Genomic DNA, 288,358 nt, shown 5'->3' with positions numbered 1-288,358 from the left:
AACCTTTCTCAAGTATAATAGAACAGTTCAGAAGGCATTCCAGTTTTCACAACTACAGGCATGGTAGACAAAGTTGGTCCTCCAGCCAGATGAAGTAGAATTTGTTGTGACTGAATTAGCCAACTAAGGTCCATCAGGATGGATTGGCCATAGAACTTCCCAGAGACATTCAGTATCCTCAGTGATAATCGTTATTTCTTTAGCAGTTTTTTAATTAAGAGTAACTGAAAAAAATTTGAGGATTATGTTACAAGTCACTGGGATAATATTCTTATTCTGAAAATGTACATTACATGTCCTGAAGTGACATTTAAGAGCGTGTAGTGGTTCTTATGGATATATAGTTTGCTCATCTGTAGGGTAAAAAAATAACCTGGGGCTATTTTATCCATATTGTATACATGGGTGGTTCCTAAAAGTGAACTTGCCAGAGAACTGGAATTGTGTGAGTTTTAAAGATAAAGTGTTGCTTCAGTCCAAAGGACAATCTTCAAGTAAATAAGCTGCTGATCAGGAGATTATGGGCCTCCTAAGACCAGACTGCAGATTCCCATTATCTGATGCCATAGACACACCCAGAATATGTCACATTTCTGTTATAAAATATTTAAGTACTAAGAAAAATAGAAATATTGGTTCCTTTGAACATTATGAAATAATACATAATTTCATTTAAATTATTTAGAAGACTATTATTTTTACTATCTATATTTTCCTGTACTTTTCCCATCTTTAGGTTTCACCATACAGTAGGATAAAGCATCATGAGACTGACTGGTATGTTTCATAATTTATGTCTGAAAATATTTAAATTTCTGAGACTAAAACAAAATTTCTATTCTGATTTCAGCATTCTGTTAAGAAAACTCATAAAAAAAAAACCACATTACCTTATATTATGAAATTACATTTTGTTTTTAAAACTTATGTGATTTTTTTGGCAAATATTTACACAGCAAGCTTAGGAACTAGTCAGTGTTTTAATTATGTCACGTTTTTTTCTGACAATACCATACTAAAAGTTTTTAAAACTGTAGGGTTTTTTTTCACTTCCTTTTGCTTAAATAACAGCCGAAAGAAATTTCATCAAGATTCACAATTATCACCTTCATCTAGAAAAGTCAAGGTGCAGAGCAGGAATATTTCTGGAGGTTCCCCTAAAAGGATGACAAACATTCAGCATGCTTAGCAGTCACTTAATCAATCACAGTGCTAGCAAAATTGCCACATGTATTTTGAAAATAGAGAAACAGATACCTCAGAAACACATGACAGAAAATTTAGTGTTTGAATATCGGCTGATTTTCTCCCCAGCTAGAAAACCATACCTTAAACTCGCAGACGTAAAAATTATAATGCGTTGGTTTGTTTTTTTTTTTTTTAATTTTAAATCAGCCTGGTTATAGATGGCACCTGCAAAAGCAGCGCAGCACATAGGAAGCATGCAACACAGCTTTCAAAATGATTTGAAGGTATACATCAATATTTGCTTATCTCATTCTTTTGTGTACATTTTTTGACATGACAAGAACTCCAGATAAGGACTGGCAGTTATTGTGTATGCTAAATCATATGGAAGTGTTAGGTTGTAGCAGTAAGTTGTACATACTCTATTGAAAAGGGAAATGTCAAATAAATGACATATCTGATTTATCCAACTTTTCTGGTGCAACCCTGTTTAGACTATAGGTTCAAGCACATATGTACACACAACGTTGTCAAATATAGTTTGTTTTGTTTTTCCTAAGCACAATAGTGAAATGGATAGTATGAAATGACTTGCAGTGATGAAAAACAAAAAAGGACTTCAAATGTAAGCATTTTAAAAAATGCTCCAGAGCTATTAACCATGCTGTTTGACACCTGCAACTCCTTGGGATCCTCAGATCAGCAAGGAATCTCTCAGAAACGAAAGGAACTTCCTCAATTGTTCTCATTTTGGCACGATGAAAGAGGTTGAACATATATATCTAATAGACTTGGCAAAAGTACAGCTGTCATGATTTAAGCCCAGTCGACAACTCAGCCACACAGCCGCTCGCTCACTTCCCCCCACACATCTCCCACCCTCCCTCCTTGAGGGATGGGGAGGAGAATCACAAGAATGTAACTCCCACGGGCTGAGACAAGAACAATCCAGTAACTAAGGTATAACACAAAACCACGACTGTTTCCACCAATAATAATATTGATAAGGGAAATAACAAGGGAAGAGAATACAACCGTTCACCGCCAGCCGACCGATACCCAGCCAGACCGAGCAGTGATCTAGACCTTCCAGGTAACTGCCCCCAGTCTTACACCCTGGGCATGACGTGCTGTGGTATGGAATACCTCTTTGGCTAGTTTGGGTCAGGTGTCCTCTCTTTACTTCCTCCCACCTTCCCCTCCCTGTCAGAGCATGAGACTGAAAAGTCCTTGGTCAGAGTAAACATAACTGAGCAGTAACTAAAAACATTGGTGTTATCAGTGCTGCTTCCAGGCTGAAAGTCAAAACCACAGCACTGCACCAGCTACTGAGAAGGAGAAAAATGACGGCTACTACTGAACCCAGGAGAACAGCTTAATTAAAACTGAAAGAAGATTTCCTGTCTCCCCAAGCTGGGGTGAGTATACCTAAAGGACTAATAATTTATTCCCTTCAAAGACTGTCTTCTCTGTCCTCACTATTTTTATGATTAAAAAGTGGCAATCTATAAACCTCTAAGAGAAGTCTTTCCGAAGTTAAAGTAGTAGAAAAAATATTTTAAACTATATTTTATATTATTAATTATATATATGCAGTATTCACTATCTGTACTGATAAATGAAGTGCACCCAGGATGCACACCCTCCCCTCCATGCCTGGCAGAGCAGCATGTTTTTCAGACATATTTCTTAGGTTTAATCTCCAAAGTCATATAATCAAGCTACAGAACATTTGGTCCTGAGCCCTCTCAGTCCTCATGGAATTCACAGGAATGTCTGAAATGATATAACATATTTTCTGCCTCCCTTCCTTCCTCCCTCCCTTCTTCCTTCCCTGCCTTCCTACTTTTGTTCCTCTCCTTCTTGCCTTCCTTTCTTCAGCCTTCTTCTCTTTCTTCCCTTCTTTCCACACAGTAACATTACCTGAGGGGTAAAGCATCCTGGTTCAGTTCCTTCATGTGAATCCATTAGTTTCTTTTCGTAATGACTGTTCTTAATATATGTCATGGCTTAAGCCCAGCTGGCAACCCAGAACCACGCAGCTGTTTGCTCACTCCCCCCCATCTTCCTCTCCCTTCTCCCAGGGGGATGGGGAGGAGAGTCGAAAGAATGTAACTCCCATGGGTTGAGGTAAGAACAGTCCAGTAACTAAGGTATAACACAAAACCATGACTGTTTCCATCAATAATAACATTGATAAGGGAAATAACAAGGGAAGGGAATACAACCATTCACCACCCGCCAACCGATACCCAGCCCAACCGAGCAGTGATCTAACCCTTCTGGGTAACTGCCCCCAGTTCTACATCATGGGCATGACGTGCTGTGGTATGGAATACCCCTTTGGCTAGTTTGGGTCAGGTGTCCTGTCTCTGCTTCCTCCTGGCTTCCCCTCCTCCCTGGCAGAGCATGAGACTCACAAAGTCCTTGGTCAGACTAAACATTACTAGACTAGACTAAACATTACAACAACTAGAAATATCGGTGTTATCAGTGCTGTTCCCAGGCTGAAAGTCAAAACCACAGCACTGGACCACCTACTGAGAAGGATTAAAATGACTACTACTGCTGAACCCAGGACAGTATATTTCTAGGAATTTGTGGGCAATACTGTAGAAGTGAAATATCCTACACCAGGTTGAACTTTTTTTTCACTGACTGTAGAGAATAAATTTTGGTGTGAAACACGCCCTCAAAGTCACCTGCTTGTGATTTGTTTTGTCTGTAATTTGTTAGTTCTCTACAAAAGAGACATGAGAAGTAAACATACAGTATGGATGGTGAGTTGTTATTGACCTGAAAGACAACTAAAATCAGGTGACCTGTTGGTGAATATGTGTTCAAAGTCATTTAATCATATCTCTGTTAACAGAGTATGATGTAATCAACTGGAGCACAGTATTACTCAGCAGATGTACTTTTCCTTTACATGGAACCTGGAACACAGGAAAAGAGAATTAGATAATGAAGATATGGAGTCAGGATATTACCAGGGAGTGATAACAATTAATCCCAGACACGAGGAAGCCCTATGTTTGGGCTTTTGTACTTCAAGGTGAGCTTAACACATAAAGCAGATTTGCAAGTACTACATAAAATCTTTTCCTTCATATCAATATAATCTTTGCTTGTGAAAAATCAAGCTGCTATCTGAGGTATTTGAGATTTCAGCAGCCATTAGGGAAGCCAGAAGGAAGGGTAAACATCATTCCAATATTGCTGGTTAAGCTGTAGCGATTTTCTGAATTACTTGACTGGTCTTTTAGCATATCCCTCAGGTAACGAAGAGCTCAAGCAGCTCTACAGGAAAGACAGCATAAAGTAACATTAAATTTTGGAAACTGCATTTTTTTACCCACTCTTAGGCAGGGATTAGAAACTGTATTATCAGTTTTGCAGATGCCAGGCACTGAAGCTACTGTTCTATTCAGACCTTGACGCTTTCTATCCCCAAGGATACTTTCTTTAAGGAAACTATTGATTTCTGCCTTTTGATGTACAGTCACTCACAAAGTATTCTAGTTTTCTTTCTGTGTGAATGACTTTTATGGAGGCAAACATTGATTTTTGCTTTTTTTTTTGTAATAGGCTTTTAAAACAGTTCTTAAAAGCCTTACCTTTCTTCCTCTTTGGTGTCAATAGAAAAAAGAAAAGTGAATAATATAGAAATGAACTACTTTGTCACTGGATCTATGATGCATGTGGGATTCATATATACAGACTTTATAAGACTGTTAACACAGTAGCTGTGGGTGTCTGAAAAACTGAGCTTATATTATGTGGAGAATGTTCACAATGAAGGAAATTCAAGTCAATAATTTGCAAGTATTCTTTTTATTTTGTTATATAGATTTCATAATGGCATTCATGTTCTTTCATAAAAACTACTGAGTTTTGTATATCTAAGGCCTGCTTACTCTAAATTTCGATAAATAAACTTTTATATCAAGATGCTTGCTAGATAAAGCTCAAAACTTGTAAGCTTGCATTTTGTTTTAAGTCAGGAAGAGCTCAAACTTTTATTTTATTTTTATTTTTTTACTCTTTAGAATGTCTCTTTAGAACCAGTGACAACACATTTATTCTATTGGCTTTAATGTCTTTTGGCATAGATTAGCATCACCATCTCCTGAAGAACTCTTATGTGTATGAGATTTTGTTTGTCAATATCCATACGAACTTATTCTTTCTTTCTTAGACACATGTAGATGGTCTGTTCTGTACTTTTTATTTCTGGTTATATCTACAGACATAATAGTGTAGCAATATTTTAATGATGTGTGAAAAGGAAAGATGAAAAGTAAATTATTTGATATTTCTGATTAAAACCCCTAAGATTAATTAATCAGGCATATCAAGCTTCTATGAAACTTCTCTATGTGAGTTCTTAAAAGTAAAAATGGAGGGGTTTTATTTATGTATATATTTAGAATATTAAGTGTGGTAATTTGTATATTATTAATCTGACCCTGTCTAGTCTAAAATATTATGTTAAACTTCAAGAGGAGTGGAAGTGTCACCATGAATTTTTTTTTTAAGAAGAATGCAATTTTAGTCATACTATTTGGATGAATTATTGTGCTACAGCAGATTACTGGAATTTACATTACAAGGTACTGACTCTTTAATACATCATTATGCTGTAGCACAAATAGTTTGCATAAAGATGTCATGAGCATTACTATTCTTAGCTGGGGTTGAATTCCTGACTCTATTAATAGCAGTGAGAGTTTTGACATGATTTGCAGAGACATATGAGATTCATTTGGGGATTCAGCCCATTGCTTGTTTATCTATCAGCTATGACTGTGATCTGAAAAATTCTGTTTGACAGGAGCATATAATCCAGAGAATTTTCAAGTTTGTTTACAGAAACTGAGAAATGTTTATACCTTCTGCCCATTTCACATTTTCAACTTTAACTGCAAACAGGGCATTTCCTTTGTCCCACAGCCTTGTGTTTTTCATACTTACCTGACAGTTGTACTTGACAACAGAAATACAGAAGAAGATTATAAATCCATGAAAGTTCCTCAAAAAACGGGATGAAATACAGCATGACTTATTTAAATAACTTGCCTACATAGTCAAAGGAAAGAAGCAGGTGTCTTTGACGGCATTTAATGGAAGAACTTGCCTTCCTCTTCATTCTTATTTTCATTTTGCATCATAGGTTTTAGAGACAGGGTGAAGGGGTTTCTTAGAACAGTAATTGAGTTACTTGAACTCCAAACTTTTAACCACATGAGGCATTGGATCAAGTCTTAAATGTTCCAACTCCGACTTTTGTGAGATGTCATAGTGGAAACACTACAGTAAGGTGGTAGATTTCTTCTCAGAGAAAAAAAAAAAAAATCAGGTAATGGAATGGGCATGGAATATTTTCTTTTTTTAACTCATTCTTCATCAAGGTCAAAATAGGCATAGCTTGTTCTGTTTAGTTTTAGTGAACTTTTACATAGATTTTAATCTACTAAAGAGATGTCTGCATTTTTTACTGTCACTACTTTTCAAAAGTCTTCCAAAAAGGTTAATAATATGATACAAAGATACGAGCGAAAGAAGTGACTGAATTTATTAAAAAAAAAAAAAAATGAATGGTGGCAAAGCACCTTTAAAAGATAACCCTCCTGCATATTTTATAAAATAATGCTAAAGTTATTTACAAAAACATAATAAAAACTTCTGTGAAACAAGCAGCATAGGGGATTCTTCAAACCTTGAAGACAACTCTTATTTAACTCATTTTGGGATATAAAACCCTAACAATGAAACCAGTGATATCTAAAGTTATTTTAAGAGCCTTTTTAAAGATCTGGAGGCATAACACATTCAGACTTCTTGGGAAAATATACAGAAACATACACAACATATAGAAAAAGTTACGATTAAAAAAGCAGTTGACTAATTAGGAAAGCATATCAGTGAAAAAAAAAACAAAAGAAAAGAGAAAAAAGACACAGCTATGTTTCTCTTTTGTGCTTCAAAAGGAAACAACTGTAGCTTCTGTCAAGTACCTTTTTAGAAGTGTTTGTTCTGTGCTATAGCATTGTTGACCTTTCTCACTAATGAGAAATGAGGTTATTTGGTTTATTTGGCCCTAAACGTTCAGTGAACTGCAGAAAGACTGTATTTTCATAGAATATGTTGAATGTACATGAAAATAAACAGATTTTTATGTGATGAAGAACAATTTACCTTATGGTCTAGGTGAGATTAAAGGCCTATATTCACCTGCCATTTAGAAGGACAAATAGAAAGAGTAGGGAGTCATCTTACTTGCAATGAATTTTGCATAAAAGCAGGGTTCCATCATGAATTTTAAAACATGTTCTTCCAAGGTACTGTGTGACTAGGGGATAAGCACAAAAAATGCTTAAATATTTGCTTAACTTTCAGTGTGAGAGTATTTACTATTGACTGGACTAAGAAGATATGTTAAATAATGGAAGGTCCATAGCAAAACAAAACTAATGATTGAGTTTTCAAAATATTTACTTTCATTTCAAATTAAATTGCATTTAATCATAAAAAATTGTATCAACCCTTTAATATGAGAAAGCCATGTCACTTTGGTCTGCTTTTTTTCGCAGGTAAGTCCACTACCATTTTTGTGATTAAAGAGAAAGGGGCATGTCTCACACAAGGTCATAAATTTTTTGTCTCAAATATTATCTAAAAAAGAATGATATAAAGCAGAGATCTCTTTTTATCAGCTTGTCCCTTGTGTTCTTATTTTATTTAAACATGGCTTATATCATGTCTCTGATTCTTACTGGTTTGTATACATCTTGTGGGCTTACACCTTAAGTTCTCTTCATACTATATACTTAGCATTTTATTTTCTTAATATCTTGCAGACATTATCTACTTTGTACAATTTAATCTTCTATTCCTGTTTCTCAAACTGCAAAATACATGTGAACACAGAAGAGTTTCTTCCCAGCAGACATTCTTTCTAAAGGGGGATTTGTGGCAACCTTAATGGAAATGTAAGGACATTTTTCCAGTAATAAAATTATTTGCTTTTACCAGGAATTAAAAAATGAAAGTAAGCATGTTCTTATACTAATGTGATCTCTTCTTTACGCTACATTCTTGAAGTCCAGTATGCTGGCGGTTTTAGGACAGATGTGGCACATAGATTGATTGCCTTGCAGTATCTTATATTGTTACTTTCCTTTTTCACCATTCACTGCATTTTCTAGTTTTTCCATGTCTGAGAAGTCTCTAATGCTCTTACACTTCATGCATTACCAAGGCCTTTACTTAAAAGACATAAGTTTCTGTTATTAAAATTTCTAGCAAAATTCTCACTTTAGGCAGTTTAAGGAAGCAGAATTTCAGGTCCTCTTCAGTTTCCCAGCATGACAAAAAAGGCTGGTGCAATAACTTCAGTGCAAACTACTTAACCTACAGGTCTCTTCAATATCCTTATTTCTTCTTACTTGTTTCTCAGGCAAAAAAAAACAAAAAAAAACTTCCTGTCTTCCACTTCATTTTCATGCCTTCTATAATGCTGGGGCAGAAGAAGTTTTTTCTTCCACAGGTAGAGAAATGACAACTGTAACAGATACACAGAAAGAGAATATAACATGTAACACACAAACATTAAATTAATGACCAGTTCTTTTTCTCAGGTTTCTGTATAGGTCAAATGATCTTGGTCTAGGCTGGTGACAGATTAGAATTATGACCTTTTTTCCAGACAAAGAGATGAAGACACAGAAAAGAATGTTTCTAAATACCTCATTTATGTGGAAACCAGTTTGCACAGGACCATTCTGAGCACTTTTTTATAGTGGCTATGTCCCGAGGGCTCTCAGCACCTCTCAGGAGGTCACCTTGCCCACCACTTTCTTTTGAAGAAAGCTTGCCATATAGTGTCACTCTGAAAAAATTTGTGTTTAGTCTTGCAGTTCACTAGCTTTTTAAATAGGACCTTAAAGAAGTCCTGGTCTATTACCAAAACTTTTGAAGTTTCTTGAATATCCTTAGAAGGGGATTAATTTAGACAATATTTAAAGGTTACATATCTACGTCAAATCTGAGCATTCAAGGTCTCTTTAAGCAGGGTATCTTTAGTAGTTTACTTTTTCCATTCTGAAACAGAACTATTTTTTTTGCTAAATACCTTTAGATAAGTGAAATCACACATTTACCAAATGTAATTAATTTTTCTTCTTGAATGTGATAAAAGTAAAAGATAATGGAGCCTGAGTGCTCTTCAGTTATATTTTAATTTTTTATTATCTTTTAGAGGTGAAGAATCAAGTGTCCATAAAGTATAATATATTTGATATAGCATTATATCTGTTTGAATAATACGTAACAACACCAAGACCTTTCTGTTGTGATGAAAAATTCGTGTTTAATTATTATTGTCAGTATATCATTAATAATGATTTCATCCCCTCAAAAAATGCTATTAGACTATTCATACTTGATTAGATATTTGATAAGTAGCACTGACCTAATTTCATATTCGTTAGGACAAAATCTTTTAAATCAGAGTAAATTTAAGTAAGTTGTATACAACTGACTGATGCCAAATCTGTCCCCAGGCAGTGTTCAGCCCCCCTGGCCAACTCCCTCCAGTTTATATACTGATCATGACACTCTACGATATGGAATCATAGAATCACAGAATAGTTAGGGTTGGAAATTACCTTAAGATCATACAGTTCCAACCCCCCTGCAATGGGCAGGGGCACCTCACACTAAACCATGTCTCCCAGGTCTCTGTCCAACCTGGCCTTTAACTGCCAGGGATGGAGAATTCACAACTACTTTGGGCAGCTCATCCCAGTGCCTCACCACCCTCACAGTAAAGAATTTCTTCCTTATATCCAACCTAAACTTCCCCTGTTTAACTTTTAACCCATTACCCCTTGTCCTGTCACTACAGTCCCTAATGAAGAGTCTCTCCCCAGCATTCCTATAGCCCCCCTTCAGATACTGGAAGGCTGCTATGAGGTCTCCACGCAGCCTTCTCTTCTCCAGGCTGAACAGCCCCAACTTTCTCAGCCTATCTTCATACGGGAGGTTCTCCAGTCCCCTGATCATCCTGATGGCCCTCCTCTGCACTTGTTCCAACAGTTCCATGTCCTTTTTATGTTGAGGACACCAGAACTGCACACAAAATTCCAGGTGAGGTCTCACGAGAGCAGAGTAGAGGGGCAGGATCACCTCCTTCGACCTGCTGGTCATGCTCCTTCTGATGCAGCCCAGGATACGACTGCTTTCTGGGCTGCGAGCACACTCTGCCAGCCCATGTTCATTTTCTCATCAACCATCACCCCCAAGTCCTTCTCCGCAGGGCTGCTCTGAATCTCATCTTTGCCCAATCTGTAGCTGTGCCTGGGATTGCTCCGACCCAGGTGTAGAAGGATGACATTCCTTCCCTCCAGCATATCAACTGAACCACACAGCTTGGTGTCATTGGCAAACTTGCTGAGGGCTCACTCAATCCCACAGCGACAAAGATGTTGGACAAGACCAGTCCCAACACCATCCCTGAAGGACACCGCTCGTTACTGCTCTCCAGCTCGACATTGAGCCATTGACCACAACTCTTTGCGTTCGAATATCCCTTTGGCTAGTTTGGGTCAGGTGTCCTGCCTCTGCTTCCCCCCTGGCTTCTTGTGTCCCTCCTCACTGGCAGGCCACAAGAGACTGAAAAGTCTTTGATCAGGGTAAACATTACCTAGCAACAACTAAATCATCAAGTGTGTTATCAGCACTGTTCTCAGACTAAAGTTAAAAGCACAGCACTGCTTTTTCACTCTATCAAAATATTTTTTTAAATACTGTTGTACTATCTAAATGACTTATTTTTCTCTGGGGGTTGCAGTAAGTCGTTGCTAGCTAGCTTGGCATCACTTCTGACTCATTAGACTAATTTTGCAGATGGAGAAAGCAATGTTTGTATAAATCCTTAAGTTCTGACTGGATCCAATAGACTTCAGGACCTGAGGGAGTTGTCCTTCCTGTTGTGCTATGATACACATACATGCCCATGCATATGCCTCTATAGACAGTCAACTGGCCACAGATGAGCAAGTAGCAGTGGCTTTACTGACATCATGTTACACCCAAGCACCACTGACATAAGTGTGAACAACAGAAATTACCTGATTCTGCTCCTACTTATTGCCTGGTCAAAGCCTGCTAGCAGACCTCACCACCCCCTAAGACACATAAACAAGCTTGTAGATACAAGTATCTCACTAGAAATCCACTTGACTGTCCTGTTGGCTATTCAGACTTGATTATCATATGCTCTTCTGTCAGCATGGCTCTATATGCTGAAGTTGGAACATATTCTCTGAATTGGACAGCTAAAGCCTGGCTTATATGCAAGGTCACTATAGGGTCTAGGGCTGTAGGAGTCCTTGTCTGTGGCAATATGCAATTTTATCATGCTTCATTCTCTCAGAATCTCTCACAAGGCATGCTTTCATTTAGCAGCTATGCAGTCATGCTGCCTCTAACTTTATTATCTTCACCTGCCGTATCCTTTTTGCTTCCTTTTCCATTTCATTTGGTGCTTGCTATAATCAGCTGTCTCACTGGCAGAATGGACCATAGAAGAGGTTAAATGCAGACTGTGCACTTGAGCTCTTTCTCCGTCTGCCTGCACTGCACACATGACGGGGAAAACTGTAGTAAGGTTGACTGCACAAATAATCCATGTCCGTTTATTGCATATTTCAAAGCATGAAACTTTGTTATTTTGTGACTTGCTTTTGAGTAGGCTTGCAAAAGAGAGGGCTTTGTTTCTGGCTGTTTCTTTTCCCTAACTGCTCTGTATTTCAGTCAACATAACAGATACTTGCTAAGGGGTTATCTGGTTCTAACTCCTTCCAAGAATAGGGGAGAGCACTCTTGAAAACTGTTAATAAACATATGTTTTGCCCACTGCCAGTGGCAGGTGAGGTATATTAAAGTCAGCTACCATTCTACCTATGGCTAAATCTTAGCTGTACCCTAGGGGATCAGTATTTCCAATGGAGACATATCTTCAAAATACTTCATTCCAAAATTTCACTTCAGGAGGTTTGCAAATAGTAGAGATTATATTACTTCAGCTACAGGAAGGTCCCGTAGGAATAAAATATGATCAAAGATTTCTTTCTATCCTTTACAGTTCCTTTCTGTGGCAAATAAGGAGTAAATGTGAGCAGAACATTTGGTTTGCCTGAGGCAAGCTTATGAACACAGCTCCACTCTTTTTGCAGATTATATTGTCTTCTGTTTGGATTTGATAACCTTCAAAATAAGCCTAGGTTTCCTTCTGTAGTGTAACTGTCAGCCTCTGTAGTGATTGCTCTGAACTGGTTCTTTTCATAAAATGATACAGGGCCGATGCACAAAACCACGTATTCCTGGAAGAAATAATGAGGGTGCACTTCAAAGAAGAGGAGCCAATTCAAACAAAGAAGTCATTTATTTTTTATTTAGTCTGTTAACATTTAGACTCTAATAATTCTACTTAAGTAGCAGGAAAGGAAAAATCATAATCTTCCATGCTAATTATCATGTGATTATGCAGCCTAAAATTTTTCTATTTCTACAGAATAGAAGAAAAAAATGTCAGTTTATTTTTTGTCTGCCTGGAGCTTAAGTTTCTTTGCAACAAACCTTACAGTAAATATTTTAAATGTATAGTAAATCCTCACTCATGTATGGAATGTAAGCTATCTTTAAAGGGTTTAAGCTGGCTATATTTTAGTCTTGATTTTCAATGCAACTTGAGCTGGGAGTTAAGTTTTAATTAACTGATGCTGCTAAAGACCTGGAACATTGATCACAAATGAGGTTATTTCTGGTTTGTTTTGGTGGATTTTTTTTTTTTTTTTTTTTTTGTGAGGTGAAGAGTCATGGAAGGGTGTTCAATTTTATAAAGGAACAAAGAAAGGAAGAAATATTTTAGTCAAGTTTGTCTCAAAAGCAACATGAATCCACTGGAAGGGGTTCAGCAGTCAGTTTGTAATTCACTAGTATTACACCAAGTAAACATGTCTTATCACAAATAAATCTTTCATATTCTGTATTTTTTCTCAAAATATATTTCAATATAATTATTCCATGCTGTGCCAAGTATCATTTCATGTTTTAATTTCTTTGTGAATTAATATCTATTTTCAGTTCATATGCTGTTCAACATTTTGAATTTCTATGGCATTAGGTACATATTACTAGTGAGAATTAGTGATGACAGTTTACGACAGTGCTATAAGGAGAAGTGCAAAGTAGTGTACCTGAGAAGGAACTACCCCTGGGACCAGTATATGCTAAAGGCCACCCAGCTGGAAAGCAGAAAACGACCTGAAGGTCCTGATGGACACTAAGCTGCAAATGAGGCTAATAGTGTCTTTGACTGCATTAGACAAAGTATCACAAGCAGGTTGAGGGAGGTGATTCTTCTCCTCTAATCAGCACCGATAAGGCCATACCTGGACTGCTGTGTGCAGTTCTGTGCTCTTCACTACAAGAGATACATGGATATAGTGTAGAGAGTCTGATAAAGGGTGACAAAGACAGTGAAGGGACTGGAGCACCTCCTATGAGGAAAGGCTGAGTGATCTGGAACTGTTTGGCCTGGAGAAGAAAACCTCTAGGGGGGGAATCTCATCAATGTGTATAAATACCTGAAGGGAGAATGGAAAGAGGATTGCGAGAGGCTCTTTTCAGTGGTACCCAGTGACAGGACTAGAGGCAATGGACACAAGCTGAAACACAGAAAGTGCTGTCTGAACATCAGAAATCACTTTTTCACTCTGACAATGACCAAACAATGGCACAGGTTGCCCAAACATGTTGTGGAGTTTCCCTCCTTCAACATATTTGTAAGCTGTCTGGACTTGGTCCTTAGTAACTGGCTCTAGGTGGCTCTGCTTGAGTGAAGTGTTGAACCAGATGATCTCCAGAGGTCCCGTCCAACCTCAACTGTTCTGTGATTTTGTGGTTCTATATCTTTATCATATATGTTCCTTTTTTAATTCAAATACTATTTTTTGTTTCAAGACTAAAGTTCCACTGAAGCTGACAACATTCAAGTTATTTTCAGAAATGCAAAGGCATGCGTATATATACACATTTACATTCAGCTAAGCTGAGAGTGTGGCAAAATATAATGTGAGTGTGATTTTTAATTTTTCCAGGAACAAAGTAAATGTTAACATACACTTCCAAAGAGATTCACGAAGTTACATGTAATATTTTTGACTCATCTATTGGTTTTGGAGAAGTTTATCCTCAAATTGTGCAATACAATGAAGACTGAGGTTTAACTCATCACATGGGTATGGCAAGGTGTATTACAGCTCAACGGCAACCTCAGGCAGTGAAGGGAATATCAGTATTCACTACTGTCATAGTTTAAACCAATCCACACAGGTTGTCCACTCACCCCCCCGACCCTCCCCACTCCCGGAGGGATGGGGAGGAAAATCAGGAGAATGTAACTCCCACGGGTTGAGATAAGAACAGCCCAGTAACTAAGGTATAACACAAATCACCGCTGCTACCACCAATGATAATATTGATAAGAGAAAATAACAAGAGAATACGATACCACCGCCGAACGAGTTCGACCCCCCCGAAGAGCGAGAGCCTGCCCCTTCCGGGTAACTTCCAGTTCCCCCTCCGGGCATGACGTGCTATGGTATGGAATACCTCTTTGGCTAGTTTGGGTCAGGTGTCCTGTCTCTGCTTCCTCCCAGCCTCCCTCGTCCCCAGCAGAGCATGAGACTCACAGAGTCCTTGGCCAGAATAAACATTACTTAGCAACAATTAAAAACAATCGGTATTATCAGCTCTGTTCCCAGGCTGGAAGTCAAAACACAGAGCTTGCACCAGTTACTAAGGAGCAAAACGGCTCCTGGTAAACCCAGGACAACTACCAAAAGAATTATAGAGCATGGTGGTGAAATTTAGTCTCTATTAAGAGGCGCTAAGGAGACTTAAGAAAATGAAAAAAAAAAAAAAAAGTTGTTATGCAGGAGGCATTCCCTATGTGAATTATAGAAAATATAATTTGTAGTGCCATTTTTAACACAGTAAGTGCAAAACAAGTGGCTGATGAGCAAGGACTGTATAGATTAGCATGATGACATGACATGAAAATATTGATGACATTTTCAGAAATGGGGAATTTATTCAGGTCATTGTGTCATTTTAATTAACCAAGTTTCAGGTGGATAACTACAAATGTGCATCAAATTTTAGAAATCTTATGTGAATGGAGAATTCCAATTACAAATAAAAAATCTTAGGATAATGTAAGGCTTTGAGCGTGGAGAGATACTGAAAGTCAGAGTGTTGTGAGGTTTTGGCGTTCTTTTGTGTCATTTGCTGCTGGCTGCTTGTGGTTTCGATGGGTATACTCCTCACTGGGTGACAAACTGGCTGAATGGCCAAGTCCAAAGAGCGGTGAACAGTTAAATCCAGTTGATGGCCAGTCACACTTGCTGCTCCTCAGGGCTCAGTAGTGGGGCCTGTTCTGTTTAATATTTTTAATGATCTGGACAAGGGAATCAGGTTCGTCAAGCTGTGTAGGCATGCTGATCTGCTGTAGAACCTCCCGGAGTGACCTGGACAGGCCAGGTTGATGGGTCAAGACCAACTGTGTAAGTTTCAAGAAGGCTCACTGCTGGGTTCTTCGTTCGGGTCACAACGTTACTGGCCTGGGAAAGATCATGTAGAAAAGTTGTTCCAGGGGAGGTTTAGATTGGATATTAGTAAAAAATTCTTCATTGAAAGGGTTGTTAAACATTGGAAGAGTGTGCCCAGGGAAGCTGTTGAGTCCCCATCCCTGGAGGTATTTAAAGATATGTAGACATAGTGCTTAAGGACATGATTTACTGATGGAATTGGCAGTGTTAGGTTAACGGTTGAACTCAAAAGTCTTTTCCAACCCCAATGATTCTGTGATTCTATGATTCTATTTTCCTTTAATATATGCAGTTTAAAAATAATATGGATGGTTTAAGATTAACCTTTGCGTCGGAAAATAAGACAACTGTTTCTCTCCGTGGAGATAGATTGAGAGATTTGGGGTTGTTCAGCCCGGAAAAGAGAAGGCTCTGGAGGGACTTTAGAGCAACCTTCCAATAGCCAAAGGGGGCTTACAAGAAAGCTAGATGGGTACTTTTTACAAGGGCATGTAGGGATAAGACAAGAAGGAATGGCTTTAAACTGGAAGAGGGTAGATTTAGATTAGATACTAGGAAGAAATTCTTTACTGTGAGAGTGGTGAGACACTGGAACAGGTTGCCCAGAAAAGTTGTGGATGCCCTACCCTTGGAAGTGTTTAAGGCTAGATTGGGTGTAACAATTCTTTTGTCACTTGTGATTGTCTTTAAAACAGTAGATAGGAATTTCAGTCTTCTTGACAGCTCAAAGAATGGAAAGTTCAAATGCATGTGACAGAGCTTAGAAGACCGTATGTTCAGTCTTCAGATTTTTCCCCCACGGGCACTTCATACAGCATCTTTCTATTTCTACAGGAGAAGAGAGACACTTGATCTTTTTCATATCAGACTGAGCTGTTACTGGAAGCATACTTTTTAGATGTCAATGCTTGTCTTGACTGCCTACAGTATGCCTGCTTATGATCCTTTCTGTCCATGTTGTTCATACCACAATTTCATTTAACATGTATCAAAAAAATCTTTATATGACAGGTTTTTTTTACTTGGTATCTTCACAATTCCATTTGTAGCAGCAATTTCTGATCACTGCTGTAAGAGGAAATAATGATTTTCTCAACACCTTTTGCCTTACTGACGTGCAAAGTTTATCAGCCTCACCACAGGTCACTTGCATCATATGAAATGAATAATTATATACTGAAACAAGACGATTCAATGGGCGAATTAAAAATAATGGTATAGAATACACAAGATAGAATGTTGTAATATTTTAGTTTGAAGTACTAGCAAGAAAGGAGTAGCTTTGCAAGATAATACCTTATGAAATATGATATCTAAATCAAAAGAATCTAAAGAATAGTGTGAAATGTGCATTACATTTAATCTCAATGTATTACAGAATGTTTGCATAGAAATAGTAAGATTAAGCGATATAAGAAATAAAAACCTAGCCTTCCAAGACTTGGATTGCAATATATCTTGTTCAGTTTTTTACCCACTACTATTAAAGATAAATTTTGATGAGGAGATGAAAGAGAAAACTTGCAGTCATGACAGTGAAACCTGCTGAACTTGTGACTATGTAATTAAAAATTTTATCAATAAGTATATAAAGATGAAAAGAGTGAGGTGAATGAAAATGAAAATTAAAAGAAAAACTTATCCAGAAAGACCAAAGGTACTGAAAACATGCCAAATTCTTCACTTCAGAATAATCTTACTTTTATAAATCCCTAGAAAAAAAAATATAAGCAATGCAGACCTTACAGAATTTAAGCCAGCCTGTGGCAGACTTGTCTGTCTTGATAATGTTCACAGGCCTTTGAGAAGTTGTTTATAAACCCCTGAGAGTCCACAGTCTCAAGTTTGTAAGCCTCTGCCCTCTGCACAGATGTTTGAAATGAGATACCATATCCTTTTATACCATACTTTAATATGGGCTAGTATAGCAAATCTCTTCTATCCTTAGACTTTCTTGCTGCATGGCTGCATGCATCACTGGTTTTCCCTGAAAGACTGTTGATTTCCACACAAACAAAAGTATCATAGCTTGTCCTGGGTTCAGCAGTAGCAGTTATTTTTCTCCTTCTTAGTAGCTAGTGCAGTGCTACGTTTTGCTTTTTTGGCCTGGGAACAGTGTTGATAACACCAGTGTTTTTAGTTGCTGCTCAAATGTTTGGTCTGACCAAGGACTTTCTGAGCCTCATGCTCTGCCAGGGAGGAGGGGAGGCTGGGAGGAAGCAGAGACAGGACACCTGACCCAAGCTAGCCAAAGAGGTATTCCATACCACAGCGCGTCATGCCCAGGATGTAACAGAGAGTTACCCGGAAGGGCTGGCTGGGACTGCAGGGTTGGATGAGGTATGAGTCGGTGCTCGGCTTGGGGGAGTGGAGCTAGTTATTGGTTGGTGGTGAGGTGTATTCTCTTCCCTTGTTATTTGCTTTATCATTATTATTATTGGTGGTAGCAGTAGTAATTTGTGTTATACCTTAGTTACTAAACTGTTCTTATCTCAACCCATGGGAGTTGCATTCTTTTTGATTCTCCTCTCCATCCCTCCAGGAGCAGGGGGAGGGCAAGAAGCGGGGGGGGGAATGAGTGAATGAGGTTTGTGGCTGGGTTTAAACCACGACATAGCTTTACAGTTTGTTGAGCTTTTCTAAAAATGTGATACATATGTGATTTATATACACCTATATCTTTATACACAGATAGATAAGGTATACCTCCAATTTCTGTTTACTGTTTGCATTTTAAGAACAGTAACAACAGCATCTATTATTACTATTATTTAAAAAAAGTAAGTACTCCATTATTAAATGAAAATAAAATCAAAACCAGAAGTATGTAGGCAAGGAAATGAATTCTGAGTTCTGTGAATTTAAATACTAAGTTTCCAAATCTAGGAAGAAATCTTGAAATTATTAATATTTGTTTTCCGAAGTATTTAATAAAATTCTAAATATTTGAGAAAATAAAATCTTATTTTAAAACGTGATAACATGCTTATGTGCATTTGCAATTTACTGCAGATGCATAGATGTTCAGATTAGCCAAGAACTATCCTGAGATATACACATGCTATACAGAAAAACGAGCAAACAAGAAAAGAAACAAAAATGCCTAGCCAAAAATAAATTTTAATAAAGGGCTGGTATTAAAGAAAGCAATAGGTATACTCTCTAGTTTTAAAATGGTTACAAACCATTTTACAAGAAATAACTCAAGGAAGTAGATCTGTAGCAGATTGTATAGAAGTTTTTAGAAGCACATTAAATTAACATTAAATTGCTTTGTAGACTCAAGTGCTTAATAAACATGAAATTAAAAATATGTTAAATGTGAAACTTTAATTCACAATTTTAGTATCCTTTAGTATCTTTTAGTTTTTTACACTAAAAGGCAGTCTTTGTTTACTTAATTGACTATCCTTTTTTTCCAGACAGATCCCTAAATATTCAGAGCAGATGAAAGTGTATTCTTGACTTAAAAAATAACAATTCATTATTTTCTTTTTGTCACATAGATTAATGTTTAACATAATTTCATAGAAATTTTCTAGTACTGATTCCCCATAGAAATTGTTTAAAAACTAAATTTCTAATTTTGTTCTGAATTTTTCTGTGACCTTGCTCACCACATGATTAGAATCTATTAACATATCTTAACAAGACTCATGTATCCTCTTGTAATAACATTATTCTCAATTTACACTGCGGAAACTGAGTAATCTGCCTGAGTTGCAGACAGATTACATTCCTGAGTTTCCACTCACTTCGGGATCGTTTTGATACAAACAGGACACTTTTGTCAGCACATTTGTGATTATTTAGTGGTGAATGCATCAATGCTGCAGCTTTCAGCGATTATAGCAGTGAATGGTTGGGATTCAGACCTGAAAGATTCTTCCAGAAAAGAAGACATTATACCAATTGACAATCAGTTACAAAATGTCTGGAGAGGCTTTCTTCATGTGTATGCAAGAGAGAATACAAATCACTAAGGCAGCAAAATATTACCCATGGTAACTCATGGACATACTCAACTTCTCTGGGCAGCCTCTTCCGACATTTGATCATCCTTAAAGCAAAAAAAGTTTTTTCATATATTTAAATGGAATCTCTTCATTTATGCACCTTGTGTTTTGTCATGCTGCTGGGCACCACTGAGAGCAGCTTGGCTCTGTCTTCTTTAGTTCCTTTCATCAGCTATTCATACACACTGATAACACTGGCCTGAGCTTTCTCTTCTCCGGTATAAACAGTTACAGGTCTCTAAGCCACTCTTCATAGGACAAGTGCTCCAGTCCCAAAGGATTTTAGGGTCCATTTGCTTGATCTGCTTCCAGTATGTCCATGTCTCCCTTGCAGTGGGGACCCCAAACCTGGACCCAGCACTCCAGATTTCTCCCACCAGGTCAGAAGGATCACCTCTCTCATCCTCTTGGCAATGCTTTTCCTTACGCAGCCCAGGATGCTGTTGTTCTTGTGTGTTGCAGAGGCATTGCTGATAACATATGTACTTATATCACCTTAAGAAAATGCATAACTTCAATTCAGTTGCTCCCTTTGTAGCATGAACAAAACGTGAGTATATGATTCTCAACTTCATTTATCTTTGCTTCAAAACTGGGTTAGCATCTTGCAGCCTTTTCTGTTTCCTTGAGTCTACATGGATAGAAAAATAAGGTGTTTTACTATTAATAGTCTGTAACATAGCAAACCACACAGCAATTTTTCAGTGTTTTAAGCAGACTTTGAACATGCTGAGAATTGTCTTGAATTTTAACAATACTACAGAAAGTATATAGAGGGGACACTCATATAATATTGCTGCTTAACAATTAGAACTTTATTATTTCCAGTTGCATCTGTCAAGATGGAGATAAAAGTTCCCTTTTAAATGGACATTTTCTGTATTTTGGGACTTTAGTATTTGTGAAGATCTGATTTATATTAGAGAAACTTTGAAGTTGTACAGCTGAAATGATTTTATTTCTTTTGGTATATGACTGCCAAAGGATCTCCTTCAAACAGATCTGAAGCATGGATGTGGGTGTATTCCTCTGTGATCTGAGATTTCTTTTTCCAGTTACTATGTCTGAAAGCTCTGATGCATCGTCTATCAGAAAATCCTCGGGTTAATAAAACTGCACTCTGGAATGCTGACTTATTTTGTGTTTGATTAAGAGTTTGAATAACGTTAGTAATGAAAGAATAATTATAATCTCAGAAACATCTCACCTAGTGTAACTCCTCCTGCCCTGGGCAGGGACACTTTTCACTAGACCAAGTCACTATAAACACCATCCAATCAGGTCCTCAACACTTCCAGGGATGGGGCATCCACAAGTTCACTCTGCAAATTCTTCCAGTGCCTCACCACTCTCATAGTAAAGAGTTCCTTCTTTATGTCAAGTCTATATCTACGTTTTTTTAGTTTAAAACCATTGCCCCTTGTCCTATCACTACATGCTAAGTCATGTCAGGTTCCCACAGACAACAACCACCTTTATTTAGTGAGGCCAACCATCAAGAAAAAAGCAAAACAAAACAAAACAAAACCTTCTCCCAGTACCCAAAACCACCAGTCCAGTCCACTGATGACCCAAGAAAAGTAGTGCCATATATAAAATAGAACATAACAGAATAGAACAGAATTATTTCATTTGGAAGAGGCCTACAGCAATCATCTAGTCCAACTACCTCACCAATTCAGGGCTAACCAAGTTAAAGCATGTTGTTAATGGTATTCTGGTTTTAGCTGAGATAGAGTTATTTTTAGCTGAGATAGAGTTATTTTTTTTTTTTCCTAGTAGCTGATGTAGTGTTGTGCTTTGACTTAGGATAAAAATAATGCTGATAGCACACCAATGTTTTAGTTGTTGCTGAGCAGCATTAACACCAAGTCAAGGACTTTTCAGTATCTCATGCCGCTCTGCCAGGGAGAAGGCTGGTGGTGCACAAGAAGCTAAGAGGGGACACAGCCTGGACAGATGGTCCCAGCTGGCCAAAAGTATATCACATACCATATGTCATCATGCTGAAAGATAAAACTACTGGGAGTTGGCCAGGGAGTGGCAGCCTGTTATTAGGGGACTGGCTGTGCACCAGTCAGTAGATGGTGAGCAATTGCATTGTGTATCACTTATATATCCTTTTATCATTATTATTATTCTCTCCCTTTTTTTGTCCTAATAAACTGTCTTTATCTCAACCCACAAGTTTTACTTTTCTTTTTTTTTTTTTTTCCTGATTTTTCCATCCCATTGGTGGGGAGTGAGTAAATGTCTGCGTTGTGTTTAGCTGACTGCTGGGTTAAACTACAACATAAGGGGAGTGTCAAAATGCCTCCTAAACACTGACAGGACTGGGACATTGGTCACCTCTCCAAGAAGCCTGTTTTACCACCCTCTTGGTAAACAAATGCTTCATATGCCCAGTGTAAACCTCCCCCGACACAGGTTTGAGCCTATACAGTATGTATCCTATCACTGGTTGCCAGGGAGAATAAATCAGCACCTGCTTCTCCACTTCCTATCTCAGGAAGCTGTAGAAAGCCTCCTTTTCTCCAAACTAGACAAGGCCAAAATCCTTAGCTGCTTCTCATAGGACATTCTTTCCATGCTTTTCAGCGGCTTTGCTGCCCTCCTCTGGACACATTCAAGGACCTATCCTCCCAAAATTATAGGGCCCAGAACTGCCCACAGTACTCAAGGTGAGGCTGGACCAATGCTGAATACATTGGGATAAACACCTCTTTTGACTGTCTGGTTATGCTGTGTTTGATGCATCCCAGGATGAGGTTTGCCCTCTTGGCTGCCAGGGCGCACTGCTGACTCCTGCTGAGGCTGTTGTCAGCCAGTACCCCCAGATCCCTCTCTGCAGGGCTGCTCTCCAGCCACTCTTCTCCCAGCTTATACTTCTGCCCAGTTTTACTCTGTTCTAGATGCAGAATATGGCATTTTGGCTTGTTAATTTCATCCCTTTAATCATAGCCCAATGCTCCAATCTATCTATATCCTTCACCAAGACCATTGTCCCTCAAGAAAGTCAACAGCACCTCCCAGTTTAGTATCATCAGCAAACTTGCTAACAGTGCATTAAACTCCTGCATCCATATTTTGTATGGAGTCATGTGAAAAACATGAAAAAAAATCACATTTTAAGGAATTTTTAATCAATTGGAGAAAATATTTCTATGTCAATATTGATATTCACCTAAGAAGGTTATGATTTTTACAGGTTTGTGCACAGAAATGTTAAAATTTTCATTTGTATTTCTGAATTTGTTTGGGTTTCACTGATCCAAGATCTAGGTTCTTGCTTACAATAATAAAAGAAGGAAACTGGTGAAATATCTTCTGTGGCTCAGTGAATAATCTAACCTATGCATTATATAGGTAGGAGTCTCACTAAATTTTAGCCCTCTAAACATAAATCAAGTCTGAACTAATCACCCAGCACTTTTTATCAGCAAAGGAAGGAGGCAAGTACCCTCAGAGAATGATGCAGCTACCCTCCCACAATTTGTAGAAAAAAAACTTATAATGCCAAGCTCTGACTCAGCAGGATATTCTCACAACAAGCTCATAGAAAACCTAATAGTCCAGGACTGGAGTCTTGTTACTTTTTAATGTTAAGTGTAAGTTTTATGGTCATGTTATATGGCCATACAGGTTTTAGTGGCTCATTGTCCAAAAAGATGAATCAAAATTTCTGTAATTACAACTTATATTTTGTTAATTTTCCTTTTAAAGAAATTTGAAACAATTATTTAACTACTGAACTCACTAGTCCGTGATTAACATATCTCTAAGTCACTGTAACAGTATTAAAATTAAAACTTCGGTAACAGTGTGGAAAAAAATAATTTGCCTCATTCCACTGCCAGTGGAGAACCTGGTATTAAACCCAAGATCAGACCCACATGACTTTATTATAGGTTCACTGCAATAAATCATACAGACCTTTCAATAGATATTGGTTTGTATCCTCAGCAGCAGAATATGATGAAAAATAAAGACATCCATGAAAGGACAAGATGTATTGATGCTGCTGCACAAGTCATCAAACACCAGCAGTGGAAATCAAACCATGGATTACAAATTTAGTCAATTTTACCCTCATAATGAATCAAGGAAAATGGAGATCATTTAATTGACACTCCACCATCCTGTCCAGACTCCTGACAGGACAGAACTGGCTACTTTGCTTGTAATTGTGTTGAGTACTGGAAGAAATTAGGATTTTCTATCCCAATTTTATTAATCTAAATCAGTTCTTGCTATTAAAGGGAGGAAAAAATAATAAGTCATAAGCCATGTCTGACACAAACCTGAGGCATTAATGTAAGCTAGCAGTCCACAAGAGTCCCTAATAGACTAGTAAGTACCCACAGTGTGCCTGTTTATCAGACCTGAAATGCTCAGTACCCATTAAAGCCTAATGTTGTGAATTAATCCCAGTGGGCAGCTAGCCACCAAACAGCTACTTGTTCACTTTCCCCCCCAGTTCCCAGTGTGACAGGGGAAGAGAAAAGTAAGAAGAAAACCAAGAAATCTTGGGGATCAAGATAAAACAAACAAACAAAAAGTTATTATGTGAAGGATAAGTAGAAGGGGAGAGAAGAAAATAAAACAAGCGATGCAAAGGCAATTACTCACCATCTTCCATGGGTATTCCAGTGCTTAGTAAGTTCCTGAGAAAAAGATGGCCAACCCTCCTAAAATCCCCTTTTTTCACTTGCATTGCTGAGCATGTTGTTACATAGTATGGAACATGTCTTTGCTTAGTTCAGGTCATCTGTCTATCTGTCTCACTGTATGCCCTGGCAACCTATTGCGTACCATCCCCCCCTCCCCCTCCCCCGCCCCCCCCCCCCCCCATTTAGTTACTGAGGGGGCAGAGTGAGAAACAGAGAAGGACTTGATGCTGTCCAAATGCATTTAGCAAAAGCTAGCAAAAGCTAAAATGCAGCAACATATAAGCTGCAAGCTTGGCCCAGCATGCCTTGAACCAGTGTGCAATGTATGTAGGTTCATTTTCTCTCTGTTGGCAAATGGTGGGGATAACGCAAAAAGAAGGAACTATGCCATCCTCAGAGAAATACAGAAGCAATCAAGGCTGGATCAGATATATTTTTTACTCAGGCCAAAGCATGTCTCTCTTTTTCCAACTATTCAATCTCCCAAAAAGGGTACTGAGCAAGACGATATTCTTCTTTGCAGTGAAGTGAAAGTATGTCCATCAGTATCACAGAATAAATTTCAGTTCAAAGAATAAAGACATGAAGATACACATAAAACAGTACTAATGAGGCTTACAAAAATGACATAATGGTGAATTAAAAAAAATGTATCTGTATGTCACTTGTATATTTGCTCTAAAAAAGGCAAGGAGGTTAAAGAGTAGCACTGAAATAATGCAAAAAATGATACTTTTAAGATTAGATAATTAATCTGACAGTGAGTCAGTGCACTCAGATTTTTGGAAACTTCTGACAAACTTTACCAAGGATTTATTATTTAGAACTGCTGGTACAAATTCGGTAAGAAATATTAGGTAAATGTTGATGCTTTAAGAATAGACCCAACTTATAATAGTTTGAAAACCTGTTGCTAAAAGCAGAAATTATTGAAGTTGCTGTTTAAATGTAATAGAGCATATATACGTAAAAGCAAAAAACATATAATAAGCTGATCATTAAACACTGTAAGGTGCTTTACTGTCAAATTTCTTATTTATAAAAGTTCATTTTATGAGTGTATTAAATTCAGTGGATAACTGTTTTTTTTTTTTTATTCTGGCACATTATTGAAGCTATAACAGTTTATGAAATACTGCATAACCTCTCCAACGAGACATAACTGTACGGCTGCACAAAAAATGCATGGGATTAGAGATGAATAGATAAAATAAACCTCAAATTCAGGCCAATTAACTCTTAACTGCTACTTCTTTATGCACCTTTTTAGATAGACAAGCACTCTTGCAGTATCAGTAAGAGAAATTATTTCTTTATTTGCCCAAGGAAAGCAAACGTGTTCCTTTTAGAAAACAATGTTCAGGTGGACCTCTCTCTATGAAGGGAACCTGATGTGTTTCTGTAGCCATTTTAGCTTGCTTGGGGAAAACGTGTTTCTTGGAAATTTTAGCATAGAACAAGAAGTTTGCCCATCCTACACAGTGTGAGACACCAATAAGGAAGAAGAAAGCAGAGAACTGGGCTTTGGAGAACAGGTCACAAACAGAAAACCGTTTCAAGGGAACTAAGTAGGACTGTGTAGAGCTTGTTTCCATTGAAGAAGCCACTTAGAGATTAATCCTAATCTCAAACTAGTCTAGAAACAGAGATTTACCTTCAGTGAAAACACAGTGAAAAGAAAATGGGTTTCAACTTTCTGTTTTGTTCGGGTTTTTTTGTTTCCTTGTTTGTAGGTTTTGTTAGCTTGTGGTTTGTGGTTTTGTTGTTGTTGTTGTTATTATTATTATTATTATTATTTAGTTTATTTAGTTTAAAAGCCTTTTTGGTAATTTTAGAGTTCTTCTAGAAGAAAAAAATCTAGACAGATCTATTTCAAATTTCCAGCTAAATAAGGGTCCCATTCAAATCAGTTAAGGCAGTATTGATGCTATAGATAATATGAGTCTGGCCACCTGGAAAGGTTCAGAAAAAATATTATTATAATGCCCAGAAATACTTTGCTTAACCATAGATGGCCCACTCATTCAAATGGACACTATCAGGATTTCTGCAATAGAGCAGGAAAAATAGATAGGTTTCAGTTACACAAGTGATAGTCAGAAGAAGAGGTCATCAAGCGTAAAAAGTAAGAACTGATGACCTGCTGTAATGTCAGCTGAGATGATGAAATTCTGCTGAGCAGTGGAAAAGTCTGGATAACCTTTCATGAATTTACAGTTTATTTTCCCTGGTATAGAGATAAATGTTTGTTCAGAGTGCTCCATGTGTCATTTTACTGCTAAAGAAAAAGGGCACCCAGAATAAAAGTTCGTGAGGATGTATTGTTAGATATAATAGTAAAATCCTCTGCAGGAGTATTAATACATCCCAGAAGTCATATGTTCTTGTCAAAGTACAATTATAATGTTTAATCCTTTTTTTGCCTCCTCAGTGAATGTCACTAGGGGGAAATGTATGTCCACCAATGTCAAAGTCACTAGAGTAGTCTATGCAGGGAACATTTATCTTTTCAGATGTTCAGTGAACTACAGCAAAATTAAATCTACATTTATATGTAGGGCTATGTCCAGGATGATCAGGAGCTTACATAGACGGTATTCGATTTTTACTCCTTATTAAAGGAGAAAGTGCTTCTCTACAAAGATGAAGGGTCTGAAGGGCAAAGGTAATAAAATGTAAAGGTAAGAATATTTATGCGCCAGCAAATGAAGGGAGATGAGGACAGAGCTCCAGGGAGATGAGGACAGAGCTGCAGGGAGCTCTTCCACTGGTTTCACTATTTTTTTTTACTGCACTGGTTTCACTATCTTTTCACTTTGAAAATATGGTCTGTTTGTGCGCTGTTCTATGGAGTGCAGTGAGCGAGTGAGCACTTGCTAAGCACAATACAGAAGAAAGAAGGAAATCCACAAAATAAGACGTTGTAAGTGAATATCAAGCATTCATGCTGAGAAATATATTGCTTTATCAGGTGCCTTATTTGATTCAATGCAACTCTTGAATGACATGGGTGCTGTTCACAGCCAGAGTCATACAGAACTGCAGTATTGCTATCTGACATTGCCGAGTTTTTTATTTTTTGTGTGTGCCCTTCTTGACTTCATTAGTCTTCAGATATTATGTGACATACTAAAAACATTTCAGGCAGTTAGAGAAGAAAATCAACAACCCCCAGATGTGTACAAGTTTTATTCACCTTAATTCTGAGTTCAGAGGCTCCGGAATTTGCACAGCTGTTGTCAAGTTAATCAAACTAGCATGTGTTCTGAATATGTGACCCCAGAAGACTTGATGAAATGTGTGTAAGAAATTTGTGTAAGGAAGGGACACAGTGCATCCATCTTTAAACCTTACAACTTGCTGTGGTAGATTTTATGAGGATACCTATTAGCAGCTATGACAAAATAATCAGGACAGTTTTATAGCCATACTCATCATGTGGTGTATGTTAGGGCGTGGTATCCCTCAAAGCTCACATAAGAAGTCATCTGAGGCTACCTTGGAATTACATTTGCAGCTATTCAAGTTTCAATCAGCTACTTGGAGTAAGTGTCATCCATATTCTTATTTATGTATGTCTGTACAGAGTAATTGCATGCAAAACTAAAACACATCTGTAAGAAATACATTTAAATATTTTGCAATTCTATATAATGAAAGTGGGATTCATCTCACCAAAATTTAGCTAGGAAAAAGTACGTATTAAGTTTGAAATACTTGACATTGATCAAAAGTGTAGGTAAGTATAAACATGTTTGTTTCTCATATACCCATGCATTTGAATTCTGCAAATGCAAACAAATTACATTATGTGTTTTGGAGTGTGCATGTTGGAGTGTACCAGTGGGGGTGGTTGTGGCGGGTTTTTTCGTTGGGTTTTTTTGGGGGTGTGTGTTTGGAGTTTTGGGGGGGTTGTTTTTATTTGGGGGGGATTTGGTTGCTTTTTTTTTTTTTTTTTTTGCTTGTTTGGTTAGTTTTTGGTTGGCTGGTTGGTTGGTTTTCTTTGTTTGGGTGTTTGGTTGTTGTTTTTTTTTTTTTTTAAATCATAATCATTGAAACATTTAGCCTTTTCAGAGCATGTTTGTCTGACCAGTAAATCAAGGTCCTATTGAAGGCATAGAAAGGAGAGATTTCTGTATTATGTTGCACAAGATTTTCAGGGTCCTGGTCTTGGGAGGCTCCATGATTTTAAAGCAGTGGGGAGAATGCCTGAGACTTACAGGAGCAGTACAGAAGTTACACGTCTGCTTTTCAGACAGCTTCACATAACAAGTTTATAATCTCTCAATTGTGGATGAGCAGCCATGCTTTAAATCCTCCCCTGCTGGTTGCCTTCTTAATTCTACAAGTGAAAACTTAATCTGTGGTAACCATAGTATAAACTGAAACTCCAAGAGGGCCAAAGTTTTTAAACTGAAAAATTCCAAAGAGTGTTTCCTTTCTTGAGTAAAATAATATTTTTCTGATTTTTCAGAACCTATGTGGTTAGCTGTCATGATTTAAACCCAGCTGGCAACTAAGTACCATGCAGCCTCTCACTCACCCCCCTCACTTTCCCCACTCCCCAGGTGGGGTGACAAAGAGAATTGAAAGAATGCAAAACCTGTGGGTTGAGATAAGAACAGTTTAATGATTAAAATAAAGTCAAATATAGTGATAAGAGAAATAATACCAACAATAGCAATAACAGTAATAATAATATGAAACAACAACAAAAAGAACTGAAAATTCAGAAAGCACAAGTACTGCACAATACAATTGCTCACCACCCGCTGACAGAGACTCAGCCCAAGCCCAACTGGATGACTGCCCTGTTTATATACTGGGCATGATGTGCTGTGCTATGGAGTATCTGTCTAGCTAGTTTGGGTCAGATGTCCTGTCTCTGCTCCTGGATTCTTGTGCCCCTCCTCCCTGGCAGAGCATGAGACTGAAAAGCCCTTGATCAGGGTAAGCACTACTGAGCAACAACTAAACCATCAGGCCTGTTCTGAGACTAAAGCCAAAACACAGCACTGCACCAGCTACTGGGAAGAAAAATAACCCTGTTACAGCGGAAACCAGGACAGTCTTACATGTCTTCTTCTTCTAGGTTTTTACTTCTAAGTCTTAGACATTGTAATTTCATTGCTCTTTCTTCACAATGGGATTAATTTATGTTTGCTGCATGACTGTCTCAACCAATGCAGAGTTTTGTCCATAATAAACTCTGTTTTTCTTACAGTAAGAAAAAAGGACCTCTTTTAATCCCTTCCCTAACATAGAGGTGCAACACAGTATCCTGATTATGGAAATGTAATAATATTAGTTTCTAGTTCTTTTTTTAATGCATATGCCTATTATTTTAAATACTCCATTTTCATGTAATAAACTTTATTCCTATGGCAAAATTTTTCATCAAGAACTTTTTGCCCTCCAAGTGGAGTAGCTGAGCCTCAGTTGCTGAGGTGAGTAGCTCGAGAGAGGATGCCTTCAACATTAGAGCACGGGGGAGATCAGCATCCAGGAGCCTCAACTCAGAGCGGCCAGAGCTACCGAGGGAGACTCAAGTCCTCGACAGGACCTGCCCAGGAGCCGGCGGCTCAGCTGATGCGAGCAGGGACTCACAGGGGGCGGAGCCAGGAGCAGCGGCACCAGCCCTGAGTGGTTAAAAACCTGCCCCAGGGAGCACGAGCGATGAGGGGCGTGGTGAACAGAGTGTGTCGAGGCAGTTTGAGCTGGTAAAGAGGGCGTGTTGAGGAAGTTGGCACGGCAGTTCGCACGGGCAGGCGACTGGGATGGTGAGCACCCGTCGTATGACCAGGGCCTGCTCTGGGAGCTCTGCTCTGTTTGCCCCGGTGGTGGCCAGCGTAGGCACCCAGACAGAACAGATGAGAGGGGAGGCTGCAGTGCAGAGCTCAGAGTGTAGGGAGTGCCTTCACTGGTCTTGTGAGGGAAAGGTGCACAATGGGCAGGGTTGCACTCGGTGCTCCCTGGTGGAGGTTCTCCTGCAGCAGGTGGCTGAGCTGCAGGATGGTATTAATACACTGCAAGATGTCAGGGTAGCTGAGAGGAAGCAGGAATGCTCGCTCCAGCCCCAAACTGTGCAGGGGCCTCAAGCTTCCTCTCTAGCTCATGGAGGAAAGAAGGAGGCTGTTATCCCGGTGATTCGGAGAAAACTCCAGGAACAAACTTGCCAACAAAGTTTTCAAGCTGACAAGCAGGTATTCTTTATTGAGGCGCCGGGAGACACGGGGGATAGCTCCTCCTAATGTGTGTCTCTCTGTTGCTCCACAAGCTGTCCTTATATAGTCTCTGGGCATACATACATTACGTCATTTTCCAGAATGTTCCCCGCATGCGTACAGAATTGTGGTGGTGGTCTCTGAGGGTCGTTTACTTCTTCCAACAATCTTCATCACTTCTGGCAGCCTTTGGAGCACGCGCAGTAGATGCTCATACCAGTTTAATTGGTTCGTTAGCACAGGAGACATAATAATCCTCCTGTCCTCCTACTTATCAGTTAGTTTAACTGTAGCCCATCCTGGACACCTGCCATTCCCAGATACTCCTTATCCCTGTGTCCTGTTCCTCTAGACTGTTTTTCTTAAAACTCTGTCAACTATAACAATTTATCTTGTACAAGAATGATCAGTGTGTTCTCTAGCTGCACTCTATTTTTTTTCTATGTATCATTCACTTTAGTAATTTTCCATTGCTACTGTTACAAAGCTATCAAACTTAACATTACTTAAAACTGATTCTAAAGGTTTATATATTCCATTTTGTGATTTTCTGTCCCCCTTGTTTCACCAGGAAGCTAGGAATTAGTGACAAAAAAAAAACAAAACAAAACAACGTGAAAAACCGCTTTTCTGTCCTGCAGGAGGCTAATGAGGAAACACACTTGCACCAGAAGCAGCCGGCTGATGCACAAGTAAAGATCTCTACTGGTGCTGCCAGGAAAAAACGGCAGGTCATAGTAGTAGGGGACTCTACTTTGAAAGGGACAGAAGCGCTCGTCTATCGGCCTGACCCATTCTCAAGGGAGGTGTGTTGCCTGCCAGGGTAATGGATCAGGTATGTTGCAGAGAGGCTGCCTGCTCTAGTAAGTCCCATGGACTATTACGTGCTCATGGTGATCCATGTGGGTGCTAGGGATATAGACAGTAATATCCTGGGGAACATAAAGAAAGACTACAGAGCCCTGGGAGAGGTGGTTAGGGGCTCTGGAGCTCAGATAGTCTTTTTGTCAATTCTCCAGGACACAGGGGAGGAACTAAAAAAAGCTAGGAGGATTGGCCAGGTTAATAAATGGTTAAAACGGTGGTGTCATAGTCAGGGGTTTGGGTGTCTTGAACACGGGACCGAAGCTTGTAAGCCAGGTCTACTTGGGGCTGGTGAAGCTGGTCTGATAAAGAAGGGGAAGAACAGTTTTGGTAGGAGGCTTTAAACTAGATGTGTTGGGGGAAAGGGATGTCATTCCATCCCAACACACCCAGTCAGTTGCCAACACCTACAATAAATGCTTGGAACAATGTCGATATATTCCAGCTGCTCCAGCCAGTTAGCTGGCTTCATTTGGAGCTCGGCTCAGATGTCTCTATACAAACGCCTGTAGCATGGGGAACAAACAAGAGGAATTAGAGATGTGTGCACGTCTACAGGGGTATGATATAATAGGCATCACAGAAACATAGTGGGATGGCTCCTATGACTGGAGTGTTGGAATGGAAGGTTACAGACTCTTTAAAAAACACAGGTTCGACAGGTGGGGAGGGGGAGTTGCCCTTTATGTTAGGGATAGGCTGGAGAGTATGGAACTCTGTCTGGGGACAAGTGAGCAGTTAACAGAGAGTTTGGAAGGGAAAACAGCTATGGGAGTCATTACTCTGGGGATCTGTTACAGACCGCCTGATCAAGGAAAACCTGCGGATGAAACACTCTACAGACAGATAGGAAAAGCCTCGTGCTCACAGGCCCTTGTTCTCATGGGGGATTTCAACCACCCTGACATCTCTTGGAACGATGGCACTGCACAGCACAAGCAATCCAGGAGGTTCCTCAATTGTGTGGAAGACAACTTTCTTCTGCAAATAACACAGGAGCCTACAAGGAGAGGTGCCATGCTTGACGTTGTGCTCACTAACAGGGAAGGGTTTGTTGAGAATGTGACGCTCCAGGGCATCCTTGGATGCAGCAATCATGAGATGGTCGAACTTGAGATCCTCAGGGTAGTGAGAAGAGCGTGTAGCAAGCTCACTGCCCTGGGCTTCAAAAGAGCAGACTTTGGCCTCTTCAGGAACCTGCTTAGTAAGGTTCCATGGCATATAGCCCTAGAGGGCAGGGGAGCCCAAGACTGTTGGTTGATATTCAAGGATCACCTGCTACAAGCTCAGGAGTGCTGCATCCCAACTAGAAGGAAGTGAAGCAGGAGGGCCAGGAACCTCCTTGGATGGATAAGGAGCTGCTGAGGAAAATTCAAAGGAAAAAAGAGGCTTATAAAAAAATGGAAGCAAGGACAGGCGGCCTGGGTAGAGTACAGGGATGTTGTCCAGGAAGCTAGGGACCAGGTTAGGAAGGCTAAGGCCCAGTTAGAATTAAACCTGGCCAGATATGCTAAGGATAATAGGAAGAGATTCTACAGGTACATAGCAAATAAAAAGACTAGGAACAACATAGGCCCCCTGAGGAAGCTCTCGGGAGAACTGGCTACACAGGATATGGAGAAGGCTGAGGTTCTGAATGACTTCTTTGCCTCAGTCTTCACGGGCAAGGGCTCTGACCACACCACCCAAGTCTTGGAAGGTAGACACAGGGACTGTGAGAATGAAGACCTTCTGCCCACTGTAGGAGAGGATGTGGTTCAAGACCATCTTAAAAATCTGAACATCCACAAGTCCATGGGACCCGATGAAATCCATCTGTGGGTCCTGAAGGAGCTGGCAAATGAAGTTGCTAAGCCACTGGCCATCATATTTGAAAAATCATAGCAGTCAGGTGAAGTTCCCAATGACTGGAAAAAAGGGAAATATAACCCCATTTTCAAGAAGGGGAAAATGGAAGACGCAGGGAACTACAGACCAGTCAGTCTCACCTCTGTGCCTGGCAAAATCTTGGAGCACATTCTCCTGGAAGACATACTGAGGCACGTGAAAAACAAGGTGCTTGGTGACAGCCAACATGACTTCACTAAGGGGAAATCCTACCTGACCAATTTGGTGGCCTTCTATGATGGGGCTACAGAACTGATGGACATAGGTAGAGCAGTTGACATCATCTACCTGGACTTGTGCAAAGCGTACGACACTGTCCCACACAACATCCTTGTCTCTAAATTGGAGAGACATCAATTTGATGGATGGACCACTCGATGGATAAAGAACTGGCTGGATGGCCGCACACGAAGTGTTGAGGTCAATGGCTCAATGTCGAGCTGGGGACCAGTAATGAGTGGTGTCCCTCAGGGATTGGTGTTGGGACCGGTCTTGTTTAACATCTTTGTCACTGACATGGACAGTGGGATTGAGTGAGCCCTCAGCAAGTTTGCCGATGACACCAAGCTGTATTGTCCGGTTGATATGCTGGAGGGAAGGGATGCCATCCAGAGGGACCTTGACACGCTTGTGAGGCGGGCCGATGCTAAGTTTATGAAGTTCAACCATGACAAGTGCAAGCTCCTACACATGGGTCGGAGCAATCCCAGGAACAGCTACAGATTGGGCAAAGAAGAGATTCAGAGCAGCCCTGCAGAGAAGGACTTGGGGGTGCCGGTTGATGAGAAAATGGGCATGAACCGGCTTCAGTGTGCGCTCGCAGCCCAGAAAGCCAATCATGTCCTGGGCTGCATCAAAAGGAGCGTGACCAGCAGATTGAAAGAGGTGATCCTACCCCTCTACTCTGCTCTTGTGAGACCTCACCTGGAGTATTGTGTGCAGTTCTGGTGTCCTCAACATAAAAAGGACATGGAACTGCTGGAACAAGTGCAGAGGAGGGCCACGAGGATGATCAGGGGATTGGAGCATCTCTTGTATGAAGACAGGCTGAGAAAGTTGGGGCTGTTCAGCCTGGAGAAGAGAAGGCTGAGTGGGGACCTCATAGCAGGCTTCCAGTATCTGAAGGGGGCCTATAGGGATGCTGGGGAGGGTCTCTTCATCAGGGACTGTAGTGGCAGGACAAGGGGTAACGGGTTAAAACTTAGACAGGGGAAGTTTAGATTGGATATAAGGAGGAAGTTCTTTCCTGTTAGGGTGGTGAGGCACTGAAATAGGCTGCCCAGGGAGGTTGTGAGAGCTCCATCCCTGGCAGTGTTCAAGGCCAGGTTGGACGAAGCCTTGGGTGGGATGGTTTAGTGTGAGGTGTCCCTGCCCATGGCAGGGGGCTTGGAACTAGATGATCTTAAGGTCGTTTCCAACCCTAACTATTCTGTGATTTTATGATTCTGATTACTTGGAAGAGGAACTAACATCAGAAACAGAGCAACAACACAGAGTGGTACAACTCAGGAACATGAGTTTACAAGTTACTGCTCAGAAATTTCCAGTTGTCATTATCTTACTGTATGAATGTTTCTGGAGGCTAGTTTTATGACTGTTAGCTTTCATTACTGTAAATTACTCTGAAATCTGAAGCTGCTCTGAACCAAAACATGGCTATCAAATTTAACAGGTTTAATTACTAAAGATAGCCACTATATTGTTTTGCATTTGAAACTTAGAATAAAAGTTGACATTTCATGCAGTATTCATCTCACTTAAGTTTAGCTGTCTACAGCACAGCTGTGTGTACCTGAGCTACTTAATTAGGCTTCCTTTATGAACAGTAAAGAGGAAGGAAGAATTCTAGCATTATTCTTCTTTACCTTCTTTTCTAAATGAATTCACCTAATGCAACAAATCGCCATCAGGGAGGCTTCAGACATGACTAGACCATATGAAATTTTCTTATTTCTTCCTGTTCAGCCTAAAATAGTAGTTTGCTTTGAATGATATAATTTCCATCCATGTCTTAATGAGCTAAAATACGATTGAGAGGAATTGCAGAGAAAGAAACAGAAAAAGGAGGGAGAACTGTTGTGGAACACAGTGTGTCAGAGGAAAATATAAGTAGGAGAAATTTAAATATATGAATTTTACCTTTAATATTAAAGAGGGAATGAAGGAATTGAAGGCTGAAGACCTAAGGGAGTGAAAGACAGAGATAATGAACGGGAGTCCAAAAAGGACTGTGAAAAGAGGTGGCCTGCTGATGGTTGGGTAGGGGGTGGAAAGAAAGACAGCAATTTAATAAAATTATTTAAATTAATTTGTTTGCATGCTCATTTTCCTTTTAGTTCTTCAATAGGATTCTCATCATAGAATTTTAAAACTGGCAAGCACACATAGCAGTGCAACTTTTCATTTACGTTTTAAAATACATAATTTATTATACTAATGTCCTGGGTTCAGCAGTAGCAGTCATTTTTCTCCTTCTCAGTAGCTAGTGCAGTGCTATGTTTTCATTTTTTGGCCTGGGAACAGTGTTGATAACACCAGTGTTTTTAGTTGCTGCTCAAATGTTTGGTCTGACCAAGGACTTTGTGAGCCTCATGCTCTGCCAGGGAGGAGGGGAGGCTGGGAGGAAGCAGAGACAGGACACCTGACCCAAGCTAGCCAAAGAGGTATTCCATATCACAGCGCGTCATGCCCAGGATGTAACGGGGAGTTACCTGGAAGGGCTAGGAACTGCAGGGTTGGACAAGATATCGGTTGGTGCTTGGATGGGGGGAGTGGGGCTAGTTATTGGTCGGCTGGTGTTGAGGTGTTGTATTCTTTCCTCTTTTTATTTCCTTTATCATTATTAATATTGGTGGTAGCAGTAGTGGTTTGTGTTATACCTTAGTTACTAAACTGTTCTTATCTCAGCCCGTGGGAGTTGCATTCTTTTCAATTCTCCTCTCTGTCCCTCCGGGAGTAGGGGGAAGGCAAGAAGGGGGGGAGTGAGAGAGCAACTGCGTGATTTATTCCTGACTTCTGTTTAAACCACGACAAGTAATTTCTTAAATATTTTTTTGTCTATAAAAATCAGAACTCTATGGCCAACATGTCTAAAAGGTTTTAAAAAAGGAATTGTTTAGTATATAAGTACTTAAAATATCTTTATTCCCTGATTGGCCACTGCAGTTCCTATAATACGTCCCCTACTGTCTGTACTCAATATAGTGTTTCAGGAAGACTCAGAAACCTTAAGAAAAATACTGTGTAGAAAAAAACATAAATGTTTTTCTGAGTTTAAAAGCCTTCAGTTATTTTTTGTTACATTATTGTCAGATTTTTAATAATTTCTGCTTAAGTGAAATGCAATACTTTCTTCTTTTTGATTCATTTTATAAAAACATTGTGAACATTGCAGTGTTCTGTCCCTTGAAAATAATATGCACTTGGCCTGATACTGAAAATTCTTTTTTCACTTTGAAATTATACATGCTATTGCTAGCATTAATGTCTAGCAGTTGTACATATGTTAAGTTGTAAATGTTTTACACATCTTTGAAAGTAAAGCACAAGTGTAAAAGACTATATGACTAAAGTATAAAAAGTGACATAATTGAAGCTATAGATTTTCAACCCACTTGAAATAAGTATTATCTTCTTACTGCTTCTGGAGAATTTCACACAACTGCAAAGAAAAGGAAAAGCATGGTTATGGACATAAATACCCTGTTATATGACTTCACGATTTACCTCATGCCAATTAAATCTTGGGAAATTAAAATACAAATCACTTTTTTATCTAATTTCTGTTGACATTTCATAATCATCTCATAGGTCATATGAAGGAGCATTCACTAGTCTTGGCATTCATCATCACTTTGTGGCAGAATGAAAAAAAGTTGCTTCATAAATGACTTTTCAGTGACCTAATAGCATATTATTAGTGAGAAACAGCTATGTAACTATGACCACTTTGAACTCAAAGTAAAAATCCTTGAAATGAAAGACAAATCTCATGCTAAAAAAATAATAATAATAATAATAAAAAAAAATTAGTAAAGCTCGATGAAAGGAAATGCCATGGAGCAACCAAAAGGATAAAATATTGGCAAGTGAAACATATCGTGAGAGACACTACAGTGGCATCTCAATGGAAATGTTTGCCACCATCAAAAAATGTAAACTACTGAAAGTAAAGAATAAAGTGTATGTGTAAAGTAAAATAAATCGTCAGCTGGTACATAATAAAATGGAACAAAGAAAACAGAAGAGGCAATTAAATTTAAAGCCTTTATGAAACTGTCCAAAAGAATTTTTGAGAAAACCTTTGATGAAAACTATTGAACTATTATTAGAAACAAACTCAAACGTGCCAGAATCAGGAAGAAAACAACAAAAGGGTAAAAAGGAATTTACTGGGTGCACAGGCAGTCATGGTATAAAAGAAATCATACAAGAGTGTGAAAAGAGAAGAAAAAAACTTGTGGAAAACAGAACTGTTTTACTGTTTTACATTTGCTGTGGATGAGTTCTGAAAATTTGACACATTTAATTCTTTCTTTACTAGGAAGAATCTGTCATTAAAGATAAGTGTCATCAGAATAGACCACGTGCTAAGCAATAGGATAAAATATTCAAATTTCCAGAAGCAGGTGGTATTTACCAAAGAATGCTAAACGAAGCCAGATAAAAAATAAAATTGTTGAAATATGGAGAGTGGCTTTAATTGACCTTGGTGAATGATATGAGGAAAATAAACCATGAGTTAATAAGAAGATTTGGAGGCACATCATTAGGACTGAGTTTTACATAACTGTGATTGTTAAAAATTGTGCTAAAGAATAAAATTCTTAGATAAAAAAATAACGAGGAAAAAAATCAGCATGGGTTTTTCTTTTTTTAAAGAAATTACAGCAGACTAATCAATTATAAAACTTTGAAAGATTTATTTAACAAAGTGTACCAAGATTTCTAAAACTTTTTAATGTTATCTCATAAAATTTACTAAAGAAACTAAGCCATCATGAGATAAAACCAAGATCCTGACAGAGATAAACAGACAGAGGGTGAATGATTATTATGTTTGAAACAAATAAAAAAATTATTCTGGGCAGTAAAACCAAATCCTAACTATTGAGAGCTCTAATAAATTAATAAAAAGACAACTAAAATTAATCACAGAATCATAGAATAGTTAGGGTTGGAAAGGACCTTAAGATCATCAAGGCCAACCTCCCTGCCATGGGCAGGGACATCTCACTCTAAACTGTGTCACCCAAGAATGGGCCAACACATATAATGATCAATACATATAATGCCTGTAAAGAAAATAACCTTAATTGTACAAAACCAAAAGATGTTTCAAAATTAGCTATTATTAGGGAAGAGTTCTTGTAGTAGTATTGTGATAATGTGCAGCCATATGCAAGAGGTAAATATGTTACAACTACAGCTACTAAAATAAACAAGAAAATAGTAAATATTCTGATGCCAGTGTGAACCTCCAGGACATACTTAAATTTTGAATACTGAATACAGTTGATGAATTATGACATCTAGCATAACATAGTAAAAAAACCTTAAACAATGTAGTGAAAAGCTGACAAAAGATAACCGAAGTTACAGAATAGCTACTGCACAATGCAAAGAAAATATCTCTCTTTAGCTAGGAAAAACATAGCTAGGATGAAAGATAGTGAATTAAAATAATGTAAAATAATAAAATAGTAAAATAGTAAAACAGTAAACTAATGAGTGCTGTAAAATGAAAAAAAGATTGAGAAGAAAAGGAAGGATTGCTCATTACAACACAGGAATTCTTTCTTCATGACAAAAACAAGAATTTAGGTTGCTCACTGAAGTTGTCAGGCAGTAGTAGAAGTTAGGAAGGAGCAGGTGAGAATACAACCCTATAAACTTTTTTTCTGAAGCTGCTGCTGGTGGCCACCAGTGAGAGGTGAATTTTGAAGGTCAATGGGTTTTTCATCAGAACTGGTGCAGGAATTTCTATATTCTTACAGGTAGCTTTCATTGTTCCCTTTGAAACATTCAAAATCACTGAAGACTGTGGTGGCATGATTCCAATTAATTTCCAAAACATAAAAGCTATATTTTTCTCCTGAAGCAACAGGAAACCTATTTCATTCTCCCTTATATGCTGGAGTCATTGTAAAGGAAATTTTGTTGTTCCTTTATTTGCCAATAATACAGATGTTGTATCACCAGTAGGTGAAGTTTACTGTGAAATGGTGAGACAGGCCTGTGCTACTTAATAAAGGTCTAGACACCTTCCTACCTTCATACTGAGCAATTCGACATACTATAGCAATAACTGTTTTGTCAATGCTATACAAGTATGGGATTCCTCAAACCCTTCAAAAGCAATTTCATGCATCCTGAACTTTGATTGCTTTTGTTACGTATCCCACAAAGTTATTTTGGTACAATGGTTCCAGGCATCAGCTGAAGGCATATGTCAGGCTCTGGAGCACTCATTTGCCTGTGGTCAGACAGACTCTCATTCATGCCTTACTGTTTGATGAAGATCCTTGACAAACAACAAAAAACCCATACACAAACACCAAAAAAAAAAAAAAATCAGAAGAAACCCACACCAATTTTCTGTTATATAATGCTCTGAATTAGAGGAACTGGCCATGCTTTAAAACCAACACTGATAACACCTGCATGAGTGAGGAATATAGGTAGGTAGGGTACATAGAACACAACAAAAAAGAAAAAACCTCTACAGCCATTTAGCCCTTCGACTCACCTAGGGCCATGCTTAATTTTTTGATGTCATTTGCTGAGAATAGACTTATGTAATATGTACTGGGTGTACATTATCTTCCTCTGACCAAGCAGAGGTCTGTGGGATTGTGTTAGGATGTTTTAGAACTTCTATTAGTAAATCTCCTGAAAATTAAGTATTTGAGTTTAGGTTCATCAATTTGCTTTAAATAATTTGTACATATGTACAGAAAGAACATACCTGTCCAGATAAGTGCAAACATAAGCTCATGCACCTGCAACTGTTCAGGATCAGGAATCTAAGCTACAAATGCAGTGTACAAAACCTATCAGCATGCAAGTGAGAACAACCTAAATTAGCTGTGAGAAAATGCTGAAAATCAAAAGATCCAGGACTTCATTTCATCAATGGCTATTTTACCTAGTACAATTTTAATGTTAAAGGATCATAAACTACAAAATGTAATTTATAAATATCTTATGCAGAGCCAAAACTGAGAAACCTTGTATGATGAATGCCCACATTAATAGATTAAAAAGTCTTATTCCTTCTCATACTTGTGCTCATGCTCTCTTTCTCCAGCCCAATGAACCTTTCATTCTTTGCTGCCTAATGACACATTTTCAGCAATGTAGAGAATATGTTCTGTGAAATCCCCTAATAATAGTTTGGGTGCCAACTGCAAGGTTGATGAATATAGCAAATATAAAAGTTAAATGTGAGGTTACAGGAAGAATACAACATCATGAATTCACAAAGTAACACTTTTTTCAGTCCTTGGGCCACAGGAAATTGTAAATCAAAATGCCAGTGTGTTTTCCGTCTGTTTTTTTCAAGCAGCACTAATATGTTGCTGTGAGAAGAGGACAACAGGGAACTTTGTGGAGATTACTAGAAAAGCTGTAATTATATTAAGAATCTTGATTTAATTTTACAATTCACTAAGAATGACACCAACTTTAAGTACCTCCCATCAACATCCATTACTTTTCAAAGTTGCAAGGTGATTAGAGTCTTTTAAGGACAACTGGGAGCCTGGCCAAAATGTGGTGAGAAATAGCTAAGTGGTATCAGGACTAAGGAGATCTGAGACAGGACTATGAACTCTGGAGTTTATGAATCAATTTTTCAGTTAGCTTCTGATCATTCCATGTCTTTAGCCTTCCTCTACTTAAACATCTCATTTTAGTTTCTGTATGCAGTTTGTATTTAGCTACTCTATTAACTATTTATTGAATTTATTGTATTTAACTACTCTATTAACTATTTTTTCCTGCCTAGTATGATCCTATAAATAATTATTTCTCTTTGTTATTAATTTTTCTTAATTTTCCTTTGCAGTCAGTGGTCACAATCTATCTCACTGTACTCAAAAAAGACCCCTTGTAGATTATGAATTCTTCTGTCCATTCCCTTGCAACTTATCCAGCATAAAATAGTACTTCTTTGAACACGAATGATCATAGGGAAATGGACAGAGACAGTAATAACTGTTTGGTTTTCACATATATAAAATCTTTCAGACTGGGAAATTATGCAATGTGTTGTGCAGTATGGGTTCTTGCCCTCTGGAGAGCATAAGCTTAAAAAATAACCTCTATGTTAGTATATTGAGCAATTATTTTCATATATAGTCATACATATATTCATATATATTCAATATTAATTCATCCTTATCAAGATAAATAACATTTTTTAATGCTTATAATAGGACAAAATGAAAGGCTTTTAAATGACAGATAGCTTTAATATAGCCATGTCGGATGCAACATAAGCAGGACTTCTTGAAGTAGTCTGTGTACACAAACAAGAGGAAGTTGAAGGAAATGTACTGAGAGGAAGAAGAAAATTATGAGCTTCTCCTAAATGTGACATAAAGGACACATTTCAACCAGCCATGAAAAGGAAACAGGAAATTTGGGCTCATGCAGGATAAGTGGAAAGCAACAGTAGGAAGAAAATTGGAAAAAAGATTAAAATAGAAACAAGTATACCTTATTGGCAGGAAGAAAATGATCATATGAATATGACAGAAAACTGGAATTGAGAGTAGGATGAAACAGATACAGAAAAGGAGGGAAAAGATGTGTAAAATAGCAAGTAGTCAAGAGAGTATAAATGTACTTTCCAGGTGTTGAATTTCCATGTAAGGATTCAAGCCTGTATATTAAACCATGAAGTATTATGTAGTCTAACATTTCAAATTAATAAATAAACCCCTCTTACTATAACAGTGTGATTTTTACAGAGTGATTTTTTTATTCTAAGATGCTTGGTGAATGATCATAGTTATAACCTGCAAGAGTGATCAGGGCTCAAAACCCAGCATATTACTTTTGGAAAGTTATGTTAGCGTGACAGACAGGTTTGACCATACAGTTTTTTGGCAGACTTAAAATTGCATGAATTAACAGGACATAGAATGTAATTTATGGCCACTTTTTCTGCCTCCTTTGCATTAATTTGAATTACAAACAATTACCTATTGCCTAACTGTATATTACTTAAAATAAAAATTTGAGACCATGAGAAAAGTGGTTTCTATGGCAAGAATTCACTGTGTCAGAAGTTAAACTCAGCTGACACAAACAGAATTTCTTGCATAAAAAAATTCTAATACCTCTTATAAAAAAGATTTTTTGAAGCTTCAGTTTTCATCCAAAATAAATGTTAGAGAAGTATGCAAAATTTCTGCATTTAAACTGTCCACCTTAGAAAGTCTAACAACAGTTATTCAAAATTCATGCTTACTGATGCAGTCATGTCTAAAGTATTTGTCTCTCCAAGGAGCTTGAAATCACTTAATGCAAATTCCAGTATATGCATTCTTTATGCTTCAAGATTCTCTATTCAAATTTTGCTTTAGCAGAACTTTTAACCTGCCTGTCCTGCATCTCTCACATATCTTCGTCAACATATTTTAGTATATCTTCTCAGAAATCCTATTTATGTTTAGAGTATGATCCATGATTCTTTGAAGGATTTTAAGAACAAGGAATATGTGATTCTCCCAGGTTATACATGAAACCTGAGGAAACAAAGGGTTTCAAATCTAGGTCAGTCTGAACTGTCCACCTATATGAACTGTCCACCTACACAGTAGAGAGCTCAGCTAGAGCTCACTGTAGGATGAAGTCAGGATAAAACTAGAATGTACAGGTGCACCCAAGAAATATGAGGTACTCCTAGATCCTACAATACAGATTTGCTTTTTATCCCAGGTGAACATTTCAGATGCTAAACCATTCCAAATATGTTTGATTCAAGCCAACACAGTTTTGCCTAAACAGGTTTATTTTTTGCTACTGGAAAAATATTTTCTTATTGATCGTCTTATTAAGCAACATCTAGACTCAGATGCAGTTCACATCTCTTACTGTAATTAAATCCTGAACCACATAGCTGTGAATGTAGATTTTTATTTTTTCATTTTTTGAGAGGAGCTCTTTTGTTACATTTCTAATAAAAGATGAAAAATGTTGAAAGTCTGAATTGTTGATGATATTACGTGTCATTCCATAGTCTTGCTAGTCTGACTTAAGAAAGGGATAAATGACTTAAATATCAATATTTATCAGGATCTTAAGGTTCTTGCCCTTTGAATTTGCATAAGGAAAACTAGGTATGGCAAAATTTAAAATGCACAAGCTAAAACCTTAATTGTATTACCGTATTCGCTTAAAGAATCACCTCTGCAACACATAAAACCAGGCATATTTATTTTTTCACAGTGACATTTTCAGGATTCAAATTCCTTAAAAACAAGTCGTGTCAAACAAAGCCAAGTTACAAGCTTAACATTGTGCTCTATGTCTTCACTTGCATTCTATACACACATGTCCAAGATCTAATGGAATCACGGTAAAAGCGTAACATTCAGTAAACTGTTCTGCAAATATTGCAAAATTTAGGACAGCTTAATTGAATGTACTTACAATCATATCTGTACATTTTCTTAATGCATTTATTCTCTTACATTCCAAACCATTGTACACTTATTTTGCTCTGTGGTCCCTCATCATACTAAATATACACATACCTCAGCATCCCAAGATACTTTTTAAATACTAGTTTTGTTTTCAACTAAAATTTCAAAACTTCTGACTGGACCAGTTTTATGCAAAAGTCATATAATACATCTGCAAACAGTTGCACTCTCATATGACAGCACTGGGAAGTTATGACATACTGCTAAACACACCATGTTTACTTCAACTATGTCCCACTAGCAGGAAAGACTCAGCCCTGAGTTTTCAGTCTGTTACAGCAGCCATAATCGGATACAAGGTCTTTCAGTATACAAGGTGAGAGCAGAAGCTTTTTAGTTATAGAACAAGTTATCCACTAGCATAAATCTGCTGACAGTGTACGCTGATTTGATCATTCTAGAAAAATTATTACTAATTTTTTGTTAATTTTTTTCACCATATGTAATGAAGTTCTCTGTTCTGTGCATAACTCTTACTTCTGTGATATTTTAGTTACAGCTTTTCTAATTTTAATTTTGTGATTATTATTTATGACAATATAAGTTTGTGAACATATGTTGGAATTAAGGACATAGATCTTATCTGCTTATTGTCTGGAGGGGGTATGGGTTGGATTTTTTTAATTTATTTTTTTTAGGAGGGAAGAAGGGAAAGACTGAAGTCAAAGAATTTAAGTTAATTGAAGACCTTGGTTTCATTTTTGTCATAATTTTTATTAATGACTGTATGTTACTAATCAAAAATAGCTTTCTGACATAGAAAGAGTATGTGTTCTTTAATATGATTTCAGCAGGATTCTTCCATGTATTTTTCTGTGAGGTTCTACACACATAAATATCGCTACATAAACAAATAAAATACAGCCATAACTGTGGAAAAAATGAATTAAAAAATAAGCATCTGATGCCTCATTTAGATCTGATCAAAATGGTCTGTGATTTTAGGAAGTGCTAAATATTCATAATTTGCAATTCAATTAACAATGAATCCATTGATTGCTCAGAACTGCACAAAGATCGTGAACTCACATAAGAAGAGCTTTTTACCTACAATAGCTGCACAATGGATGCATTATTTCAAAGATTTCCTTGACGCACAAAAAATATATTTCTTAAATTAAGTCTATATATACAGAGCTGGTAAAGAATATGTAGCATGGTATAAACTATTTCCAAAGTAAATTATAATTTGGATAAATCTATGAGAAAGTGTATTTGATGGGAACCTAGCTGGGAATTGATTCCCTCTCATGACTGAGAACCATAACAAAGGATGTTGTTTGCTACAGTGTATTAGGCAGACTATAGTTGTTTGTGTTCATCATGACTGTTTGTCTGAAAGAGGCAGGAAAACATAGGTGTGCAGCTGTTCTATGACCTTCATACTTGGTCGCACTGGGGCTCCTGGCCAACACTCTCAGAGTGGACAACAGTGAGATCATGAGAAACTGCACAGTCCCACGAGTAAGCGATTAGAGATCTGGCATAAAGCCATGTGTTTTAATGAGGGTATAAAAGCAGGACCCTCTTGTGGCCATGGGAGAAGCCTCACCTGTGGATGGATGTCCCACATAGGAATTTTCCCAGTTACTTGAGACTCCTGGCATCAGCTGTAACAGGGCTTCCCAGCTGGAAGTGTGGGCCTGAATTGTGATACAGTGGTAATTGGAAATGTATTTCTTCTTAATCTCTGTTCACTCTATACAGTAATGATCTGATGCATTGCTAACTTTCTTTGGTAATTTACTTATATATCTCTGATTTGCTTTATTGTACTTATTCACTATATATAGAGAAAGATATTTACCTGATTCACATTTAGTATGCTTGCTTTTAGTGTGCTTATTGGCTTTAGCATGCTTGTTTATTTAATAAACTCTGCATAGTATACAGTTAGTGTATGGTCACTGTGGCATAGCCTGTCTGTCAGCAAAACAGAAAGTCAAGCAGATTTGCAGTTTTAGACAGCTCATACCCTTTTGTATTTTTCTATACTTCATTGTTAGGATTTTTATTAATTTACATGCCTAAATCTGAGTTAGTCATATTGGCATGTTTATAAATCAGAAGGAAACCATGCGTCTCAAGTGGGTGACTATTTTGCATGCCTGTATTTGAAATGAACATCCAGTGAAAGCTGTCCAGTTTTCCCCAGTTTTTCTCTTCCTGCACAAGGGCCTGGCATAACTCTTACCCATTCATTACACCAATCTAATGTATCCAGTGTTTAAATAATACTATTTTATGTTCTGAAGGCTTCTAAAGTTTAATTATATAGATGTGTTTTACAGCTTATCGTATGACATTTGTCCCTTCTCCCTGAAATCTAGCTGGATATCTAAACATTAGGTAACCAGGACCTGCAGATAAAATTTTCTCCTTTTAGGCTAGTTAAGGGAAATCTTTTACTTCTTTAGTGTCATTTGGAATCTCAAAATTATCATTTTCTGAAGATCATGAGCAGTGCTTGATTTCAGAACAAGGAAATTGTTTTTGTTCACTGTGTAGTTGAATCTTACCACTAATGCTCTAAATGGAATTCCTGTCATAGTTACTTGAAATAAATATTTGTGTGGCTGGTTCCTTCTAGACTTTCATCAGATTTTAGAGATTCATCTCACCCAACTTTAATATTTATCTTAAGGAATGTATGTGTCCACAGTGTGAATGTCTGCATCTGAGCTAGTCATTTCAGCACTTGGCACCTTTTGTAGTCAATGGAGAGAAACACACTTTTAAAGTGTTATTTATTCCATCTTTAGAATGACATGATTCATGTTCTAGAAATACTGATTTTGATATTCTAGCTCTAAGAAAAAAGCCTAGGATATATAACTCTGATGTGGATATTTACAGAGTAGATATCTATATTCAAGAAAAATCTATATATTCAAGAACACTTTATATTAATGAAATTAAGAATTCCAGTATTTATTAATTCAGTGTGCTATTGCAGGTCTTTTTTTCTTTTCCTTTCATATGGGACAAATGATATTTTTAATTTAGTGATGTCCTGGAAAATATGCAGGTGTAGGAAAAAAGCAAACAAACAAACAAACAAACAAACAAACAAAAAAACAAACCCTTGATGCACTCCATTTCCATACTATGCCTACATGTGAGATTTTTCCGCTATGTGACTGAAATATGCCATCCAAATCTTTAGAGAACTGCACATGGAAACATTTCAGCATTAAATACAAAAGCAGAACAAAAGCCTACATTAGGCAACACCAACTACTGTAGGTAATATTTTAATAACCCTGCTGAATAAGGGTGGCTTACTCATAACTTGCTTACAGATTTCTGACTGAAGTGACGCAAAAAAAGCTAATTTTCATGTTAAAAAAAAAAAAGGCTCTCTATGAGTTAGCATTTAGCATATTTAAATATCTCATGTCAGTATTAGTGAGTATTAATTGACTGTGCTCTCACACCAAAAGTTAACATTTTCATGGTTAGGAGACCTAAAGTTGAATATTTTTAAATTCAGCCTTTCTTAAAACCCAGGTGGGTCGCAAGATGACGCCTTCAAATGTCTAATGGCACTGGGTGCATATATATGGGATATAAGGGATGAAGGATTCCCTTTGCCTGCATATAGGCACCTTATGTCATCTGGAAACATTAGAGCTTCCCATCTGAACTTCTATTGCCACTCCAAAACTTTATCTATGTCATACCTGCCTGCTCAGTGTGGATGTCTTAAATCTCAGATATTAGACACTTACATGTGGGCAACTAAAGTGAAAGCTCATTTACCTAAACACCTCACTTTTGGAGCAATATCTTTTTCCTGGACACCTTCAAATGCAGCCCTTCCAGTCAGTATTTGTGGGGACAGTCTGTACATTAGAAATAGTTCACTAAGAATGCCAGTCTTTATACACAATCTTTAGAGGGTGATGGGTTCAGCAGCTCCATTGATCCCTTCAGGAAGCTGTGGATAGCCAGTGAATATAGGCTGTATTGCTCCCTGCCACTGCATTTCTTACCTTTGGTAATAATTTTTTTTTTTTTTTTTTTTTTATAGTTTAATTTCCAACAGTTGCAGTTCTGTACAGGAAAATCAAAGTTTTGCTAATTTAAGTATTTTGAGCAGTCTCTCTGCTGCTGAGTGTACCTCATCCGCATGTACCATGAAGCAGGGTTATAATGAGGAAATTTACAATGACATGTGAAGTTATTCTAATTTGAGCAGCTTTATACTGGATTTAGAGTAAGGCTGAAGAATAATTAGCCTGACAAATATTTTATACATTCTCATTAAAGTCAGAACAGATAGATTGCATGGATAATCTATTTTTAAGCAGAAATATTTCTGAAATTACATTTACATATTGAGATTCTCTTTTGAGTTGATAGTGAGCCTGTATTACCTAGTGTATGTGGATCTATTTTGATACAAGAGACACAAAAATGTCCAAGAACTTGATATTCTTGGAATTTAAAGTATGTAACTAGTTACTGACTTCTAAGGTATATCTGTGCTACTGCTTTTCAATATTGAGATTTTAAGTATTACTTTGGGATAAATAACAATTGTTTTTCTTTTAAAGTCAAGTCCTTATTTTACATGAAGTAATATAAGAAATGCTGCTTTCAAATAGTATTTCAATTTATGAGCCAGTAGATTGGTCACATAGTTATTTCCCTAAAATCAAATTGCTTGCAGTGGGAATAAAATATAGTTCTTCTACGGATTGCAAGTAACAGAAATATTTTTCCCTAATACTCTTTTCATATTTTTGAGATGAGGTTATTCTACTGTATTATCCTTTGCACAAATATTTGCTACTCTGATACTTTTATAACTTTGAGTCAAACGCCTATGAAATTTGGAAGTATTCTCTGTGAGCAGTCTGGGGTCATGATTTCCTAATTTGTGCAAACCACATAGAAGTTTCAAATGTAAGTTGTAAATATCGCATTTGGTATTCTTTTCACTCTACTGGAGATGTCCTTTGGATTAGAAAAAATATGGAGATAATAAGACACATTCAGAGACACTAACATCTACAAGAGATCTGGATGCCAGTACTGGGATCATCAAAAATCGTACATGACAAAACACAATTTTTTAAGGTTGGAGTAATCTGTGAATAGTTGGAAGCTCTCTATTCAAAATGTTTACATTTTTAGAAAGTTTACATTATTTTTTTCAATGTATTGATCTTTAAAAGACTGATGACATGGCAAAAAAAAAATATTATGGCAAAGAAAAATAAACCTTTGGGTTTTTTATGTGATGCATATCCACTTTGCATATAGAGTGGTAAGAAACTGGTTACCAGTATGGTGTACTACTATACCTGCTGCTTTCATCAGAAATGATTCTGTGGCAAAATGTGCCTCATGGTAAAAAGCTTCTGTAATACAAACAGAAACCGGAAAACTGGATGTGAGGGGGGAGAAAAGTGAGAAAGCAGTAATGTAAAAGAGCCTATGTACAGTTGGATTGTGAGCATATAAAACTAAACACAAGTGTATGTATGGGTCATGCTAATGGAAAAAAAGTGCACTGTGTCCTGTTCCAGATTGTGAATTTCATACAGGAAAAGAGTTTCCCACAAAATTAAAGAATTGTTCATGTAATTCATTACTGCTATTTGATAATAGTTACAAGAGTCGGGCTTTTTTTAAGCCTTTGCAGAAATGCCTTTTCTTTTTATTCTTCATTAAACAGCTAAAGCAAAGTCATAGATAACATAGGAACATTTTGTTATGTCCAGTTCATTTACAGCAAAGTAATAAAGATTTTTAGAATGTGAATTCCACTGTGGAAAAACTGTATTTTGTTTGTGATCACAATGCACAGTGTTTCTGGTATTTGCTCATGGATTTCAGTGTCTGAGCCTTTAAAACCTCTATAGCTTCAAATTCTTCTGTGAGTTATTTTTATTGAAATAATTGAAAAGTGTTTAAGTAATTGAAAAATGTATTCAAGGGAATTAATTGGGGCTTTCTAAACATATAAACCAATCCGAATAATAAATAGAGCTTTCTAGATATATTTTAGCATAAGTACTTTTCAAATATTGGTCAATTTATGGCAGTTTTCTGTAGAAGAGAATGATACTCAAGGAAATCATCCTTTGTCTATGCCAAAATGGTTCCCTTAAATAAATTAACAGTAGCTTAACAGTGACATTATGAGGCAGGCATCCTTAAATTACTTTAATAATGTAACAAGTTTCATATTATTAAAAAGTCTGTTCTATATGCAAAAGGATTTTTAAAATTTACTTTTGCTTTTAAACAATATTAGTATTTCTATTGCAAGAACACATATACAAATATGTATTGAACAATTATAATTAAAGCCAAAGTAACAATATTCTTACTTTCAGATAATTTTATTGCCTTATTTGTGGCTTTGATTTCAAAAAAATGTCAGTAAAATTGGACCACAAAATGTCAATAATAAAGGCCTCTACTAAATAATGACTTTTAAATGACATTTTTCTATGAAGATCTTCACTAATAATGATTATATTCCTAGCATTCATCACTGTCAATAATAAAAACTGTAAATGTAAAAAATAACTAAAAGGTCCAAAATGGCAAGGTAATCAACATAAACAAAAGAGGATCACAAGCTTAATCTTTCTTTTTCAAAACTGATTTTTGTGCTACTTTATTAGTAGAAACAAATTAAAACAGGCAAATAGAAATGTGCAAATGTACATTAAGATTAGAAAATAAAATTGAGGGTAAGTAAGTTGAGGCTGAAAATGATGAAGGCATAGAAAACAAATCTGCCATGAATTGCAATTAACAGACATAATCCTTCTTTAAAGGCCAGTACATAGGTAATCATATCGCTATTGTGTATGGATATACTGTAATCAAAAGGAAGTTCTGGGAATAGAATTAAAAATTTTACTTCTAAATTCATTAGGTATCTATCTGTGTATAAGAACTGAATGTTAATGTCCAATTGCAATTATAATTCTAAAATCTTCTTTTTTTGGTCTCAGCAGCTTATCTTTATGTGAATCAAAATTTGTACAGAAGGAGCATCTTTTATTCAACAAATTGTTATAGTTGTGGGAAAAAAGAACTGGCTTGTCTGTGGAAGACTAATTGCAGTTCAAAAGCCAAATGACTATGGAAAACTAAAAATTAACTTCTGTTCTTAAGCCAAAGTGTATTTGTTTAAAACTTTTAAATGCTTCTCTGTCCTAAATAGAAATCAGTTGAAAAAGTTTCAGTTTGCCAGGAAACAAAAGATCTCCATGCATGCTGTTCCTGTATAGAAGGAAAGACACATCTACAGATCAAATGCTCCAAGTAGGAGGCTGCACATATTTTTTCATCTCAAATAGTTTCAAACGTTTCCTCTAGGAAATCTCTTGTAACCACAACCAGAATTCCTTCTGAACTGCTAGTGACAGGGGACTGTGAGTTTTCAGATTTTGTGCCATGAAATATTTCTTAAAGGATCAGCAAGGCTTTAAAGACAATTCATATTCAGTAGTCCTGTTCCCAGAACCTATGCCTGAATAGCAGAATTTCATAGTCCATTAGGGGCCTTAAGATTCTAACTGATAAATCTGAGCAGATAAAAAGCATCAATGTTAAATCTACTGCCAAGGCAAAAGCTCAACATATCATTACTACCAGAAATTATCAGCCCTAAAGGGAAGTACAGATGACACTAGTGTATTTACCATATGAACATTATTAGATTAAATGGTCTAATTTTCCTTATTCTACCTGCATTTATTCTGAATTTCCTAGTTATTCCATCCTATGTGGAAAGTCACAAATTGGCAGCTCTAATCAGGCAAAGTTGTGTATGTACAAGTGTCAGAAAGAAATAAGATATAGTATTTTTATCCCTCTTGAAATATTAGAAGAGGCTGTATATAGACTGTCCTGGGCATGGTTCATCTGTTACAAGAAGCAGTGAAATAACAGTATCTATTTTCCATCTTTTCATGAGCTTCCAACATGCAGAAGATGTATTAAGAAATGAGATCAGAGCCCACATGCTTAAATTGAATACAAAATTAAGAAAGAATTGGGAAACTTCTCTTTTGACTCCCATATTTGCAGCAAAGCCCCAGCACAGCCAAAGGATTGCTTTGTGTTTGATTAGACTAAACACGCAGGCTTCCCTTTAATAGACTCATGAGATGTGTTAACACTGGCAAGAACATACAATTCAAAGTTATAACAAGAAGTAATCTTAGAGGTTTACTTTTAGTTTTATTTTAATTCCTACAGTAGAGTAACAGTTCAGTCACTATGAAGCTTGAGTTCTTACCTCTTCACATCAGTGAGAACCAAACCACCTGTTTAAATGAGAACACCATCTGAAGACAAGACCTAAACAGATTCCTTTTTTCAAGTTACTCTGCTTTCCTCTTTAAAAAACACGGTTTAAAAGTGATTAAATGTACTTTAATGTTTCTGCAGTTAAAACTCTTGTAGCCATGAAAACTGTTCTCATATTCCCTCATGCTCCTTACGTAGAGATGTCCCTTGGTTATACAGTTCTCCAGGACACATTCATGAGAACAGTACCTGGACTTACTACCCCGTGCTCACTTATTTATGCCTACAACAGCCTGATTTTTTTTCTTGTTCGCTGACTGTGAACAGTTTTTACGATTTTATAGGGCATAAATACTTAATCTTTCTCACTTTCAAACTTTTTCAAGTTTCTGATCAACAGAGTATCCACTGTGTGAATCCTTGTTCTCATGAAGTAATCATTCTTGTTGTCTGATAGAAAAATAATCATTTCACAGTCTGTAAAGCCCTAAGCAGTGCAGATCAAAGTCATGGCTGTTTGATGACTACAACACAGGCACCAGCTCTTCCAATATTTAGGGAAGCCATCTGCAGGAAAAAAAGACACAAATTAACAGAACAGGAACAAGCCATGCAAGGGATTGCTAGAGTGCTGTGTCAGTATTATTCTTTAATGGTCAAAACTAATGGGCCTATAAATCACTGAAAAAAACCCAAACATACAACCCACAATATCCTAGTATTGTAGTTTTAAGGTTACTTACATCTGAAACCTTTCACTTGAAGAAAATGTGAGAACAGAAAAAATAAGTGATTTATGGAGTTATCATTAGTTTTGTGAACTGTTGATATGCAAGGGCTTTCTGTCATCGATGTCTGTAGCCCTGAGACAAGGTCAAGACTACCAATACCAAAACTATATGGTTCCAGTATTCTTAAACAGGTTCAAGTGCTGGAATATGTTTGGCAGATTTAGACACTATTCAAGACAACACAAGGATGAATACCTTCAGGGGACTGGATCTTGATGAAAGTAACACAGCAGAGTCAGCTTATATGGTATGCAATAATAATAGTAAAGCTAATACACCATAATTAATGATATATGTTTCCTAACTATCTGTCCAAATGTGGTTATTCATGGGTTGTTTTGAGGTTTTTTATGTGGACTGGTGGATTTAGCAAAAGAATCTTTCCAAGTTTATTTCTTATCTGCTACAGAAAGTCATAAAAATGCTCTTATAATTTAATTAATATTAGATTAAAAAGATAGGCTTTTGCATTATTTTCAGACCATATATGTCTACATTTAAGCTTGACAACAGAAGCAACCCTTTAGAATCATAAAAAACAAATAAGCATTTTGAATATAATACATCTAGCATATTTAAAATGCCTATATGAGGATAAGATCATGCTTTCAAAGTATGTACTTTTCATCAACTTTAAAGGGAACTTAGGGTGACTAATTCAGATGTAAACATCTACACTGGTGGAGCAAATTACTTCTTCAGGAAGTCTTTGAACTAGTAACAGAAAGTGTTGAAACAATGCTTTGTTTCTTTTTGTCTTTGCTATGGATCCAAGCATTACTGTGCCATAATAAAATAATTACATCCTACAACCAATTTAATATTATACCTATTAATTCTTATGTAATTAAAAATTAGATCAATGCATTCAATTCAACATTTCAAAACTTCAAAACATTTTAAAAATGGCAGTGCTCAAGGCTAGGTTGGACAGGGCCTTGAGCAACCTGGTCTAGTGAGAGGTGTCTCTGCCCATGGCAGGGAGGTTGGAACTAGGTAATTTTACCTTCCTTTCCAACCCTGTCCCTTCTATGATTCTATGAAAATGTCTATCGTACAGAAGAAAATGGAACTGAAGAATGAAATCGAAAATTGGGTCTCCACATAATATAAAAATTTTCCTGTGAAGGATATTCAGGACATGCTCAGTACCAATGAAAGGCCTAAATCCATTTTGCTACTTTTTATAATGCTTCTTCTGCATGAAGAAAGTTGGAAAAGAATAATTTGCTGAGAAGTTAATCAGAAAAAGAATTTTGTCTAACAGGTGACAAAAGAGTATTTATAATGACTGCTTATTCTGTCTTTGACCAATTTCTTAGGATCTAAGTATCTCTTTTCTGTCTTCAGAGGAATCTGCTGACATAATAGTTGGTAAAATGCTAGTTTTACAGCAATGGCAACCTCAGATACCATACTTCTTTTTCAGAAATGTTTTTGTGTACAACGATCAACGATGTTACAGATTAAAAAAAAAAAAAAAAAAAAGACTATGATTACCTGTGTCCATTCATTAGTTTGAGGGTCATAGGCTTCCATAGTGTTCAGGTATGTTTGACCATCGTAGCCGCCTACTGCATATAATTTGTCACCAAGGAGACAGACACCAACAGCATCTCGAGGCATACTCAGTGGAGCCACCATTGTCCATGTATCAGTTTTTGGATCATACCTGAGGAAGGAGAAAGAATGTCCAGATAAGTGTCACATGCTGACTTTGACCTGAATATAGCCTTTTTTCTCTGGAAAATAAAAATAATTTAGCACCCTATACAAAATTAGGCACCAAACCACTTTCTCCTGCACCTTTAAGAGATAGCATTAGATACAAGTCCATTTTTTTTGGAAAGAGCCAAGTTCTTTCAACGTATTTTCTTGTAGTCTAAACTATATTAACTAGAAGTTGATAATACTACAGAAAGTTGTATATACTGTTGTGGTTCAAGCCCAGCTGGTAACTCGGAATCATGCAGCTGCTTGCTCAGTCCTCCTCTTCTTCTCCATGGCTCCCAACTGGATGGGGAAGAGAACTGAAATAACATAGCAGAGAAATAAAGACCAGAGCAGCAGTCTGGATCTTCTGGGTAATTCCCCCCAGTTTATATACTGGGCATGATGTGCTGTGCTATGGAATACCGCTTTGGCTAGTTTGGATCAGGTGCCCTGTCTCTATTTCCTCCCAGTTTCTTGTGCCCCTCCTCACTGCCAGAGCACGAAAAGTCCTTGATCGCAGTAAGCATTACTTAGCAGCAACTAAAACACTGGAGTATTATCAGCATTGTTCTCGGGCTAAAGTTAAAAACACAGCACTGCACCAGCTACTAAGAAGGAAAGAAATAACTGTTACAGCTGAATTCAGGACATATACATATGCTTTAAAAAAAAAAATGAAATCTCTAGGCTTTTGATAGACTCTTTAATACACTACTCCAGAAAGACTGTGGTGAAGATGTGCTAAAGCAGGTAAACTAAGTACAATTGACATATTTGTTCTTCATATTTTTCTAACGAAGAGGTATGCAAGGCTAAACAGAATTCTTATAACTCAATTCTGTCAGCAAAATTGTACTGCACAAGAACTTGGAGGGGTTTTTTTTTGTAAATGACAGGGAAATATCTGAGATTTCTTATACCTTTATTCTGCTAAAAACAACTGTACATTTCATCTCTATGATAGCTAGGTATGCCCTAAGGTCAGAAGTGTTATCATAGAAGTTCTTGAAAGTGGAATCAATCTGAAATCAAGATGAGAAGAAGGGGAAGAACTTGCTTAAGGTTTTAATAGCTGTTTTGAGCAACATTTGGAAAAGAAAACTGTTTTAGAAAATATTCCAAATTATCCCCAAAATTTTATAATTCTTAAAAAGGAGTTAGTTATTTTACCTTTAAAAAAGCTATACAACATTGTAGTTTCCCAGCTTGTGAAGAGCAGACAAACATTTTATTTTAGAATGCTTGAATCTATAGGAAATCCTTTACAATTGCATCAGTCTTAGAAGACATTAAATTAGGAGTGCTAATTACTACTCAGCAAGATTCTAGCAGTAGCATTTGAAACCCACATATCTGGCCTCCTTAGACTTACATAATCTCAAAAATAAGCTTTAAAACATTATGTCTGTTTTGACAATCTTCAAGGAGCAAAATCATATTTGAATAAAGTAAATCTTATCAGGTTGTATTAGAATGGCAAAATGGCTGAAGCAGAAACTCATTTCTGAAGAAGAAAAGCAACTTAGTAAAAAGAAAAAAAGATGCCCTAGATATTTACATAAAGTAAAACTTCCAGAGATATGTAAAATAGTTTACTGTGATAGACCTCATTATCACTTGCTAGTGTTTGGTTTCCTAAATTATTCAGATTATTTTATTTTTTGAAGATGATGTATTAATTTTGAATGTAAAAATGGACAAACTAAATCACATCCCAGCCACCTTATAAACTTATCAATCACTGGGAGGGACATGAGAGCTTTTTTCATGTTTTAGTGGAGTCCGCCAATAACTTCACATCCACTCAATGCAAGATACTAGCCTTACAAGTTCTGATTTGTTAGTCTCAGATTTTAGTCTGGAAGCTAACTGTCCATGGAGTACATTATCCATATTTTTTGCCATCAGTGCAAAAATACCTAAACAAGGAAGAATTTATAATGACGTTCAGATATCAGTGCATGAAATAGCTTAAGAATGAGTGGCATATTTCATTGTTACAGTCCTCCCTGAGAAACACAAATGTGATAGGTTGTGGTTTCTCTTCAACACCAGAAGGTTTTTCTGCTCAGAGACCAAAAAAATAAATTAAAGAAAAGCTCCCTTACAAATACCAATAATCAATAGTTGGAAAGATTTCATACTTCTTAATATTGTACCTAGTAGTTTTAATATAAATTTATTTAATTGAAAATTCTGGTCATTTTTCCTTGTAAATAGAAGCCCATGAGAATAGGCCATGAAGTACAGGCACCATAGGATTTTTCTGATGAGTTTTCCATCTGTTGGAGATGAGAAGTAAAGTACTTGGCAGTATGTGATCTTTCGTACATAAAGAAGAGATGGGAATGAGTTTAAGACTGAGCAAAATCATGTACGAATTTTAGATTACATACTGGTAAATGGGAAATGCCAAGCCAGACATTTAAAGATTAAACCCTTCAGAAAAGAAATATACAAATCTCTCCTAGCACCCGTTTTTACTTGTACATAAAGATAAACCAACTACTCAAACATATCTACTTTAAATTTTCCAACCTATATATATTTGGAGACTGTATTTTCCTTTTTCTATTTTAAAGCATACAGAAATAGAAAAGAGTCAAACCTTAATTAAACACTTGAAGAGTACCTTCAAACTGAATGCTATAAACACTCCAACTGTGCCTTACTGCCTTAACAGATATTCTTTAATTTGCAGAATATCCACCTGCAAAATTCAGGATACTGTAAATAGTGTGTTAAGGCTTATATCAACACATCAAGAGGTGGTAGCATTGCTAAAGGAAGCAATATCATGTACCTTAAATATGAATCACTTAAGCAGTTCTGTATGCTTCCTTGTTCAGCTATGTTTTTAGAGTTACAAAATACAACTGGACAAAATTTTGTGTTATAAAATTAATACAATGTTGATTTTTTTTTTACATCTGCAGTTTACTTTATGGCTGTGCATTGCTGTAAAAAAAAATAAATTCTTAAATGAGGTGTGAGAAGAGTGGATTTTTGTGTCCATGATAATATCTAATGCTACTGTGGAAAAAGTGAAAAATAAATAAACTTTGAAGAAATTGTGTTCTACAAACGTTTGTGAAATCTTTCAAATATATAATAATTTGGCATTTCTTGGGTAAAAACATCTGTTTAATTTTACCATCACTTAGCTAAGAGAGTGATGTTACTGGACATTATTTTGTATTTTAAAAAATGCACATATAATTGGGTACCTTTCTACATAGTCCAGCAGTCGGGAACAATGGTTAGAAGCAGGAGCATCATGGCCTCCAACCGCATAAAGAAAGCCATCACATGTTGCTACTCCTACACCTCCTCTTCTCTTACACATAGGAGCACACATATTCCATTTATTTGTGTGAGGGTCATAATATTCCATTGAACTCAAACACGAGCTTCCATCCCGACCTCCAACTGAATATAGCCTAAGAAAGTCCACACAAACAAAAACGTTAATGAAACAAGAACTCAGAACTGTAGAAGTAAAACCAAGAAGCGTCTGGGTTTTTATCTGACATCAGCAAACAGGAAAAATAAAAAAACATAATGTCTCAAAAATCATATGAATTTCATATGATCAGCAAGCATAGATGATTTTAATAGTATTCACACATTCACATACTACTTAGTCGTTTGCCCACACGACTAGAAAGAAAGACATATTCTTTCTGGTACTGGATATTTTCATTCTTTGATTACAGCATATACTGCCAAGAGTCCCATAAATGACATATGTATTTGTGTCTATATATCATGCAAGCATGGTTGCATCCTAATTGCTCATCATCTGTGAGGAGGAAGTGTAAATGCTAATTTATAATGGGCAATCCAGACAAACAAGAAATATGCAATCCATTTATTATTGTTTCTCTGTTTTTATCATGCATCAAAGCAGTGGGAATTAGTCTGACAACTCCTGCTTATCTTGTGTAATTCTTTAATGCTGAACACATTCACAAGCTCTGAATTGTCCCATCTTAAAAAAAAAATTAAATTAAAAAAATTAAAGAAATATAAGAAAAACTTCTTTGTATGCAATTTAGCTTTGTATGCAATTTAGCTTTTTATGCTGAAGTAAAACCCATATGGATAACTGTACTCATTGTTTGATCTAGAATTCAGCCTATTCCACATAGAAAACTATGAATGGGACACTCGTGTCCAGAATTAATTTTACACTTATAATACAGTACAGATCAAATATGCAGTGCATTGCAGAAAAAGACATTGCATTATCTTTTAAACATGTTTTTTTTTTTTTGGTTTCAAAGATCTTAGTTATATAGAAGAAAATCTTTCTTACACTAACACGTCTACTCAGAAAGTAAGAAAATGATCCCCCCCATGCCAGGCACTTCATATTTATGAGTACTGAGTTCTGTAGAGAAGTCAAGAAAAACTTTTGAAATTATTTTAAATTCAAAATGGCTAAACTGCAGTGTAACAAAAAAACTGTTGTGTTTGTAATTATCTATATTATCTATATTATTGTATTATATGAAATATGTTTTCTTCCTCCCCTTATAATGGTTCCCAGGAGGAAATAGTTCTGACTGTTCTTTCCCACTATTACCATGCTACATTCATTTCGTAAATGAATCCTTTTGCAGTCTGCTGCCTTTTCTACAGTGCCTGGATATTAACTAAGAAAAGCACAGGCTATTTTAAAATCCAGCCACTGAACAATTTAGGATGCAAAAGCTGTCTGTGTGAAATAATTATTTATTTGGAAGCTTTTACTGTCCTATTCACAGCTATTTAAGTGTGCATTTGCCATCAAGTTTCACTGGCATGGATACTGATGAATAATGAAGTACTGTACTACCACTAAATATGTCACTGAGCTGTGGAGCATTTTGGTACTACCTGACAGACATACTAGCGCTCTGACTATAGCAGCCAAGAGAACCCATACTCCCCCATGAGAGATGCTCAAGTAAATATGCTTTTTTTGCAACTATTTCTGTGGATACAGCCCTAAGATATTTACCCTTGTGTATGATTATCAGCTATCCACAGGTAGGATTCAATTTGAGGTTAAGAAACCTACATGTAAGTGTTAATATGCGGGTGTCTGCTGTGCCTAAATTGCTGTTATGCTCAGGGTAGTCAGCTGAGTCTAAAGAACAACCATACCTTTTACTTCAGCAGAGAAGTAGAACTGCAGAGCAGTACTAAAAAAAAAATTAAACTTGTGATGCAAAAGCATTTACTTTAATATAAACATAAATATAAGCTTTTACATGTAGTGTTTTTCTGAAGGATGCTATCTTTATTTTTAAAGATTGGACTTGGTCCAGCTGCCCACAGACAGTGATTAAAAGTTATTTGTGATATCAAGAGTACAGTGGCATTGTCTGTAGGCTGGCATATTTGACAAAGACTACACAGGAGAAACATGCATAACTGATGGAGGCTACCCTGATGCAATTCAAATGTCAGTAGTCTATTACTTGTAGATAAATGATCCCTAAAAATGAATATCATGGTTAACAACCCTGAAATTTCCAGATAGAATTCAATCACCTAAACACTTCACACAATTTTAAAAAATGCAACCCCCCACCACACACACACACTGCTTCAGAGTTCAGTGTGAATAATCGTAATCATGACGATACTAACTGAGTGGGGAAGTGGACTCTTTGGAAAGCCATCCTGCAAGAAGACCTGGATAGGCTGGAAGTGTGGGCTAACAAGAAACAGGATATGCAACGAACACAAGAGTAAGGTCATGCACATGGGTACACACAATCCAAGAGTGCAGCACAGGCTGGGATCTATCCGTCTGAGGAGCAGCTCTATGGAAAGGGACCTGGGGGTCTTAGTGGACAACAAGCTCAGCATGAGTGAGCAGCATGCAGCTGCAGCAAAAAAAATGCCAACAGATGTCTGGCTTACATCAACAAGGCTGTCACCAGCAGGGATAAAGAAGACGTTAGCCCACTCTGCACTTGCAAGGACACATCTGGAGTACTGTGCTCAGGTTTGGTTCCGACCATACAAAAAAGATGTGGGCAGGCTGAAGAGTATCAAAGATGATCCAAGGACTGGGAAGCCTGCCTTATATGGAAAGGCTGAGAGAACAGGGTTTGTTCAGCCTTGAGTAAAGAAAGCTTTATGGAGACCTTATCACCATGTTCCAGTACTTAAAGGGAGGCTACAAAGAAGAAGAAGGTTTCCTTTTTGCAAGTGAAAGATGACGGGTAATGGATACAAATTACTCCTGGGAGCTTCTGTTTGGACGCTAGAGGTAAATTTTCACAGTGTTAACAATCAGCCATTGGATTAATCTCCCTAGGGAAATGGTGGATTCCCCCAGTGCTGGACGCCAGGTTCAGCTGAACAGGGTGCTGAGATATCTAGTCTATGTAATGCTTTTCCTGAAAAAGTTGGACCAGATGCTCTTTGAGGTCCATTTCAACCTGATATTCTATGTTTCTATGTGTTTTCCCTAGTCTAAATACCCACCATTTTGTTTATTTTTTCCTGACGTGAAGTCTTCATCTATTTCACTGTCTTTCAACTGAAACAATTTTGTATGATAATATTTCCATATTTAAGGTGAAGCACACTTTTTCATTCCTCTATTTCAATTGAGACAGCTCTTGTAAAATATAGCTAAAGGCATTCATAAGTTGCTGATAAAAAGACAGCAATTGCTGCTTAAAAATGATAAAAGTTCCAGTCAGCAATTGGGATCACCTAGTTTTTGTTAAAACAATTCATATTATTGAGAGCAAACCAAAATTAATTCCTAATATCACATTTTGGAACTATTATTTTAGAGTTTATGTTTATATCTCAGCAAGGAAAAGATCATAAGACAAACACTAAAATTTAATTTCACAATGGTTTAATGCAGGCAAAGAAAAGTTAGTAATTGCTTTAAAGCTCTGGCTGTGGATAAGCCTGAGCAACTCTGACAGGAATTGCTTTCCCTTTTTAGTCAAATTTCCTAATTTCCTAATCCATAGACCCAAAGGTCCAAAATGCAGAACAACGCTACAACCACTACTGAATATTCAGGGTACTGTTCAGCTAATCAAAACCATAAAAAATACTCATAACAAAAGATATTTATAAGTCTTACTTCCTCCTTAGTGCTCAGGGTCCTATTTTATTAGATGACTTTAAATGAATCATTTTTTGCAGCTTAGCCTTTCTTGGTAACAGTTTATAGTAAAATATTCTATAGGGAGAAGTATAACATATTTCTCTAAAAAAAAAGTCTGAAAACCTGTCATTACTGATTACAGATATCAGTCCACTAACTGCAAGGGCTACTCTTATGCCTCTTAACTATATTAAGTTCTATCACTTCAGTTACCAGATGCCACCTCTGCTCAGGATGATTTGTTGAAAATACTTGTAAGTAAGCTTTCATCTTAATGTGCAAGTGCTTTCAGAATTTAGAGATGAAGGATAATCCACTGAGTTTGAATCAAGTAAAATCAAGTCCCTCAAATTTTTCTTTGTTAATTTCACATTTTTAATTTATAAGGCTATCTTACTAATTTTACATTACCTTATGTAGTACTTCATTTACCATCAAAACCAGCTCATTTTTTTTCTTTCTTCCAGATTATTGGCGTCTGTAGATTTCTTGTAATATCTCTTAATAGTTTTTGAGTAACTACAGCAGTGTGAGATTTATTTTCAGCACTGCATGATTAAAAAGAAAGCTTGAGAAATAATCGCAATCATGATCATGTAACAGTCATATTTTATTTCTGAGTTGGGAATATTCTTTTAACTGAATTGAACATCATTGCATATCCCACCAAAACTGTTGGGATTTCTATTATAATTATCACTCATTATTTAGAGTGGAAGACTGACAAGAAGAAAGCATCCAGTATTGAGTACTTTTATCTCCACTGATCACAGTGAAAATTTTGCCTGCGGAGATGCAATAGATTTTTATTCCCCAGTGGTCTATACTTCAGCTTATTCAGCCACTGAGTGCAGATGTGAATTTAGACCAAACTCAGTGTCCTATGAGCTGGAAATTTGCAGGCTTTCATCACTTCTTTTTGTATTAAGATGGATAAATATTCCTAAACATTTATATATATATATACATATATATATATATACAAATGTATGCATAAAATGGCTAGAAAATGCAGTAGCAGTTACAAAGTAGGAGATGTTAGGAGAAATCTGATCCAAAATGACCAGATCCAAAAGCATTTTTCTCAATTCTACCACTACAAACTTTTGATAACTAATCAGAAAAGCCATTTTTAAATTCAGTTTGACAAGTCAACCTCAAAAGACCAGGCTACCTTTGATGTGAGGTAGTATTGCTTGAATCATGCCTTTGCTGAATTTCTTAACGAGGTTTTACCTTTCAAAATTCTTTCAATGTGAATATCAAAGACTATATCCAGTCTTTTGCTTAGGATCCTTTGTACCCTTTTCTGCCTTTTCAGTATGCCTGAAAGAGCATGAGAATTGCTCTAGCACAAAGAATATCTCTCTGGTGGAAGTGAGGGGAAGGCAATTTCATCAGTGCTGGACTTCTGTACTGCTCAATCAGTCCACTCCTGATCTAGGAATCAGATTATAGGACAGGAAAGATAGCAATCCATGTTCACTGGTAAAAGTAAAAAAAAGAATAATTTTCTGAATGAAAAGCCTTAATGGTATCCTGTTTCTGTGTGTAAATTTTGAATGATATTTCATGTATTTTGTTCAGTAGCTAAGTTAAAAATACAAACATTCTGAAAACAAACAAAAAAAGTAAAGATAAAACAAATCATAGAGTAAGTTCCTGCAATTAAAGAAAGAGTAACTACTGACAGAAAATACGGGGGGGGGGGGGCAGGGCGAGGGAGGGGGAGGAAGCACCTTTTGCATTGATATTTTATATTTTTATCGCAAAGTTCTAATTCCTACATTAGAAAGTATAGTTTCCTAATGCAAAGAAACTGTTTCAAATCAAAATTACCTAATCTAATAAAAAACTAATCAAAATTATATGGCTATGTTACCTCTGCAAGCCCAGTTACTGAATGCAGACTTCACCAACTAAAAATGTTTATGACTTTATCAGGTTATAATTTTGTTAAGGCAAAATAGTCTTTGTAAGTTAATCATTTACTACAGCATGAGCTTAAGGCCTTTTGTTTGCTTTCTTATTTATTAAAAAAGATACATTGACTGCCAGTAAATGAGAATTTATTGAATTCATAGAATCATAGAATCATAAAATAGTTAGGGTTGGAAAGGACCTTAAGATCATCCAGTTCCAAGCCCCCTGCCATGGGCAGGGACACCTCACACTAAACCATGTCACCCAGCAAAACCACAAAATTACTTTGTGCTACACTGGGCTAATGTGTTTACATATTCATCTTTTTTAAGTTTAATAATTTTAGACCATACAGATGTTCTATTTTGTTCTGTCTCAGTATCCATTTATTGAACAATTAAGTCTAAAGTGCTGAGGAAAAGTGACACCTTTTTGAGTTTCTAAAGTTAAGGAAGAATATTCTCTACATTTGGGCCTTTTTTCCTATAGCAGGAGGCAGAATAATTGCCTTTGTAAGAAAGAGTTTGGTCAAAAGCAGCAGTTAATAAACAGCACATATAAAACTTCAGCAGTGTCAAAACTGTCCTGAAAAAAACTGAAATAGCTTCTACAGGATTTAAATTAAGCTGTAAGTTTATTGATAGGACAAATTACATATAGAGTAAAATATAGTAAGAACAGAGACAAGATTTAAAAATTTAAAACATTTAAAATTTTAAAAATTTAAAAATATTCTCAAAAACATTCTGAGGATAATAACTTGTGAGCTAGTCTTCGAAATAAGTTCGTCATTCTTCCTATTTCCAAAGGGGTTTATAAAATTAGTTACAGTTATAAAATACCTAATAAGTAATTAATATAATAATAAGTCAACTTCCATTTTACTCTCTAGCTGGGTAGATAATGAAAGATCTGTTATTGAAACAGTCATGTGAAACCATGAATTTTTATTACAAGGAAAAACACTGCTGTATTTCAGTATCAGGCAAAATACCTGTATCATTCAGAAAATCATAGAATCATATAACGGTTAGGGTTGGAAAGGATGATAAGATGACCTAATTCCAAACCCCCTGCCATGAGTCAAGCACGCCTCACACTAGACCATGCCGCCCCAAGGCTCTGTCTGCACTTCCAGGGATGGAGCATTTACTTATCTGAGCAACCTGTCCTAGTGCTTCGCCACCCTCACAGTAAAGAATTTCTTTCTTATATGTAACCTAAATCTTCTGTTTAAGCTTGAACCCATTGCCCCTTGTCCTACCACTACAGTCCCTGATGAAGAGACTCTCTCCAGCATCCTTGTAGGTCCCTTTCAGATACTGGAAGGCTGCTATGAGGTCTCCAAGCAGCCTTATCTTCTCCAGGTTTGACAGCCCCAATTTCCTTAGCCTGGCTCCCTGTAGGAGTTGCTCTAGTCCCCTTTTCAGATCAATACCAATTTATAAATATTTGTAGGCAGCAAGAGCATTGTGGGCAGGAACCAAGAGGTATGAAAGATATTCTCTCTCTTTACATGACTATAATTATGTATGACAAGTATCATATTTTTCTTAGTTCAAATGCATTGGTAAAAGAATAATTGAATCATCAATAAGTCACAAGAGCAAAGAAACCCTCAAGGAAAAAATGTCATGAAAAAAAACCCTGCTCTGACGGGAAATATTGTTTCAGGCATACTTTCTTATCTAGTTAGCCTGGCATGAAATTTTGAAGTGTTACTTCAGTTTTAAAAATCACAATTACAGCATATTAATACTTCATTTATCTAATAATACTGAGCCAGTTCCCTAGTTTTTACTCAAGTATGAAAATTATCAGTGCATTGCAATTATATGGATGACTTGAAAAGAAGTCTTAGATCAGATCATTTAGTCTGTGACCTTCACAATGAACAAATCCTTCTCAATTCAATGATTCAACCAGTAATGAAATATTCAGCTGAATTTGGTCCACTGAGTCAAAAGACATTTCCTTTTACCTCAATATTAGTTATTAAGAAGGTAATCAAGTTTCAAATTAGGAAAATAGAAATATCAGTTAACAGTGAAAATGGCTTCCTTCAGGTCCCAGCATATAAGTACTAAATACGCTTTGAGACGTGCTGGGATTCTTATATTTTATCTCACATTAAATATAGTAATTAAAACCCAGGATTTCAGAATGTGGGATGCTAATATCTTTTGCTGTTTTGACTGCAAAACATGAGAGATAAGACAGTAATACATGAATGTTTTTTAAAAGTCTCTGGTTAATTCAGGGAGCTGCATTATTAAAAATTGGCTGTGAATCCTTCTAGGTGTTATCCACACTGCCTCCCACTGTCTAGATTGGTACCTATGTTACATTTAAATATTTAAGTTAGGCGGAGTGACCAGATTGCCTTTGACTGTCAGGTATTAGGACAGAGTAAGGTAATTCACTATGTTTGCTTGGTCAGAAGTACCCTTACATGCCCACATTAATGTATACCATTCCATGTTATGTTCATTATCTACATAGAATTTGTGGTTCATTACAAAAATTAGAAAAAAAGAAATATGTAGTATGGAGAAAATGTTTCTTATTATAAAATGTGAATGGCAGACCTTACAGTAAATGCTAGCTATGTATCAGTCAACAGTCAGCTAGTCCAACAGCCTTTTTGCGTGGGTGATGAATGAAGAAAAGAGCATGGCGGAGCTAACACACTAAAAGATGTAGATGTTCTGTAAACATGCGAAACAGAAATGTGGCCTAAGTATCTGGGAGTCTGACCATGGTGCATCAAGATAAAACAGGCTCATCAAGTTCTTACCCTGCAATGCAGCAATGTGTTTAGCATCTCCACATTTACTTTCACTTGGGTTCTAAACAGCAATACATCCTAGCTGAATATGCTTTTCCTCGGACTGTGGGAAAAACACTGCATTTACTGTAAAGTTTCATGATTTTTCATTGTTTTCTTAGAAAAGTCACACACATTTACCTAACCTGTATCTGTTCTAGCCATTTTTAAGTCTAGCCTAGACACATAAAACGAAGTAAAACTGTGCAGAGACTCCTGCTTTACAGGCTGGATCTAAAATATCAAATTAAATCTTGCTTGAAAGAAGGAATATGATACATATTGAATTGAATTGCACATTCACTCAGCTTCATGGGATCCCCAAGTAGGAAATATGAATTCATGTGCAAAAGTACAAAAGATCAGACAGAGCACTGAATTAGTAATAAGCTTTAATGATTCTGCTAAAAGAAAATGACAGAGATAGTTTATTATATGATGCATGAAAGGCAAAGAAGCAGAACTCCTGGAGGAGGTTGTAATCAGCCACTCAATTGAGTTTTGTAAGTGGTTATATGAATGTAATACATTGCTAATTCTCTTGTGCCAACACTGAACTGCTATTAAGGACTTTGTGGAATTATTAATCTATGCCTCTTTGAGGTCAGTACAGAGCAAATATATTCCTGAGTGACTACAAGATGATTCTGAGACCCTTTAGTGTGCATGCACAAATTCGGTTTGAATTTTGCTGTTTTCCTGAAACAACCTAAATTTTCTGATGTTCGCTTTGCCATAATCCATGATAGTCACGTCACAAGGGACATATTAAACTAAAGCAACCGCTATTTAACACAGGCATTTTGATCTAAATAACACAAGTTTCATTCCAGCTTAATCTCATTAAATGACCTGAAAACAAAACATTCCCCTGCACATACGTCAGCATCTTTATTGACCAGGTTTCTGTGTTTCCCATTCAAAAAGAAAAAGAGAGTATCTGCAAAATTAGTGCTAAAACAGTAATCCAGTTTATGGAAATCTATTCCTAAATGAATGTAGCTATTGCAAAACTGGTGGCACTGAATGAATATAACTGAACATAAACACATAAAAAATACATTTTTTAATATAGATATTAAAGCCTCTCCACCTAACATATTAAATTGAAAATTAAACAAATGAATTTGCATGGGTGTGAAGGGGCAAACTACTAAATACGTGTATAAATATGTATCTAAAAAACAATCTTAAGCTGAATTGGTAGAATGTGGAAGCCATTCTAAATTCTATTTAGTCAAGTGACAGACAGAATCTGACGCCAATTGATAATATATAATTTATGTTGCTTTTCTTCGGTATGACAGGCATTTTTGATAGTCATGTGACCCCTTATTCGAACTCTGAACTTCCAGTTAAACTTTCTTCAATATGCATGACCAGAATTAAACAGTGTTCATAAATATTTCCACAATGAATAAAACTTTATATATTCTTCAGTTGCATTTCCTTTTTTCACAGATTTCTTCTAGTGTTTTTGTCTGTATTAACAGGATACACAGCCTTTTTTCCTCTCTTCTGCCACTTACTACCATTCGTTTTCTTCTAAGAAAAGGAATATGAGTGAGCTTTAAAAACATGAGTAAGCGTATAAAGGGACAATACCTCAAGAACTAATGAGAAGTTACTTGCAAATTAATAAACTCAGAGCCAAAAGAGATCAGAATGTAAAAGTTTTTTTATTTCCACCATAAGCTTATAGAAAAAATAAAATTTTCATCCAAATTTATGGGAAAAGTTATCATTAGTTTTTTCTGCTTAAAATGGTTTTAACTGGAAAACCAGTGAAGCAGACCATAGAGGTACAGAAGATCACAAACAAAATAGTTTTCAGTGTTAAAAAAAGAAAGACTATATTATTTCAAGTATTAAAGAAGCTCACATTTGAGATATTGAGCATACAGTGAAGTGCCCAAAGCATGTGGGAGATACACACATATAATATTTTCTAACTCTCTCACTTCAAATATAGTTCAACCCTGATGAAATATATTTATTTAATTATTTAATTCAGTGCAGAAGAAAAAAAAAACATGGAATAATCAGGAAAAAACTCTTCAGATCTTTCATAGTAAAGTAGTTTCTCCGTTACTGAATGTTAAAGCCAACATGCTGTTTCTCTTTGAGACATCCATTTCTAATACCCTTAAAATTTGTTTTAAAAAAAATCCATAATTTCTTGCCTATTTCAAAGCCAAAAGTTCAGATGAGGAATGCAGCATGTGTCAGTTCTGTGGAACAGCAGTGTAGTAAGTATAGCACCAGAGTTGAAAGTTTCACTTCCTACATATGTTTTCAAGTTTCAGTCCTTGGTATATGGGACATTTAAAAATATGGTTATTTGGATTAAAAAGAGTAAAAAACAGTAATATCTTTGCTCTTTGCTTCATTGAAACCACTACTTTTCAGGTTTTAGCAGTGTCAGTTCTGCCTTTCTGAGACAGAGTTAACATCTTTGATTTAAAAGTGTTCATGTAAGTCATGCAAAATTCAATTGAACATCTATTCACCAAGAAGCATTGATAAATACATGATCAGCTGAGCAAAAGAAACATACCTGGAATGTATATACATAATCATATGCAGCTCCTCATAATTTTAGATCTATATTTGCAGGGTTATTTCACTAGATCTTGTCTCTGCTAGTTTGCTGCATGGTTCATGCACTATTGAAACAAGATTCTTTAGAGTAACAGGGTTATTAAAGCATCTTAGTCCATTTCATCTACTCTGGAACATTTCAATGACACTGTGACTTAGTAAGAAAAAGCAATGGCAATTAAGCTTCAGTGGTTTACAGATTATTTCACAACATAAAACTAACTCCTAATGTCATGGATGAGAAGTAGAACATCTGAGTATATGATCCCATGAATTAATGCAAAATTAATAATGAATGCATCCAATAAGGCTTATTTAATCCAGAGTTACTCTGCAAATAGGACACAACTATAATATGAAAAAAATCATAAAATTAGTTAGCACTTGTAAAGCCTGTAGTTTTAATTAATTTCAGATTCAATTTAAAAAAAAGATATCAGCATATTGTTTTAACAATGGGATTATAGGTACTTTATCAGGCCTCCTGCTGCTGCTACAGAAAGGTACACAATCTCCTACTACCTAGGTCTAGTAATAGTTGTTTGTGGGCTACATTAAGCTCCTTGCTTGATTTTTATATTCAGTGATGCTTATGGTCAGCGGAAAGAATCTGACAATCCCAGAAATGAATTCTATTTATCTCAAGCCTGTACCTTAGGAGTGATAAGAACCACCTAATAGAAAGGATTTTTTTTTTTTTTTTTTTTTTTAACCCGATGTATAATGAAAACTTGATGATCTGAAACTGGAAGACATGGGATGGGCAAAATTTAGTGGGCTGTTGAATCGCATAACATATTCTACTAGGAAAACCTACAGCATTATTGAATCCTTTTTTCCCTATATATTTTTTATCTTAAGTTTTTTCAAATATTTTTTAGTGTCCTCAAAATTTAGTATATCATTCCATCCCACATCTGCGTTTTTTTTCTGATCCATTTCTCCTTGCTGTTCAACAGCAATACAGTATGAGGAAAATGCTATTCCAGAAATTTGCCAAGGGATTCTTCACTGACTGCCCTTTATGTTCAGTTGTCCACAGTGGGATTCATATTCCCCTCTTAAACATCAAGAGCCAGAATCTGGGACAGAGTCCTTAGGTTTCCTATACAGTTAGTAGAGAAAAATGGGCACTTAGAGAGCACAATTCATGCTGTCCTAACACAAATGTCTAAAATAAGTAAGACAAATGCTTTCCAAATGTAGGTATTTCTTCCATTGACCATAAGGTGAGTTTAGGATGATTGTCTCAGCTGTAGATGTCTATACAAAAATATTTGAAGTTAGATGTGATGAATTTCTCTCTATCTCTAAATTATTACAGTTCACACTATATTTGTTTTAGCTACATTGCTAAAAGAAAGTACTTTAAAAGAGATAAGACACACATAATATCATGTTACTAGAAAATGAGTTTTAGTAAATGTCAAATTAACATTTTTAAAAGTGAAAGCTATAAAAAAGAAACTTAGAATCTGAACACAATTAGAATTACAGGATTGAGGTAGTCTTACTGTTTTGACATGAGTAAAATTTCTGTTTACTTGCTGTGTGAATGTAGTTGCCTTAAAACAAAGAAGGTTTCATGCATCAGTGTTTGGCTGAACCAAGGTGCAAATGCCTATACAACTGGGTACATGACTATATCAGATGGATAAATTCAGTTGGTTAACTAGAACTAGCATATAAAACGTACAAAAGTCACAGCAGTCAACTGACAATTTGTCCTGATTTATAGCATACACACTGAAATTTCAGGTCTATATCCTTAAGTACTTGATACAAATTTAAAAAAAATACACAAAATATATATAAATTACTTTTTTCAAGCAAATGTAAGAGCCAAGTTATAGGAGGGTGTGCACAACTGCACTACATTTATTTTAAAAGACACTTTCCATTGCAATATGCTAAAAGCTATTTACTACTACGTGTAACAGTTTTTCATCCCTCTATGAAATGTGTTTCAACCATGTAAGAACACCCTACTCACTTGCCATTTAATGCTGCTACTCCAACAGTGCTTCTGGCAATTGACATACTCGCCACAAATGTCCACTGCTGACTTTGAGGATCCCACCTCTCAACTGTATTCAAATAACTCCAACCATCATGTCCTCCCACGGCATATATAGGCCCTTCAAGCACTGTAACTCCTAAAATGGAGGAGAAAAAGGATAAAAGTATGCTTTCTTTATTACTAGTAAAACCCCAAAGTTTTCCAAAACAAATGAACTTGCATATTCAAAGTGAAAATGGATGCACAGATTTGAGATTGATTAATTAAGGATTAACAAACATGAATAAAATTAATGCCACTCCACATGACTTTATGAAAAATAGGCCTTGTCAAAGAAATCTAATTCTATTCCTTAAAAGGATCGTTAGCTTCCTAGAATAACCTGCCAATGATGCGATAGTCTTAGATTTCTATATAGTGTTTAACTTACTACATCATGAATTATCTCTTTAGAATATCACTAAAGCACAAAATATGTAAATAATGGAATGGATACCAAATAGATCTCAAATTTTTGCAATCTAATGGAATTGCTTCTACCAGAGTTCCACAGGGAACAGGAAAAAAAATGGAATCAAAACAATATATTCAGAGGCTTCAGCAAGTCACTTACAGTGAGAAACTTAGCTGCCTCATCAATTTACCTTTTCAAAAAAGGAAATAAAAAGAGAATGGGTACCTTCACAAGAAAGTAATGTTGGATATATAAGACTTCTTTTATCTAGTGAAGAAAAGTAAAACAAAATGTAAAGTATGAAATTTGAAGTAGGAATTATTTAAATAAGAAACAAACTTTTAACAATGAGGATTTTTAAGCATCTATTCAAAGGAACTGATGAATCCTCTATCTCACAGTACCTTCAGTTAAGCTTAGAAGGCTCTGGAAGATTAATAGTTAAGCACAATTTGTTACAATACAGTACGCTCAGTAATTCCATTCTATGAATCCATGATTCCAAATAAGTATAGTTTTGAAAAAAAATCTCAGGCTAAATTGAATCTTATTCCTAAGTCAGTGTCAGTGTGGGCTGTTTTTTTTTTTTTTTTTCACTCCATTTCACATGATTTGAACTCATCAAAGTGAAAAACCAGTCAAACATTAAAGTTTCAGAGAATGGGTTTATTTATTTTTTTTACAGAAAACTGTCCTTGATTTAAAGCAGTGCAAAGTTACCACTAGAACTGTGTCTTCTTCTGTTTCAGAAAAGTAATTCATCTAAGGCATAATTTGACTTTAAAACCATAATAATTGAGGACTTTGAACAAGTCTCATCTCGATGTTCACAGAAAGTATTCCTGAAACTTGTGTGTTGGTTTTGGTGGGTTTTTTTTTCTTTTGTTTGTTTTTTTTTATTTCTTTATTTGGGAGGGTGTGGTAGTATTTTGTTTTTGGTTTGTTTTGGGTTTGTTTTGGGGGGGGGTGTTATGCTAAAGAAAGAATTTAAAAATCTGCTAATCCTTACTGAAATTTTTCTTCCTATAAAGTCTGAGCTTCATCTTTCTCTATAGAACCTTCTGTGAATTCATTCTCCAGTTTCTTCTGGTATGAAGTGTCTTGCTTATAGTTGCTTTTTATTCATTCACATTTCAGCTATAATTTTTCCAGAATAATGAGTATTAAATTGAACTCATAATCAATATCTTACCTCAGAATGCAATCAGTAGCAAAAACGTGAAAGACATGCCAGTATTCGCATAAAGAATCAGGAGGTAATATGCTGTCATTATGTGGGTTTTATTTTTGTCTGTTGGGGTTTTTTTTGTTATGTTTTGCAGGAGGTATTTTTGGTTGGTTGGTTTTTGGTTTGTTTTTTTTTATTCTAACATCTAATAGGTATAAATATTCTTAAATCCTGAACAAACAGTTTTACATTGTCAAAAAAAGTATTTGCTATAATTTGTTATAACAACACTGTGCTCTTTAGCTTTTTATGTATCTAATCTTCACTTAGTGCAAAGTTAAAGGGAAAATCAGATTCTTGCTGGGATAAAAAAAATAACCATATTCAAGGAAAGTTTAGGTGTGTGAATGTTTCTGTACACATACATCTTTGTGTCTAAATAAACACACAAACCCTCTCTCACCACACATAAGCAGAGTTGTATTATTATGAATTTCACAGTGAAACGTGCCTCACTAGTTTTGAAATTTTGACCTTTTACTTCCTTGAATAGCTTATTTGTGCCTTCATTAGGAAATAAAGCATTGTCGTCAATTTGCATTTTTTTTTTATCTCATTCACTATTTCATACTTTTTGTCATTTCCTTTCATACTTTAGTTTCTTTGTCATCTTTTTTCCTGCTGTAGGTTATCACAGAATCATAGAATAGTTAGGGTTGGAAATGACCTTAAGATCATCTAGTTCCAACCCCCCTGCCATGGGCAGCGACACCTCCCACTAAACCATGCCTCCCAAGGATTTGTCCAACCTGGTGTTGAACACCGCCAGGGATGGACAACCCACTATGTTAAGACATCCCAATTATTTCAGTCACTTTGTTGTAGAAAATCTCCTTTCCCCTTAATCAAAATACTTTTCTTCCCTCATTTTCATGGATTTTTAGCTTTTCCTTTTTTTTTTTTTTTTTTAATGACTAAAGAATGATAAGGTCACTGCATTAATGCAATGGATCTTTTCTCTGCATTTCCTGTTTTACTCTTTGACTAGACTTTATACAAAAAATAGTCTTCACTGTGTTCTCTAAAATGAGCATTTGTTATTTATTATCATACAGAACTCACTACCTATTAAACTTTATTTACTGCAATAAAGATGCTTTTGGGCAATATGTATAGTCTTGATTAAAAAGTGTCCCAGCTAAATGTGTCAACACATTGCTGCTCATCAGTACAATCTGAAACTAAAAATATTTGTTGAAAACACTCAAAAAAATCTGCAGTCAAATTGAATGAACAGAGGAAAAAAATAAAAAAGAAAAGAAAAAAAAAAACAAGATAGGAGGATAATAATTTGCACTACCATGATGTAACTGTATAGTGGGAACACCAATTTTTCCTACCTGAAAAATAATTCTTCTAAGCATTTAGACTTTGGGATTTATGAAAGCAGACTGTGTTATTTTTTAGCTAAATGATCTAAAAGAGAGTGTTGTCCAGTGTGCAATAGCAAACATTTTCCTTTTGATTGCCTTCCCAAAGCTATGTAGCAAAAACCCTATTATGTCTAATTAGGTGTTGAGATCTGTACAGTTTAAATTATTTATACTTGGAGATTGGAATGGGATTTTAAATTGCTTTTCTGTGATGTCACAAAATAATGGAACACTGCCTATCATATTTTGAACTCTGCCTTTTCTTATCTGGGTGATAGACTGAGTTTCACACAGCAAAATTTTAAAAAGTGTCAGTTTTTACAAAGTAACAGGAAATATAATTTCTTACTGACACTTTTGTATACGAAATGGCAAAGTAAAAATGGTACTAGTTTTACTGTAGTGTCTGCATTTTGGTATTTGCAGAGACAGAATTTTAACTGGGAAGGATAAACTTGTATCCAACAACAAATTTTTTTAATAAGGAAATTTTTTTTAAGTGAGCAGACATATGCTGTAGAATGACACTAAAGGTGAGGAGACAAACATAACAGTGACTTGTTATCAAAGTATTAAACTTGATTAACAACCAGTCACCACTATTTTAAGTTTTGAATTTATTTAGTTTCCAGGTAGCTGTAAATCTGTAATAATCTCCTTTCTCACAAACATCTACAGAAGGATACCTAGGTAATTCTGTATTAATTACAACTAACATTGCTACTTTTCCTTACTTTGTTCTTGCCCTCTTTATGTCTTAAACCATTTTTCTTCCATATTACTGCTGTTAACATAAAGAAATGTAATGATTGCAAAATCCAATTTGGTTTAAATTATGCATCAATTAATTAAACCTGGTATTGAATTTTCACAGCCATAATCTTAACTGGGTGTGAAATACAAGTATCATTGCCATAGGCCAAGCTGAGAACTTAGTGCATGATAAAACTGAGAATTAGACCTGACCTACCCTCCTTAGTGAATATTCAGAGATACACTGTTGAAAATACCTCTTCCTATGTTTATTTACAGGCAGGTATAAAGGCTGATTAAGGAATTACAAAGTACCCCTGCCCTCTTGGGCCAGAAGATACTATATCGAAATGCTAATATAATGCAAATTTATAGAAGTAAAGATTGGCTGCTGCCTTTTTATTTACATTTGGTTTTGTAGATGCAATACCAGATTCTCAACTCTGCCACACTATTATCCTGAGAACATGACCCAGAAATTATAAGTGTTGCCATTATGATTTGCAGCTCTTTAGTGAATTGGTTCATGATCTACTACTTACAAAGGGTGCAAAGAACAATGATAAGGTACTTAATGATTCAGAAAAAAATATCTCTGTAATGTTCCCAATGAATAGGAGAAAACTCCAAAGCAAAAAATCTAATACATGCAAATCAGTATTGGAGAGAAAATACTTTAAAAGACTCAGGTCTTCTGTCAACAAACAGTGAAAGCAGCTAGAATGACATATTTCCCCTGAGATTTCAACATTAAAAAATAACAATAATTTAACTACATAGAGGTACATGGTACTAGTCAAAACAGCATAAAAGAAGGAGTCTCAAATCTCCAAACAGTTGCTTCTGAAGGGGTAAACAATACATTTATGTAAGAGCATGCTGTGCTCTGGTAAGCTAGTCTGCTGAAGAACTATTCACTATACTTAATGCTTAGATGATTATGGGGGGGGGGTGGGGGGTGTTTGGTTGGTTTTTTGTTTGTTTTTCAGGTTTTTGAGTTTTCTGGGGGGAGGACTTGGGGGTATGTGCACAGAAATCACCACATAGAGAGGGGGAACACAGATATCCAGCACAGCACTGCTTTGTGAGATGCTGATATACCAGAAAACTTACCATTGTAGAAAAGCAAGATATTTCCTATAGGATTTTGACCCAAAGAACTTTTTTGGGACATGAGTTTTTCTCCTGTTTTCCATTCCAGACATATTGTTAAATTAATGCTAGTGAATAATCTTTTGTACAAGAATGTAAAAGAAGGAGCAGATTAATGGTGTGCATTGGCTTTGGTTGAGATTATTAATTTTCATCATAGTAGCTGGTATGAGTCTATGTTCAGGATTTGTGCAGGCAACACTGTTGATAACACAGGAATATTTTAGTTCCTGCTAAGCAGTGCTTACAGAGAGTCAGAGCCTTTTCTGCTCCTCACCCCACCGCTCCAGCGAGTGGCTGGGAATGTACAAGTAGTTGGGAGGGGACACAGCAGTGACAGCTGACACCAACTGACCAAAGAGATATCCCATATCATATGACATCATGCCCAGCATATAAAGTTTGGGGGGGGAAGGAAAGGAGGGACATTTGGAGTGATGGTGTTTGTCTTTCCAAGTAACTCTTAGGTGTGATGGAGGCCTGCTTTCCTGGAGATGGCTGAACGCCTGCCTGATGATGGGAAGAGTGAATTAATTTCCTTGTTTTGCTTTGCATGTGCGTGCAGCTTTTGCATTACCTATTAAACTGTCTTTACCTCAACCCACAACCATTCTTACTGTTAACCTTCTGATTCTCCTCCCCTTTCCACCTGGGGAGAGAGAGCAAACATCTGTGGGGCGCTGGCTGGGGTTAAACTGCAAGGTGGAAACTGTTTCTTCTTGTTACACAAGTAACAAAGTGGTGGACATTTTTGTTTGTACTCATGGAAACTCATAAGCAATATAGGACTATGTTTGTTATGACTGAAAGTATTGTTTATAATTGCCAATATGTCAAGGTCCAAAAGCATCTCAGGTTTCCTTTATAAGCAGAATATACCGCAGATGTGACATGCACAGAATGCAGCAAATTCAAATGTCACGGTCATTTGCTCATAGTGTCTAAATATTCAACAGTTTAGCTTGCATACATATGGAAATACGGAATGCCATTGCCCAATGCAGTAGAATTTGGTATTATACATGTGTGGTGGTATGAAGGGCTGTATTACTTTCAGTTGTCAGTATGCTTTAACAAAGTAGTATCTGGAAAATTTTCCTTTATCCAGTGTTCTAGCTTATGTCACTGTAGCAAACATTCTGAAAAAAAATTGATTATATCTTTCAAGAATTCTTTATAAATTGTTACTGTGCTTACAGCACTTTTTGGGAAAAGTAATTAATCATAAATAATAACAGTTTTATCACACCGATAGGGTATAAGCTACTATAAGATTGGTCTGTTGGTTTCAAAGCTAATACAATTGTCCTCATTTTACTGACAGTTCTTTCTTCCTGCCTTTCATCTCAAGCCTCCTGTCCATAAGGACACTGAAGGTTTCTATCTGCCCTGATGTCTAAAACGAAATCTCAGATTCTCACACGTCTGTTTATTCACCTCTGTATTTTTTTTCTCTCCACATAATGGTTTCTTTTACATACAACAACATATATAAACTTTGTGAATATTTTGCTTCAAAACTTTAAAAAGAAAACCAAAACACCAAGACAAAACAAATCCCTATTTATCTTTGTCTCTCTTAATAGAAGATGTGAAGTCGTCATTTTTGCCTCCTCTGTAACACATTAATGGTGATACAGAAAATGTTATCATGTAAGTGAGTAGATAAAGAAGAAAAAAGATCCCCTTTATTATTCACATTTTTATTGTTTCTTTTACAGTTACCACGGATGTAACTGTTACGGTTGTATTAAGCTTTTATTTATATTCCTAGTCTACTTAATGGTTTCTACTATGCCTTAAATGCTTTCTTGATAGATTGTAACTCTGTAGACAAACACATATTTATTGGGACTCAAGCTCAATCTAAAATAACATCATTGTTTAACTGCCATGGAAACAGTTTTCAAAATAAAAGATGAAAGTTAAACTCTCACCGACTTGAAAATTAACTTTCAATCCAGGTCTAAAGAGTGGCATCATTCATTAAAAAATCAGGAAGCATTCATTAATCAGGAAGCAGATTTCCAGTTTGCTGTCTACTCAAAAATTTTAGTTGTACCTTGACAGGAAGGAACTGCTCCAAGCCACAAATTATTTAATACTAAACTATTTTTTTTTTTCCTACGGAAATGGGACTGTCACCTCATCTGTTCTATTCCATTGTATATATGCCTACTTAGGGGGATGAATCCTACCCTAATCCTTAGGTCTCTAAAACTGTAGTCTGTAAATATGTCTTAAGCTATCACACATGCTAAAAAATATTTGTTAAACAATACTTTTTGAAAACCTTAAAATTCTTTGGAAAGCATCTCATTAATTTTCAATCATCTCTGAAACAGACAACAATGAAATACTTTTAAAAGTAGTTAAAATACCGTATAAATTATAACTGAATGAATTTAAAAATGTATAGACTTAGATTGATTAATGTCTTTATACATGTATTTTCCTTCCGAGATTTACCACGTAGAAAGAATCAGACCCAAGCCAGGATAAATTATTTATGCAAACCAGAACTTTTGTGACATTTTGCATAAATGCATAACTTTAAATTTATATCAGTTTGCACTTCAGTCTGATTTTCTTTATTTATAGAAGCTTCTTCCCTTGACTCAACAGTAAGGGCCATGACTGTGGTAAGGATCATGCATTTCTCCTGGTGAACAAGCTCTTCAATTGATTTTTTTATTTTTTTTTAATTAACAAAAGGTTTTAATCTCAAGAATTTCAAATGTCATAAATAATAAAAATATCTTCAGATTTTTTCACTATCATTCCATTAATAGTGATTTCATGACACAACTCTGTTGTACAAGTCTGCTCATGAATCTGACGGGTTTTTTGGCTGGGATACAGAAAATAACTAGAAATAATGATCTGAGTAAAATAATGAATATTTGGCCTAGCATTTCTACAACTTTTTCAGAATGAAAATTATTTTCTTCAAAATTCAAGAAAGCTTCAAAATTTCTCTTTGAATAGGCACATTTAATTATCATTATTCAATAGTGCATGGTGGTTAGTTCTCTATGCTAAGAAAAAGCAAAATAAACTTCCTTTAAAAAAAAAACAACCAACTGAAAATGTCTTGCGAGGTAAGTTGTCCACTTTAATAAAGTTTATGTAATATTTGTTATTCTTAATACTCATAAGACATGTAACTACATTTACATTCTCTGTAACTTTTAATACGTATAGTCCTTTTAAAGAATCACAATAGTTTTGTGAAGTCCCATGCCTATATTGCAAATTTCCATCCGTACGGGTGTCTGTGTTCTGGATTATAAACTTTTTTCACCAGCATTTAATGGAAATTTTAAACTATAAAAAGTTGATTGCACCTCATAATTTAGGAAATATTACTTTATTAAGCCTTGTACTTAAAAGTGCAGAGGAGAAAATTTCAGTGGATAGAAGCGTTGACTTTAAGCTTTTGTATTATTTAAAAAACGGTCTTCCATACGAAGTAAAATTCCTAAGAGAAATGAATTCTTCAATAAATACTCAAAACTCATTATTATTAGCAGTTTCAGGAACGTATTTGGCTTAAGTATGCACCTGCACTTGGAATTTAGCTATCAGTTAAACTTCTTTGCGCTTGAACACGCATACATTAGAACTGCTGACAACATAAGGCAACGACCCACAGCTTTGGAAATAAAGGAATGCTTTTAATGCAGGTAAATTGTTTTAATTTACTTTGTGATGAAGTCAAGGGCAGTTTACAACTTACAAGCTCAAAAATGCTACCAGTTCTATAACAGACAAAAGCACTGATCAGTGCCATGAACCAAAATATCCACAGATGCAGTAAGTTTAGACTAAACAGATATATGAGTATATATATTATATACATGCACACAGGTACATCATGATCTATAGATACATACATATATGACATATATGGACATATACACATGTATGCATATATACACACATATATCAGATCTATTTGAATTGATATGCATATGTATAAGGTAATAATGTCTTTGATTTTGGACAAAATAAAGTTCTTCCTATTTTTGATTTGTTAGCTCCAATTTTACCTACTCCCTTTGTTATATAACTTACCACCTTTTTGTCTGATATTCAGTTTATCCACAATCTTTTCCTCTTTTAAGATTTCTACTTAAAATTACAGAGGTATCCCTGCTATTTTTTTAAACTAATTTTTTTTTTTTTTTTACTTCTCTCTTCCTCATGTGTTGGATTCTAAACAACACATGAGGCCTATGGCCACACCACCCTGAAAACACCCAGCCTCATTTGATCTCAGAAGCTGAGCAGGGTTGGGCTCGGTTAGTACTCGGATGGGAGACCGCCTGGGAATCCCGGGTGCTGTAGGCTTTATACTGTCCTGGGTTCAGCAGTAGCAGTCATTTTTCTCATTCTTAAGTAGCTGGTGCAGTGCTGTGTTTTTGACTTTCAGCCTGGGAACAGCACTGATAACACTGATGTTTTTAGGTGCTGCTCAGTAATGTTTATTCTGACCAAGGACTTTCTGAGTCTCATGCTCTGCCAGGGAGGAGAGGAAGCGGGGAGGAAGCAGAGGCAGGACACCTGACCCAAACTAACCAAAGAGGTATTCCATACCACAGCACATCATGCCCACTATATAAACTGGGGGCAGTTACCCAGAAGGGCAAGGTCACTGCTCGGGTCAGGCTGGGTATTGGTTGGCGGGTGGTGAGCGGTTTTATTCTCTTCCTTTCTTTTTTGCCCCACATTGAGCGCCAAAAAGAACTGTAGTGGATTAAGCCCAGCTGGCAACCAAGAAACCATGCAGCCGTTCACTCACTTCCCCCCCTTCCTCTCCCTGCTCCCGGAGGGATGGGGAGGAGAATTGAAATCCCAGTCCATACTTCTTTCCTCCTTTCACATGTTGCTTACAAAAAGCCCCAATTTCTGGAATATAAAATTCAGAACTGTTTCCACACAAATCAAAAAAAAAAACCCTCAAGCGGTCAAATGCCTTATGTTCCATTTTTACTCCTGTAGAAAACATACAAGTTTTTCTTCAGTCCTAACCTTGCCATTCCTGAACAGCTTTACTTGAACCATTAAGGTATTTTTTTAAGTTTATTGATCAAAAGCATCTATAGAATTATTGATCCAAAATGATACATATTTTTGAACTGATCACAAAGGGGTTTTGATCATGGCTGTACAGAAACTAGGAAAAGTTTGTTGCTTTTTTTTTCTTTATCAAGCATTCCCTAATGATTTATTAATACTTTCCTATGCTATAGCTGAAGTTGTTGCATTTTCACCACCACTGGGAACAGCAGGAACAACACTGAAACTAACAACAGATTCTGTAGAATTGTGGAACACTGGTAAAAGAGACATTATATGTATTTCAGCAGCACTGTTATTAAATTTAATCTTAGGAAACAATTTTAAATCACAGAGCTATTTAGTGCCATGATGCTAATGACATATATTCTCATCACTACTTTTTATTGTGAGAAAGACATGTTTAATAGCGAAAATGGTTTGTGCCAGCCACTGTGCAAATGCATTTTATAAGTGTAAAATGGTGGGGAAGAGGAGCACCCTTATTTTGTGAGATATTGACACAGTAGTACACTAAAGGACTTGCTGCTGTTTGTCATTCAGGGGAATGGACATTATAACCTAGCATGTTTTTTCCATTTCTATTTTTCATGATGTAACGATTCTGTCACACCCAAGTGACTTTAGGAGAACAGCTAGTGAGTACACTTCTACTGATTTCTGTACCTCATAATTTTACATTTAAGAATAAAAAAATTTTTGAAACATCATGATTATTTATGTAATCGAATAAATTGGAGCTTATATATGATATATATAATAGAAAACCATATAAATGTCTTCTGCTTAATTTAAAAAATAATTTTGAAAACACCACTAAATGTATATTTGTTTGAGAACAGGAATACAGTGTGGCTCTGTCAATGCTGGCAGTGCTATGGATAATATTGCTAAAAAACAAATCAACCCAAAAATCCAAAACCAAAATAAAACAAAAAAACCCCTCCAACTTATCTGAAAACAGGCTATGGGAAAATACTCCCTCACTCATGATAAAACTATTGCTACAAATACTTTGTAAAGTAAATAAATCCATTGCTGATACAGTGTTTATAGCCTTTATTTCCTAGCATACTACATAAACGAAAACATACGATTTGAATAAAAATAAGTAATACCTTGATTGCTTGATAAACATGTCAATTTTTGAAATCAGTTCACATAAACTTTAATTTTATTACTAAACTATCTAATATTTTATTGTTTTGTTAGGGTTTCTTTTTCCTTGTTCTTCTGCCTTTCATTTGTTGTGTTTTTTTTTTTTTCATTTTTCCCAATATTTTTTTGGTAAATAATATAAACATACTTTAACATTGTATATAGTCTTAGCAATCTAACAAGAAAAATTAACAATGTAATCACTTATTGCTACTGTTCAGAGTGCTATAGTAGCTTGAAAGTGCTGAGTTTTCCATTACAAATTACATACCTGAAAAATGTGGTATCTTTTTTAGATTTTTTTCCCTTACCTAAGCCATGCCTATGTGTTGACATTGGTGGTAACACAGTCCAAGCCTTGGTCTTTGGATTGTAACATTCAACAGTGTTTAATGTCTTTAAACCATCACGGCCTCCAATGACAAACAGCTTGTCATCAATGACAGCCACACCAAACTGAAGCCTCCTGCCATTCATCACTCCAGCCTGAATCCAGATGTTTGTTCTGAGATCATACTTTTCAATAGTTGTAGCACCTGATGAGACATAATAGAATAATAGCATAATGTATACCAAATGCATACAAAATTGTCATTAGCTTTTTTTTTTTTTTCCCTAAGAGTGTCAAAATTTTAATATTAATTTCTGAGTACTTCCAACATTTTGAAAAATATTTGTTTCTTTAGATAAAGTCGTCCCTGGAATGTCTGTATTTATTTATTTAGTTAGTTAGTTAGTTAGTTAGTTAGTTAGTTATTACTTTTTTTACAGTTCAGTGGCATACCTAAGAGAACTAATCTTGTTACACTCGATTCCAATCTTACATAAAGTGTAAAAAAAAAAAAATCCTGTAATATTACATGATGTTTTCATCAAGAATTAGAAGCTGTATTTTAATTTGGGTCCATATTTTCTTTCTTATTTTAAGTACTCATGTGTAGGTTTTTTCAGACATGTTTCTGATGGAAGTACAGAATGTATTTACAACCTCAAGCAAAATATTTAAAGAATGTTTCCATACGCCTTCAAAAACATTTTCTTCTGAACTTTGTTATTTGAATTACTCTCACAGATGAACTCAAAAGCTATAAAGAGCATTATGTATAAAAAAAACTTACCAGTTAATCATGAAAAAGTCATTAAGAAGCCTCTGCTGTTAAAAAAAAAACTTGTATGAAATATACAAAGATGACATACAAAATGAAGAGTTTATTAACAAAAACAAGGGACAAAGGAAGCATAATTAACTAGATTTCAGAAAGTGAAAACATAATGCATTCTATTAATTGTAATATGAGTGTAGGAAAAGTTAAAGCAAAAGCACAAATATTTAAATGCAGATGAGTTTAAGTTAATCCTTACAAGCAAGACTTGATAATTCATCTGAAACGTAACCAACATTTTATTTCTACATAAACACGAGTGCTTAATTTTCAAAGTTTAAATATCCCTAAAGAAAGAATCAACAAAATTATTAAGCTTTAACAGCTACCTATTTGGATTATAATGTAAGGTTAGAATTCCATGGGAAATAATTCTTTTAGGATTCATTTATTCTTTGGAATAGAAAAGCAATGAACCAAGTGCAAACAAACATCATGAAAGCAATATTTTTGTTAATTGAACTAAAAAAAGCTTTAATTTAAATACAATTTGTATATAAGCATAGCAGAGCAGCAATAATGTACAATTCAACTGGATGTCTTAAATCCCCTGCTAGTTTCATGAAGCCATAAGACATATGAAGCAATTTTTGAATTCGATTAGGAGACATATGTATTTATCTTTTTGCCCCTAATTTAAAAACGAGAATCATGTAAATGTATTAATCTTCAGGTTTGAAAGAACAAAATTACAGATTATCTGATATAGTTGTTTGGTGGTGCTGCAGGACATATTATAATGATGCACATTAATAAGGTTATGCTATAATGTTTGAAATTGTTTATATGTGGAATCTATTAATGTTAAAAAGTAGAGCTTCAGCATATGAGTTCTATAATGCTGTCTACTTCCGCAGTAAAAAGTACAGCTCAAAAGCTTGGTTGCTATCAACACCCACCTCTACCTTTCAGGTAGTTGTAGAGAGCGATAAGGTCTCCCCTGAGCCTCCTTTTCTCCAGACTAAACAACACCAGTTTTCTAAGCCACTTCTCATACGACTTACTTTCTAGACCCTTATTACAGATACCCCCAGCCAGCAACTAAGTACCATGTAGCTGGTTGCTCACTCCCTGCCCCGGTGGGATGGGGAGAAGAATCAGAAAAGAACAATAAAAAAATACATGGGTTGAGATAAGAATAGTATAAGAATTGAAATAAAGGAAAATAATTATGATAATGGTGATGGTGATGATGATAAAAACAATCATCATCGTCATCATCATCATCATCTGGAGAGAGGAATAAGCCCCCCCAAAACCCAACTGATGCACAATAAAATTGCTCACCGTCAGCTGACTGATGCCCAGACCATCCTCGAGCAGTGGTCAGCGCCTTTCAGCAAATTCCCCCCAGCTTATATACTAAGCATGACACACTATAGTATGGAATCCTTTTGGCTAGTTCAGATCACCTGTCCTAGATGTGTTCCCTCCCAGGTTTTTGTGCTCCTACCCACTGGCAGAGCATAAGATACTGAAAAGTCCTTGAATTAGGGTAAGTGCTACTTAGCAACAACTAAAACATCAGTGTTACCAACATTATTCTCAGACTAAAGCCAAAACACAGCACTGCACCAGCTACTGGGAAGAAAATTAACTCTCTTCCAGCTAAAAAAATTGGAAAACCCTTCACCAGGTTTGCTGCTCTTGTTTGGAAACACTCCAGGAACTCAGTTTCTTCCTTGTAGCGAGGGGACCAGAAGTGAATACACTATTCCAGGTGCAGCCTCACCAGTGCCAGGTACAGGTGAGGCTTCCCTATACTTCCCTAGTTCTGCTAATACAAGTGACCTCAGCACACAGCTGGCTCATATTCAACAGCCTATTGACCTGCAGATTGGGGATGAAGACTGGCTAAAATTTCTGCAAAAATCCATTCATTCCATATCCTCTACTGTGGTTGGCTGTTCCCTGACTGTAGCATACAGAGGACTAAGCTCCCTGTAACAGAGAAACCTCTCCAAAGTTTATTTTTCTTTGGAGAGTGTGATTATATTTTAGAAACAAAGCTTTCAGAAGACAATGAGGCTGATAAGGTGTCAAAAATTACAGGGATTAGGAATTTTACAAGTAAACAGTCCTTTACTAGAAAAACCCCGGGTGAACTGAGTGGAAGTCAAAAAGTATGTCAGCAAGCATTGTTTCACTTCACAATACACAGCACTCTTGCAGCCATTTTGGTCCTGATCTACATTTTATATCTTCTGCGTGTCAGTCTCAGCAGTTTGGAACTGACACCACATGGTCCCCTGGAGGGTGGGAAATAACGGGCATGATCTGTGGAGAGATGGTTGGAGATTTATGCAGAGATCATTGTCCTGGCTTCAAAGTATACAGAGAAACATTCACAGCATTTTGATTCCTGTCACAGGCATGCTTGACTGCAGAGGATACCTTAAGATGCAAAAAAAAACTCCAGGAGCTCACATTCACCTCCTAAGTAGGTTACAAATTAGGCTGCTTTTGTGAGAAAAGATGTGTGTTTTCCTGTAATGCACAGCAACAGTCCGAGCTTTTCCAGGGGCTTCAGAGACATCTTGAAAATCCTGTTACAGGGGTTTTTGCCTTAATGTTGCAGAAGGCCACATCTGGTTTTAGGATAGGTTGTTTCTCATCTTAATCTTGTCCTCACACTAGTTGGCCTCTTTCTTAACATTAACTTTGAGCAACTGCCAGACTTCAGCATTCATTTTCAGCATAAGCCTGGACTCTGTCTTGCAAATCTTCTTCCTGACACTGATCAACCAAACTGTTTCTTTAGTAATATCCATATCGATATTAGAGAAGAGATTCAGAGCAGCCCTGCAGAGAAGTACTTGGGGGTGCTGGTCGATAAGAAAACGAACATGAGCTGACAGTGTGTGCTCACAGCCCAGAGAGCCAACCGTATCCTGGGCTGCATCAAGAGGAGCATGACCAGCAGGTCGAAGGAGGTGATCCTGCCCCTCTACTCTGCTCTTGTGAGACCTCACTTGGAGTATTGTGTGCACTCCTGGTGTCCTCAACATAAAAAGGACATGGAACTGTTGGAACAAGTCCAGAGGAGGGCCACGAGGATGATCAAGGGACCGGAGCACATCCTGTATGAATATAGGCTGAGAGAGTTGGTGCTGTTCAGCCTGGAGAAGAGAAGGCTGTATGGGGACCTCATAGCAGCCTTCCAGTATCTGAAGGGGGGCTACAGGGGGCTATAGGGATGCTGGGGATGGACTATTCATTAGCGACTGTAGTGACAGGACAAGGGGCAATGAGTTAAACAGGGGAAGTTTAGACTGGATACAAGGAAGAAGTTCTTTAATGTAAGGGTGGTGAGGCACTGGAATGAGTTGCCCAGGGAAGTTGTGAGTGCTCCATCCCTGCCGGTCTTGAAGGCCAGGTTGGTCAGAGCCTTGGCTTACATGGCTTAGTGTGAGGTGTCCCTCCCCATGGCAGGGGGGTTGGAACTAGATGGTCTTAAGGTCCTTTCCAACCCTAACTATTCTATGATTCTATGATATACCTCTCATCTCTCTTCATGATCCAGTCCTATGCTTGGACTAGAATTGGATAAGCACCAGGGTTCTTCCTTATCCACAACCTTTTCCAGAAACCCTTCTTTCTAAAGGTAAGAAATTTAGGTTACAGACTTGAGTAAAGCCGTAAGATTGCCCAACTAAGCCTCTGATACCAGCTCCCTCAGACTGTGGCCACAGCATGCACGAGCTGCTGTAAAGACAGCAAGCTTGTGCCCTGTAATAGTCCTGTCACACTGTCAGGAAACGATTTCAAAGAAATGACAGCCACTTTGTGAACTGCAATGTGCACTCTACTGTAGTAGGACACCAGACATTTGTCAGGGTAGAGCCTGAAAGTAAGGAAGTGATGTTGAGGTGAAATGCAACATCAAAATAGAGGTATACCATTTAAATATATCAGTTAGCATCACTGGCTGGCATCACTACATTTTCTTATCAGGTGTAAACATGCAGGCAGGTGAGAACTTCAATGAAAGCACAACTTTAGATTAATATTAAATACATAGACACACATGCTTTTATACATATATAAAAAGCATACATTTTATAGAGAGGTACGTGCATTTATTTTTTAACATATATGTAAATTTTTCATCTGTAAATAAAACAGGGAAAGAAGAATAGAGTATTTGTTTATTTTTAAGCCTCTATTCTAGAGATGATAATAACAGGGAGCATAAGAGTTGCATTTTCTTTCTTCTAAAATTGATAGTGGGTGTTGGTGTCTAGTGTCTGATATACTGGAGTGACTAGAGTAATCAGAACAAGATGAACAGTCAGAAAAGGAGTGACCCATCAATCCAACTGACTTGTCAAAATGCATCAGAAAATTGCAACAAAATCTCACCGCACAAAATTCTAGGAAAGTATACTAGTCATAAATACATCCTTAAGCATGCAACAACATGCCAAGTTATATAGTCTTTGCCATCATGAATGCAAGTGAAACTTGCTTTCCTAAAAAACTTTGGATAATAACAAACTAATGGATGTTTATAAAAGAAGTTTTTCACTTAAAAGGGTAGTGGGGCAGTAACCACAGATCACAACTGTACTTATGTGAGTAAAACAATATAAGAATTTCAGATATATACGAAATATGGCAGGTATTTTCTGTAAGGGATATTTTTTGATAGATATATCTTCAATAAGGAACACACACAGAATTTAGGTGGTCAGTGGTATTACAAGTATTACGGGATTATGTGGGTCAAAGTGATTATGATGGATATCTGCCTTCACAGAAAGTAATCACTAAACAATTAACAGTAAATTATGAGTCACATTAAACTTAACCTTTATATGTACTTCAATTTTTTATTGATGTTCCATCTTTCCACTTGTCAGTAGAAAGCTGATGTAATTTTAGTCCCTCATTCATCTTTGAATATGTTCTTTGCTTGGTTTTGGTTTTAGCAGAAATCATGTCCTTTTCTCAGTCGTCATATCAACTACCACACTTGCTCTCTACAAACTGGTAGAATATTTATTCTGGAAAAAGAAGAAATAGGCAAGTCCCTTTTAAACTACAATGATATCAGAAGGAAAGCAGGAAACTAGAAACAACTGATAGAGAGAGACCATACATGGTCCAACTTGTCTACAGGTCATGAAGGGTCTATAATTTCATAGGAATCTTTTCATGGTACAGCTGAATAACGTGGGCACACATAACAGTGATAGCTCTATAGGAGGCCCCATTGTCTTAGATTAAGTCTCTGTTCCACAGATGCAAGAAGTTATGATTTTCTCAGGTGCCACTGAAAACTGTCAGAAGTATAGGAAAAAAACATAGCAGAAAGAAAAAACATAGACAAGTTTATTTAGCTATACATGTATGAGAAAAAAGAGATCTTAAAGTTTATTAAAGCTACCGGAAACCAAAATGCTCAATGAAGACCTTATTGTTGAATTTACTGTAATGTTGATGTGATTTTTATTGTATTAATAATAATGTATTGGTGCACTTAGAATTGTGAATAACTGTAAATTTATTAATTTTTATTTAGGTAAATAAAAATATATGAATTCAGGATTTAAACAGGCTGTAGATTTCAGGGCCAGAAAAATCTAGCCTATGTTTACTGTGTTAGTATGTATAGAACTACTCACAAATAGGTCCCATTTAGTTAGACACTGAAAAAAATTTAAAATAAAATCAACTAAATCTATTACAGACTGAAAACAAGACTTAGGATGAAGAAGACATAAAAAATAAACAGTTTGATAACAGCAAATATTGGTTAGTTCTACGGTCATATATTTATTTGCTGGATTTAACTAGAGAGAGGTAAATGGGGGAAGAGGGAGGGTGAGGTGGGTGGGAGGACGAAAGAAAGGAAAATGATAAAGCAGATAGTAAAGTGAAGGTGAGATTATCAGAAGAAGATGACAGTCCTGAATGCTTATATTTCATACATATTTTTTCCTTACTGGGTTCTAGTGTGAGCAGTAAAACAAAAATAGAAGAAACACCTGGTTGCAGCAATCACTTCAGTGTCCACTCCTCACTGGCAGGTTGGGGGCCAACCTGCAGTTCCTTCTATCCTGCAGTTACTTTGAAAAGGATTTTAGCAGGCTTTGTAAACTCAAGCACCTCTATACAATTCTATGCATCTAAACTGTGATATGAAAACACTGTGTCTATGACATAGGCCTCGCATTCTTTCATTAATTCTGAATAAGTTAGATTGTTCCTGCAATCTAATTATCTAATTATCTAATATAATTAGATTACAGGAACACAAATCACTCTTTGCCACGAGGTCTGGAGGGACTCTAGAATATTCCCTGTACATATGCATCTAGCAGAAAAAAAGGGAAGAAACCCTCTTATTAATTTTCACTACTTCCAAGGTGAGATCAGTAACTAGAGTCAAACAACTTATTTTAAACCACCACGGTGTGGCGCTGTGGAAAGACAGCGAGATGCTGGTTGCAGTGACAAGCAAAAGGTGACAGCACCACATGCCAGCTGGGCTCAGGAAGCTTTCTTCTCTCTGCCATCACTTGTATATGGCAGCCAGCAGAGCCAACTCCTAACTGAAGCAACTTCCAAACTGTACAAACTGGAAGAAATGACCAATGTTGGTTAATCCTGCCTACCCCAGTTCTATACAGGCTGTGGTAGGATGACTTACCAATGTTAGAAATCTGTAGACAACTACTTTTTTCCAGTCTTCATGGGCAAACTAAAATTCTGGTTAAATAATTCAGAAAAATGGAAAAAAATCTGATTTCCCAAGAATAGGAGGATGGAAGGAAGCAGAAAAGATACAATGGTATATTTTCTTAGGGAAACAGGAGATACAGGTTTAACACAAAAATACAAATTAAAAGAAAATTAGCAAAAATACATTACTCATTTTTTAGGTGCAGTGTATGTGCTGATTGTGCAGAGATAGACATATTTACCTATAAAACAAAACACACGGGATGCCACAGTATAAGTAAAACACACTAAGCACAAATTAAAATACTGCTAACTTAATTAAGAAATTACATTAAATAACATTAAAATGTATTGTATTATAATTTATTTCAGTCATGTATCATTCCAATGTTTTTTAGTCATTTAATGATGAAAAGGAAAAACATGACTTATTAGACACTCTTTAAGATTTTGGATATGAATCTGCTAGATTAAAGAAAAGCGAATACATAGAATATTGAGGATCTTATAATAAACATGCTATGCACTCATGCAGTTCTCCTATTTACATGTACAAGCACAAACTCCTATCTTTCAGATGGACAGATCTCTAAAAATGTCTGAGCTATTTCAATGAGTAGTACTGAAGACAGAATGTATGAAAGAAAACACTGAGAGGTGAAACAGGATTCATTTAACAGCTATTTGCACGGTAAATTTAAAACCTATAATATGACTGTGGCAGTACAAATTATCTCCAATTAGAAGTGAAGGATTTTTCTTGATATTCTGGATGCTTTCTTTTTTTTCTAACTGAAATTCTACTTATTATCCAATGGGGTACTGGATTACATTAGCTTTGCATATTGTGTGTTCTATCATGGGCATTATAAGCCCTGATTAATCAAGGTTTAAGTGATAATGACAGACCTACAAAGAAAACTTAGAATGATCAGGGTGGTTTTGCATGACGCTCCAACTGCTGCTGACAACTCCAATATGTATGCAACAGGGTGTTTGTGTTTCTACAATCCAATATTTCTGATGAAACAGTAAAGTGCTATATCTGGTAAGTTTACTTTCACCTACAAATCTGTACATCATCACAAAACACAAATACCTATTTTTTTGGTTTTAATTTGTAAGCCTGTGAAATTGTGAAATTGTTTTGGTGAGACCTTTTCAAGTGATCTTTTTGTTATGTTTCTCTCATACGTACTCTTTTTTTCTGAAGTTAAGCATATTACATTTCCTTGCTCATGATTTTTAAATCAATAATTTAGTATAAAAGAGATTGTCATTCACATTATTTTTTCATAGGTGATTGAAGACTAAATATATATATAGCAAGGTCATTATATATATATATATATATATAATGAAAAAGAGTAAATGCATTAAAATACTGCTTGTAACTCAATGTGTTAAGTCAAATGGAGAAATATCTAGAACCTGTCTTCCAAAGATGTTATCAAATAGATGCAGACCACATGAAGTCAGATAAACTTCATGAAGAATGTCTGAGACTATAAGAGCAATGTATTCATTTAAGTATAAATGCAGGAACTCTGATATAAATGAAGTTAAAATTGCTTCAGAAACAGACACAAATGCCTTAATATCTCCCCTTGCCCCAGACACCACCTTTGTATTCAATGGAGACTTTTCCACCATAAAAGAGCTTTTTTTTTCTCATAGCTAGAATGATTCAATACTTAAACCCATGAAGAAGGCGTAGTAGGTTCTACATTTATCGTGACAAAATTTCTCCCTTTTTTTTACCTCCCTTTTTTTTTTTTACTTTCTGCTGATTTTGCTATACTAAAGTGTGGAGGATTAGCTTGTCGAAAAAAGGTCAAAGGTCACGCTCCCATCAACGAGCTGAAACAAGACATCTGTGTAGAACATGATGCAAACCTCTCACGCCAGATAATGAGGAAATGAAGGACACCGGCAAACAGCAACATACTATGACCAATCACAGCCAAGGCCACTAAGTGATAAGTGCATGAGAAGGAGGATGGTGGGGGGGGGGGGGGTGCACGGTGTAGCTGCAAAAATGTAGAAGCTATAAACCAATGATCCTGTAACATGTAAAAGCTATAAGCCAATGATCTTGTAACATGTAAAAGCTATAAGCCAATGATCTTGTAACATGTAAAAGCTATGAGCTAATGATCTCTGTATGCAAAGTATATAAGTGTCCATCTGCTTAGCAATAGACGAGACTTGTTGGTCATCATCTGATGAGCTTGTCTCCTGGCGATTCCCACAAATGGTGACCCCGACGTGATCCCTCGAACACTACAGTGGGACGACGTAAGTTCTGCTCGGGTCCTGATCGCAGCCACAGGACGGTCAAAGCGCCAAGATCTCAGGATTTTAAGCGCCGGACCCTGGGTGACCGTATAGATGAGCCCGGCCGATACGCGCAGCCGAAACCTGAAGGGGCTGCAACAAGCGCGCTAAGGTATGGAAAGGCAAGTGGCGTATGATTTATTTACTGCCTTCTTACAAAAGCGGCAGGTTAAAGGGATCGACCTGCAGAAAGACCTGCAGGGACTGTTAGCTTATGGACAGACTAAGGGATGTTTTGTTAACCCTCACACTGTCCATGAATTAGCAGAATGGCGAAAATTTGGAGATAAGACTTGGCAAGCTAATCCTCCACACTAAAGCTGTTGCTGACTTGTACTCTGACCATTTTGTTTAAGATTTAGAGATGCTACTGTGAGTGGGTGCAAAGGGATGACCTTGATCTAGTGATCTGCAACATTACATTTTGAACTGAAAAGACGGTTACTCAAGTGGAAAGAATGTGACCTAAACAGGTTACGGATGCATCTACTGAGGATAATCTCTTGGTAAAGAAAGAACTATACAGAAAACAGGGGAGCAGTTCACTATTCTTCACTTAGAATGTAAGAAACTCCTTTAAGCACTCCAAAAATTGTACACAAAAAAATTATTAGTCAAAGAAAGACCCAACAACCAAAAACATTAGGATGTGCTATAAAGTGACATGAACAAATATCAGAAAATCTTTTGGAATTTTTAGTTATTAAGTGGGATCAGAATTCTCTAAAGCTGCTACAAGTTTTTCTAATAATATTTGTATTTTAAAGAGTATCAGAAAGGACAGATTTTTGACAGTAATTTTAGGCAACGATGTTAGTGTCAGGTGTTTTGTTTTACAACATAATGTTATGTTTTACAACATAAAACATTCATGTTTTATTGTATGTTTCTATCTAGTCTAAAATTGTATGTCATGCAGCATGCTAGTCTACCTTCGCTCATCAACAACACACATGCCTCTTCTTTAAAAGCAGTTCTTTTCCCACTGGAAATTTTGTAAATAAGGTATTAACAATGAAAAGAAGTTCTATGTGTGGACAACAGCAAATTCTGGGGCAACTGCATCTCCTGCAGGATGGGTGTGTACCCAGCGGAGTTCCCATCACTGGGTAGGTGATAATGGTGACCTGCATGATCCGTGAAGGAATGGGTGCATGTTTCTGGGGGGTGTGTGTGTATGTGTGTGCATGTGTGTGTCTGTGACTAGAACTGTTTGGGAATTTTCTCAAGAAAGTTGTTCAGAAATTTGAAGAAGCTAATTCATATTAGTGTCTAGTATTGCGGTTTATCTATTGCATGACTGGTATTATCCTAAACACAGTTTGTCTGATTGTCAGTTGATTAGGTACCATAAATAAATCAATAAGCTGCTTTGATCATAATTTGGTTTAAAAATGTGAACTGAGCAGTTTGGCTCTGCAACAGCACCAATTTCCGATTATTTATTAGCCTTTTATTGTTTATCATTATAGCTATACAGATGCTTATCCACACTGCATACCTGTTGGCTCAGTTCCTGGGAGATTCTGTTTTGCTGCAATTACTGCCCTCTAAAGTAAACCTGCTCTAAAGGATGCTAACCATAACTTCAATGGATAAGAGCCAGCTAATGCCTGGTATCCACTGAGCTCTCTATATGGTGCCTTCTGTAGTCCAAAGTGATAAGTGTGCTTGGTTTTCCAGTTCAGATCATTAGAAATAAGGTGAGAGCTGTACTGAAGCTTATTTGGATGTTCTTATGAGTGAAACTACAGCCTTCTGGAGTATTTCCTAGAATTTGGCATGAGGATTTATTAGGTGGGTGAAAGTGCAAGACAGAGCTGGAGGACTGCACAGGGCAGGAGGTGCAAACATTTGAAGACCTATACACACTGACTATTGAGGGTGGTTCCAGCAGTGAACTGTCTCCAGAAAATCCAGGATTTGTGCTGGAATAAACTATTTAGTTTACTCCAAAGCCAATCCCAGTAGTAACAACTATCAATAAAACTTGGGCTATCAGAGAACATAAATTAGTGTACGGAAAAAGCTAAGACAATGTAGAGGTTCCATGCATGTGTCTTCTCTAGAACGTATGCAAGGCTTCCTTTTTTTTCTGTGTGTACTTTAATCAGTGATAAAATACCTCCACTGGAAATATCAGAAAATAGAATGAGCAGCAGAGAAGTAATGAGGAGGGACACAGGGATGTTCTTGGGGGAATAATCCTCCCAGTATTTCCATGAAGGCAGCAACCTCTTTCATTTCTGTTTGACCCCATAGGTTGTACCAACAGCTGTGAGTACAAGGACAATAGATTAGCAGTGTGGGTAGTTTGTGGGATGATGAAATTTATCCTCTATGTGATAACTTTGCCTTTTCCATTATATTAAAGCTGTGGAGGTTTCAGAATAGATCACTTCAGGATCTTCTCTTTATTTCAAACCATAAGTGAATCAGCAATTTCACAAGTTAACTGCACTGAAAAAATGCCAGAAATAAAGCGAAGTAAAATAAGTACTGAAAAAGTACCAGATGGCGTTACAATCTGGATTTTTTTTTTTTTTTCTATTCAGAAATGCCCAGGTAAATAGAAGTACTGTAACTGCAAACTGGTCTATGAGGCTGTGTTCTGGAACATATTGAAATTCACAGGAGCGAAAAGAAACAAATAATAATGTTAATACTTACAAGGATTGGATAAGAAGAGATTTTTAGTGTGATTTCTACATCTAATTATCTCATTAGTCATTAGCCAGTTTATTTCATATTCCTCTGGGGAAGCAACTAACCAAGCTCCACCTATGATTATGCTATACGTTACTGAACCACAGAACAGTTGAGGTTGGAAGGGACTTCCTGATGTTATCTGGTTCAACCCCATGCTCAAACAGGGACATCTGGGCATTTAGTTGTCCAGGATCTTGTCTAGACAGTTTTTTAGTATCTCCAAGGTCAGAGATTCCACAACCTCTCTGTGCAGGGGCACAGGCTCAGTCACCCCCACAGTAAAAAGTGCTCCCTGATGTTCAAAGGGAAAACCTTGTCTTGCAGTTCTTGCTCCTTATCTCTCTTAGAACTGCACACATCACTCCAGGTGCGGCCTCATCAGTGCTGAGTAGGCAGGAAGGATTTGCCAGTGAAGAGGGGTCAGGAGGGAGCAGAGGCAGGACACCTGACCTGAACTAACCAAAGGGATGTTCCATACCACAGAGTGTCATAATATAAACTGGGAGACGTTTGGAGTGATGGTGTTTGCCTTCGCCGGTAATTGTGATGGAGTTCTGCTTTCCTGGAGATGGCTGAACATTTTTCCTGACAATGGGAAGTAGTGAATGAATTGCTTGTTTTGCTTTGCTTGTGTGTGTGCAGCTTTAGCTTTACCAATTAAACTGGTTTATCTCAACTCATAAGTTTTCTCACTTCTATTCTTTCAATTCTCACCCCATTCCTATGGGGCGAGAGAATTGGAATATCTAACAAAATATCTAAATAGCAATGACAGAACTTTCAGTATTGCTTGATATAGACCAGTGATGCACCTCACCAATTTGCTATCAGAACAATTTTTGCGATAGGTTCTATATCTAGTTACAAGGTTAATGAAAAACACACATTTAATACCAGTGTTTCTGTAATCAACAGTTCCCCTCTTTGTAATGATCTGTCACAATTTTATAAAAGTGCTTCTTGCTCATGTAATTTTTCAATACTTTGTTAACTTGTATTTACTTGAAGACTGTGATTCAGTAAATAATGAACTAATCTTGGACATTGATGAACAAATCTAGGGCTACTCTAAAAGTAATATATACCAGTGGTTTTGGATCATGGTTACTCCGACACATTTGTTTTCTTTTGCTTTCTTTTTCTGCAGATCCTCTTTGTCCCTTATTATGTTATCTGCTAAGTAGTGAGAAAGGTCAGAACACTTCATGAGAGACCAGTCAGTATTCTGCCATCAATATAACATCACTTAATTATTTATACCAATCATTTCATTCTGTGAAAGTACATTTTCCTCATAATTTTCCATATCACTAGCTAACATAGACCATATACACCACGTTCTATCACACGGCTTTTATTCTGCACTTGAGATTCCAAGACGGCTGCAAGAAATCAGTGTTTTACCATTCTCAGAAACTGCTGTATGTCCATTACTTACATTTACTCACTTATTTCAGTCTAGGATCCTCCTCTGCATGTGCACTTACTTAGCTTTTGCACAGAACCAGATGATTAAATCCTGCTAATCCAAATTACAGAAGTCAGTGTGATGTTATGAATGGGTAAGGTGCATGGAACATTGTTAGAAACATATACTTCTAACCTCACACATCTCATTCTGTTAGTGTAAATATACAAAAAAAAAAAATCTGTTTCTTATATGTGCCTTTCAAATTAAATGAATAAATAAAGGTGTGTGGAAACAGAGACGTAAAAGTGGGTTTATACATTTAGGAAATTAAAATTACAAAATAATCTAACTTTATTCCTTTTAATTCTATCCAGTTAGTACTGTGCTGCATTAACTTTTCACATCAGGCATAATTCTAATCACTGGCTGTTGGAGTTTAATTATCACCTATTTTTTTATGGAAAAGGAAATAACTATAGAACAGATTGCAAAACAATCTTGATTTAGCATGTTAGGATACTTTTTACATGATGGGCCACATAACCTTAAAATACTTTCATAATACTAGCACTTACCCCCTATTTTGTATGCTAGCTAATAAAGTGCTAACTTGCTTAGCTCATCTAGTTCTATATGTAAATGCTTCATATTTGGTAGCAAACACCAGGAGGTGATCACTGTGAATCACAATCAAAATACATCACTGTGAATGGCAATCATTCGTGTCAGGATTTCAGTGGAGAAAGTTGGGGGGGGGGGGAATAAAATATTGAGGAGAGATAATACAGTGTCAGCATCATCTCACAGACCAGATATTGAGGAGTGCTTTATAAACTCAGCGTCTCTTCAAAATGCGTGACTAGCACTCAGGTCTCCTGCATATGGAAGCAAGACCCACTGAACACAGATGGTAGTCAAGGATGCAGCAGCATCACAAGAGGGATGAGATGAGCAGATGGAAGTTGAGGTCGCATGATCTTCAGTTGAGGCAGAGCCTCAGTTATTAGAAATACACATTACATTGGCTGTAACAAAAGCTCCTACAACATACATACTGCTGTGCCATGCCAGGCCCTACCTCAAAACAGTTTTTATCTGCTGTAAATGTTTATAAGCCCTGATTCTTTTCTTTTCAGTCTCATCCACAGAGGGCTGAACCTCTGTCACACTCTGTTCTCTCCTGCTGCTACAGAAAAGCTGCTTCTCCCTGACCTGAATCTGCAAAACAGACTGTGTGGTGTTGCTGCAATGGTGCTACGCTCTGTGCTGTCTTCCTACATATTTCTATTTTTATTTTCCTGTATGGACAAAGAACAGATCTGTATAGTAAACTAGAACAGGTACAGCTTCACCTAAATTAGGTTTATGGTCATGTCCACTGCCTGAATACTTAAAAGTGTTTGCTGTCATTTGTCCTAAGTAAGAGGAAATTTGTATTTCTAATACTTTATGATCTAAAAACTATTCTTTGCAAATCCATACCTAACATTTAGCTACACAAACATTTAGAAATGCTTAAAGGACAAATATAATCTGCATCTACAATAAGATATGCATACTGGTTCCTTCCTCAGCATTTTCCTATTATTTCAACATTTCATTTTCAAACAGCACAGATGTCATAAATCTTTCTTACTGCTGTACCTGCATTTGAAAAACATGCAATGTCCTTTTCAGATGATGCTTCCACAGCTATTTAGTGAAAGAACTGCAATAACTACACCTAGAAACAGAATTATCAAATACTGATCTGATTTTATTTTGTTTTAAAGTATGATTTATTTTATATTTGAACTGATGTTTCTGAAGGCATATTATTTAGTATATATATGAACATCAAAATGTTAGATACTGTGGAACTGCTAGTGAATTTTAAGAAAAAAAAAGGTAAAGCCTGTCTGAGTATACAGGCTTATAGAACATCTAGCTTTTAATTCAAGTATTCTACTTCATTCCATCCAAGGAATCAGTGGATTAGACTTCTTACACCAATAAAAGCACATCATCATAATACCACAAGTAACAATAAAATATTTTTGTAAAATTTCCACTTCTTCCTACTTTTCTTCACAGTAAGATGGGGATAATTTCCCTTTCCTTTACCTGCTAAGTAGCAACCTAGTTTAAGCTAGTTCTCTAGATTTTTTTCTCTAAAAGATTAACAAATTTCTGCATTGAAGACCATATATTTCAGACAGCTACTTAAGGATGTAATACACTGCATACCAAACTTTTTCATTGATTAGAAAAGTTGTGTACATATTTGGCTAAGTTATAAATGAAATATAATTTCTAGAAAGCTAAAAATACTTTAAATGAATGTAACTCTAGATATTTTGTTAAAAATATTTCTTGAAACTATAATAATTTTGAACAAAGAATGAACAATATTATACTTTTCCTTAAATATTAGTAGCTCTTCATTGGACCAAAAGTCTTGGCAGCATTTCTTGACTGATTTACATATCCCCAACCCCAGCCTTGAAATAGAAAGCTAATTGACTATTTTCTACTGAAGAAAATGCAAAATATAACTTTTATAAAGTAACAGATATCCTCTAATACCTTTATTGTTATCCATTCCTCCAACAGCATAAAGTGTCCCAACTGTAGATTTTCTAGGTTTAGTTCTTGGACTTTGCATGAGAGTTCTTCTCTCTGGTAAAAGATGGTATTTCATGGCTTCCAGAATAAGCTTTTGGCATTCTAGGTCATCCTTAAAAAGCACATGGTTTTCTAGGTCAGCCAATATCTGTAAATGACATGATCATGAATCAAAAATGCTAGAAATTCCTAGAAAAGCAATACCATACAATGAGAGAAGATCACAAAATGGATATCATATCACTTGACTGTAGAATACAGAGGTTTGCATTGCTATTTTTCTTGGAAGATCAGGAAAGTAAATATTTAGTTGATTTTTAAAAGACTGAAGGCAACTTTTAGATCTCTGTTTCGCCATCCCTTAAGACTGCACTCTTACTACTCTTTTACTGAAGACACTGAAGAAAATTCAGTACTCTTTTGTAAGCTACAGCCTTACTTCAGTGTTTTCCAACATAACTCTGAAAGGATCCAGAAGGCATCTCTTTGCAAGTATCTTGAATGTGCAGTCATGTAATGTAACAACATTCTACAGTATTTTATGTAATACTTCCAAGTACACCCCTTATTTCTAAATTCAAACTAAACCAAACAACCACCACCAGCAAAACAAACCCAGAAGCCCTAATCACAACAAAAGACAAAATAAATGATGATGACGATGACAATCATAGTTGACCCAACTTTCAGCAAGATGTTGGACTACAGACCTGTGGTCTACTCCCACCTAAATGATCCTGTGACCCCACTGATACCAGATCACAAGAGTGCAACGCTTATGCAGATTTTGTGCCATGTCTTCTGCCAGGCCCATATGGATCTCTTGCATACCCTAAGGAATCAGAACTCTACCAGACTCTCAATGTTTATGTTTAGGCAATTGAGTACTACCTCTAGATGCTGATCCCTATATTCTGCTTACTATTAAATTAGAGTGGGTTTTAATTGGATATGGCAGCATATATGTACAGTCTGGTAGATTTCTATATCTCATAGGAAAACTATCTGGGAAACCAAATCATTTTCAGAGAAGCAGATGAAGGCCAGAAAGCAGGAAAATTTAGTTTCCAGAGTCTATGGGGTGTTATCTTCCTGAGAAACACATATATACAAATGTATGCAAATTGCTTTGCAGTTACCTAAACACAGGCAGCCAGGTTCCTTTTAAGGACTGTCAGCTATTTCATCTGAACTTCAGTGGCTGCTGAAGGATGAATGACAGTTCTTTGTCAATCTGTCAGCCTTTTGAAGACAACATGTGTTCTGTGACATCTAAAATATTATTAGCTTGTACATGTAGACAGTAGACTCCTGTTTCTGATTTTACATTTCAGTCACAGAATGAATCTATTCAGGTCCAAAGAAAGGCATTACACACTGCAATACCTTGACTGGTGATCCAGAACTCTTACTTTACATTGCTGATGACCTAACAGACAATAGACGTGCTTATTAAAAGAAATTAGTAGGGAGGTTCATGTAGCCTACAGAGAATGTGTCTCCAGCTGTGGCCATAAGTCAATGTCTAGGGAGCAAACCATAGGACTATTGTAAAGTATACAGTAATTTCCCTTAATATTCCCCCAATATCCAACTTTCAGATAAGGCACATTCTGAGGTGGATGTCTTTTCCATGCGTTTTGTAATTCTTGGGGGCCTTATCTTCCATGAAATTGTTCAACCTTTGTCTGAATTTATGCAAATTTGTTGCATCCACAATTTTTCACAACAAATTCAGCCGATCACTTGCTGCATATGAAGGTTTTAAACCCAGCACCTGTTGCTTCATTTGCTTTCAATTTGTTTCATACATTTCTCCTGCCAGTGCTTCATTTGCTTTCAATTTGTTTCATACATTTCTCCTACCAGTGCCCCTTTGATTCTTCCATTGAAAGAGAAAACAAATAACTGAACCCTGCCATATTGAGTTCTTTATAATATTCTAAACTTTAGTCATCTATATTAGTTGACTGTTCTCTAGACTGAGGAACCTTAGCTTAGTTAATCATTGCTTATATGAAAGAATATTCATGTCTTTTTTTACCCTTGTTGGTTTTTCTGAACTTTCCTGTTTTGTTAGATTCTTTCTGTGAAGGGAGCAGAACTGCACACATTATTAAAGATATTGTCAAAACATACATTTTTGTGGTGGCATAATGATGTGCTCTGCTTTATTTTTCTTTTCTAATAATTTGTAACTTTTGAATTTCTTTTTGACTGTTACAGATCTAGAAGTTGACTTCTCCAGGAATTTGTATTTTGAACACCCAAAATTTCAATCCTGAATGGAAGTGGCCAAGTCAAAACCTATGATTTTAAATTTTAAATTGCGGGTTGTTTGGGTTTTTAAATTATTATGATTTTCTTCTTTATTTATTATTATTCTTTGTTGACCAGGCACATTATATTTAATTTATCTGCAGTAAAACTGTAGAAATGAAGTTGTTGAGGATTCTGAGTGGGTTAAATGCTACTCACATCTTGCAAATTAGAATATCACTTTTAATATCACCTTCACTATGAGGGTGGTGAGACACTGGAGCAGGTTTCCTAGAGCAGTGGTCAATGCCCTGTGCCTGTCAGTGTTAAAGAGGCATTTGATCAATGCAGTTAATAATATGCTTGAACTTTCTGTCTACCCTGAAGTGGTCAGGTGGTTGGACTAGTTGATCATTGTAGGCCCCTCCCATTTGAAATTATTCTATTCTATTCTGTTCTGTTCTCTTCTCTTCTTGATCTTGCAGGGGGAATAGGTAACACAAAGAAAACCATGGGATTTATTAGTTTGCACAATGACTGCATAAATAATACAGTTACAGTATCTTAAATGAAGTAATCTTCATATCCATATGTTCTTCTTAGGATGTAAAAGTGTCCTGGGGTCAGCTGTAACAGTTATTTTTCTCCTTACTAGTAGCTGGTACAGTGCTTTGTTTCAGCTTTAGTCTGAGAACAATGCTGGTAACACACCAATGTTTCAGTTGTTGCAAAGTAATACTTACCCTGATCAAGGACTTTTCAGCCTCTCCTGCTCTGCCTGTGAGGAGTGGCACAAGCTGAGAAGGAGCAAAGACAGGATACCTGACCCAAAACAGCCAAAGGGGTATTCCATAGCACACAATGTTATGCCCAGTATATAAACTGGGGGGAGTCACCCAGAAGGCCCAGATTGCTGCTCAGGTTGGGCTGGGTATCAGTCAGTGGGTGGTGAGCAGTTTGTACTGTGCATCACTTGTCTTTATTGTTGGTTTTTTTTCCCTTCTCTTTTTGAGTTTTATATTCTCTCCCCTTGTTATTTCCCTTATCATTATTAGTATTGGTGGTAGTAGTAGTAGTTTTGCATTATACTTTAGTTATTGAACTGTTCTTATCTCAGCCTATGGGGTTTACCTTCTTTTGATTCTTCTCCCCATCCTGCTGGATGGAGGGCAGGATGGGGGCAAGAAAAGAGGAGTGAGCAAGCTGCTGCATGGTTCTGACTCACCAGCAGTGTGTGTTTAAATCACATCAGACAGTAAATGCTATAATGAATATATGCTATATCACAGAATCACAGAATCCCAAGGGTTGGAAGGGACCTCAAAAGATCATCTAGTCCAACCCCCCTGCAAGAGCAGGGTAACCTACAGTACATCACACAGGAACTTGTCCAGGCGGGCCTTGAATATCTCCAGTGTAGGAGACTCCACAACCCCCCTGGGCAACCTGTTCCAGTGCTCTGTCACTCTTACAGTAAAGAAGTTCTTCCTGATGTTAACGTGGAACTTCCTATGTTCCAGTTTACACCCATTGCCCCTTGTCCTATCACTGGATATCACTGAAAAAAGCCTAGCTCCATCATCCTGACACCTACCCTTCACATATTTGTAAACATTGATGAGGTCACCCCTCAGTCTCCTCTTTTGCAAGCTAAAGAGACCCAGCTCCCTCAGCCTCTCCTCATAAGGGAGATGTTCCACTCCCTTAATCATCTTTGTGGCTCTGCGCTGGACTCCTTCAAGCAATTCCCTGTCCTTCACAAACATACAACTAAGAAGGCTAAACCAAATAAGTGTTTTTCTTTTTTATCACTAAACCTATGAACACAAAGGTGTTGTTTTATCACTTAAAATGCAAGAAAGTTAGAAGAATGAAAATGTGAAAGCAAAAAGATGGCTAAGTTCTTTGACGATAATGTTTTCAGAGAATGTCACTAAACATGGTCCAGATAGTTTTATGTAAATGTTTTCATATACTTTATGTATCAATAACAAATGACCCCACAATCATGAAGCAAAAATAAATAAATGAAAGGAAAAGTCAGACAGGATACAAATAGATTGAGAATGTATGTATCAATATATTTTGAGGGCTGCGATTATCTTTCAGGATCTCTGAATAAATTGCTGTCATTGTGCCAAACCTGGATTAATGTAATAACAAATGAACGGATGAGGTCTGAAGTTTCCCCTCTTCAGCCCCCTAGTCAATAATGAATATGCTTTCTTTCATTTAGGAAGATCAGGCTTTTGAAAATTGTCATATGAACTCTATGTCTGGTAGGACAAGCGCTTTTCTCATCTTACATGGAAAATGAGGCATAGAAGTCCCTCCTTATATTTGTTTTCAAAAAGTGTATTTGATATTATTTTCTAATCAAGCAACAGTACCTAGCATAGCAATTCTTATAAATGTGCATGATTATTGTATTAAAAAAACACTAAAACATCTTAGAAACAGCAACAGCAGAATAATCATAGAATCATAGAATGATTTGAGTTGGAAGGAATCTTCAAAGGTCACTTAGTCCAACCCCCCTGCAATTAGTAGGGACATCTTCAACTAGACCAGGTTGCATAATAAATAACTGATTGGAAAAACAAGAAAAATATTGTGATTGAATAATATGAATAAAGCCTAAGAGAAATGTTACAGAAAAGATTCAAAATTAAATCTGCCACTCTTTTATATTTGTCACAGACTCCCACTGTGGAATCTCCCTAGCATGTAAGTGTGTTTCAGACTAATTAGTTTCTGCTGATCTCTGAGGCCATACTCCTTTGGCCACAGAAATTCAATAGAAGGTAGCTAATATCATATGCATAATTATCTTATGTAGAAGGATTACTCCTCAGAAATACACTTGCCTGTGTCTAGATTTCAGATAATTTTAACAAGAAAAAGCCTATTTTGGTAAAACATATTTAGTAAACAGCCATTAAGACTACAGCCAGATTACAATTTGTACTTATATATGTAAGAGCTTTTTTGGCTAAAGGCTCAAGATGCTGGGTTGTCACAAGTCTTACTAAAATGGTATGCGGCACAGGCAGAACTGAAATAGACACGTGCAAAAAACAGCAGTGTTCTTTGATGGCAGTATTTTTAAAGGGGTCACTATACATGGTTGAGGTTAATAGCTCGACGTAAATTTTTATAAATAAATTTCATGTGAAAAAAATTAGACTTGAAAATATCCTTAAACTTTGATATTGACTTTTTTTGTTTTGTTTTGGTTTGGTTTTTTTTATCAGGAAGTGCATTAAAATGTATATCACTCTAACACATTTGTCAAACTGTATTATGACCTAGCATACGCTACCTTCATGTCTAACTTCATGAATTTAAATATCAATATTCCACTCTCTTCCCTCACAGCTGGTGAATGCTTTTGCACCAACTGTAAGGGTATTACCCAAAATTTAATTTAATATTAATGAGATTAGCTCAGTAAAAGAATAGAATAATCACTGTGTTTTTTACTGTATTTCTTAATCTAAGTTGAGCACCAAGAAAACTGAGTCTGTGGTTAAAGTCCAATTTATTTTCAAATTTATTTACCTTCCCTAGTGTGTAGAGAAAATACAATTCCCACGAAAGTATATTAGCTATTATTTTTAATAACTTTCCAAAGGGTTAATCCTTATAATCTTTACACCCATAATATCAGTGGAAGAGCTCAGAAACTTCAGAGTACCAAGAAATTAAAAGCAAGCATTTTATAAGCTAGATGTGATAAGGATTAAAGTGTGCTAATAAGCAGCAGTATTAAGTATATGTCATAACGCCATGCTAATTTATATTTCATAATATCAAGATTTTTTTTAATATATCATTTTGTGATTTTTTCTTCCTGATTGAAGAGCTCAACACACTACTCAGTAGATCAAAAATCAAAGATCTGAAGACAAATCACATTCAGATTTTAAGCAGGATAATCTCTTCTCTTGTAAAATGATTTTATATACATCTGGGACTACTAACCCAGTGTACTTTGACAACAATTAATTTAACAGAATACAGGAACAAGAAAGCTGAGAAATCAAATTATCCGCTTCCCCTGCACAAATTTGAGGCAATATATTAAGTTATGTATATTTTCTAATGCTTAATGGAATTAGTGGAATTGATGACAAGGTTTTTTTACAGCAAGATTATTATATCAGTAAGAATCCACATCTAACAATCATATTTGGTGACTTCCTATCGAACAGCTACTTCTTTATTCTGATGTTCCGATATCTACCTAGGCTCTTAAGGCAAATATTTATAAGATCTTCTGACTGAGTTGCCAGGTGTTTCAAATAAGGAAGTGACAGTGAACACTGTTCTGTCCCAAAATTTCATGCACCAAAAAATAAATAAAAGCTGAAGTCTTTCCAATTATAAATACATCTTAGGAATGAAACCAAACCAAACCAAACCACAAAACAAAAACAAACCTCCAAACTTTAAAAGCAGACAGAAACCTGCATTCATTTCCTTAAAAAAAAAAAAAAAAAAAAAAAAAAGACTAAATAATACGGGTTTTTATTTGTACAAACAAAACCTATAAACTAGCGATAAAAATCTGTAACTAACTATATAAACTATATAAAAAACTTTATACTAACTCTAAAAGTAACAGACATATGGAATAAAACATACTATTCCATATCAAGGCCTGTTCCTAACTGTGAAGATATGGAAAAAATAACTTTGAGAAAAATATTCATTCCTTACTTGACCCACTTACTTTACCCACATCAGCTGACTTGTGATAAACGCTGTATTTCTGAATGTCCTAATGTCTAAACCCTATGATTCTATGATTCTATTAGTAAGTGAAAAAAAAAAAAGTTTAAATTAAAGCTATTGTTTTTAAATCAAAAGTCCTACAAAGCTGTTTCATGCTATCTAAATGTCAATAATTTGCTTTAATGTCTTTCTACTCTATAGTTATCTTTCCTTATTACATCAAAATAATCAATACATTTTTATTAAATCAGGATGCACTTAATCAGGAAATTTAGTAAATAAGGATTTTCCCTTGGAAACTGTATGATGATCAGCTTGCTCTTCCATGGCTATGTCATACAACATTAAAGAAAGAATTGCATATAACACTGAAGGAATATTTCTGGGGTTTTTAACACTTGGAAACTCACAGGACTGTCACTTTTCAGAACCCTCATTGCAGTGCTACTTCAGCATAGCTACTTCTAGCATTGCTAGAACTCTCAGACTAGGGATATCCTGAGATATTTTAGTAACTTTGTGTCATCATGCTTCTCATTTTTTTCTAGTTAAAACACCCACCAAGTCCTTTCTCAACTATACTTCTAAATTACGTTCGACTTGATGATCTTAAATGTCTTTTCCAACCTAGCTGTTGCTATGCTTCTATACTTTCAGTACAATTCTGCAAAGAGAAGGCATTCTTCATTTCAGTGAAGTACACTCTGATATCTGGAGTGAAAACTGTTTAAGTACTGACAAAAGAAAAGTCAAGTTTAGCAAGCACAAAAGGAGGAATTTGGTACTTGCACAGTGACTTGACAGTGCACACACAACTGGACTGTGCCTTTTTTGCTGCCTGCCTTGCCGTCACACTTGGTTCCCACCTTCCTTCCTTGGGGAGCATCTCCCCTGCTGCTCCCTGACAGATCTACTCCAGCATCTCTTTTAGCCTTTTGATTTTGCAAGTACGAGCCAGGTGAGAGTATTACTAATTTTATTAATTGATTTGAATGATATTAAGGTAAATCTAACATTTTCTACATAAATGATCATCTGAGAGATGGGGTAAATTCCACTTACCCCTTTGAAAATGTGGCAGCTAGGATGAAATTCAGCCATTATTAGGCAAAAAGATAATGCTAGCTGGCCTGGGAAGGAAGCAATCACCCTCTCTTCTCCTGCAACCCACTCTTGGAAGAGACTATAAGACAATGGAAGTGCCAGAGAACTGCCTCATCAAAACTTTTATAGTATCCTCATCCTTTTGAAGAGGCAAAACATGCCCTAATTATTTAGGTAAAGCTTCCTCTTACCTTGTGAAAAAGGTGAAATGTGACAACACTTGCTTAGACAGGGAGAACTCAAATTTCACCATCTTGATACGTTCTTCAGACACAGTAATTACCCAAAAGGAGAGATGAGGAAATGCCACAGGATTCATACCATTAAAAAGAAAAAAATGGGTATTTTGTCCATTACAGGTGTCAGGTCTATAACACCGAACAAAGTAGGAAGGAGCTCCCTGCATGCCGAAGTAAGATACTAAGAACATACAAAAGTTTTTATCTTCTTTTTTCCACGTGATAGCTGCTGCTAAAAGGGGCACAGTGTTATTCATAAGTTTCATGTGGTCTCTATCTGCCCATGTCTATTTATTTTGATTGGAATCTTCAAAAGTCCTTAACAACACGTAATTAGAATCATAGAATCATAGAATAATTAGGGTCAGAAAGGACCTTAAGATCATTTAGTTCCAACTCCCCTGCCATGGGCAGGGACACCTCACACTAAACCATGTCACCCACAGCTCCATCCAACCTGGCCTTGAACACTGCCAGGGATGGAGCATGCACAACTTCTTTGGGCAGCTCATTCCAGTGCCTCACCACCCTGACAGTAAAGAATTTCTTCCTTATATCCAATCTAAACTTCCCCTGTTTAAGTTCTAACTCGCTACCCCTTTGTCCTATCACTACAGTCGCTAATGAATAGTCCATCCCCAGCATCCCTATAGGCCCCCTTCAGACACTGGAAGGCTGCTATGAGGTCTCCACGCAGCCTTCTCTTCTCCAGGCTGAACAGCCCCAACTTTCTCAGCCTATCTTCATACAAGAGATGCTCCAGTCTCCTGATCATCCTCATGGCCCTCCTCTAGAGTTGTTCCAGCAGTTCCATGTCCTTTTTATGTTGAGGACACCAGAACTGTGCACAATATTCCAAGTGAGGTCTCACAAGAGCAGAGTAGAGGGGCAGGATCACCTCCTTCAACCTTCTGGTCACGCTCCTTTTGACGCAGACCAGGATACGGTTGGCTTTCTGGGCTGCGAGCACACACTGAACCCAGCTCATGTCCATTTTCTCATTGACTAACACCCCCAAGTCCTTCTCTGCAGGGCTGCTCTGAATCTCTTCTCTTCCCGACCTGTAGCTGTGACTGGGATTGCTCTGACCCAGGTGTAGGACCTTTCATTTGTCATGGTTAAACTTCATAAGGTTGGCATCAGCCCAGCTCACAAGAGTGTCAAGGTCCCTCTGGATGGCATTCCTTCCTTCCAGCGTATCAACCTAACCACACAGCTTGGTGTCATCTGCAGGCTTGCTGAGGGCGCACTAAATCCCAGTGTCCATGTCACCGACAAAGATGTTGAACAAGACCGGTCCCAACACCAATCCCTGAGGGACACCACTCGTTACTGGTCTCCAGCTGGACATTGAGCCATTGACCATAACTCTTTGCATGTGGCCATCTAGCAAGTTCTTTATCCACCGAATGGTCTATCAAATCTTTACTTCAGTGCTCTGGACAGTATTAAATTTTAAACCCAATGTTCTGTTAATGTTATCATAGACAGAAAGTAAGTTCCAGTTCTCTAAGTATTATCTCAGTATTCTCCCTGTAAAAAAGCCCTGAAGTGCCTTCAGAAACTTATATACCAATGTTACGCGGAACACAGGATTAGCCTTATCTTGCTGGTATTAATTTGGATTTTCATGACACATTTTGTTTTACAAAGCCCTTCAGTCTCCTTGTTGATCCAAAATGTACCTGGAGTCACTTGACAGCCCTGAGTCAAAGAAGCACATTACCATATGAAACAAAAATCTGAAGAAAAAATGACCTAAAGTTTGCACATTGAATAGTTTTCAAGAGAGATGTTTCATTAGCCATAATTGTCCTTTTATGCATCTTCTTCCATGCGCAAATTTGTTGTGGCTGGTGGTTGTTGATGATCGTAGTAATGAAGCTACCCAGAAAGAATAGAGGCTTTTGAAATGTAAGGTCATGATTATTCTTTGGACAGATTAAAATGAAATTTAAAAAATAAAAAAAGGTTTTGTCTGAATTCCTTGAAAGTATAAAAATAATGTTTTAAAACTTTCTTTAAAGCAAGTTCTCAGTCCACTTTCAAAGTCTTACCATGCTTATGTTGCTCTAACTTTTAGGAAACAATTCCAATTAGAATTTTTTTGTCTGTATAAAGCTGGTAGAAGAAGAAGTCAGTGTTCTTACATAATTGTATTGGTATATAAATGGAAGTATTTCAGTTGCCTAATGCGGTGAAAGGAATAAATTGACACTTTGTATTTTCTATCTATAAGAGAACTTCAAGAATGCCTGTAAACACTATTGTAACTGCAGGTTTCAATTTATTCATTGATACTCAGATTAAAACTGTATTTACCTATATTGAAAAATATTGGTTAGGCTACTTATGCTCCGCTGCAAATCTGAAGGGGGAAAAAAAAAGTTCCCCAGAAACTGATACTTTTTGACAAAGCAAGTAATCTCTGAGCTACACCTGCTGGATACAGACCCTCTTGTGAAGACTAGCTGTTTAATTGTGCTTAAACTTCATATCCTTATTTAAAAACTTTTGAACCTATGTAATGAACAAAATAGTGAATTAATTGCTTTCATTTTTTTTTTTGTTTCATCTTAAGAGTTTGTTGAAATGCTCCGTTTTCAAAAACTTTATGCAGACTTCCTTTAGAAAGCTGAACTTAGGTTCTGCAACTGGCAGCTGATCAGCAGTTTTAACTTACATTTTTCATTGGTATATTGATCTTGGAGACACTATGTTTTTCTTAAATTCCGCAATGCTTGTAAATGGTTTTGTTAATTCTTTTTCCAAGAACAGCCTGATGTCAAACTTAATTATTTCCACTTAAACTAGAGCTTATAGGTAGAAACATCAGTCTACTGAGCTAATATTATTAATAGCATACCAAATGGATCTACTTCTGTATGAATACGTTTGGTCATGCATCAATTAATTCAGGATTCTGTCTGAATGAATATATCCCTGTCTTCTCTGAGATTAAAACGATGGTTGATAGGAACAAGATCTTTGGTTTAGACTAGAGGTATTCAATAGACATCAGCCATTATTAAAAACTTAAATAAAACTGATGGCATATAATTTAAATGCTAATCTCACTAAGAAATTTTAAATCAGGAATAATAGGGTTTCACTTAAATTCTGATTTCATATTATAATAAATCTTGTTGCCACTTAACTAGAAAAGAATGAATGATGCTTTTCATGCTGTAGTCCAAGAAAGTTGAGAGGTGAAACAGCATACCAATGATGTTACCTTTTTTCTGGAAGGCATGATAGACTTTGCTCAAATCAGTTAATTTTCCAATGCAGAGTGCTATATTTTAATTTAGATTAACACTTTCCAGATGATTCCCAAACCTCACAATATATTCTATCTACTTAGTGTCACAAAGCACAGTAGGAAAAATCACATTACAATTATGAAAATTAATACAATATGGACAGAGGACACTTGGACTTAGCACTTACTACTTGGAAGTATGATGTTACAGGTAGCTTTGAGTTAGCTGATTAACAACCAGTCTTCACAAACAGGCATTTTTTCAGGAGACCATGTAATTTTTTCACACTTACAAGTGATTATTTACCAGGCAATACAAGGAGATTCAATTTAATTGACTCCCTGTCATATACCTAGGAACAAAGGTGTACATGCAAACAGTCTTTGTAGAGCTCAAAAAGATGCATGAGTACATCAAAATATAAAACTCTCCCTGCCTACCTAACTTCCTTCGTGTGTCAAAATTAAATGTTATTTTCTTTTTTCATGATCTCTTCCATAGACAAAGCCACAAAGCCCTGAAAACACATACATAATGCTCTATAAACGGCAAAAAGAGAATAGTTAATACTTTTCTTCTCCAAGCCAGAAAACATTTTCCATGCAAAAAACTCAGACTTTTTAAATTAATGGTTTTTAAGTATTGGACTGATGTCTTCAAAATAAAAAAAAAAAAAAACCCCCAAAAAAAAAAACCCACAAACGTAACATTGTTTGTTTGTTTGTTTGTTTGTTTTATATAGAAAATGTATCCCAGTTCCTTTTAACTTTTCTTACTTGTCCTATTTTAGTGTTAAATTTACAGCCCATTTTATGACCGCTCTGCTGTCACGGCTGCAATAGAGTTAATTTTCTTCACAGTAGTTGGTATGGGACTATGTTTTGCATTTCTGATGAAAACCCTCTAACACAAGGATGTTTTCATTATTGCTGAGCAGTGCTTACACAGAGTAAAGCTCTTCTCTGTATCTCAAGCCACCACACTAGCAAGAAGGCTAAAGTAGATTAAAACACTTGAACATTCCCTCACTCTCCCCTTGAAGTCTTCTAAAACGTACAAAGGTCATTATCTTTTCTGGACTTAAAATGTAGAGATCCTATGGTCACAAATTGATAATGTATGGAAATGGAGTTTAAACTCCATTTCTAAGTAAATCCCATTTTATCCAACTGAAACTTAGCTATTATTTATTGGCTGGGGATTTTTTTGCTAGAATTTGAATAAATTGAGCTAAATCCAGCATAATCATCTGCTTTACTCACTTGATTGTTTTGTAATTAGAGTCCTTAAGTTGATATTTTTCAAAAAAGTTTATACCTAATTCTTCCTTTGAGTTTTTACTTGTTTTTAGAACAACTGTTTCTATACATTGTCTTAGAAATAAAATAACGAAATACATTTGCAATTAATAATTTCTATAACTTAGCATGTCTCCTTTTATTTTCTACCATTTTCTTTCAGCTCATTGAAAATTCTGCATCTGCTTGGAATTCTTTCCTTCTTATTCACATTTAATTAATGATTTCAGTAACCCTGTTTTAGCCCAGAGATGGTTCCCAGGCATTTCTCTGTAGTAACACAAATATTCAGTACATAAAATTCAATATTTGTGTTGCTCATGGGCTCAATTATTCATAATGTGTGATTTAGAAAAGCCAGCTGCTCAACCAAACCACAAAGAGACTATACTAAATCCCTCAGATTTCTGTATTCTCAGAAAAATGTTTTCTCCTCAGCAATAATACACAGGACATTTAAGATATTTAAGAAAATATAGACCAGTTCTTTCTTGAAACATACAGCTAATAATTTCTGTTACAAAAAAAACAACATTGAGATTTATTGCTTAGAGACAGAAGACACTCATCTGTCTGTCTGGAACTCTGTGACCTGTGTATGCATGCAGGTGATGATATATTGCAAAAAGATCAGTCACATAGCAGTAATAGTGAACAGTCTTGGACTGGAATTTTTGAAAGAATCCTGATTGTGTTTTCTGTCTAACAACTGACCTCTGACATCTACTAAGCTGATATTTCTGGTGCTCCTAGTCATCAGCAAAGGAAATGCGTTTAGTGTTAAATTTGTACTTCCAACTTTCCCCACACATTAAAAATAATTTCATATTCAGAAGAAAATCTGAACTATCTTTCTATCCTTCAGTTATAATCCTGAGTGCTCCCTATCCCTCCCCCACATCAGTGTACAAAACACAAAGCAAACAAACAAAAATATGGCATAGTTGAAGTCTGTTTTCCTCAACCCATCATTATGTTACCAAAATGAATATATTAGATAAACAAATGATCACACATACATTCTCTGAAGTTTTCCATTTGATGTAAAAATTAAAGAGACTGATTATTTTTTTTTCACCACTCTCTTGACTAAACCAAGTAACGGAATTACAATATTCACTGACAGCATCTGTGATGTTGAAACCACTTTCACAATAGTAACCCTTCCCCAAAGCTTATGATTTTATAAGCCCATTGATAAAAATCTTCAAAATTGTTTTATATAAGTAGTCCCTTGCTATCTTTTATCACACTTTAATTTTAACTTAATTTGTAAACATCAGCACAGGCTTTTGGCACACATATTGACTTTTGTTGGACTATCAGTACTATTGGTTCTGTCTTTGAAACTGACACTAATTTGTCCAATTTACTTATCACCCTGATGATGTGTTTCTAATTCAGATGTTATTCAGTTTAGGAAAACAGTAATTATTTTACTCTCCTTCTCCCAGCTCCTGCCGCTAGCGATGTACTTTCACAATGATTTTATTAATATATGCAATTACATAGTGACCAAAATAAGGAGCGCAAAAATCTAAGATGCAAGCTTTCTACGCACTTAATTATACTGATGCAGAAATCTACACTTGGCCTCATCGTGATAAGATTGCTCTTCAGTAAATGAAGAAAAAAATAAATCTTGCTTTTAAGATAAATCCCTTTTTAAGTAAATATATATCTCATGCGTTACATATTTACTTTTTAGATTTCTAAAGTTAGGTGAGATGAATCTCTCTTAGAGTACATTGTATTTTTTCTTTAATCCTTGAGAAAAAAAGTAAGATAATTCTGAGACACATGCATATGTTACAATAGTGTTAAAGTACTACATGTGAAATAATAAAATTTCTAGAGGTCAAATTGCATTCACAAGGAGGACAAATTAAAAAAAAAAAAAGTCGCATTAAAAAGAAATATATTTTAAAAAAAACCCCAACTTTAGAAGCAACAATAAGGTTGAGCTATGATAAAATGCTCTTATCACCTGATCTAACTTGATTTAAAGCCGGATTGCTTTATTTGAAGCTCTTTTGAATTAAATTCTTGCTTTTTCTTGTGCAAGTGATAAGTTTAATAGAAGATTAGGTAAAAGCATAACAGATGCCAACAAACAGAACACAAATGTTATTCAGTCAATAGCAAGTCATAGGCTACATTTGAATATTACTGGTTTGTTTTTTTTTTCCTTTTTTTTAACTGTAGTCACCTGTTGACTGTAGTTAACTATACCAATATTTATATCATTTTCATAAAATCCCTATAAGTACAAGAGTATGAGTATAAGTACATAGAAATGGAATACAAAAGAAGCACCTTTTCCTTAAATAATGTTCTTCTGTTTCAAATACTATCTTCAGGTCTTAGAAATAGGCAAAAAAGGGTGGATAAGAATACCTCACATAGAAGGGGAAATGTCAATATAAACACCTTTTTGATACAGTATACTTCAAGGATAAATGTTACAAATGTCTAATACAAAAAAATTCTTGTAGTACATACATAATGTCTAAAATATTGAAGACATCAAGAGTAAGATAGGTTTCTATTTGTAAAACTACTTGTTAATAACTGTTGAGAGTAGTGATTGGTCTTTGCCTTCACCGCTTTCAATGAGTTATGTTTACATGATGTCTGGAAGCATGACTTATGGAGCACTAAAAACTAGCAGCAAACTTGCGGTAAAGAAGGATAATACAATCTTTGCTAGGGTCAACTCCTACCCTGTTATGATCCTGACAAGCTAGTTATGCTAAAACTAGCTTAGATACCTCCACACTAAATTGCAGAAATCATTATGGATGTGGATAATCAGGCAGAGAGTATCTTCAGTAAGTCTGCTGGTGACAGCAAACTGGAAGGAGTGGCTGATGGTGCCTGGGAAGGGTCGTGCTGCCACTCAGAGGAACCTCAACAGGCTGTAGAAACAGGCTGACAGGAACCTCATGAATTTCAATGAGGACAAGTGCACCTCCACCTAGGGTGCAGCTACTTTGAAGGTCAGGAAAAGGTATCTTGTTTCTATGACCAGCACTTGTAATTGATTTGGATAGTTAATATAATCTAATGCATCAATAAATACATGTTTTCACATGGTCACACTCTATGCATTCTAATGGGGACATTTAAGAGAATAAATGTTTGCCATAGTGTAAACAACAGAAGTAGAATATTTTTATCAAAACATTGTTCTGAACCACTGGCAATACAGAATTAGTACAAAGAGAGGCAAGTTTTGTATTTTCTATTCATCATTTTCATCCCCCAATAATTTTATGGCCACTTGTAAAAGGGATTTGCTTAGTGAAGATCAACTCTTCCACTAAGTAATTTTACCCCAACATATTTAGTAGCAAATGATATTCTCAGAATATCATGAGACACTGACTAAAAAGTCAAGCAAATTGCCTGTATGCAGGATAAAGAAACAGTATTATGCTGCCATAACTTTTTATTTGAACAGCATCTCATGACAGCTACAAAGCATTTACTGATACTTTACTAAACTTTACTGCTAGAAAACTGCATTTGGAAATGTGTATTATACATACCTGCATTTAATGGCTATCATTTTCACTATTTACAATTTTTCAGCCACTTAACCTACACAAGAAATGACAACCATTGACAGAACTTTTGGACAACTTTGAACTATTATGTCTTTCCTCAGATAAAAGACCAGTTCACAAGATACCTCCACAGCCATAGAAGTTATAAAAAACTTAGCTTTACTGCATGACCTACATAAGAAAAGCAGAGAAATATGATATTTTGTCTGTACGGACTATAATAAATTAATTGCCATTTCACAGGGAAATGGAATTTCAGGCCCAAATTTCTCATACATTGATAAGGTAATAGAAGAATATGGAAATCATTCTAGAAGCTCCTTTTTTTATGAGCTGAGAAGTTACTAATTCTTAACATAATGCATTTGGTTGAATTTACTTGAAGTTAAATAATTACTTAAATATTATTTTAAATCTTGTCAAACTTCCTCACATTCTCAGATTTATATTATCCTGATACAGGCTGATGTTCAAATCAAGTGATTACATAATTCACTTACATAAATTTAAGCATTTAGCAGCATTTCAGATGCTTCATGGTACCTAAGAATCTACATAAGGACAGTAGTTATGGCACTGGATTTAAGAGGGAACGCTTCTAGAACATCTGTTGGGAACCAGGCAGCATGATAATCCATGGCACCTCTCAAAGCAGTTCATCAGTTTGTTCTTGTGCTGGGAACTGCACTAGATCTTCATCGTCTACAATGTGAGGCCAGGAACCTAGCTGATGTGGAGAAGCCTACACACATAGGTCTGTAGAAACTTGATCATACCTTCAGTCCTTTCAGATGAAGTTATGATCTCCTGGCAGCAATTTAATTTAGAAATCATTGAAAGAAATTACAAAATTTTATTGAGGATGTCTTAGCGTACTCCAGCCCAGCAGGTGGGAACCACTCTAAAAACCCTAGAACTCCAGTCAGGTTTGAATTCATATAAACTGCACATCTTTAGCGATCCTAGAGAACTTTAACATCACTTTAACATCACTTTAGTGATGCTAGAGAATGGAAAAAGGTTATCACTTCATACTGTCAATCACACTGCTTTGAAGGAGAAAGTTAGAGACTGACTAACATAGATTCTCTCTTTTTGCTAAGCAAAGGATCATTCCATTGTTTTATCTAGCCCAATATATATTGAAAAGGTAGATGAACATTGATTCAACTGCCTGGTTAATTGCTTTTTTTAGCAGTATGGAGAAATAACTCTTTGCCAAATGCCAGCTGAGCTGTGGCAGGAAGTTACAAGTTTGCCTCACAAAGCCAGTTATCCAAGCTAGGATTTTAAGGGTTTCTACTCTATTATTACAAGCAAATTCAAATACACTATTGAAATCATGTACGTCCAGATGTAATGTGGGCATTCTGAGGGAATTTAGAGGCTTAGCATTTCCTACAGGTTCCCTGCAATATCTCTGTATAAATAAGAATAGAACCCAGGTGGATCAGTTCACTTTCTCTCCTGTGCCTTACAGGATATTTAAGTATTTCACTTCCAAAGGGCTGGATTGTTTCTATCCCTAGGTAAGAAACCTAATTTAGATGCTTATATTAATTTCCCTGGATCTGAGCCACATTGTATTTAATAATCAAAGACTATGCACTATCCTACTGATGTGATTTGCAAGCCTTCGAAAATGGTATTATTAAGTGTTGCAGAGAGAAAGCCAATAATATCTATTCTTTATCCTATGCTATTTGTTTTGCTTTCATAGCTAACCAATGAGCTACTATTACAAGCAGCTGCAAAAAGCATTAGTTTTAAACACAGTACACTGGTGCAGTACAGTTACCTTTAATTTAACCATCTCTGCAAGTAAGTATTTTTGCTCTTTTTATCAGGTACATCTTTGCTGAGAAACATTAAAGCATAAGTAAAATATCCTCATTCTTTATTAGTTATGCTACTGCAGGCACTCAGTATTGTGTTAACTCCTAAGTTTTGCTTGTAAATTCCTTCAGCAGCCCAACTCTCATTAGCAACTTCTAACACCATAAAAATAACGTTTTGTCCAGTATGTTACATATTCTTGGCTCATGCTATAGCCTCAGCTTTAAGAATTACATTACGCTGTGTACAAACAACCAGCAAAATCAAGCTTTTCATCTTAGTAAATGCAATTACATCACTAGTAAACAAAATAAGGCTAGGCAGGGGCTCAGACATGCTGATGAATCATACTGGATGTTTCCAGGTACACTCTGAGTCAGGAACAGGAAATAAAAGCACAGAAGAAGCCATTCTGTTTTGGGAAAGGAGGAGAAAAGATAAGGAGAATTTGATAATACAGGTATAAACTCATCTATACTGTTGGCTTTCAGGGCCTGAAGTTAATGTTTTAGCTTCAACCACAGATGACATCTGTATCTGCCCACACAGAACTAGTAAGGATTCAGAAGAACTATTTTGCTCCCTGCTGTGGGGGTGGTAATCACTATATCATGTGTCATGGGGAAGGCAATCATAAGATGGTGCATCGTCAGGGAACAAGGTGAGAACATCTTTGGCCATCCTAGCCAGACCTTAACGGATGCATCTTTCCACAGTTATAGCTTTTTACCTCTAACTAGAAGGTTCACAAGAACATTCTATTATAAAACAATTAAATAAATGTGCATCTGTGTGTTCATGTGTATGTATATCCATGCACCAATTTATGCTGTGGGCCTCACAGTTGGAATGCATCTTGGAAGAACAGGATCTAGATGCGTGCCCTTGCAGCAAAGAAGGCTAAAAATGTTCCAGGCTGCATTAGACAAAACATTGTCAGCAGGTCAAGGAAAGTGATCCTTCCCCTCTACTCAGCTCTGGTGAGGCATAAACCTGGAATGCTGTGTTCAGTTCTAAATTCCTCAATACAAGAGATACACAGACATACTGCAGAAAATTCAGTGAAGGGTCACAAAGATGATAAAGAGATTGGTGAATCTCTCCTATGAATAAAGGACAAGAGAACTGGATTAGTTCAGCCTGGAGAAGAAAAGGTTCAGGGATCTCATCAGCGTATAGAAATACTTGAAGGGAGGGTGCATAGATGTCTGAGCCAGGCTCTTCAGGGGAGTCCAGTGGGAAGTTCAGAGGCAATGGGCACAAACTCAAACACAGAAGGTTTTGTCCGAACATTAGGAAACACACTGTGGGGGTGGCTGGACCCTGGCACAGGCCTTGGAGGTAAGGCCATTTGGACATAGTCCAGGGCAACTGGCTCCTGGTGCCCCTGCTTAAACAGAGGTGTTCAATCAGATGACCCCCAGAGGTCCCTTCCAACCTCAACTGTTCTGTGATTTTGTGATTATGTATATGTTTATCATACCATGTTAAAAAAGACATATCCACAAACTGTCTTTAGTGTTTTTTCTTCATTCTACATGTACTAATTATGTTTATTTTTATATTTTTTAATTTCATTCAAAAATACTGCTGAAAATTGAGGGCAACTGTGATGACTTTTAGTAACTAAAATATCGTCTTACTTGTTGAAGAACTGAAAACTTAAAAGCTTGGTTTGTTATCTTACTCTTGGTGAAGAATGTTATCTTGTTGAAGAACTGAAAACTTAAAAGCTTGGTTTGTTATCTTACTCTTAGTGAAGAATGTTATCAAAAATCACAGGAAAAAATATTCATTATATGCTTGGAAGTTAACATTTCAAGTACATAATCTAAATACTTCTTCATTAATAAGGTTTAAGGCTCCCACAAATTTTTACTCTCTCTCAGTCCTTTAAGAGTAAAAATTAATATAAATTAATTTTTTTGGGAAAGGAGGAAGCTCTTCTGTACAGAGCAATACAAAATATTTGGAAGACCTACTGAAAGAAAGTATATATTACTTATTATAACATGAAATATTTTGTTTTATATTGGTCAAGCCACTAATCTTTCTAGTTTGACTTGAATGAATAAATATGAAATATTTTAGTTTAGCAGATGGTTTCAGCCAAATCAAGGGAGCAAAACCTGCAACTTTGCAGGTTCTGTTGTTTCATTTTCAGCTTCATGATCGGTTTCTCCTAAATTCTTCTATTGAATTTTGAATTACATTGTTTGATATCCTATTACTCAAGGCTGACTTCATTGCCAGTATAATTACTGCACCTTGAAAGTGAAATGAGGTATCATAAAAACTCAGGCTATAAATTTAAGCCCTCATTTTAGGAGGACCTCAGTACAATCTTCCCAATCTGTTAATCTTTGCAGTCTATGACTTCATCTTTTATAATGAATTTAAAAATAAGGAGCAGGTTGTTTTTTTTTTTTCTCAAAGGTCTAATGATTAGATTTTAATTTTGACCTCACTTCTCTTCAGACCTCTTCAGTTAATTTTCAGTGCAATGGAAATGATAGTGTTCTACTAGATTTATACATAAGTATACACTATAGTAGAGAAAATTTCATGTTTTGCTAATAAAAGTAAATTTTCACTGCCAGCTTTCAATAATTTTCTGTTGAAGCTGTTATATCTTAATTTTAACTTGTAAACAATTTTAAATACATTTTAGCATTACAGCAAACATTTTATATGATGCAGTATTCAATTGTGGTCAAGCACCAGTGCATAAGAGTTAATTTTCAGATTAAATTGAACAAACAATAGAGAGAACTGTCAGAAGTATATAACTCTAAAATAATTATTTTATAAACGCCTTATGAACAGTTTTGAAACTATTATTATATTTTTTTCATTATATCCTCTCTCTGGTCACTTGCTCCTGGCTGTTCAGAAAGAAACGCGTTCTCTCTAAAAGCTGGACTTGAATCTGAAGAAAGTTTTATTAAAAATTGTTTTTAAAGACACACAATGGAACTAAGCTTGAGGTAAACACAACTGTTTTAATAGTTTACAGGTAGGTGTCAGTGATGTGAGAGAACAATGATATGCTTACATTTGTTATGCTTATCTATGATAGGCAGTGGAAATGTAGGATTTAATTTAGTTGTTAAACATGGAAGATAGTGATACTTAAGATAACTTAAGGTATCTAGGATGTTCGCTTGAGAATGAGAATATATATAACAAAGTGGACGCAATTCAGTTGCATAAAGGATGGACTTCAGTACTGTTGTCAGTGTCCCAAGGTATCCTTATGTGTTAGGGACACAGAGACACCAGAGAAAACACAGAGGTAAAGTCCCTATTGACTGGAGGAATGTAGTAAAAATTATGGGCCATACATTTAGAATTTGTAGTGGGATTTGAAGCTTCTGAACATAAAAATAGTTTGAAATCTCACCTCTAAATTATTTCAGCTGACACTTTATATATCATAGAATCATAGAACAAACCAGGTTGGAGGCAACTTTGAAAGATCTTCTGGTCCAGCCTTTCATGAGGAAGGGAATATAGATGAGAATGAGACCATTACATACCTTACACACATACATACATATACCTAACCTGGTATTTTCCACTTTTCACCATTTTCAGCAAACAAAATAGTTGTACTCATTTTGTCTGGTTTATGTAGATAGCCTCATTTAACTCTGTAGTGGTAGATCTTACAGATATTAATTATAATGAAAATTATTACTAAGAGCTAGGGCAGAGACCATTAATCAACAAAGCCTGCATAATCTCTTTCTACGCAGTAAGAGGCAGAGGTGAGGCTGTGTGTGAACAGTTTTAAGTTACCTTTTGTAAGCACTTGGCAGATTAAAACCAACACTTTAAAGACTGCAATAATGCACAGTATTGTGCGCTAGATTCGCAGTTGGTGTAGATGTTGAAAAATAAAGACCTCATATTTCTGACAAACAAACCTTTAGCTTTGTCATTTTGGATGGTTTCTTTTGTAGCATGTTTTATATTGGAAAGTAAATTAGAAAACCCACCCAACTCCCTGAGATCTCAGTATGACACAAAGTGATTGTAAATCTTAGTATCATGATTCATGATAGTTCTTGTTTTAGTCATCTCCTTTCTAGCATTCTTTTCTTGACCCCTTTCAGAGTAAGTATATTTTTTGTAAATCATAGACATTATAATTTCATTATTTGGTCATGTAGTGAGCTCCAGTCTTAGCCTATCTTGATCTTTCAGTGACTCCATTGTTCATTCATTGAACTGTCACACCTCAGGATTTGATCTCTAAGGGACAGTAATTGTGCTCAAATGAAATGAAGAACACTGTCATGATGTCATACAGTATGGAATATCCCATTAGTTATTTGGGGTCTCAGCTGTGTCTCTTCCCAGCTTCTCGCCCACTGCTGACATACTGGCTTTTGGATGGGTAATGGAGTAGGGAAGAGAGGAAGCTTCGGTACTGTATAAGCACTGTTTAACAATAGCCAAAACATTGGTGTGTTACCCAGCAGTTTAGCCACCATACAGGCTGCCATGAAGAAAGTTAACCCACACACTAGCTGAAAGGTGAATGATGATCTAGAGGTACCAAACAGAAGAAAATTGCTATTTACTTCTGTGAAAGGAAAGAAAAAAAATGAAATAAAAAGAAACCAATGCCTGAATCACAGAATCATATAAGCATTCATAGGATGGGAGCTCCAAAGGACCTCCAGCAATTAATTAGTTCAAGTTCTCACTTAAATGAGGGCTAACACAAACACTGGATTTGGTGATCATCTGGCCTAGCTAATTTAGGAAAATCTTCAATGAAGAAGACTGGTTAGAATCATAGAAGAGTTAGGGTTGGAAAGGACCTCAAGATCATCTAGTTTCAACCCCACTGCCACAAGCAGGGACACCTCACACTAAACCATCCCACACAAGGCTTCATCCAACCTGGCCTTGAACACTGCCAGGGATGAAGAATTCACAACCTCCCTGGGCAACCCATTGCAGTGCCTCACCACCCTAACAGGAAAGAATTTCTTCATTATACCCAATCTAAACTTTCCCTTTTTAAGTTTTAACCCGTGACCCTTTGTCCTGTCACTACAGTCCCTGATGAAGAGTTCCTCCCCAGCATCCCTATAGGCCCCCTTCAGGTACTGGAAGGCTGCTATGAGGTCTCCACGCAGCCTCCTCTTCTCCAGGCTGAACAGCCCCAACTTTCTCAGCCTATCTTCATACAGGAGGTGCTCCAGTCCCCTGATCATCCTCATGGCCCTCCTCTGGACTTGTTCCAACAGTCCCATGTCCTTTTTATGTTGAGGACACCAGAACTGCACACAATACTCCAGGTGAGGTCTCAGGAGAGCAGAGTAGAGGGGCAGGATCACCTCCTTCGACCTGCTGGTCACGCTCCTTTTGATGCAGCCCAGGATACGGTTGGCTTTCTGGGTTGTGAGCGCACACTGCTGGCTCATGTTCATTTTCTCATTGAAAAGCCTCTGAAAAGCTTTTCTGTAATGGTTCACTGCTTTCCAAGCGATTCCCTGCTCCAGCCAATTTCCAACCCAAACAGTCCACACTACGATTTGGGGCATTAGCCTCTTCTTCCATTTTGGTGCTTCTAAGAAGAATTTGATTCCATGACCTTCCATGACCTTCTCTTCAAGAAGTCTGAAGTTGCTACTACATCACCACTTAGCCTTCTCTTCACCAGAAGCCCACTTCCTCAGCCTTTCCTTTCATAGCTGACATGGAATATTGGTAGCCCATCAGTGGACCTTCCCCAGTTCCTTCATATGCCTTTCAAAGTGTGGATTGCAAAATTGGAAACAGTATTCCAGCTGCAGCACTAGTATCACCAGGTATTATGGGGATAACTTCATATAGCCTGCTGAGAAAATTTTTCCTGACGTAGACCAACATGCAGTTTTCGTCATTCATACCTTTGGCTCATACTCAGCTCAATACCTGTCATAACATCCAGGACTTTTTTTCTGAGAATATTTACTATTCTACCTGTCCTTCTTAGCATGCTATGATATCTGTGGTTATTCCTCTTCAGTGATACAACTCCACACTTCTTGGCTGTCTATTGACCCAGTCTTTAAATTTATTGAGGTCACTCTGGATGAAGGGCTATCATTAATTTTTTCTAATTCTGAACAGTTTTGCTTTTAAACAGAGTATTCAGCAATTGCAGATTATAAATTGATGAGAATTTTCTCAGTAACAGTGATATTATTATTAGTTATAAAATAATAATTTAAAAAATACCTGAGGTGGAAGCAGTGGTAATCTGATATAAGCAAGTAGCATACTTAGGTCATTGCATCGCCTCTGCATATCATACTTCACCCACATCATTAAGGCATGGAAAATAGTCTCTTCATCTGGAACGTTCACATCATCACTAGCAAGAAGTTTATGGAGTTCTTCAGCTGGTAAAAGCAAAAATTCTTGATTTCTTATAACTTCCATTATATTCTCCTGAGAAGAGAAAGTATTTCAGATTATGTAATACTGGAAGAAAATAAAAACAGCTGCCAAAGCTAATAAACCCATAGGATTAATCGATCCCTACCATACCCAGCCCTCTTACAGCTCATAAGGAATACTAACCCATGATGATTAGAATTAAAAAGCTGTAGTTATAATTCATATACAAATATATTCAGAAAATAATATAAAGATTATATGGTAATAATTAAAAATTGTTAGAATTACTAAAGGCTAGGGCAGATTTGCACATTGTTTGGAATTTTTCTAAACTCGTGTAATTGAGCGCATGCAATATATTATCAATCTTGACATGCTCATACAACATTTTCCTGTATTGCACTATCTGATATTTTTCTTAAATAACTTGTCAGTCATATACATTTATATTATCAATATCCAGATGATGGCTATCTATACATATGACAAGGCTAAGAGGAAGAACAACACCATGAAATTAGCATTATTTCTTGACCTTGTTTGGGACCGATTATTAACATCCTGCTAGCATGCAAACTGTGTACAGCAATTAAAAACTCACAGTATGGACATTTATAACACGCATATGAATAACTATAAAAATTTAAAAAAATATATAAACTATATAAAACATATCAATATCAACTAAAGAGAAATGTTTAATTTAATTGACTGAATCCTAAGGACTTAATTAAGCACCCTCTGAACTACCTACTCTACATAAACTTGACAAAACAGAGCCACAGTTCTGCAGGGTATATCTTTCTCCAAGAGTGCTTGATCTTTGTGGAGAAACTGCACATGTGTTCTCATATTCTCGATTCACAGATAACTGTAAGAAGTGAAGTAGGTATATACTGGATGCATATACCTGGAAAAAAAAAACTATAAACCAAATATGTAAAAAATTATGGAGGAAGAAATTGCAATATCTGATATTTAAAAGATAATTGTGACTTTCATAATTTTTTAAAAATCAACCACAGAATCGTAGTATACCAGCTTGGAAGCGCCTCAAAGGTCATCTAGTCCAACTTTTCTTGGCAAAACCCTGGTCCAAACAAGATGGCCCATCACGCTGTCCAACTGAGTCTTAGAAATATTCAGCACTAGGGAATCCACCATTTCCCTAGGGAGATTATTCCAATGCTGACTGTCGCATTGTGAAAATTTTTCCCCTAGTGTCTAACCAGAATCTTCCCAGGAGTAAACTGTACACATTAGCCCTTGTCTTTTCCATGTGACTTGTAAAAAGTGACTTGTAAAAAGGAAGTTTCTGTCTTCTTTGTAGCCACCCTTTAAATACTGGAACATGGTGACCAGGTTCTTTTCTTAAGCCTGAACAAATCCAGTTATCTCAGTCTTTCCTCATATGGCAAGCTTCCCAGGCTATTTTGGATAGAGTAAGATGAGAAGCAGGGATGGAATGACAAAACATCAATTAAGGACTTAGCTGTAAAGACATCAAAATTGAGGGAAGTGGATAATTACACTTCTACACTCAATTCAGTTCTTAACATATCAAAATTCAAATTAATGCTTCTTATAATCATTTCCTTGAGTTCGGGCCTGTGGAAAGACTGATTGGTCCTCAGGAACTGAAATAGCAGTAACATAGTATTACTGACACGTAATAATAAAAAAAAAATAAATGGTGCAAGACTTGACTTAAAACTTCTGAATTGAACTCTGGCCCTCATAAGTTACATGTTGCTTTTTGTTCACTCCATGCAATATAAGAAACTATTTTAATTCTTCAATATCCTAGTTCTTGAAAGTTACTGCTTAAAAGAATCTACTAAAAATTAACTTCATATTATTTCTTAGGAGGTAGCAGAGACAATGTGTGATGTGACATGTGATAATGTGCCTGCAATCACTGTAGGCTACTAAATACCAAACAGCCGCTCACTCACTCCTCCCACCCCTGGGTAGGATGTAAAGAGAATCTGAAGAATGGGAACTCCACGGGTTGAGATAAGAACAGTTTAATAATTGAAATGAAATAAAATATAATAATTATATAAATAATGACAATTACAGTAATAATAGTATTAGTACCAATGACAATAATCAGGTAACAAAGAAGAGAGAAGCAGGAATAAAATTCAAGAAACACAAGTAGTGTAAAATACAACTGCTTGCCATCTGCTGACCAATGCCCAGCCCATCCCCAAGCAGTGATCAGTTATTTCCAGCCAAGTGCCCCAGATTTCTGTACTGAGCATGACTTTTTATAGTATCAAATACCCCTTTGTCTAGTTTAGGTCAGCTGTCCTGTCTGCTCCCACCCAGCTGCTTGTGCCCCAGCTCCTTGGAAGAGCATGAGAGACTGAAAAGTCCTGGATCAGGGTAAGTGCTACTCAGGAACAACTGAAACATCAGTGTGTTATCAACATGATTCTCAGACTAAAGCCAAAACACTGCACTGTACCAGCTACTAAGAAGAAAATTAACACTATTGCAGCAAAACTCAAGACTCAACACTATTGCAGCAAAACTCAAAACATGACTCAGGTTTGTTTGTTTTTAAATTGCTTGATTTAATGTCAGCAGGTACCTCAAAACCTAGATTTTAATGCTCTAAGGTTTTAATCTGTTGACTCCTGATAAAGTTTAAATTGTGCATCTACAGCTTTGTACAAGAGCACGGAAATCTAATGGAACTAGTTCTCAGGCACTTAACGGCAAGTTGGCTTAATTAATTTTAATTAAAAGGCATAAAACTCAGAAAATTTCACTGTGCTTCTCAATAAAATGATTTATAAGCCAAAGTTTAATTAAGACTGGTTAAACTGACATTAAATCCCATTATGACAAAAATATAACCCTACTTCTTAATAGAAGCCAACACCAAACTTTGCAGTAGCATATTAATCCAAAGACCTAATATTATTGAAAAGTATTGTGATGGTAGAATACATTTTACGAACTCACAGAACTGAACTGATTTTTAATAGCATTCAAATAAGGGAGTCTAAATTAAAAATAATAATTTTAGGTTTGATTAAGATTTTGTATCATTTTAATTTTTGTTTCATTTGGATATATGCTTAAGGACAACTTATTCCAGCCTTTTTACTGATTTACCATTGACTGAAAATAGAACACAACAAAGTTTTCAGACAAAAGATATATGAGCTCAAATCTGTGCTTCTAAACATCTGGACTTACACTAGTCTCATGTTACCCAGGGCTGAGTATTGCAGAAAATGCTATTTAATAAAAATTCTTTATATAGACTTATAACTTACATATAAACACACAGCAATAAAACCCAGGTTCTTGAGCTTCAGAGATTAAACTCTCTCCTTCATGTATTCAGCATTTCATAGACTGACTATTTAAGGTTTAGAACTTCCTAGATCACATTTTATTTTTCTTGAGACTCATTTCATTTGGAGCAGCAAAGCATATTTCATTGCCTTGCTGTTTTATCGTAAAGGAAATAATTTATTAAATGCTTATTGTGCAAAAATACCTATCTTTCTTGTAAAATATTATTGGTCTTTGTTTTGCACCTTAGAGAACAGGATACAAAAGATGTCTGTCATCTACTGGTTAAATCGTTCAGGATAAATGAAACAAATTTTAAATCATCCTGAAATTAAGGTACAAGATAAGAATTGAGCTACTCAGTCCTGTTCTAGCGAAGTTCTTTCAGAAATGCTTAAGTCTTCAAGGGCTGACAAACTTAATTTTCAGAATAATGGTACTTAGCATTTAAGCATATTCAGGATTATGTTACAGAGGTCTGTGAGTTTTAACGAGCTGTAACTTTTGATTCTGATACTTAAGAAGCTTTGTAGATCTGGTCTTCACTGTCTCATAAGTCTCATAAAGATCAACTGGACTGTGCCTAATGCCTCTCCTGCATGGGTCATTCACTCAGCCCTTCCCTTCAGCAAGAATAGTAATGTTCTAATTAATTGTAGTAGTAAGTTTTGTTTTTAAATCAGAAAAGGTAACAGAATAGAAAGTCTCTGAACCCATTTGGAGAAAGTTATGTCTCATTTGGTTGCCCTTTCAGTTTCTCAAAATGGTCACGCAATGACCATTGCTGTGGGGTCAACCATTTCCACGGCAGAGCTGTTTCACTTTTAAACCTTTTCAGCAGCGCGCAGGGTTAGAATTACATAGCCATGAAGTATAGGTCATGCAAACAAAATATATCCATATTTAAAGATAGACAAGCAAAGACCTAAGTATCTGAGTATAACAGATTGTACATTATAAGAAAATAGATGCTTTAATGAAACTATTGCCAAATAGAACTTCATAAAAAGAAATCCTAGTTCATATATCTTTACAATTATGCTATCAATACCAATTAATTTGATTACTTTAAAAAAAAAAAAAAACAAAGGTACTTATAATGATCATTAGTTCACACGGAATCAAATTATCTTGCAAAAGTTAGTTTGTATTGATGTTTATGTCATTGATTTCACTAATCAGCATGCATCCTCTGTATGGAAGAAACTGAGAGTAATTTCTTTGGTATTATGAAAAATATGAAATACTTTTGGCCTTTGAAAACTAATGTCATGTTCCAAGACTGCTGTTTAGAATATGTTACATCAGAGTTGCCATGGCAGCAAAATGTTTAGAAGGATTTTTTTTTATTTTTTTTTTTGTTTGGATGTAGGGGTCTTATTAAGAAGTTTAACATTTTAATAATTTTGATGCTGTGACCTTTCTGATACAAAAAATGAGAAATGCATAAAATAATGCTGAAAAAATAGTATCTGTACATTAGCCTTTCACATAAATAGTATATGACTAATGTTATATTTTAAGCCCATGCTGCTATTTAGTTTAGAACCTAAGTTTTCATGAGAACATTTAAATAAATTAATAAATATTGCATCTGATTTTTATATTAAATCATACAGTATACTTTCTGAAATGCAAAAGACCTGAAAACCAATTTTAATTTTGGTCAAGCTATATGAACTATTTTGGTCCGGAATTATTCCCACTCAGCTACATTGAATACAACCCCTCTTGTTTCATAGACCAAGTTTTCCCTTTCAGCTGGGTGTCATATAAGACTACATCCCCTTTTCAAAAATTGTCCTATCATGTATCTTCTTTCCTAAGGACAATGGGCTTTTCAACTTTCTGAACTCTCATTAGACAAAGGACCAGTACTAATTAATATGCTTATGCTCTGGTTCTTCAGCCAAACCTTAGATTTTATTTGAGAGTGAGTTCCACCTGTCTTATGCAGTATAAAGAGCTACATGTTTCCTCCAGTACCAGATGCCAACCTGATGTCACTCGTACGGAAGGCATATAAAGGCTGGGATGTTCAGTGGATAGGCAGACAGTGGAAAGAGATCATGTCAGTGTAAGCTACTCTGAACTTTGTCAGAGGGAGATCAGCAGCTGCTGCTTTCTCAGGAGAGCAAATTGAAGATAGAAGAGGCTGTGACTATGGATACCATCTCAGACAGCACACGGAAATACTAATAGAGACTTCTAGATTTCAAAGTTAGACTGCTACAATCTAAATATTTTCCTTTTTTATTTATTTTTTTTTTCCCAGAAAAATCTGGGGGTTCTAAATGACTGCAGAATTAGCCAGATTATAGTCTAATCAATATCATGCAACATTCTGGGATATGACAATTTAAATGTAGTTCACAACCAGCTGGTCATACACACTTGCTGATATACCAGTTCATCACAATAAACTGGCTAAAACGTTCAAGCTAGAAGGCCTTAATTTTGCATGTTTCATTAACTGTGTCAGAATGATTAATGTTTGTTTCCTGTATTACTGAAGGACCTTGTCTCACACATCCTGCATAGAATCATAGAATCGTAGAATAGTGCATCCCCAGCATCCCTATAGGCCCCCTTCAGCCTTCTCTTCTCCAGGCTGAACAGACCCAACTTTCTCAGCCTATCTTCATACGGGAGGTGCTCCAGTCCCCTGATCATCCTCACGGCCCTCCTCTGGACTTGTTCCAACAGTTCCATGTCCTTTTTATGTTGAGGACACCAGAACTGTACATAATACTCCAAGTGTTGTCTCATGAGAGCAGAGTAGAGGGGCAGGATCACCACCTCGACCTGTTGGTCACACTCCTTTTGATGCAGCCCAGAATACAGTTGGCTTCCTGGGCTGCGAGCCCAATGTACTCTTCATATCTAAGAAAATCCCAAAAGCCTAAACCTGTATACAAAACAGACACAATTTGCTAAAGGGAGGAGTACATCCACACATCTTGCTTCCCCCAACTGAAACAGTCTTTCAACACTGTTCTAGAAGGTTCTGCATCCCATAAAACTTGGAACTTCTGGGTGCTAACTAAGCCCTAGTGCATGCATAACATGATCTTCCTAGCATGGCATCCAGGAAAAACAGAACTCTAGTAGCCTGTAAATGAGTCCTCTTGTCATTACTCCACCTTCCCTTTTTTTTTTTTTCCCTCTCTTTTTTTAGGTCTCTCTTATTGTTAGTTTACCCTTCCATAATAAAGTAAATAGGCCTCAGGAGAACATCTTGGGGACCTAAAATCTGGAATGTTTGTGCTCCACAACCTGAGTTGACCCAGATTGATATATTTGGCATTGGAAATATTCTCAGCAGAATTTCAAGAATACAGCAAGAGATGAGCACTGTGAATCCTCTAGAGGTGGTATTTTGGACTGAAAAAGCTGTAAGTGACAAAAACAGACTCAAAGTGCAAACTTGTCACAATGGTGAAGTACTGTAGAGTGCAGATACACACTTGTACCGGCTGATGACTGCCTTGTTTTGCTTTTACTTGAATAAGATGTACCCCTAGCACTTCCCAAAAACAGAAAATATGAGCTGTGCTAGCTTTTTTAATTGTGCAGTTTGCACAACAAGAATGCAACACTTCTCACATAGGTAACAGAATGACAATTTTATGGGTTTACATTAAAACACTCCAGGGAAGTAGTAATCATGACAATCATGTTCTTACTCTCCTAAGACAACTTTTCTTTCTTCCCTACCCTATTCCTGTAATAATGCTTTGGTACAAGTTTGCTACCCCAGTCCAGCACTATCCTCCAATTTATGGTCTGGCCACAGTGGCTTCCCTAACCTGTAGCTCACAGAATCATTTAGATTAGAGAGGAGCACCTGAGATCACCTAGTCCAATGCCCTTGTTCAAGCAGGATCGAATACAACAGGTTGTTCAAGACTGTCTAGTTGGGTTTTGAGTATCTCCATAGAAGGTCACTCCATAACCTGTATTCACAATGTATTCCAGTGTTTGACCACACTCACAACAAAGAAGCGCTTTCTCATGTTCTGATGGAATTTTATGATTTTTAATAAGGGTCCATTCCCTCTTGTCCCATCACTGGGTGCTACTGAGTATACCTCTCTCATCTTCAGTCCCTTTATTCAGGAATTTATACACATTGACAAGATTTGCTTTCTCTTCTCCAGGCTAAAAAGTCACAACTGTCTCAGCCTCTCCCAATATGAAAAATGCTCAAGCAGCCTTGGAGCAACCACCGGAGATAAACCACTCCATAACTTCCCCATGAAGTTCTGTTCCATGAAGAACAGAACCATTTTGTAGGATAAGACATAAGAACCATCACTTACAATGTCACACAGTGAAGGATAATACCAGGGTGAAATCATGACCATAGGAAAGAGGATAATTTCCATGAACAGCCCCATCAACATTCCCCACAGCTTGTGGCCATTGCTGGAATACTCTATCCATTGTAGATTAAAATTCATTCAGGATGGGAACATGCACCCGCACATTCTGTAGCAAGTTGTGCTGGTTTTGGCTGGGATAGAGTTAATTGTCTTCGCAGTAGCTGGTGTGGGACTATATTTGAGATTTTTGTGGGAAACAATGTTGATAACACAGATGTTTTCCTTACTCCTGAGCAGTGCTTACACAGAGTCAAGGCCTTTTCTGCTACCAGGGAGTAGGCTGGGGGTACACAATAAGATGGGAGGGGACACAGCAGTGACAGCTGATCCCAACTGACCAAAGGAATATCCCATACCATATGATGTCATGTTCAGCATATAAAGCTGGGGGAAGAAAAAGGAAGGGGAGGACATTCAGAGTGATCACATTTGTCTTCCCAAGGAACCATTACTCATGATGGAGCCCTGCTTTCCTGGAGATGGCTGAACACCTGCCTGCTGATGTGAAGTGGTGAATGAATTCTTTGTTCTGCTTTGCTTGCATGTGAAGCTTTTGCTTTAGCTCTTAGACTGTCTTTATCTCAACCCACAACTTTTCTCAGTGCTACCCTTCCAATTTTCTTTCCCATTCCACCAGGGGGATGAGTGGTGTTCAGTTGCTGGATGGAGTTAAACCACAACGCAGGTACAAGAAATTTTGATCAAATCAGCCCTGGTAGCACACCATAATGGATAACTCATGACTGCAGCCAAGACTTAGAATTGTGGTTTATGACACGTTAAGCAGGATGAGTAAAGACAAAATTAGTGTTAAAGTCTCAGAAGCAGCACTGTTAGGCATCCAGTTGTTCAGCAAAGGTTACAAGTGTGTCGTGAGATTTAACGTAGCTTACTGTGAAGGGGGCCTATAGGGATGCTGGGGAGGGACTCTTCATCAGGGACTGCAGTGACAGGACAAGGGGTAACGGGTTAAAACTTAAAAAGGGAAAGTTTAGTTTGGATATAATGAAGAAGTTCTTTCCTGTTAGGGTGGTGAGGCACTGGAATGGGTTGCCCAGGGAGGCTGTGAATTCTTCATCCCTGGCAGTGTTCAAGGCCAGGTCGGATGAAGCCTTGTGTGGGATGGTTTAGTGTGAGGTGTCCCTGCCTGTGGCAGGGGGGTTGGAACTAGATGATCTTGAGGTCCTTTCCAACCCTAACTATTCTATGATTCTGTGATTTTACTCCACTCAAAATGTAGAATCCACAATTAGGAGGATGTTGATGGTCTGTTACAGAGGCATGTGGCAGTCTGTGTAATCTGGCCTGTGAACCATATCACAAACCAAGTTTGGATGCAGAAAAGCACAGTGCAACCTTTCAAAATTTATGTCAAGGTAAGTACATATTTTTATGTCCTAATGGAGGCCCTGTCTTGTTTATTCTGATTACAGGCTTAGAAAATCAAAACAAGGAAAATGGAGGGTAAAAAGCTAACAGGAACCTAACCCAAATCAAATATGATTAAAAGAAAGCTGGAAACAAGAAAAGAAATATTTCTTGTTGTTAAAGCATCGAGCTCTAGAGCATATTGCCAGTGGATGAGCAGGGAAAAGGTCTGTTACGAGCAGTGTAATAATTTAGGATGCAGTTTACAAAAGGGATTACATGAGGTGGTTTTCCCAGACAGCAGTGAACTGTTTTGGGATTCATTTCAGTTTTGCTCTAACCCAGTTACCCTTCTATTGAACCTAATAACATCGGATTCACTGAAGACTGCTTTCTATAAAGTCATCATCTTAAAGACATCTGGAGATGGACAATTTGTCACTTTGCAGTTGCTTTCAGAAGTAATCATCCTCAACATTAAAATGTTTGTCTAATTTCCCTTTAGAACTCATCTATCTTCCACTCATACATGCTGGATACTGCTTCATATTATTAATTTCTCACCCTGATTAAAGAGCCATTAACGCCAAAACTTAAAAACCTCAAAATAATCTCTTGGGTCTTCAATAACTCAAATGAGTTGAGTGGTTATGGCCTTTCTTCTACAATTCATTCACAGTACTATGTCCTGTAACACCACGTTGTAATGTTCAGGAGTGAAAACAAGATACGTATTCATTAACAACATTTCCTGTGGTAGAACCTTCAGATTCACTGGTAATCTCATAATCACTCACTGGCCTAACCTGACCCTACTTAGCCTGTGAAATGTGATGGAATACAGCACAAAGCAAAGGCTGAAGGCACATGTGAGATCATGTCAAAGTTTCTACTTTCATAAATGATTAATAAATGCTGTAATTAAGATAATATTAAAAAAAGCAATTGAAACCTCAGTCAGTGCATCAGCGTTAAATCTTTTCTAATATTGCAGTACTCCAAACTTTATTTAAAAACAAGTAGCCATTAAAATGAAAATGCATCTAGCTAACCATGGGGAATCGCATGATCATGGATGAAAAATGCCTTGCTCTATTACTCTCCTATCCAAATACTAAATATTTTCTACTATATTGTTTCTTCTGTCTTCATTAGCTATCTCAAAGCATATGTGTTCTGCATCATGTGATATAAGCTGTTGAAGAAAATTTTAGTTACAGTTTTGTTTGAGGAGTGAAACGTTTAAAAATGGTAGTTTATGTTAATATTTCAGATTTAGTAGTCATTTTAACTGAAACCAATTTTTTAAAAAGTCACAGCAGAGACATACAAAGACTTCAGCATTTCTGATTAATTTATAGTAATCAGTATATTGAAGAAGTCTATGACTTCCAAAAGCATTTTTAAAAACAAATAGCCCTGCATACAGAAAATACAAAGTTCAGGATATGCCCAAATCATGTCACTGAATCATTCTCTCACACACTTTGTTTATTATTGTCAGACTCTGATCTACCTTTCAACTAACATCTAGCATACTTTGAAGCACTCCTGAGTCTTAATTAATATTAAAGAGGAGAATGCATTACCAATTAGAAAAACATTGGAACACAAAAAGGATTCTGAGAGAGAACCACCTCTGTATCTGAAATGGACTTCCAAGGACTTCCACTCTGTAAGCAGGTGTGAAGAAAGTCATATAGTAATTACTTTCTAACACCACTTATAGCCCTCAAGCACATTATTAAATCCAGATTAATTCATAAGATACAGCATTTTGGTACAAAATTCATTAAAATAACCACACATACCCCTCCCCTAGCTATGGGGAAATACCCACAGGGATATCATATCCTGAGCTGCAACAAAAGGAACGTGACCAGCAGGTTGAGGGAGGTGATTCTCCCCTCTTCTTCTCTCATGAGAACACATCTGCAGTACTACGCTCAGCTCTGTGTCCCCCAGCAGAAAACGGACATGGACCTGCTTGAGCAAGTCCAGAAGGGGGCCACAAAGATGATCAGAGGGCTGGAGCACCCCTCCTATGTAGACAGGCTGAGAGAGTTGGAGTTGTTCAGCCTGAAGAACAGAAGGATCCAGGGAGACCTTAGAGCAGATTTCTAATAGCTAAAGGGGGCTTACAAGAAAGCTGGAGAGGGACTTTTTACAAGGACATACAGTGATAGGACAAGTGGGAATGGTTTCAAACTGAAAAAAGGCAGATTTAGATTAAACATTAGGAAGTAATTCTTTATTATGAGGGTGGTGAGACACTGGAACAGATTGCATAGACAAACTGTGAATACCCCATCCCTGGAAGTGTTCAAAGCCAGGTTGGATGGGGCTTTGAGCAACCTTGTCTGGTGGAAGGTGTTCCTGTCCATGGCAGCGGGGCTGGAATTAGGTGATCTTTAGGGTGCCTTCCAACCCAAACCATTCTACGATTCTATGATAAGCGGGACTTTTTGTACTCCACAGCATTTCAGAAAATAGCATAATTCACAAAACATGTCTGAACATTAACAGCAGTGATTTGCATATTCTTTCCAACAAAATAATGGTATATATTATACTATAAAATAACCACTGTGTTTAGATCTTATGTGGTTTGTCAAGATACATGGCTGCTAAAAACTTGTCACATTAAGTTGTTGTTTGTGATAGAAAACTTAAAAAAAACTGTTAAATGAATGCTGAAAATATATTAACCTACTGAAAATATATTAACCCACTGTGTGAATCCCAAAAGGGAAATTTCAGATTGAAGTGAAATTGTACAACATTTGTCACCCTGCATATAATATTGATTAAACTGACAGTTACTCTTGTTTTATTGGTGCTTGGGAAATTACAAATTTGGAAGGAATAGACATTATGTTTCACTCTCTCCAAGACTGCATGTTACCATCAAATAAGCTCATGCTGCCAACTAACTATAATATGCAGTAATTTCTTGGTGTCAGTTTTTTATTGGGAAAGGGGAGGAGGTGAAAAGCACTTTATAGCTGTGTCTTGTGGTTGGTTGGTTGGTTGGTTGGTTGAGGTTTTTTTCATTAGCCTGTGTTCAAGTCATCACATAATTCATTGTCATTCTAAGCTTTTTAAAGTACAGTGCTTAAAAAATAATCTGTACTTTTTAAAAGAATCATCTGGGCAAATTTCACCCAAACTCAACTTCCTCAGCGATTTACTACAAAGCCAGGGTTTCCTTACGTAATCAAACCTTTCCTAAAAAATACAAAAAACAGATTTTGAGATGCCTTATCACATGTCTAAAATAACCTAATTTCTTTCTTGTAATTTTAATTTATCAACACAGTTAAACACATAACTTCTGAAAAATAAACAGAACACTACTAGATGAGATTTGTACCTGAAATTATGATGCCTAATGCACCTGACTTTAAAGCAGAACAGGGTTTTTTTAAGATAAAAAATTTAAAACAACAGAGATTTGCTAGATTTTTAGGAGTACCTCTCCTGATACCCTAATGCTCTAGAAGACACTCATTACGTAAAAAACAAACAAACAAAAAAACCCCAAAACAAAACCAAATCCCAAGGTATTTATTTGGATGTTTCTTGATAGCTCACACAGTCTTTGCACAGAATTCAGGTACCTAGATGTTAATCGGTATTTAAGTACTCATAGAACATAAAAAGAGCTGTATGTGTTTAGAGCACAATAGAATGCTTTATGCACAATAAAGAGGATGCTATTTTGAACCTGCCAAAATGAAACAATGCATCTAGTGACATTTTTTAAATTCTATCTTCTTTCTCCAGTGAAAATACACAGATTATTCAGTACAAATCCCCTCTGGAAGGCAAGCCACAAAATCTTTACAAAAAACGTGGTACCAGTAGTACGATGTCTATGTTTCAAGCAGTTTAACAATTCAAGAATCTATCTGAGAAATTTTAGGGAACAAGTCAACCCTCACTCTGAATGAATCCATTTCACCAGCTCTCAAGAAAATACCTTTAGTATTCATGAAGCAGACATTATTCAGTGCCCTCTCACCAAAGCTGATTTTGAACATGGTTCTGTGCATCAGCATTTTTGTCCTAGATATTGTACTGACTATTCAATCAAGATAATTAATGGGATATTAAAATTTTCAAATTTTAAATTGTTTATTTTCATTGGATTTAGAACCCTATCTAATGCTAGTTCTTTGGGATACAGTTTCTTAGGGGGAGTAGATAATACTAAAATACTGATCCTCAGAATGCTGTTATTTTGTGAATATTACATTTTTCCTTGATTAGAAAGCAATGAAATGTAGTAAATTTAAACTTAATGCATCAAATTTTCTAATTAAACAGAATCATAAAATAATTCACGTACAAAGAAACCTCTGGAGATCATGTAGTCCAACCCTTGTTCAAATCAAGGCTAATTTCAAACATAGGTCAGGATGTTCACAGCCTTGTTAAGTCTAGCTTGGAATATTACAAAGCACAGAGATTCCACAGCCCCTCTGGGGAAACTGCTAAAATGACTACTACTGTCATTATAAAGAAAGATTTTCACTTCGAAATTTCAACTGCGGGTTGTTACCCTATGTCCTTTCATTGTTCACCTTCAGGAAGAGAATGATCTTATCTTTTCTATAAGCCCTGATCACTGAAAATACTGAGTCCCCCTTAGCTTTCTTTTCTCCATGAATATCCCCTCAGGTTCTTTTCATATATTATGTGCTTCCTGCTTCATCCTCATAACTGGTTCAATTTACTCTTGAATTGAAATGTCACCAGCTGGAAAATGCAGTCTTGGGTACAAGGGAATAATTTCTGTCAACGGGCTGACTAATTCAGCTGAGTATACAGTTAGTCTTCATAGAAATGCAGCACAGAATTTCATCAGAAGAAAAATTCTGAATACTTTCAATTAATTTACTTAATCCATATTTGTTACAGCAAAATTATACTAATATAATTAGTATAAGTATAATTACTAAATTATCCTTTGTTTTTTCTACTATTCTCATAAAAACAAGTATCTTTAAAACAACATAAAATGGTAAATTCCAGATAAAGGAGCAAAAAAACTGTAAGAAAAAAAATCTTGGGTTTTTTTCCCACATATTTGATTTTTGGTTTATTTTCTTATTTTTTTTTTAGTAACATCTTCAGTCTTCACACATTCACTTAAGGAAACAAATGCCAAAAAACTTTAAAATAATAACCTGAACACTTTTGTGTGTGTGTGTGTGAATAAAATTTTCAATAGAAATCTTTGCAGGTAAAACTACCAAAAATATTACTACTGCAAAACAGTATGACAAAATAACTGACCTTCATGGTTGCAAAATGGATATGAGCCAAATATGCTCATTATGCCAAGTATCATATAGACAGAATTTCTCTAGTGATGTTTTTATTCCAAGTGAAGCAGTTCATGTCTAAAATCATAGAATCATAGAAGGTTAGATATAAAGAAGATGCTCTTTACTGTTAGGGTGGTAAGGCACTGGAATGGGTTGCCCAGGGAAGCTGTGAATGCTCCATCCCTGGCGGTGTTCAAGGCCAGGTTGGACAAAGCCTTAGGTGACATGGTTTAGTGTGAGGTGTTCCTGCCCATGGAAGGGGGGTTGGAACTGGATATTCTGAAGGTCCTTTCCAACCCTAGCTATTTTATGATTCTATTGTTGCAAAAGAATTTTAAATAGAACTTGTCAGTCTTTTCTTTCCTCTAACCTTCTCTTAAAATGAGCAAAGTTAAAGAAACTGTGCCTGGAAGGTCTGAGATACCAAATTAACATCAGGCCATTAGACTGATCTCAGATCTCATTCATAGTGCTGCTTAAACGATAGTCTTGCCGTTGATAACACCCTTGCCATTTTCTTTCATTTTCTTTTTCAAAATTTTCTCATTCCTTTTAAGGAAGTTCTGATATGTTCAGTGAAGGCATCTTATCCTGATAACATATTTTCCAATCACTTGCTACTATTTCTACTATTTCAGTGGACTTAGAATACTTTCAGAAAATTATGCTTGTAGAAAGGTCCATATCAGCAACTAATACACAGCCCTTTTGTGAATGTTATGTACAACACAGGGAAAAGTCCCCAATCTTTTATGTAAAGAAACTAATATAATTTAAATATGTATCTGTATTACCTGAATCCTAGATTACTGCTATTTTAAAAAATAAAGAAATACAGTTATGCAAACAATAGAATGTGGCCTACTGCAATGACTTATGCTGTTTTGAACTTTTAACTGAAAATCTTAAAAACCTAATTCTTGGTAGGACACAGAAGAAGGGGATTGGACTATACTACCTGTATGGAATTCTTTAATTGAAGCACAATTGAAATGATTAATTCTCTTTAACCTTTGTATTTTGGGAAAAAAAATTTCCTTACCCAAACTGGTTGTGATAGCAGAATCATAATCCTTTGCTCTACTTTGTTTAATCCTACTGAAAACAGCAGCTACACTGACTAGACATAACTCTACTGAAAAAGGTTGAAGGGTGGAATTTTTTGGAGTTTTTTTCTATGTTAGCAGTTCACAGCACCACACTTTCTGAACAATTATATTGCTATCAAGCACAAAACACTGTTCTTACAACGATAAAAATACCTAACAGGTATAGACCTACTGAAGACTTTGCACTAGGCTACAGTAATCCCTCAGAGCCGCTGGTACAATTCCTTTTTGCAAAAGTGCAGAATTAAACATTTATTCTGCTAATTTACATCACTTTTCTTTTTTTTTAATATATATTTTTGAAGTTAACTAACATAAACAGAAATCACACCTCAACTCCTTAATTGAAATGGGAAGTGATATATTAAAAATGACAGATGTACCTTAGTTTCACGATTTATACCTCAGATGTAAGAAAATAAAATACATTGATTGAAACATACTACTCAGAGAAGGTACAGAAAGATTATTTGAGTTTGATACACATTTTCAAGATTAACTTTGAAAACATATATAGACTTAAGTAAATCATTGTTGAACTGAAATAAAACAAAATAGAAACCTTGAAAAAAGTACTTGTCAAAAATAATAATTTAATGAAGATATAGCCACAGAATAAGGTGGTAGAATCCTTTTTCCCTGTTTACTCTAACAATAATGAAAATATTCCAGTGGACATAAAAGCTTATAGTTTGCACCAGTGCTCCAGGCTGGATCCACGGTAAGTTCAATTAATTAAATGAAAAAATTTAAACAGAATTCTGCTATTTAGAAAATAAAATCCTTAATCTTGGTCAGAAACAAATCTCCTTAAATTAAAATCCTTTTTGGTTTCAGTTCAGAAATGAGAATTAAATTAACACTGGACAATGTAAAAGTAAAATATTTTGATAGTGCAATCACATTGAAGCTACACCGCCTTGAACAGATCACAGTCTAAAAGATAAGAAAGAAAGTCATGACAATGACCAACTAGGAAATAAGATCTTGCTTATATTTATTTATTAACTCTACATTAATATGAATAAATCCAGAGTGTTTGGTATCTTGCATTAATTATTTAAATAAACCCATAATCCTCCTTCCTAAACCTTTCCCATTCTAGGCATCTCTGATCTTAGCATGCTAGAAACCTATCAGACAAAATTTGCATAATTATAAAGCAAACAGTACTGAAAAACTAAGATTGTTACTAAGAAGAAACAAAATTGTTTTATGTTTTTCAGGTTTACTGTATTCTGGGTATTGGCTAACATTTGTGCTTGTTTAGAGTATGTGGTATAGAGATATATAATGTAATTGAAAAGGCTATTTTTTGTTCTAAGTTAAATCCATGTACAGTCTTTACATACAGGCCTTGAAAAGTGAAAATGTATTATACATGAGGTATAAATGCATTTATACCTCACTTTTCTTAAATCAATCCACAACAGATTTTCTATAATAAAAGAAATGAATGAGTGGAATTATAACCTGCTTCTTTAAATGCACTGAATAAATACTAAATCACAATAGCAAATAAGAAATCACTGTTTACTCAACTAATCAAAGATGGAAAAACTATGTTTGTTTATGTAGAACTATATGCATCACGAGAATTTAATGTCTTTGTTTCAAAGAAGACCTTTTTCACTGAAATCTGAAATCACTGAAATGAATTTAAGTACTTTGGCAGCTTCTTAAATATCTGGGCCCTGGAGCACAATCCAGAAGGTTGTGTTTGGTGCTTAGGATTTCTACATGTACAAAGTAATCTAAACAGGGAAATCCAAACAGTTGTAGCGATGGGGTTACATTGCTTAGTGACTGGTCACCAGTGATGTTCCTCAGTGCTCAAAACTAGGACCAGTCCTGTTCAATAATTTTAGCAATGATGTGAGTGCAGGTGCTGAATGAACTATTTAGCAAGAGTATCACTCTTTGAAAGGAACAACCAGTGTTTACTTTCCATTGTTCTGGGTTCAGCAGTAGCAGTCATTTTTCTTCTTCTTAGTAGCTGGTGCAGTGCTGTGGTTTTGACTTTCAGCCTGAAAACAACGCTGATAACACCGATGTTTTTAGTTGTTGCTAAGTAATGTTTACTCTGACTAAGGAGTTTCTGAGTCTCATGCTCTGTCAGGGAGGAGAGGAAGCCGGGAGGAAGCAGAGACAGGACACATGACCCAAACTAACCAAAGAGGTATTCCATACCACAGCATGTCATGCCCACTATATAAACTGGGGGCAGTTACCCAGAAGGGCTAGATCACTGCTTGGGTCAGGCTGGGTATCAGCTGGCGGGTTGTGAGCGGTTGTATTCTCTTCCCTTGTTATTTCCCTTACCATTATTATTATTATTGGTGGCAGCAGTAGTGGGTTTGTGTTATACCTTAGTTACTGGACTGTTCTTATCTCAACTCATGGGAGTTGCATTCTTTCGAGTCTCCTCCCCATCTCCCTGGGAGCGGGTGGAAGAAGGGAGGGCAGTGAGTGAGCGGCTGCATGGTTCTGGGTTGCCGGCTGGGCTTAAACCACGACATCCATAGATGCGGATATGGATGGCACTTTTTGATATAATATAGCTTATTTACTGATGATCTCTGAGACTCATTTTAATTGTGCTTTTCACATCTACCAAATTTTAGGACTACACTCAAGCTAGCTGAAAAAAACCTAGAAAAACTCCAAATATACTTGATGGGGTTTGGCATTAGAACATTTTGCCTAAATGGTTAAATTATGCAAAATAAGTTACAAAACACTACATTTTGCTTAAGTGCTTAAAATAATTGGATTACTCAATGTTTTTCTCACTTGATGTGTACACTTATTTTCTGATACTATGGCTATGTATTGCTATTACATTCCATAAAACTGGAGCTGGTCTGACAAAGCAGGGGAAGAGTGGTTTTGATAGGAGGCTTGCCAGGCTGGTCAAGGATGCTTCAAATTAGATGTGTTGGGAGAGGGGGGCATCATTCCATCCCAACACACCCAGTCAGTTGCCAGCACCTGTAATAAATGCTCGGAGCAATGTAAAGATATTTCAGCTGCTCCAGCCAACAAGCCGGCTTCATTTGGAGCTCAGCTCAAGATGCCTCTATACAAACGCATGTACCATGGGGAACAAACAAGAGGAACTAGAGATGTGTGCACATCTACAGGGGTATGATATAATAGGCATCACAGAAACATGGTGGGAAGGCACCTATGACTGGAGTGTTGGAGTGGGAGGTTACAGGCTCTTTAGAAAAGACAGGTGCAGCAGGCGGAGAGGGGGAGCTGCCCTTTATGTTAGAGATAGGCTGGAGAGTATGGAACTCTGTGGACAGGTGAGCAGTCAACAGAGGGTTTGTGGGTCAGGGTTAAATGGAGAACAGGGACATTACTGTGGGGATCTGTTACAGACTGTCTGATCAAGGAGAACTTGCAGATGAAGAACTCTACAGATGGATAGGAAAAGCCTCACGCTCGCAGGCCCTTGTGCTCATGGGGGATTTCAACCACCCTGACATCTGTTGGAACGATGGCACTGCCCGGCACAAGCAATCCAGGAGGTTCCTCGATTGTGTGGAAGACAACTTCCTTCTGCAAGTAACAGAGGAGCCGACATGGAGAGGTGCCATGCATGACCTCGTAATCATCAACAGGGAAGGGCTAGTTGGAAATGTGAGGCTCCAGGGCAGCCTTGGCTGTAGCGATCACGAGATGGTTGAAATTGAGATCCCCAGGACAGTGAGAAGAGCGTGTAGCAAGCTCACTGCCCTGGACTTTAAGAGAGCAGACTTTGGCCTCTTCAGGAACCTGCTTAGTAAGGTTCTATGGGATACAGCCCTAGAGGGCAGGGGGGCCCAAGACTGTTGGTTGATATTCAAGGATCACCTACTGCAAGCTCAGGGGTGCTGCATCCCAACTAGAAGGAAAGGCCGATGACACCTAGCTGTGTGGTCCAGTTGATATGCTGGAGGGAAGGAATGCCATCCAGAGGGACCCTGACATGCTTGTAAGGTGGGTTGATGCCAACCTTATGAAGTTTAACCACGACAAGTGCAAGGTTCTACACCTGGGTCGGAGCAATCCCAGTCACAGGAACAGGTTGGGCAGAGAAAAGATTCAGAGCAGCTTTGTGCAGAAGGACTTGGGGGTGTTGGTTGAGAAAATGAACATGAGCCGGCAGTGTGCGCTCACAGCCCAGAAAGCCAACCTGAGCTGCATCAAAAGCAGCGTGACCAGCAGGTTGAAGGATGTGATCCTGCCCTTCTACTCTGCTCTTGTGAGACCTCACTTGGGAGTATTGTGTGCAGTTCTGGTGTCCTCAACATAAAAAGGACATGGAACTGTTGGAACAAATCCAGAGGAGGACCACAAGGATGATCAGGGGACTGGAAAACCTCCTGTATGAAGATAGGCTGAGCAACTTGGGTCTGTTCAGCCTGGAGAACAGAAGGCTGTGTGGAGACCTCATAGCAGCCTTCCAGTATCTGAAGGGGGCCTATAGGGATGGTGGGGAGAAACTCTTCATTAGGGACTGTAGTGACAGGACAAGGGGTAACAGGTTAAAACTTAAACAGCAGAAGTTTAGGTTGGATATAAGGAAGAAACTCTTAACTGTGTGGGTGCTGAGGCACTGGAATGAGCTGCCCAAGGAAGCTGTGAATTCTCCATCCCTGGCAGTGTTAAAGGCCAGGCTGGACAGAGCCCTGGGAGACATGGTTTAGTGTGAGGTGTCCCTGCCCATGGCAGGGGGGTTGGAACTAGATGATCTTAAGGTCATTTCCAACCCTAACTATTCTATGATGCTATGATTCTATGATTCTAACAAAACCTCAAAACTTAAATAATAATTTTCAGTAATGATCAATAAACAAGAACTTGTTTAATATTCTGCTTTATTCCTACTATGAAACACATTTCTATAAGCAAAATTTATGCCAAGGTAAGCAATTATTAGAAACAAAGAGAATCACTCACCTAACTGGCTTTTCTGTGGTGCAATCCATCCATGTAAGAGTATTTAGCAGAATCACCAAATCAGCTACGTTGGAAAAGACCTTTAAGATCATCAGGTCCACCTTTTACCCCAGGACTGGCAAGTCCACCACTAAACCATATCCCTAAGGCCCCCATGTACATGGTTTTTGAAATTTCCAGGGATGTTGATTTCACAGCTTCACTGAGGAGCTTCTTCCAATGCCTGACATACCTTTTGGTGAAGAAATATTTCCTAATATCCAGTCTAAAACTCCCCTGGCACAGCCTGAGGTCATTACCTCTTGTCCTATCACTTGTTACCTGGGAGAAGAGACCAGCCACTTCCACACTCTATCCTCCTTTCAGGTAGTTGTAGAAAGCGATAAGGACCCCCCTGAGCCTTCTCTTCTCCAGACTAAGTAACTCCACTTCTCTCAGATTTTCCCCACAAGACTTGTTCTCCAGAACCTTCACCAGCTTTGTTGCCCTTTTTTGGACCCACTCCAGCATTTCAATATCTCTCTTGTAATGAGGGGCCCAGAACTGAGCACAGTATTTGAGGTGCAGCCTCATCTGTGCCAAGTACAGAGCGATTATTACTTCCCTGTTTCTGCTGACGACACTATTTCTGGTACAGGCCAGAATGTCATTGGCCTTTGGCTGCCTGGGGACAAGCTGGCGCATGTTCCGCTGGCTGTCAATCAGCACTCCGTAGTCCTTTTCCACTGGGGGGTTTTTAGCCATTCTTTACCAACTTTTATTTTTCTAAACACTTTCTTTTGGAGATTAAGGATTTTCATTACCTCGAATGTATAAATCAGAAAAAACTCTGAGAATTTATAGTGGAAAAAAAGCTAGAACTTTCAAAAAAGTCCAGTTTGAAAAGTTTGGGACCAATTGATTAGAGCACTACTGACACTTCGAGTATCCAAAAAAAAAAGGCTTTTACTTTTCCCATATAATGATTTCTCATCCAAGGTCTCAAGCAAATTAACTATAAAATGAGAAATATTATATGAGGGAACCTTTGTAGAAAAAAAAAAAGAAGTGTAGTTTATTCAATATGACACAGGAAGAAATGTGATAAAAAATGAGTGTATCTAAATAAAGGAAATATTCAGTTTCCATAAGCACCTACAAATTGTTTATTAGGAACGTGATGACAGTTCTGTGCTACACAAAATTGCTTCTTGTGTGTTGCAAGAAAAAAATTAATGGTAAATATTACAGTATGATTCTGTAAATAAAGATTGCATCATAATGTATATGTACAAGTTCTCCAAATTTAGGCTGCACACAAAGCTTTGATTCTGGTATCTGAATACTGGATTCTGTATTACAATATTTGTAAACATATTAATTTACATAGCATTATCTTTTCAAAAATTCTGCAAAAAAAAAAGGAATTCCCTATATTTATCCTTATAAATATCTTAACTATTTTTGTTGTCACGTTTCAGAGGGAAAAAAGAAAAAAAGATGCATAAAACAGATGCCTGGCTTTGAAGATATTATGACTACCTGAATGTCCCAAAATTTTAGAATGTGAAAACAGAAACAACTAGATGAATTTAATGTAATGTTAATTAAAAATGTGAATAAATGAGTGACAAATTGCACTTTATTTCTTAAACATGAAAAATAAATTTTTCACATTTTATCTCTGAGTAGAGGCCAGGTTGGATGAGGCTTTGAGCAATGTGGTCTAGTGGGAGGTGTCCCTGCCCAAGGCAGGGGGGCTGGAACTAGGTGATTCTTAAGATCCCTTCTAACCCAAACCATTCTATTTATGTCCTGAGATTGAAGATTAATGGCATTTAAATGTCCTGTGGAGAAGCTTCTATTTCTCCACTGATGACAAGTGGAGAGGATGCCTGGACACCAAAGTTAGAATAGGCAACTAACATCACTATGATCAAGCCATGCAAACTAACTCTCACTCTTTTTTTAATATGCTAAATTTTAAAAGGTGAATATGAAGTTTGCACTGGTTTAAGTATGAATTCATGGATGAACTAATATTTATTTTATTGGCAGGAAGCTATTTATTACTGATCAAAATGTTTGCAATGAAAACTGAAAATTAGGTGTATGCTGTATGGATTTTTTTTTTCAATGCTAAGTCATTTATTTAAACATATTATAAATGCCAGTAAATTTTGCTGATCTAAAGTTGTATCACGTTCTAGAGTGGTTTTCAGCTCCAGATACAGTATCCTAATGCCATTAAATAAAGTAGAAAACAAAAAAAGAACCATCATTGTTTCTATTAGTATAATAATAAGCTAAATTTACCACCAAATTCTGCAACTGGACTGAAGTTCTGTTTAAATGATGCTGCATATTGTACACATTTTACACGGCTCTGTATTTGTGTATGGAAAGATAAATTCTCAAGTATGCAAGAAAATAAGTTTCAGGTTTTATCATTCTTAGAGCAAACCACTCGGTAGCACTGGTTTCTATAAATATGCTTTAGAAATATTTGAGCTATAAACAAACCCTGCAACTTTCTTTATGAAAAGGAAACTATTCTTTACTATCACCATGGTATAAAGGCAGCAGCCAGAAGTATTGCAGCTCAGGTAAACTGCTCACCATCTGAATTTAAACTTGAATAGTTTTTAATGTGCAACATCTAAGTAGTTCTTTTCTCCATTATCAGAAATACAGATGCTATATTTATATAATTTAATCCCTTATTGTCTGGAGACCTAGTATCCTTATGTGGATTTATATCAATTTACATACTTTTTAAAATATGAATTAACATACTACACAGGTTTTTATTCCATATATTAAATTATTCTTTAAACTATTCTCTAAACTAAGTAAGATATCTAGTTTATTTAATGCTACGTAAAATATGTGTGAGTCATACTGTCAGTGTACTGAAAGCTGGACAATCAGGGCTTCAAAAGAGTGGTTAGATACTAAGAAAGGCTACAGAATCAACAAAACACTGAGTTAAATTCCTTGCATCTTTCCCTTAACACCAAAGCAAATTATCCTCCTGTTGACTGAACTACAACATACTCCTGTGCTACAATAAATTCAATATATCTCATTGAGAAAAAAGTCCATCCATTGCTTCTAAGTTTCAGCTGACTATCTGTTTCCTAATCAGCTAAGGATTTTTTTCCTCTCTGATACTGTGGATTCCTTGTTTAGCTAAATCTCTCCAATGACATCCTGAACTCCAAAATGTTCCCATTGTTGAGCTTCCTGTTAAGGAGAATTTATTCCTCTTTTCACACAGTTCCACTTTACTCAGTTTCCAGTATTTGTGACTAACAAAAAAAGCAGCCTGTTTCTCTGCTGCTCCTTTTTAACAGGACATAAGCTATACCAAGTACTAACAAGGAAACAAATATTATCATGTCACAAATATTTAGAATTAAAGCCAAGAAGACTGGTTAGATCACTAATATAATTTATCGTCTAGTAGGAGAACACATTTACTGGTGTTTGCCACAGACATATCACCAGTTACCCTGGGACTAAGAATAATTTCTCCTTTGCCTGAATTTTATTCAAATGCATTCAATCTTGAGAGGACAAAATCAAGAGGTGAAAAATTCCACGATTTTCTCTGCAGCTATCCCAGTTTATTCCAGTTTTTAAGAATTCTTCTTGATGGAAAAGTACCTTATTTCCAGTCTGTCTAAACTGAATAGGCCTTTGCTAAGATTTCTCCACTAGATTAAAGAGCTCTTTATTTCACAGTAGGTTCTCCCCTTGGAGATACACTACAATCAAGTACATCGTATACTATTCTTTTTAATAATCTGAAATAGCTTGAGCATTCTAAGGCAATTATTACAAAACATTTTATCTTGCCCTGTAATCTTGATCCTTTTCTTCACACCCTCGAAATATCAAGCACTATTTAAAAATGGTGACATGAGACCTACACAAAGTATTCCAAAATCCACTGTTGCAAACATATTAGCTCCATTCTTTTTCCCTTTTTTTGAGAAATTTCAATCTTCTTATTAAAGAAGTAAGTTGGATAAGTCTGACATGATCTCACTTTAGTAAATCCCATGTATCTGTGCTTGCAATTTATATATACATGTAGATATTTTACACAGGTATAAACACATACACGCACGTCAATAACTGCATATGGTATGTGTGTGGATATCTATTTACAAAGATATACACACACATGTATAACTAACATATTTTGAACTCTGAATTTTACCTTCATTTTCATTATGATAACTCTCCTTATAAGTTTCCTTTCAAGAACTTCAGTTTTCATAAAAGCACATCACATCTTGGCCCATATGTTCAAAGTCAGTGAAATTATTAGAAGCAAGTTCAAGCTTCTGTTAGGTTTCATGGCATTTATTGTAAGTATTGCTAAACTCCCTTAATATCTCATTTCAAGTAACATTGGTATTTTCTCAATTTAGCAATTAGAATCCTTATTTATTTTTTTTCCTACGAATTAAAGAGGAATAATTTAAATCTGATTTTGGTGCTTCCCACACTATGTCTGTATTTAGTGATTTTTACTTTGTCTGCACTGATTATTAATCATCTTACTTGTATTTCCTCAACTTATTTCTAAGTTGGTTTTGTGGGTTTGTTTTTGAGGCAATTATTTATTTGTTAGAACCCTCTCTACAGGCTGTTTTTCCTCATTCTGGGAATAAAATATCCAGGAAGTTTTATATTTAAGTTTATTTTATAACTTTGGCTTAAAGATTTAACTCTCACGATCTTAGTCCATAATTTGCTGGGTCTGGTTGACTAGTTTATTACAAATGTATTATAATAACTTTTTTTTTTTTAACTGTTGCAATCAAAAATGCTAAGTGCCACCCATCCTTTAATTGTCCATCGTTTTAAGTAAAGTTTGTCCATCATCACACGAACCAATAATATCTTCAACAATCAGTGTTTCAATGATACTCTCGCATCACAAGTTTATGAATTTACTTTGGCTTAGTAACTATATGGTAAAGAAACCTTGCAGACACTACATCAAAAAAATGACTGGCCCCTACTTTTATTAGCAAAATTTATTTCCTACATTTTGACATTACTGAAGTATAAATTTTCCATAATGACAATCCCTAGTAATATCTCTTACCTTTATAACTTAACAATGGCATCCATTGCAGATATAGTTCTGCTAATTTCTAATAGACACTTTTTTCTATTTTGATATTCTTCCCTCTTCAGCTTATCAAAACGTGCTTTGTATGTGTTGTCCTTTATTATTTCCACACCTGTCACTCTATTTATCACTTTAATGTCTCACTTCCTTTCTTTGATGAATAAGCCAAATCTTCTCACACGTGTGTAAGATGCACACAATAATCAAGTTGTCAGTACCTGTGTAAGATCTAGTTTCACACATGAACTAATAAAACTTTTCCTAATTAGGTGTTCTGTCTTAACGTTAGTACATAAATAATTACATAGCACTACAATTTGTGTTTCTCGTCCATTACAATTCCCTGTGTTCCAGCTGCCTTCTCTTGGTCCACGTTACCTACAGTTTCATTTCACATTCAGACCCTTCATCCTTCATCTTTCTGCTCTAAGGTAAATAACTAAATCACTTGCAAGCATACTAAAGAATAACAAGTTAATGTTAAGTGATCATGAAGTTCTCCATGGTTGCTGTTTCTCATAATAATGTATTGCCCTGCCAATCTCGTATCATCCATTGACTTTAGACTATTAAATTTACTAGAACTGGGTTTTGTTTGGTTTTGGTGTTTGTTTTGTTGTTTTGTTGGTTTTTTTTAATAAACTCTTCTTTGCATGGTAAAAGATACCAACATTATACATAAGCAAAAAAGAAAAAAAAAAGAGAAAACTCTGAGAATTACTTTCAAGATAAATAATATATATAAAAAATACTAACTGAAATCTTCTTAGTACTTAAAGTCATATAATTAGTCCCTAGCATCATATTCTTAGGATATTTTTGTTGTTGTTAAACAATGACCCAAGTATGTTCATGTTTTAAATAATCCACCAGAGGGAGTTCTATGAATAAAATAGAAATATTGACAACAAACATGAACCCTTGGAAAAACAGTTTAAATACGCAACTGCCATAACTTCTGCTTTGTATTGGGCACTAAAACTTCTTGTCAAGCTTATGTCAAGAAAATGAGAGTTTAGTAACTATGGTCTCATCTTGAAATTGAAATTTCCAGTGTTCCAAAACACTCATAGAAGCAAGAATGAAATGCAGCTGTTTGATAGTGACTCTAATCTTCGGTGGCATCAGCATTTTTTAGTAATTACTGAAGTAAACTAAATTTAAACATGAGTCAGTTGCCAGCCCTTTATCATGGGCACTTCAGTGTTACCGAATGCCCTCACAAGTTTTAGTGTCTTAAGTGTTAAACGACAGATTTCCCAAACATTTTCATCCCACAGAAAAGCCCCAAGAAATATCCACATAATTCTTTACATCTTGCTCTTGGTGATGTTTTCCTTATAAAAGACACTCATAGAATCATAGAATCATAGAATAGTTAGGGTTGGAAAGGACCTCAAGATCATCTAGTTCCAACCCCACTGCCACAAGCAGGGACACCTCACATTAAACCATCCCACACAAGGCTTCATCCAACCTGGCTTTGAACACTGCCAGGGATGGAGCACTCACAACCTCCCTGGGCAGCCCATTCCAGTGCCTCACCACCCTAACAGGAAAGAATTTCCTCCTTATATCCAATCTAAACTTCCAGTTTAAGTTTTAACCCGTTACCCCTTGTCCTGTCACTACAGTCCCTGACGAAGAGTCCCTCCCCAGCATCCCAATAGGTCCCCTTCAGGTACTGGAAGGCTGCTATGAGGTCCCCACACAGCCTTCTCTTCTCCAGGCTGAACAGCCCCAACTTCCTCAGCCTCTCTTCATACAGGCGGTGCTCCAGTCCCCTGATCATCCTCGTGGCCCTCCTCTGGACTTGTTCCAGCAGTTCCATGTCCTTTTTGTGCTGAGGACACCAGAACTGCACACAATACTTCAAGTGAGGTCTCAGGAGAGCAGAGTAGAAGGGCAGGATCACCTCCTTCGACCTGCTGGTCATGCTCCTTTTGATGCAGCCCAGGATACGGTTGGCTTTCTGGGCTGCGAGCGCACACTGCCGGCTCATGTTCATTTTCTCATCTACCAGCACCCCCAAGTTCTTCTCTGCAGGGCCACTCTGAATCTCTTCTTTGCCCAGTCTGTAGCCGTGCCTAGGATTGCTCCGACCCATGTGTAGGACCTTGCACTTGTCGTGGTTGAACTTCATAAGGCTGGCATCAGCCCACCTTAGAAGCGTGTCAAGGTCCCTTGGGATGGCATCCCTTCCCTCCAGCGTATCAACCAGACCACTCAGATTATACCAATATATTCACCATTGTAAAACACTAGCTAAATAAGCTAACACTAAATATAATGTTAGGGCACAATGTTGAGCGACTTATTCTAAAGGTTACAAATTAGGATAAAAGATATTAAGAGTTATGAAGGAATACATGATACACAGATAAGATGATAAAGTCTTAACAGAGTGATTCTAGAAGTATGTGCTTGCCATCTGGCATAAACCAGCATACGTCTAATGACTTTAATGAAATTATGTCAGTTTAAATTAGATTATATTTTGCTTCTCTAGTTACTTTTTTAGTAGTCAATGTCATAATGATCTCAAAATAAAGTAAGGATATTCCTTTGAAGAAGCAACTGATTCTTTTTTTTTGAAGCGTGTTTTAATTCCTGAAGTAATTCAGAAGCAGTCATCTTCAAACAGACTTTTGGAAAAGCAGTTCTGAAACATTAGAAATTATTTCAAGTTATCAAAAAAGATTTTTTCCTTCTTTCCTTTTTTAGTTTCTTTTGAGTTACTCTTCTTACTCTATAGAACAGTTGTTCTTTGATGCCAGGGTGCCACTGGGTGTTACAGAAGAGGGGTCACATACCATATCAGGTTTGAGTGACAAAGGTTTTGGTAGTAGGGGGTGACTATAAGGGTGGCTTTAGTGAGAAGCTTCCTCTGCCTCCAATAGAACCAATACCAAACAGACCCAAAACTGCCCCACTGCTGGCTAAGTCTGAGCCCGCAAGTGGTGGTAGTAGAGACTTTTGGATAGCATATTTAAGAAAGGAAAAACTGCAGTGCAACAGTAGCAAGAAAGGAGTGTGAATATGTGAGAAAAATAACTGCGGACCCCAGTGTCAGTGAAAAAGGAGAGAAGAAGGTTCTTCAGAGAGATTCCACTGCAGCCCGTGGTGCAGCCCATGGTGAGGCAGACTGTCCTGCTCCTACCCCCTGGAGGACCCCACACAGGAGCAGGTGGATGTCCAAAGGAGGCTGTGACCCCATGGGGAGCTTGCGCTGGAGCAGGCTCCTGGCAGGACCCATGGCCCCATGGAGAGAGGAGCCCACACTGAAGCAGGCTTGCTACACTGGGGACCTACACTGGAGCAGTCTATTCCTAAAGGACTGTACTCCATGGAAGCGACTATCTGATCAGATTAGGTCAAGTAATTTTAATTACTTATACCTTGGTTTTATATTCACTAAGTTGGAGATGAAATATCTATTTGTATTTAAATGAACTCATTGGGATTTTCACTAAGTACTATTAAGGGTAAGGTAATAGAGTTCAGTTATAACAGGGAGATGCAGTATTTTAACACCTGCTCATAATACAATTTATATTTAAGTGTACAAATTGCAAACCATGATGAAGATCAATAGTTGCTCAGAAAAATCTCCAAATAATCCATCACTGCTTTAAGCAATACTTGAAAAATCCCACTGATTTCTCCTGGAGTCACCATGCAATTGATAGTGGCAATGAAAATAATACCTTGGAAAGCAGAAGGAAGGAAAAAATTAACACCATACCCAAACAGTGAAGCTAACATACATTGTCATTTCCAGTAATCCTCATTGATTCTTCTGTATTTTATGTTTTTACAGCTATTTTTTTTAAGGTTTCAGCTACATATTCTCTGTGTAACACACAGTTACTACATAGAACTGTTAAAATGTGCAACTACTTTAGATGACCGAGAGATTAAACATCCATACAGGATATATGGAAAGCCAGTAAAAAGGGGGAAATAAAAATGAAGAAGAGGAAGAGTGAGACAGGCAGGAAAAAAAATATTTCTGGTGAGGAAGACTTCCAGTCAACATTAGACGATATGGTATTTCTTAGTGCCAAGACAAAAAGCATGATGAACAGTTGTCAAGGGAGAGAGGACAGGGAGAAAGAGCACCAGACAGTGTGATGCTGCAAAGTTCAATTTAATAACAGAACTAAAGCAGCAGATAAGCTGTGTCAGGAAAAAAATTCACACTCCCACACATACAACCCACACACAGTTCTAGTCACTGAAGCTGGCCCTAAATTGTGAGTTGGCACAGTGGAGCCTGGGGAAACGAAACGCTTTCTCCAACTCAGTGTTGTATGCCTGCACCACAATATTCCCCTTTACCTGCCCTTCTGCTATACCAGTCTCTGTTGCTGGGGAAGTATCACACAGGATATCAACAAAATCACTTTGTGAGTGTACTATGTGTCTTCCTGGCACTTCCATGTTTTATTCTCTTCTGCTTGCTGGCTCACATTCTGTACCAAGGCTTATCACACTTTGTTTGCATTGTATTGTCAGCCCTGGCTCATTATATTCAGTCACCCAATTCCTTATTAATGCAAGGTTATGATGTATTCCGGGCAAAAAATCTTTCTAGAAACTTGCAGTACTACAAGAAGTGTTCTACATGTGAAGAACGTATTTCATGAACCAGCATTCACCGCAATTTTAAGGCTCAGGATGGAGCAACAAGCTAACGAGATGGAAAGACCCAAGTCTTGTCTATTAATAATAATTGTTACGGAGGTTTTTAATATAAACGAAGTGAAAACACGTACGTTTCTGCTTCCCTGGCTCCCATTAGGAAGAAATACTTGCAGATGATGTTTTTTTTTTCCAGTATCTCTGTATTATGATGTCACGGTTTAAACCCAACCACAAACCTCGTTCACTCACTCCCCCCACTTCTTGCCCTCCCCCTGCTCCTGGAGGGACAGAGAGGAGAATCGAAAAGAATGCAACTCCCATGGGTTGAGATAAGAACAGTTTAGTAACTAAGGTATAACACAAATCACTGCTGCTACCACCAATAATAATAATGCTAAAGGAAATAACAAGGGAAGAGAATACAACACCTCAGCAGCAGCCAACAGATAACTCGCCCCACTCCCCCCAGCCGAGCACCGACCGATACCTCGTCCAACCCTGCAGGGCCCAGCCCTTCCGGGTAACTCCCCGTTACATCCTGGTCATGATGTGCTGTGGTATGGAATACCTCTTTGGCTAGTTTGGGTCAGGTGTCCTGTCTCCGCTTCCTCCCAGCCTCCCCTCGTCCCCAGCAGAGCATGAGACTCACAAAGTCCTTGGACAGAATAAACATTACTTAACGACAATTAAAAACAATCGGTGTTATCAGCTCTCTGCCCAGGCTGGAAGTCAAAGCACAGAGCTTGCACCAGTTACTAAGAAGGAGCAAAGCGGCTCCTGCTGAACCCAGGACATATGATTGTCTAATAACTGCCAGTATTGCATTGAAGGGCACCTGTACATTGACAGAACACTCTAAAGCCTCACTTTCTGATATTGCTTCAGGGAAGAGCAGGGCTAACATTTATTCCAATCCATTTTCCTTTTTTTTTTTTTTTTTTTTTTTCCCCAATACTGAAGTCATCAAGAGATCTTACTCTTCGAGATTTTGTCTTTATTTTCACATGACCACAAATTGTTCCTGACTTAGTCAACAGAGAAATAAGCTGCCTGCCCTGCATTATACTGACAATATTATTGTCAGACAATAATTTCAAGTCTTTGCTATTATCACCAAATATTAAGCATCTGGTATGTCTTAACCCTTAAGAAGGACCAACATCTCTGAATCAGTAACTCATTACGCCTTCTTGCTTTTGAAAGAAATCAGTCTCCTCTTGACTGCAACTAATAATCCTTAGAATACCACCCAGTGCTTAAGAGAGAATCTCATAAATGGTTGTATGTGTAGTATATCAAAGTTTAATGAAAATAACATTAAAACTAAGTTTTAAGCTCTAAGGATGCACCATTTTAAGAATGTGAGCCACTGATAATTGCAGAAAGAAAAGCAATGACTAGAGGCAAGAATCTTGGTGATGGAGTTTTTACAGAGTAATATGTCTACTGGTCATATACTCTTCTGTTTACTTTCTCAATCATAGCCTGATGCCTAAGATTCACTTTTATATCTTGTCCCATTCCTGTATCTTCCCTTTCTCTGTTTTTCCTTCCAGAGCTCCCCATGTTATTTTCAGTTCAATCATTTTGTTCAGCGTTAATTCCTTGTCCCCACCACCACCAGCTATGAATTCCAGTTCGGCTGTTTTTTCTCTGTTTTCCAAGAAGCCCACAGAAAGTACTAGTGGGTCTTCTTCCTACCCTAAAGGATCTCTTCTCAATCCTAAAGTGTAGGGAATTGAAGACATAAAATGCACTTACAGGTTATGTCACATTTTATTGGTACCCTTGAATTAGAACTTCAGTATATACTACATTTCATAGAATTTAGCCCTCAACTTCTAATTTTCCACTACACACACACAATCTGAGTATTCCTGAGGGCTTTTGTATTTAGCCATCCTTGAATACCCTTTCATGAAAACAAAGAATGTTTATCCCCAGTACTGGGACATATCCTTCAATCTTGCCAAAGACATGTACAAATATCAAGCATTTGGTTTCACTTTAGTTTGTAGATTCAAAGGCTTTGAATTTACAGCTATAAAGCTAGCTGTCTTGATTCTCATCTTCACTGTTTTGCATGAACGCCAAGAAAATCCTATAAATTTCACTGTCTTTGGAGTGCTTTTTTAGTGTGATATTTGCAGTTCTGTATGTGCTGACAAAGATTCATGCTAACTGATTTTGGGCATCCACCAGTGCTTTTTAGGTTGAGTCTGCTTTCCCTGAACTATGTCTGTGGACAGTAATTTATCTAGGCCTACAGTTCAGCGTCATGAAGCAGGATTTAGAAATTGATATATTTTTCACTCAAGAGATTGAGATGTAGATCTGCTGACCTGACAAACCATCACCAGACCCACTGAAGAAAGAAGAGACACATCAGGATACCCTTAATATGAAATTGTATTTCTGCTAGCACTTTGATGCATAGTAAGTATTAGTTCAATGGGATACTAACCATACTGCTGAATATTCAGTTTTCTGGAACTAAAGTAAACTTCAAAACCAAATTAAAACCATAGGAACTGTTAAGCCCTAGGAATAATGCAAAAAAGTAGTTCAGACGAGAGTGCTATTTTTCATACCAGCACTCTTTAGGAATAATACAGAATTTTGCCACACTAACCTTTTTCAATGTGGCATTTAGGCAATAAAACTTAAGTTCCTGATGATAAAGAAGCCATCAAATTGTGATTAATGCACTATAGACTATTTGCTTAACTATTTTCCTGTAGATTCCACAGCATTTTACTACCAGCAGTTGTCTTCTCTATTCCTATTAATTATCTTGTTGTCCATATGCTAGTTCTTGAAATGCTCTTACTTTTCTCTTCTCCTACTGTGTCTTGATGAAGTGGTACTGTAATGCGCCATGTCACAGCTGTAATAAGGAGAACACTGTCAAGTGCTGATTATTACTTTCAAACAAGAAACTTAAAAACCCCCAAAGTGTGAAAAGTTATCTAAGAAGTAGATAACTCTTTTCTTCTTAAAGAAGAAAAGAAAAAAGAAATTGGAAGCAAGAGTTATATAATAGTCATAATAATACTTTGATGTCACAATTGTTTAAAAAACAGAATGCTACTGTAATATTTTTGGAAAGTCATACTATCAGGAGAAATAAACTAGTCTAAGTTTAGTTTTGTATGTAAAGATCAAAGTTTGTGTTTTGGTTGAAAGTCACATGCATTTTGAGATGTGTATTTGCACTGTTTCATTCTTTTTCACTTTTGCATCTTGCTAGCGTGGCTTTAAAGTTGTATAACTGAGAAAATTCTAAATCTCAAAAGACATACTTCCGGGTTAGGCGTAAGCAATACAGTGAGCTCCAAACTCTTGTTATGCATCTCTGCATCTCTAGGTTTATTATTTATTTCAATTCTCCTGGTTTCTTCGGAACTTCTTAATTTTAATTTACTAGTCTAAAGGATGCTAAAGAGAGAAAGGATCTTTAAAACAAAACTCGAACAGTTGGAATGTCAAAATAACACCTTTAACAATTGAATTCAACTAGATAAGTGAAGGGATATGATATCTTTAATTATCTTTCTGTGTAGACCTAAGAAGCATTTTAAGTAGAATCGTAGAATCATAGAATAGTTAGGGTTGGAAAGGACCTCAAGATCATCTAGTTCCAACCCCCCTGCCATGGGCAGGGACACCTCACACTAAATCATCCCACACAAGGCTTCATCCAACCTGGCCTTGAACACCGCCAGGGAGTAGAGGCATAATTAATTTTTTTACTCCCAAGCCAGTGTATTGAAAGTTAACTCATCTGAATAGAAAATATATAAAGAATTTCAATGTAACAAGCCGTGCTTTTTCATGTCCATATGTCAAAATGTACAAGATGCATAACAATTTTTTTCCAGGGACAACCTGCCATGTGTAAGAAAAGAGTTACTGACTTGAAAAGAGTCCCATAGACTCAATGATCAGTGATATTTTAGCAAGGTTTTGACACAGCACCTTCTGACATCTGTTGTTAGTATTGCAGGAATAAATAGTAAATTCTATATGTGTACAACTATGCAAGTTTTAAATAGTAAGTATAAACTTTCACAGTGCATGATTTTCTTTACAGTGAGTATTCCAAATTTATTATTAGAATCTACAAGGTAAAAAGCATGAACCAGAGCAATTACAATTTTCTATAGTCTGGTTCTAATATTCTCTCCCTTTGAAAAGTATATTTCATGGATTCATATGTCCATTTTAGTCATAGGTATATAGAGTTAGTTTATGTTCCAATTAAATAACACTGATTTTATTTTTCCCCATCATGTCCCAAGAAAATTTCTTGCACAGTTCTTACCACACAAATTCACTTTAAAATGGGTATACTATGTAGACTAAGCCCAATGTTCTCATTACACTGCAGTAGCTGCAACATTTCTCGTTGCATAAACCATAAGTTGTTCAATGTTAAAAACAAATACATGTTACTATGGATGGAAATATCCTATTTCAAAAGGTTTTTTCTTAATGTATTTTCTTCAAAACTATTCCTTTTTTATTTTCCCTCCGAGCGTTAAGAACATAATATATTCCAATTTTTTGACAAATAAATGTTCAGCAATTTGAGTAACAATGTCATCTTCCAGTGTGTGACACAGTCTCTTCCCATAGTCGCTATAGTAATGTAATTTATCACAACATCATCTATGAACACTACCCTAAGAAAACAAATGTTTTAGGTTATCCATTAAGTGTACTATAAAGTCTGAACACAGCTTGCACAACTTGCACAGGTCTTCTTGCAGATTTATATTTGCTATTCACGGTGCAACTAGGACATTTTGTACAATAAAATATTTTGGAAATGTATGCGTCAGACCACAAGATACAGAAAATTGCAAAATGCCTGTTTTTACATGATAACAATAGCTTATTGCTAATAAAAGTCAATTAAATGTTAGCTCTGGTAATCCCATCTGTTGCACATTGCTTAAAAAAATAAAAAAAAAATTAAAAAAAACTTTAATTTTTTTCTCCAGGTTGTCCCTGAATACACAGCTTATATCTAAAACCATTGAAAATGTACAGGAGATACATTTGAAAACCTCCTAGAATAATTTTGTTTCAAAGTGACCTTTGGAGTTCATCTAGTCAAACTCCCTCAGTGCACATTTAATGAGGTTAGGTTATTCAGCAACATTTTCAGTCAAGCCTTGAATACCTTCAAGAACAGATAAAAAAAATGTTCTCGGGTTATTGCTTTTCTAGTATTTGACTATCCTCATGGTTTAAAAATAAAGACATAAGTAACTTAATATCTTAATTGGGATTTCCTATGTTCCAATTTGTGTCTGTTGGCTGTCACTCTGCATTTCCAACACCCTGGCACCATCTTCTGCTTCCTCCCATCAGGTAGATGCAGAGAGCAGTAAGGTTTCACTTAACCCTCTCTTACTTGGGTTCAACATACCCAGTTCCCCCAGACTTTACTCATATTAAGTATCCTGCAGCAACCAAACCGCTTGGGTTCACTTAGGTGTACATATACGTATATATATCATGCACTTAGGAACACCAAAGTAGACACATCACTTTCACGCTTTCATGGGTGCTAAACAGCTAAATAGGGAAGCATCACCTTCTTCAAGTTGCTCACTGTCACTAATACATCCCAAGATGTTGTTGGCCTTCTTGCTACAAGGGTACTTTGCTGGCTAACATTCAGCTTGGTATCCTTCATGACCAGGTCCTTTCCTGCAGAGCTGCTTCCTAGACAGTTTCTCTCCAGCCTGTTACCGGTGCATGGGGTTATTCATCCCCAGATGGCAGGACCTTGCACTTCCCTTTGCTGAACTTTGTGATGCTCTTATTGGCCCATTGCTTCAGCCTGCTCTCTAAATAGCAGCCTTGTCCTGAAACATATTGATATCTCTCCCTGCTAGTTCAGTGACATCTGAAAATTTGCTGAGGGAGAACTCCAACCTATCATCTATATCATGAATAACATTGTTAAACAGTACTGAAGCCAGAAGTCATCCATGAGGGACATCTCTATCTACTGATCACCAGCTGCTCTTCTTACTACAGATCAAAATTCCCTGAGCCTGTCTGTCCAGTCAGCTTTCCACCCATCTCATTGTCTATTTATCCACATGCCACCAATGTGGTGAGTACTCTTACAGTATCTCAGTATGCTTCAGGATGAGCTGGATGAATTGGATACGAAAGGTTTTACATATTCATTAGTTCCCCACTCCAGCAAGTCTTAAATGGAAAAGACTGTGGCTTAGATAATAAACATAACCAATAACATGATAACTGAAGCTCTTCAACATAAAAGATCATAAAAAATTTTGCATAAGGCACTCACTTCACATAAACGAAATGGTTGCTCCATCCACAGTCTAATCAGAACCCTCAGTAAGTTAAAAGATCTATATAGCATAAATGTCACTCAGATTACTTATGTGCTTATAATTAGGTTTGAATAATGTTTTGCTGTGCTGGGACTAATGACCCTTGCAGTATGAAGCAAAGAACTGCATCTATGAGAGACTAAACACCTTCTACCACTCCATTTAAAGGCACTCGAAAACATGCTGCATCTTCCAGGCTTGGAACTGTAACATATGTTAGGGTCCTTTATATTGCTAACATTCTGGGTTACAAGCACATCAACCACTTTATTTATACACATTCTTCTGGGTTTGGAAATTTTACTTATGGCCATCCTCCTACTCAGAGCATCAAGGTAATTTGAAGATATTTTCCAAGTTTATGTTTAGCTATTCATCTTGGTGAAACAAAAATGTGGAACAAGCTCTAACTTCTCAATAGTCAAAACGCAGTTTCTAGAGTCAAAGTTATCACCGAAGTTTAAGTGCAATTTCTTGAAAGGTAAAACACTGAAGGATTAAATATTTTTGAGGTATTTCAATTTTCAATTTGAAACAATTGGGCTTCCATCAAATTGCATGACATTGAGATGAAGAAACTGACAGCATAACTTCGAACGCCACACTAAATTTCTAAGCATTATCTACTTGACATAACATAAGCAGAACCATGTTGTTCACTGAGAAAGAGAAAGCAAACTACGTTTGTGTTCAAAACTTAACCAAATATGAATAAATTTTAAAAGAATTTCCTATAGTCTAAAACTAAACTGCAATTATCTTTTTAAGGAAAAATATTACATACTTTTTCTCTCTCGATATTTACAGATGTAGAAAAGTAGCTATTATGGAAGGGCTAAAGGTACATCAAGGCCACAGAGTTCATTAAACTATCATGCTCTATTATGAAAAAACCTTCTCTGGTTATTATGAACATAGAATGGTTCAAAAATAAGGCATATTATAAAAAAGTCATATATTGAAAAATGAGTTGCATTCCAACAAAGTTGCCACCACAATTCTGAATTAGACTTTACTCTGTTTCATAAAGAGACAGATAAAAACAAACACTGTGACTCTAATTTCTGAGAAGTATGACAAGCTGATGAATTGCTGACTTAAAAAGTTATTTTCCCTACATATGAAACCCTTGGCAACTAGAAGAATAAAGAACTGTCATTAAAAATGCTTGTTAGAATGCATTTGCTGTAGCTTATTGGTATGTTCAATTTTTCTGCTTTTATTTTGTAGAAATATATCACATATGCACTTTAGCGTACTATCATATAACTGACAATAAATTACAAATTTAAGGTTCTTACACATATGGCTTATCAGATCGAAAATTTTCATAAATTGACAGCCTAGTAAAACCCCAGACTGGAATTAAGAAGTACAGCAGTCTTAACTCAAGAGAGATATAAATACTTGTGCTGCCATTTAAATTAGCAGATTCATTAAAAAAAAAAAAAAAAAAAAAACACACACACCTAAACAATCAAACCCCAACAAAAATCACACCATAAAACACTGTCAGGAAAATTTCATACCTCAGAAATAAAACAACCCACATTGATTCTGATGTGCCTAAAAAAAAGAAACCAATGAAACTTTTAATTTTTGCTCTTATTTTTAACTTTCTGATTCTAATGCTGTAAAATGCTACTATCCAGGTTCCATTTATAAAAAATACAGGGAATGCAAACATAGAAATCTCTAGTGTTCATTGTTCACTAACTTTTATGAAGTCTACCTTCCTCTTCTGCTGTACCAACCCCGTAACTCGCTATTTGGCAAATGTGTTTCCGAAAGATTTTTCATATGTTTTTTGGCTTTCCTTCACTTATTTCCTTCACTTTTCTTATCTTCCTCACTGCCTCCCCTTCTCCATGTACACATTTTATTTTCCTCATTTAGACTTTGCATTTCAAAAGAGCAATTTGGTATTTGACACTGAAGACAAAATATCTCTGTAAATACCAAAGATATTATACCTCTGCTCATGGAAAGGGACATATAACTGTACAGTTAATGAATTTTACTTCCATTAGAAGCTTTTTCCACGCTCAGCAATGCTCTGCATTTTGAAATAAGTTTGTCACATTTGAATTAAGTCTGTTCATACCTGTGTCAACTATGCAAATAAAAATTTGCATTCATGGCTTCCACAGATTTAATGGTTGTAGGAAATTGAAGTTATTTAATGTGACAGAAAATGCATTGTAAATGAACTATCTCCTGAAGTCAACAGGATTCTTGAATTATGTGGTTTACCATTTAGCAGCTATTTCTTCTTCAATATAACCAAATTGCCAAGCTCAAATGTCTTCCCCTCATAACCAGTTATGTGAAATCACAAAGAAAACTGATACTGTATATGTATTTTTATGTATAATATTTATTTATTTTTAATGAACTTTACAACTTGTAAAATATCAAGTCTGACACTAGGCAAGGAAAATGCTTTTGGAAAATTAAGATTAAAACATTCATGGAGATCCAGTGAAGCAAACCATTTTCATAAAAATATATTGACTGTCATTAAAATGCTGTTGTGAAGACGTAAAAATAATTGGTGGAGGGAAGCTGTAAGACATTTCCTAGGTACAAGAAGAAACTTACCCTATGGTTGCAGTACTTCAGCTGAAAATTAGCCCTTCTTTTTAGGAATCAATTAATATTTAATTTCACCTATGTAATTAACCAGCAAAAATTATTCCAAGATGACACTTAACTTGAGTCACATCTCAGAATTATTGCACATTCTGTAGCATTTAACATATCTATAATTTCATTTTTGCAAAATTGTTTGAAAAACTGTCTTGCTCCCCATTCCCACCAATGCAGAATTATTGCTTCTTTGAGATGTTTTATATCAAAAAAATTTATGGTACAGCACTATTATTTCTGGTCAGGCTTCGCTGTATTTCTCTATCGCATTATGGTTAGAAGAATAATAATAATAACAATCAATAATAACAAATATTAATAAAATATTATCATAATCATTACTATTATTGTTTTGAAAATACTTACCTACAGTATTTAAGAGACATAAAGTGGGGCTAAAAAGTATTTCTTGTGCTTAATGCAGAGTAAATACTTTTGAAGATGCGAAGAACAAGATGAAAGGTATACAATTTCAGTCACTACCCTCAGTTTTTCTTTTCTATGGGGACATCTGTACATATTCCATTTAGCTTGCTTATTTATATTCTATTAAAAAATGCATTATGATGATTAGCATCCTAGAACTCACTATTCAGATAGTCAGCTATAATTCCCTCTTCACTGAACTATATTCAAATATTCTGCCAATGTAGTACTAAATATCCAGAAATAAATGTTTCTTAAGATTTGAAAAGGTGTAGAAAGAAAACATAATACTGTTTTCAAAAGCCATTAGAGCTCTCTAATGCTGTCAAAACTTCCCTCCACTCCCAAGTTTTCTCACAATAAATGCCACATAATATGTCAGACTTAAGGGAGCAACACAGTTACCTTATCACAACAAACAACCTCTTGCAATGACATCTTGGAAGAAGATTCACACAGGCAAAATTCGAGATATGTCACCTGCAACTCTTAAGGAAAGCATCCTGAAAAGCTTTAAAGCAAGGGCCTTGAAGTGCTCTTGAAAGCATGAGAACTTTTAAAAAACAAGGATTTCCCCATTCTTTTTTTAAACAGGACTTACCCTCAAATCCTCTGCATAAGACAGGTGGAGTTTGTTAACAAATTCCCCCTTGCCCTGCTTTACATTTGCATACTATTTCCGTGAAGGAAAAAAACGCTTTCTGTCATCCCGGAGACTATGCATCTGCTCTTTGCTCTTCTCAATACTTGCCTAACCTTTCTTCATATTACAAGGTCTCTGCTTGTGAGTCTTCTATCACACTCTTCAGAATATCTTCCTTGCACTGCAGAAGCTTTTATTGGTTATGCATACATGTAGAAGAAATAATCACTTTTCTCTTATGTAGATTCCTTCTGACTGAGAATGTTGCAGTCAAGAAAGGCAAGGAGGCACCCCTCCCCCACTCACAACTGATCATCCACACCCTTTAACACAAACAGTAAACCAAATAGATGTGAAGTGCTTCACACCTAAACACAATAACACAATGCCTATGCCTAAATATCACGCACTACAAAGCTTAATTTTTGGGATTATGTTGTCACTGGGTTGGAAGTTTAACCATGTACAAAAAGAATAATGTAATGGCATAACTGAATAGATGTGATTTTTATTACTAGCAACGAGAAAGCATGGATATTGTGCCTGCTTGCAAATGTAACTGTAGTTATAACAGCTCTTATTAATTACAACTCTTCATAATTTCACTGGCATTAAAAGCAGTCCCCACTACTATGGTTTCAAAAGGGCCACTTTCAAAATAAAGTTCCATACAATACAGAACGATTTCAAGCCGAAAACTAACAATGTATTTTTATTTACAGAAGACACAGCGTATTCACAAGATCACTGCCTTACCATGGTGTAGTTGTGAGCCACCTTCATAAGCTCTGTGCATCCTTGCGCATCCGCAAATGCTCGTATTCCCAAACAGTTGGATGGGTGCAAAAGCTTCATTAGAAAATGGCAGCAAACCTCTACTACTTGTGGGAGCTGGAGGAGGCAGGCAGCTGCTAGAAGATTTTCAATGGTGTCTTCTTTCAATTCCAGGCAGCCTGAAAAAAAAAATGATGCAAACTTATTTACTTGGTATTTACAAAACATGCAACATGAAAAGATCTTTTATAAGGTAACAGTGTCACAGTTTGGCTTTTTATCGCTAAATGTAGCCTTTCAGGAAAAACCCGAAGGAAACAGTTGAAGCCACAGCAATCGATTTATTTTCAATTTGAAGATATTTTCTGTTAACTTTAAGGAAAACTACTACTAGAAGGGTACTAGTTGGGAACTAGAAGGATTAACATAACTTTAAATCAATAAAAATTATTACCTGTTTTAAAAATTATGTATTTATGTAACCAACATGACCATTTTGAAGGACATCCTTCACATTTTTATGGAAGAGTGTGAACAAGTTTGCGCCTTACATATTAACTGAGTAAACATACAATGGCTTCTGCGATATCTGGGGTATAAATACATTGTAACTTGACATTTTTAACTAAATTCAGAAGCACTAATTTACTACTTATTATATCTAGCATAAGAGCTAGAAAATTACACTAAAGAGTACCGTGCTTCTTTCTTTCAGTACTGTCTTATCCTACTTTTTTTGTTGTGTTGTTTAATATTTTTCTTTGGTTGGTTGGTTGGTTGTTTTTTTTTCCCTTCTTTTCTGTATAAGCATAAGCAGATATCGATATCACTTTCAAGGATCCTGTTTTTACAAAGTGAAGTGGTTTAAACCCAACCACAAACCTCGTTCACTCACTCCCCCCCTTCTTGCCCTCCCCCTGCTCCTGGAGGGACGGAGAGGAGAATCGAAAAGAATGCAACTCCCACAGGCTGAGATAAGAACAGTTTAGTAACTAAGGTATAACACGAACCACTGCTGCTACCACCAATAATAATAATAATGATAAAGGAAATAACAAGGGAAGAGAATACAACACCTCAACACCAGCTGACCAATAACTCGCCCCACTCCCTCCAGCCGAGCACCGACCAATACCTCGTCCAACCCTGCCGTCCCTCTACTCCTTCCGGGTCACTCCAAGTTACATCCTGGGCATGACGTGCTGTGGTATGGAATACCTCTTTGGCTAGTTTGGGTCAGGTGTCCTGTCTCTGCTTCCTCCCGGCCTCCCCTCCTCCCTGGCAGAGCATGAGGCTCAGAAAGTCCTTGGCCAGACCAAACATTCGAGCAGCAACTGAAAACATCGGCGTTATCACCACTGTTCCAAGGCCAAAAGATCAAAACACAGCACTGTACTAGCTCCTAAGAAGGAGAAAAATGACTGCTGCTGCTCAACCCAGGACATTATCCACCCCTTATTCCATACCATTCACGTCATGCTCAGATCCCACATCTTCAATATGCCATCACTCTTACATATATATATACATCTACATATACACAGAGAAAAACATCATTTCTTAGTGCATGGATCTATAAAGCTGCTGAGTCCATCTGGTCCATGATGTCAGGCTCCATCTCTTGTTACAGTCTCTCAGAGCAGGAGAGGCTGTGTGCAGTGTTCACACTCATGAATAGCCTGGGCAATAGTGTCCATTGCTAAGTCCACCCCTCGATCATGAGTCCATCTCTATGTTGCATCTCTGCCCTGATGGCCTGAAGTGTCATGGCCCACCAGGCTCGAATAATTCACTGTCCCCTTCAGTAGTTTCTGCAGCTTGTTGCTGGGGACTCCATACAGCTGCCTTCCATCTCCGACGCTTCCAAAGCACTGGAGGGGCCCAGTGGACCAGATACTCGCTCATACTGTCCCACACACACTGCCACTCATGGCTGTCCAGCCTTGGGGAAGATCTCTTGTTCCTCCCATATTGTGGTCTAACCCCAGACAAGAAGCAAACCCGACTCTGCTTGACTTCTGAGATCAGACAAAATGGTCGTGGGTAGAACACCCTCTGTGTGTGTGCCAGCATGCTGATCCCCATCACAATCAGCAGGCAGGTCCCAAGGGTACCCAGAGGCCATTCAAACCCTTCAGAACTCTCCAATGACGCTGCTGTGCTTGTCCCTGGGGCTGGTGCAGCTGCTGTGCTTGCCGGCTCTCCCACCACCAGCTTCTCTTTCCCTGGGTGCAGCTCTTCCTCCTCTGCCTTGCTGGGAAATGCTGCCTGGGCTCCTGCATCCTCCTGCGGCTCTGCGGGCGGCTGCCGGGGAACGCTCTCGGCCGCCACGAGGCTCGGCTCCTCCGCTGGGCTCGGCTCCTCCACGGGGCTCGGCTCCTCCGCTGGGCTCGGCTCCTCCACGGGGCTCGGCTCCTTCGCCGCCTCCTCTCGCTGCTCGGCAGCCGCCTCCTTCCCGGCCTCCGGTCCCGCTCCCGCCGCCGCCTGGTCCCCGGGGCCGCTCTCCCGGGCCGCTTCGGCCGCCGCCGGCTCCCGGGGCCGCTCCCCCTCGGCTCTCCGCAGCCTCACGAAGACGAAGGCGAAAGGGCCAGGGCGGTGAAGAGCAGCGGGACGGCCGGGTACAAGTCCACGGCCACGTCCATCTCTCCCTGCTGCCGGAGCCCGTCCGTATTACAAGCCATTGCCATAAAGTACAGTGAAACAAAAACCTTAGCCCAAGCCCCACACTTGATAAACACTAACACAGGGAATACCGGCTCTAAGTAATGTACTACATTCTGAAGCTCTGAGAGCAAGAGAAACAACTTTGAGAGCCAATAAATCAGCACTGTGACGACTATTAATCTGATCATCTCCGTCGTTATCTCAACCCTTCAAGCCCCACGTTGGGCGCCAAAAAGAACTGAAGTGGAACAAGGGAAGAGAATACAACACCTCAACACCAGCTGACCAATAACTCGCCCCACTCCCTCCAGCCGAGCACCGACCAATACCTCGTCCAACCCTGCCGTCCCTCTACCCCTTCCGGGTCACTCCAAGTTACCTCCTGGGCATGACGTGCTGTGGTATGGAATACCTCTTTGGCTAGTTTGGGTCAGGTGTCCTGTCTCTGCTTCCTCCCGGCCTCCCCTCCTCCCTGGCAGAGCATGAGGCTCAGAAAGTCCTTGGCCAGACCAAACATTCGAGCAGCAACTGAAAACATCGGCGTTATCACCACTGTTCCAAGGCCAAAAGATCAAAACACAGCACTGTACTAGCTCCTAAGAAGGAGAAAAATGACTGCTGCTGCTCAACCCAGGACAAAAGCATTACCTTCAATTATAGGTAAGTATCTAATCCATCCAAATGTTTTGCAGGTCTTATCTTAACTTTTAAACATCGAGACACCTTTGTAAATTTCTTCACAAGGTCTGTATTTGTTTTTTCAATAGAGTGCTATAACATTTTAATGCAAATTCCTCTGGGATATCCAGTGTTTATTAGGGTCGAAGATTAAAAAAAATAAAAATATTTTAAGAGGCTCAGTATTTACAGTGTCAACTCTTCAGACAGTTTCATATTGACAATTAGAATGTCCAAGCATCTACTTAAAAATGTTTAATAGAATATCCAAGAAGACATTGATACTACTGCTTTTTCAATTCACCTCCCCCTCACATTTTTATGCAATAAGGAGCTTACACAAGTACTTCAGTCTGAGCAAAACAAATTAACCAAACCTTAAAATCTCATTTTGCATTACAATAATTGGGATGAAAAAAAAAAAAAAAACAACCAAAAAATCACAATGAAAAGAACTTTAACGGATTCTAATTATTATTCTAAATTATAGTTCTATTTGTGACAAATTTTATGTGCATTGCTTATGCAGAAACTAAAATGCCTGTCTTTAGGATACATCCTTATAAAGAATAAATAAATTTTATTACCACATTACAAAATCTGGAACAGATATCTTATATAAAAATTCTCTGATATCTTTACTTTTCTGCTAAATCTTTTTTCCTAGTCAAGGGACAATTTGGGGATTCTTTTTATTTATTTATTTTTAAACTTATCTTTTGATTTTATTGTTTCTTATACTCCTTAGGCTACACTGTTACAACCAATTTTGTCTACAGGGAGTCACTGCATCTTTGATCACCTTTGCAGGATGTTATTAAGTTCAGTGTGCATCACAGTAACCAGCCTTCCACAGCTATTGACCAATAGGTATCATTACAAATACGGTGGGACCACTCATTTGCTCTGTGCATAAGCAACAATTTTTAACCCAGATCCATAAGATATGGTAATATCATTTTACCTTACGTGAACAGTAATTTTTTTCTGTCTTGTAAATACACATTTACCAATTTATAGCAAGATTCTTTAACATTCTTAAGACAGTTGTGAGTAAGGGTGCATCAGTGACATCATGGGAATTGTAAAGGAATTATAAACAAAAGTCAGAATTCATTTTGACCATATATTTATGGTTTTAACCTTTCTATTTCATGTGTCTCAATCATGACACATGACACATGACCTTGTGTTGCAGTTCTGAAGTGTTTCTGAATGGAGTTATTTCCATAGGCTAACTGGTTGTAGGAACACAGCCTCTCTGTGAGTTCTTTTTTTCTTTTTTTTTTTTTAATAAAAGCAGCAAGTAGTATCAAGATAATATTTATTCAAATTTTGCACAGTGGATTAATTGCTTTTAATTAAGTTTACAAGAATAAAATGCATCAAACTCCAGTGAAGACTAGAAAAAAATCTTATAAAAAAGGTGCTATGTTTCATATTGCTATAATAGACCTTTTTCACATTGCTTATTAGTATCTTGCCAAACCTTAGGCATCTGCCAGGTAGCCATCTGAGCTAACGATCTGAGATTTACAATTAATGGAGAACAATATGAGGTGTTAGAGCAGTTTACATCTGCCTTGTATCTATTTTAGAATGAGATGACTCACTCCCTAAGAGCTATTTCTTGCTTTTAACTATAAAAGGAACGCCTTCATTTGACCAACTGAGACACTGTCAATATTTATATTTGCTGATAAGAATTCATTCCATCTGCTCCCAAACATGCAGAACTGGAATCATTGGAATCATCAGGTACCAGGTAATGAAATCACTGGAAATGCTTCACATCCTTAAAATACTCTTTGGGTCCAATTCTGATGATAATTCTCTCTGATACTGTCAACTCCAGGTAATGCCAGGATATTCAAATGAACAAAAAATACTACCCCTAAAAAGGAGCAGTCTCTTACACAAACAGATAATGCAATTTAAATTTAGGGAGAAACTTAGGATCAGCCCATTCCCTGTTACCAGACTACTCATCTTACATACTAGCAGCCAAAACCTAAACCAAACACAAACTAACCCCAAAAGTATGTATGACCAAGAGACGTGTTTACTTGAGGGTGTTGATGAATCACTTGATTTTTTGGCAGCCATTTTGGTATCAGCCACCAGAAATAAAAAACAAGTTAAACCATATGACTTAACTAGGAAAACTATTTTTTCCCAGTGGAATCTTTTTTCCCCAACTTCAATCCCCCTAAACTCTAAACCAAGTCATCTGAGCAAAACAGACTGATTTTCTGTTCATTCAGCATCTCGTTTTTAATCCCTGTGGATAAAAACCAATTGAAAAGGACAGCTTATTTTAGCTCCTCTTCACACAGGGGACTTAAAATGAACCGTCTCAAGGACAAAGGAGTTCAGCTTTCAGGTCTGAAGGAGAAGTATTTTATTCTCCACATCTGAAGCTAGCTCAGAAGCAGGAATACTCACCTCTGCCAGAACAAGCTTCTCAGCTTCTCAGGTGATGATTTGGCAGCTTGTACTAGGGTACCACTGAGAAGTTCTTATTCACACTTAAAGAACAAAAAGTTACAAAAAGATGTTGATTGTTCACAAAAGATTTTTGCTTATGATTCCACTTTACAGCCTAATGAAATCTGCTTTCCTTTGGCCTGGATTGCACTCCTGGTGGAAGTGAATACTACAGTCACATCCTGTTCAGTGGGTATATTTTATTACAGTCACTGTGGCACAGTCACAGAACAAAGGGAATGAAGGTGTATTTTACAATGCAAGAACAAAAGCAGAGCAATGTGTGAAAGGTGAGGACCTCTTTCACAAACTGCTATGGTGATTCTGCTGAATTTTTTGCTTTCTTTTGGAATTGTGGATACACAGCTAAGCAGCTGTCTTCTCAGCAGAGTGGATATGGGTATATGTCTCCACTGAAGGAACTCCAGAAAAAACACATTCAAAAGGGAGACACTAGCTATGTTCCCATAACAATCTAGATCATTCTGAATACTCAGAATCTATGGATATCCAGTTCAGAGCTCTTTTCCAAGCAATTCTCATATAGTGCACCAAAAGAATGAGGAAACAGCTGGATCCTAATACATAATTGCAAATTCTGTCTCTTAATAGAGTATCCTGGGTAGAAGTAGGAGCAGTAACAGTTCATTTTATTGCATAACTCCAGAAATGAACAAGCACTTGCGTTTCAGTGACAGGAATGGAAAACACCTACTCCAGCTGGACCCAAGCTCCTTGGAGCAGGGACCGCTCTAAAAAGAGAGACAGGTAGCCTTTGCAGTTTGTTAAGCTAAATGAGTCTATAAAGATGTTTCACACAGACCTGAATTACATAAAATCCCATAGCTTGTTTTAAGATCAGAAAGACATTTGGTGTATGAAGGTATCTGATTCCAAGGAGGCTGATATCCACAGATGATGACAGTTTAGTCCTACAGTTAAAATGAGGAAATTTTGAAGACTCTTGAATTGTACACATGGACCCTATATCTGATAATTCAATCCAGGAATAATCCTTGGTGTTGCACTAAGGCTTAGCTGATACATAAATAAAAGCTTATTGAGGAATACTATATGAATCTTGTCAATTGCTCCAGCACTAGTAACAAATGTAACCTGAGCGAAGGTACACGTGACCTTGGAAGTGTAGTCAATACAGAACATCTGTGGACAGATCATGAGATCACCACCATCTTCCCACTTGCTAAACTGGAGCAACACTGGTAAAAAAAAAGGCTTCTCTGGATAACTGCAACTGTATTGACTCCTAAAGAGGAGTTTATGACAAGTATCTGCTTCTGGTAGAGAACTTCACAGAGGATCTTCCATGTGGAACATCTCCCTTATGAGGAGAGGCTGAGGGAGCTGGGTCTCTTTAGCTTGCAAAAGAGGAGACTGAGGGGTGACCTCATCAATGTTTACAAATATGTAAAGGGTAGGTGTCAGGATGATGGAGCTAGGCTTTTTTCAGTGATATCCAGTGATAGGACAAGGGGCAATGGGTGTAAACTAGAGCATAGGAAGTTCCACGTTAACATCAGGAAGAACTTCTTTACTGTAAGAGTGACAGAGCACTGGAACAGGTTGCCCAGGGGGGTTGTGGAGTCTCCTACACTGGAGATATTCAAGGCCCGCCTGGACAAGTTCCTGTGTGATGTACTGTAGGTTACCCTGCTCTTGCAGGGGGGTTGGACTAGATGATCTTTTTAGGTCCCTTCCAACCCTTGGGATTCTGTGATTCTGTGATTCTGTGATCTGGAAGTTAAGTTATTCAAAGTCTACATTGATTTGGTATGACTTATGACCATTTTTCTGTACTCTCCATTACACAATGGCTAACAACTGTTCTCCCATTGGAAGCGAATGGCAGTTCACAAGGGCTTATTCTGTGAAACTGCAAAGTCAGCCATCAAGTACATGTGACAGCAGCGGGCAAGTCTCCTGCAAAAAATGCTAGATGGATGTGTTCATAGGGGTTTCTAACATGATACCACAGAACAAACTCCTGAACTTACTCAACTTATCACGGGGTGGAGACAAAGACCTTCACAATACGCAGAGTGTCAGGGCTCACTCCAGTTCTCAATGTGATCAGCACCTCCTAGAAGGGAGGGAGTAGCCTGAAACACTGTAAACTGGATACAATCACGTTAAGAGCTTGGGACTCACTGTTTGAGCTGATGCCTTCAATAATGTGCATAAAGCCTTTTATCTATAAAATTAAGCTTGCCTGGGGCTTCCCTCTAACATGGAGACTTAACTGCACTGAAATTTCCTGATATTCACTAAACTCGGTCATCCTCCAAACCACAGTAGTCACATTCAAACTGCACACTGAAGAATGATCTTGTGGCTGTGATAACCCCTGACTGTATGAATACTATGGATTTGCACAGGCTAAAACTATGCTAAGAATCATTCTCACTGTTTATTTGTATAGGCAACCAAGTTTCAGCAATGAAAAACAAACCAAAAGCAATGCAAAACTTAAAAACAAACCTCCCTGGGATAGTTCATTACTAAAATTTCTGTTCTGAAGGACCCCAAATGTCCTTGTGCTTAAAGGCATTTCCTTCCTTTCTACATGCCTGCTGTCTGCCCTGTGTGTGGTATCAGATAGATATAACACTGACAGAGAAGGTGCTTGACAGTACTTTAATTAAAGAATCTCCCAAATAAAATCTAATTAAAAGCTATACAGAGGGCTTGAAACTCTTCCATGTATGATCCACATTCTTTTTCCTGTTTTTTATCCCAGATGTGCATAAATAAATCAAGGACTCTTTGTTTTCTATTAGTTAACTGACTTTTGTTTTTTCAGTTTCATTAACAGCATGAAAGCACAAGGCTATTCTTCTGATCACTGTTGGGAATGAATACTAATTAGATAGCCTAATGCTGTATGAGAAAATCTATAGTAACTTCACAGCTCTTTTGCAACTTCAAAGGAAGGCTCCCAGAGTCACCAATGGCAGGAAAGGCCAGAAACTCAATCTCTAGTTCCAGTTCTATCTAAAACATTAAAGCATAACTGCAAATAATGAAAACCCAAGTTTTAGGATCAAAAAAGAAGCATTACCTAAGAAAATGAGGTTATCTTGAACTCTGCAAAGATCAAAGAATAACTATCCATGTATCCCAGGGCACTGGAATCTCAATCCTAGATTTTCTGCTATCACTCATCTTGCTGCTTGAAAAATGAAACATACTTTGTGCATAGCCTTTGTATGTAAGTTTTGGCTTCAGAGTTCCTCAGCTGGTTCACATGAAATATTCAAGAGACATACAAAAGAGGAAGCTTTGTTTCCTCTTAATTCAACCACAAATGAAACATACATTGTTTATTTGAATAAAACAATCAAATGAAGCAAACTGTGAACAGATTAAAGCTGTGCCTTGTATTGAAGTGGCACATTTTTTATCAAATATATCTTTCACAAGAACCTTTGGGCTTACCCTGTGAATGTATGCAAAGTATAAAACAGCACATAATTTTGATGTAGCATTTTAGTAATAAACTTACATCACACATATATATATAGCTATAATTTGAATTATACAACTTGTAAATACTTTATAGTTTAGCTTATTTAATTAGAAAACTTTATGCTTATTTCAGATAAAACAAGATGCAGCCACTACCTTTCAATTTTATTTACAAAATTAAGTTCTTCAGTTATAATCCTTACACATATAGTTAAATTTAAAAAAAAATCCCAAGGCCCATCTAACATTGAGTTTATAGTACATATTTGAACACATCTCATTTTTTTTCAGCTTTAAACAAATTGTGTTTTAAAAGTACATCCATCACATTAACTTTACAATTAGTCACATTGAATCTTCCCAAAAACTTTAACACCTTTTACTATCTTTAAATCAGTGGGATTTGGCAGTCTAATTTTCTGTCTTCCTGTTACTAACCTTAGATACACAGCTGCCTTCGCTTAGGGACAGCTCTTACCAAGTCTGCACAGCACTTGATGATCTGCCAGACAAATCATGACTATTCATATCATTCTACCAAATATCTACTATCATATATTACTGGCAAGTCTCTGAGTGAATGCATTTATGATCTGGTCTGATATGAGGCTCACCTACACACAGTCACAGAATGTGTTTAGAAAGGGGCAAGAGGAAGAACATTTACTAATGATTTTAAAAAGTAGGCAATATAATTTTGTTGTTTTGAACAAACCAGAGTTATATATTTCAATGATTTTGAGGTAATGGCCCTAAATAGCACCTTCAGAAATTCTGTCCAGAAAAATCATGTCCTTTCAGAAGTGTATGGATGTTTCTGGAAGAAGAAGTAAGGCCTATTTTAATTAACAGGAGTTAAAAGAAAAAAATTAAGATACACAAAGCAATGTGCAACTAGTTACAAACTAGTATTATTTCCTTTTTTTGTACTGATGGATATAGCAGAAGTTAACAATTCTCCTTTCAGATAAAAGATACTTATCTTTCTTCAGGTCTTTGTGATGTACGAAACACCCCCTTTGCTGAACTTTCATTCTGATTATTTTGCAGCAATATTTTATTTTATTGCTGGAACTGAAAGGTCTGGTATTGGTGCAGGATGCTTCCATCTCTCGTAAGACGTTTCATAGATATTTTACACTTTAACTACTACTTCATTTTTTTCTATGGCTCATACACATGAAATAATTTCACTAGATTAAAAAAATATATATAAACCTGACTGAATTACAGTTATTATATTGAGAAAATGGTTCTCTTTTTTAAATCACACCTAAGAAGTTTTCCCCAGGGAAAAACTTCTAACAGCAGGAACTATATGTGAAATTGATTTACATTTTTTATGTCCTTGAGTTAAGAATGTAGTGACGAAAAAAAAATTAAATAGAAGAAGAGTGAATAACTGTCCATCTGTCTAAATGGTTTGCTATTCCCGGGATAAAAGAATGAAGAGCTAAACTGGTCACACACATGAGTTGCTGAAAACTTTTTCACATACTGTGCAGTCAGTAATTGGAAAGCGGCAGCTGAATTCTCCAGATATTCTGTCCAGACTATGTAGGCTCCAGATTACAGATTAAAAAGATGAATGGGAATTTCTGCTAGCTGCTACACTGCAGGGTATCAGAACAGTGGATATTTCCTTCACTTTTCAGTGATCCCCTTGCCCACATCAATGTATCACAAAGAAGAAAGTGAACTGACTCGAAAGAAAAGGGGACATGAACTAGTCTGGTGGTAAATAAGGAATCAGAGGGCAAGAAAAGAGATAAGAAACTATGAAGACAGATAAATCATGAGGGATGGTGGAAAGAGAGTGGAAATAACGTTTCAGAGGATAGGTTTTGATCCAGCAAAGAACATGGAAAACAATTATTAACCCATGAGCAACCACTGTATTTAATTTCAATAAACACAAGAAGTTTGGGAGCATGTTCTAGGAATTCCCTTATCCCCTGTGAGTTATCACTGGATTGTCTATAGCACTTCTGAATACTCTTGCCTTCTGTACAAGGATGGCTACATTCATGATGAGCCCGTGAATCCAGGCTATACCCAAGGTTTGTTAGAGAGATTGTTAGTTGGATTTGGCTAAAATTCTCAGGATTAATATAGATAATTGTGTTCCAATGCCTGCAAATATTCCCTAGCCCTGTTTAATTTACTAGCATAACCATAGCTAGGAAATTTAGGAGTTTGATAAAAAAATGTGATGCAGAGAAAAGGAATAGAGAAAGAATAGTCTAACAGAGAAAGAAAAAATCTAACATTAATTTCCAAAGATAAGGACACAAGATGAGAATAAATCAGGATAAATCAGAATAAGCCTGGATGAAGAAACAGATGGAACAGAATTGCAGGACAGAGTAAAAACACCAGAATGGCCCATAGCACCCAATACATGTTCTCTTTCAGCATGTAAAATGGACTCATGTTTCCTGAATCTCACCACTATTCTCTTGTTAGCAAGTATGTGTGAAATTTCAAGTGCAAATTTAAGGCACTTTATAGTCTTATTTGGTCTCCAAAATGGGTCAGAAATAAAAGGAGAATGGTGTATTGCCACCCCAAGTGACAGAAATTAGAAGACCTTTGTTAACATTTTAGTTTCTAATTCTTCAGGGTGCCATTATGATAGCACATAAATGTGGTCATTTTTAAAGTTTGGACTTTATGTGACAGTTTAAATGAAAGAACATGTGCAAATGCACAAGGTAAATTAGAAACACTGCAATTACATGACCTGTGTGGTTCTCTTTTCCCCATTCATGAAGGCTGGATCTTATTTAGCTAACACCAAGAAGGAGCCTCCAAGAATTCCTCCTCATATAATAAACAGAGTATGTTACAGGATATAGTCAAATATTAAGCAGCATAAAGCACCCAAAAATCTTAATCTTTTGCAGAAAAGTAGGAAGTTTGCTTTTTCTAGATTTTCATTACCTCATCCAGTCTCCAAAGTTCTCAAGTAACCAGTAAAGTTCTGAGACAGCTTCATTCATATTGAAAATAGTTAAGTATTTTTTGTTTCCTTCTGTATCTCCTTAATTTCTTAATCTACACTTACATGCTAGCTTTTGTTGTCAATATTAACTGTGCTGTGTGTTTTCATGTGCTCTTTTAGCGAAAACTGAAGCAAAAGAACCAGACAGTACTTATGTATTTCCACAGTTCTGTCCCAACACTGTCCCTCATCTTCCTCATGCCTCCTCTGCCTTTTACCTTCCTCTTACAGAATGATTTAACATTAGCAGTAAGGTCTTCTGCTATTCTGCACCAAGGTATTTGTGATTTCTGCCCCAGTATTCCTGTGCTATTCATTTTATACTCACACCTAGCAATGATATTGTATCCTTCTCATGCTAGATTAAATATAAAATAAAATAAAATGCTCTTCAAATCATGGATCTCTAATCTGAACCCCCCTGGATGATGTACATTCCCAAATAGCAAAACCACAATTGAAGAGAGTAGACACTACCCTTTGAACATGTAGGATACTATATAAATGAAGATGGTCTGACACTTCTGGAAACTGAATTTCTCAGACATGATTCTCAAAATTAGCCTTTTTCAACGTAAACTATGTTTATTTGCAGTTTAAAATGGCAAAGTTATCAATGTCATAAAATAAACAGCACATAGCCCGATTAAATATTTCTAAGCAAACTCAACTTATGATTACATTCATTTATATGTATTTAGAGAGGATTAAAACTGCAGGATATGGGAAAGCCATTTAAAATTGAAGCTGAAATAAAATATTTTATAAATGCATTATTTTTTGTTAATTTAAATAATTTGTGGATGTATTTTAGGAAAAAATTAACAGCATGTATTTTATACTTATGTGATTTATAGGCAAGGAGAGGAAAAGTCAGACTACAAATCTTATTGCTAACATTTCCTCTTCCTTAATTACTTTATTTTGTAACTTTAGTATTCTTTCATATTAATGCACTTCAGACACATTGCATATAACAGATTGTTTAAGAAGGATAAAAACAAAATCTATTATTCATTAAAATGTAATAACTATTCAGAAGGAAGTTATGAGTTATTAACTCTGAGTTATGAGTTATTCATAAGTTTACATTACACAACAGAGTACCAGACTGTAACAGGAAATTAAAGTGACAACATCCAACTCATAATAAAAAATTTTGAAATGTTTCATTATTTTAAAATATTTATGTAATTATTTAAACTGAAAAAAATACTGAAATAGTAATATAGGGCTATTCTTCAAAAAATACTACTGTACTCTGTTCTAAGTATTTGAAAGCAAAGAAAAATACATAATTTTTTAGACTGTCTTCTTATACTTACCAAACCTGACATATTTAACAGTTTGCAGGTAAAAGATAAAAAATCCAAATTCTACCCTAGAAATGGTGTTTTGACTGAGAATAAAAAGAAAAAAAATATTTAGAACATAAATATAATTCAGTATACATGTATATATGTATATATAATTCAAATAAACAACTTTCTCTATAGGAAGTATAATATATGCTGCACAATACCTGTATATGCAAACTGAACAAGATCCCACAGTGCATTGGGGTCTATGCCTTCCATTTTGATCTCTTCTTGCTTGGCTTCACAAACATCACTTGTAAACATGGCAGCAAAGTAGTCAGAGACAGAACTAAGGACAAGTCTGCAAAAACGTTAGAAACTGGTTGTCATTTACATTGACATTTGTATTAGAAATCTCATATATTAAAAAAAGCCCTCAACTTAAAAAGAAAAAAAAAAAAACATGTTTTCATAGTAATTACAAATTACGAAGAGCAATATATTATTAATGCATGTAGGCAGCAAAATACAGCATGACATTTAATTCTAATTTGTTTTTGCTTCCTGTGATATGAACCAAGTCACATATTAGCATATGACTATAAAACAGACACAGAAATTAGTGTTCAGTCTTTCTGATAATTTTCCAATCATGCAAATGTCCCAATTGTTAACAAGATAATCTCTCAGTTACAGAGACAACGTATCTGAAAAACATTTTGTACTCCAGAAGTACTCAGCATTGTTCTTAAAGGCCTGTTTATAAAAAAAATTATTAACAGTACGTGACTTTGCTCAAGTCTTTAGCCTTCAGTAAAACTGTTTCGTAACTTAACATGTTATTCATTAAAACATGCAAACAGACAAAATCCTCAGCACTGTGTAATGCAATGTTTTTGTTAAGAAACTTTTCCAAAGCAAAATAACTTCACAATACTTAATAATGCGCATGACTTGTTCAGGGATCTCGTTTAGATAAATCAAAACCACAGCAAGTACCAAGTATGATTGTCATTGCTGGGACCCTAAGCTAAGACATTCTTCTAAATACCATCTATAGTAATATTATGGTTTTGTTAGGAGTGAATATTCACAGATGATCTTTAGCTAGGTATGTGGTATAAGTTACCACTCATCAGCCAGTGTGGTAATTAATTGGTTTTGCTCTCTTAGCTTATCCAATAGCAAAGTAAATATGAAAGTTAGAATTGGCTGCACAATTTTACAGTGCTTTAAGCTACTATACTTTACCTGCAAGCACAGCAGCTTGAAAGTGTATGTATGATCTTTACTCTAGTGCAAATGACGGATGATGGCAAATTACCCATTTCATCAATGGAATATAGCCAAAAAGTTAATTCATTTCAAGACAAACTTTTACCTTAGGAAGTGCTTCACAGGCTGAATTGAAGGGAGAAGAACTAGCTAATTACACTTAATTCTGAAAGGTGACACCTTTTGTAAATCTTGTGTTCCAGTGTTGAGATAGAAAGTGAAAGTGATAAATCAAAGCAATCATTTAATTTGTAATGATCTTCTGCTTTTTTCGTAGCTAAGAAGGCTCAAAAAAGCTCTAAATCTTGGTTTAAAGGCATGTTGACCTATTCATCAAGAAAGGTCAGGTGTCTCAGGATGTCACCCTTCTCAACTACTGAGAATACATAATAAACTCTTTCAGCCTTGAGAATCATAGCATGTAACTCCTGGTTTAAAATTAGTTTGTGGTCTCAGATTTTTCTCCAGATTAAGGGACTTCTTCATTTTTAATAAAGCTAAATTCAGCCTGATGTATTTCTGATATCTTTTATAATACAGAATATAAGTGATTCCTGTTGTGATTTTTTTTATCCTATGATACCTTTTTTTTTTTTTTTGTTACATTATATCTCCTCGCATTTTTCACAACTTTTTTCTCTGTCTCTCCCTGCTCTCAGAGGGATGGGGAGGAAGGTGTGGGGGGGAGTGAGCGAGCAGCTGCATGGTTCTGGGTTGCCGGCTAGGCTTAAACCATGACATTCACATACACCTTTGATACAGAACTCTCTTAACATTGTTGGTGTATTTACTAATTAAAAGAAGCAAACGAAAGAAGCAAATCTTGATCACATGTTCAAGCAAGCTCTTAACAATATTTTACAAGCAAGCTCTTAACAATATTTTACCACCTAGTAGAATCTCAGATGTTACTTGGACCGAAAACGCATAGGCATAACACAACTTTTTTCCAAAGATAATATGCCAGCTCGTATAGAAGCTGAACATTCATTTCTTTTAAATGCAATTTGTTGCCTGTAGAGGACACCAGCTGACACTGGGTGTCTTTACTAATAGTGGTGCTCTACAGATCTTCTCACAGGAGGCAAGCATTTACTGTATATAGAAGACATGATTTCCTAGTAGCAAAACATATACTAAGGTATAGCCACGCATGGACTTGAAAAAAGAAATAAGAAAAAAAGGAAGTAGACACTGGTTGCCATTTCCAGAACAACTTTGGCAGTATAAACAAAACTGACATCTTTCCTGAGTAAAATACATCAAAGAAGCAAGCTGTAAAACAGATCAACTGTGATTATGCCACGTAGTAATTACCTTTCCTGATGACTGTGGTACTCATCCCTCACCAGTTTACTCAATACAGAAAAAGCTGTAACAGCCTTGCAAAAATATACGGTGAATTTAATCCAGTACATAGACTATTACCTGCTCAGTATCAAAGATCATTAGAAAAAAATTATGTCTAGACGCCAATACATTTTTTTGAAATCAACTATTGCCCACAAACTTTAAATTGCTATCTCCTATCTCAGAATTCTGGTTGGTAGCTAATTGGGATCACTCACTTTCATGTGGTCCATAGTTTGGAATCAGATGTATTTTTTTTTCTTTAATTCAGTCTTTCTTACACAATTACAACTGGCTTTAATACACACAAAGTAGAAAATGGTGTAATTTCAGCACAAATGACACCACAATGTCATTTGTACTAAAAAACAGCACAAACCCAAATCTTCCTGTTCTGTACTTACTAACAGACTGTGCAAAACTAAGTGTGTTTGCTGTAAAGTTATTGGTACTGTGGGGAATTTTGCTTGTTGAGATCTCCACTCAGATTTTTATCCATGGCAATGTATTTGTTTTGCAACATTTTTGTTTTATTTTTCTTAATCTGTTAATTCTGTTCTTTAAAGTCATTTCATTTTAATTAGGATCAAGCTGAATGTGTAACATCCATTCCCTACTGAAGAATTTGCCACTACAGGTACATTCTACTTCCATCTGTCATCTAGTCAGCATTTCACATATAGAATTCTTTGCCATTTACCTTTCTTCCTTTGCAGTCACGACACTGGAAAGTTAATTTGGGCTTGTTACTGCTGTAACTGCTTCCATCATCTGAATTTATAAGTATGTAAAGAAAGCCATGAAATATATCACGAATTATCCTTGTCCATTCTTGTCAGTGACTATATAACAGCTAATGAGAATTGTTTCATACTTTCCATCTGTAACTCTCAGTATTGATGGTCTGTCCTGTGTGCTTATCTCATCTTGGAGAAAAACTGAACAGAATTACACAATAAAGTTGGGGTTTTTTCTCTGACCATCTGAGCAGTATTTCTAGACTGACCTATTTGTAAAGGAAAACTGATCTAGAGCAACCACATAATAATAATAACAGCAACATCAAGAATAAATAATCGTCAAATGAGAAACCAACAACCCCCCCCCCCCCCCAAGCCCACGGGCAGGCAGATGGAATTTTGAAGATCTGATTATGCCTGAAACAAGCAAGTTTCCTTTGCGTCTTTACTTAACCAGAGTTTTCTTCCACTTTAACCTATTATATAATGCATAGCTGAGAGTATGTGATACCACCAATCTTCACTAAGTGATGTTCCCTCTTTGCCCTGAGGACCATGCCTTTTATGTTTACATTCTCTTCTTTGTTCCTTTTTTTTTTTTTTTTCATTTTCTTTTAATTCTTTTGCTGTCTCTCAGACATTTAACTGTAAATACAGTAAGTGGATCTTTATCACTTCAACAGTACAAAATGAAACACAAACGTACATGTCACTACATCTCTTAAACTGCCACAGTGTTTTTAGGAATGTTACATAGATCCGACATTATTTCCACCAAACAGTATCTACCACAGCTTTAGTTTTTTCCATAGACCAGAAGTAATGCATGTATCATAGCTACCAGACTTGATAACAAAGTCCATATTCCAAAACACTGTGGCAGTGTCACTTTCTGTCCATGCGTCAATGTGTCAGTTTTGAAGCTATCCATTTGTGCAAGCTGTATGTTGAACTCTGTGCTCTTTTGAACCAGCAGAAAGATGGAAGAGAAAAAAAAAAAAAAAAAATAAAAGGACAAAAGTATGAATCCAGGCAATTTTTCAATATTTGGGAATGAGCAAAAATCCTGATGATTACCAAAAAGTGATGAAGATGAAAGCTGATGAAGGTGTTACGAAGCAGAGCTCAGTATTTTTATCTACAAGAAACCCCACATATTCACACATAGCATACACACTTGAATGTAGAAAGACAACACAATCAACTGCAATCCCCTATTTGCGGGGTTAATGATTTTATTTATTCACTGTAACTCGACAAGGAAAAGAGGAAACAAAGCTTGCAGGAGAAGGAAAAATTAAATTTTAGCTCATTTGAACTATGAGGAGAAATGTCAGAAACACAGGGATCAGATTTGATGAAAGTAGAGATCTGTGAACTCATTAGAATAACTGACTTCTTCAGTATGTAGATCTTTTTGAGGTCCACTTATCATCATTTTATTTGGAAGCCACTTTATACAAAATGATACTATAAAGCAAAATTCTTAATTTATCTTCACTACTTATTCCTTCATAGAGCTCAGTTTGGTGAAATCTTTGTGTGTTATCTTTAACCCCCTTTTTTTTTAATGGCAGCCTGACAGGTCTTCATGACACAAGTTATTCTTGGATGGCCTCCTTTGTCATTCTTTCATCTACCTGGTTTTGTTTGGTTTATGTTTATATTCTATATCATTTGTCTCCCTCTCCCCTCTTAAAAGAAGGAAAAAAAAAAAAATCACCATCTTAGTCACCCTCTTCTGCACACACTCCAATAGTTTGATGTCCTTCTTATATTAAGGCACCCAAAACAGCACACGGTACTCAAAGTGAGGTTGCACCAGTACAGTATAGGGTGGGACAATCACCTCCCTTGATTGTCTAAGCTATGCTATGACCGGGGAAGAGTGTGAGGAGGAAGAAGTGGCAGAGACAACGTGTGACAAAATTACCAGAACCCCTATTCCCCACCCCTCTGAACTGCTAATGAAGAGGAGGTAGACAAGTTGGGATGGAAGATGAGCCTGAGAAGAAGGGAGGGGTGTTTATAGTTTCTGACTATCTCACTTTGCTGTTAACTGGCATTACATTAAATTAATTTCCCCCAAGTCTGCTCTGCACTTGATGGTAACTGGTAAGCCATCTCACTGTCCTTATCTCAACCAATGAGCTTTTCCATCTTATTTCCATCCCCTTGTCCTGAAGAGGTGGCTAACTGATGGAGTGGCTTGGCAGACACCTGGCAACTAGCCAAGGTCAACACCTCACAATCAGACACAGGTGTTCAGGTAACTTAAGCTATAGATCTCCATTGATTACAATGAGGTTAGACACATGGCCATGTCAAAACCAAAACTTACTTAGATAGCCAACCTTAAAATCTCAGAAATTATCAAAACTCAAGGCCCATTTCTGCATGAGGAAAATCTTGAACTGGTATGTACTGAATGATGTGAACTTAAGATCTGTTATGTCTGAAAAAGGTACAAATAAAACCAGAAAAGTTCCTTGTGGAGACCACAGAAATTCCTCTGAAAATATTAATGGCATTTTCAGCATCAGGAAATATACTTTATCTACCACTTCTTCTTAAAAAAAAAAAAAAAAGGTAAAAACAGAAGCTATCAGTCAAGGTTAATATTAAAAGCTTATCTAAATTGCATCTCTGCTTTCCCTCTGATAGCAGGAATTTCTGCTGTTCCTGACATTCTGTCCCAACCATATTACTTGAACAATTTTGTTTTAAACTCATGGATGGTACGTTGTGCTAAACATTACAGTTTAGATGCAATGTTTGAAACGGGAAGTTCCTCAGACCTTAATTACAGATATCTGGGAGTGATACATAGGGCAGCTGTACTGCTTCTACTGTGTGCTTTCCATGTGCATCTGTTACTGATAAATGCAAAGCAAGCTGAATCTCAGCACTACACACTGTGCATTTTACCTCTTTTACCCACTGCCTTTAAACTGCCTTTCCTTCTCTACCTCATAGAATCATAGAACAGTTAGGGTTGGAAAGGACCCCAAGATCATCTAGTTCCAACCCCTCGGCCATGGGCAGGGACACCTCACACTAAAGCATCCCACACAAGGCTTCATCCAACCTGGCCTTGAACACTGCCAGGGATGGAGCATTCACAACCTCCCTGGGCAACCTATTCCAGTGCCTCACCACCCTAACAGGAAAGAATTTCCTCCTTATATCCAATCTAAACTTCCCCTGTTTAAGTTTTAACCCATTACCCCCTGTCCTGTCACTACAGTCCTTGACAAAGAGTCCCTCCCCGGCATCCCTTATAGGCTCCCTTCAGATACTGGAAGGCTGCTATTAGGTCTCCATGCAGCCTTCTCTTTTCCAGGCTGAACAGCCCCAACTTTCTCAGCCTAAACCCCAACTTTCTCAGCCTAATCCTTTCAGCTTAACTCCTGCATTCATGTTTTCCACTTTATTGATACCAGGTTTTTTTTCTTAAACATCTTCTCTCTATAGTAGCACTCAAAATACATGAAAAGATGGCCCTTCCCCCTACAGAACTAAAAAGGAGACCACAAATTAGTTTGTGGAAAGAGTTTTATTAAATTTATCTGGATTATAGTAAATAAAAGCTGTACTACTTTAGAGCTGAGCATCCAAAAAAGGCATCAGCTGAATTTATGATGAAAAATCTAGAATTTTGTGTTGCAAGACAGTTTTTCAGAAACTTTTCAGAAAGATTAGCCACTCTGACGCATTTCTTTGTTCTATATGTAAATGATAATTTTGTTATCAGTCTGTGCTATCTTTTCCATCACAGTAAGAATCCCCTCTGATCCCTGGGTATCAGAAAGAACACTAATGCCTATGTATCTTTGATAGTAAGATATATCAGAAAATGAAGGAACTCTTAATTTCTCATTCTAAACTCAACTATACTTGACAATATTGAAACATCAACAACACAAGGTTTCTTGGTTACTTTTCATTCACAATCTTGGGCTCTCAGTAAGTGCAATGAAAACCAGAATCACAAGCTGAGGATGTAACTCTCCACCTATATTTTTTGCATTTTGTATTCTTATTGAATTTTCTTTTTTATTGCAATTCCATCTCCATGATATGGAAAAGTTTTGTTTTGACTGAAAAGGAATAGGTAAATTCTATGCTTATATCATTTTTTTTTTTTTTTTTTTTGCTTTATCCCCCATTCCTAGTCAACAACTTATGGCTTAAACCTTATTCTGAGTTTAGCGTTGCCTATAATATTTACTTCTTGGCTGGAAGTTTTAATGAACTCTCTAGTGTAAATCTTAAAGGTCTATCTATCATTTGTATTGACTTTGGCTGGTTTTGGCATTTTTGATCTTTATTCAGCCGCTGTAGAATACAGTATTTCAAATACAGTATTTAAAAAACAATGCAATTCAAGTTAGTTTCCTTCAATCGAAATAATCAAATTATTTGTGGCAAATATGTATTTTTAATTTCATGTTGACCTATGGATTATTGCTTAAGAATTTTTTTTTACCTTGGAAATAATTACTGCTCTGATCATGTCACTATAGTTCTGAATAACATTTACTTCCCAGTGGTTTTCTGTTTCAGATGACATCTACTAGCTGCAGTCTAGTTAGATTTCTAGATACAACTGCATTTGGCTGATTGTATGTTTCATAGAAGGAAGTGTCAATTATAGTGGGTTGGCTTTATTAATTTGCTTGTTTTGTAACAGCAATGCCTGAGTTCCTTCTATTCCATGCACTGTAAAGTTGCAATGTCTGAAAGAGGTTATAGTCTAAACGAGAGGTACAGAAAATGAGAAATATATATATAGCATGCATCTCCAAAGTGAGCAGAGAAACTATAAATGCCATGTTCATAATATTTTAAAATTAGAGTTATGGCACAGCAGTAACTTCTCCTCTAGAGAATAAGTTATTGAAACAGATCACCAAAGGACATAATCAAGATAAGTGATTAGAGAAGAGGGGACAAAAGGAGCTAAAGCTACCAGCAATTACTTTTTTTCTTTTTTTTTTTCTTTTTTTTTTTTTTTTTTAGCATGGTTTACCTTCAGGTCTTTTATGTCCCTGTGCCCAGTGGCAGGATCTGCGGGGTGTCACTCATAACAGAAGATGTACTTAGGCTGTGGTTAAGTGAATTGGACATACACAGGTCCTTGGGACCAGAGAAGATATGTTCAAGGAGCAATGGTTGAGGGAGCTCAGCAATGTTATTGAAAGACCACACTCTCTTTAACAGATCATGATAATTACAGGAGATTTCTGAAAACTGGAAAGATCAATTTCCATGTCATTTTCAAGATGGAATATATGGGTAACTACAGACTGGTTGTATATTATAATTTTTTTCAGAAAGAACAAGAATATTGTTGTTCCTTCTTGACATTTACTTGGCCTATTTTTGCTTTTCACATTTTTCAACACAGTTAAAAAAAAAGAATAAAATTTCAGTGTCTGAATCTACATTCTTAAACTACATTCATAAAAAAAAAAATAATTCTTAGATACATAGAAATATTCCACAATTGGTATCATTTTCCCTGTTTAATATGGATGATATAAACTGGCAGTAATATACTGGCATGTAAAATTGGACAGCAATTACAAAGCCTTAGGTTATTATCCCTCCAGTTTTCTTTTTGATGGGAGTCACTTTAAGGCATATCTTGTAGCTCTGGAACACTGAAAATGCAGATGGACAGAAGGACTGTAGCTTAATATTATTCCCTCTGTACTTGTTATACACATATAGGAAAGATGTTGGCGATTTAGATAAAAATGGTATCAGGCCACAATTATCAGGGGTGCATAAAGTGCCAGATGCATGATACATTTAACAGCAGAAAATGTCTTGAACACAGGAATTGTGTTAGTTGCCAAGTCAGTGGGTAGAAGCTACAGGGGACTTAGCTGACATCTAAGTATACTTATCATATGAGTATGTGAATGCAAGGAAGAAACAGGAATGGCAGCTCTTAGAAAACAAGGGAGTAGAAACAAAGTCTTAAAAATAAAAAATGCTGAAAGAAGAGGACAAGGACTTCTACGTTTATTACAGCTATTAATCCGAACCCACGCTGTTTCATGTGTGCTGCAAACTACCTAGATCAATCTGTTATTGCTTGTAAAGGGGGATTATTTTCTCATTTATTATAATCACTGGGGCAATTTAAATATTTTAATTAAGGTTTCTGTCTTTTTAGTATTTGAACAACAGCTTTGGATTTGCAGTCTTGCATATTGCATCTTTTTAATTATTGTTATGGGAGTTGGAATATAAAATGGTTAACTTTTCTATGAAACAGAAAACGAATAGTCTCTGTGTCCATCTTCACTTATGCCAGAAAGAATTTGGTAAGGTCCAAGTGGCTGGGATGACTTTACAGTGTTCCTCTACATGAGAAAGTTAATTTCTGAGTGTAGAAATAGATTAGCTTTTTTTTCTGGTTTCCATGCTGGGGAACCATAGTCTGCTCTGAGTTTATTAGCTCAGCACAGAAACCAGGCCACAAGCAGCAATAGGTCACCCTTACTTTGCAGCAGTATGTAGAGTTCATATGCAAAAAATCCCGCTAACCTGGAAACTCAGAAGTAATCTCTATTTTAATCTTAACTCTAGGATTGGATTTTTATTTGCATGCACTAAATCAAAGTCTATAGCTAAGGCCAAAATCTCAATGAAGGATAACTATTTTTAGCTCTAATTACAATCCCAAACCAAGCATATTTTCATATATACAGTGGCTTCTTTAATACCAGGTAATCTTACAGAATTTTAAAAAATAAAATGTCATAATAATTTTTATACTAATAATTATCATTAAAAGTAATTAAGATGTTTTTTAGTCGATACAAACGTACAGGTCATAGGAAGTCTGTATTCGGTATTATTCTACTCTAAGTGTCTGAGACTATGACTGATCAGAGTATTATGATCTTAAGCTAAAATGCACAGCATCTCATTTCAGAAATTTCCATTCTCCTCACACATGAATAGCATCATTGCAGGGAGAAATGTTTGGCACACTCTTAGTAAGTTTGATAGTTGTGTGTTTCTTGAATTTTTGAAATCTGCACAAAAAAAGGGAACCAAATTTAGAGTCCCAACCTTCAGATACCACCTTGTGCAGCCACTTAAACTTGTGGTGTTTAAAGCAAGAAGCAAGCAGGCATAAGAGGCCACAGAAAACACTGTTCTAAGACATACGCAAACCCAAAACATTTCCTTTCGTAGTTTCAATATCTTATGCTTATGCCCTACCTATGCGCAGGTATCTTGCGATTCCCAGCAATCAGGATAACGTCACAGAGTTGCTGCTGCTTCAGGTAGCTCTCCATCTTTCTGAAGGTTTGCTCCGCATGGTGAACAGCTTGGTAGAATTCCTCAGAGCTACATGAATCCATGTCACAATGGGGTGGCAAGGGGTGGCTGGATCCTGACAGTCTGTAAACCACAAGAGAAACTTCATGTTGATGTGACCAGACTTCATCACAGGCTTCCAGAATCTGATATATGTAAACAATGCATCCTTCCCACTTTTCATGACTAGAAGTACAAGATAGAAAAATCTTACTGCATTAGAAGGGACAAGTGAAACTGTAAGTCTGTTAACACTGAAATGTTGGGTTTTTTTTTTTAGCACAGACATGGAAGCAATCAATTTCTTTATTCTTTGATAAAATTATTCAAAACATAAATATGAGCAACCCAATCTAGTGGAAGGTGTCCCTGTCCATGGCTCAGTGGTTGGAACTAGACAGTCTTTAAGGTCCCTTCCAACCTGTCGTGGTTTGCCCCAGCCAGTAACCTAAAACCACTCAGTCGCTCGCTCCCCCCCCTCCTCCCTTCATCCCCCCACTCCCAGAGGGATGGGGAGGAGACTCGAAAGAATGTAACTCCCACAGGTTGAGATAAGAACAGTCCAGTAACTAAGGTGTAACACAAACCCACTACTGCTCCCATGAATAATAATGATGATAAGGGAAATAACAAGGGAAGGGAATACAACCATTCACCACCTGCCGACTGATACCCAGGCTGATGCGAGCAGTGATCTAGCCCTTCCGGGTTACTGCCCCCAGTTTATATACTGGGCATGACGTGCTGTGGTATGGAATACCTCTTTGGCTAGTTTGGGTCAGGTGTCCTGTCTCTGCTTCCTCCTGGCTTCCCCTCCTCCCTGGCAGAGCATGAGGCTCACAAAGTCCTTGGTCAGAGTAAACATTGCTTAGCAACAACTAAAACCATAGGTGTTATCAGCACTGTTCCGAGGCTGAAAGTCAAAAACACAGCACTGCAACAGGTACTAAGAAGGAAAAAAATGACTGCTACTGCTGACCCCAGGACACAACCCAAACTATTCCACGATTCTATGATTTTATGAAATAATAGAGAAAGCAATCGTATCTTCCCACTGATTCTAAGAGTGCCTGGTGTAGTTCACTTCTTGAAATACACATTCATTTTACACCACCTGGGAGAGAAAAATAAAACTCTGACTTAATTCGTAATCAATTGGGAATATTTTCTTAATGATAAATTACGTACTTTTAACCAAAAGGTGCATTAGTACAAAGTGAATTTAGCCTACAAAGAGAATGATATCTGCAATTAAAAAAAAAAGGGGGGGGGAATAGAAACACAAGAAAAAATTAATTGTTTCCTCATCATATAGCCATATGTTCTTAGTTAAAATTTACTCAATTCAGTGTTTCAAGTTCAGACTTTTACTGAAAATAAGAAAACATGTCTTCAAGTACTAGCCCTTAAGGATATTAATGCTAGTATTTCCAAATAATTCACAACACAGATGACAGTCTCTTCTTTACAAATATGTCATAAGATTATTTCAAATGAAAGCCATAAGATTCTATATATCTTGTAGTGCTAAAAAGTTGAGAATGTCATATATGAAGCTGATTATTTTTTTACTTCAACTAGACATATATATGAAACAGCTTACATAATCAATGAAAGAGCAAAGGAGAACATATATTAGTCCAGCATATGAAACAATATTATTAATTAATTCAAACCAATGTGATTATTTTATATATTCTATCAAAATATAAAGGAGCATATAAAAAAAATTTATACTTTATGGTAATAACAGTTTCACTGCATGAGATTCATTGCATTCAGTAGCTACTATATTGTAAGAATGATATCAACAGACTAATAATAGACCCAATCTGCACTCCTGGTGGTAGAAAAATTGTAAAGTGCATTAACATAATAAATAATTAAAATAATTATATAATAATTATTTTAAGTATCTGTTATTAAAAAATAGTGCTATATCGACTCTTGGTAGATCATAGTACAGTTCAGAAAACAGTATTTCTTTCTGATATATGCTAGTGGTTTACTTTTGAATTAGTTTTTGTCCAAAACGTATTCCACATGCTCTCCTACAGTCATTGTACAAAGGTCTACAAGTTTAAGAAGGAAAGACTGGCCCATCTTTCTGTCACAGTAATTACTAGGCTTCACAGAATTCCTTTAAAGTAGCTGGAAGCCTGCATAATGAAATATGGCCAGCAGATAATTTTACAGGGAACCAATAGAGTTACCTTTGTATCTCACCCCACCATCTATTCTGTGCCACATGCTGACACTAATTATTTAAGAGAATTAGTTACCTTTTAAAATTATTACCCACAGTAACTTCACTTGCTTAACATTAAATTGGATTCTGAGATATCATCAGCTGGCTTATATTGATCAATATTGCCATTTGTATGTTGGCAATACAATACTGTGAACCTGTCTGTAGGAAATCAAATTGGCAAAACTTTATTAACCATGGTTCCTCAACACAAACAGTTATGTATTACTGATTTAAAAAGGCGTATTTCTCTAATCCTGTTATACTCGATCTTGTTACACAATTATGTTATGCTTGGCGTCTCTTGCAAACTTCTCCTAAAGGTTAAACAAACATAATCTGCTCATGTGTTCCTATCCAGTCTGGAGTACAAACCATGTTGATCAGAAATCCAAGTTCATTTTGGTATCTTTGGATGATCAACAACTGCTTTCACAAAAAAATGTAATGATGGAGCTAAGCTCATTAGTATGGGTAGTGGGTAGATATTTCAGGCTTTTCCTTTAATTTTTTTCCTCACTTTGATGACAGCCCTACGCAGACTTCTTAAGTTTTATTGCTGGAGAATTAGAACGACAAGTAATTTACAAGAAATAAATCAGTGCCTAATAAATGAGGCTTCTAGGGTCAAATAGACTCATTTCTTCCCTTCCTCCAGGGAGTTTAGAAGTGACAACAACAGCAATTCTGAAAACCAAAAATAACAGGAATGAGCAGATCTGAATGAATGCATATTGTTTGTTAATTCAGAATTTAGGCCTAAGTCAGTTTACATTTGAACAGATAGGGTACTAATCCTGCCTCTTCTTGGCTATTCAAAACATGCTGCCCTTTTCAGCTCAGAAAAAGAGAAGTACCCTGACTGAATTTATGTCAGTTGTATTATGTTAGATTGGGTTGCAATGAGCTTAGTCTATTTTGTTCTTGAGTCATTAAGCCAGTGTTTGCCACAAATTTTGCCCTCTTTCATGTTTGCCATTTATAAACAACACTTTCCACCCTCAAACTCAGCAGTGTATCTGTAACTTAGCAAGTCATTAAATGACTACTCAAAAGCAATCCCCAAAGGCCCAGCACATTTACATTATTACCCTGAAAACTAGCAAGCAATAAGCTTAGTAGAAGACAATAAGTTAATCTTTTATTTATTTTCTAAGAAAGCCCAGATAAAAAGACTGCTACTTATCCTGCTCTGGAGGTACCTTTTTTTCACTACAAATGCTGTCTGCATAATCAATGCTTTAAATTCAGTCAGCAGCTTGTTAAAGTAGGAATTAGTTAAAGAGAATCAGCCATCAAATGCCACTTACTTTCTAACAGTTCATGAAAGCCATGTATAAGTACTCATGGCCAATTAGTGATACGAAAATAAACGTTTCTCTTTGCATATATTGTTGATTGTATTCTGTGGGAACTCCAGCCCAAATTCACCTGAAGATTCCCTGATTCTTTCAAAACCCTTTTTAGCACTCGTGTACCTCAAAATCCTGTAATCATTGTACAGGACAGATTCCAGATGGGTTTTTCCCATAATCCTTCTCAGTTGGCATGTGCAAAAAACCTGAGCTTAGTGTGTGAATTTTAAACATTCAGGAGCTGTCCAGACTAGACTATTTTTTATCTTTAAATGATTCAATCAATAGTACAGAAATAAGGAAACCAAACCTTTCACAGGATTACAGTAATGACACTAAAGGGTGATACTACAAAATGAGAAAACTAAAAGGCTCACAGAAATTATCAGCGTTGAAAACAACCAATACTCTCAAATGTTTCTTTATTAAATGGCAAACCTGGGTGCATAGTGCATTAAAAAAAAAAAAAAAAAAAAAAAAAAAAAGAAAAAGAGGAAAGAAATCTACCTCAGCAACATTGTGCAGACTAATTTTCAGTTTTAAGAACTCAAAAGAGAAATGTTTTAACAAGAGTCCAAAGGTGTTGATGAGAAAATTCAGACTTTGAGCCTTTATGGATCTTAAACCAGTGTAAACAGAAATAAAAGCTTAACTCTTAGGCTCTACAGCATCTGATTCCATGGTGCTTCTCCTTTCCTAGAAAAAGCGCTTTGATTTGAACAAGGGTGCTATTCTTTAATCACCCTTTATTTGCTCCAAACTTCTTTGAAAAAAGAAAAGGTAAACCAGCTGTAAAATCCCAGTAAAGTGTTCTGATTCTTCCCACAGTTAACAACCCTTTAAGTACTTACATTAGGTCACTGTAAGTAATGGCAGCTGTACACAGAAAATTATAAGGAAAAGGCACTCCCACCAGTGGTCTCCTAGGGACACCTTAAAGACCTTCAACCTTTTTGTCCAAGATAAGATTTATGTAGGTATAAATGGGGATTTTGTGGCACGACAAACACAGATTACTCCTCAGAATGTATTTTGGACAGGCTACTTGGTACCCTATGTTTATGTAGGTATCTGATTTGCCATCCCTTGTACCTTGTACAGTTGTTCACATTTATTACTAGTAAGACCATACTACTCAGACTTGATTTTTGCTCATTAACTTTACACACTAATAAGTTTTAATATAAAGTGTAAAGAAATGAAATGCCTTAGCTAACAGTAATGCTGTCGGACAGTTAAAGAGAAAATGCCAGTAAAAAAGGGACCTCACCTACAGGTTTAGCCACCTGTATCTCTTTTCTTAGGAAACGGAAAATTAATTAGTAAAACTGCCATTTTTGAGCTGCAAAGGTTCGAAAACAGCAATAGCAAACAACAGTAGGTAAAACTATATCTTAAATTTCAAAAGGAAAAAAAACTTACTTTGAAATAGAGTTGAGAGAATTAATATGACTTGAAGCTACACTGCATTTCTCTGAGTAAACAGAGGCTTAGATTTAGAAATTTCCCCATTCTGGAAATGGTATTCACAGAGATGCAGAAAATAGCAGAATTGTATTACTGTAGAAAGCAGAGTACTTTATAGAATATTTAGGTATTTTACATACTCAATTGAAATGCATTTCTCTTACATTCCACTGAAGCCCTGGCCCCAAATAAATAACACTTCAATCAGAAAATGTCATATCATGTCATTGTTACTCGAATAGTAAATCCTGTTGTGTTAAACTTTTTTCACTTTTCACTTATCAAAGATTAATTATGCAAAATAATCCAAAACCCGTTCAATGTAATTTAGTGTATATTACTGGCTGTATATCTATAGCATATAGTCAAGAAACAAAATATGCCCACTTTGTCTGTGAGAAAACTATTGTTTTGCTGTTTATAACTTGCAAAAGCATGTAAGAAATATTCCGTATGTAAAAATGGAAAATGTCTTTAAACCATTGCTTATTGTATGCTTAGAAATCAATAACCTGTGAAATTGCACTTATTAAATTAAGATGGACTGTGAAAAGTCATAGCTTTCATTAGCGATCACATGCAAAAATGCAAGAGAGAGAATTTTATAAAAACTTTAAACTTTTCTTCTAGTGACAGCAGGGGTGAAGTTCTGTTTGTGATCAAAAGGTGTCCTTTTCGCTCTGCTACCAGCAATTATATCTGCAACTAAAGGCCCTTCCCAGAGTTTCAGCAGGTTTTCATAATTTTCTTTTTATGTAGGAGTGCCAGATAAAAAAAATGAGAATATTAAACAGGACTTTTTAGCGACACCAGTTCAGCCCAGAGATGCATTCTTTCTGTCTCAGAGATTCCTTTTCTATATATAAAAAAGAAAAAAAATTACACTGAGTCCAGTGCACATTATAAACTCATTCTTCTTGTTCTATAGATAAATTTGCATAATGTATAATTTACAGGGGTGTTCCATCCTAAATACAATATATGTATCAAACTATTTGTAACATAACTCATTCTTTGGACAGCCTAAGGCAAAAACTCAGTCAACTAGAACACCTGTGTGCCTAGCAAAAATAGGCATTTTTCCTCTGCTGTTCCATGTATCTGTGCGTCTTCAGAATATTACCAGCCTCAAGAAACAAAATATTAGCTACCAGCTTATTGCATGATCTCAGGCATATTGTTTGATCAGCCCTTCAGAAAAATACAAAGGAGAGTAAGAAGGGACTGCGGTACTTCTGTAGACAAGAAATATTTCTCTTGTTCAGTAGATGACAGAAAAAAAAAAAAAGTATAGAGCTAGAGAGTTTGTTCAAATCATGGTTCTTCTAGGTTACCAATAAAATATACAAAGTAAGGCTTTTGTTTGGTTCGGTTCAAAATACTCTCAGCTGGATTTTTTATCTAGAACCCTTCACCTGATAATTATCTCACCTAAACTACAAGCATAGACCTCTATACTGCCAGTAGCAAGAAACCAACATACATAACGATTCCACAGCCTCCTGAAATACTTTTTAGGTTTTAGACCTTTTTATTTTTTATTTTTAAATAAAAGTTTAAATAAAACTAATTCAATTAATGAACAATTACTGAAAAATATCATAATTTTGCAATAAACTTACTGAATTCAGTTAAATTAATAACAAATGCTTTATCTTCCCTTTAGCCTTCTGTGAATTTTTCCAGAATTCATTACTGTTATTAATGACATGAGTTTCACCTATGTCCTACGCCCTAAGAACCACTTAAGTTGTTGGGAAGTTTTGGTGTTTTTTTGTATAATTATTTTATTCAGTATTGTGTTCAACTGTTCCTTTAACTTTTTTCACTTTTTCATCTTTTATACTCTACAGTCTTCTAAACAATTACTTCAGACTTTTCCTATTTCTTCACCTTTTTCTCCACAGTGCAGTGTCCAGTCTTAAAAAATTACCTAAGTTTTTGTTTATCCCTCACTAGTATTTCCAGTAGCTGCCTACCAATATTGTGCCACACTTTCTGTCAATTTTGGGGAGGGGGGCGGTTCTCCTATAAAGACAAAAATGCAGCATCGTAATGCTGTTGTTTGACATACCTAAAATCAGTCTCATTATGCTTTTCAAAACCAATTTCAGAATAAATATATTCCTCTTGCAAACTCTATTTCCAGTTCCCATCATTTCTTTAAATCTAGAAAAAACTTTTGGAAGAGATCTGATTTTTCAAGTTTCATCATCCTAGTCACACCAGGCTCCTGACAACTATACTATTAATTGTACCACTACAACTCACTGTCACAAGTTAACAGCCTTCACACTTACGTAACAAATTACACTTTTTTTCTCTGTCTTTGTCCTACTCTGCCTCTAAGCAGTTTTGCTATGCAACAGAGAAAAGATGCTAGCTGGACTGCCCTCTCCCACCCACATCTAATAGCGCATCCACCACTTTTTCAGCTTTGCATGTCCACACAGAAGACACAGTTTGTTCCAGTTGTTCTAGGAAAAGCAAATTATTAACTTACAAGAAAATATAGTTTTTCTAGCTATACCTAGACATATTTTAATGACTTGGAAACTAACTGATACATTTTCCCCATTCATGTTGCTAACAGAACTTTTTGTCACATTGAATCTTGCTGTCCGTATTGTTTTGTATCTTGGAGGACATAGGAAACAGACAGCTTGTAAGTACAAATCCCTGCAAGCAGATACTAGGTGCATGTATACCTACACTATGAAACAGCCTCCTGGAAGGAGGCAAGACATTCTTCTTGAAAACAGATAGTGGGAAAGATGTCACAGGAGATCTCAATTTTTAAATACATATGCCACTGGAGAACAACCAAGAACCACAACCACTTTTACTTCAGTTACTGTCAGTAGTTCTTTCCTATTTCTATCTCTAGACTCAAGGGAACCTCCTTCATTAAAGTATGAACGAGCTGCATTGCTTTCCTTCCCTCTTCCTGTTACTGTCAGAGAAGCAGACAAAATTCCTACCGCAAGGAATCAGCTTAACCTCAGAACACAGGTAATGTTATGTCTTCTTCTGATAGGCATTCTTTCCTCTCCCTTCCCAACCCGACCAAAATCATGGCCCTCTTTCCCCATGCATTTTCAGTTAATGAAGATTTTGACTGCATGTAGGAATAATAAACAACTAAATCTGCACCCCTGAGCAAATTAAATCTCTTATATTTGCGAGGATGCTTCCTTCCCACTGTTAAAAAAAAAAAAAAAAAAAGTTCCTTTGCAGTCTCCCAAAGCCTTTATGGCAGATGTATACATACAAGGAAGACAACTTGCATTCATCACAGGAATCAAGCATTTGTAAGGCATTCACAGTGCATTCATACTTTAATTACCTAAGTGGCAATGGGGAAACACCCTCTCCATTATGAAGGCAGATTGTTATCATAAAACTTTGTTAATACTCTGGCTATATATTTTCTAGTATATAATGAGTCCACACTTCTACCAACCAAAAACTGAAAAAAAGATTATTATGACTCAGAAATTAAAAACTGCAGTTTTAACGTAACCTCTACTTCCCCACAAAAGTTGAAGTCCCTCCATTTCTAAAATGTAACAGCAAAACTATGCCCATTTTTTTTGTAATATACACACAATTTTCTGTAGGTTTGTTTGGGGTTTTTTTTGTTACATAATAATTTACATTAATTCCTTTAAAATAGATTCTCCAGTTTCTTTGATCCTACCCATTAATGAATGTAAGCAAACAACAAATGTTTGTGAGGTAGATGTTCATGGCAGACAAAGCCACCAGTGAGGTTTAAGTTGAGATGAGAAAGAACTCTGTGTCTGTTGTGGCATTTGCAGTAGGAGTTATTAGCTGGCAAGTCTGAGACAAAGGGTAGAAACCACTGTAAAGGAGGCGAATGTTACTGGCCTGAGGAATTAAATGTGACAGGTTGGAGATGTATTTTCCCATCTTCTTTCAGATGTGAAGTGCTCATGACAACTACTCATTCCTCTGGATAAGAAGCAGACAGGTATAGGAAGAAACCCAAAAGGAAGTACCATAGTGAAAATGAGAGAGAGGAGATTCCTTTTCCTTTCTTAATAGCTCAAGAAATTCATGACAATGTATTGTGTACTACTGTGCGCTAACAGCTAAGCAGCACCAGCAAAGACACAGACTCCACACTCTCACAAGCACACGGTTTCACTGTTTCCTTAATGTCCAGTTGTTATAATGCCTTATTCCAGACGATGATCTGCATTGAGCCCCTCTGAATTATTTAAGTGGTCAAATGTAAGATACCAAAGTAGTTCTCCTACATCATTAAAATAATTCCCTTAACCTTGGTGGCACCTTTTACCAGGTGGCAAATGCCAAGCGTGTTGGTACATTATAACTCAGCTATAAAAACTGGACTGAGTTTGAGCATGCAGATTAAGTGTGAACAGATATTTTTAAGCACAGTCTGTCTTAGTACCCTTTGTAGAGGGGGGGGAAATGTGAACAGCTGGAAAGACTATCCTTAGTATCTCCTAATAAGATCCTCACATCATATGCCTGGTACCAGACGTGCTTCTCACAAATAAAAATAAACTTATGGTGAGACTATTAACAATTGAAAGTATGTGGGTTTAGAGACTGATATTTTGATGGATGTTAAAAACTATTTCTCAGAGAAAAACTAGCAGTATTAAAATTAATGGGGATAGGCTAACTTTGGTTCATTTAATAAATGAGAAATTCTGCTGAACATTTTAGAATAATTCTAATAACCTTAACACTGATTTTATTTTTTTATTTTTCAAATATTATTAAAAATTATTGCCTATAGGTAAGATTTAGAGTTTCACTAAGTGACTACGTCAAGTAAGTGAATAGAGAAAATACAGAAGAATAACACAGTGAAAGGGAAAAATTAAAATACACTGGGTTTTGATAATAGGACCTTAACAATATTTACTGGACATACAAAATGACATTTACTGACAGTTTTAGCATTATAATATTTTCACAATTTGAAATAAATTAAACTGTATTGTATTCACATGATTTTCTGATTGGTCATTAAAATAGCAAATATTAAATAGTCTACTCCCCTATACTACACAGATATACAATAACAACATAGAACAGCACAATTCTGAACTCACTTTATCTTAGGCAAAGCAATAAGTATAAGACTTAAGTATAACAAGGACCTAACATCAGATAGCACTTGAATTCAAAAGCAATACACATAAAATAACTTGTGGTTTTATCACCTTTCCACCTTTATATATATACTGCCACACAAAATGAGATTTTTACAAATATCAGCACTGAAGACTGTGCAGAAGCAAACACCACGCAGGAGGCTCCTCTAACATACTACGGAGGGAAAGCTCTCATATATTTCTGGTGGCTCTGCCTGTGAATCTGTTTGCAGCTACTATCATTGTGTAATTCTCCAACAACTGGCACTCCATAAACTTCGTAAGACCAGTGCCAGTGTCACTGACATAGCAGCCCTCTTCTATGTTCATCCCATAACTAAGCTGGGAATAATGCAACTTCAGGTTACAAAAGACAGTGATGAAAAGAAAAAAAAAAAAAAAAAAAAAAAAGGACAGAGAAAAAAGAAAAAAAGAAAAAAAAAAAAAAAAAAGAGAGAGGAGCTGCAGGACATGCTCCCTGTGTTTGGGACAGGAGAAAGACTTTTCCACTCCAGCCCCAGCTGATCCCTTTACAACTGCTTTCACTTCCTTCCTCACAACGGTGCTGTATTTTCTGAATAGATGACTTGCATTATGCCTAAGAGAGATGCTAGTGTCATGTGTTAACTATATTGTCATGACAAATGGCCATATCTATATGGATAAACTAAGTAAATTAGCTGACACGGTTACTCGTTTATAGTGTGTGCACAAATAAATACAAGGATGCAGACCTCTCCTGTATTAAAAGACATTGTCTTCAAGATTTATGATATAGGCACTTTATGTAAACAGAAATCATATATGTGAATGATGGTAATGGCATACAAAACAGGGCAAGCATTTTATTACTACTGCATTTAGCATATATGTCAATAAAATTTCAGTGTGTTACTATGCTGTGCACTGATATTCCAACTAGCATGTCAGAGCTTAACCTATGACTGACTGCAGTAGAAATAATGTCATATACTATGGGAAGTTGAATCTTTAAAGCTCCCAACTTAAAATTTTGGTTCAGCTACATACTGCACTAGGTGCGGTGGGAGACTGCAGCATGCATGCATGCACACCCACCCCACCACGTGCCCATTCAGTAGACTGTCTGAATAATTCTTTTACCCATGTCCTGTTGCAAAATAAGCTTTATGGGAGTTTACACAGCATTCAGTACCAAAAAGCATACACTCTCTTCCTGCTATTTATTAAAGACTTACTGAGCATCACATATGTTTCAGTGATGCTTAAAAATTTCATTGCCCTGACATGCCTGCCTGCATCTGCAAACTGTAGGAAAGACATGTCTGAAATAAAGGAACAAATCGTAGGTGATTTTGCCACACTGTTCTGAAACATCAGTACACGGCTAATCTCAAAACCAGCAATTAAAATTGACAATTTGTGAATCCTGTTTAAGGTGAATTTGACAGATTCATTTTCGACACTACAACCCTGGGATCGCTACAACCCTGGAAACTTAATTTGCAAGCAATTAAGGACTGAATATTCCATAACAGCTACCACTCATTAACCCTGCACATACCCAAGCTACGTTCTTCATAGCAAGTCCAAAATTTAAAAAGTCTATGGAATTTTTTATACACATGCATGGTAGTGCAAAAATCTAGCTATTAATATTGTTTTGGTCTAACATACTATTTGTAAAATTATTATCTATAGAAGCTGAAATCAGTCAATAATCATTACATGAATTAAAAAGGTAGGTACACACGCATCCAAATTAAATACTCCCCTTAATCTGCAAATTTGTAGGTATGGGATCTCTAGCCAAAGCCATAATATTATGTACAGTTACAGAGAGCTGCAGGGTAGCCTATTGCATAATTAGTGTTCACCTTACAGAACAGAAAAAAAAAGAATTTTTCAGTGTTACTGCTTGCGATTTAAAGATTTTTTACATATTTTATCCAAAGTGTGATACAAACTCAAAAGCAAAACTTAGAATTCAGGTTTGGGTTTGTTTTTTTTCCATTAAAAGAGTTAATTGTTTGCACCCCTCTGCCTATGCCTTTTTCTTTCTTGAAACATGAAGTAGCTGATACACTTTCACTCTCTTTCTAGTCCACAGATTATTCTGTAGACTGCTAAGTAGGTAAGACCTTCCCCTCCACAGGCAGAGAAAGAATCAAGTTCAGAGCATGAGTGCTCTGACCACTGAGCTAACTGCAAAAAGCATGGAGAAGCCAGGCCTTTGTATTCAGGCATTTTGCACAGGGCATATGGAAAGGTAATACAACAGACATGAAAGTTTAACTCCTTCAAAGGACGAGGTACATGCAGGAATACATAAGAAGAAAAGCAAAATGTTAACTTGCCCAACATTGGCTAGTTTATAAGGACTCTCACCCTGCATGATGGCTTTTAGGGATCTTAATTTTGTGGTACTTAGCCTTTTGCATTAAACAATTAAGGAAACTTGGTATGTTGTTTTTACTTCTCTAGTTGTACAAGTTATTGACAGAAAAAGATCTGAAAATGTACAGTAATCTCATACAATTTTTAGTCATTAATGTTCCAGGAGCGCGGCGAACAGAGCCGGCAAACAGAGAGTGTCGAGGCAGAGCGTCGAGGCAGTTTGCGCGGCAGTTCGCGCGGGCAGGCGAGCGGGCAGGGAAGCGTTCCATCCGCCTCATCGAGAGGACTCACCTGGAGTACAGGAGGGGGAAAGAGTGCTGAGAGACGTAGATGGATTGATTGACCAGACAGATCATGGTTACAACACGATCGAAAGCTGTAGTGAGTACTAATGTGGGTATCCAGACTGAGCCTTCCTGCAGACATGCAGCTGTGCAGGTCTCTGGCTGCAGCGAATGCCTGAGCCTGGCACTTGTATTGGAGGGAGCCAGTGACACTGCTTGTGTTCGCTGTGAGCAAATAAATGACCTGCTCAGGCAGGTGTCTGAACTGAGGGAGGAGGTAGAAAGGTTGAGAGCCATTAGAGAGAGTGAAAGTGAAATAGATTGGTGGAACCACACCCTAAGGCAAGGGCAGAGGGAAGTGGTTCAACAAGCTATGGATCCCCTTCCCTCCTACCATCAGACAGAAGGAGAGAGCTTAATGGACAAGGATGGATGGAGGGAGGTTCCTCCTCAGAGAGGTAAGCGAAAACCCTCACAATCCCTTCCTCCCTCCCAATTGCCCTTGAATAACAGGTACGAGGTCTTGGAAATTCAGGACCAGGTGAATGGAGATGGTGAGGCAAATCTATCTAGTGAGTCACCCAGGGCTAGTCACTCACCCACATGCCTCAGAACTTCCCCAAACAAGAAGAAAAGAAGAGTAATTGTGGTGGGTGACTCCCTTCTGAGGGGAACAGAAGGGCCCATTTGTCGACCGGATCCACCACACAGGGAGGTCTGCTGCCTGCCTGGGGCTCGGATTAGAGATGTTAAAAAGAAACTCTCTGAACTGGTGCAGCCGTCTGACTACTACCCACTGCTGGTTTTTCAGGTTGGCAGTGACGAAATTATTATAAGGAACGTAAGGGCAATGAAGAGAGACTACAGGGCCCTGGGACGGCTGGTTAAAGGGTCTGGAGCGCAAGTGGTGTTTGCCTCCATACCTGTTGCAAGCGAGGGTGAAGGGATATATAAGAAGACTCTGCAGGTTAATGTATGGCTACGTGACTGGTGCCAAAGGCAGGGGTTTGGGTTTTTCAGTCACGGGCTGCTGTATGGGACACCTGGTTTGCTGGTGACAGGCGGGATACACCAGTCCCAGAGAAGAAAAAGGGTTTTGGGGCAGGAGTTAGCAGGGCTTATTGACAGGGCTTTAAACTAGTTAGGAAGGGGGGAGGGGATTTAACTGGGCCTGTTGGGGACAAGCCCAAGAGGAACATGCTAGGGATTGAAGGATGGCGGGCTAAGGAGGACTATCAATCTCTTGTTTCACTTGTGGGAAAGGATAGCTTTTTAGACCCTGTCCCGCAGGGGAAAAAGGGTACTAGGACTGGCTCCCTGAAATGCCTGTACGCCAATGCACGCAGCATGGGGAATAAACAGGAGGAGTTAGAAGTCTGTGTGCGGGCTAAAGGTTATGATCTAGTGGCAATTACAGAGACATGGTGGGACAGTTCACATGACTGGAATGTGGTCATGGATGGCTATGTCCTTTTTAGGAAAGATAGGTCAGCGAAGCGAGGTGGTGGAGTTGCTCTTTACGTGAGAGAGCAACTAGAATGTATTGAGTTCTGTCCGGGGTCGGATGAGGAGCAAGTGGAATGTCTGTGGGTACGAATCAAGGGGCAGACTGGCACGGGTGATACAGTTGTGGGGGTCTATTACAGACCTCCTGATCAGGACGAAGGAGTTGATGAGGCTTTCTACAGGCAACTGGAAGTAGCCTCGCAACTACATGCCTTAGTCGTCGTGGGGGACTTTAACTACCCCGATATTTGCTGGAAGACTCACACAGCCAGTCATTCACAGTCTAGGAGGTTCCTCGAGTGCATTGATGATAATTTCTTAATGCAAATGGTGGATGTACCAACTAGGAGAGCAGCGCTGCTAGATTTAGTACTCGCCAACAAGGAGGGTTTGGTCGAAGTGGTGACGGTCAATGGCAGCCTTGGCTGCAGTGACCATGAGATGGTGGAGTTCAGGATCCTGTGTGGGAGGAATAGAATACCTAGCAAAGCCACAGTTCTGGATTTCCGAAGGGCCAACTTTGGCCTCTTCAGTCAACTGCTAAGGGAAGTCTCATGGGAAAGTGTACTAGGCGGTAAAGGGGCTCAAGATAGTTGGTTAGCATTCAAGGACCGCTTCTTCCAAGCTCAGGATCGGAGCGTCCCAATGAGTAGGAAGTCAAGTAAGGGATCTAGGAGACCGGCGTGGTTAAACAAGGAGCTGCTGGGCAAACTCAAGTGGAAAAGGAGAATCTATGGATTATGGAAGGAGGGGCTGGCTGCTTGGGAGGAATATAGGACAGTTGTTAGAGGATGTAGGGAGGCAATTAGGACAGCTAAGGCCTCCTTGGAACTCAATGTTGCTAGTCGGGTTAAAGACAATAGAAAGGGCTTCTTCAAATACATAGCAAATAAAACTAACACAAGAGGCAATATAGGCCCACTGCTGAACGAAGTGGGTACCCTGGAGACAGAGGATATAAAGAAGGCAGAGGTGCTGAATGCCTTCTTTGCCTCTGTCTTTACTCCTGCAGACTCTCCCCGAGGGCCCCTGATTTCTATAGCCCCAGAAGGAGTCAGGACAAAGGAGGAGTTTGCTTTGGTAGATGAGGATTGGGTTAGGGATCAGCTATGCAAACTGGACATCTGTAAATCGATGGGTCCGGATGGAATGCACCCACGGGTGCTGAGGGAGCTGGCGGAGGTCATTGCTAGGCCACTTTCCATCATCTTTGGTAAGTCGTGGGAAACGGGCGAGGTGCCTGAGGATTGGCGGATGGCAAAGGTCACACCAATCTATAAGAAGGGCAAGAAGGAGGACCCGGGTAATTATAGACCGGTCAGCCTTACCTCCATCCCTGGAAAGATGATGGAACAACTTATTCTTGACTCCATCACTAGGCATATCAAGGATGAGGGGGTCATTAAGAACAGCCAACATGGTTTTATGAGGGGGAAGTCATGTATGACCAACCTTATAGCCTTCTATGAGGAAGTGACTAGGTGGAGGGATGATGGTAGAGCGGTAGATGTAGTTTTTCTTGATTTCAGTAAGGCATTTGATACTGTCTCCCACAGCATCCTCATAGATAAGCTAAAGACGTGTGGGCTTGACGATCAAGTAGTGAGGTGGATCGAGAACTGGTTGAAAGGAAGAAGGCAGAGAGTTGTGGTCAATGGCGCAGAATCTAGCTGGAGGTCTGTGACTAGTGGAGTTCCTCAGGGGTCGGTGCTGGGACCGGTGCTGTTTAATATTTTCATCAATGACCTGGATGAGGGAACTGAGTGCACCCTCAGCAAGTTTGCTGATGACACAAAACTGGGAGGAGTGGCTGACACACCAGAGGACTGTGCTGCCATTCAGCAAGACCTGGACAGGCTGGAGAGTTGGGCGGGGAGAAACTTGATGAAATTTAACAAGGGCAAGTGTAGAGTCTTGCATCTGGGGAAGAACAGCCCCATGTACCAGTACAGGTTGGGGGTTGACCTGCTGGAAAGTAGTGAACGGGAAAGGGACCTGGGGGTCCTGGTGGATAGGAGGATGACCATGAGCCAGCAATGTGCTCTTGTGGCCAAGAAGGCAAATGGCATCTTAGGGTGCATTAGAAAGGGAGTGGTTAGTAGGTCAAGAGAGGTTCTCCTCCCCCTCTACTCAGCCTTGGTGAGGCCGCATCTGGAATATTGCGTCCAGTTCTGGGCCCCTCTGTTCAAGAAGGACAGGGAATTGCTTGAAGGAGTCCAGCGCAGAGCCACAAAGATGATTAAGGGAGTGGAACATCTCCCTTATGAGGAGAGGCTGAGGGAGCTGGGTCTCTTTAGCTTGCAAAAGAGGAGACTGAGGGGTGACCTCATCAATGTTTACAAATATGTAAAGGGTAGGTGTCAGGATGATGGAGCTAGGCTTTTTTCAGTGATATCCAGTGATAGGACAAGGGGCAATGGGTGTAAACTGGAGCATAGGAAGTTCCACGTTAACATCAGGAAGAACTTCTTTACTGTAAGAGTGACAGAGCACTGGAACAGGTTGCCCAGGGGGGTTGTGGAGTCTCCTACACTGGAGATATTCAAGGCCCGCCTGGACAAGTTCCTGTGTGATGTACTGTAGGTTACCCTGCTCTTGCAGGGGGGTTGGACTAGATGATCTTTTTAGGTCCCTTCCAACACTTGGGATTCTGTGATTCTGTGATTCTTATCACAATATACCAGATATTAATACATATTACATTAATTATCTTATATTCTAATAATGTTATAAAAGATAACAGCGCATTCAAATATTTTAATTTAGTCGTTCTTGATTAATCTAACATTCATTGGAAAGGTGAAGTTTAACGTAAAAATAAAGAATAGAAACATACTACCAAATTACAAAAAGATTTTTATCAATTTCTTTGCCGGTTTTTGTACAAAATGCAGATACAACTGCTAACACCTGAGTCCATTAAAAAGAAAATAAAGTGTAAAGGCAATTTAAATTATCTTATAAACTAAAAAATAATATAAACATCTGAGTTAAAAGGAAAATGACATTTTAAAGCCTAGTTAGTTGGAAATAATCTTACATGAAGTTCTGCAACTATATATTATTTGTACTTCACATAATCAGAAAGGATGGAAAACCTTGCCTACTGCTAAAAGTATGTCTTCTACACCTCAGACTTTCTTGAGGAAGCTACTCACAACTTCCTTTTGGGCTTAAACAGCTGAAAATCATGAAGAATACAAATGAGTAGAAGTATCTGTGTTTTCTAATACGACTTCTAAACTGTCAAAAGTGGTGATGAAGACCAGTTCTACACATAGACCATACACAGAACTACACAAAAAAAATTGCTTTTTCAACAAATGAAACCTGGTAATCTGAGGCTCAACTAAGATTCTTCTTCAATCAATTTAAACCTAGTCAAGCCACAGACATAATAGTACTATAAAACTTCATTAATTGCAATGTGTAAGCAACAAAACCAGTCATAATTTCATGCCTGGCCTCACCATATTTTATAAAGAGTGTGTTAGCATAAGGTATGTCTGAGAAATCTTTTAATCTGTAAGTCACTGGAACTGTTTATGTCTGGACTTCAATTTGAATAGCTCTAGTGTAATCTGATCTCAGCAAACCTGAAACTGTGTGTTCAGCTGCTCAGGGTTTCTTGCTGTATGGCACAATTTTTCCACCAAAGCATTCCTCCACAGCAGAAGTTGGGTTTGGAAGTCAGGGTAGATAAAGAAGAAAGTTCTGCACTCGTTAAAAGTTGAAAAAAAAAAAACCACAACAATGGGATGGGGGGGAGGGAATGAAATAAAAAAAACACAGCCCAAATTACATGTAACTGCTCCATTCTGAAATAGTTTAAATAGCTCTACCAATGGGATAAATGGCTTTCTAGACCTGTGCTTTGCTTTGGTAGGTTTATTGTTTATTCAATTCAACAGCTAATATTCATTATCCATGGCAAGCATTATCTGCTGTCATGTATTTATTTGGTTGAGATTATTCTGCTGAAAAGCCATTTCCAGTCATGACTGAATTTTTCCATATTTTTGGCGTCTATTAGACAAAGAGAAGGCATTAATGCCATAATTACTAGCCTGTCTCTAAGAATGCTATAGATGTGAGAGTTTTTCACTAGTGAAATTGCTGCGTGAGATGAGCAGCTTACACACTGTGTAGTTACAGAGACCTTAATTGTGGAATTAATTTAATTTAGTTGTCACTTAAAAATCCAACTTGTATAGAAAGGCTTTATAACTGGAATATATCAAACTATCCCACACATGCTTCAGGGCAGAATGTGACAATTAGCCGATGTTATAGCTTAGTCTCTTGGCCAAAGATACCTGTAGGCTAAAAGAGTTTTATTGTTAGCTTTTTTCCTACACCTGAGCAACTTACATAGACAAGATTAGCAGATAAATCAATACCTATGAGTATGCTTTGGGTTTCATTAGGAGTGCTGTAAAACAAACAAAGGTTTCCTCCAATCTTATTCCAAAGATAAATTGTTTACCACTTCACACCATGGAGCATTTTTTTCCAGCAAGAAGCCATGTTAACAATAATTAGTTGAGAATACTTTTTCATTGCCTCTCAATAAACCACTGACACTTTCATGAAGAATCAAGAACCTTTACCCCACATCATTAAATTCCAAACTAGACCATTTTTTTCTTCATTGATATAGACCATTAACTCCTTGCTAATGAAAGATTGAGAAAGCACACCTGTACTTTTTTGATTTATGTCAAAGTGGAGTACAATGCCTCTATTTCCACATTCTTGTGACAATCCTAATGTTAATTAACACCACATTTTAGTAGCCAGAAACTAAATCAAAAGCTACTAGTAAACAGGGCAATGAACCTGTATCTCTTCTCTGTAGACTCTGTGTGACCATAATAAATCAGTTAGTAGCAAATAATTCTTGGATCACCACAATTGTTATATATCATGAAATTACATTCAGTTATGTATGAGACTGACTTATATTAACGAACTACACCTGTTAACAATTTTCATTTCTGCCAAGCCTTTGCTATGATGGAGTAATCAATTAAAAATGTTAGTATGTGCATGCACACAAATTTCTGGGGTTTTCTGCTGTTGTATTTGGACATCTGTCAAGTATGCATTATGCTATTGACTGGCCATAGATTTCCAAGAAATCATATTTCATTGAATCTTTTCCATACTTGACATAATAATTTTTCTCACTATCAAAAAGAATTAATTTATCATACATTGATATGAAATCTCTCAATCATAACATGCAGCTGTAAAAGATTGCAAAATACTATGCATACCCTCTGGACAGGCCTTTCCTATTTAAACCACCACCATTGACAAGACATCAACAAAGATTATCTCAAAGATACATGTAATGCTGGGGAACAAAAATCAAACAACAACCAAATGAAAAACCTAATCCAGTCTGTGAGTCTGAGCGCCTTACAAAATCGTGCTTATTCAAGCTTACTCTATTTGCACTTGTCTGGAAGAATCTCACCCCTAAAAATACCATCAGAACACCTAAACTCCAAAAAAAAAGCCAACTTACAATAGTTATGTTTACCATTATATGCAGTCACTGTGTCAAATTTAATTTTCTTAAAATGACTTTTCATTAGCACTTTTCCTTCCTTTTAAAATAGTTTGGTGACCTTCTTTAAGTGATTAGCGTTTTCTTTACCATTACATCTTTCATTTAATGCAAATGTATTATTATGTTATATATGTGTGTGGATATGCACAAGTACATAACTAAAATAACTGCACATGCAATATTATTCAGTTTACTGTAAAAAGGACTAAAAGGTGACTTTTTGGGGGGTACTTGCTCATTTTATCCCTGAGAATACCTTTCTGATGATTTAGAAAACTGCTGCAACAGAAAATCAGAAAAATCAACTTAGTGCACAATTTCACAAGCATTTCAGCCTTTAAAAATATTCAGGAAATCATTTAATCCACATATTTAGCATGAACTTGCCTTCATATATGACAGAACTCTTAATTCTGTGGTAAGCCTACTGCACTGCTGCTGAAAAGCAGAGCAGTTTAAACAATGAACTCAAAAGTGTAATTAGTCCATGTTCTTATATTACAAATCACACATTACAAATTTACTTGATCCTTAAATGCTTTCAATGAAATGCTTGTCAATTATGCTGTTGTTACATTTAGGATACAACTGCAGTACCTGAACTTACTTTGGTTCTAATACTAAAACATGTTTTAAATTTTAAACTGGAATTAAAAAAAAAAAACAAACAAAAAACCTACAACACAGAATGCAAAACCAGAAAGCAAGAGAGCGTATGTTTATTTGAAGAATGGGGAAATCATATTTTGTTAACCATAATATTCACGTGGGATACTGCACAGGAGACTAGAGAGTTATTTCATCACTTTAACCATGAAACTTGAGAAATTACCAAGTTGTAAACAAACAAACATCATTAGGAAAAATCCCAGTGTTTAGAAAGGTTTGAATGAAAAAATTTAGCTTTCAGAGCAACAAAATCTTGACAGAAATTACAATCAGCAAAATGTTATTTGACCACAAGAGGCATCTAATTAATGATAATGGTAATGCCATTCAAAACTCTTTGGAAGACCAGATTGCTGCTCAGAAATTTCAAAAATTGTTTTGATTAAATTGTTTTTATTAAGTTGTAATGCAGTCTTAGTAGAGAATTCACAGGAAATAGTACTAAAGGCCTCATCCTGCTCCCTTCTCCAGCTGGGCAGGATAGCAGTTGATATGTACAAGGTGGATGTCTCCAGCAGCTGGACTCAGATACTCCATCTGCCCAGTTGCTGACACCTGGACATACTTAGGTCACAGCCTACTGCAGGTGCTGCTACAGACCCTTTGATTATCTCTCTCTCACACACACGCAGAAATAGAAACTTGATTTTGTTCCCAGTCCAGAGATTCTTAATGGAAAACACACCAAAAGTTACTGAAAAAAAAAATATATCAACAGCTTTTAGTAGAGGAACAACCATAAAAGAGTGCTTCTCCCTTGGGGACAAATGCACTAATTATCACACTAAAACAGATTTCCTCATAGTATACTTAATGAAGTCCCTCATGCAATAGAGGAAAAGATCTAACAATATAGCATTAACATCATTCTTATAGTCCTTTGGTGGTGTCTGGAGACGTGGAAGCTATAGGCTGCATTTTCTTAAAAGAAAGGAAGAAACTTCGCTTTTACTTTTCCACACTTGTGACAGACTTGAATGGACAGAGATCATACCTTGAGAGCCTGAAAACTTTTTCTTCTGGTGTTTTCCATTGACTCTAACTCATTACAGGTGTGTTGGAACTAGAGGATCTTCAGGTCCTTTCCAACCCTAGCTATTCTATGATTCTATGATTAGGCATTTGTTGTTAATTTTATGTATGTTGTTAACTTCAATATTTATATTTTTGTGTATGTATATTTTTTGTATGGGTGTGTTTTCATGTTTATATATACACTTGCATGTATGTATATATGTGTACACACACATACATATACAGACACGTATGTACAATTCACCCAGCAAAAGCTTTTGCATATTAGATTTTTGTTTTCTAATTGCCATTAGTATTGCACATTATTTTGTTAAGTTTAAATTTAAGACAAAATATTATCAGTGAAATTAAAAAGAAAGCATGAAAGTAAAATTTTATCAAGTACTGTTAATGCTGCTAACACTGCAGGAGGAATTCAATAAGGTCAGTGATCATCTGTGACTTTTCAAGTGATTCAGGGTTAAGTTCACCTATTTCACATGCATGTTGCACATTAATTACGACCATAGCTGTCAAATTAGAGCATGGCTTTGTGACCTTCTCTAGACTGGATAGCTGTAATTAGTTATTCTTAATGATGATTTCAAAGGAAAGAAAAAATTTCAAGGATGCACAGTTCATTGTGACCCAGCTGCACTGTGAACTGCAACATCTGCCTATTGAATTCCTGGTACAGTTCAAAATGCCATTATAGATCTCAAGGATTGTATGATTAGGACATCAGTTTTCAAAAGATACCAGTAATCCACCATATATCAGTTTATCCAAGTTCAGCTGATGAACTTACGGTAGCATTGCCTAGATTGAATTTTATGTCAGGCTATTCTCAACCGGAGACTTTTGCTCACCTAGTAGTGAAAAATAAATCATATGATTTCATATTATGCATTTTCATACGATACATTTAGGAAGGATATAAATATGTAAGCAACTGACTGCTTTAATTTTCTAGCACTTGAAACTAAAATGGATTAGAAGGTTAACGCTAGTACAGCACGTCATGACTTTATATGACCCTTCTTACTAGCTTACCAAACCAATATTTCCATTAAACTCAAATATTAACTAGATATTTTTTGCCCATTCAGCATCCCTACTCTTAGAAGGATGATGTCATTATTAACTGCCTATTAGTAATGGGAAAACCGTGTCATCAATATATGAAGTGGTATTTGTAAAAAAACACTAGCTAGCCAATAAAAGCTAAGGCAATAAATTCCAGAATGAACCAGTTAATGTTGGAGTTTAGTGCAACGCTGTTTTTTCTGTAAATAATCTAATTTAGGTAATCAAATATAATAAATTACAATACCTTCATCCATACTAGTAAACAAAACAAAACTTGTTGGAACAAGTCCAGAGGAGGGCCACGAGGATGATCAGGGGACTGGAGCACCTCCCGTATGAAGACAGGCTGAGAAAGTTGGGGCTGTTCAGCCTGGAGAAGAGAAGGCTGCATGGAGACCCCATAGCAGCCTTCCAGTATCTGAAAGGGGCCTATAGGGATGCTGGGGAGGGACTCTTCATCAGGGACTGTAGTGACAGGACAAGGGGTAACGGGTTAAAACTTAAACAGGGGAAGTTTAGACTGGATATAAGGAGGAAATTCTTTCCTGTGAGGGTGGTGAGGCACTGGAATGAGTTGCCCAGGGAAGTTGTGAGTGCTCCATCCCTGGCAGTGTTCAAGGCCAGGTTGGATGAAGCCTTGTGTGGGATGGTTTAGTGTGAGGTGTCCCTGCCCATGGCAGGGGGGTTGGAACCAGATGATCTTGGTGTCCTTTCCAACCCTAACTATTCTATGATTCTATTCTAAAACGTATCAAAACCCGTCCTTGGCATTTGTGATACCCACTGTGCTAAAATCTTCCCACCCCAAAGCATGATCATTTTCCCTATAGAGAACCATGCTTGGGCTCATGCCTAGACACTGGGAAAAAACCTACAGCATCAAAATTATCAGCAGCTAAATGGCACAGGTGATAGAAGGCTGCATGAGCTTGTATCTTGGTCTGTGTTGTTTACAGTACAGACTTAGCCAGATGCTGTTATTTCCCACTGAACCCTAAATTCACCACATAGAAAGTAAAAAGGTATCTACTAAACCGGACTTTATATTTTAATGTGATTTTCAAATAAATTGTTGAATGAAAGATCCCCAAACCAATTACCTTATTAGCATGTGATGCTTTTGAAAGTAGATTCAAATAAGGTAAGCTAGTGCTGCTTCTTTTACTGACACCCTATTTTTCTCTACCATAAATTTGATTAACAAATTTAATAATTATAGTATTAAACTTTTATATGTATTAAATTATGTTTGGTACAATACATTTGTCTTGTAAAGCCTTGTAACAGTTAAAACATTGACTCCATGTTTCAGCATGAGATGAGTTGAGAAGCAACAGGATTTGTTTTTTTGACAGCAGGATGGACTGTATATTTTAAAGTTCTTTGAGGGCATTTTGCTGAAATAGGATTTGTCTGAACTGTCATGTTGTGTATTCTTGAAAGCCCATGTGTTCAGGCATACTGGCAGATTATTCTGAGTTACAGACAAACTAGCTTCAAAGCCTACAAGCAAACTTTTAACAGCTTAAGTGCATTAAGCCAAGGAGCTAATTTAAAGGACAATAATACAAACAATGTATGGAAAATAAAATTTAAAAAGCCAGAGCATTGAAATTACATTAAAAGACTTAATGTTCGTTTATTTACTTATGTCTGAGGTAAAAACAGCCTGATAGACTGTTCACACTTCTTTACAGGCTGATGGTTATTCTTCACCCAGGGATCCTCTCCAAGAAGAAAAGGGACAAAGGGAGAGGCTACAGTTTTTAACAACGGGAAAAAAAGGGCTCACATCTTCTCAGAGCCCATAATATTAATCCACTTAGCAAGGTTTACCTTTACAATCCAGTATACACTTTTCACTGACAACCCATCCTCACTAGCACAGATATCATTTACATGCTGGTTCCTGGAATAATTTTAAAAAGGCAGACTCAGAATAGATTTTTGCATAACTATTACCAACACACAAACAAAATTGCAATGTGTCAGCATTGCAAATCCAGCAAGATAATTTGTGGGGTATGTAGACTTTTGTACTGTGAAGTACATTCTACGTTTAAAATTACTTCACTTTGTATCTTTGGAAAAGGATTTGACTTAATTTTAAAAGGATCTTAGATGTATTTAACCTATTTAAATGGTCTGGCATGAAAAAATTATATACATAACATTCCTACTCTCAGATAAAACCGGTGTGCATTCAAATGCTGACGGCTTTCATAATAAAAAAAGAAAATAATGCTTGGAAATATTAGCCATTGTTTTTAGGAAAAAAAACCAAACCAAAACAAAACACAAACAGCCAAACAAAAACCACATGCACATAAAAGAAAAAAGAAAAAAAAAAAAAAAGAAAAAAAGAAACAGGGGAAAAAAAATTAACAAAACAAAACTCTTGACCAAAAGGAAATCCTTGTCATTTCCAAGTGAAGAAACCAACCCAAAACTGCTTACTATGAAAAGGTGCTTATGTCCTAACAATGTTTTTAATACATACAAACATTAATCATTGCATAGTATTTATGTTTTCATACCAAGGCGTCAGCCACTGTGCTGCTGTAACCAAATGCAACAGAAGAGCACACTTAGGTTACATTTTAAGATTAGCTTTGCACCTTAACTCAGTTCCAGTTCACACTGATAAATTCCTAACCCCAAATTATATCTCTCTCTAGCTTTGAGCTTTAAACCCTTTAAACCCTAAAGACACAGAAAGAAAGCCAATACAGCCTCATCAACCTCTATTATGGTATCCAAATAGACAGTAATTCACAGACGACATGTGTCCTGGGTTCAGAAGTCACAGTCATTTTTCTCCTCTTAGTAGCTGGTGCAGTGCTGTGGTTTTGACTTTCAGACTGGGAATAGTGCTGGTAACACCGGTGTTTTTAGTTGCTGCTCAGTAATGTTTACTCTGATCAAGGACTTTCTGAGCCTCATGCTCTGCCAGGGAGGGGAAGCTGGGAGGAAGCAGAGACAGGACACCTGACCCACACTAGCCAAAGAGGTATTCCATACCACAACATGTCATGCCCACTATATAAACTGGTGGCAGTAACCCGGAAGGGCTAGATCACTGCTTGCATTGGGCTGCAGGTGGTGAGCGACTGTATTCTCTTCCCTTGTTATTTCCCTTATCATTATTACTGGTGGTAGCAGTAGTGGTTTGTGTTATGCCTTAGTTACTGGACTGTTCTTATCTCAATCTGTGGGAGTTATATTCTTTCGAGTCTCCTCCCCATCCCCCAGGAGCAGGGTGAGGAAAGAGGAGGACTTGTTTCTGGGTTCCTGCCTGGGCTTAAACCACGACAACATGGTACATGAAATGACACCTAATGATCTTAACAGCTGTTTGTTGCCATGCCTTGGCAACTGCCAAAAGAAACGTAAATTTACCCTTTTTGACCCCTGGAAATACTGTCACAGCAGTGACTTACCTCTTATTTAAATTTTGCAAGTATGCGCAATAAGGCCAGCTGGGAAGAAATTAATGCCAGGTAAAATCTGCCTGAGGGTGAACAAAATCCAAGGGATATAAGCCTAAATTAAAGTTCATTATAGTCATAGGTATTATGAGATGCCTAACAGAATGCCTACTAATTCCAGAAATTATATTAATTCAGTGCTTGTAATTTTCCTCTACAGGTTGAACCAGATGATCACTGAGGTCCATAATTCTATGGAGTGGTAAAAGACAAAATAACTTGTTTGATTCATAACAGCTAAGGTACCAGAAGCTGGGACAACTAATCAAGCCAGCAGGGAATGCCAGTGAAAGGACTGAGACTGGATTTCTTTACACTGTATGACTGGAAATGCTTCCCTCACAACTGCAGACTAGCACAAATATAAAACAGAGATGAAGACATACCCATTCTGGAGTTATTAATCTACCTGCCTTTGGGAAGATCAGCAGTCCTTAATGGCTATGGGTAAGACAAATCTGTTCAAAGTGTGGAAGATCTGCGTCCCATACCCAGAACCCTGGGTTCTGTACCACTCTGGCCTAGGAAAGCTTTTAATTCGATTATATACTACCCTGACCTGGAAGTCCTCTCTAAACATCATTAACTGCCTTATCATGTAATCTAAAGGTATCATTTATGGCTTTATAGAGGATCAGGTAAGAGAAAAGAATTTCAGTTAGTGGTTTGGTACTTCCTTAAGCTTGAAATTTAGTATTATGCTTAAGTGTTATATCTACCTGAATAAAACTACAACAACATCTGTTCACGGAATGATCTTATACTGCTGTCTATTCATGATTCTCCTCTTTATAAGTGGACAAAAAGCATAAAGCCTATTTCAGTGTACTTCACACATTTCCTCACTATACATTTCCAAACTGTCTTAAGTCAACATAAATTCTCCTTCCTAAACATATTGTTGAAGGTATGTAAATGAAACTATTACGACAGTGCATTTTCACCAACTCTGCCTTTACGTTTGGTCTTTATATTTCAATGTATGTAATGCCAAGCTTACTACTGGCAGACAAAAAAAAAAAAAAAACAAACAAAACAAACAAAAAGAAGAAAATAACATCAATAACATGTTTTTGCAGATGCTTCATTTCAAGACCTGGAACAGTGTGCCCTCCCCTCCCGCACTACTTTTATGCTTTGTAGAAATAAAGACTCAGCCATCAGATGACTGGGTTAATTTTCCCCAAGCTTTTTATGTTTTTAACATGTTTGTTTTGAGCAGTCATTTTATATATATTGATGATCCGTATAGTCTAAAAGATTCAAGCTTGTATTCACAATTAATCTCTGAAACCTCTTCAAAGCTGTTCTGTATCATCCTGTCAATAGCAAACGTATCTTTGGCAGAAACAATGCAACTTCTTTAACGAATGCTGAAAAGAAGACATTGATTGTTTAATACACTGCACATATTTAAATGTATTTTAATCCCTTTAACCATAGACATTTTTCCCCATTATTTTTCTTCAAAGCTATCTGTCCTTCAGCAGATATTGCTTTAGAATTTACTTTTTAGCACAGGTGAAACACCTTTCTTTTTTTCTTTTTTCTTTTAACTACCTCAAATTACTTATTACTGCAGAATTAACTATTTTGAAATCTTACGTTTCCTTGACAGAATACAAATAATTAAAAGTTCTGTTTTAATACATGAGGGGAGGAAACACTAGAAAAAAAAAATAGACAATTATGTTTTGCCTTTAATGTTGATTGACATGGTTTAGCATAAAAGCTGCATCTCTCCTCTTCATGATCTCTTTGGATACACCAAAGGTGGAGGAGGTGAGGTTTCAGTAAGCATCTCTCTCAATACAAGCTGATTATTCCTCAATAATTCCTCCCTGCCCCCTTCCCCAGCATCATTCCAGTATCTTTTGGTGGGTCTTGAATTGATCTGTCTTACAGCCCCAATGTGAGCCAGGAAGCAGTTTATGTTGCACCAGTTTTACCATTTTCTTGCTTGTTTTCCTTTGGGACAGGCATTAACTAGACAAATTCTTACAATGAATAGCCAAAAAGAAGGTCACTGTGCAGTATTTAAAAATTATGGCAGAGTATCAGTTATGCATTTTAAGTTTCATTGGTACCAGACATATCTTTGTCATATTTGATAATTACTATGTTTTGCTGCTTTGCTTATATGTTATATAATGACAAACTCAAATATATAAAAGATAAACAATGAATTTAAACTGATAAGTTTAAGGTGAGAAATTGGTTTTGGCTGCATAATTATCTTTCTCATTGTTTAGCCTTTTATCAGAATAATTAACACTTTCACCAGTACTTCACAATCATAGTGACACCATCCAATGGACTCAAGGTCTCCCTCTTACATTACAGATCACATGGAGGCTTTGAGGTTAAATGACTTTTCCACAAAATTACCCTGAGTTAAAGCCAAAAACTGAACTTTAATCTCCTGGGTATTAATCCAATGTTTCAGTGACAGAACCATCCTTTCTTTTCACTTAGATCTTATATTTTACAAAGCTAACTATAACTAAGAATAAATAAGCTTAGCTAAATATTTTTTCTAGAGTTATTGAAGCAAAACCCTTTCAAGTACAGTGGCCTGAGTACCATGGTTTTCATTAGAACTATGGTCTCCCAGTAAATGACTAACAAGAATCAGAGATAAGTATAAATTGTCCTCTCTATTTTTTTCTTTCCTCCCTTTCAATATTCCTTTGTTTGTCTGGAGACAAGGCAGAATCAGACACTGTTAATACACCTCACAGCTCCTACCATTACCAGTCCTGGATGTTGGGGATGTCATCAGTACCAGTTACCAGTCCTGGTCTCTGCCTGCTGTGCTCAGATGCTCTAGGGCTGTACCACATCTGTGGGGACACTTTCCATGCTGTGCTCACCCTTGGCTTCCTGTTCATCTTCCCATAGGGAGCAGTCCCTGATCTCCCTTCTCCCAAATATATGAGATACACCTTCAAAGCAAGATCCTTTGTGGAAACCCATTCTTGAAGTTACGTAAGGTGAGAATTTTAACATAACCCACTGGTCATTTTCTATTTGAGTTTGAGATTGCTCTATAAAAATGTTCTGTAAAGGTTATTTTCATTTTCTTTACCCTGTTCTCAGTTGCTATTTCAGGGGGAACTTCATACACTTACATTAAGTTTTGACCATGAGAAATTACTCTGGATGCAATGGCAACTCAGAGCTGGAGCTTGTTCTCCAGAGCTTGTTCTGATCATGTCCTGTGAGCTTATTCTCATTACTTTTTCTACAGGAAAACATCACCGGTGGTGTTTGGGAAGGGATATGAGGAGGTCCTTTTGTGATAATTTGTCATTTTTCTGGTTAGGGAGAGGGATGAAAGTCTTTCCACGTAATGAGTTTGATGAGGACAAGCAGCAGCATAAGTTACTTATGTCTATCTAAATTTTTTAATACGATCTAGTTATAAAATGATAACCTATTTTAAAACAAAACTGCATTTATGCTGCGTGAAACTGCATTTCTGGTTGAGATCTGCTTTCTTAACTGTGACCAACATTCAGCATATACCTAACAACAGCAGCAACAGCAAAAATACAGGGGTTGCTCAACTGCAATTGGTACTTCCAAAAAAAGGATTTTAAGCTTCTGTAAAAATCATTTCTGGCTACATACGACCATATGGACTTTTTTCCTTCTGATAGATTTGGCCGCAGTTAAGTATTAGTTGCAACAGTCTACTTACCAGTGGCCAAAATAACAATACATAGAAGGACTTTGAAGTAACGGTTCATCAACTACAGTTCTGTCAGGAATCATGCTGATTCCTGAGAAAATATGCTGAGCCAAGAAAACAGCTGATCCACAGACTGACTGTTTATTTAGCTATCTAACTGTATCTTATAAAGGAGAACCATCTATGCATATTAAAGGTTGCTTCTTGCAAAGATTTGAGATGTGAATTAAAACCAAACCAAACACTGATGTTAATAAAGCTGAAAAAAAAAACAATAAATAAGAAAAGCCAACCTCAAAAAATCAGTTTGCTCTTGATTAACACGTTCCATCATTACTCATTTTATATAATGAAAGAAGAGATGAGCAGAGGAATGAATTTACTCTCAAAATTGCAGCAGAAGTTTTTAACTTTATGGTAAATAGTTTGGTTACAGTTCTCAGAATTCCCGAAGTAAAAAAAAAAAAAAAAAAATTAAAAAAAAAATCTAATTCCAGGTGTTTTTCTCCTTCTTTAGAAATTATCCGTAACAGAACAGATTTCATCCAGATGTAGGTAGCAATTTTTGCCAAGATGGTCTGCACTGCACTTGCACTGAAAGGTCACCTCTGTAGAGAACTGCACATAAAATTGGAAGAGATGGTAGAATATTAAGGATGATCTTAGGACTCTACAAGTTTTGAGGGAGAATGTAATTTTCCTTCATGAGCTTCTGGAAGTATCTTATCTTGACAATAACAATACCGCATATTTTTCTATCACTTCTTTCTATCCCATATGGTTCCAATGCTTGCTCAGTAAAATGAGCCTTTCCTCCTTCTCATGCAGCTAATGGCAAGTGCACATAGATACACAGTGTTACTGAAGAGGACAATTGAGAATCAGCTTGCTATTCTGAGAAGCAGACTGTAAGGCAGGGAGCAAGGTGAGTCTGCAGGACAGACACTGACTCGTCAGAAGGCAAGGTGGATAACAGAAATAACAACAGCTGTGAGTTTGACACCTGTGGATGAGTTGTGAAGTCTTCACGGTACCAACTGAACTGTCATGCAATGTGAGTTGGGATGTGGAGATAAGACATGGAGTAGAGGGAGGCTGCTATTGTGGTTTCAAAACAAGCTACAGTAAGATACTAATTTCTTCTGCCACTCCGCTTCCCTTATTTTCTCAAACATGGTATTGCTGCAGCCCATTTCTTTGTGTAATGATACTATTAGTAAACAGAACAATTCTAAACTTACCTAAGGTTACAAAGGAGACACATATGCACATTAGCTGTGCACCAGCAGGTACTACTTTCTACCACTCACAATGTCCTTGGACAGCAGGTCGTGAAGGCTACTGGAAGGCAAGGGTAGAGTAAATGCATCATAGCAGGTTTCTCAGGTGATCTCACATCTGCTTGCAGGAGGGAGCTGAAGACTTGATATCTTTCAAATAACATTGATAGTATTTGTATACAAATACAAATAATAATATATTCAAATAACATTGATTGTATTTGTATACAGATGTCATTTGTGAACATGGCAGACTAGTTTAACTGGACACTAAATAGTCTGACAAATTCAGAACAGGGGTGAAAAGGGTGACACTCCTGTTCTGGTGTTCCTGGTGCATTCTGCGACTATGAACTACATGACAGCAAGAGACAGCATTCCTCAGGGATGGTTCAGGGGAGCTGTGGTGAACAGCGCTAGTGTTCATCATCAGATGCATTTGGCCAAGCAAGGGGCATGAGATATGACGAACACTGATAAATTGTTTCTATAGTGTGAATTTAGCTGGTTTGTTCCAGAAGGAGCTAGCCATCATCAGCACTGCCAAGCCTATGCTGATGATACACCTGAAGGGATGGTGCAAAGAGGGTGGAGTTATGCCCAGTGTCAGGAACAGAAGGCAGGAGGCACAAACTGAAATGCAGGAACATTAAGACACACAGTTTCACTGTGAGGGTGATTGAGCCATGGCACAGATTGCGTATGTTGTGGAGTCTCCATCCCCGGAGATACGCAAAAGCCTAGGACACGGTCCTAGGTAGTGCGCTGGAAGCGTTCCTGTGACCTCCAGAGGTCCCTTCCAACCTCAGCCATTATGTGAAGCCTGTATACAGTTGTTCCAGAAACAAAGATTGTTCAGTAGGAAAAAGCACATGAGAACCTATACAGCTACAGCAGTAGGTGATCTGCTTGGAGCCACAAAGAAAAATCTCTGAATACTAAGGGGAGACTCCAGCTCTCTAGGTCTTTTTGTGCTTCCTTTTCCTCTGGAACGTCACAAGGGAAATTCAAGAGAACTGGAAGAACAGCTAACCAGAGAATGATGTAAATATTAAAATGGAACAAATCTTGGAAAATTATTTAACCATCTGCCTAGTTGGAATTAAATGTTCCTAAAGATCACTGGAAAATGTCTGCTTAATTCTCAGAACTTAAAGCATTTCAGGCAGTGAGATTCACAGATATTTATGATAATCTTTTTCAGTATTTTAACTATGTCTATAGCTAAACATGTTCCCAAAAGGCAGTACCTGTCAGGTGGTCAAAGTTCCTATATAGCCACAGATACAACAAATCTGAAATAACTTATATCGTGTTGTAAGAGGAATAAGTTAATTCAAATTACCTTCATTTGCTGTGGGATATATATATCTGTGATTAGTAAAGCAGTATCCATGGGTAATTTACTTGTGAGTCTGAGCATTGTGTTTCAACATCTAGCTTTCTTTTTTCTCTTTTTTTTTTTTTACCTTTTTTCTCCCAAATGAGAAACCAACATGAGCTCAGACTTATGTTTGCAAGCAATTTTGGAAGAACCTTGCCTTTCACCTGCAGATTGGATACCGATGTTTTTATTATGTTATTCAAGCAATTAAGCTATTGAATGAAACTGACTTCAGGACATAACTGTATTAAATGTCCTTCCAGCTTAACAAGCAGCCTTTAATAACTATTCTATGAATGATTTTTTAAGCAATTGAGCATTCACCAGAGGCTGATTATGCCCCTATCATACGCCATTAGTTTATTTATAAGTGTGCTTTAGTACCAAAATCTTTACTAGATTTAATTCATCGGGACAGTCAATCTAACAAAGAGATTGATTAGACATGATTAATTCTTCACCTACTGATGACAGGATAGGCTTTATCTCTTAATCCCAGTATTATAAGGTTGATGTTTATTTGTTGAGCATAGGAGTACCTCAGTGAAATTCGGTGTATGTGCTCTATGTGACTTAAGTCAATGTAATGGTCCCTTCTGGACTTAATTGTCATAAATCCATCACTTCTTTACTGCTTTTGAACTCCCAGTGTAGGAGACAGCACTCCTTTCAAGGAGCAGATAAAATAAATGTCGCATTATAAAAGCCTTCATAGTCCAGTGTCTCTTAAAAGTGAAAGGATCCTATCAAAACTGTTTTTCTTAGAGTTGCAATCTCAAGGCATCTTAAATGAATATATAGCACGAATAATGGGCAATACAATTTCCCTCACATAATTGAAAGCAATTTCTTTCATTTTTGTTGGAATGATCAATTTAAGATGAAGAACTTAGAACATTTAAAGAAACAAGTTCAAATATAATTAATGTCATCTCTCTCTGGTCTCAGAACTTAAAAAAAAAAAAATCTAAAATACAGGCAAGAACATAAGAAAGAGAAAAAGGCATGATATTTGAACATTAAATATTTTCAGGAACCTTTTTCTTTTTTTTCTCTCCATCACCAACAATCTTTCTCTTTGAAACATTGTACCAAATTTTGGTAGTTAGGATGGATTTTCATGCTATAGTTGTGCTATGTGGCCATAAATCAGAATATAACGTGGTCCGCAACCTTTTTTTCCCCAAAAGAAATTACAATAGTCAAAACCAAATTACAGTACGTCATCTTTTCTTTGATACGCCTTTTTTTTTCTTTTTGTAATTAGAAACAGAGGCTGCTGTATGTGTGTATTAACTAAGCAATGAGAATTTTGTACCAAAGTCAGTTACATTACCCTATTATGATGCTAGTTTAAAATAGAGACATTAGTAAAACAAGTAATGTTACACTGAGGATTATGAAATAATCTTTTCTACAGTACGCTTTTTCACAAAGTAAACACAAGATACATCTGTGCATTTAAAATTAGTCTTCACTGATGACAGTCTTTATGCCTTGAACATAAACATGTCACTTCATGGCATTCTTTATGCCATAAGATACCAGTTCAGCTGCCTACATATGGTCATCTTGAAGCAATTTAATATGCTCTTATGTATCTTGTCTGGTCTTCAGATGGTAGCACATAAAGCATGGTCTCCTCCTGATCCCATGTAGTATCTGTCAACCCTGTAACCAAATCTTAGACATCTTAGGGCATGTCAAACACTAGACGTGCATTCATAGGGTACTGAACTAAGCTACTGCTATAGCCTAGAGAACTATTCATATGGACATTTACAGAAATTTACTTTAGCACTGAGATTAATAGCTCTCCAGATACCTTGTTTTGTTGGCTTGCTCTGGTTTTGTTTTGTTTTGTTTTTTTCCTAACAATGTGTGCTTTAATTATTAGGCCACATTCCAATACCAACATTACAGGCAGTGAAGTCAAGCAAAATGAATCCCAGAATAAAGTTTTCTTCTTAAAAGCCTGTAGAAAGATTTAAAAATACATACAAAGGATTTGGAGTACGTAATGTTTTGCCCATTAAATGCAGAATAAACGTGTTTGTTTTTATATTCCTTGAGCTTGACAGTCGCATTGCCTCAGCTTACTCAAGAACAAACAAGAACAGCGTCGAAGGGGACTGACACATGCATCCAGCTATGCAATAGGAATTATAAATAATGAAATACAAGCTCAGAGCTTTGGATTTGTGTAAAGCCTTCAAAAAGGAATTCCACATTTTATCAACTAAGGAAACTGCTGAGTACAGGGTTTATAGTAGCCACATATAGGGTAATCAATGGATACATATTCTCTTAACTGCTCATATCTCATGAATATTCTCAAGACAAATCCCTGCTGAAACTGAGAGTGTCCCACCAAAGCTGCTAAGTGGGAGTAACACAACTGTCACCCTCAACAGTTATTTGCATATAGCTGGTAGACAGTGGGACACAAACCATCAGTTGTCTCACATAAGAAGCACATGGCAATATTATGATTTTCCATGCATCACTTTGTGGGAGTGATACATAAATGAATAGTTTTAAAGTATAACCTCTGATAAGAATTGCAAAGCTGTTTCTCTTGCTTGAAAATGGCATGAAAGGAAAGAATAGAAATATTTTTTTAGTATTTTATTCTGCTGAATGAAATACTCATGATGCCTCTTTTTTAAAGCCTCTTAGTAGAAATGTTTGAAAAGACTTAGATGTATCAGTGCCTGCCTGCCAAACCATGTTGACATGTAGCTGGTTAAGTACCAGAGCATGAGATTCTCACTTCATGCTTGAGGATAAGGAACTTAGTTCCAAATTTTATTGTAAGGAGGTTATCTGCAGTACTTGTTGATTGATTAATTAACAAACCTTAAGGCAAACAAAACAGCATGAGGGATGGAAGAGTTAATTTGCTTCAATCCATGAATAGCGAATTCTAAGAAATTAATAGATAACCCTTATTCACAGGTTTCCAGTACATGGCAGTTTAGGTTTACTTAGTTTAGAATTACTAACCTTGTAACATTTAAGTCTACATAAACCTGTTCTCTGGTTTAAAAACACTTTTTTTTTTTTTCCTCTGCCAGTCCATGTTTGTACAAGAAATAGCCACTGCAACATTTCAGTAGGTCTCCAAAGAGTGCCTTTTTAGAGTTTCACTCTGTGGAACACTTTACATACGCTCATGTGTAAGGACATCGGTTTGCTTTTATATGCAGTTTCTTCTGATGTCAGGCACACTCAGTTTATTCTATTATTATGCTAAGAATAAACATCGGAAGGGATGACAGCTTTGCAGCATTGAACACATATGCATGCAGAACACTCAGTTAAATGTGGCTGACACACCAGACTTATTCAGTTGAATTAGTAAAAAGTACACAATAATTTCTGAATTTTTTAAATTTCACACATTTTTCAAAAAAGGTACTTGAAATCCGAAGACTAGCAGTCTCACTGAAGGTAAGCAGATTTGTGCTTCTAAATTAGAAAGAAAAAATCTATACCTATTTGGGATTTTTTTGTCCATAATAAAAATACAGCTGCTCCCAAATGCCATTTAATCTGTCTGATACTGAATTTTACTTGCACCTTCCTTTAATGTTCATGTTCCTTCACCTTCCTTTATTGTTCATGGAGGTAGAACAGAGGGGAGAGAAGCCTACAAGAAACTTATTACCACAGCAAATCAAATTTTCTGGAATAATCTTGGACTCACAGAAGTACGTAAGAGTACTTCCTTCAAGTAGTATTCCACATGGTGCCCCATGTCATCGCTTAATAGTGACCTGCAAGAAATGGCTTAGACAGGAACAGACTTGGAAGTGTCTGCTGGGAGTGATTTCTCAGTCTTCCCGAATCTCCATGAATGGAAGCTGACTGTGTACCTTTTAAAACACAACTATATGTTCCCCTATTTTTCTCTTGACTACCTTTGAAGAAGTCAGAATGCTGGAGGTGCTTATGAGGAAAGGCTGAATTCATCACACTGAATTAGCTGTGTGTAATGGACCTAAAATAAGCTAGATTACTTGGAAATACTTTCCTTTTCCTACTACCATTAAGGGAAGCTCTTACATTCCTCGTCTTTAGACCTGAAGTAGATGCCTAAAGCTAGGAGTGCTTAGTCAAGGCTAAGAGCCACATACAGACTCCTTTGTGGACATAGTGGGGAGGCACATAGGCAGGAAAAAACCTTTGCCCACACTTCCATACTTAGCAGAATGAGGAATGCCAACACTAATTTGGCTCCCAAACTCATACACACATTTTATCTTACTTATTGACAGCACATAAAACTACCGGTAACTTTTAACAGCTCCTAGACTTCAAGCCGTATATTCACGAGCAATCTCTCTGGTAAAGCTTTATTTTGTGGTTTTTTTTTTTTTTTTTCTACAGAGCATTCTGATCATTAATATATATTTAAAAAGTTAAGCTATTTATTATTTGTTCACTTTTTTAACACTGCAGCTTCAAGAGCTTTCTTAAAGCAAGAGAACTGGCTTTTTCAATTCTATTTGACACTGATCAGAAGTTACAATAAAAGTTTACTTGTCACTCGCGGCAAAAATAAAAACATTACCGCTGTTTTGTAAAGATCTTGCTTAGGAAGAGTAATAGGTAGGTGGGTTTTTTTCCTGTGTATTGGTGAAGAGCAACTGAAACTAAGATTATTAACATAAGCTTAATTAAAGAAAGCAAATAGATTATGTATATTGGTGGGACTCAAACATTAAGTTTTCAGGATGGTACTATTTCCTGAACGAAGCCTCAGACTTCAGAAAGAGGGAAACAGCACTTTTCTGTTTTCTGATTTATTTTCAGTGATGAATTTGAAAGGTACATATGGTCATTAGGTCAATATTAATGCAAAGCAAATATTCTTTGGGAGAGAGAAGAAAAGTGGGGTTTACATACTGGAATTCACAGCTTCTGAGTCTGTCCAAAACACAAGAGCATCTACAGACTACAGACAACTACAAAAATTACTTGCCTTTTTTAAAAACAATTTGAAGTAACGAAACAAAATCAGGTTATATCCATGTCAGCAATCCAAAGTATGCTTGTTTATCCAGTGAGCAACTTTTTTTTTTCAGGATTGTTTTTAATCTGGGTTGTTATATTTATGAAGACTTTTACAATCCTTTAGTCAGCACTAATAATCTTTAAAAATAAAACACAAAAAAAAAACCAAAAAAACAAACTATAAAGAACAAATGCAAACTTTCCGAAATAACTCTGAGACTCCCTCAAACTTTCCTAAAATAAGAAATTAAATTCAAATGTAAGGGCTTGCTTCTGTTATTTAAGATTTTCTTTAAGTTCAATTTGGCTAAAATTAATACAGAAAAAATCTGGTCACAGAATTCACTGGCAGCTTAACTCACCACCATATTACAAATTCTTGTAATTCTGAAATTGTTTATTGGTTACTGCATTATACAAACATGACATCAAAATATAAATAACCACAGAAGCTGAACTGATCTGTTTGAAAGAGAGAATCTCTCATACTATTTTCCTGCATTTGTAAGAAAAATTAGAAGCTTCCAGAAGACTCCAGAGCCAATATTGAGAAATAGTTGTATCTATCAGACTTCTAACATTAAAGATTTTTTGGTTTTGTTAAGTAATTTATAAGTTAAATAAATACAACAAACAAAAATTCACCAAAATAGAGAGTTCAGACACCCAACCTAGTCAGTAACAGACTATCTGATTGCGTATCTTCTGATGGCATTAATCTTAGGAGACAGTATACTGCAATAGACCTTTCATGTGGAGAATAACTAAATGCCGAGAACATTTCAGTGGTATCTAAATTACTCCTGTCTTCCTCCCTTCTTCTCTTCCTTTCCAAAAGATGCTTTGTTATGTGTATGAGAAATGCAAAATCATGAGGAAGCTGATCTTTACCTTTTGTAAATAAACCACTTTTGTAAAACTTAATTAGTTCAAATGAGCTTCACAGAGCATCAAATGATCTATGTGAGAGATGTCACAACATCTCCTTGTACTAACAAAGGCCGAAGGCTATGAGCTTTTAACAATCATTATTAAACACCTGATAACAGAAATTAAATATAATTAATTTCATAATCTTGCATTCCTGAAAAAGAAAAAAAATTTTGTATTTACTTACTAAAAGTCTAGTCTGCTTTTTAGCATATCTCTCCCTTTGCTTTGAATACTGACTATGATAGAAAAAGACTAAAAAAAAAAAATCTACTATTTTCCATGATGTGTTTTTTGATGCATTCAAAAAAGCTTGATAGAATGAAGGCAAGAACGGAACAACCTTTTAGTTTTATGTGCTTGAATGCCTGTTACTTTTTTTTTTTTTGAGACTCATTTGAAATAAATACAATACCTGTAGCAAAGAACAAGAAATTGATAGCAAAAATATTATAATACCACACACTGAAAGAATTAATCATGTCTGAAAAGAAGCTGTGTAAAAATCAAGGGTTTAAACTGCATTTATCAAGGTTTAAAAGAAACATAGAAAACCCCACACTTCACTGAGTTTTTGGGTTTCTGATTATTTTTTTTCATGTATACTATCTCATTTTCTATCTACAGCAGAGTTCAGTCACAAAGGAACACATGTAAGTTATCTGACCAGATGTCTTCTTTTGACTGGAAACAAAACCTGACAAGTAGTCACAAAATGAAATCACTGAAAGAAAGGGTCTGGTATAAATTTCTGAAATTCAAAATAATAAATTGGATATTTTTTTATTCATCGACTAGCTTTCTATGAAATAAATATCAAACTGCTAAAGTCTTAGTTCTGTAGTATAAGCTATTACTTAAATCAGCTTTGTGTGACACCAACATTAAAAAGAGATGTAGCCATTGTCTGAATTTTATCACAAGGAACATCATTCTTTACATGCTTGAATATATGTTACATTCAGAAGTCTCAAACTGTCTTCCATGGAAGAAATCCTGCCCTTACAAGTTTTAGTTGAGTCATGTGAAGGAATCCGCAAATATGTGAATAAGATATGAGCAGTGTGTACTCCATGTTTCCAATAAAACTTTTCTTAAGTTCTCCCATCAAAATCTCTGAAATAACCTATCATGTTTTAAAGAAAGAGAAGACATTTAATGAATTAATAACTAGCTAAAAGATAGAAAAAGGGTTGGAATGAATGTCCGTTTTGCATAATTAAGAGAACGTTATAGAGGCATCCTTGAACAATCTGTGTTGCTGGGTTTGTTGTTAATTATTTACCCAAGAAAAATGAGTATGTAAAAACTTTTATTTAAACTATTAATTATAATAAAATCTAACCTAATCATAATGGTATAAGAAAGACCTCATATTTCTGAATGACTAAGCAATATATGTGAATGTTAACAAAATTAGATTAAATTCAGTATTGAAAACTGCAGACTCAAGGAGACTGGAAAATTATACTGACACAAGAAAAAAACAGACTAAATAGGCTATTAACTCTTAGAAGAAAACTCTGGATTCATAGTGGATATTTTTTTTTTCTTAAGAAGTCCAGTAAAGTATTTGATATTTTTTTACGTGTGCCAGCAGCTACTTCCTAAATCGGATGCTGGGATCTTTGACCTGGCAGCAGGTTTTTGTCTTTAACTTCCTAGAAAAGGCAATGTGATAGTGATTTCATTTTAATCCTATTTATTTTAGCATTCGTTTTACTTTCTTAATAAAGATAATTCTTTTCTTAAAAACTTAAACTACAGGCAGTTTTTTTCTGAGAGTTTTTCAATATCCTTACTCTGTGAGAATGAAAAACTAATCTTTGTGTATGTGTCTATGAGTGTTTTATATGCACAACATACCACGACATTGATTATATTTGAAACAAGTATTTCTTATAATCATCTTCTGAATCACATGCCACAGATTTAAGACGATGCTGAGCAGATGCCTTTGCAAGCATCCTATCCTTCATTCCGTCTTTCCTGCACTTTGTATTCCTTTAGTATGCCAGTTATTAGTGGTATCTTTCAACTCCTCTCCTTCCAGATGTAAAATGAAAAGCAAATTTTATTTTTAATTGAATCAAACCTTCTCAAAGTCCCCATGAAAATTTTTATTGAGAGAAATTAGAACCAGACTGTTTCTAATAGTAAGAGAAAAACTGGTACACAGAAGCTGTGCAGGGCTCCAGCACTCTGGGCAACTTCTGCCTCAACAGAAAACTCATCATAGAGACTTTATGAATATTCTTAAAGAGGAAAGCAATTCATGGCTGTCTGATTTACTTGTGGGAAAAATTGGTAGTACCTGTAGAAGCTATGCTGTTTTGTTTTTCAGTACAGCACAGTACATACTGCAGCCATTACATGGACTTAATAGGGAACACTGACTTAATTCATTTGTCATGACGAGCAATTTTATTACATTTGCAGTTTATAAAGCAGTATTTTCTTGAGGCAACAACAGCAATACAGCTCAATGCTGTAGAATGAGAAAAAAAACTGAGAGAAAGGAAGAAAGAAGGAAAGATAATTTGGGAAACTGTTTCCTTTTTTCTGCATACAACCCTCCTTAACATTAATGCTTGCCAAAACTTGTGTAGTCAGTGGAAAAGTGATCTGTATTTCATACTGCTGTAAACTACAGAGCAACTGGGGCATGGAGAGGAAGCAAAGAAAAGACTAAAACAAGATGTCCCTCATTTCTATTTTTAAGTTAAAGATTCAACACAAAACCATTGTATAGCCAGCAATCATACTAGTTAGGCAAGATTTTATCAATATAGGACCACCAAACATAGCTTGAAGTGGCCTATTTGCAATAACTGGACTACCTGATCCAGCTGTGACCAAACACCCTTGGTCTCAGGGATGATTCTCTCTTGTCTTAGAAGTTTCTTGTTGTTCTTGTCATTTGTTATTTTTGGTTTTAATTTTAGTAGGGCCAGTGCAGTGAAGCAAAACGGTATAGAGTGTTGGAAGGAACTGAAAAATAGTTCAATTATCTAACTCCCAGAATAAAATGGGGTTTTTACAAAGACTTCAATCTGAAATACATATAAAAAATTTCCCTCTTATTTGTTTTCCTTAAAAATGCTTTCTGGAGGGTAAAGCTTTTACCAATACCTATTTCAAAATTCACTTATCCCTGAATGGTGATATTTTTAATTGACATCAGAAACATGCATACTGAAAACCCAAAGGCTTGCAAACATTTCATATACTTCTATGCTTGTTATTATTAACCTTTTCTAAAGGTTATAACGAGCCTTTTGATGGTATTTTTGTCAAAAAAAACCCACAGGTTGACACTGAAGCTGGTTCTTGTAACATGAAATATTCGCGAATTACTTCACTGCTTCCTTCTTTGTGCTAAAGAACCCCTTTCAAAACATTCTTATTCAGCAACTATCTTCTGCTGATGTATTAAACTTTTATATCAGAGTTAAAGTTTTATAAGGTTTAAGGTTATAAAATATTAAGACAAGAATTGAGTTTGTGATAAGTTCTGTTTAAAAGAGAGCAAGTATATCTATAAAAAAGGAAAGAAATGCACATTTTATTACAGTGCTGCTTTACAGAGATGATTTTCTGATTTGATTTTATTTTTTTCCCTTCGTGTCAAACTTCTTTTTGGTAAACACATAACAGGGAAAAAGGCTTGGGCTGCCTTCCTAGTAATGAAAGCACATGAGAAGGCTAAATTTCAGATTCTGCCTTGCCTCAGTTTACTCCACATTATTCTATATATAAAGAACCTTCATGGAAACACAGGATGGGCACTAGGGAAATCTAAGCACTTCTGAAGCATGATCCATGCCATATTACAGTAGATATTTAGATACATGTCAGCTGAACCATGGCTTAAAGTACATGTTTCTCTGTTGGCTATAGAGTGTAGATAAACACCAAAATAAGTAAACTAAATGCAAATGGCTGAAGTGAATTGAGATCATCATGATCATCTCAGTCAAGTATTGTAATTCTGCTTCCCTGGTAATACAAGAACCTAAAAATGCCTCTTCTTACCACATTACTTCAAAGCAATGAAATAATGAACCTTTGTAGACTATCCTGGTTTCATCCTAGGCTCCACTAATGAGGAGCCCTTCACAAAAAGTTTTGGAGCAAAGTGAATCATTTATCTCTTCCAAGCCCATCTCCTTTCACATAACTTTTCAGTTGTGCAGATACTAACCTAGACATAAATCAAGAATACTGGATAATGTAAGACAACTAACATCTTTCATTTTTCTATTTTATTGAATAAAGAAAAACTCAACATTTAAAATTTTCAGTCTTAGTATATGTGAAGATGGTAGCAAATGAACAAGTTGACTTCTCTTAAGATATTTCTGTTCTCAGATGACATACAGCAACTGTCCCTGAAAATGCTTCTAAATTGATGCAGTTGTAAAGTAAAATTAATTAAACTGCCATGAGGACAGTATCAGTTTACAATCTCCTTATAACTGGGTTTTTTTCCAATTGTTTTTTTTTATACTTCCTAAAATGTATTTTTTTCAGTTTAGAAATCATTACAGTGATTTACAAACAATTACAAATTAGAAGTCCTAACAATATCCAGAGGGAGGTTACGTTTTAACCAAGACTTCACTGTCAACATCTTAATTTCAAGTTAAAACTCTTCCATATAGAGAAAAATCACACTGTAATAAAAGCAAACAACCCTGTGAGCACCAGGACTAGTGAGTCTTGATTTCTTACGCATTTTTGGGTTTTGGGTTGAATTACAAGATTTTCTGTTACCTCTTCAAAGACATATTCTACCTTTTCATAAAGTACTTTGGTGGTGGTATTTAGGCTGGTGAATGCTATGATGTTCAAATGATAGTGTTTTACAAAATTGTAGGAACATAATTATTTTGGGTACTTAACCATAATTCATTTTTTTTTTCTGACATGATAAACAGAAAAGGTTGTGATGCAAGAGGTAAAACACAAAATTATAGTGAGATGGTATAAAATCTGATCTGAAAGGAAATCATACTTAAAATATGAACAAATATTCAGCAATTGAAGTATTATGCTTGCTCACACACTGCTCATGAACATATTTTGCCACTTTCAATTCTATGGTGCACAACAGGTTAATACTAGCACTGTTTGACTAACTAGCATCCAAGGTTCATCCAAACAGTTGAATGCCAGACACTTTGGCACTTGTATAACCATCTGAAGCTATCTTTGGACTGTATAATGAATTTCTGCTTTCACTTGTTTAACTAATGCATGTTCTTTTATAACACAGACAGAGGACTCATCTTGCGCAGCATATGTCACATCTTTTTTGTTCAAATAACTATATTCAACTGTTGATTCCATTAGGTTGGCCAGATGAATACCGGACTAGATGTCTTTCTTTTAGATGAGTAAAATTAAATTGGAGAAATTAGTAAACTAATTGTCACTGTAAAAACAATGCTAAAATAGCTTCATCAATGCTGACTGCCAGCAGTTTCAGCAAAGAAAATTCAGCAAAGCTGTTAAACTGTTTGGGACCTGATAATCCAACACACAAAAATACTACTAAGAAAAGTTATGGTAAACAGGGTTATAAGAAATTTGGTACTCTTCCTTGCATGCCACTTCTCCCAAATTTTCTAATTATATTACCGAAGAATTGTTCTTTTATTCTGAGAAATTAATTTCTACCGCAATGTAGAGATTCAAAAAGAAATGTCATTTTAAAAAGGTCATATAGCACTGACAATGTACAACATGTGACAAAAGGCTTAACAGAAGAATGACACTGCTTTTTTTGCCCTTATTGAGTTTTTAAGAAAAATAGTTATTTCTCATAAGAGTGGTATGGCTCACTCCCCTTTGACACTGCATCTTAGTGAGCACTTATCAGCAGTAATAGGAAACAAAATGTTGAAGTATTTTGTTTATAGTAAACTATAAACAACAATATAAGACTATTAAAAAGGCTATAAATACTGCAATGTTTATCCACCTAGAACTGATTATTTCTATTTTAATCCTGGCCTGTTTTCAAAGATATACCAAGCCTGTATAAATGTAGACTAAATAATAAAAAAATACTGACATAAGATAACTACACATGGGGAAGGACTTACATCAACAAAAATGTACACATTTTAAAAAGAGGCAGTAGTACTTTGGAATAGTGTTCCTGATTTCCTGGGTCGCCTATCTATAATTATATACACAGAAACATATAACTGTGCATATGTTGAAATACACAGAATCTTCACCTTTTAATACATACAAAAAAAGACATATTGATATTTTTCTGCTTAATTTAGGCCATAATCATACTTTCTTCAAAACTTTTAGCAAACAGTATTATCTACATAATATTAGTCAGAGCACCTATCATCTGCTTGTAATAGAATGCACATATGATCTGTTGGGTGAGTTTTTTCCAACTCCTGTTTTCATATGCTAATATAAAAATCAAACCAAAATAACAATTCTGAGGTATATTTGAGCTTTTCCTACAGCACAGTAATAATTTGATTAGCTCTGTTTAGACTGCACAAACAGCAAGAGAGAAAGACACACCCCTGAAGGGTGAAGTTATTAACTTCACTTGCAAAATAACATATGCCTAGATATGCCTCCATTGTAATATATCAATGAGTCTGGAGAAAAAAAAATGTAAGATTAATTCTTGAGATTAATTAATCTTAGGGTTTTTTAGTTTTCTGTACCTTGAACTTTTTTACTGATCTTTTCAAAATGTTCTTGTGTCATGCACAAGGGAATTAATATATAATGTAGTAGACATATAATTGACAAAATATTTTAGAAACACCTGTATCAGTTCTTAATCACTGAATCATAGAATCATAGAATGGTTAAGGTTGGAAATGACCCTCATATCCAGCTCCAATCCCCTGCCATGGGCAGGGACACCTCACACAAGACAGTATCACCCAAGACTCTGTCCAACCTGGCCCTGAACACTGCCAGGGGATATTTCCTTGGGCAACCCATTCCAGTGCCTCACCACCCTCACAGTAAAGAACTTTTTCCTTATATCTACCTGAACTTCCCCTGTTGGAGTCTGAACCCCTTACCCCTTGTCCCATCAATACAGCCCCTAATGAAGAGTCCCTCTCTGGCATCCTTGTAGGCCCCCTTCAGGTACTGGAAGGCTGCTATGAGGTCTCCACGCAGCCTTGACTCCTCCAGGCTGAACAGCCCCAACTTTCTCAGCCTTTCTTCATATGGGAGGTGCTCCGGTCCACTGATCATCCTCATGGCCCTCCTCTGGACTTGTTCCAGCAGTTCCATGTCCTTTTTATGTTGAGGACTGCACACAATACTCCAGGTGAGGTCTCACGAGAGCAGAGTAGAGGGGCAGGATCACCTCCTTCAACCTGCTGGTCACGCTCCTTTTGATGCAGCCCAGGATACGGTTGGCTTTCTGGGCTGCAGGCACGTGTTGCCAGCTCATGTTCATTTTCTCATCAACCAACATCTCTAAGTCCTTCTTCACAGGGCTGCTCTGAACCTCTTCTCTGCCCAACCTGTAGCTGTGCCTGGGATTGCTACAACCCAGGTGTAGGACCTTCCACTTGCCATGGTTAAACATCATGAGGTTGGCATCAGCCCACCTCATAAGCGTCTCATAAGTCCCCCTGGATGGCATTCCTTCCCTCCAGCGTATCAACCGACCTACACAGCTTGGTGTCACTGGCAAACTTGCTGAGGGCACACTCAATTCCACTGTCCATGTCGCCAAGATGTTGAACAGGACTGGCCCCAAGACCACCTCCTGAGGGACACCACTCATTACCTGTCTCCAGTTGGACATTGGGCTGTTGACTCCAGCCAATTCTTTATACACCAAGTGGTCAATCCACCAAATTTATGTCTTCTCCAGTTCATAGACAAGGATGGCATGTGGGACAATGTAAGTATTTGGAAAGAATCTTTCCAACTAATTTCGCCTTCAGAAGGAAGCCTCTTAGATGAGGGTTCATAAGACAAGGCAAATTTCTTCCTTTCTTAATTACTCTCTGCCTTGTTTTTGATACATAATTCCCAAACACCACCACAAAGGAAACAGGACGCTTTGGACAGCAATCTCCTTGATTATACATCCATGTTTGTTTCTGTGAATTACACTCTTAATGTTTTGTACTTTCTTATAACAAGAGGATTAAGCGCCTAGGACGTAAAAAGGTATTATTACAACTCTTTTAGTAATGCTGGAAGCCTGTCATGAAAACAGTGTCACCCTGAAGAGAAATCAATATACCAACTTAGATGGGCTTGAGACAAGTGGCACTAGAGAATACTTAGTGCTATTAGGAAACTATTCAAAACAACTTTTAAGTCTATTTTTTATCTAATTCACTGTTTGTTTCCAGAAGCAAAAGACTTAATGATATTCTTTACACTCTTTTTATATTATATGAGAAATATGACATTGAATTTTCTTATTTGGGGCATATCAATGAAGATGTTCTGCAGAAAAGAACATATAAATTTTCACATAATTAAAATTATAGAGTTTGAGGAACTAAACACGAAAGTTCTGATTATGCAATTTAACTTCATTTTTATGAGTACTGTGGGCGAATTTATTTTACAGTATCTATTTGTGAAAGATAAAGGGTCTTGCCTTTAAGGACTCAGACTCAAACCAGTTTCTTTAGTTTTTAAAGTTTCCCTATATATTTCATTTATTTTTGTTTCAGTGTTATGTTTAAAAAAAAAATCAAAAAACAACAGATAATAATACTGGCACTTACTTCCAATTAGTACTATTTCTTTAAACTCAAAGCATTTCAAGATATGTGTGTGTTAAATGCCTAACATGGTGGGGACTGATTTTGGTTATGCATAGTCATGAGATTTGACACACCACAGTACTCTAGTGGAAGAGCAAATTAAACAAGGATGCCATAAAATGTAAGAGATGCAGTACTTAAATTATAAGTTATATACAAAGAATGCTGTAAAAATGGGATTATAAAAAAGACTTTTAATCCCCATATGAAAAGTTTTTTTTAACTCTTTCTCAGTATCTGTAGCCAACCTTTTCATGGAATGATACTGACTAATAGAGACTGTGAGAGATTATTTAATGCACTTACTTCTTCAAGTCAGGAGGGCTTTCATGCTTAAATGTGTCATGATTGACAAACACTGGTCTAATCTATTCTTCTAAGCTCACACATCAAATAGTCCACACCACTCCCAGGAAATCTGTTCATGTGCATCAATATCTGTAGAATCAGTTTCTTACTGATCATCTCCTGGGTAATTTAAATCTTTTAAGTCAAGTCTTTTCCTACATTCCTTTCATAGGAAGAGCAGAAGAATGCTATCGCAAAAATCTTTTTAAAAAAATTATATATGTAGATATAGCTGTAGACAGATATAGATAGGTATAGAATCATAGAATCATAGAACAGTTAGGGTTGGAAAGGACCTTAACATCATCTAGGTCCAAACCCCCTGCCATGGGCAGGGACACCTCACACTAAACCATGTCACCCAAGGTTCTGTCCAACCTGGCCTTGATCACTGCCAGGGACGGGGCATTCACAACTTCCCTGGGCAACCCATTCCAGTGCCTCACCACCCTTACAGTAAAGAACTTCTTCCTTATATCCAATCTAAACTTCCCCTGTTTAAGTTTTAACCCATTACCCCTTGTCCTATCACTACAGTGCCTAATGAATAGACCGTCCCCAGCATCCCTATAGGCCCCCTAAATATAGATATAGATATATATCCCTATAGGCCTGCTATATAGATAAGATAGATATAGATGCTATAGATATAGATATAGATGATATACACATAGATACATATATAGATATATAGGTATAGATGTATATAGATTATATAGATATAGATGATATAGAGATAGATGATACAGATATAGATATAGATACGGGTAGATATAGATAGGTATCCTATGGTAACTTTTTTTTGGTAAATATGTTTTCTAAAATTCTAGTTTGTTTTGTTTTTTTTTTTAACCTGGAATTTCTTAATTTCTTCAGACAACCCATACTTGTCTTGACTGTCCTGGACAATATACTACAGCTGAGGCTCTACCAAAGCTGATCAGAGGAATTATTTGTTTTTCAGGCTACATATCTGTTCATATATTCCCATGATTACATTTTAGCAGCAGCATGGCATTGTTGCCTCATATTCTACCGGTTCACTAACTACAAAACTTCTGCTGAACTGCTATCTAGGCATTTGATCCCACTGACTATCTTTGCTGATTATTCTGTTTTTTCAGGATTATTTTCTTTCTGTTTCTCTTCTGTAACATACTGGTGAAACCTCTAAGCCTGTCTGTATCTTTAAGAAGCCCATGCTTTATTTCGTTATTTACTCATTAGTGACTACAGTGAAAATACTGGGCCCAGAAGAAATATATGAAGTAAGTCCAACTGATAGAACTATTTTCTGTACCTTTTGCATGTGAACAAGGCTTTCCTCTTGCATACCTTTTATAGCAGTTTTCATAAACTCCACTTCCACTGGAGATGAACAGTGCACAGAATCATTCTCTTTCATCTAAATTTCAATCCTCTCAAAGACTATTACATTTTCAAAACAAAGTTATTACTCTTCTAAAATAAAATGACAAGATATGCAAACGTCAATTCAGCAGAATGAATTACAATCAAATATGGTGAAGGTATTGTTGATAAACAACTATTTATTGAAGCTTTTTCTATCAAAAAGATCTTCTGAAATGTATCAGCAATTTGAAGTCCTTATGTCTGCCAATGGAAGACTAATTTGAAATATTAAGAATTGTTTATGCAATATTATTTACTTCTCTCTCCTCTTTCTCCTCCTGCCTTCCTTGTCTTGAATTTCATACTTTGAAGTTTTGCTTACTATAGACACTTCAGGGGGGAAGGTGGGGACACATATTTATTTTGGGGCAACTTTAATCTGAATTTCAGATAATTAACATAAAGAGTAGGTTATCATTGTGGATAAATTAATAATAAAAATTAAGGTAAAACAACAGACAAAATAAAAATCAACTTGCATAAATAGAGCCACTAGACATTACAAGCAGAAGGCACACATTTAGCATGATGGCTAATACTATAAAATTATGTAATAATTTTATAAAAATAATCTTCCTGATATAAACAAATGATCATAATTCAATTGCATGCATAAAAATGTTTGAGTGCATGTGCAGATTAATAATGAATAGAGGTATACTAATATTATTCTAGATTCCAATTTATAAGTAGAGAAAAAACATGGAATTTGAGAAAAAGTAGTGACCCAGGCCTGAAGGCCTGAATTAGTGATGCATCTAACTTGTCTAATGCATAAAAAGAACTGCTATCTCCACAGACAGACAGAAGTCTAAGAACAGAAAGCTGATATCTGAAGCACCACATACTGTTGCAAATATAGCTGGACTGCTCTTTCTGCGCGTTTTCTCCATATTTAGAACATTTGCCCAAGAAACGTAAGACAATTTCTATGCTCTGAAAGAACTGCTTTATTGGTAAACTATAAGATATTCCAGTAGCACATAGTTTCAACAAAACCACACAACACAACAAAACAATGCATTTGATACTCATTCCGTATTTCCCCTCTTTGCATATTGTTTCATATTGAACCCTATTTATAGGTATGAATCACTTACGTACTTAGTTTAAGAATCACTACAAACAATTAGGAGTCAAAACAGGATTCAATTCTAGGGCTACATTCAGCAAAGAAGGTATAAATGTGTGATTATACCCATTCAGATAGAAAGATCTTTTGTGCTCTTTGATTTGATTTGATTTGGGGTTTCTCTCTGAGCTTTGCACAAAGCAACAAAGCAACAAAGCAGCAAAAAGATATCATAAGGTCAAAACGATGCTGCTTTTTCAATATGGTTAGAGTGAGAGCAAGGATAAAAACAGGTGACAAATGCATATCCAAATGCTACAAAATGTTGCACATTTTAATGTAAAATCCTAATACTTTAATATGTTGGATCTGTGGGTTAAATTCTTGGTAAGTTATGACTTTTTGAAATAAAAATCTAAAAATTTAGGCACTACTGAGATTATATTTTTGGTAAAGTTTAAGATTGGGGATTTAGTTTGGGGTTTATTCAGTATTACTAGGGATGACTACACACTCACCTTACTGTGGAAGCTGTAGCAGTTCTCAACTTTTTACAGGACAGATTTCCTTTCTGAAGCTTTTAATGGGACACATCTAACTATTTCCCTAGTGCAAATAGATTATTTTAGGTCACCAATCCCGTATTTTAAAAAATTTGTTCAAAAACCAGCAGGAAATATGTCTACTCCAAAGTTCTGCCAAAACATCATAGTATAATATTTAAGAAGCAGATTTCACCTAAAAAATGCAAGTTTGAGATATAAAAGAGCAATCTCTTAATCCACTTGCAGCAGGGCATAAAAAAAAAGTGTCACAAGGATAAGAAATAGCTATTAGAAAGCAATGTTCATGTGTTGAGAACATGTTAACCTATATGTAGCAGCACCATACTTCTGAATCTAGCAGCGATTCCAGCAATATGCTCTATCTTTTCTTCATCTATACCATTTAAGTGAACTTTATTGCTCACAAAAATTGAACAGGAAAATCAACTACAATTTATTTATTAATAACTTTGTAGAAATCTAAAGATTAAAACAATCATATATGCATAAACACACAAAATATGTATACATACATGCCATTTATATATATATGCATTATGATGTTTATATTAGGAAACACTGATGATACAGATTAGATGTCTGTGTGCACATACAGACCTATATATATCGATATTGCCATTATTAAAAACTGGGTTTTAACAGAAAAAAAAAAAACTGGGAAAAAAAACCACTATTCAAGCCAATATTACTTCTGGAGGCTTACCTACAGATTCAACATCAATTACATTTTCCAGCTATTCTTCTCTGTATGTGCTTTTGCTTTTACTACAGAAAAGCTGAACAGCATTTCCGTTTTCTAATGCTGTTTGATGTCACCTGTATGACAACCATTATTTCAGAAGTATTTTACTGATTTAGCCACTCTCTGTGCAGCTGATATTTTCATTGCCAAACGTTTTCTTCATGTTGAATCTTTTGGAAACTTTCCACCAAAATAGTGCAAGCATTTCTGAAAATTAGTCTGGAAAAAAAATGTTTTAACTAATATTTGATGTACATGGATAACAACTACAAAATTAACTGTCAGATCTTGCTTTCTAGTGATTTTAGTGGGTCAATGTTTCAAAGCAGCACCCCTACATTTATTAGTATGAGAGATACACTCTTTATTAATGCCATGACAATGTGTTTAATTAATTTAATTCTATCATTTTAAAACAGTTAAATTTGCAATGTAGACTCCAAATGATGTTCATTTTCTCAAACTTAATTGAACATTAAACATTTAAATTGAACATTTAAATTTGAACTAGCCACTTTAGACTACTCTTACACTCAGTGAGGAGAAATAGGCATGTCCAGAAGACAATTCACCTTATTCAAAAATGTCCATCTAAGAAAGAGATAAGATAAATCCTCATCATTGACAGAATGAAATACTCAAACTTAGGTGTCTTACTGACCCATTAAACATAGCAAATGGTATCATCAACTTGGCATTCACTGAGGAAACAGGTCAGAGAAACACAAACTGGGAGCTGGAGAGAAAATATAGGAATGGTAATTCTATTCAAATTCCATTAAAACTGAAAAATGAGTTGGAGGAAGGTGTAAATGATACTGAAATTCAAGAATTACTGACACAGAAACAGCAGAATGAGAGATCAGGCAAGCTGTTAAGGAACTATAGGACAATTGCACTTGATTTGTGAAAGTATCTAGGACAAGATACAGGAAAGAATAGACAGTTCTGCGTTACAGTAAGTAACCTATTCAGTAAACCAAGGAGGCAGATCTTAAGAGAAGCCAGTAAAATCAAGTAACACTATCTGAGTGTGATGGTGCATCCCCCTCCCTCTTTCCTGGACACATCTGCTTCCACAAGCAGCTACTGTTAGGGCACAGACTTTGCCGAAATGCATGGAGTTAGACAGCTGGGCACCCCTGACCATTAACTGTAACTGCCTAACAAAGGTGGGAAGGGCCACGCAGATATCAGGAAGGTCACATACTCCCTGATCATATCAGGAGTTCTTTTGAGATGGTAACTCATTGCCTGGAAAGGATTTGAGACCAAGATGAGAAGTTACTGACTAACACAAATCATCTTAAGACCCTATAAATAGTAGTCCGAAGAGACAGTGAGCTCTCTGGGACCCAAGTGGGCTGGGACCAGTCACCTCCCTCCAAGTGGCACGCCTCTCAGAGTCAGTAAATACTCAGTTTATGAAACAGGAGGATTATCTGCCTGGGCTGTTATTGCTGCTCACTGACACTCAACCTTTTGTCCATTGAGGAGTGCTGAGAAAGGTGATGCGAGTATATTACTTTTCACTGCACCTGAGGGAAATTTTTAACATATGCACGTGTATATATGTATATACATCTATATAGTCATGTATTTCCACGTTGGCATGTTGTTTTAGTTTAGATACTTAATTTTAAATGTATATATATTAGCTTCAATAGCCAAGTGTTGTTAGAAATCTCGTGATTCATTTTAACAACACAAACTGCTCCTAAATTACACTTGTAATCCTCTAGACATAAACCATTGGCATCTGATACTAGACTTGATCCAGCTGCACCTAGACTCCTCTCCAAAGCAAGGGGGTCTAGTCTGAACCTTGACCGCTGAGTCTGACTTAATGGGAGGATGTCCTTATTCCCTTTATTTCTTTCATTAGACATAAACCATTGACCATTCTGAGCCTAAAATTGGGTCCAGCTGCACTCAGGCTCTTCTCTGAGAGGAAGTTTAGGAAGCAAGGGGTTCCAGTCTGAAACTAGTGACTCAATGGGAGGGTTTCCCTTACACTTTTCACTTTCAAAACCCCTACCTCAATTTCCTTTTAAATTTCTTTAAACATAAAGTGCTGACAAAGTCTGATACTAGGACTAGATCCGGCAGCACCTAGGCTCTGTCAGTTTATAAGGCAGGGTCTAGTCTGAACCTCATGAGTCAACAGGAAGGTCTCCCTTATTCCTTTGTATTTTTGGTTTCCATACACATTATTTCAATTCTGTATAAATTACTTTAACCCAATCCCGTATAAACCATTGCCAATTCTGACACAAACTCTTTCTGAATGTAATAGAGTGTACCTTGCCATCAAATTCTGTTGAACCATACATTCATAAATTTCTATTAAAATTACTTTTGATAATATGTGTGACAGTGATTCTTTTAGTGACCTGAAACACTAAGTTTCACGACACTGGGTAAGGAACCTATGATTTGAACAGTGCAGTCAGGAATAGTTTGAGACTGTGGAAAGGAGAAAAAAGGTTAGAATAAGAACCAGAAAGTGAGCACATAATTAAGACGACAAGAGCTTAAAGAGGATGGAACAAAAGGAAGTGAGTTTGGGAGCACCAAGAAGAGAAGCGTATGAGTCTGTCCTTACTACTAGGTTCCCAAATGCAGTAGAAGACACTGAAGGCTTGCTATCCCTTCAGCTATCATCTACTCCAATTTTTCTGCACAGAAAGTATACAATCACTGTTGTAATTATCCACACAAAAATTAACAACTTCCTTTTGCCATTAGCTATTCTGCCAGTTCAAGTGGCAGTGGGATATATACAGTGAATTCTCAAGTGTCAGCCCTGCATCCAAGTGGTGGATGCAAAAAGTAATAGCACATGAAATGATGTGTGTTGCTCTTCTTCCTTTGTTAAAACAAAAAAAAAAAACCCTAAACAACTCACACTAGAAATGGTGTTCTACAGATGGCAAAGCTGAAGATGACACAGGAAATTCCAGAACTAGATTTTCCTTGTGACTTTAATTCCATCTATGTGTACCTACAGTCTCACTATGATCATGCAGTATTTTTTTATCACAAGATTCTTTTGCATCCCAGGCACAGAACATGCATCCTCTGAGAATTAACCAGTATATTGGAAGAAAAAGGTCTGTGTTCTGTGTTGTGTATGAACCCTGCCTCTTTTTTTTTTATGAAAGTCAAAAGTATAAGTATAAAAGCATAGAAGTTATGTAACCATTTTTTAAAGTTTTATAGCCGAGGAAAAGCCAGCTCATGGTAAAGAAAAATTAATTATTCTCTTCTGAGTCCATAACCTAGAAATGCAGAGTTGTGTGATCTATATTCCACAACTAGCATTAAATTACATTCCTAACAGAGCACAGTTAACAGAACACAGATAACAGTGCAGTGTTTATGAGATAGCCAAATCAATGGGAAATGTAAACAGCTACAAATTTGACATCTACGGCATCTAATTTTAGGATCTGGCTATCACAGTAGTACCCACAGTTCATATTTTGATATTTAAATAATACAAAGAGGATAGCAACTCAGAAAGGCTTTGAGTTGAACATCCTCTATGTTCAGTTGAGGAAAAAAGATGTAAGAGTTTATAGGACAGCCTAAGACATAGGAAGTTTGTCTTGATCCCCCTTTTTTATAAGCTCAGGTAGCAAGGTCACAGCTGCAAATAGAGAACTTTATTTACTTAGGAAACAGAGCCCAGGATCCTCTCTTGAGACGAGGTACACATAGAACAGTATACCAAGTACTTAAGCACTAAATTTTTATGGTAATTTTATCTACATTTTCTAAAATTGTCAGAATGTTTTCTTATTAAATTAGAAAACTGCATTGAAATTCTTGCTTATCCTGGGAGGTTTCAAACTCGTAACCTTCTATATCATTGTGCTAACCACAAGGTGGTAGGCTGCTACGAGAAAAGGAGGAAGACTTAAAAGTGGGAGAGATTACTGATGAAAAGCATAAAATACAATGTTTGTGGGATCAGAACAGAAAAATACAAAAGAAATGCTTATTCAACAGTTTTGATTTTCTAGTTTAAAAATACACATTTTTATGTTCCTGATTTTGCATTGATCATTATTGTTTCTTATCAAATAATTATTTATTCTAAATAAATAGTTCTGAGTGTAGACTTTTAAACTAAATTGTTCAGTTAATGTTTGAATTACAAAATTATGCTCTCACTTTTTAACCTTTTGGATTCCCATACATACTGAATTTTTTGCTTCCCACTGACAAATTTGACAGGAATGGTAATAAAAGCTCCTTCCTCATGACTTTTTCTGGCAAAGCAAGATTTGAGTGTGAAACTGCTGTGTAGGAAGGGCACGGTACTCAGTCCTTTCGCTTCTTGCTTTGCAGTATACTGTTAAACAGAATCTAATGGTGGGAGGACTTGCCATCTTTCAGAAGCTGATTTTTCAAATGCTTGTATGTTTTATGAAAGACTTCCGCGCTATCAGTGCTTATTTTGTATGGACTGGGCACATCTACTTCAAGTTACCTATTAACAAAATGTTTATTGAATCCTGTGCTCCTTACTCCTCTTGCATGCAGCCAGAGGAGTCTGGGACTGGTTTGCAGAAGGGCTCATTACTTATGGGTGAAAATGAGAACACAGAAAGAAGGACAAAAAAGCCATATGCTTTGAAATGAGCAATTCAATTCTTTTTTTTTTTTTTTTTTTTGCTTTTATATCTCTCTCTGACTTACCCTGCCATTGTAAAACAGGACAGTTGTAAAGATAAACCCATGAAGTCTATGACACACGTACTGAGTGTAGCAGTGAACAGTGCTGAGGGCACGTGAGTAATGATATCTTCATAGGATTCGGACAGTGTAAACCAAGCAAAGCATACTATCATTCCCTGAGGAACGAGCAAAGAAAATACCGACTCTTTGCTTATTAAGCGAGTATTTTTCATGTTGAGGGATGATTAATGTGTCATGTGAAATAAGCTATTATGATATACTCCATTATAAACTCCTAGCAAATGGCTATACAGAAAATCTTAGCCACTGCTATTTTCCAAGCATTTTTGTGATTGATTTATAAATATGAATTGTAAATTCAGCATACAGATTTTGGTTTCTAACAGCTTTTTCTTACAAAATTAAGATAAAAATAGAATCTATGTTTATCTAATGTAGTTATTGTTAGATTTGTCATACAGGGTCTAAAACAATTTGATATGCAAATTTTCAAGCAATTTCATGCAATCAAATAGTGGTTTAATATTAATTGTTAACTTTAAAACATTAATTTTTTTGCCTTTACAAATGCAAAATGGAATGTAGAACCATCATGTCAGTACTTTATGTTGTGCATGAAGTCTAGCCCTTCATTCTTCTTAATGCCAATGAGCAGCCCTGGGGAGCAGGACGTGGGGGTGTTCACTGATGAGAAAATGAACATGAGCTGGCAGTGTGCCTGCAGCCAAGAAAGCCAACCGTATCCTGGGCTACATCAAAAGGAGCGTGACCAGAAGGTCAAAGGAGGTGATCTTGCCCCTCTACTCTGCTCTCCTGAGACCTCGCTTGGAGTATTGTGTGCAGTTCTGGTGTCCTCAACATAAAAAGGACATGGAACTGTTGGAACAAGTGCAGAGGAGGGCCACAAGGATGATCAGGGGACTGAAGCACCTCCTGTATGAAGACAGGCTGAGAAAGCTGGGGCTGTTCAGCCTGGAGAAGAGAAGGCTCTATGAAGACCTTACAGCAGCCTTCCAGTATCTGAAGACTTACAAGAATGCCAGAGAGGAGCTCTTCATCAGGGACTGTAGTGATAGGACAAGAGGCAATGGGTTCAAACTTCAATGGGGGAAGTTCAGTTTAGACACAAGGAAGAAGTTCTTTACTATGAGGGTAGTGAGGCACTGGAATGGTTTGCCCAAAAAAGTTGTGAATGCTCTTTTGTCAGTGTTCAAGGCCAGGTTCTACAGAGCCTTGGGTGACAGGGTCTAGTGTGAGGTGTCCCTGCCCCAGCAGGGGGCTGGAACTGGGTGGAATTTTTCAAGACCAGGTTTGACAGGGTTTTGAGCAAGCTGGTCTAGTGGAAGGTGTCCCTTCCCATGGCATTTGGGATTTATAAGAGGACTAATTTCTACAGAAGCAGTGAGACATAACTTGCAAGGGCATTAGAAGTTTGTTGGATCACAGAGCTTTCAAGCACAGCACTGACATTTTTGCATCACTTGACCGCCTCTTGCCATAGGATTCAAAATTCATATAGGTAAATGAAAGAATCTTGGATGGAAAAAGAGAAAGCCTCAGACCCTAAAACTATCTCATTTAAAAGGTGGCATTTTCATTAATAATAAAACGGTATCTCCCAGTCTTAGTTATTCCAAATCTGAACAATTTTAGCATATTTCTTCAACAAGATGAGGAGCTACTGATGACTAGGTGTGTAGCTTCGGTAGCAGCGAATGAAGAGCATAGAACAAATGGCTTATAAAAAAAAAAAACAGAGCAGTAAGAATAAATTAGATATATATTAGCACAGAATACATATGTGATAAGGAATTTCATTCTAGCAAGACAATTCTTCTGGACAAATTAAGTGGTGCCATTAAAATTCAGTAAGCTTCTGTCAGCATTGCAGATATCTGAAGATTCTCAGATCTATGACACACCTAATGTAAAATCTATAGAATGAGATTGTATTGTGCCAGTTTTTAACCTCTTCTATTCAGTTCAGAAAACTTGAAGAGATAATTTTATTTTGTTTTACCTGTCACATAGTATATTTCAGTAACAATTTGTATTGAATCCTACAATAAGCATCATGTTCAGAATAACTTCCAATGGCCACGAAAACTTCAGTATTGCTTTTTCTTTAAAAACGTTACCTAATTCATTCATCAGCTATTCCACGTTTGTTTAAGTCATGTAGTTTCTATGAAATTAACTATGATAACTGACAAAATTATTTATGAGTTTCAAGTACAGAATATATTCTTCTAGGTCTGTCTGAAAGGCTTAACATGCTTAAAGTTATACACACATGTATATTTATCTACAGCTATATTAAAATCAAACACACGCACAGTGATGTCTCTTTATCAAAAAAATATAATATTTAATAGCATATGCTTTACTACCAAAATAAAGAACACAAATAATTCTTTTCTGCTTAGAACTATACTTTTTTTTCTTTGTTCTATAGGAAAAGTAGTAAATTACAAGGGAAATGAAAATGCAATTATTTTAACCATGGAGAGGTGGGGGCAAGCAGAGTGAAAGCAATGAAGCATTTCATCCTCAGGATTATTTGTGTCACAGTATTTCTGATAGCTCTGTGTTCGCTACATTTCCTTCTAATGATTTCCTGTTTGGGCTGGGGGAAGAAGAGGGGACAAGGACTGAGAAAGAAAATCAATTCAACATTAACTGAACTTTCATATGAGACACAAGCACCTGGATCTGTCTTGCTTGTTTTCACATCTTCTCAGGAGTCACTCAGTTGATGACTCGGAAAACTAATAATTTTTCTCTGAGGTAGGTTGTGACACGATTTAGTTGCCAAGCTCCGCGAAAGCAAACGTTTTTACTTTTGAGCTTTTCACCTGCCATCCCAATACTCAGAACATCACTTCCCGCTAGCATTTTAACGAACTTCGGAGAAAGTTGAGTGGTGACGATCCCCAGCGCGGAGCACCGGCTTTTAGATACGCGTATGCCCAGGCCAGCCCCGCGGGCAGGAGCTGAGGCAGAGAAAGAGCAGGGCAGAGGCAGGGGCAGAGGCAGGCAGAGCAGTAGGACAGGGGCAACGGCAGCATCCCCTGCCCGCGGGACCCCGACGCCGCGAGTGCCCGATGTCTTCCGAGACCCTCGGGCAGCCCCTCGCCCGCGCGGCGGGGAGCCCTTCCGACCCCAAACCCTGCCATTTCAAACGGACGAGCCCTCCCAACCCCAGCCTCACGACCCTCCCGCAGAAATGTCAGCATACCAGCCCATCTGTGCCCCACCCCCGTCGCTGACCCAGGGGTTGACAGCCCACCACCGCAGGCGCGGGGCAGGGACCCCCCGACGCACCCCGACCTGCGGACACAGCGAAGATCGCACCGGAGCAGCATCGGTTCCCTTACCTGTGCCCGCCTCCATCACCTGTTGTCCGGCTGCCTCTATCCGCGCATTCCCCCGGCGCCTCCTCCCGCTCCGGCGGCGCCAGGGGCTTCTCGGGCTCCCGGGCCACCTCCATCCCGCCCGGCACCGCCTCCTCCTCCAGGGACTCCACGTAGAAGACAGTGCGGGGCGGCGGCGGCGGCCCCGGCCCGTGCCCGTGCCCCAGCCCGTGCCCCCCGCCGGGCCGGCTGGAAGCGGACAGCAGTGTCCCGTTGGGCGGGCTGGCGGTGGTAGCCGCGGAGGAAGAGGCGGAGGAGGCGGATTTCTTCCAGAAGATGCTGTTGCCTCTCTCCTGGCTCTTCAACAGGCGGCTCTGGCTGGGCCCCCAGTGCTCGAAGCTGCTGTCGGGCGGCAGGCAGCCGCCCCCCGCCGGGCCGCCCACCGGCGAGGGGTGACTGAACAGTTTCCAGCGGAGGCGCAGGATGTGCTTCACGTCGAAGTCTTTCCTGCCGGAGCCGGACATGGTGCTGCGGTGGGCAGGGTACGGGCGCGGGCTGAGGCGGGACTGACGGCGACCAGGCAGGGCCGGGCGGCGGCGGCGGTCGCAGCAGCAGCTCTGTGCGGCTCCCCTCCCGGCGGCGGCGGCGGCGGTTCCTTCGGGAAGCGCTGCGCTGTAGAGCGAGGGGTGGCGGCAGGAGGGGAGAGATGCGAGCGCACAGCAGTGCAGAGAGGATGGATGGAGCGATGCAAGGAGACGAGAGGAGGCAGACACCCAGCAGGAAAGGGGGATAGACAAAGATGCCCAGAGCTGACGAGAATTACACGGTGATCAGTGGAAAGGGGAGGAGAGAAAGGCAGGAATGAGAGACATCTCTCAGGGGAAACAGGCACTTGCGAGGGAATAGCGAGTGAGGGAGGCTGAGAAGGCGCGCTAATCTGATTAGCGGGGAAGCGAGCTACAGCCCGGAGAGGACCTGCAGCGGTAGCAGCCACAGCGTGAGGCAGGTGGCTCTTCCTCCCTCTCTTAGAGATCCGTGACCGAGTGCATCCAGAGGGGAAAAAGTCGTATGGAAGCCTATCTCCACCTCCCGCCTTCCCATCCTGTTTCTCAGGGGAGTCCCATGCCTGCAGTTATCTGGGGTGGCAAAGGCTGAGAGCTGGCACACAGAAAGAGGGGCTCCTTTATATACACTGTACGTAGGAGAGAAGGGGAAAGAAAAAGATGACGCCCGTGAGGCTGTCAGGGTTCTCCGTGTACAATTTTCTATCCATCTCAGCGCCTCTCACCAAGCCGCCCCCTCCCCTGTATGTGACGCAGATGTGCTCTGGGGCTGTCAGTGTGAAGAGGCATAGGAAAAAGAGATGCTTCGGTTTTCTTTGTGCAAGTTAAGTTGTCAGGTCACTAACCATCTCTCACAGCATCTTTCTCCCTTCCCTCCAGTGCAGGCCTCCTCTCTTTGGTATTTTGGTTCTGAGAGCAGAATGTAAAACTGGGAGCAAAATAAAGTGAAACAACAAATGCAGCACCAAATTAAACACAAGAGTGTGAAGCACAGGGGTACAGAGTTAATAGACTGCGTGCAGACTGGGTGAGGTTACAGGTTAATGATGTACTCTGTTGGCTTAGTGTTGATGTACCAGTAGAAAACACTGGATAGAAGGACAGTGTGTCAGACAGAAATAGCACTGCACATCTGCTTCTTACCTTTTGTATCTGCTCTTAATGCACTTTGACAGTGTTAAACCCAAGGGAGGTTCCTTCACAACAGAGAGATCTGCTTAGAAACGTCTGCCCACTGGGGAGGAGTGTCAAGAAGTACACTGTGCATCTGGGACATAATTACAGAGTTAAAAGCTTCATGGCGAAAAGTAAGAGAGGGATGCAGAAGCAAAACTGTATATTATCATATGCTAGCTCATAAATCCCCAAGCATAAAAAGTTGGCAGCAATAAGATGGTATTCTGAATGCCTGCAATCCACTTGTAGCTTAGAAAGTAGTATTTTAGAAGATTTATCTCTAGGAAAAATATGAAAAAGGTTGTGTTTTCCTTCAGCTACTCCTCTTTGCATTGGCCAGCTTTATCCATACACTTGTGAGCTATCACAAAAGTTTGTAACGCTGTTTGTGAAATCAAGAAATAAAGTTGAAGGAATTCTTTCCCTGAAGCTGGAATGCATTAGCTCCTTATTGATAAAACACTAGAGCTTGGAAATTACTCCAGAGAAAAACAGAAGTCAAACATTAATTAACAATTTTATTACTGATTTGTTTATTTTATCACTGAAGTATATTACTGTTTTATTTACTACTGAAGTAGTGCTTCTGGCTAGAAACCAATATTAGGGTTTGTGTTTTAACATTGATAAAGTTCTAGTTTTAAAAGAACAAGAAATTCAGGACCTAAAGTCCTACTTTCAAAGGAAGAAAAATAGCCACTGCATATTTTAAATATTGATTTATGCCACAACAGCTGGACAGCAAACTTGCCAGTGCTTCAATTTTGCTCTCAGTATTCAGTGATTAAAAAAAAAAAAAAAAAAGGACAAAAAAACCCCCCACATTTTAAAGCAAACAGAAAAGACAGTTCGTTCTTACTCAGGAATTAATCTGAGCGAATGCATGCTGCCTGGGAGAGGACTAGGAAGAAAAGCCTAAAACTCTTCATGTAGAATTGGACAGAGGAAACATCATTTCAGACACTTAAGAAATGCATCTCTTATGACAATATGTGTGAATTCTGGTTACTTAATGGCTAGTTACAAGCTCTAAGAGGTGTGGGTATGTACATATAAAGTAGATTTAATCAAGGAATACATAGACAGACAGTAGCATGCTATCTGTTCTGGTTTTAGTACCTCTTAACTGATTAGGAAAATTCAGAAATGTGCTGAGAATTATGTAATCTCCTTGCCATATTATAAATCCTAGACTTTTTAAAATCTGCATTAATATTTTAGTTGATTATTTGATGTGAGCAGTTGACAAGTTAGATTTTCTAGGTTTATTTCTGTTGCATAGATTAATATAAATGACAGTATATTAAAATGTTTTTGTAAATATATGTTGGATAGTATCCAATAAATATATTACAGTATCACTCAAGAAAGTGATTAATTTTTTTTATCACCTTTCCAGTATACACTTGCAAGCAATTATAACAGAAAAAAAAAAAAATAGGTTGTTATTCATACTTCGTTATATCAGTTATTTCAGTAACCGAAATAAATACTCTTGAATTTATTTTTAATAATTAAACTCTCAGCTCTTCAGTATATTGAGTATTGGCTTCCATATGCTTTTTATCTTTACTTTATTCTTTCACTTTTTATCTTTACTTTTTTCTTTCACTTTTTAGTGCATATCCGTTTTTTTTTAAAGTAAGAGGTGCATTCATTTGGTATGTATACCTCATTTTTCATGTATGAAGATATATGAGCACTTTCTATCATAAAATGAACTCTGGAAAGGTCTCTTGATTTTCTTCATTCATATCACAGTAACAATTATTTTTTCAATTTACAGTAAACAAGAGCTACCTCCCAAAAAATTCTACACTGAAGAAGTAGCCAATATCACTACATATAGTTAACGAATAGATTGGTTTCCTGAACATAAACTAAAAGAATGAAAGTTTGGTTTACTTAGATTTCCATTGTTTCTTGTGTTTATGTTTCCATGTGAACACATTTGACATATGCCAGTGAAGCAAAGAATATAGTCTAGGCTGTCACACAAAAAGATGAACAGAAATGTCTTTTTGAGTTTCAGCTGAAACTTCTGATACATAGAAAGAGTAACTTAACTCTATAGGTCGTCTAGACTTGCTTATCCATCAGGAGAGAAAAACATCAAAAAAAAAGAGGTCCTCTACTGGAGTTCTAGGGACCTTGCTCATAGGAATTACAACAAAATAATTACTATTCAAATATGTCTTAGTCTACTCATGTGGGGTTGGTACAAACATGAACACATGTAGCTAAGTTGTTGAAGGAAAACATTTTGATGCCTAACTGCCTTCCATCCTTGTCTCAGACATTCCATGAAGTGTCTCCAAGATTATAATAAGCGTGGTTAATCTCTCCTATGTGTGTATTGGTTGCACACTGGAACACAGTGAGTCACGCTGTATGTTTGTTTATTAAACAGCAAGTTTCTGAACTTCCTCACCTGCTGTAGTTTCCCCATTTTATACATAGACACTGAAATCTTGAATACTTTTACATATTTTGCTTGAAAGTACTTATGGCTGTTTTCAATTTATCTGTTAGGCAAACAGATGAAAGTAATTAATCTTTATGTCCCTGTTATGAGTCAGATCCCTGACACTTTGAGTTTCTGTCTTTCTGATACACTTCAAATGAATTAAATTCACATAGTCATGTCTGTAAGGAAGTATCATAGTCATTTTTTTTGCAGGAAAAATAGCTCAGAGATACATATCTTCTTTTAATAAGTCCTCCAAGTAGTAAAAAACAATTCCAAAGAGAAGAACCTTGTAGTAGCTATCCAGACTGGTCAGATTTTATTAACCCTTTTTTCCCTTCTTTCCATTTCAAAGCTTTGGAGTATTGTTTATTTTTAGGTTTCAGCTGTATCACATTAAGCTATTTACATGTTGTACCCTGTACCGCAGGGAGAACTGGTGGATCAGGAATAAAGTCATAGTTACAGTTAGTGATTGCTAAAACAAGCAACAAAGGAACCATCACGCAAAGTAATTTCCTAACAGTACCCTTAGAGTTATGTATAGCCCTAGTCTACAGTCAGTGTGAGTCTTCACATTACATAAAGCCAAAAGATACACAGAGAATCTGAATGTGATGAGCATATGTGTTACCATGGAACGATAGTTATTAATAAGATATATACTTATCAGCAAATTAAAAGAATAAGGGGCAATTCTGTTGCTTAATTTTAATTTGTGTGGCCTTTTATTCCAGAAGACACTAAATTTTTATAAAAAGCATAAAAAACCCATAAGATATATCACTGTGCTTTGGATAAGGACAATACTAGAATGAATGGTTTTAAACCAAGTCTCACTTGAAAGTGGGAATTCTCACATGAATGAATGAATGAACATGCGCTTCAACTGTAAAGATGCTGTTTTTGTGGGCGGTTAATTATACATTTAGAAGCAAGAATCTGAGGGTGCTATAAAGGTGCTGTGAAACAGATCTATAGAATACTCAAGCTAAAGAGAGTAGGGAAAGAAATTGATGGGACTAGACATCCATTGAGAGATCAAAACTTACTGGAAAGAAAGTGGCAGTGTGCTAAGTGATAAACAAATAAATAATTTATTAGACTTGTTCTTTAAAATTCTATTGTGTACAAAGCATTTGAACAGGCTTTATGAAATGCATGTATATTCTGAGTTAGTTTAGATAAGTAAACTGTGAAACACTGAGAAAAGATGTTAGTAGTGGGAAACTAAACTGTTAGGTTGCTTGCAATGTATACATATAATGCTGTGAGTCAGGAAGTGGAGTTTCAAGTTTTTGAGCTGATTTTCCTTCCATAATAATATATATAAACATACTTAAAATGCTATAAATATGTCTACATTTATTAACAATGATTGTTTTCTAATGGCAAGAAAGGAATAACAAAACCAGACACACAGTAAACCTGACCTGATTCACGTGTCAGATCTTGTGCGTCTTTTTGCAGCGAGTTCAACTGAGACTGAAATTCTGAGAATTAGTTTGCCTTTGATAAGTTAAAAGGTTAAACGTTACTTCTCAAATTTAACAGTGAGCTAGCACAGCACAGGATAGATTTCTGTAAGCGTGGTGACATAGCCCAGCTACATTTATTTCAGAGTGACAAAAATTGCTTCTCCATAGTTGTTGGTTACTGCCTCTGTAGTAATGCTGGATAAAATAATGATACATTAATTGCTGCCACTGGTGATTTGATCAGATGCATTTTATTCTGCATTGCAGGACCCTAGAAGAGCATGGTCAGTTATTTCATATTAGCTTGAGGGACAGTCACTTCTTAAACAATTTCATTAAGATCACAAGCAGTTGTATAAACACACCCTAAAGCAGTTTTTAAATGGTCATAAATTTTCACTTATGAAGAGTAAATGCTACCTGATTTGTCATGGATAAAGATTCATAAGTAAATGAAGGCTTGAGAACATAAAATTATGAAACCAGAAAAGTAATTACTAAATTTAGAAAAGTAGGCAAAATAAAGACTATTAATGTTCTTCAATTCTAAAATCAGTTCCCATAGTTTCTCTCTTTGCAATGGTTGTCAGTTCTCTTGAGAAATACGTAATTTTTACTTGCAGTACCAAAGCTGGTGATCGATTACGCTTAACTGAAAAAAGTGCCTTCCTTTCAAAGTTATGGTTGAAAGAAAGACCTAAACTCTATCTAGTACACACTAGAAAGAGCACACACACCTTTGTGCTCCTATGCCATGTTCCACATAATATTCCTAGACCTTAATATCTGAAAGCCACTCATGTCTCCCACTTGCTGATTCACACAGAAGCTGTTACTATCTATTTTAGGTTATCGAATTTCTCATTCAAATCACCAGTAAGAAAAGTGTTAGACAAAGCAAAACAAAACAATCACTTTTAGCAGTGCTTCTATGAATTGTATCAGTCTTTATTCTCAGTGGAAATTCTGGTGATGAACAGAAAATAGGAATTTTTTTCTTAGTTAGATTCAATAATAGTTGCTGTCATTTTTTTCTGTGACTCAGAGCCTTCTTAGAATTGGTTTGCTTTCCTATTCTGTTTAAAAAAATAGGTAGTTTCCTGCTGATTTTTTATTTAACATTTATTTTTCATTATGAAGTGAAAAATTCTCTCAAATATTATATATTAGCAAATCACAACAATGGAGACACACATAGTTTGCAAAACAGACTATATAAAAATGAAGTATCTAGGATTTTACCACTACATATATACCAGTTAATTAAATTGGACTTATTAAATTAAACAGAGCCAATGTAACTGGCATGAGACGGTTAATACTGATAAGGCATTATCACAATCATTAAAATGGTTTTGGGTTGTATAAACTGTCATCTCGCAAACTAGTTCAGGAATTAGCATAAGCCAGGAAACACTCTCAATAGGCATTTTAGATAAAGTTTTAGAGGATCTTTGAGAAGTCGTGGCAGTCCGATGAAGTTTCCACTGACTAGAAAATGGGAATTATAACACTGACTTTTAAAATGGAAAAAAAAGGAAGACCTGGAGAACTGCACGCCGGTGAACTGCAGTGCATTGCCTAGCAAGGTCATGGAGCATATCCTCCTGGAAAGTATGCTAAGGCACACAGACAATAAGGATGTGATTTGTACCAGCAAATATCACTTCATTAAGCAATGCCTGGCAAATTTGGTGGCCTTCTATGACAGGATAATAGCGTTGGTGGACAAGTTAAGAGGGACTGATGTCATCTACCTGGGCTTGTGCAAAGCATTTGACACTGTTCCACATGACATCTTTCTCTCTGAACTGGCAAGACATGGATTTGATGGATGGACCTCTTGGTGAATAAGGAATTGGGTGGATGGTTGCACTCAGAGTTGCGGTCAATGGCTCAATATCCAAATGGAGACCAGAGACGAGCAGCATTCCTCGTGGGCCAATATAGGGACTAGCAGTATTTAAAATCTTTGTTAGTGACATGGACAGCGGGATTGAATGCACCCTCCGCAAGGTTGCTGATGCCAATTTGGGTGCAGTCAGTGCACTGGAGGGAAGAAATGCCATCCAGAGGTGGGCCAGTACCAACCTCATGAAGTTCAACAAGGCTAAGTGCAAGGCCCTGCACCTGGGTTAGGACAATCCCAGATACAGCTATAGGCTGGGTGGAGACTGTATTGAGAGCAGTCCTGTGGAAAAGGACTCTGAGGTATTGATTGATGAGAAGCCCAGCATGACCCACCAATGTGAGCTTGCAGCCCAGAAAGCCAGCCTTTCTGATACTGGGCTGCATCAAAAGAATCATGACCAGCAGGTCAAGGGAGGCGATTCTCTCTCTCTACTGTTGCGAAACCCCATCTGAAGTACCGCTTTCAGCTCTGGAGCCTCCAGTGTGGACCTGCTTGATTGAGTCCGGGCCACAAAGATGATCAGGGGCTGGAGCACCTCTCTGTGAAGACAGGCACAGAGAGTTGGGGTTATTTAGCCTGGAGAAGACTCCAGGGAGACCTTGTTGCAGCCTTTCAGTCCTTAAAGAGGTCTACAAGATGGAGACGGACTTCTTGCAGAGGCATGTAGTGATAGAACGTGGGGAATGGCTTTAAATGGAAGAAGATAGGTTTAGATTAGTTATCATGAAGAAACAGTTTACTGTGAGTGTGATGAAACACTGGACCAGGTTGCCCAGAGAAGTTTGATGATCCATACCTGAAAGTGTTGAAGGCCAAGGTTGGATGGGGCTTTGAGCAACCTGGTCTTGTGGAAGGTGTCCCTGCTCAGGGCAGTGGGGTTGGAACTAGATCTTTAAAGTCCTTTCCAACCCAAACCATTCTATGATTCTATTATTCTATGATTTTATGATAAGATCATTTAACAATATTGAGGTAAATTGTGCTGTGCCATTTGGCCTGAGTCCTAGAGCCTGAACAGAGAAGAGAATAGGCACGGGGAGATTTTGTTTGTTGTTCTAGACATGACCTTACGGTGCATATATTTCAGCTTACAGGTTCTTTTTAAGCAGATACATATTTCAGTGGTGTTTCATCCTTAAAACCTTTTAGTGTTTAACAGAAAACAAAAGACTTCTGGACTTCTCTTAAGAACAAAGATCAGATGGAATAATAGCAGATTTGTAATGTCACATTACTGTAGAGGTTACCTTTTGAGTAACTTTATTTCTAAGCCTGTATGTCTTTATTCAGCATCTGAATAAGCAGCAATCTTAACCAGTGTCATAAAACGTAGTGTTATAAATTGAATATAGGAAAGAAGTTGTCTGTTTGAGATGAAAAAATAATCATGGTTTTGGTATTCACCTCCAAGTGATATGTGATACTTTTAAATGTCCGGTTGTAGACAGGTTCTTTTAAAAGGAATGCTTCTTTTTCTTCTTTTTTATAGATCTGATTTACAATTTATTGTTTTATTTTATAGGAAAACCGACTATCCCTATAGAATTTAGTTTTAAAAACAAAACGTTTTATGTAACTAAAAGGATATTGGATTATTTTAAGGAATCCTTTCTGATAAAATTATTTAGTGTCTAAATTGCAATCTGTGTAATCAGAGTAGAAAAAATAGAAAGTAGAAAATACCAACTGTACTGCATTATATATCAGTAATTTTATGTTGAGATATGCATAAATGAATAGCATGTTATTGCTCAGATTAGTATGTTTAGTAACAAGTGTAATAATCTTAAAATTTTATATTAAATTATCGCTATTTCAGAAATAAGTGTTGTATTAATTTCTAAATAAATATTTTCCTCCTGCAGCATACAATTAAATATTTTTAAGTACTGACCAGCAATTAACTTCTGTTAGTGTTAAATATGAACTTGCATTTTTTATTTTGCCATTGAAAAGTATAAGCAAAAGTTCTGTAATTAAACTGAGTCAAGATAAAATAATATAGAAATTTCTCTGCATCTCATTGGCATGCAGTTACTTAAGACATAAAAATTGCTGCTTTTTAAATGCCTGTTAGTGACACTGAGCATTGAAACGAGTAACATATGATGATCTTGATGTCTTCTCACCTTTTCTTCAGCTCAGCCTCAGTTGCCCTTTGGGTATAGCTTCTGGTCCATACTGCTTTAATTTCTTATGAATACATGCACTTACAAGAGAAACATTTCCCTGTTTTAAGGTGTTTCTCATGGTATATAAGACCCCTGTCCTAAAAGATGTGTATTCTGTCACATAAGTTGTTATTTCTGCTGCCTTATGCTTCCCATATTTTCTGTTTCCAGTGAACAGATTCCAAGACTCTGGAAAAAAAGTATACTTCTGGTTTAGGGTTTTTTTTTTTTCTTTTTTATTTCCCATGAAAATTAAACTTTAAATTTGCAGTTGAGATACTTGTTGCAGGTACCAATTGCCTTAATATCACATTACTAAGTTTAGTTGAATATTTTACACTGCAGAGACACAGACATTTCGTCTGTTGCTCTCAGGAAATGGTGGAAGTTTGGGCAGCTTCTGACTTCAAAGCTATATAGAGGAATCTTCCTTTCTAGGAAACTAATATGAAAATACACACATAGTAATCTCTGAAGACTTTTATATTTAAAGTAACTTTTAATGACACTGAAATCTTTATTTACCATGCATATTATTGTTTCATGTCTTACACCACAGTCAGATAACTCTTTCAAAACTTCAGCAAGAAGTTACAGTATTTCTTGCAGAAATGTGTCATTTCTTTAAAAGAATTCTTCATCACTTAGAATAAGGCAACAAAATGAGCTCTTGCATGCTTGTCTTGTCTTTCCTTTCAAAAAGTAAAAGTGGAGCTTTGTTTATGATTGTGTGTATAAATGATCTTTCATTTGTTTATATGCAGTGTCTGGCCAAATTAAAAAAAAAAAAAAAAAAAATCTGATAATGCTTTATTTAATCTACTTACTCACTCTTCCAGTTGAACTGACTGTCCCAAAGAGCATACAAGGTGTTTTGTTGTTTTTTTTTCTTGAAAATATTTTATAATTCAGATGATATTATTGTAATTGCTCGAAAAATTTGAGAGGATATTTTTGCATAGAAATGCCAGGACACCTACAGTAGTAGGTGTTAACATCACAATATATTGCTTGATTACAGATTGCTTGAAATTTTCTCTTTTCAACTACATAGTACAAAAGCAGAAAGATTTGATTCTCTGAACGACTTTTTTTTTCATGTTTTATAGGATTATGTTGCTATATAGTTGACATTTCACATACTGATAGTTGTTATTTTATGCGGAATTGTTTTCCTACAGTGTTTTCTCTGATTTTAACTAATGAACTACAGTACCTATTTAGTCCCTTGGCCACAGTTTTTTATACTGGTAGAATGTCATAGATTTCAGTGTCATGAGACTGTAACTGCTGACATGGGAAATATGTTCTACTTTCATGTTTTGACATAGTTGCTTTGTCAAGAATACCCTAGACATAGATTACATTGTAGAATTAGAGACAGAACCTAAAAAAAATAGCTATTAATTTAAGGAAAGAAATTAATCTAAACCTTTCTCCTCAAAGCTGAGTGAACTCTGACAGATATTTTAGGTTTTTTAAAAAATGCTGATGATAGAAAGTTTATCTTTTTCCCCAATTTATTCCATACTTTTTAGCAGCTACATAAGGCTGCATATAAATTAAATGTATATGTAAAATTCAGGTGTGATATGTTGTTTCTAGCTGCAAGTATATGAAATAAGAACTGAAATAATTTAATTTTGGTGTAACTTGAGTTAGGCAGTTGGATTGCTACAGCATATAATTAATAAGGAGACATAATTAACAAAGGTCAGTAACTGGGCTGCTGTGACAGCCAGAACATGGTTTATCTATTCAGCAGGAGTTATATGAGCAGTTCTGAAGTAGTATCTTTAGATATGCTTGAGTTTTAGTAGGAAGAAACCTACAAAAAAGCAAAAATTATTTTTGATGCTCTAAATGAAGACACTGAAGAAAATCCTAATTTATAGAATCACTCTGGTAACCTTTTGTGAAAGTTTTTTATTTGTCCCAGACATTCACATGTGCTGTTTGACAATCAGGCTGTAGTTTTTAAGTGAAGATAACAACAATCTTTGGTACTCTTTTAAGATAAAATTGCATTACTGTCACCATACATTATGATTGGGGTTCTTTTTTGGGTTTTTTTTAAGATAAACTACTTCAGTTTCTCAATATCATTTGAATTTTAATGTGGTCTCAAAAGCCTAATCCAGCCTGAAGTGTTCTGCAAATTGAATAGTGTACTCGATTTTCTATTATAAAATGATAAATGTATTGAACAGTACAGAAGTAAAGAAAAATGCATATGTAAACACACTCAACGTTTTTTTCTTGTTCTACTATGAGCAATGAATAACAGCTAAGTACAGTTTTCCAACCATTCCACTGACCTTGCAGCAGATTTTTCTTCACTGTTATTTTCTAGTTCATTTAAGAAATTAGTACCAGACACTACCTGAAACATGTAGTATTTCTAACATACTAAAGAGATTAAGTATCCTGTTGAATGAAATTTCTTTGTTATGACATGATTTATTGGCTGGTAATAAACACCTTTTGATTTTCCATATTTTTGTACTAATATTTTTCATCAACTGGAGCCTGATAACTGTGGTCCTTTTTCTCATCTTTTAAAAACAATATATTTTTGTTACTTTTTTTCTAATCTTCTGGAATATCATTTATACTCTGCAAAAAATTTGATCAACCTGCTGAAATTTCAGCTGACTTATCTAAGAATTTTTTTTTCTTAATCTGTCTTGGTGTGATGTCTGTTCATGCATAATCTCCTTAATGTAAACTGAAGCAGGAAAAGTGTTAAGACTTCATCCTTCCCAGCTCACTCAATAGTGTTTGGTGCCCTTTAAGTAATAATTTCAGCTCATTCTTGCCTATCCTTTTGCCTCCAATAAACTGATAGTATGTTTTCCCTTCCTAGTTAGATTTTTTTCCTGTGCCTTGGCTATCCTGGCTACTGTTAATTTATTAAGGGCAAGGGAATGAATACTATACCAGTGGTCAAGTGAAAACAAAAATTGCTTAAACTTATCCATTATAATGACAGATTTGTCTTGAAGATAACTAATGACAGATGTGCAAGAAAAAGAGCCAATAGTAAATTAGCAGCTAAGCATTGTAGGCCATTAGGAGTAAGAATCTTTCCCTTGTTTGCTTTCATCCATGAGTGTAATTGAGCCCTCTGGCTTTTCCTTTCCTGTACTATTGTTCACCTATGCAACCCGGGTTACAATATTTTCTGATCGGGTCTGAACTGGTCACCATGAGTTTTCCTCATAATCAGTGGGAAGAAGATGGCATTTCCAAAAGGCTGTTCAGCCTAGCTACCAAATATCTTTCTGGGGTGCTACAAACCAAGCTCTGGAAGTTATCACTGTTGAATTTAAAAGTAAACAAGGGTTAGGAGCTATTATTTAAACATTTACAATGCAGTCGTCAAAGAAAATTAATTGTATCCGAATCTATTTTTTTTATTATTATTATTATTTCATGTAATTGAAAACTAATGCTTTTATTCAGCTTTACGCAGAGGTAATTAGGGAGAAGAAATAACATACAATGCTAATCCATTTAACTTGAAAGTCTGAAAATGACAAATAAACATCATTACTTAACCAGTACTTCTGATCTCTGATTGGTTTGTTTGCTTGCTTGCTTGTCTGTTTGTTTTGCAATAATTTCGGATAAACACAATAATTTTCAACTGAACAATGTCATTGTTTTCTTAGAAATGCAATTCTTAATCCTGGTCAAGACTTTTCTGGAAAATAAAAATTTTTAATTTACATTCTTCTAGTGTTTTGCTAAATACGAGAGCAACTTAATTATTTTCTTTTTATGGTTTTCTTTTGAGTTTACTGTTAAAAATGAGTCTCTGATAATGTCCAAGAGAAGTATTATGTTGGGTAACATTTGAGTTTAAGGTTTACAGTGTACAAAATCTGCATAAGGTTATCAGTTTGGAGAAAAGGCATTTGAACTTAGATTGTGGTAGTGTCATGGTGTAGCTCATGACTCATTTATTTATCCTGGAAGTTTGGTGCTCTTTCCATCTTTTTTCTCAATGCTATTTTTATCACTGCTTTGTCCTCAAAGATATGTCTTTCAATCACAATTTTACGAATGATAGACAAAAATGGGTAAATTTGGCTAGCAAAGGCATTCTTTTTTGTCTATTTGGAGAGAAGAATAAGAGACATTTTAAACCAGTTGAGCATATGAATTTCTGTGAAGTGGAAAGTACTAAGGGCATTACTGTGCAGACTTTGCGTATGCTATCAGTACATACTTTTGCAAATACATGAATATCAATACATAATGCTGGTATAAATTACTGTAAAAAGGGAAAGTGAAAGAAAGCTAATCACATTCAGATATCCCTATTTTAACAGTATCGTGGTTGACATCAAATATACTATAAACATTTGGAGCAACTTGAAGAATAAAAAGAAACCAACATTTTTGACCTTCACAATTATGGAAGTTGCAGGAAGATACATGGTATTCTTTCAAAAATGTTCTTGAATAGTATTCAATCAGATTTCTTTTGTCTTTTCTTCATAATGTAGTAGCCAATACACTTATTAAACATAGGTCAATGAGGTATAAAAGTTTAAACAAAATCAGTTATACTACTATTATTGAATTTTCCTATTATTTAGGATACATCTGAACAAACTGCAGACCTAAAACAAAATATAAGCATACTGAAAATTTTTCCAAAGCCTGTTAACATGACACTAACCTATTTTCAAGAACTTAAAACTCTTCTCAATTCTAAATCATATGGTGGTAATGGAATGTTTTCTGTAATTGAAATGATCTTAAATGGCAATTATTGAAATGTTTGTTAGGTTAATAAATTTTATCAGTAGAAAATCTTAGCCAGTTTTCATCCTTCTTTGTATGTTTCTTTCAGTTTTCCTTAGTGTAATGGTTGCAAAGGATGGGTTTGCCTTACTGTACCAAGGATAACCGTCTTATTCTGGGTCACTTCTTTTGGGCTTCTTTTATCATGAAGGAAGAGACTGTCAGTAAGATATGAACATCTTAGGAAAGAAAAGCAATTTTTTTTTTTTTGCCAATACGATGCGAAGTATTAATATGCTTGCCATCCCTAATATTGATCTCTGATGAGTCTTAGTTTACTGGGTAGTTAGTTGTCAGATGAGGAAGCGTCTTACTGTTCTTTGAACAGGCTGATTCTGGTTGTTGCTGAATTTTTCTCAGGATTTAATTACTTTTCACTTCAGCATTTTTTATATTGAATCTCTGACCTGCTGATTATCACTGTCTCAACACCTACACTTCTTTCTCCTCTCACCTTTTCTCTTAAAAATTTTTCTATTACTTTAGACCGCTTATATTTTCATACTTACAATAATTCCCTCAGCAAAACAGTGCCAAAGTCACACAGCTGTGCTGCAGAAAACTAAGCCTTGTATCACAAGCAGCTGAACCTGTTGGTCAAGGGGTATATTCATGTACTGTAATTTGTTGTATGCACATTTGCACAGGAAGTATTAGTTTTAATGTATTAAATTTAAATAATTGTCAAAGTAAATAAAACGTTTATAAATAAAAACATATAGAAGTCTAGTAAAACATCTGAATTTCAGTTTCAGTATTTATCTTAAATTTGTCTTCACAAATTTCTGAAAGCTTGATTTCTTACCATTGATATGATTTTTTTAATTTTCAGAGAGAAATAACTCATTTTCAAAAAAAAAAAAAAAACAAAAAAAACGAACCAAAACAAAATTTCATCTATTTTTTTTTTATTATTATTTGCAAATATTCACTTTAGTACCTTTAAAGATAGCTGCCTGCTGACATTACTACTAGGGAATTTAGGAACTGCAAGTACTTTGACTCACAAAGCACCTAAGATTAATACTAATTTAGGTCCCTGTCAAGTAGGCAGTATTGAATAAATGGGCTCATATACCTTTAAATAATTTTTGAGTAAAATGTGCTTCATTTTTGATAAAAAAAAAATTTTGATAAAAAAATCAAATTATCAAAAATCAAATTTGAATTTCAGATATACTTTAAAATTTGTTGAAAGCCACTTATCTCTTGGCATAGAAAAATGTGTTCCTATTAACTGGAATTTGTGTGAAATACTGTCCTGTTTAAATGTAAATTAGTATTCATTAACATTTGGCAGTAAACATTTCTTGGAAAACACCACACTATAGCATTCATTTTTATTCACATAAATAGCATGGAAAGTAATGATATGTTGTATTTGCCTCATGTTTTTCATTTTGAAACAATTGATAAGCAAGGCAGTGAAGAACCAGAAAAGATTTTACAAGCCTTAGTATTGTACCTATGATAAGTGCTCAGGTTCAGTATTACATTTCTAGTATATATATTACATGGTTGAAAATAAGGACTTCCACCCTCATGAATAATTTTCATGGCCAGAAACCCTAAAGACAATAGAAATATAAAATAACAACTAAGGAGGAAAGGATTTAAACTGAAAGTTGTCCACAGGAGTTGAGGTAGATCCAGACATGAGTTAGGAAACTTCATGAAAGTGTTTCAGAGCTGAAAGTCTGAATTTTCCTTTTTTTTTTTTTTTGTAAATGGTTATAAAGTGTTTAAGAAATTTCCGTTTATAAGAACACACATGCATTTTTTTACATGAACGCGCAGGTATTTTTGATTGATTTCTGGGTTTTCCCAAATATGAATTTTTTTTGTTTTCCTTTTTTCTTCCTTTTTTTTTTTTTTTTTTGAAGAAATGTGCTGAACAAGACACATTAATATGTAAAGTGTTGTCTATTTAGGAATTCCAAAGTCACTGCCACCACTCATGCACTAATCCATTTTTCCAGCAGTGGACTGCAAAGTGCTATTGAGCCTGTAGCTTCCGTGGCATCTTGAAAACAGAAGGGACCATTTCAAAGATATCTTTGAAAATGATCTCTCAGTGTCAGAGTTGCTGAAATATGGCAATTTTAGTGAATGTGGCTCATGTCCTCTCAGAAAAACAAACCAGCAATGGATAGCTAAGTGAGGGTTTTGCATATACATCTAATACTGTTATTCATGGTACTAAAACTATACCAGATTATACAAATTAATTGGTTTTATTGGGGGAGGAATTTATAGGTCTTAAACATTTTTTTAAGTCTACCTGCATATTATTCCTCTTTCTTCATATTTTAATTAAATATTATCCAATAATTTAATCTGTCTTGCACTGTATAAAATTTAAAGTATTCCATGTTCCATGTTTTAATAAATTTACTTTTTTATTGAATATATTGAAGTGCTGCAGGACCAAATTCTTCACTGAACTTCATAATATTACAAATTGGAAATAAATCTGTAGAAGCTGAGGTAGGAAATTTATTCTTCTTTAATACATATTTAATTGTTTGTAATCAGGAAATTATCAGTAATGGGGTAGATTTCTGGCTTCTCTGTATTCAGCGTATGTTGCTCCCTAAATTTTAATGTCTTCTGGGGAGCTAGATATAGAATTCTAAGGTAAATGAGGTGAAAATATATTAGATTAATAAAAAATTATGATGCAAGTATTTTGTACAGAAAATATATAATTTAATGAAGGAAAGAGAGAAGATATGCAGAATATTTTTTAGTCTGTGTTGAAGTTTACTTGATGATAAAGGTAATAAATATTTAGTCTTCTTGAAGCAAAATAAGCCCTTATTTGCAGCTCAACAAATTGCTTTTTTTTTCCTGCAGTTTATTCTGTATTTTTTCAAAGTTGGTATTGAATATTGAAAGTTCTTCACGTAAATCATAAAGACTCCATTAGAAAAAGAACAGAATAATGAATTTAATGAAAACTTTTGAACAGAAATTCCTGTTTTCTTAGATATTTTACATATCTCAGTTTTATAGCCTTGTTGCTGATACCATTGAAGAGACTTTCAGTCCAGCAACATATATGTATATGCATGCAATACCAAATATTAAGGTGACTAAGTGCCACTAAAGTACGTAAGTTCAAATGATAAAATAGCAGTGATAAAAGGTTGATTATAGAATAAATAGCAGCAAATATCCATCACTTTTGTACCCGTGTTTATAACATTCCTATAGTCAGGTAACTTTTCCAGTAACACCACTGACAGTATTTGACATTAAGAGACTTCAAATAACTATTACAACCTTCTGGTTTTGATTGCTTTGCTCAAATACTTTAGCCTTTAACAAAAAAAATACTTCTACATTATTGTAATATCTAGTTCATCATAATCTGTCATGGTTTACTTGTTGCTTGTTTCTTTATGAACTTTGATATCATCTTCTTACTGAAATTTATCCATACTGTAAAAAAAACCATACTGAAAAGTCTCCCTTCTTAGAAAAAAAAAATCTATTTTCAGAATTTTTGGAATTTTACATTTCATTTAAATGATCCTTACAAAGTTTAATTGAGTAAGAAAAAATGTTATGAAGCTGTGTCTGATCATTTTACAGTCCACTGTATTTATATTTTATGTGTGAAGATTCACCATCAAGTAGAAGGAAAGATTTTAGCTAAATAAAAAAAAAAAAAGGCTATGAACACTACAAGCAGAAAAAAAGAATTTCATTTTGTTAAAATGTTATTAAGAGCAAACTGTGATATTAAAGTTAATTTAATTAAAGTTAATTAAAAAGTGCACTCAAAGTCACTTCCAGTTTCAGAAGTATTGATTTTTCCTTCTGTGCTCTCCTTTCTAACTATACAAGAAATTACCACAAATTGCTGGACTTTTATTTTGAGAACTTAAAATTAAACTATCTATTTTAGCTATATATTACATTTACTATTTGTTTCTGAAAGAAAGCATAGCTGAAACAACCCTGATCGTTTAATTATTATAGATTTGTAAATTAAAGTTCAAAATATATTTGTATGTTTTAAAATGTAGATGTAGCACATCAGCGGATCTGGTTTTCTGTACAGATATTGCCTGGAACTTGATCCTCCCATGAATCTGACACACAGTTAATGTCTTTGGGCTTGCTGCTCATGTAAGAAACAAATGCACAGATTACGGTCTTTAGTTCCTGTGTACTGTCTTCCGATCCCTTTACAAATGTAGGTTAGGCATTAAGACACATTCTTTAAGGACAGTTCTGTGGCTAGAAGAATGGATTTTTTAAGAACGAAGGATAAAGTAGACATAGGATAGCACAAAGTTGGAATTAGCTTCAGACTGAACACGTTAAAATTTGCGTGCACTTAGATATTATGTGTGGCTTTGAAAATGAAATACAGTAATTTATATTATATTCAATAGCAAGATTTGGCACCATACAGTTGCCTTGATATTCAAAGAGATATAACAGATATGGCAGCTATAACATAGTCCCTGTGCCTTTCTCAAGTGACAGCTGCATAAGATACCTAAAGGCACAAATCCTCTACTGATGACTGTTTTTTGGTATTTGACATATTTTGTTAGCTATTGCATATATATTATGAATTTTAATTTTTTTTAATGTACTGGTTTAAGTTATTCTTGCTAAAGTGTATCTAAGTTCTGCAGAAGTCTCTGATTTGCCTGTGCATTCTGTCTGTGTGTTTACACAGTATAAATTCTAAAATTCTGTGTTAGCTCTTATACCTGACCCTATCTGTCCACATAAGTGTATTATATGGCCAGATAGAAATACGATGTCTCAGTCCCTTATGCACTTGAAAGTTGAATGGCACTGTAGACACTAAGTCCCCTTGTCAGTACGTATTTACCTGTAATTTACTAACCTATATGTTTAGCTTTACATAGATCATATCAGCCTTCCAGTATCTGAAGGGGGCCTATAAGGATGCTGGGGAGGGGCCATTCATAAGGGACTGTAGTGACAGAACAAGTGGGAACAGGTTCAAACTTAAACAGGGGAAGTTTAGACTAGATATAAGGAGGAAGTGGGGGTGGTGAGACACCGGAATGGGTTGCCCAGGGAAGCTGTGAATGCTCCATCCCTGGCAGTGCTCAAGGCCAGGCTGGACAGAGCCTTGGGTGACATGGTTTAGTGTGAGGTGCTCCTGCCCATGGCAGGGGGTTGGAACTAGATGATCTTAAGGTCCTTTACAACCCTAACTATTCTATGATTCTGTGATTTTATGATGCTAGAAAGAATACCTAGTGAAACAGGTCAGATAACCTTACTTTAAAATTCAATGAAGTTAATGTCCAACAAAAATTATTGGTGCACAGCCTAACATCATTAGATTGCCATGTCATACGATTCCTCCCCAATTGAAATATAGCTGGGTGGATAGAAATCCACCAGCTAGATGATTTCTATTGGGAAAAGGTTGATGTGGCTGGCAGAGAATCATGTATGGACTAGTTTCGGCCAAGTGAAATTGAGAAATAAAAGTCCAGTAAGTCTGAAAGCCAATGAAGCTTCAGAAATGGTAATATAAATTATAAGATGGACAGTTAAGAAGTTAAATTAAAAAAAAAAGAAAAAAAAAAGGAAAAAAAAAAAACTGAACAACCAAACAAAACAACCCCAAACAGAACAAAACTACACTTGGTCTGGTATTTGGCAGTTTGTTTCTTCTGTTGTTCTAAAGATTCTTTTTGATCTTCATGCATTTTTACGAGTGGTACTCTGTAAATGTGATGGAAGAAAGTGGGGGACAAAAAGGTGTCAGACATGAGAGGGAAGAAACCTTTTTGCAAAGTGTATGCGTTCTGTTAGAGTTAGGCATGAGTTCACTGATAAACATTTATAGAACACTGTTCCTTCCTCCTGTTTTAATTTAACTGAAAGAGCATGGTTTAGCCTACAAAAAAAAAAAAAAAAATCTAGCCATAAGGTTTCAGCAGTATTTTTCAGGGTTTCTTTTTCATTAAAACCAGAGGATAATAGTTTGCAATATGTTAGCCTGGCATTTAATAAGATGACCCAGAATCACAAAAATGCAGCCAATTCTATTTCTTTATTTAATTCTTGTTTGAGCTGCCTGAAGATTCACTGTGCCTGTATAGAAATTTAAATTAATAACAGATAATATAATAAATTTCTGTCATACAAACATATTATGACTATCAAAGATAATTTATCCAGAGTTGTATAGTCCAAAGAACTCAGGAGTTCTCAAAGAGCTCAAATTGCTTTTCATGCTCTCATCCAGATAAGTCATAACTGCTAGGTCTCTCTTCTCTCTTTTAACAGACTACTTGGGTAGAATATTAATTATCTTTGCCTGACTTTTTATTTGGGGTTTTTTGTTTGTTTGTTTGCTTGCTTGGTTTTACAGATGCAATTAAGGCTATGTACTCCAAAATACGTCTATCCAATTTCATGACATATATTAGTTCAATTATGTTAAAAGCAAAATCTCTTCTGCTGTAGATGTTTATTAATAACTCATTTTGAACCACTAAAAAATACGATTCACAAAATATTGCTATAATAAACATTTTTGCAGTATGATTGACTCCACTCGCAGATAGGAGCAGTTTAAGTGTTGTCTTAAATTAATAGAAGATTAGATCTGGAAAGGAATTTAGGCACTGCAGCATATTATTGCAGTACCTCATTTTCAAGTCTGGTTTTCACATGCATTCATTGTAGACTGAAATCCCAGACATTTTTATTAGACTATTAGCTTCTTAAACAAAATTATATACTTGAGGCTGACTAGAAGGCTAGAGTGCTGTATGATGAGCTAATAGCTAGCCAATAATGACAAGTGTCTGTTCAGTGCCATTAGTCTTCAGACAATACTGATCTCCAGGGAGGCTGTGTTCTCCATTCATGATTAACAGTCCTTCTTCTTAAGATATAGAGCACAGCAAGAAAAGGTTTGTTTTCCTTTCACACAGCAGTTTATTAGGATAGGATATAGTACATGTAAAGTCATATTCCTTCCTCTCCTTGCAGATTTAAACCTACTTTTTTTCTGTGGTATTTTGCATATGTCATATCTTCCAGGCTATAGATTACTGTGGAGTAAAATTGCAATTTTAAGAGCACGATTTAAAATATTTGTTTGTCTTGATAGAAAGATGTAGCTCTCTGTATACCCGTGAAAACATTAAAAATTAGCCATTCTTCTGCAATCCCAATATCAATGCTGTTTTAGATAAACAATCACATGCTTTTGATAGAAAATTCATTTGATTCATTTGTGTGAGGTGATTTGTTCTTGTTTACCTATGTCTTGTTTATCTTACATTCCCTTCAATTTTAGGCAAAGCCTCCGCAGACCCCTTTCCAGAAAGGATTCTACTGTGAGAACTGATCTTTTATATCAGATTAATAGATTTAAGTGTACAATATCAAATAATTTGAAAATACTCAACATTTAAAGCAGATTGGAGATTGTAACTCGCAATGGAAAGGTTTATAAAATATAATTTTGGCCTGTATCAGTATATTAACAGAGAACAAGAAGAACACATAGGACTATTCTCTAAGCTTAAAATTCTGCTTGGCTTCCAAGTGGATGTGTTCAGTATTTCACCTATTGTTACTCTCTCTTGTTTGTCTTCAGCTTTTCCCACGAATTGCTAGAAACTTGCAACTGTTACAAGTTTTCTATTTAAACCAATCATCGCATTTGAGGTAAAATGGGTTGTTTTTTTTTTCCTTACTGAGTGAAGTAACTGGAGTGCCTACTTGGCCTATTGTTGACTTTTTAAATCAGAACAGGCTGATAATTTATTTAGCTGTGTCTAAATAATAGTAACAAAGGCATTGTAAGGCAAAATGTCTTCTACCTAGTACAACTTGATGCAACATGAGGTCTGTCAAGCTATGTACATAACCATGACAGATTGAAGGTCCTTAAATTTTTATTATTGCCACAAAGAAATTAGTAATATAGGAATGAGATATTATTTTAATCATCATTTATGCAAACAGAGGTCAGCACTGTGACATGAAGTTAATTTAAGATGTAGTACTGGCTGTTGAATTGTACCTGCAGGCTTTGTTTATGCAATGAAAATAATTACAGCTGTCTTTTCAAATGTGTATGGTTTTACTTCTTTGTTCAGTGGTATTTTAATTTTTATAAACTTGCTTGTTTCTCGGTTACTAAAAAGAACTGTTTTTCTTTTTTCTTTTTTTTTTCTGGATGCTACAGATATCTCTTACTAAGATAATTTTTATGTTCATTCCAACTTATCAAACAGAATAATATTGATTGCCTGTGTAAGACTGAAGTTATTAACTTGTGAAATTATTAGCCTCTGACATGAACGAAAGGTAAATTTCAATGCGTTATTTCTAAGGGCACTGTAAGTTCACTTGTTGAACTTAATAGCTCATTACTTAAGGAATATTGGACTAGGTATTCTTGCCAAGAACTATATATAAATAGATACAATATGAAACATGACAAAATTAATACCTAGCATAAATCATTGCTATGTTGGAATAATACTGGAGGACAACTCAACCCACTATCCCTACAATAATTCACATTCAGTAAAACAACATAACATCCATAGATACTAGGAGTTCGAAGTTAAAAGAGATTCAAGGAAAGGCGGACCTCAAATAATGATGTTGGCTGACTGTCATGCTTGTATAATTACAATACAGTGATAGTTTATCCTAAGATTAATAAAATACTATAACTGCTTTTTTTTTTGGTGGCACTGCTGGTTCTGCAAATGCCATATGTTCATTGGATTGTATACTGTGTTGTGCTTAATAGTGTACTTGTAACTATAAATAGCATTAGTTTATTATAATTAGTCCTTGATAAACGAATATCCAAATCAGATTATAGTTAGATCATTTTAATTAAGTAGATATATTTTCTCAGCATTACAATGGCAGAAGTAAAACTGTCATTATGTTCTCATATGTTCACGTTTGTGATACTGAACACAGTTTAATTATGTTTATCAAAACCAACTGTGGGCATTAACTACAGTGTGCATTCTTAGATGGCTTGCTGGCATACAGATTTGACTATTCCAAGCAGATACATGGATCCAGGTAACCAGGATGGATGCTTTACAGAGGCTTTTTCAAAATAAGAATAACTGCACAAGTAACTGATAGACCCAACCTGAAGAAAATACTGCCTCTGAAATATGGTTAGAAAACTTGGGACTCTTAATTTGGGTTTGTGAAATCTGGCTTTGCCCAAGCCCAAAATTTGGATTTAGTATGTAATACTAGAAAACCATATAAAGGCCATCCCTGCACTAAAGTCTGCTTTGATTTTGTGCATGCTTGCAGGAAGCCTCATTCTGATCTGTTTGCATAGCCAAGGTCTTGAACCTTGGTGCTGCATACTAAACCCAGTGATTCTGCCAACATCATCTGTATAGAAATCCCAAACCACAGTGAACAAAGTTTATCATCACATTTGTCCCTCATAAATTGCAATAATACTCATTCCAAAAAAATTTATCAGTAGCTTATTAGTTAAGTAATTCACAATAATAGTGAAGTAGCTGAAATTCTGAAACAAATTAAAAAGTTAGGATTCATTTATCCCTCCTATTTCAAAGGCACCAAATTCATAGAAGCTTTCAGAAGATATAGGAGTTATTGTCATACTTGTGGTATCTCTTCTGACACATTATCTTTTTTCTTATTGCATAACTGCACTATTTCAAAGGGAGGAACCAAGAGAATTTTTCTGCTCCAACCCAACATCTGCTAGTGTAATGTCTAAGGTTTTTTTCTTTTTTTTTTTCTGGGAAGTCCAGGATGCTTATTTTACTCTGTTGGTGTGAGTTGTTGATTAAATTAAGATCTTTGATAGCCTAGACCAACCAGTCCTCTGGCTGTAAGGAAATAATGGAAAAAAGAAACACCAGTTTGCTTCCCAGTAGTTATTCTTTAAAACTAAAGAAGTCAAATGTCTTGGAAATAACACTGCAACAATATTTTTTTATAAGGTCTGTGGGATGTACATGCTGATATAACAGTACATTCCCAAGGAGCTCACACCAAAGTGCTTCTAGGGGAAGTCCAGAGCTAGAAAGGCACATAGATGGTTTATTCACAGTATATGTAAATCATAAAAAGCAAGATTCACTACACAGTTATATCAGTATGCTTGTCTGTAGTTAAGTGATTATGAAATGCCTGCATACAGCAATTTGACTCCTGCAACATAGCCATGGTTCATAAAGCATACTCCTGCTGGAACTTTATGTACCTGAATTAAAATCAGTAACCCAAAAGAGCAAAGGAAACAGTGAGTAGCAAGGTGGAGGACATAGAGTGACAAACTATACTGTACATTTGAAAGTGTTTGAAACAGCTTCTGCTAAGACATTTCTTTGATTATATCTTTATCTGTTCTACTGTTTGGATTTTATTTTTATTTTTTTTTCCTTTCATAGCTGAATGCCTTTTCCCATTAGGATAATGCTTTCATTTGTGTTCTGTTCTAGGGACATAAGATACAAGTTGAGACATCATAACAAAATAAAGACAAGAAAAAATTGAAATTTAGAGAGTGAAAAAAGAAAATCATGACTTCTAATCATCACCCATCTCTACATAAAACCATATTGACTGGCGTATAAATACGGCAGATTTTTGGCTCTCAGTACTGGAATGGATATTCTCGGGTGGCTTATATAACACATACCAGTTCTTTATAGCTATTCCAAGATATTATTCATAGAACCTTATTGGCAAAGTAGTTGCCAAAATGGTTTCTTTCTTTGAGGCCTGTATCTGACAGAACCATAAAGAAGAACCTGATAGAAGCAGCAAAAGGGACTATGCTGTCAGAGAAATATTCAGAAAATATACATTTACTCTTGACCAGTCAAATATTGCACAGCTTTGGGCCCTGCTTACAAATCAAAATTATCTGACAATGTGATAAAGGAACTGGTTTTATACTCATTTTTCCAACAGTTGAAATAAATAATAGAAAGGAAGTCCCAGAAGTTAAAATTCAGATTCCAATTATTTTGGTTTTGAGTATACATACATATTTACATTCTTAGAAATATTAAAATGATAACGATTTATATCCATATTCTGCAGCTGCATATGACTGCATGATCAAGAGCACTATAGAATTGGATCCTGTTCTGTTTGACTAACATTTTTCTCCAGGCTCCATTTATTTAGGCTGATTTGTGAGCATTTTTCAATTACTTCACTTTTGTTTAACATAGTTTTTGCAACTCTTAATGAATTCTCATATTCTTGACAGCTCTTAGAAGCAAATTTCCATTTTTAAGTATAATGTTTTATATAATAGCAAGCGTTGATTTCTATCATTGAGAAGAGATGCAGGTATTACTGAAAATAATAATAATAATTTGTCTTAATAGAATAACCCCAAGTGTTTTGCTTTATTAATATTAATGTTTTTAATAATATATTAATAATAGAAGGCCAAAATCTATTGCAAAGTAAATTGGCAGTGTTCTCTAAATTTGGTGGACTATATTCAGAAAAGCTGTGTAGTAAGTGATGAAGTCTCTAAGTCTGGGTTTTTTTAAGTGTAACCTTAATATTTATTTTAAGGAAAAATGCATGGTTCATTCTGTTATCTTTCCATTTCATTATCAATTTCGTAACCTTGTTGCTGTTATACATGACTTTTTGAAATCATTAGTGACTAAGAAAGAAATATATCTCTGAGGCTGTCAAAACTGTATGAGCCTCTCCTTGGTGAAAGTATCTAGTTTTCTACCCTTCTGAGGACTGCAGAGTTTCCCAAAGATTTGATCTATTCCTTCTATTTATTTTTTTTCCTGATAACAAATATATTTTGGTGTTTTGTGTTTTTTTTTTTTTTTTCTCTGATATTATTTACCCTTTCAGGCTGCTTTAGATTACATTTAAAAGTAGTCTTCTCCATTACTGTGATAGATTTGCACACCACTTCTCTGATTTTAAAAGGTGCATTCGCCATTGACTTTGATTGGATTCGTGAAATCAAGACCTGCGTTTTGCTACTTTTTTTGCAGGAATTTATGTTCAAAAACGTGTGTTATTAGTTTAAGCCCAGACAGTAACTCATAGCTCACTCCTCCCTTTCTTCCCTCCCCCACCCCACTCCCAGAGGGATGGGGAGGAGAATCAAAAGAATGTTAACTCATACAGGTTGAGATATGAACTGTCCAGAAACTAAAGTATAACACAAAACTACTACTGCTACCACAAATAATAATAATGGTAAGAGAAATAACAAGGGGAGAGAATATAAAAACTAAAAGGGGAAAAGGAAAACAATAAACACAAGTGACGCACAATACAGCTGCTCACCACCCACCTACCAATACCCAGCCCAACCTGAACTGTGATCTGTGCCTTCTGGGTGACTCCCCCCAGTTTATATACTGAGAATGATGTGCTTTGGTATGGCATACCCCTTTGGCTAGTTTGCGTCAAGTATCCTCTCTCTTCTTTCTCCCAGCTGCTTGTGCCACTCCTCACTTGCAGAGCATGAGACTGAAAAAGTCCTTGATCACGGTAAGTACTACTTAGCAGCAACTAAAACATTAGTGTATTATCAGCATTGTTCTCAGACTGAAGCACTGCACCAGCTACTAAGAAGGAGAAAAATAACTGTTGCAGATGAACCCAAGACAATGTAAGAATGTGCAGTTATTTTAATGTGTCATATGTCATTTTTCCTTTGGAGTAAAACATGGAAAGGAATTGGGAAAGCTAAACTTTTATTTTATGCCTAAATGTATTTTTTGCTATTCTAACAAGTGTTATTGCTAATACTTATTGGAATCAATGGTTTTAAAGGTTGCCAACCTAAATGATTCTATGATTCTATATGATACCAACCTGGGTGGGACTGTTATTCTGCTTGAGGGTAGGAAACCTCTGCAGAGGGATCTGGACACACTGGATTGATGGGCTGAGGCCAACTGTATGGAGTTGTGTATGAGGATGGTGAGGCCTTGGAATGGGTTGCCCAAGGAAATTGTGAATGCTCCATCCCTGATGGTGTTCAAGGCCGGGCTGGACAGAGCCTTGGGTGACATGGTTTAGTGTGAGGTATCCCTGCCCATGGCAGGGGGGTTGGAACTAGACGATGTTAAGGTCCTTTCCAACCCTAACTATTCTATGATTCTATGATTCTAAGTTTAACCATGGCACTTTTCCTATGACCAAGAAAAGTACCAGGTTATAGCTGCTGGAGTGTGTCCAAGGAAGGGCAACAAAGCTGGAGTAGTGTCTAGAGCACAAGTCTTATGAGGAATGGCTCAGGGAACTGGAGTTGTTTAGCCTTGAGAAAGTGTGCAATGCAGTCAATAAGACAAGAGAAAACAGCCTCAAGTTGCACCAGGGAAGGTTTAGATTGGATATTAGGAAAATGTCTTCACGAAATGTTTGCCAAGCATTGGAGGAGGCTTCCCAGGGAATTGGTATAGATTCCCCTCCCTGGAGGTATTTAGAAGACACGCAGATGTGGCACTTAGGGACGTGGTTTCATGGTGGAATGGTGGACTTGGCAGTGCTTAGTTAACAGTTAGACTCAATAACCTTAAGGATCTTTTCCAGCTTTAGCAATTATATGATTCTATGATTGTGTATGAATCATATGCATATGTGTGTACATGTAAATGTAAACACACATAAAATTTTCATTTTATTACTAATGATTTTTTACACTAACTGGTTTTCACTTTGATATTTAACTGAAAAGGCTTAATTCTTTTTAAGAGAGCCTTTAGTATTAGCAGTAAAATTTATGTAAAGGGAACTGAGAAGCAAAGCTACTCAAATCTCTGCTTATTTCTAGTTTTCAAGTAGTAAAAGTATGTGCCATAAGAATGACAGCTCTACAGGACTAGTCAAGACTGGGGCCCTTATTCAAGAAATTTTGGAGGGATGAGCTTTAAGTACGTGACAGCTGTCTGTATGGCTCCAGGGTGCAGTCATTCACAATTTAGATAGGCATTGTAAATTTTACACTAAATGAGCTTCCATACTGATACAACAAAAAGAGCCTTTATTTGTAATCAATTTGAATGTCACAAATTTGCCACAGAAATATGGTTGAATTTTAGTACTTAAATGGCACTTGAAAAATAAACCTCACAATCTCAGAATATTTTTCTAAATTGTTTCAGTAAAATGTTATACTATGTATAAGTTATCAAAGTTATAAAATAAAAATCAAGGATGAAAAAAAGACTTTCAGCCTTGTGTTCTTCTCTCATACACCCTGTAAGTTCTTCATCTTGTTTGTCAGAAAACACTATAAAATATGTCTGGAATAAATATAAATTATTGATTATAATCAGTAAAATAGAGGAAGATGATAGAATTGCAAAAAAAAGAGCTTTAAATGTGTGATCAAGAAAGGAATAAACCCGATAATTTAAATTTAATGATTTCCCCAAATTTCAGAGCTGCTGTCATTTAAAAATCAATAATAATGTTTCCAGGTTAACAATGTACTCATTTAATATACTGAGGCCCTAGGGGTAGGGGACAATTACATGGCAGATCTTAAGTGATTTCACTTGCTAATTCTGCCAGTAAAATCAGATGATCTCCCAAATGGGGAGAACTAATTAAAAATTAGATGCCTTTCTGACTTTTTCACTTAGAGTAAAACCTCAGAACTAGAATGTCACAGTCATTCTGTAGGGAGGATTTGTCAAACCTCTTTTCTTTAAGGTTGATGAGCTTCTGGATATGTAAAAACATCTTCAATCCACAGCTTAAATCCTCATGATATAAATGAGAGTTTTACACAAAGATGAAGGAAAGTTCATGTGCTCATGTGTCTTAACCCTCTCCAAGAAACTTGGCTGAGTCAGATTGACAGGAAACAGAGAGACAAGCATTGCAAAACTACTTCACGTAGAGCAATTCAGGTTTTTTTAATAGATCAGCTCAGACATTAGACAATGCATGTGGAATGGCATCTAACGGCAGAGTTTCTTAAACTTTGTGACAGGTATAGAAAAGTTGTTGACCATTTGATCTCTGCAGAAAAAGGCCTCCAATGATAAGAAAACAATTTATGTTTCATAGGTTTATTCCCTATAATGGCCTTGAGCTAACTGATAAAGTCCCAAACAGAACTTAGATGTAAAAAGAATCTGTCATCCATTTACAGCTTGTATAAGCTGAACATCAAAAATGAAAGAAAAACAGATTCCATGATAGAAACAGAAGAAAGACAACCATCAGGAGCAAGAAAGGACACTTTTAAGATGTGTACATACTACCCTGCTTGCTTTGCTTTTGTTTTCTTTGACTTTGTTGTTTATAAAATTATAAACCAGAAATGCATAAATTTGGTAATTATTTACATTACAGAAGACAAGTTACACCAAAAAATCTATCTAGTAATTGTATCATGCTCCAGTCAAATCCTAGCAAGACTTTTCTCCTTTTCTTTTTTTCTTTTTTTTAATACATCTTACAGAGAAACTATACACATATATATATAAGAACTGTCTGCTTAATAAATTAAAAAAAGAAATTTAATATGGCACTGCATATGTCCAGGTCAATCTTAACCCTGAAAAAATGCCAAGAGGTCCCACTCAAGTATCTGTAAAATAGCTAATGATACTAGAAACCTTAGCAATACACAACCTCCTGTTCTGGGTTTAGCTTTGGTTGCTGATACTTCACCCTAAAGCACTTATTTAGATTGCCCCAGAAAGTGAAAATTTGGAGCTTTAAGGTAAGTTCTGTGTTTGGAAAGAAAAGAAAACCCAAATGAAAAAAAAACAAATCTTTCAATCTTTTCAGATCAGGAAGCAACTAGTTTACAGGTCAATAAAACCAAGTAAACCTGCCTGCTGGGAGCAAAAAGATATATTTTATATATAGTAGAAACAATGAAAAAGATTGACCATTAAGTCTTGAACCTTAGCAGCAAAGTATTGTGAGCTTCGAAAAAGTGAGGTTGGAAGGAAGATGTCTCTAATGCTAAAATAAAAAAACATATAGGGATACAAAGTCAATATTTCTGTCACTATTTAAGAAAGTATTTTCTGGAGCAAACCTATTTTCAGTATGCAATTCTGTCCCTTTAGCTTTAGAAATCAAAGAACATTTCTGTCTTGAAAGTAGTCTAGTAAAACAGTCTGATAAACCATGGCAAGAAGTTATAAATTTCTTTCGGTCTGTGATGCCTATTGAATAAAACACATCTTGAAAATGCATTCAAAATTACTCTCAAAAAAACAGAATGCAAAATAATTAATATATCCCATCCAACTAGGGTATTTTAATATGAGGCGGTACGGCGGAATTGATTTATATTTCTTTTGACATTAGTCTGTAGCTAAAGGCATGCCAATGTAACCCATGAAAAAAGAAAAATTTAAATGTCTTCTTTAATTTATGGTTGTAAAAATTATATATATATATATGTATATATATATATATAAAATACTTGATTTTTATGGGCCCTTTTCTATTACATAATCTTTTACAGAACCTTCATTTTACCTCAGTGGCAACAGAATAGGACCTAAACACAGCACACCTTACCTAATTTTTTTCCTTACAAAATAATTCATTCTGAAATATTTTTAAAAACTATAATCATATATTAAAACATGATAAACACATTCTTTCTGAATAATAGCAAAGTAAATTCATCATGTATTATAGAAGAACCACCCCTTTGGTTCTATGCTATAAAACTTGAAACAATATAAATCCCTTTGCCAGTTTTGTTCAAATACATTAGGAAGCACTTACCAACTTGGATTTCACCAAAAATGTTTTGTTAGAGAATTTATATTCATTTTGAGCTTCTATGAATACTTGTGAAAGGTTTATAAAGGATTACCAAAGAGAAAAAGATTTAAAACTTTATACGTCTCATTTTGTTTCTGTGAAAAGTTCTATTCTAGAGCATTCGTAACACTCATAAAATGCTTTTGAAAATTAGAAAAATATTATGAGCAGTATCAAATGGATTCCCACTCAGCCGTTTTTCAAACTTGATTTTTCCTAAATGCTTTTTTAACAGAGGCCTTGGGCTGGATAACAGTGCATAAGGTTGCTTCTTGATAGTTAGTTGTGTGCTTGCAAAACGGAATTCATTTGCCAGCTCTTGGCTATTCTATATCCCAGATTCTATCATGAATTTCTGCTTTACCCCATAAGGAAAGGAAATGGGGTGGATGTCAAGGCTACAATCAAGATTTTGTGTCCTTTAAACACATTGCGTTCTGTTTATCCTAGCAAGGTTTTTCCTTTAAGGGACTCTCTGCTTGATCTAGTATTTATCAAAGCCATGAGGAAGGATTACACAGCATCTATCCTATGGAGGCTCATGAGTCTGCGCTTGTAAGAGCAGAGATTATTTCAAACGTGAGTTTTCAAGTAATTCTCTGCAGCTAATAATTTTAAAAGTAACAGAGAAAGAGGTTAAGGATCATTATTCTGTATCCTCAGGCAGAGCACTGAAATTAATGAATAGAAGCCTTATGCTTCTTAGAGATGCTGTATAACGTGTAACACTAGGAGAGAGAGAGAACATATGTGTTAAAAATAGATTAAGGATAAATTAAGCAAAGATACTTTTTCTAATAACTTTGTATTTTTATATTTACTAAACATTATTATTTCTCTATTGCTTATCACATGATTAACATAGAAATATACCAGTTAATGCTTCTAGATTTTCTTTCTACTCTTTATTTTTACAGTTCTTCTGTTGTAAAATAGTATTAAATTCCAGATCCTTTGCCTGTGTGTCTTTTATTCAATGTATTTCCCAGGCTACTTGCTTTAGCAAACTAACATATGTAGGACATACATTTTCATATAAGCTCCTTCTTTTTTCGATTTTTGTCAAAGTTGCATAGGTATCTACAGATGAGACAGAGTAATAGATCCCAGAAAATAGCTGGTTAATGGGCAAAGTACATGCTGAAGGGTAGCATGTAGAAACCTACTAACAGGCCTGTGGAATCTGCAAACACTGAAAAGCTCAGGACACCATGAATACGCCATATCTATCCAAAGTCATCAGCACATTCTCGTAACAACAGACTGAACAACTCAGATCACATCCCAGAGGGCAGTAGCTGCCCTATGCAAGCAAAGACAACAGAATTATGTTTATGTGCCGATAATGAAACAAGGAAACCCTTGGGGGTCTTTCTGAACACCTACATAGCAGTCATTGGAGCATCAGTACGACTCTCCAATCATGAACTGGGGTTGGACTCCCAGCTACGTAACTATGAGAGAAAGAGAGAGAGGTACCTTTGTGAGGGAATGATTTAATACATTGTGCAAGTAGTTATCTCAGCCGGCAAGGCACGCAGCAGCAGCAATGATAAGTTCTGTGTCTGAGCACTAGATTGAGGTGGACAGTGGTGTTCCTCGGGCCAGGGAAACCTGACTAATAGCTGAGAGCACAGCCAACAGCCGGCAGCCCATGCATGTGAGGATGATGCAGCCTGGGGTTTGCAAGGAGCAACCACAAGAGGAAGGGTTGGAAGATCAGCCAGTTCCAACCCCCATGACATGGGCAGGGGCACCTTCCACTTGACCAGGTTGCTCGAAGCCCCATCCAACCTGGCCTTCAACACTTCCGAGGATGGAGCATTCACAACTTACTTAGGCAGCCTGTTCCAGGGCCTTACCACTCTATATTGACCAGGAGCATGGTGAACAGGATAGGCAAAAAGGGAGCAGCCAGTCAAGAGGGTGTGCAGGGAGAGCACCTTTCCATCAGAGGAGGAAGACCATTTCAAAGAGTGGAAGACTTGTAGTGCACATAACCCAACAAGCAGCCACCATTTCTGTAACTATCTGCAGCTAACAGAGACTGTGGACAGGCCCAGTAGTTAGCACAGAAGCTACAAGGAAGCCCCTTCATCCCCAGTCTTTGTAGTATGTTCCCTAAGAAATGGTTATGACATGCCACAGAGTGTGTTTCCCAGTGGCTATTGGAGTTGCTGCACCAGCTGTCTCAGCGGCATCCTCAGACATACCCTCTGACAGTAGATGTAGCTCTGCAGGTCTCAGGCTGCAGGGAGTGCCTGGCGCCTCCCTGTGAAGCTGAGGCTGACAGTCATCTGTTCTGCAGGAATAGTGCTACTGTTGATGAGCTATGGCACCAGGTCAAGAGTTACGGGAGAAAGTAAGCAGGCTGTGTAGCATTCATGAGGGTGAGCAAGAGACAGATATGATATTCTCAGAGACCCTACAGCTTGATCAGGGGTTGGAGCACCTCCCGTATGAAATAGGCTGAGAAAGTTGGGGCTGTTCAACCTGGAGAAGAGAAGGCTGTTCAACCTGGAGAAGAGAAGGCTGTGTGGAGACCTCATAGCAGCTTTCCAGTATCTGAAGGATAAGGATCCATCTACAAGGATGCCAGAGAAGGACTCTTCATTAGAGACTGTAGTGATAGGTAATGGGTTCAAACTTGAACAGGGGAAGTTCAGGTTAGATATAAGGAAGTTCTTTACTGTGAGGGTGGTGAGGCACTGGAATGGGTTGTCCAAAGAAGTGGTACATGCTTCAGCCCTGGCAGTGTTCAAGGCTCGGCTGCACAGAGCCTTGGGTGACACAGTTTAGTGCGAGGTGTCCCTGCCTATGGCAGGGGGGTTGGAACTGGATGATCTCAAGGTCTTTTCCAACCCTAGCTATTCTATGATGCTATGATTTGAAGTACAGTATTCAGCAACATGAATTCAATCATAAAAAATAATTAAAGATGGGCATTTATTATAGGTATGAGTTAATGAGTACAGTATAATAATGACCCTTTGTTTAATCACATACTTAGATGCTAGAAAATATTTTGCTTCCCAACTGCACTCCTAAAAGGTATACACACAATTTTAATTTTAGTCTAGAAGTACCTCTCCCAATAGATTAGTTTTAAATGTCGGCGTTCCAGACTCTATCCAAATGCAGCAAATTAAAACGTGTTAATAAGAAATGTGATGGTTGTACAGCATCCATAATGCATTAATTGACATTGCCTTCTACCATTTCTTACATGCAATATCTAGGTAGGACTCAGAGGCTTTGTAGTTCCTCTGTCAATTGCTAATTGTTACAATTACTATTTTCTCCATTTTTTTCCATGATTCTTTTCCTTGAAGGCAGAGCAACCATAGAATATTTTTCTGCTCCTAAAAAGTGTTCTCATATTCTTTGTAATAAATTTGTTGAGAGGGACTGCAGGGTCATCCTTTGGCTCATAGTGACCACTCACTGTACTTCCACAATTATTTCTGTTGGGATGTGATTCAGATGCCTAAAAATAGAGATCTAAATTTAAGCTAGTGCTTCTTCCAGACTGCATTTAATCATGAGATATCTGCCTAAAGGCAGACATCCTATTCCTATATTTACACAATGGAAGATATCATGGATAGGCAGCCTTCAGCTGGAGTGATTCAGGTGATTCAGCTTTATCAACATGACAGTACAACAACATGAAGAAGTGCTGCAGGGCATCACACTAAAACCTCCGAGCTCCCACTCTTTCCCTCCATATTTCAGCTCAGTTTTGTTCCTTCTTCAAATCTGTCATTACTGTTTTACAAAAAAACCCAAATCTTGGAGGTTTATTTTTCCTTCTCTGCTAGCAGGACCTCTTTTCCTTTACCCCAGATGAACTATCCAGAAAATGGAAAGGGCAGTTTTCATGGACAAAAAGATGTAGCCTCTGTAAGACAGTTCCAAAAGAAGAGTCATGGCTTCTAGTCTCACAGAAGCAGTAAGCTTGCAAAATATGGCAAACCTGGATACCATGGTTTCCATCTGTCACACCCAAAACCAAAGCAAGTAGATCATGCAGATATTTTATATGTTCAGACAATAAATATTACAATTGCTGCCTGCAGGGCAGTGTAGTTAATGATTTGCATACTTAGTTTCTTGTTATAAGGACATATAGATGCTGGCAGCTGAAGACTGAGCAGCATGTAGGATGGTAGTGTTTTTTCACTTTGCTCTGTAAGGTGGTAGAACCCCTCTAATATAGGACAACACAGATGGAAGAAGGTGGGGAGGGGGGTTTAACTAGGGGCAGGTGGGGGTATCAAAGAAGGACACATAAAGGGTGTTCTGAGTGTGCCTGCAAAGTTACATAGACACAGTTCCCCACTTGCCTTATTGTCTTCACACTCTATACAGGATCAAGGTATACAAGCTAAGAGTACTGCTTGCAATAAGTGCCTTCATGCAAAACACTTACTGAAAGAAGTCAATAATGACAGATTTCTCCAGTGACACAATCCTTTGAAAGATCAGACAGCAATGCCTGAGCTTTTTTATAGTAATGCCCGCATCGTTCCAACCAGTTAAGGCACATAAATTCCAGTGCTAACCAAAAATATGGAACAAGGTCCCAGGGCCACATCAATGTGGACAGCTGCCCAAAAACCATAGAAGCCAGTGCTGAATCATCTACCCTAAAGTTCATCATATTTGAAAAATCATGGCAATCAGGTGAAGTTCCCGACAACTGGAAAAAGGGAAATATAAACCCCATTTTCAAGAAGGGCAAAATTGATGACCCAGGGAACTACAGACCATTCATTCTCACCTCTGTGCCTGGTAAAATCTTGGAGCAGATTCTGCCAGAAAGCATGCTAAGACATGAAAAACAACAAGGTGCTTGGTGACAGCCAGCATGGCTTCACTAAGGGGAAAGCCTGCCTGACCAATTTGGTGGCATTCTATGATGGGGCTACAGAACTGATGGACATAAGTAGAGCAGTTGACGTCATCTACCTGGACTTGTGCAAAGCTTTTGACACTGTCCCACACAACACCCTTGTCTCTAAATTGGAGAGACATCCATTTGATAGATGGACCACTCGGTGGATAAAGAACTGGCTGGATGGCTGCACGCGAAGAGTTGTGGTCAATGGCTCAATGTCCAGCTGGAGGCCAGTAATGAGTGGTGTCCCTCAGGGATCAGTGTTGGGACCAGTCTTGTTCAGCATCTTTGTCACTGACATGGACAGTGAAATTGAGTGTGCCCTCAGCAAGTTTGCCGATGACACCAAGCTGTGGTCCGGTTGATATGCTGGAGGGAAGAAATGCCATCCACAGGGACCTTGACATGCTTGTGAGGTGGGCTGATGCCAACCTTATGAAGTTTAACCATGCCAAGTGCAAGGTCCTACAGCTGGGTTGGGGCAGTCTGAGGCACAGCTACAGACTGGGCAGAGAAGAGATTCAGAGCGGCCCTGCAGAGAAGGACTTGGGGGTGTCAGTTGATGAGAAACTGAACATGAGCTGGCAGTGTGCACTCGCAGCCAAGAAAGCCAACCTTATCCTGGGCTGCATCAAAAGGAGTGTGACCAGCAGGTCGAAGGAGGTGATCCTGCCCCTCTACTCTGCTCTTGTGAGACATCACCTGGAGTATTGTGTGCAGTTCTGGTGTCCTCAACATAAAAAGGACATGGAACTGCTGGAACAAGTCCAGAGGAGGGCCACGAGGATGATCAGGGGACTGGAGCACCTCCCGTATGAAGACAGGCTGAAGAAGTTGGGGCTGTTCAGCCTGGAGAAGAGAAGGCTGCGTGGAGACCTCATAGCAGCCTTCCAGTACCTGAAGGGGGGTTATAGGGATGCCAGAGAGGGACTCTTCATCAAAGACTGTAGTGACAGGACAAGGGCTAAGGGGTTAAAACTTAAACATGGGATGTTTAGACTGGATATAAGGAGGAAATTGTTTCTTGTTAGGGTGGTGAGGCACTGGAATGGGTTGCCCAGGGAGGTTGTGAGTGCTCCATCCCTGACGCTGTTCAAGGCCAGGCTGCAAGGAGCCTTGGGAGACATGGTTTAGTGTGAGGTGTCCCTGCCCATTGCAGGGGTTTGGAACTGCATGATCTTAAGGTCCTTTCCAACCCTAACTATTCTATGATCCTATGATCACCCTAAAGTGTTTGCCTCAGGTGGTCATCAGGTTGATCCCTTCATTAAGAGCCCAAATCTACATGAGTTCACTTTGTCTTACAGTAAAAAGCATCAGAATTTATAGTAAAACAAGGCATAGGTTTGCTGATCCAGATAGAGAGATAGAAGTCAGAGACAGACACAAGGCTTAGAAATAAGTGTGGCACTGAAGTAAATCCTAATTTAGATCCTAATAGATACTTTTTTTAAATATCTATTAGTAGCTGAATCTGTATCTGTCTGACAAGTGGAATACCTAAGGAATAAAGAGAAAAATGGGTTTATGAGACTTAATATTTCTGTACCTTTTCTCCTTCCCCCCACAATTCTTTCCATATTGTTAGTCTAAATTTTTGGAATGTTATAGTTGAAGAGTACAGTTTCTTGCTGTCATCACTGTCTTCCTTGTGAAATTCAATCTTGTATAATATAAAAAGTGGGAGAAAAATTAAAATTAAATTTCCTCACACTGTTAGCGAGTACACTCAATGGATATCTGAGATGAAGGTTCACAAGAGTCAAGTACTGAGAAGGAAGTGTTTGAAGCTGGATGGATGCTCTCTGTGCCTTAATATTCATCATTCAGGTGATCCATTCCCATGCTTGTGCAAACTGTACTTAAGAACATTGAGGATGTAGGTGAATGTATAAGGGAACTAGACATGGTCTTTATCAAAAGGCAGTCAAAGAGAGGTATGACATTTGGTTTTTGTTTACAACCAGCTCATAGAATAGTTAGGGTTGGAAAGGACCTCAAGATCATCTAGTTCCAACCTCCCTGCCATGGACAGGGACACCTCACACTAAACCATCCCACACAAGGCTTCATCCAACCTGGCCTTGAACACCGCCAGGGATGGAGCACTCACAACCTCCCTGGGCAACCCATTCCAGTGTCTCACCACCCTAACAGGAAAGAATTTCCTCCTTATATCCAATTTAAACTTCCCCTGTTTAAGTTTTAACCCGTTAGCCCTTGTCCTGTCACTACAGTCCCTGACGAAGAGTCCCTCCCCAGCATCCCTATAGGCACCCTTCAGGTACTGGAAGGCTGCTATGAGGTCCCCACGCAGCCTTCTCTTCTCCAGGCTGAACAGCCCCAACTTCCTCAGCCTGTCTTCATATGGGAGGTGCTGCAGTCCCCTGATCATCCTCGTGGCCCTCCTCTGGACTTGTTCCAGCAGTTCCATGTCCTTTTTATGTTGAGGACACCAGAACTGCACACAATACTCCAGGTGATGTCTCACAAGAGCAGAGTAGAGGGGCAGGATCACCTTCGACCTTCTGGTCACGCTCCTTTTGATGCAGCCCATGATACGGTTGGCTTTCTGGGCTGCGAGCACACACTGCCAGCTCATGTTCATTTTCTCATCTACCAGCACCCCCAAGTCCTTCTCTGCAGGGCCGCTCTGTATCTCTTCTTTGCCCAGTCTGTAGCTGTGCCTCGGATTGCTACCTTGGGTATGGTACTGCTGTTGGGGCTGTTGCTGGAATCCAGATGTAAGTA

At 36.7% G+C, this 288,358-nt stretch overlaps 1 protein-coding gene and 1 pseudogene across 2 annotated transcripts; one reads left to right on the top strand and one right to left on the bottom strand.

Moving 5' to 3' along the window:
• Nucleotides 1-52,979: 52,979 nt before the first annotated feature.
• KLHL1 (kelch like family member 1) lies at nt 52,980-249,849 on the bottom strand. 2 transcript variants are annotated; one of them, XM_065675814.1, is made up of 11 exons: nt 249,350-249,849; nt 189,691-189,873; nt 179,305-179,441; nt 165,446-165,642; nt 124,189-124,401; nt 99,605-99,791; nt 83,044-83,268; nt 71,506-71,668; nt 58,257-58,469; nt 54,817-54,988; nt 52,980-53,092 (listed from the first exon to the last, which is right to left on the bottom strand). In XM_065675814.1, exons 1-11 carry the CDS (start codon nt 249,847-249,849, stop codon nt 53,033-53,035), a joined length of 2,250 nt encoding a protein of 749 aa, XP_065531886.1. In that variant the 3' UTR covers nt 52,980-53,032. The 2 variants fall into 2 exon arrangements, with proteins under 2 accessions (XP_065531886.1, XP_065531887.1); XM_065675815.1 differs by lacking the exon at nt 189,691-189,873.
• On the top strand, nt 80,727-80,845 carry LOC136014183 (5S ribosomal RNA; annotated as a pseudogene).
• Nucleotides 249,850-288,358: the final 38,509 nt, after the last annotated feature.

This window comes from Lathamus discolor, chromosome 4 (assembly GCF_037157495.1).
Source record: "Lathamus discolor isolate bLatDis1 chromosome 4, bLatDis1.hap1, whole genome shotgun sequence".
Taxonomy (NCBI): Eukaryota; Metazoa; Chordata; class Aves; order Psittaciformes; family Psittacidae; genus Lathamus; species Lathamus discolor.
This window is presented reverse-complemented; position numbering and strand designations above follow the sequence as displayed.

Bases quoted from the DNA above. Each gene is read 5' to 3' on its own strand.
- KLHL1 (XM_065675814.1), bottom strand. From the start codon at position 249,849: ATGTCCGGCTCCGGCAGGAAAGACTTCGACGTGAAGCACATCCTGCGC. The intron at 83,269-99,604 runs GTATTAGAGGAT...ATGTCTCATCAG, and splicing joins AGGAATGGATAACAATAAAG to GTGCTACAACTATTGAAAAG. The intron at 58,470-71,505 runs GTGAGTAGGGTG...GGACTTTCTTAG, and splicing joins GTAGCAGCATTAAATGGCAA to GCTATATTCAGTTGGAGGTC.